Source organism: Schistocerca americana, chromosome 2, assembly GCF_021461395.2.
Source record: "Schistocerca americana isolate TAMUIC-IGC-003095 chromosome 2, iqSchAmer2.1, whole genome shotgun sequence".
Lineage (NCBI taxonomy): Eukaryota > Metazoa > Arthropoda > Insecta > Orthoptera > Acrididae > Schistocerca > Schistocerca americana.
Genome location: NC_060120.1, coordinates 998,601,253 through 998,889,610, shown reverse-complemented (window position 1 = coordinate 998,889,610; position 288,358 = coordinate 998,601,253). Strand labels below are relative to the sequence as shown.

General features: G+C 41.9%; 1 protein-coding gene across 1 annotated transcript; it reads left to right on the top strand.

Moving 5' to 3' along the window:
* Window positions 1-57,112: 57,112 nt before the first annotated feature.
* Window positions 57,113-231,494, top strand: LOC124594598 (protein transport protein sec31-like). The gene is made up of 4 exons (XM_047132971.1): window positions 57,113-57,175; window positions 85,762-85,996; window positions 197,043-197,467; window positions 231,483-231,494. Exons 1-4 carry the CDS (start codon window positions 57,113-57,115, stop codon window positions 231,492-231,494), a joined length of 735 nt encoding a protein of 244 aa, XP_046988927.1.
* Window positions 231,495-288,358: the final 56,864 nt, after the last annotated feature.

Here is a 288,358-nt window from a genome sequence, read left to right as displayed (position 1 = left end):
TTTCAGATGTGTTACGACCCGTGGCTCTACCCTTCATTCGATCCCTGCCAAACCCTACATTTCAGCAGGATAATGCACGACCGCTTGTTGCAGGTCCTGTATGGGCCTTTCTGGATACAGAAAAGGTTCGACTGCTGCCCTGGCCAGCACATTCTCCAGATTTCTCACCAATTGAAAACGTCTGATCAAAGGTGGCCGAGCAACTGGCTCGTCACAATACGCCAGTCAATACTCTTGATGAACTGTGGTATCGTGTTGAAGCTGCATGGGCAGCTGTACCTGTACACGCCATCCAAGCTCTGTGTCACTAATTCCCAGGCGTATCAAGGCCGTTATTACGGCCAGAGGTGGTTGTTCTGGGTACTGATTTCTCAGGATCTATGCTCCCAAACAGCGCGAAAATGTAATCACATATCAGTTCTAGTGTAATGTATTTGTCCAATGAATACTCATTGATCATTTGCATTTCTAGTAGGTGTAGCAATTTTACTGGCCATAGCATGGCGATGAAAGTATATAACCGGAGCCGAGATGATTGGGAAATTATTTTTTCGACTATACGGACCGCAAATGCGGAGCTCCACTGACTTTAGCGACTTTGACACAAGACAGATTGTTAACACCCTGCACTAGGAAACAAGCATCTCATAAATGGTGAAGCAGGCAGTTATCATATGCTACTGTCGTGAGCATCTGTCGGAAGCGGCGCGGGTATATTGAAACCACGAGTAGGCACAAGCTGTTGGAATGTCTCCATGTCATCACCAATCTCGGAAGTAGGAGGTTTACTCGCTCTATAAAAGAGGATAGTCCGCGTATATGACAAGAAATTTCATTGGTAAAGCAGGCAGAAGTATCTCGGAGCGCACCGCTCAGCGTTTATTGTAGAATACGATCCTCCACAACCGACGAACACTACGCGTTCACATTTTGACCCAGAGACATTGACAACTACAATTGCCGAGATCATCGAGACTGGACCATGGGTCAGTAAAAACGTGACCCATGGCCGGAGAAATCACGTATAGTCCTGTACCAGGTCGATTGTAAAGACCGAATACTCCATCATCCGTGTAAAAAGCTGCTCGAAATATGCACTACCCCTAGGACACAGGCTGGTAGGGGCACTATTATGTTACGAGGGATGGTCACCTGGACTTCCATGCGACCTTTCGTAGCAATCGAAGGTGTCACGGCAGCTGTGAACTACGTGAACATTATTGCGGACCACGTGCATCCTCTCAAGCTACATATCTGCCATGAAAATGAGGTCACCTTCCTCCCAGATAATTGTAGCTAGGCCATATGCCGTGATTTGAGGAGCATGAGGCTGAACTCACGTGATCACAGCGATAGGGAAGTCATCTGGGGAGTCGTTATGTGCCATCTCCACGCTCACAGTGAAACGGACCATAATTAACGGGAATTGCTTAAAGTGTGCCTAGACATCCGCTGCCACATACCTAACAAGCAATTGCGAAGCCAAGTCACGTACAGTCGCCGCTGTATTCCGTTCTAAATGTGACGCAACTAGCAAGTAAGTAGGTGATCACAATGTTTGGGCTCGTCCATGACACATTTATGGAAATTACTGTTAACTTTTCGGGAGCTGTCCCCTCATTTGACTTAATTTCGACCTCTGCGACTCCCTGGGCTTCAGAATCGGTAAAATCGCGAAAAAGGTAAAGCTTCAACTCCGAAAAATAATGTATCTTCATCTTCTAATATGCGCAGGTTGCTTAACTGAGGGCAGGAGTGAAATTAAAATTCAAGGTGAAAGGATGTCAGTGACACAATTCGGTGATAACATTGCTATCCTCAGCGAAAGTCAAGAAGCCTTACATGATCTCCTTGAATGGAATGGACAGTCTAATGAGAACAGAAAACAGACTGAGAGTAAATCGAAGAAAACAAAACTCATGAGAAGTAGCAGAAATGAGAACAGCGAGAAACTTAACATCAGGACTGATGGCCACGAAGTAGATGAAGTTAAGGAACTCCACTACTCAAGCAGTAAAATAGTCAATGACGGTCGGAGCGAGAAGGACACTGAAATCAGCCTAGCATTAGTAAAGTGTGACTGGCCAAGACAAGTCAACTAGTATCAAACGCAGGAGTTAATTCGGGGAAGAAATTCCTTATAATGCACGTTTGGAGCATATAATTTTATGGTAGTGAGACATGGACTGTGGGAAAACTGGAACAGAAGAGAGTGGAAACATTTGAGATGTGGTTTTTCAGGCGAATGTTGAAAGTTAGATGAACTGATAAGGTAAGAAATGAGGATCTTCAGAGCAGAATCGTAGAGGAAACAAATGAGTGGAAAACACCGACAAGAAGTAGGGAGAGGCTGATAGGACATCTGTTCAGTCATCAAGTAATAACTTTCATTGTACTAGAGAGGGCTGTAGAGGGTAAAAACTGTAGAGGTAGACAGAGAGTGGAATACATCCAGCAAATATTTGATGACGTAGGCTGCAAGTGCTACTCTGAGATGAAGAATTTCGCACAGGAGAGGAATTAGTGGCGTGTCGCATCAAACCTGTCAGAGGAGTGTTGACTCAAAAAAGAAAAAAAAGCTGAAGGCATTGACTTGTCACAGTTCGCATTGTTTGCGTGACGTGATGGGTCAGTGGCCACAAGTCGGGTAGAGAAAGGACAGAACAGCTGAGGCGTTCCTCTCTTCTATGCAAACTAGACCATCACAGTTGCCTTTCGCTTGATAAGTAAGTAGTTTTAATACGAAGTATGTTGTCTTTGGCATCAGTTTAGGGAGGCAAATTTACTTCCGACGTATTACTGGTTGCATATTACGGACTGTCTTACGAAGTTTCATTCACAATGTGTGAGAGTGTGAATGAACTTGCCCATCGATATGTTCCATGACGAATATGGAATACCATAACTATCAGATTTTTTAACTATGAGATTTTTAATTTTCATATCTTCCTTCTCTGCGAGTCTGTAGAAGTATGGTTCTGTGCGCACTCTGGAACCAAACTCCCGTATTTAGAATGCAGGAATATCAGGTCGAAACAGAAAGTTTTTGCTACAATTTTTGTCAGTCAAACATTGGCTCTCAATTTAGCGCCGTCAGCGTACATTGACGGAAAAAATCACTCATTGTACGGCGTAAGGTTTGCTCGTAAGCGCTATGAAAATTTTTGTTTTCATTACACCACTACCACCGACAGCTCCCTTTCAAAAGGACACAGGGTTCTGTCCATTCATTTCGTATGCACCTTACCCATTAGTATTCGATGTCTGGAATGAACATTCCCTTTTCTGCTATAGGAAAAGGAGGGACCACCACCGTAATATTTTCTTTTTTCTTTTACATTTTGTACTGCACCTTATCATATTTCCGAGTCTGTTTTAATAAAATGTTCCTCTATGGCAATGTGAAGTGGGTCCCCAGTGCGCGAAAGTTAAAGTGCCAAAAACTTGGATTTTCGATCTATGACATGCAACAAGCCAGCGATTGCGCTCTCTGAAATATTCTTATGAACGAAACTTTTATGTTGCGGTGCCAAATTCTAAATCTTTATTCTTCCTTAGGGAATATGAAACATTAATAGGGGAAATAATCATTCACCATTTCGTGGCCACTGTAACATAAACAGAATAGTGTACTAATCTGAGTGATATCAAGGCAGTGTCTCAACTGCATACAAATAATACCAGCAGGTCAACATATCTCACAACGTGTGTATATTAAACGGACCTATTGGAAGCACACTCCCAGAATATCTAAATTAAGTAGCAGTTATCTCTACATTAATCAGCACCTATACTACGCCCCTTACTGGTATGATGGACCATTTGATACTTGCTAGGAATTGCCGCAAGGAGAGCGTTGTAGTGGGTTTGTGCAGTGTTGGGTTGAGTGGATAATACATGCTCACACAACTTTCATTTATTTTCTTTTGACAACCTTGGCTTCCAGGAAGGCGCGAGAGACAGATAGAATACGCTACTACTAACATCAAATTTGAAACAGCTGCAATAATTAAAAAAAAAAAACTAAAGTCCTTCCGAACAGGCCATGAAGGCCTAACGGTACCGACCGGCCGCCGTGTCATCCTCAGAGCATAGTCGTCACCGGATGCGGATACGGTGGGACATGGAGGGGCATGGGGTCAACACACAGCTCTCCCGGCCGTATGTCAGTTTACGGGACCGGAGCCGCTACTTCTCAGTCGAGTAGCTCCTCAGTTTGGCTCACAAGGGCTGAGTGCACCCCGCTTGCAAACAGTGCTCGGCAGACCGGATGGTCATCCATCCAAGTGCTAGCCCTGCCAGACAGCGCTTAACTTCCGTGATCTGACGGGAACCGGTGTTACCACTGCGGCAAGGCCGTTGGCCAGTAAGTAAAAAATAAGAAATAAAATACGTAACATTAGTGAATATCCAGAATACCAATGAAATATCAGTCACTTGTTTTCATTCTTAGAAACCAACAGGCACTAGACTTTAACATCAGCAGTCAGTTCCAAAAATATTTCAATTCATGTCACACAGTCATAGTTCAACGCCTGTGCCAAGCTATTTGGTATCCATCAGCTCTCCTTAGAAAAACTTACACATTTTTCTGAAGACTGTTAGAAATGGCTACTAATGCCAAAAAAATGGTCATTGCAAATAAACATTCGATTGTTCAAATTTTCAGCTCTTGCGCAGTTACCAAAACTAGCAGGAAAAAAGGTTACAAATGACATGTCGACAAGTGATTCGCTCTGAATTTCATTAGTCGCCAATTTAGCTACCTGAGCCAATGTTTCTAATCACACACTAACCGCTGATTGCACGAGCAACATACTTATTAGTAAGTCCTAACAGCACAAGTCAAACCATAAGCAAGGAGCACGCAAAATCATAATTTCTCTCCCCAGTGGGGAGTTCTACAATAGTAGTAGGCCGATCAAAGTATTTGACTTAAACCAACCATCAAGAGCACAAAGGTATGTACAAGCATAACTTCTTAGGAACCATACGTCAAGGGATAATAAACAAGTATAATCAGTCAGTAACTGACACATGAAAAGAACACAACAGCTCGATAACTTATCTAGAAAGCTCAATTATAATAAAAGCCTAACCAGTGAACACATTTTTTGGACAATTTCCGTCGATCAAGATACTGCTTCGGCACAAGAGACAAGTATCGTAAAGGCTTCACTTTTATTTTCAGTGCAATGGAAGGTTTCTTTTTCCATGCATGTTGAAACAGATGTACCGTGCAACATCTGCGGCAAGAAAGCCCTACAAGATCAGAGCACTTGAACTACCGCAACAGATAAGTTCGGCAACATACACATACTGGGGAAAAGCCTCAGCATCTAGCACAAAATATTCAGATACAGTTAGAAACTTACTACCCAAGGCGTAGTGCTAACAGCAGACATAATATTTCATGCCAAATGGGCAGAACACTGTCTGCAGCACATGATACTTTTCACTCCAACGTCATTTTTCCCTATCCTCTTTGCTATCACATGTCCACAACCCGGCCCCCCAAAGCCAATGTTCGCACATATATTCCGTTCACTTCACACTAGGCTGCAGGGTCCGTTATTTCCTTCCACCTTGCCGAGCGCTGAATTCCCTAGCTCCTCTCAGCTGCCATCCGCGCCGGGAAGTTCAAACACCGACGCTCGGTATGACTGCGCAACGTCACAGTAACTTTTTCTTCAATGATGCATTTGCATTTGCATTCCTGACAGCAATAGTGCAGCACCACGGCTGTAGCTGATGAATACGTGCGTGAAAGTGGGTTAAATTAAAATGATTAAAGTTTTGGTCTCTGCACAAAATGTAAACAATAACTGTATATCAACGTCAGGAAAACATGCGGGTTTTATGGCGACAGCACGCAAGCTACGCCACGCTTGCTCCATAGATGTTCATATTCTATGAGTCTCAGCACAATGATTTTGTACCGCTGATTATAACACCTGTGTTACAACGTGTAGGGTAAGGCCGAATTTGTTGCATATATTGACTGAAGCCATCTTTAATAAGATCTTCCTACACCATCCTAAGGAAGTCACACCTAGTGATTACGTGGCTGGCGACCACAGGGCCCCGAGCTGAGTCCTGGCATTGCTTCCACTTACTTATGCCAGGCTCCTCACTCTTATCCTTCCTATCTGGCCACCCTCGGCCAGGTCTTGTTCTTTTCCGACCCTGACGCTATTAGGTTTCGAGGGCTAGGGGTCTTTCATTTTCCAACCTATACTTCTCATGCAGCGCCTGACCCGGAGCGGGTGGGGGAAGTGGCAACAAAACGACTATTCACGTTGGTGTGTAGAATATATGAGCCTGACGACATACCATCTGACTTTCGGAAAAGCATCATCCACGTAATTCCGAAGACGACAACAGCTGACATGTGCGAGAATTATCGCACAGTCAGCTTAACAGCTCATGCATCGAAGCTGCTTACAAGAATAATATACAGAAGAATGGGAAAGAAAATTGAGAATGCGCTAGGTGACGATCAGTTTGGCTTTAGGAAAAGTAAAGGGACGAGAGAGGCAATTCTGACGTTACAGCTAATAATGGAAGCAAGGCTAAAGAAAAATCAAGACACTTTCATAGGATTTGTCGACCTGGAAAAAGCGTTCGACAATATAAAATGGTGCAAGCTGTTCGAGATTCTGAAAAAAGTAGGGGTAAGCTATAGGGAGAGACGGGTAATATACAATATGTACAACAACCAAGAGGGAATAATAAGAGTGGACGATCAAGAACGAAGTGCTCCTATTAAGAAGGGTGTAAGACAAGACTGTGGCCTTTCGCCCCTACTCTTCAATCTGTACATCGAGGAAGCAATGATGGAAATAAAAGAAAGGTTCAGGAGTGGAATAAAAATACAAGGTGAAAGGATATCAATGATACGATTCGCTGATGACATTGCTATCCTGAGTGAACGTGAAGAAGAGTTAAATGTTCTGCTGAACGGAATGAACAGTCTAATGAGTACACAGTATGGTTTGAGAGTAAATCGGAGTAAGACGAAGGTAAAAGAAGTAGTAGAAATGAGAACAGCGAGAAACTTAACATCAGGATTGACGGTCACGAAGTCAATGAGGTTAAGGAATTCTGCTACCTAGGCAGTAAAATAACCAATGACGGACGGAGCCAGGAGGACATCAAAAGCAGACTCGCTCTGGCAAAAAAGGCATTTCTGGCCAAGAGAAGTCTACTAATATCAAATACCGGCCTTAATTTGAGGAAGAAATTTCTGAGGATGTACGTCTGGAGTACAGCATTGTATGGTAGTGAAACATGGACTGTGGGAAAACCGGAACAGAAGAGAATCGAAGCATTTGAGATGTGGTGCTATAGAAGAATGTTGAAAATTAGGTGGACTGATAAGGTAAGGAATGAGGAAGCTCTACGCAGAATCGGAGAGGAAAGGAATATGTGGAAAACACTAATAAGGAGAAGGGACAGGATGATAGGACATCTGCTAAGACATGAGGGAATGACTTCCATGGTACTAGAGGGAGCTGTAGAGGGCAAAATCTGTAGAGGAAGACAGAGATTGGAATACGTCAAGCAATTAATTGAGGACGTAGGTTGCAAGTGCTACTCTGAGATGAAGAGGTTAGCACAGGAAAGGAATTCGTGGCGGGCCGCATCAAACCAGTCACTAGACTGATGACCAAAACAAAAAGCACTGCTTGGTATATTTCTGTATCCTTTTGTGTGCCTTGCACGCAATTTTTCTGGCAAGGCGGTAACAGTCGGTCGACCTAGTGCCGTTTCCTGATTTTACCAGGGCGTTTGAGTAGTTGAGAAGGCCGTGAGCTGCCGCAAATGTGGCAGCGTGAGGAGAAGGGAGGTTTGTTTACATCTGGCGGTTGCGTGGAGGTCCATTGTCGTGTGTTGGAGAGTGCTTGGCGCTGCTGAAATCGGACGAGCAAAGTTGTTAGGGGGCGGCAGATGTTGGAATATGGGGTTGCCGTGCCGTGGCAGTCACGTTGGACAGCCGTTTGAAATTGCACAGAGAACGAATGAGCGTTAATTTGTCAACCATTTTACAGACGGGACCTCATGGTGAGTATCCCAGTGTCTGCTCATTCAGCAGATTTTCATATTTCCACTTGTGAGTTGTACTCGTTTAGCTGTGAGTTAGGCTGAGTGCTATAGGCTGTTGGCCGTACCTGTTAAATTGCCACAAGCCTACTAAACTTTTACACAGTGGGATCCGATTTGGCAAGTCGCGCTTCTTATAATCCTACCGAAATGAGATTTCGGATTTGTGTTTTGTAATAATTGTGATATGTAAATTTCCTATTGACGGAAGAGAGCAGTTAACATTTAAATTGTCCTGTTGTCTTGTGACGACGTTACTTCGAAAACGAACGGGCTGATTCATGTCAGTGGCAGTTCACACACAATTGTTTTCACCTTGTGCATTCGGATGTGTATACTGTAGTACTGAAATGTAATGTTCTGTCTAGTCCTCTTGTAGGCAGACAGTGCCGGTTATGGTTACTATCTTATACTGTGTGCTACCTGTATTACGTCAGTGATTCAAAGGTACTGATGTGCATCATTATTAAAGGAGGTAGCATCTTAAAGAGTTTCTAAGTTCCTGTATTTGAGACAAAGGCTCAGGTGATAGACACTTTTGAGTTAAATTGTTCCTTTTGATTTTACAAATGTGTATCGTTAAATTTTGGATAGTTCGATAACTGGTGTTGTGTGTAGCCAGATTGTTTTAAATTCAATTAGGTGGACGGCTGCCTAAGGTTTGATGCTCCATTGCCTAAGTGGAGTGAATAAGAGAGAAGGTTAAAAATTAGATTCCACAGTGTGCTAGCCTGTGTTACAAAAGTTAAATTTGTGGGACCGCTATTTTAATTTTTGTATCAGCAAACTGTTTTATTGTATCCTGGACACAAGATTAATTACTATTGAGGCTTGGCGTCGTTTGGTGTGCCCATTTGATATGTTTCCGTGGAGCCTTTCAAGCGTTAAGCGCGTGTCAGTGTTAACTAAACAATTGAGCCCATTAATTCGCTAGTTAGAACTGAGTGGCTTGTCATGATTTGAGTATTGATCTGTCACTTTATAGTGTCTCTTTGAACGATTTCAGATTCTTCGAATAATTGTCCTGGATAACATACCTGAAAAACATAATGAGTGTAAGCTGTTATTGTAAGCTCCTAAGGCCTGAAGTAGTTGGCGCAGCCAAAACTTACTTGCAGAGAGTATCTTCATATTGTTCATTAAGCCTCTTTGATATTGTTGTTTATTCAAATGTTTAAACTTTTGCTATTGGTTATGATGTTATCTATTTCTTTGACTGCAAGCCAGATGTAAATTTCGAGCAGCCGTCAAGTGTGTATCTCTGAATACCTTTAAATTTTCTAAACTTGGCTTTATTTCACTTAATGATTCTTTCCTTTATTTGACAAATTATTTCATCATATTTGAATTTAATAGAATGCCTGTCTTGGTGTAACGTTAAAAGCAGCCGCTGCTGTTGATCTCTGAGGTTTGAGTGCTTGATGACCTTAGAATAGTAAGTGCAGTTAAATTTTGTTAAGCTTTGACTGGTTGCGAGTCGTGTGCGATGCAAAATTGTTAAACTTCGGAATTCTGTAATTTTCGAAGATATCGAGTTTCATTACTAAATTCGTATTGTGTAGTAGAATGTTTCATTTGAGTAGCAGCACCTCACCGCTCCAGCCTAGCTCCCTACCGCCTGATTTTGATATACCTCCTTATTCATCCTTATACTCGTTCCTCGCACTTACGTCATGAGCTTGGAAAGGGCCTTACTCGTGCGTCCTCTGATTCATAAATAAAGAGCCTGACAAAAGTCGGACAGGCCGGGATTGTAAATTTTTGGCCGGAGACGACTGTAAACAGACGAACATGTCCGCCTACACCCAGACATCTGTCAACCCTCGTCTCTACTTGTATGCGACGAGGTGGCGACGAGCTTATTGACTAGTCAGCTGGCTGCCTTCATCCTTATTTCTAGACAGTAACGTTGGATATTTAAAATAGTGGACGTTAATAACGAATCATGTTGTTCCGTCCGCTGCACTGCATTCGCTGCCATTGCCGTCAGGTACAGCATCTGAGGCGACAAGCAAAGTTCGCACAGTTACTTTTCCTTTTCCGCCGACCAAAATCCCTGCACCTGTAATACGGTTTACGAGAATCTCCTATCCTTGGTTGTGCACAAGGTTTTCTGAAAGTTTCCATTGCTGTAATGCAAATGCCAGAACCGAAACTCCTCTCCCAAATGTTCGCAATCCCGATTTCCTCAGCACTACTAACCCATCCGGTATTTGGCTGAAGATTCCCCACTAAACTGACAACTTGTTGCCTCAGGATCTGTCTTATCAACAGATCCCTCCTTTTACTCAAATTGTTTCTTAATTTTTATGTGATTTAATACTACCTCGTGCATTATTCGATCTAGACAACTAAACTTCGACATTCTTCAACAGCTTAACATTTCAGAAGCTTTTATCTTCTTTATGTCTGAATTTCTAATCGTCCACGTTTTACTTCAACATGGGACTACACTAGAGGGAAACAAGTCCAGAAAGTACTACCTGACGCTTATATTTATATTAGACATTAAAAATTTCGTCTTTTGCAGACATACTTTCTTGCTATGGCTACTCTGCATTTTTGTCTTTCTTGCTTCGGCCACCATCAGTTACTTTGTTGCTGAAGCATTTTTAGTGTCTCATTTCCTAACCCTTGATGTTTATTTCTTCTATCTGAAATTTAATTTCTTGTATAAATTTCTCCTTGGTGTTCTTCAAAGATGGCTCATTGTACGTGATGGATAACAAGGAGAATAGCCTACTTTCCTGTCTCATTCCCTTCTCAAATATGAGTTCCCTTTCATGACTTTTAGACTCTTGTAACTACGGATGGTTTCTACGCAACTCAGAGTGTAGTCCAGTCACATAGCCAAAAGCTTTCTCTAAATCTACAGATTCAATAAGAGTAGATTCGTCTTTCTTCAACCTGTTTCCTAATATTAGCGGTAGGGTCAGTAGTGTCTAGCGTGTCCCTTCATTTCTCCGGAACCAAAACTAATCTTTCCCAAGGTCGGCCACAACGAGTATTTGTATTCTTCTCCACTACTGCCTAAAAATATATACTATCTTGAGAGGTTCCATACCCACTTTTGCATGTCTCCTCCCATTTTCATCAATTTTATTAATGTTCTTTGTCATTGCACAGTAGTAACAGACCGATTAAGATTATTGTATTGAGAGTATTTGTACTGAGAGCTCAAAAAGATACTTTCCACTTGATCCCTATACATGTTGGGTTACATAAATGAGTGGTCTGTGCGAGGCAAGCATCGGAGGACGCGGCATATGGCATTATCGGTTGGGGGCTGCACTTCCCCGAATTCTGAGGGGTTCGTACAATAGGCTTAAGCGCCTGGCAGAACGACTGACGTCGGTCGAATTTCACCTATTTTATGCAGGGCGAAACGACCTGTGAGATGTCACAGTGTCACCGTACTTTATGTGTTTACCATTCTGGCGTGTCTGGAACGAAGATTCCAGCCACCGACTGACTGCATTGTCCTCTTGACTCTGAGAATACTTGTGGAGCGTACCCTGCTGGGTGCGACTGTCTTGCTCCGGATGGCCGGTGGTCTAGGCAGGTTGTTTTCGTAGCCGATAAAACGGCAAGTTCACTGCCCTAAGCTGAATAGCAGAGGCATGATTGGTCAACTTAAACTGAGGCTAGATGACGTCATAAAGCCCTGCTGGAAACTGAAGGGAACGGTCGCTATTGGCACGACTGATGTTGTGAGAGAGTGTGGTGGAAATTTGGAATCAGAACTGAATGCTGATTCGCTGTTTTCAAGTAGAGTAGGGAGTAGAGCAATTTTGGCTTCGCTCTTGTGTTGCGTGGGCCGTAGAGATTCGAGATCTGATCTTCGTCGGAGTCGGATGGTCTTGCGACTTGGTCGCTCTTTTTCGGAAGAACTTAGAATTCTCGGACAGCCTTCGAGGCCAGGTGTTGACACAGAGTTACTGCACGGCAGAAGTCGGCCCCTAAATCATCAGGACGCTGCCTACCGACGACGTGCTGCAGATTTCAGTACTGGTACAGTATTTTGCGGCTCCGGCATTGTAGGATCTTACCAATTTTATACTGAATTCCTCAGCAGCACGCGCGCTCGCTTTGCTACAAGTCGACCTTGCTTGTTTCTCCATGTGATCCCATTTGAGCTCTCACTACTAATTGCGATATTGCAATATAGTCGGGCGATTAATATTTGATTCATTAGGACCTCTAGTCATTATCGGCAATCTATTGCATCACAGAGAGTAGAGCCCCTTGTTCTCGAACCAACCCTCATTCTCATAATATTACTGTATACCCTATCCTTTAACCTAATGTTTGTGTCGATAATCATGTGCATTTATGTTCTTACGTATAATAAATCCCATTGTAATATTTAATCCCAATATCATTTCGTAGATATATGCAGAATCCCATTTCCTGCTGTTTATTATGATAAAGTTCTCTTTCTTTTCTGAGTGGATTACGATTTTTATTAAATTATTGTGAGTGTGCGCTCCTTATTTTATCAACTAGCAGGGTTCACCATCATTTTCTTCCGTTACCGTTATGCGCTTAATTAATTATGTGGTAGATATGGAGGGGGTCGAGTGCATGTCTCGTTCTTATGCAAGATTCGTCTGAAATGAAGAGGTACAAACTCTTCTCCACCCCAGCACCTCGCAGTCTCTCTCTCTGTCTCTCTCTCTAGCCTGGTGTCTCTCAACCCGTTTCTCTGTCTCTCATACATTGTATGTGTGTGTGTTCTCAATAACATTTTGGCAACGTAGGTAAAACACTTCGATGAGAAATTAAAGCTATGATCTGAACAAGTTTTAGAAGCCTTAAGTGGATAGAATGTTACACTGGTGATGTTTCCTTGATAGTTTAGAAAATATTGTGGACATAACTTTGATTCTTGTTACTGCATTCAGTAATGTAAATAGTTTTTCGGGATCGCTACCAATCGAAGTATTCTTCATGTAGGAAGCACGCCTACCTCTGTAGAAATGAACGTGTGTTTTGCTTCGATAGCTCCAGAAATTCTTCTACAAGACATTTAATTTTTCTTTCGGGAAAACCAATAACAGCACCATATTTCTTCTCTCCCCCAAAAGATGGGACCCTGACGTACGGAAGCAATAGCTGGCCACCCAATCGTATCTTTTTCTTCTTTTCCTGGTGTTTGTCAGTAGCATTGTATTATAGTTCAGAAGATTATTGTCCTTGAATCATTAAGGTAGCCTTTCTTAGAAAATTAACAGCGCCCCTCTCGCCTGTAATTGCGCCACGCCACTAATTTCGCTCATTTAAGACAGAGACACGAGGTCCGCTGATGTACAAATGACACATACATTTAGAAATTTAGGCATTGTTTCCTAATAACGCTTTTCATTCTGAATTTCGCTAATGTTCTGCTAATTAACTAGAGAATAAAATGCTACTGAATTCGTCGTGATGAGTAAAATAAATACCTAATGATGGAGAACTTCATGATGTTATGGTGCCTAAGGCGGGTCTTTCTCCTGTGGAGGATGGACATTTATGAACTTTTAAAGAACAACTCAGATAAGACGAGAAAATGTATTTCAGTATCTTTCTCATCTCGAGTGACATGTAATAATTTTCTGCTTCAGTAGAAAATTAAAAATTAGCAAAGAAATTGTCCTTCGACGTAAAGTTTGCTTATTGTATTATGAGAATACCGAGAAACTGATGGGGGCATCTCAGATCCGTCATCGAAATCAAGAACGGTAAGGCAGAAGCAGAAAGAGTTCTTTGACTAAGCTGGGTGCATAAATGAAATACCTGTGGAAAAATTGGTATGGTTACAGAAATAATACACAAGATTATTCCGTGATGACGTTACAGTGTTTCAGGGCTAATGGAGATGGACAAACGTATTATTTTGAGGGAATGGATCCCCTGTTCGGAAACCACCGAATCGAAACTTATAAGCTAAAATCGCTCTGATACCTCTGACAGTGGCATAAATGTACCGGTGCTGTTGCCAGGTTTGTAGGCTATTCAACTGTTAAAGATAGAAGTATGGACCAAAAATGAAATATAAGTACAGTAAATACTGGCTCCAAAATGCACACCTTAATAGCTATAAGCATTTCTTTAGCTAAACTTCTGTGAAACACACCTCTTCTTCTGAAAAAGTACTCGTAGGTCTTAAGATACGCACCTTAGAGAACTTATTTACTAGCCTTTTTTCTTGTTTCATGCATGCTACCCTCTCCAAAAATATAGAAACCAAAGAGCTTACAGCAGAAGGGATGTGTTTCAGAATGTCGAAGATAAACAAGTGCTCATAGCTTTTAAGCCATGCCATGTTAACGACACGCTTTTTACTTGTTTTGCCCCACACTACTCCCTCTGGAAGTTGTCAACACTAAATTCTTAGCTACAACAATACCAGTGCCTACAGGTTGTTCACGATTCATTTTACACGCTTCTAGAGATTGCAGAGGGCAATTAGTAGATCAAGTTTTACTTACGAACCCATGTCCTGAAACGTTATCCTATCACGCTACAGAGCTTCAAAGTCACATATGCCGACGCCTGTAAATGTTTGTATGGATACAGGGTGATTCCGTGATGATGTTACAAACTTTCTAGGATGATTGAGTTGGATAATTTGAGGTAAGGGTAACTGCTTCGGAAACGAACGAGTCGAAAGTTACGGGCGAAAATAATTTAGATATCTCTAACAGTGGAATACATTTACCGGTAGATTTGTTGCTAAGAATGTAGGGTATGCAACTTTCAGAGGTGGTAGTAAGGACCAAGACAAGAAAAAATGGACTCTCAAATGCATACCTGAGGTGTAATGAGCAATTGTTCATCTTTGATTGTGTGAAACATATCTCCTCTACTGAAGAAGTGCCCAAAACCCTGAAGATACGCAGTTTAGCGCCCTTGTTTAACATAATTTTTTTCTTGTCTTGGTCCTACTTCCATCTCTCAAAGTTACATACCCTACAATCTTAGCAACAACAGTGCCGGTACATATATTCCACTTTCAGAGCTATCAGAACGTGTTTCGCTTACAACTTTCGACTTGTTCTTTTTCGGTAAAAGGACCCTAATCTAAAATTAGTATATTTATCTTCTCCATTACACTTGAAAGTTTGTAACAACATGACGGGATCACCCTGTATACACATACATTTACAGGCACCGGCGCCTATGACTATGTGGCATTGTTGGAGGACATTTCCGAATATGGGTTGATGTACTGAGTCCCCTCTGCAATCTTTAGAAACACGTAGCATGTATTGTGCAACACCCCGTATATTCCAATACCAGAGGTATCAGAACGATATTCCCTTATAATGTTCGACTCTTTGAATTTCCGACCAAGGTGCCTTACATTTACCCTGTCCATTATGCCTAAAAATCTTTATTACGACCAAGTAAGCACCCTATATACTCGGATGTAGCCATTATAGGGCAAGGCAGACGTGTCAAAACGTAAAGCTATCTTCTGGTAAATTCGCTGAAAGGGAACTGTTTATAAAGGACTATCAAGGGGAGATCCAATTAGAAAATGGAATACATGTTTCACAAATGCTCACCTGCAATGCTCCACAGTCGTACCTTAAATTTGAAGAACCTTATACAGTTGACGCACAAATTATCACCCCATTAATGAACGAAATACACCGAGCAACAAAGAAATTAAAGACTAACATGACTTGTGGTAAAGACCAAATATACCGAGGGTTAATAAAGAACGGAGGACCACAACTTGAATTAGAACTGCAGTCTGAGAAAAGAAGACTACAGAATTTCTGATCGTAGGTAAGAATATCTTAAACGATGCACATTCGGCTGTAGGTGGATTCACTTTCAAGACAGTTAACAGCTTTTAGTAAATTAGAGAGTCTTTTGAGTGAAAAACGGTAGAATGGATGTGATAGTAGATCTTCACCTACAACGACGAACAAAGTAATTTTCAGCTTTTCCAAAATCTTAAAGCACTACGCCCAAATCCGCTTTTATCAATCTGCTCTTACACCAGTTACACTATATGGATGGGAAACATCAATATTTAGAAAAAAATGAAGAAGCGAAACTGTTAATATTCGAAAGAAAAATACCAAGGAATGTTTTTGTACCTCAATATGATGAAAATAAAGTAGAATGGCCGGTAAAAAAATATGAAGAATTAAGAGAGCTGTACAAAAACAATAACTTCGTTGAAGTTCTAAGGAACAGGAAGGTGAACTCTCCAGGCTATAGACACTGTGTGATCAAAAGTATCCGGACTCCCCCAAAACCATAGTTTTTGTAATAGGTGCATTGTAGACAGAGAAAGTTATGTTGAAGAAAGACACAAAGCCAAACAGATAATTGCAGCATCCAAGAAGAAATCTTGGAAAGACTTTGCAAACAGGTTGGAGACTATGGGTCAGGCTGCTGGAAAACCATTCTGGAGTGTAATTAGCAATCTTCGAAAGGGAGGTGAGAAGGAAATGACAAGTATTTTGGACGGGTCAGGAAAACTGCTGGTGAATACTGTGGATGCCTCGGGCAGATGGAGGGAATATTTTGAAGAGTTGCTCAATGTAGGTGAAAACACGATCAGTAATGTTTCAGATTTCGAAGTAGAATGGGATAGGAATGATGATGGAAATACGATCACATTTGAGGAAGTGGAGAAAATGGTCAATAGATTGCAGTGCAATAAAGCAGCTGGGATGGATGAAATTAAGTCGGAACTCATCAAATACAGTGGAATGTCAGGTCTTGAATGGCTACACAGGATAATTGAAATGGCCTGGGAGTCAGGACAGGTTCCATCAGAATGGACAAAAGCAGTAATCATACCAATCCTTAAACATGGAAACAGAAAAGATTGTAACAACTACAGAGGTATCTCTCTAATCAGCGTTGTGAGTAAAATCTTCTCAGGTATTGTTGAAAGGAAAGTGTGAGTATTAGTTGAGGACCTATTGGGTGAAAATCAGTGTGGGTTTAGGCCTCTTAGAGGTTGTCAGGACCAGATCTTTAGCTTACAGCAAATAATGGAGAAGTGTTATGAGTGGAACAGGGAATTGCATCTATGCTTTATAGATCTAGAAAAGGCATATGACCGGGTTCCTAGGAGGAAGCTATTGTCTGTTCTACGAGATTATGGAATAGGAGGCAAACTTTTGCAACCAATTAAAGGTCTTTACATGGATAGTCAGGCAGCAGTTAGAGTTGACGGTAAAGTGAGTTCCTGGTTCAGAGTAGTTTCAGGGGTAAGACAAGGCTGCAACCTGTCTCCACTGTTGTTCATATTATTTATGGATCTTATGTTGAAAACAATAGACTGGCTGGGTGAGATTAAGATATGTGAATACAAAATAAGCAGTCTTGCATATGCGGATGACTTAGTTGTGATGGCAGATTCGATTGAAAGTTTGGAAAGTAATATTTCAGAGCTAGATCAGAAATGTAAGGACTATGGTATGAAGATTAGCATCTCCAAAACGAAAGTAATGTCAGTGGGAAAGAAATATAAACGGATTGAGTGCCAAATAGGAGGAACAAAGTTAGAACAGGTGGACAGTTTCAAGTACTTAGAATGCATATTCTCACAGGATGGCAATATTGTGAAAGAACTGGAAGCGAGGTGTAGCATATCTAATGCAGTGAGCGCTCAGCTACGATCTACTCTCTTCTTCAAGAAGGAAGTCAGTACCGAGACTAAGTTATCTGTGCACCGTTCAATCTTTCGACCAACTTTGTTGTATGGGAGCGAAAGCTGGGTGGATTCAGGTTACCTTATCAACATGGTTGAGGTTACGGATATGAAAGTAGCTAGGATGATTGCAGGTACTAGTAGATGGGAACAATGGCAGAAGGGTGTCCTCAATGAGGAAATCAAAGAAAAACTGGGAATGAACTCTATAGATGTAGCAGTCAGGGCGAACAGGCTTAGATGGTGGGGTCATGTTACACGCATGGGAGAAGCAAGGTTACCCAAGCGACTCATGGGTTCAGCAGTAGAGGGTAGGAGGAGTCGGGGCAGACCAAGGAGAAGGTACCTGCATTCGGTTAAGAATGATTTTGAAGTAATAGGTTTAACATCAGAAGAGGCACCAATATTAGCTCTGAATAGGGGATCATGGAGGAATTTTATAAGGGGGCTATGCTCCAGACTGAACGCTGAAAGGCATAATAAGTCTTAAATGATGATGATGATGATGATGATGATGATGATGTGCTGCCACCTACTACCAGGTACTCCATATCAGCGACCACAGTAGTCTTTACACGTCATGAGAGAGCAGAATGGGGCACTCTGTGGAACTCACGGACTTCAAACATGGTCAAGTGATTGAGTGTCACTCGTGTCACAAGTCCGTACGCGACATTTCTAAAATCCTAAACATCCCTAGGTCCATTGTTTCCGATGTGATGGTGAAGTGGAAACGTTAAGGAACACGTACAGCACAAAAGCGTGCAGGCCGGTCTCGACTTTTGACTGCCAGAGACCGCCGACAGTTGAAGAGTATCGTAATGTGTAAGAGGCAGATATCTATCCAGTCCATCACACAGAAATTCCAAAATCAACCAGGATGCACTGCAAGTACTATTACAGTTAGGCTAGTTTTCATGGTCGAGGGGCTGCTCATAAGCCACATCACGCCGGTAAATGCCAAACGACGCCTCGCTTGGTGTAAAGAGCGTAAACATTGGACAATTGAACAGTGGAAGAACGTTGTATGGAATGACGAATGACTGTACACAATGTCGCGATCCGATAGCTGGGTGTGACTAAGGCGAATGCCAGGTGGACGTCATCTGCCAGCGTGTGTAGTGCCTACAGTAAAATTCGGAGTCGGTGGTGTTATGGTGTGGTCGTGTTTTTCATCGAGGGACTTGCACTTCTTGTTGCTTTGCGCAGCACTATCACAGCATAGGCCTACATTGATGTTTTAAGAATCTTCTTGCTTCCAACTGTTGAAGAGCAATTCGTGGATGGCGATTGCGTCTTTCAACACGATCGAGCAGCTGTTCATAATGCATGGCCTGTGGCAGAGTGGTTACACGATAATAACATCCCTGTAATGGACTGGCCTGCACAGAGTCCTGATCTGAACCCTACAGAACACCTTTGGTACGCCGAGTTCGGGCCAGGCCTCACCGACCGGCATCGATACCTCTCCTGCACTCTGTGATGAATGGGCTGCCATTCTCCAAGAAACCTTCCAGCACCTGATTGAACGTATGTCTGCGAGAGTGGAAGGTGTCATCAAGGCTAAGGGTGGGCCAACACCATACTGAATTCCAGCATTTCCGACGGAGCGTGGCACGAACTTGTAAGTCATTTTCAGGCAGCAATAATGATTGCGAGTAGGCTACTCAGAATAATTGCAGAACCACAGATGGAAAGAAGGGAGTGGAAGACAGAGAATCAGATGGCACACAGTGCACTCGACAGAAGGAAGTGGAAGAAGTTCTTAGAGCAGACGTATGATCAACAAGACCCTTGGCACATGTAAAGTAAAACCCTCTCTCTCCATTCTTAGTAGCTGTATATTGGCAGGGTGTCAAATAATAGCTCCCCATACATTCATCTCCTGCAAAAGAACAACCATACATGAATTTACTTGCAAAAGAGCCCCCCTCCCCACATACACACTTTTTTGCAGGTCAATTTGGGAGATCAGATTCAGTGAACATGTAGACACCAAACACTTAAATGAAACCTCTGAATCCATATTTGCAATACAAGCATTTTCGACAACCATGGAGTAAAAGTCTTTGAATAGCACGTCAAAACATTGCACGATGCTGAAGAATGTGCCGTCATAAGTTTGAAAGATGAGATAGAGATACACATAAATAAAAACCTGTCGCTTCATCATCATCTCAGTAAATAGACAGGTTTAGCTCATTCAGCCTTTCTACAGAGTTTGTCAGCCTTATTTATACTTTGAAATGTAAAAAAAAACACTACTCTTACTGACAATAAAAACACTACCCTTATTGACATTAAAACATTCAGTTACTAATCTAACATCGAATCTGACACTTTTTATTATTCTCTAATCAGAAACATACAAATTTACAGTAGCCACACACATCAATAAATATGTACATATATATACACAAATTGTATTTATATTACATGTGCCCAGTACTTTGCAACTTCCAAGGCGCTTGGAGTGGCATGAAGGAGATCAAACTTCGTGCAGGATGTAGGGCACAAAAGGCACTGGAGCATGTGGCTTGTGGTTTGTGTCTGACTCTAAAACACCCTGTTAATTCAGTTAAACCATTTCTCATAAGCTAATGCAATTGTTAAATAAATGTCAACTGCCAACAAACTGTCACAGTGCTGATTTAGAATCCACTTTCATTACAGATTGAGTTATTATTCAATCATTTATATAAATGTATGATTTTTCTTGCATCTAAAGTTCGTTGTAATGTAACTTTGAGTGTCCAAAGACTGTGAAAACAGTGATGTATGTGATGCTGGTGTGCTTCGATAATGTATGTTTGTAACATATGTAAAGAAATATGTGAAATGTATAATTTACTAAATACTGTTTTGTAATAGATTAATAAAATGAAAATATTCGTTTTATATATTTGTGCAAGTTTTCATTTGTATAGCATGATACGTGCTAAGTTACAATGTGCAGGACATGTGTTACGTAAAAGCTGGTGTGCTTTTGCACTGTATGGAAGTTACTGTGGGAAGCGTAAAAGGTGGCTTGGGTTTTGATGCGCTACCTGTGTAGCGAGCTGGAACGAGAGAGCACAGTCTGTAGGCAGCAGTAAAAGAGCCAAACCTAGGACAGAACAGGTGATGTCTTGTCGGGAAATCGTTGCCCAACAGCCTCAGATGATGACTGCTGAATTATTACGGCTTTGGTACAAGTTGTGTTATGATATGGACGCCCAGAAGAATTACTCAGTCCATTCTTCAAGCAATGTGTACGCCATGCCATGTGTAGTAGAGTGAAAGTAAGTAAATTAGTTATGAGTAACGTAAAGGTAAAACTCTTTCAGTTATATGTTAAATTCAGTAAAGTATAGAGAGCTATAATAGAAAATTATATATATATATATATATATATATATATATATATATATAACACTGAAGTAGAGTTTGCATAAATATCCTGAATGAAAATATAAAGTGATCACACCTTACTCTTGGCTTTTGATAGATATTTTGTTAAGAGAAAGGTATAATCAATATGTAACAGATTTAAATGTGTGTATCATGTTAGTAGAATAATTAAGTATTTAATTCGTTGGTTAAACAAAATGAAAACACAGAAGTACCCTTTGATGATTAAAATATCGTGGCCTTTGCAGATCAAAATTAATTTTGTATGTGGATGTAGTAGCTAAAAGAGTCTTACGTCTTTCTCACAACCATACCCTGAAAAGTCATATTTATTTGTCAACTTGTGTTAGGAAACAGCAGGAAAGTAGGCCAAAGTTATATCATCTGCTTTTTTGAAACTTAACCATTTCTTTTCCTAAATGGGCTGACGACAGAAAATCCATTAGACAAAACACATAATGATCTTGGAACAGAAATATCCTACATTCAGTATTATTCGATCTCTCTACATTTCTTCATAACGGTCTAGAAATATCGTTGAAAAAAGATATTAATAGTCTGATTTCCAAATCCAATATTCATACATAACAGTCATATCCTGTAAAAGGGGTAACATTATATGACAGATGTGCACTTCATGCACAGTTCCCCATATACTAGTGTTATGGGTGACTTTTTCTGCAGCAGGACTATTTGTTGTATTGAGATATAGTGTTGCAAGTCTTGCTGTCGTCGAATTTCGACAAGATCCCTTCTCGCTGTCTTGCGGAGAACTGTCAGTTTGTTCCTTTATAGCTGCTGTACTGCAGACTCCTCTACCGAGTATTGACAGCCAGGACGTAGTCTAAACACATGCCTCTGTAACACATGTTGTAGCCAATAAATGGTGGGCTACAGAGGGTGGGCGAAGAGAGGGGGAAGTGGCGAGTGGGGCTGGGGTGGGACTGGAGACTAAGCATTAGATTATTGGCACTGTCCATCAGTTGTCTCCATCACTTTCACATTATAGTGATCAGTAGCCCTAGTTGGTCTTTGTCTGACCCAAGCATATTTTTAATTTCAACTGGTGAGAGGAATTAGGACTTTATCTTACAGTTCTCCAATATCCTGAAAATCTTGGCTGCTGGCGGCCGTGTGTACGAAAGGATCGACAAGCACTTGGTTCCTTCTGGATTCTGTACCTTCTTCTTGCTCGGCTAGTGTCTGAGTCGTATTTGTGCCTCCACGAAGACGTTTTTATGAAAGGATCGACACACATAGGTAGGTATATCTTTGTTCATGCATTTACAGGGTGTGAAACCCTGCTCTCTCTACCACCCCCCCCACCAAAAAAAAAAAACGCAAAATACTTAGTATCTTGTGTGGGAAGGCAAACCTATCGATTTTCAACAAGGTATCACTATCTGGAAAAACATGGCTTGGGCACTGGACAGTGTCTAACTCAGACGGATGTGGATTTGACATTACATCAATAATCTCAACTTCAGTAGCACTTCACACCGCCTGCAATAGAATTGTGCTTAGAACTATGTACCTCCTAAGTCAACATTGAGGCAACATTGGTAGTTGGTACTAAGCCTCATGCACATTGGCCGATATGCACAGTGGTTGTTGAAATATTTCAGTCGCTCCATCGGGTCGAGCAATAAGAACCCCTTCTGATGTTACACTATACTCCTCATGTAGTCCACAGAAGATAATAGTGAGAAGTCAGATGTGGCAACCACGCTGGCCTCGGAAATGGTCCACCTCCACGAATCGATTGATCAGGAAATGTGATGTTAAGGTGATTCTACAGATAAACATCAAAGTGTGCTGGAGCTCCATCATGTTGCAGGCACATGTCTGCCCAAACTTTTAATGGAACTACATACAGTAAGGCTGCAAAACATCTCTAATAAATGAGAGGTAGACAGGTCGTGTTAGTTTGTTTGGCAGTAGATTGATATGGTCACCAACTATCTTGGTCCATATTTTAATACGACCCGGTGTTGGTGATTGCGATTGACCTGGACACGAGATTTTCGTACGCCAAAACATGCATATTCTGCCAGTTTAATATTCTGTCTCTAGTAAACGTGAATTCAGCTGTGAATAGCACCAAGCTCTGGAATTACGGCAGGAGTGTGCATTGTTGTAAATACTTCTATATTCAGACACCAAAATTAATCAGAACAATTCATTGTAACTGTTCATTCTCAGACGCCGTCCAACCATGCATTTCAGGATATGGACTTCTTGTTGAAAACCAATTAGTGGCTCTTCCCACTCTACATAGTAAGCGCTGTCAGTGTTTTTACGACAATCTGTATATGGTTCACACTCTGTATATCAGCATGTTGAGAACATACATGCGTTGTGCTTGGTAGTAAATGTGTTTAGGCATAGGTCAGTGTTTCCCCATTTTCCTGAAGAAATTTCCCAGTCTGCCATCAAGGTACTTTTCTTGTTAGAATGCCTAGGAATTCTAGGCATCCATTGTGTTCCACCTTGTTGAACCTAATGTTGGCATGTATACTGTACATGGAAAAGGAACTTTTAGCAGATTTTCTTCACCATACGACAAAACCACTGAAGTGTCATCCACTGTAAAATGTCTTTGATTTCAGGTGTGTGGTTCCAAAAGAATTTCCTCAGAAACAGGACAAGAAAAGAAAGCACCAAGATTCTTTCCAAACCAGGTTAACTGAAGGAATTCCTGGACTACAGATGGCCCCATAGCAGCTCTGTCAATATCTTCATAAAACTTTCTTACAAGTTAAGGGTAGGTGGTGGTGGTGAGAATATCTCAAGACATTTTTGCTGTCACTGTCAATGCTATGGAATCTTCCAGCTGAATTTGTGTGAAAGATTGGCATCAAAGCTAGAAGAGGACGATGGTCCTGACATCATTTAACAGGAAAATATTGAGGAGCTGCATATCAAGTGTGCAATGTTAATTACCTAAATCCTAAATTTAAGCCAGATTATAATCAAATTTTACAAATTACGATGTTCATCTGTTTATTAAGGAATTATCAATTGATAATAAAGATATTGATGCTATTCCAAAGCTGCATATCAAGACTGCAATGTTATTGCCAAAATCCTAAATTTATGCGCATTTATATTCATAATTTAACAAATTATAATGATTATCTGCTTATTAAGTTATTAACAATTGATAAGAAAGGTATTGATGCAATTCCAAATAATGAACAAGAATTTATTTCGTTTAGTAAACAGGTTGAAGATGAATCAACTTTAGGATTTTTAGATTCATTTAAATTTATGGCTTTGTGTATTGATAAATTATCATCTAATAATACAAAGGAACAGTTTAAACAAACAACAAAATATTCTGAAAGTGAACAATTAGAATGAAAATTTAACAAGGAGTTTATCCATTTGAATATATTAATTATGAATGAAAATTTCAGGAAACTAAATAACCCAAAAAAGAATGTTTATCTTCATGTCTTAAGAGGTAAATTTCTGATGAAGGTTATGAAGGAACAAAAAGGTATGGATGAAATTCAATATTAAAAAATTTAGATAAATTCACAAAATTATAAAATAAATATGATGTTTTAATTTTAGCAGATATTTCCGAAAACTTTAAAATTTTTGGGATACATGCATTAACTCTAATAAACCTGATCTAGCTTGGTATATGCAGTTCCTGGATTTTCTTATGACTCTACATTGAAAGTGACAGAATTAAATTCGGTTAATTACATGATCAATGGGAGATTTTATTACTAGAAGAAGCTAGAATTTTTCCAGCTATTAAAAGATATTCAAAATCAAATAACAATTACATAAAAATTTTAAGCCAACAAAATAATCTAACTATATCGCATATTTAGATGCAAAAATTTTATAAAGTAATGCAATGTCTCAGTTTTACCATTTCAGAAATTCGAGTCGATGGATCAAAAATATTTTAAAGATGAAAAAAATTGGTGCCTATAAATATGGTTTTATTTTCTAAGTTGATTTACAATATCCAAGCTTTTTACAAGATTTACACGAAGATTTACCTTAGCACCAGAAGGGAGAAATAAATTATAAAAAACTTTTAATAATGCAGATAAATTTTATATTATAAAAATCTTAAACAATATTTAAATTTTAGATTAAAATTAAAGATAATTCATATAGTCTTATCACCTGAAAATCAGTTTGGTTGCAAAATACATTCATTTTAATACAGAAATAAGAAAGAAGGCAGCTAACCAATTTGAAAAAGGTCTCTACAAATTAATAATAATTCAGTGTTTTGGAAAACAATGAAATAGACAAAATATTAAAATCATAATAGAGCAAGGAAAAGAAACATATTATATTTCAAAACCAAATTATGAACTTACTACAACATTTTCAGAAAATCCAGCAGTTGATCATACACACAAAATTAAAATCTTGTTCAATAAAACCACTTACATTGTAATGAATATTCTAGATATTTCAAAAATAAATATGTCTGATTTTCATTATATCATTATAAAACCAAGATATTGTCAAATGATATAAGAACTGAATATTTGTATAAAGATCTGAAATCGATGCGAACTGAATTTGGTGCAAGTGTGTATTCAAAGGATAATATTTATGTAATTCTGCTAGTATATAACAAAGTTTTCCGAAAAATTAAAAATTAAAACTGTGGAAACTTATATTAGAAGACATTAGTTTAAGATAAAAGACGTATTCTTTTATAGAAGAATATAAAGAATGTATAAATTCTAACAGACTTAACAAAAATCTGTATGAAAAATAAATTATTTTCAATCATTTTAAAAATTGTTAAGTTTAGAGAATAACACAATACAGAGAAATGAATTTGATTAGATCATTTAGATATGAACTACATACAGTCTAATGTAATACATTTTTTCAGTTCTGTGGATGATAAAGGAGATGTATAACATGAAGTAATTACTACATTACCTTATGGACATTTAAGATTAAATCCAAAAGAAATAAAAGATGACAAAATGATTTCATAAAAGAATTACACATTTGGGTATAAGATAAAAATCATTTCTTAAAAGAATTAAACAGTTTTATACCAGATAAAAATTATTTTCTTAATAGTATTAAACAGTTGGATAGAACATTAAAAAAGGATTATTTATAACATAAATAAATATTTAGATATATACTTAGTATTAAAATGGCATTTTTTATCTTTCTAAATATAATTTACAAACACATTTTCCAGAAAAATTCAATGTTTGGCTGATGACCACTTTCTTTATCTATTTGAGATTTTACAGCTAATTACTCATCTATAGAATGTTCAAAGTTCAGAACATATATACAAGAATTTTAAATTAGCTTTCCACATCTCTCGGATATAAATATTTTAATATACCAATTATGAAGTTCTCTTTATCTCTTTCTTTGGAAATTTTTGAAACCTGATTTTGAATGTACATTACGTTTTGTTATTTTAATTTCTTTATTAATTTATTTTTCTTCATTGTACAAAGGACTGTTTCCATTTATAAGGAAAAAAATTTAGTGATATTTGACCAATACAAACTACCATATTTTATATATGTGAATTGACTCACTTGTCGGCAAAAAAATCTCATTTTTTACAATACAAACGTTTAAATAATTACGGCTGGAAATAATAATATAAGATTGAAAGTGAAAGAGGTAGCTATACTTTTAGAATCTGATGAAATTCACAAATCTCTTAAACATATTGATGAAGAAAATAAGAAAATATTAGAATTTCTTATGCCTCAAATTTGGATGCAATAGTTAATAATACAAACTCTTCAATATATATTAATAAATCTTGGTTTTACTGTGTAATTTTATAATCTAAAATTGAAGAACAATTTACAGAATAGCTTGCTTATAATGTTTGACCAAGCACTCAAATTTATGTTGAATATAAAATTAGAAAAGAAATGGTAGATTCTTATCGAAGAAAATAAGTTATTTGGATGAGAAACGAATAGAATATTAGGAAGATACAGTTAATACGGTTTAAATGTAAGAAACACAAGAAAGTTGAAATTAATACACTATTACAACATGATGTTCACCAATAAAATGATGAAAATTCTAGATCTATTTTTGTTACTTAAAGATTACTTCATTTTAATTATTAATACACTCCTGCAAATTGAAATGAGAACACCGTGAATTCATTGTCCCAGGAAGGGGAAACTTTATTGACACATTCCTGGGGTCAGATACATGACATGATCACACTGACAGAACCACAGGCACATAGACACAGGCAACAGAGCATGCACAATGTCAGCACTAGTACACCTAGTACACACTAGTCCACCTTTTGCAGCAATGCAGGCTGCTATTCTCCCATGGAGACGATCGTAGAGATGCTGGATGTAGTCCTGTGGAACGGCTTGCCATGCCATTTCCACCTGACACCTCAGTTGGACCAGCGTTCGTGCTGGACGTGCAGACCGCGTGAGACGACGCTTCATCCAGTCCCAAACATGCTCAATGGGGGACAGATCCGGAGATCTTGCTGGCCAGGGTAGTTGACTTACACCTTCTAGAGCACGTTGGGTGGCACGGGATACATGCGGACGTGCATTGTACTGTTGGAACAGCAAGTTCCCTTGCCGGTCTAGGAATGGTAGTACGATGGGTTCGATGACGGTTTGGATGTACTGTGCACTATTCAGTGTCCCCTCGACGATCACCAGTGGTGTACGGCCAGTGTAGGAGATCGCTCCCCACACCATGATGCCGGGTGTTGGCCCTGTGTGCCTCGGTCGTATGCAGTCCTGATTGTGGCGCTCACCTGCACGTCGCCAAACACGCATACGACCATCATTGGCACCAAGGCAGAAGCGACTCTCATCGCTGAAGACGACACGTCTCCATTCGTCCCTCCATTCACGCCTGTCGCGACACCACTGGAGGCGGGCTGCACGATGTTGGGGCGTGAGCGGAAGACGGCCTAACGGTGTGCGGGACCGTAGCCCAGCTTCATGGAGACGGTTGCGAATGTTCCTCGCCGATACCCCAGGAGCAACAGTGTCCCTAATTTGATGGGAAGTGGCGGTGCGGTCCCCTACGGCACTGCGTAGGATCCTACGGTCTTGGCGTGCATCCGTGCGTCGCTGCGGTCCGGTCCCAGGTCGACGGGCACGTGCACCTTCCGCCGACCACTGGCGACAACATCGATGTACTGTGGAGACCTCACGCCCCACGTGTTGAGCAATTCGGTGGTACGTCCACCCGGCATCCCGCATGCCCACTATACGCCCTCGCTCAAAGTCCGTCAACTGCACATACGGTTCACGTCCACGCTGTCACGGCATGCTACCAGTGTTAAAGACTGCGATGGAGCTCCGTATGCCACGGCAAACTGGCTGACACTGACGGCGGCGGTGCACAAATGCTGCGCAGCTAGCGCCATTCGACGGCCAACACCGCGGTTCCTGGTGTGTCCGCTGTGCCGTGCGTGTGATCATTGCTTGTACAGCCCTCTCGCAGTGTCCGGAGCAAGTATGGTGGGTCTGACACACTGGTGTCAATGTGTTCTTTTTTCCATTTCCAGGAGTGTATTATATTATTCGAACAAGGTTTAAAAATGCACATAATAAAGCAGATAATATGCAAAATAGATATCTAAATTGTAAAGACATTTTAATAATTAATGATGTACCGAATTAAATGTAATTTATATCAATAAACAAAAGAGAAATTTATGAACTGTTTGCTACCGAAATTATCTCTATATTTTCGTAGGTTATGCACCAGAACTATTCCGTAAAAATATAAATAACCTACCAAACGTTTCTTAGAATATAACATTAATTTACCTTGTAGTTTTTTAATAATCAGATTCAAAATAATGTTAAATAGTGTTTGTACATATATCTAATAAACAATATTTACTAATTGCATTATTTCATTCCAGCAATTCAAATCTATAATTCTCAAATAATTTTAACATTACGTGGTTTCTTTATCCTTTTTTTAAATATCAAAATAACCCCTATCTTCTTTAATGAAACAACAAACATTTTGAAATTGTAGTCAGTATGAAACATATCTAGTTATCAATGTCATACTCCACAATATTGAAAACTTTGTATTTACACTATATTAATTACTTTCGTTATATTTACCCAGCTACTGTCTGAATTACAGAAATATAATCATGTAACGTGTACTTTGTTACCTTTCTTATTTATCTCCATATGATAAAAATCTGAATTCTTTGTCTTCCATATTTATTGTTCTCAAAAATTTCCATTTATTTGTTCGCACACTTAAATCTCTCACTTTATATGTGATTGGATAAGAATGACTTGCATTTTGAATTTTGAAAATTTCTGTAATTAATTTGATGTACAACCTTTTTCAAAATGTCCTTTAAGTTTATTTTTTCCTACCTTATTGCCGATTTTATAATTTGGTAAAGATTATTCAGATTACTTTTTTACATCTTTTGGAGCCATTTTCATTGCTGAATTTATTGTATTATCAGGTTCATCAATTAATTTCGAAACTGATTTCATACATCTATAATTTACTTAAAGATAAAATTCGTCCAAATTTTTCTTTCAAAGTTCCATTAAATCGTTATACAACAATTGTTTTTAATACACTAAAAGTTGAGTAATGATTAATGTTAAATTTTCATTAATTCTTGATATTCTTGATTATAAAATTATTTGCCACTATATATTCCTAGATTTATTGGTTTCCTCCAATGAAATATTTTTTTCGAAAGAATCAACCATATTTTCACCTGTTTTACTTTTCCCTAAAGTGCCACAGCAAACTTTGAAAAAAACATCTGTAGCACTTTACAAAAATTGTTATCCTTTATTGTTTTTGAATTTCGTTATAACTTTCCTGAATCCATTTCTACTAAATCACCTTGCCATAAATAATCAATTCCAAAAGAAATTACATTTTTCCTTTTAAAATTATGTCAAATGGGATTATTTAATTCATTAATAATTTGTTCACGAATATTTGAGCCTCCACAAACCATTTTTAAGAGATTTGCTTTTCTCAGTTTTAAAAATTGAACGAAGACCTTCTATTCTTTTATTTCCATTTTAATTCTTAATCGTTGTGCATGAATTGTTTCGATAAATTTTTTCTACTTCAAACAATAAATGTAATTATTGTTCTTCATTTATATAGAATAAAAGTAAGTAAATTGTTTCACCAAACACAATTATCTTTACATCAACTAAAACAGTTTCAACAGAATCCTTTAGTCTTACAGTTTGAAAATCGATTTGCAAACTTTTTTGATTGATTGAGTGTCAGGAGTTTTTTGATGTCTGTCTTCAACACTCACCGAAATATTAAAATCATGAAATGTTAATCTCTGTTTATCTTTTCGACAGCAACGCGAACTTTTAAGTAAATAAAATCGTATTAATTGGAACTGTGTAATTTTTGTTCCATTCCTTCTAGTGACCAAAGTAAATTCAGTAACATGTTTATCATATGCCTTACATATAAGATTGCACAAATTGTTTAATTAAAAAGTTAAATCTCTCTTTGAGAAATAATCTGCAAATATTTTTCTAATTAGTAGATTAGTTTAACTGACACAAATTTTGAAAGGTTTTAAAATACTGAATATTCAGATTTTGTAAAAAGTATTGATAAATCGTTCTGTAAATAATGTCTGTTAACTATATCTTTTTTATCTATTGGATCGTTTACATTTGCATTATATCTTTGAAGCCAATATAAACTTACTTACTTTAGAAATACCATTAAATTATTTTTTAAATTGTCTAATGAGACATTTGTTTTTTGATCTATTGATGATTAAAAATGTTTCATTCTTTATTGGAAATTTTCAAATTAAAAATTAATTTGTTATTCACTTTTGGATCTAATATCTGAAACCTTTTATTATTTCTACATCATTATTGGGTTTATTTCCAAATGCGTCCATTTCCTAAATTGAAAATAAATATTAGTTCTGAAACAAACAAACACAGTGTCCAAAAAATTACATAATAGAAATTTTGTATTCCTTTATTACTGTGGTAAAAACGCTTTTCAAAAACAGTTAACTAGTTGTTTTGGAAGGTTTCCTCCATGTGAATTAACACCAAACTTTATATATTTGTTTCTTAATAACAAATCCAATGAGTGCTGACATGATCAGAAGTATCTAAATTTAGTATTCTACATTCTAAATTTTGGCTCATTAGCTATTTCATCAATCATAAAAGCACTGCGAAAATGTTCAAATTTTAATTGTTTAGCTAGTTTTTCTATGTCAAAATAATGTACATTATTATAAATTTTTTAAAATTAGATCTTTGAATTTTTCTCACTCCTTTTCCTTTCTTTTTAATTTCCAAATTATGCCTATTTTTGGTTTTAAATTATTTATGACCTCTTTGTTATCTATAAGTGCATTTGCAATTGTTGCATTTCCACCTGAAAAACAGCCATTTGTTGCTGGACGAGACAGTAATGGAAGAAATAGATCTTTATGTTTTGTTTCTTTCTTGTCTGTTAAAGTGTCAAAATCTTTTATACTGCAGGAATAGTTAATTAAAGTAGTAGATTTTCACCACCTTTTCCTTTTTTCTATTTGAACATTAGTTAAAAAGGTTCAATAATACTTAATTGTTCATTATTGAGTTAAGTTTAGATTACTTAAGTTCAGTTTCACCACTTGGTAGCAAAGTATAATCAATCGAAAAGTTATCCATTTATGAAGGTTAAAAATAATATTAAGATTTTTAAACTGAATCCATTTTTATCAACATATATACCCATTCCTAACATCCTTTGCCCCTAAATTAATTCTTATAACTGCACTTGCAGCAACTCTTTCTCCCACAGAAGAATCAATTGGATACATTCTTTCTTTTGCAAATAATTGAAGTTGTTTTCTGGCTTCATGTCTTTTCTGTAAATCTTTATTATCTCTATAAGCAATATCATGCTCTTTACATTTTTCATCCAGTGGAAAATTACTTTACCATTTCTAGCTAATCTTTTGTTCCTGGACCAGGCTAATGCATTTCAGATGGTAATTTGTTAATTATAATGTTACCTAACCCCTTTCCATATTTTTTGCTTTTCCAAAATGTATATTGTAAATGATTCAAAAATCTTATTACATAACGACTTCCTTTACTATTATTAATAATATAATTACTAAATTTGTTAGATAACATTTATGTTATTCTCTCTTTTTCATTATGGTAGTTTTTATTTCCTGCACATTCTTCACATGAATTACTGTTAATCTATTATTCATTGAATTATATTCGAGTGGTTTTTCTGAATATTTTTTCACTCATCGGTAATTATGTATTAAAATTGCTGCTTGTTATTACTGTCTAGATTCGAACAGACTTTTACTTCTTCTTCAAATATTATTTGTTCTGCTTCTTCATTTTGAATGGATTAAATATGGAATGATGTGTTTTTAACAATGAAAAAATTGAAAGTAAATGAAGCAACATTCTTCATCATTTAGATATATGTGGTTTATTTTTAAAAATTATAAAGAAAATACTTTCAAAGGTGATTTAATTGTTATTTTTAATTGGAGTTCCTGAAAACCTCAGGAAGATTCTATTCTTTGTTGGACTACTGATAATGATATCTACACTTCCGAAAGAAGGTAAAGTTCTCGTTAAAATTATGGAAAGTTGTGTTCCTGTTATTGCATTCACTTGTAAAAGAACGACTTAAAAAATCTAATTTTCCAGTTTCTTTCTTCGAATTTAAAACTACTGAATTTGCTGGTTTACAAGGAAAAAGAAATTCTCTATTAGATATTGCTAATTATTATAGTTCTTCAGTTTTTGATATGACATACATTATTTTTGTCCTTTTCCAAACTAATTCAAGTAATAATGAGTCAATTGTTTCCTGTTAAATTACAAACTATCTATGTTATATGTGGAATAAATGAAGTTTTTCCTCAAGTAACATGGAATCTTGATCCCCAGACTAACTTCTTAATATATTATGATTGTTTAAGAGATTTTAAAAGAATAACCTAATTAATTAATGATGCAAAGGTAACTCCTTTCAATTTAATTCAGAATGATCCAATTAATATTATTAATATGAGTCGATAAATGAATGTTTTAACTACTCAAAAACAATAACGAAATTATGTGCATTGTTTAACGAGAATATCCCAAATGATACTACTGCATACATTATTATGTATGGTAAGAAGAATTTAACTTATGATTTTCAACATAGAATGCATACTGAATTTTTTGATTAATTCATTGATTGTAAAATTAGAAACTTAAGATCTTTTAACTACTTGTTTTGACATCCTTTACAAATAGTTCCATAAAACTAGAGAATATAAAAACTTTAAACCTAAGTTCTTCAAAAATTATAATATGTTGAGAGAGGAACATATCATTCCTCTCTTCAAACATATTTCTTTAAATTTTTTTCCTTATTAATAAAAATGTCCATGAATGGTAGCATTCAATATCTATCAACTGAACTTAACAATTGTAATAATGGTTGTTCAGAAGGATTCACTTAATTTTCAAAACTTAAGAAACATAAATCTTATGTAAGTTCAAATGATGAACTTTTATCTGCTAAATTTGGGTATAAAATTTTATTACTCTTAGATATGAGATATAAAATTTCATTTCTTGAGTGATATACTAAAAACTTTAAAAATGTTGATGATAAATTAGATAAACTTGTAAATTCACATTTTGTTTATCAAGGTAAAGAACTATATCAATATCAAAACATCCATGGGTGTACTGCCGGTCTAGAGTGTCCCACAGGCAAAATATTTCGGCGATTATCAGGTGAACTGACGGACTAAGCTCCTGCGAATGTGCTGGCACAGAGATCTGTACACTATGGCTGCTCAGAGGTAACTGCTTTTGGATGTGGTGGCGCGTCCATGTTATCGAGATTGAATAAATTTCAATAATTTTGATTTTTTAGTTAAAATTAAGATTTCTTTCGCTATAGTTTTCTAAGTTTTTTTAATAGCTCAGTTTCCTTCCTCATTCCATTTTCTGTTGTATTTAGGTGAAATTTAATTTTTCGAAATGGTGGAAACGAGATTTATTCGCTAATTATATCTTTGGTCGACATACTGGTAATTTTAGTTGGAAATGATCACTGTGTCACCTTCGTGAGCCTAGACATGTCAATACAAACTGATTTGAATACGTTATTAGCAGTGCAACAATGGTTAAGCAAGTTCTAGCAAGGGTTCCACTCATCCCACAGCATCGATCTGCACTTCTTCACTGATGTTGTCAGAGGATCACTTGGAAGATAGAATTGTGCGCTATGGTCTGCAGCAAAGAACGCAAATTCTCCCTGCAAGCAAGTGATGATTGTTTCCCTGTATACCATAGGTATTAGGTGTGGGGTGCCATAAACTACAACTCACATTCTATCTTTTTGTTTCTGGTGGGGATGCTAACCAGCACTTAGTATGTTCAAAATGTTGGTAGACCCATTCTTTTGCCTTTCCTGGGACAGAAGGTGATGTGTTGTTCCAACAATATAATGTCCACCAACAAATTGCCCATGAAATTCAACATGCCTCTGTAAGACCTGCAGCAACTTCGTTATCCTGCATAATCTCTCAACTTTTCTCCAGTTGGGCATGTATGGTATATGATGGGTAGAGAAGTGACTCGTGTGACACGTCAACTTATCCATACATGAACAGATCAAGCAGGTGTGGAATAATGTATCCCAGAACTGTATTCGCCATATTTATGATCGACTGGATTCCAGAGTCAGCGCCTCCATTGCCACCCATAGAGGCTATACCACATACCAATATGGGTGTTTTAGCATGGGTCACAATAACTGATATCTCAAAACCGTTTGTGCTACTGATTTCTAAGTGTAATCAATACTCCAAAATGTGCTGTTCCAATATTAAATCTCGAGTGAATTTGAAACCTTTAAATGGTGCAATAATTTTCTTTCTGACAGTATATACAGTGAGGACCATTTTAATGCACAATTCGGAAGAACAAGAGATAGAGTTGATATACATACAATGTTTTGAGTAAAAGTGTTAGGTGGTAATCAGGGTCATGCACTGCTACAAATGATCGTGATCTTGAACGTGGTTTACAAGATGATTTGAAAGTTGAAGTGATTTTTAAAATGGGAATACTAATATTTAATTTAACATTTGAAAAGAGTGGCCAATTTTACATACAAAATGATAAACCATTAAACGTCATGGCAAGGTTCAATGATGATCAAATTACAAAATATGTTTCTAGTTTCACTAGGGATTATATCTAAATAGAGGAGGGCTACAGCGAGAAACAATGTTAGATTCGATCGTGAAGGGGCATCCCAAGGAATGGGAGGTGAGGGTCTGATTCTTCGACATATAAATCATTGATTTACATTTTATTTGTTTCATATATTTTCAAATATGAAAATAACAATAGTACAATGTGAGTATTTATTTTTTTCCCAGAAACACTTTAGTTAAAACTTAACATTCAAATGTCTCTTCGCTCTTTCCAAATACGACTTCACAAATAGGCGTTTCCATGAAAGAAAACTTAACCTCCATATGACTTTTAATAATTAACTTTACGATTATAGTTAATAGTATTGGTATGCAATCTCTTATTATCCTTGCAATTAGTTTCTAACATTGTATTTTGCTCTATCCCTCCTCTATTCAGAATTAATCCCTATTAGAACTAAGAATGTATTTGCTTATTTGATCTACACTGAACATTGTCCTGACCTTGAATAATATATCATATTTTACATAAAATTTGCAACTCGTTTCATATCTCAAATCAGATATTAGTACTCTCACAGACATATCCTGTGCCAGGGTTTTATCTTAGAAAGAGAACGTATTTCTATATAAACATGTGTGTGTGCGAAGTAATTATGTGCTACTTCTACTACACAGTTGTGTATTAAAGAAGTTTTGAAAACAGAGTTTAGACCTGCGTACTATTTGGCGAATTGTACTAACATGAGGTAACAATGCTATAAAATAATTCAGGGTGTTGACTGTAAGTCACAAAATTTGCTCGATACTGAGACCTTAATTTTAATTTGTGATTACGTCTGTCTGTGTAAAACAGTCCGTTTCCTTAGCCCAGTTTCTACTGTAGGCCACCACTAACCTAAGGAACATTCGCAACAGTTAAATACAGCCAACACTGCATTTGCGAAATACGCTAAATGGAATTTTAAAGGTGAACAGCAGTCTGAGAATGAACTTGTAGGTTCGCAATCGGTGATGGACCTTTTTTTCCATAATAAATGCTGTTACTTGCAGTACCTGATTACTTCTTTTCATCTGTTGTAACAATTATCTTGCGCCATTTCGCTAGTTGTATATTTGTGATGTAAAATGTTGTCATATGAAATGTGTATAGAATAATAGATGGGAGTACAAGAGGGTATTTACATATTTTGGACGAAGCATTAGTCCCACGAAGTACGAAAATTTCAGTTACGATAAAAAATCGGAATAACGGCAACCGATTGATCATCGAAAGAGAATATAAGAATTACGGAGAAATTTCGTATATAAACCTGGTAGCTAAGATTCTCCCAGATGTTAGATAGGGTCACAGCTGCTCAATCATCACAAGCAATGTTTGATGCCAGCTCATGTAATCCATGGACTTCGAAAACAAATAGAAAGGAAATTTCCCTTACTTTCATGAGTAACGAATATTATCAACAATCCATCACAACCTTTTAAAATAATCCCCTTGAGTCAAGGGATAAATATCATGTTTATTCCTTTTCGATGCAACTGAGATTTATTCATTCCAGAATTACGAACTAACACTCGTTTTTCCGCCTAATTCTTTTTATGTGAGATGTGAACGAATCATTCCCTCTCGCCTTCCTGGAATGTGACAGTGCGATACGACACCTATCCCCTCGCACCTCCATCCCACGCCCTCTTTTATGTCCTTGTTAATCGGTTAGCTAGTTCCATGTTTCATAGATCATTTGCACGAATAGTTGTGCTGATGTGGAACGAGTCATTAGACTGTCACTAAATATAGTTAAAGGCTGGTCATTTACAAGTGATTTCTCATTTTTTTAATTTTTATTTTAGATACAACTGTAAGTAATTCCCACCAATCACCTTAGTAGAGAAATAGAAATTCTTCTCGGGAATAGCAGGAATTATAAATTAGAGTCTTTTTGCGTTCTTTTCTAATTTAACTTTGCTGTCTGTCATTGAGAAAGTGATCGACACTTTTGGTGGTAGCATTATGCACCTCTTTATACGCTAAAGACAGAATGGTGCACATAGAAATGGCCCAGACAAGTGCATACGGTTGGGTGTGAAGTTGTGGAAGCTTTAACGGAGGAGTTAGTTACTTACAACACAGGACGCAGCCGCCGAGCGCACAACCGGCCGAAAATTGAAGCACAGTTACACAATGTTTACGCCTGACAGAGCCGTTAGCAGAGGTCAGTCAGGCCGCGGCCCTAACTGGCCACCCAGATCACCTGATCTGTCAGTGTGCGATTCCTTTGTATGGGAAGCCCTCAGGTCAGAACTGCAGCAGAACGTTTCGGATGAGATTTTTACCAATTCCAGCAGTCCAGTGATTCCCAACCAGCCGCTTGCTGAATAGTGCCTAAAAGTACCAAGAGATGAATGGCGGTCGCTTTCAACATGTTATAGTCAGGTTAGTACTGTATTTCCATCTCTCTGCTGTACTTCTTTGTAACCTGTAGCTCTGTTCTCCAGGCACACCAGAACAAATAGTGGTCATCTGCAATGCCCTAGGACACATAAGACCTAATTTATGAAACCAGTACATAGGACAGTTAATAGCAGACACGATGATAGGAATTGTATCAACAACATTGCAGAGGAAGTATCGCGAGCACTAATGCGCCATACAAATACGAGATACCATACGCTAGAATGGCTCCATGTCAGACAGATCAGTAGTACTCAGTAAACGACACAGGCACAAGCACAGACATAGCATCAGATGGTATATCACACAGAGGAAGTAAAGACGAGACAAACGTAGCAAAAGTAAGCGAAGATTCTACAACACAAAATCGTATCAATCACAAAAAGAACCTCTCGCTGTAGCTCTTTGTTACACCATATCATAGCGTGTAAGACTATCTGAGGATGTGACATTTCTTCCGCTGCTTCAGGTGTGACTGGCTCGATGTTTTACAAAGCCCTCGCACCTGTTGCAGCTGACTATGACATCTTAAATCAATTTCCAAACTCCACTGTTACGTTAAGTTCAGGAACACATTGTCCTGTAATAAATCAATATATTAAATTAGGTACTACCACCGTCAAGGCAACATATGTAACAGACGTAACCATAAACGCAGAAGGTATATGTGCAAGAACATCTTATCATATCTAAGTCAAATTTCCACCTCCTGTTTCTTCGATTAAATACACTTTTAATTTTCATTATATTCACAACCTATTATGTATCTTATTTATTATCCATATCTAAGTTAGCAACAAGTTGAAACAAATCGTATACATAAACATGAATATATAAATATTGACCACCCTAGATAACTATTTGTCCTCATGAAATTTACAAAATGTTTGACATCAATCAGCATGATTGCCTTCGTTGTAGCTTTATTTTTTTACAAATACATGAAAAGTGGTATGACTTTTTTAAATGCACCCTGTATGTTTTATTCGGTAATTCACTTCCTCTCCTAAAGACCTATTCAAAAATGTATCACAGTGTACCATTCACTGAAACACAATGTTATTAATTACATAACACAACACTGACATTAACGCTCCCAGCTCTTAGTGCAGATACTCGGGGTAATGGGACACATGCAGAGGCTGACATTGACGCAGGACAATTATAAATATAAGTAGAATGCACACCCGATGTTCTGTCAATCATCGTCAGTTGAAGAGTTGTGTGAGTAGAATGTACACCAACGAAGAGAAAGTAGAGATGTTACTCATCTATGGGGAATGTAAGTTAGCAGTACAGTAACTGCAATACTATTTTCTTATGTAAGGGTACCTTCAGTACAGTGTTTAGTCCTTTTAAATACTGTTGTATAGAGTAGGCATACAGTAAAGGCTGTCCTTCCTACAAACTGCATCGACAAAACGTTTCTCTTATTGTTGTTGTTGAAGGTAGGCGAAATACTATAGAGGCAGCGGAACTGTACAGAGAGCGATATTCTGACAAGAACCCACCTTTCCGAAGGATGTTTTCTCGTCGTGTTGCGACGCTTCAGGAAACGGGAAGTTCCAACGCACGACAACGTTATCGTCGTAGCACTCGCACAGACGAAGCTGCCGAAGTTACTGTTCTCGCTTCCGTTGCTATGAATCCACGTGTGAGCAAACGACAGCTTGAACACGAGACTGGCATTCCTAAAACCCGTGTACATCGTATTCGTACACGTCACCGGTTCCACCCTTATCATGTACACCTACATTCAGAATTGCTTGGGAATGATTTCCAGAATCGTGTACAGTTCAATCAGTGGGCACAGCAGCAAATCCTCGCCAACCCGAACTTCTTCTCCAGCGTTCTATTTACCGATGAATATTCCTTCTCAAAGAAAGGACAGGTAAATAAAAGGAACATGCATTATTGGTCCAGCGACAACCCAAGATGGCTTAGACAGGTGGAACATCAGCGTCAATGGAGTGTTAACGTCTGTTGTGGGATGCTAGGTTCTACAATTGTTAGCCCTTATTTCATCGGTGGTAGTCTAAATGGCACAGCGTAAGGTCAACTTCCTCAGACGAATTCTCCTTCCTCTTCTGGATGAAGTGCCTCTAAGAACCAGAATGGTTACGTGTTATCAACACGATGGATTTCCAGCACATAATGCCTTACATGCATGTCGTGTTCTGAACTGAAGGTATCCTGCCAGATGGACTGGTCTAGGAGAAATAGTTACTTGGCCTTCTAGATCTCCTGACTTTTTATTTTGGGTATCCGTTAAACATGTTGCCTATCACGATACTCCAGAGGACATGCACGAAAGTATCGTGTTTGCTTGTAATTCTCTTCAGCAGGCAACATTGTACGCAGTAAATAATTCTTTCATTCAACGAGTACACCAGTGTATCTGTGTCCAGGGTCACCATTTCGAGCACCTTTGAATGTTCTGCACCTGGGTAATTGTACAGGAGAGTCAAAGTGAATTTTATGTAATGAGTTTACTTGGTTTTCATTTGTTTTCTGACAACTCCAGCAAGTGGACGGGTTTTCTATCCCGGGCTCAAAATCAATGTTGTGTTATGTGAATGACAATGTTGTGTTTCAGTGAATGGTACACTGTGATACATCTTTGAATTGGACTTTAGGAGAGGAAATGAATTATCGAATAAAAAATACAGGGTACAATTTAAAAAAGTCATACCACGGTTCATATAGTTGTAAAAAACAAGGCTACAACAAGGGCAATCATGCTGATTGATGTCCCCCTGACGGCTAAAGAACGTTTGCTTGAAACATTTTGTAATTTGAATTAGCACAAACAGTTATTTCGGGGGGGGGGGGGGTTCAAGGTAAATGGGACACCCTGTATACACACATACATATATTTATATATATACACCACCCCTATATTTGCATCAGGATAAACAGTTATTTAGTATGGTCAAGATAAATTGGATTATATATATATATATATATATATATATATATATATATATATATATATATATATATATTAGTATGTGTGTGTTAGTTTTGCAATTTATGCTTTTTTAAAATTTTCAACAAAAATGTACTAGTAATGAAACCAAATTTGTATGATATATCATGTAAAAATCACCCAATATACGACCTGCTATATAATAACAGGCGCAGGTCTTTACTTGAAAAATAAATAGTAAGTAAAAAAATAAATCTCCATGGCACTTTTAATTGCTCCACACTGTAGAAGAAGAGTATGGTGTAATGAATGACTTGTATTTTAACTGCTATTGTAATTATATACAACCTTGTTGAACTGCAGTGTATTATTTACAACAAAGTTAGTGAGGGAGCAAATATGCTATGAAGCAGAGGTCAAACTGGCTAATTTCTTAGATTTCTAGACGTCGATCGTGGGTGAACATCACATATTCTTCTTACACTCCCATCGCCAACTGGATATCCTAATTCTGTCACCGTTGGAACATGTGCAGGATCATGTCGAACTTTGATGCCGTATATCAAGAACGACGTACAAGAGCTGTGGGCCCGATTACGTCGGAAGGGTACGCAACGGTTTTATGTCACCTTTCCCAACAGCAGAATGTGACTTGATTTTGTGTTCACTGAATTAACATCGAATACGCTCTCTCAACCCCTGAAGTTTCATTTCGCTTTCCTCCTCCCATTCTGTGTGCTTCAATTTTTTTGTCAGGCAGCGTGTTTTCGATTTCTACCGGTCTGTCATTCGACAGATACGGCACCGGGTCGCTTACCCGGTGAACGACCGCTCTCCGTTGACACCTGTCGGGGGAGGCAATGCCTACACAGCAGTGGAGGTCCGGCGGATGGCGTGGCAGCGCCGCTGGGCCAGCGACACACTTTTAATTACGCCGTAACTCGCGGGCCGCGGCGACCGCGCGCTCACGCACCTGCCCTGATGTACGCCGGCCCGCTCGCCGCGCCCTACGCCCTACGCCCTACGTGCGGCCCTCGGCCCTGCGTCCGCAGCATAACGCGCGAATAATCGCCGGGACGCGCCGTCTCCTCGCCAGCGGCAGGCGGTCCCATGTAATTAAGCTGAAATACTGGCCGCCCGGGGATGGTGGCGGGCGCCGCTTCTTTTTATTCCCGAAACCTCCGCAGCCTTTCAGCGAAATAAAAAAAGGGGGCCGTGTCCAAAACGAATATATAGCGGACAGTACTTTCTTTTTTGTTCGTCCTCCGGGAAGGACATTAGCCATTAGCATCTTCGCTCGGGCTCTTGTAAGCGAAGAACAACGCGCTAATTAATCTTGTAGTAGCCAAGATATATGTCGCCATCTTTTTTAGCACGGTTGCGAGGCAGTGTTCCAAGCGTTCAGTCTTACACTTACTGTCGCAGTTTTTTCTGGGTCTCGCAGTTGGTGAAGCGTAATCGGAATAAAAGATTATTTCCAAAGCAATTTATGGACTCAATTGGCGACTACATCTAGTGTCAACTGTGGCAAATTCCAGACAATATGAATTGTACCGCGAGAACGACATTAAAATAGAACTATGCTCGCCTAATTCGTGTACATCTACATGGGTTTTCTGCAGTTGTCACTTACGTGCTCGGCAAAGATTTCGACTGTTTACTCTCGAATACCCTGTAGGAAAAATGATCCGATAAACCTTTTCGTGCGAGCTCTTATTTCTCATGTTCTATCACGATGGTCATTTCTATCTAGGTATTTGTATGACAACGAAATACTTTCTCATTTGGAGGAGAAAAAATTTGTATGCAAAATTTGTATGCAACCACCACTGCTTAAATGATTGCTGCCCCAACCCGCTTGTCAGATTCTCTCATTGTTTCGCGATAATACGAAACAGCCCACTGTACCTTGAAGTTTTTCTATGTTCTCTGTCAGTCCTGTCTGGTAAGGATCCCATATAGCGCAGCAGTATTCCAGGAAAGATACTGTTTTTAACGTGGGCATTCATAAGTGTACGAGCCACTTTTCTCCCGTCCTCTGCCTCAAAGATGTGGATGTTACAGTTTCAATTGATTTAGTCAATGGATAAGCATTCATCTGAGATATAATAAATTTTTTGTGTCACCTATAAAATGTAGTTCTTATGGCATGCTATGTCCTATAATTAACTCTTTAGTAGATTTGTTGCAAAGTGTAAGCGTACAGCCAATAAAACATTGTCTTGGTTCCCCACAACATTCCAGAATGAAATTTTCACTCTGCAGCGGATTGCGCGCTGATATGGAACTTACTGGCAGATTAAAACTGTGCGTCGAACCGAGACTCGAACTCGGGACCTTTGCCTTTTGCGGGCAAGTGCTCTAGCATTTTCTGCCAGAATTGTAGCTGTGCTGACAGGTCGTCAGTCGTGCTTGGGTAGCTCAGTTGGTAGAGCACTTGCCTCCGAAAGGCACGGTCCCGAGTTCGGGTCTCCGTCCATTACCCAGTTTTAACCTGCCAGGAACTTTCCCACAACATTCTCTGTGTGCTGCTTCCATTTTCAGTTTTCGCAGTTGCAAAACCAAGATAGCTTGGATCAAAGGCTAATCTTTTTCGCTTTCCGTGTAACTGATTTTTTTTTTATTTTATTTTATTTATTTATTTATTTATTTGTACATATGTGGACGACCTCACACATTTCGCATCATACAGACAACCTGTGTAGATCCTTTTGTAATTTATACTGATCTTCTTACACGATTAGTAGTTGGTGAACGTCAGCATAACCTACAAACAATCCAAGAGCGCCACTCAGATAGTCTCCCGAATCGTTTGTATAAAAATTGACATGAGCGCTCTAACACTTCCTTGAGGAAAATGAGATACAGGGTTATTACAAATGATTGAAGCGATTTCACAGCTCTACAATAACTTTATTATTTGAGATATTTTCACAATGCTTTGCACACACATACAAAAACTCAAAAAGTTTTCTTAGGCATTCACAAATGTTCGATATGTGCCCCTTTAGTGATTCGGCAGACATCAAGCCGATAATCAAGTTCCTCCCACACTCGGCGCAGCATGTCCCCATCAATGAGTTCGAAAGCATCGTTGATGCGAGCTCGCAGTTCTGGCACGTTTCTTGGTAGATGAGGTATAAACACTGAATCTTTCACATAACCCCACAGAAAGAAATCACATGGGGTTAAGTCCGGAGAGCGTGGAGGCCATGACATGAATTGTTGATCATGACCTCCACCACGACCGATCCATCGGTTTTCCAATCTCCTGTTTAAGAAATGCTACTGCTTTAGCCTTTTCCATAAGATTTTCCAAACCGTCGGCTGTGTTACGTTTAGGTCCCTGCTTCCTTTATTCGTCGACTTCCGCGGCTACGCGTGAAACTTGCCCGCACGCGTTCAACCGTTTCTTCGCTCACTGCAGGCCGACCCGTTGATTTCCCCTTAGAGAGGCATCCAGAAGCTTTAAACTGCGCATACCATCGCCGAATGGAGTTAGCAGTTGGTGGATCTTTGTTGATCTTCGTCCTGAAGTGTCGTTGCACTGTTATGACTGACTGATGTGAGTGCATTTCAAGCACGACATACGCTTTCTCGGCTCCTGTCGCCATTTTGTCTCACTGCGCTCTCGAGCGCTCTGGCGGCAGAAACCTGAAGTGCGGCTTCAGCCGAACAAAACTTTATGAGTTTTTCTACGTATCTGTAGTGTGTCGTGACCATATGTCAAGGAAGGGAGCTACAGTGAATTTATGAAATCGGTTCAATCATTTGTAATAGCCCTGTATCACTTCATGAAATGTATTCGCAGTTCGGAATATGGATAACCATCAGCTGCGTCATGAAATTACAATGAAAATTTGTACCGGACCGGGACTCAAACCCGGATATCCCGCGTACTGCGAGCGGTCGCCTTACTATTTGGGTGCACGAGTCAGACGTTCGGTCAGACCCAAACATCAATATATCCTCAATCATGTGTCTACAACCTGTACTCGAACATCCATTATGTATATTCCCGTGCAGGGGAGACATTTGCTTTAAATTCGTCTGCCTGGCGTCGGCGGATAAGTACGATATTGCAGTGCCTGTGTTATTCCTAATTACTATGCAGAGTTACTTCGGAGATGTCCGAAGGAACATTACACTGTAATTCGGAAAACCACAGGCACTGCAGTATCGTAGATATCACTTCTGTTTCACTCAATCATTTACTGTCAATTGCAACGAACTCTGACGATTTTGACGGGCAATCACGAATCCTGTCTTACTATAAACCACAGGTACCCCATTTAATTAGAGAACGATTGTGAAGAACTTAGTGTGTGTGTGAAATCTTATGGGACTTAACTGCTAAGGTCATCAGTAAGCTTACACACTCCTTAACTTAAATTATCCTAAGGACAAACACACACACCCATGGCCGAGGGAGGACTCGAAAATCCGCCTGGACCAGCCGCACAGTCCCTGACTGCAGCGCCTCACACCGCTCGGATAATCCCGCGTGGCTGTAAAGAACTTTCTCGAAAGGCTTCTGCAGATGCAGAATTCGGAATCAGCTTGATATCCCATGTCAGTAGCACTCATTACTTTGTGTGAATGAAGAGACTGTTGTTTTTCAAAGGACAATATTTTCTGAATCCGCCCTGGTTATACGTCAATCCTTCTTCCGAGTTATTTCACAACTTTCGAACACAGTATACAAATATGATCCAGAAACCTGCCGCCAATCGATATGAGTGATATGGACCTATAACTCAACTGATCGCTTCAATTTCCTTTCTTTTATATTGGGGTGATCTGAGTGCAGCTGAAGTTAGGTGCAGAACTAAACTTAGTCGACACTATGACTCAGAAAGTAAGTAGGGACGTCAGAAACTAAATTACGCAAGTTGCCTCACGCCCAAGTTTCAGCCAGATTCAATGCCGGATTCTGACGGGGTGTGGACTGTATGCAGTGTCGTGTCGAGTGATGACAACGGGACTGTATGCAGTGTTGTGTCGAGTGATGATAACGTGGTGCCAACAATTTCACCTACGCGCCGCACAGACGTGGGTAATGCTTACAGGGAAATCGAGATCTTGCACCATTCGATTTCCATCCTTATGCCAAGCTGAAGAAACATCTCCAATGGCTCCGTCATCAAGGAGAGGATTTCTATCGCCAAGGAATCGAGCAATTGATAGAACATTACGACCGCTGTGACTTGATGACTATGCCGAAAGTGTCATACATCTGTGTCACTTGGATGTGTAGTGCAGCACTCAATAAACACAACGTGACCTATCATAATAACGTGTAAATTACCTACTGACAAGGACGTTACACACCGATCTGACGTCCTGTCATGTATTGACGAAATAAAGGCTTGTACGTTGTTAAGCATAAGGCTATATGGAGCCGTCAAGAGCACTCCAAGGTGGATTTACACAGATTAGAGTGCTACTACAGCAGTCTCCACCCATAGAAGGATGGAGCCTGGGGCCAAGTGACGTAAAACATTGTTGCTGCTGGCCGTAATAGGAGTGGCAGTGATGCCTAGCTTTCAGCCGAACGGTGTTGATACCAAACTGGGAGCTTGTTAATGTAAAATCCAAAACCTTCCCTACCTACAGAGCAGAATAGGGGAGGAATCTAAACGTGGTTGTTCAGGGATGCCCTGGAGGTGCCCAGCCACATTGGCAGAAGCTTGTTAAGTGCCAGTGGATTGGTGGTTCGACTATAGATAGAGAGAAATGGTGCGCCACCACGATTTTTAAAAACCCCTGTTTTTGTATTCAGAGGTAGTTCTCGGTCGCATCGCCGGGAGCCGAGTGCGTGCCGTTCGTGGCCAGCCTCGGTAAACTCGACATGTGTTTTCCTCACTTGGAGTGCTGCTCTCTAATTTGTACTTAACTTGCTGCTAGTGTTCGCTACTTCTGTTAGCGCGCGCCCGCGTGGCTTCAGAGACTGAATTCCTGTTTTTCTAATGTTTACAGTTAGTATTAAGTGTAGTAGATAGTCTGATCGCTAATAAATAGTTTTGATCAGACCCCCGTATTCCACGAGTCTCCAGCTGCAAGCACCCTATCGAGTCCCAGAATTTGCATCCCTCGTAGGTGCCCTGTGCACAGTGTTTGGCGCCGATCTGTCATCAACCAGCCTTCACTGGAAATTTTTTCAGCATTTGCTCCTCACCGCTCGAAAATTGCCGACTGAGCACAAACCACCTGACTTCCCTCTATCCTGTGTCAGGACACGATTGTCTGCCTTCCTAGAAACCTACCATCTTCTCTTCATACAAGAAGTTCTTTCATGTCGGATGCTACAGCCACAATTACCTTAAAATGCAGTTACGTTTTCCATCTTGGCTGTGTTACGGTCACAGTCATTTATTTCACATACTCATAACCACACTCCATGTAGTTCACATTCTGCTTTAGCGTGTCGAGAAACTTTTATAAAAACTTTAGTTTTTTCATGTTTGGAGATCACTACCATGTACTGAATTGTAGAATAACAACTGCAGTTGCTAAAATGATTTTTGTATTAATCCACGAATGGCAAAGCGACAATCAAAACGATTTACTCGTCGTTGCAACACAGCACAGTTTTCAGATCTTCCAGGAAATGGCTTCAACATCAAGGCCAAAAGCACTAGTGCACTAAAATAAGGAACATTTTAGTAGCCGAGGTGGATATTCATTACATAATACAAAGAGGCTGGGGAAGATTTTTCTAACGTACAAGCTAGTATAAAACCCAGTTTGACACAAAGAAAATTTATTATTATGACGCAATGGTCTCCAAAAACCTTTCTTAACGTAAATGAACAGTCCCTATGTAGTCCGTGCTTCGTTTCATAAAGCAGACCGATATCATGAAGAACCATAAGTATTTTAAACATTTCGCGGCCCTGTCAGCAACTGTATAAATATTAATTTTAACAGTTGCAACGTTTACCTAGATTTACCAAGGTTTCAGTTGGGATAGCACAACCTTCTTCAGAATAAAAGTAACTACCGTTTGCTCATAGTGGACATCGTCAAACTAAAACTACAAATCCATAAATTATCGTCAGACTGTAAAAAGTTTCAGATACGTTTTTACAGTCTGTCGATAATTTATGGATTTGTAGTTTTTGACGATGTCCACCATGGACAAACGGTAGTTACTTTTATTCTGAAAAAGGTTGGGTTATACCGACTGAAACCTAGGTAAATCTAGGTAAACGCTGCAACTGAGGCTGCTGGATATTAAAATTAAAATTAAGAACCATAAACTTAGAACTTCCCTGCTATACGAGTTCTGTACAAGGTTATGAAACCCTTTGAACGTACATTGATCATCCAGAACAGTATGACCACCTACCTAATATCCAGTATGTCAACATTTGGTACGGCCAATAACGGCGACGCGTCGTAGCATGGAAGCACTGAGATCTTGATCGGCTGCTGGAGGGAACTGGCACCACATCTCCACACATAAGTCCCGTAAAATCCTGGGAGGGAGGATTAGTTCTGACGCCACGTTCAATCACATCCCAGTCGTGTTCGAGAGGGCACAGGTCTGGCGGGTTGGGCAGTCAACACATCAATTAGAATGTTCCTCGAACCCCTCCGTCACACTCCTAGCCTTGTGACATAGCGCTTTATCTTCTTTAAAGAGGCCACTGCCGTCGCGGAACATGATCGTCATGAAGAGGTGTACACACGGTTGCCCATGTGAATGTCACCCAGAGCTTAATGGAGCCGCCGCCGAATGTCCGCATTCCACATCATGGAGCTGTTGCCCTGGAAGGCCCCAGATTCACGCCCTACCATCAGCATGATGAAGAAGGTTTCGGATTCATCAAATCATGCAACACTCTGCCACTGGGTCAACGTCAAGTGCCGACTCTCACATGCTCATCTCAGTCGTAGTTGCAGATGTTGTGGTGTTAATATTGGCACGTGCAAGGGTCGGTGGCTGCGGAGGCCCATCGTTAGGAGTGTTCGGTGCACTGTTTGTTCAGCCACACTTGTACTCTTGCCAGCATTAAAGTCTGATGTTAATTCTGCCTCTGTTCACTGTCTATCCCGTTTTACTAGTCCGCCCAACCAACGACGTCTGACATCTGCAGGCCGCCCAACCCCACGATATCTGGACGTGGTTTCGCCACTTGTTGGCGACACTCACCGCAGCACACTTTGAACCCTCGACAAGTCGTGCAGTTTCCGAAATGCTTGTGCCAAGCCTGCAGGCTATCACTATGTGCCCTCGGCCAATCTCAGATAGGTCGCACGCCTTCATCAACCTACACACGGACAACACGCTCACTGATGCTACATGCACCGTTTCTGTGCCTGACTAGCAGTCATACATCGCCAGGTGACGCTGCCACCGCCTGGACTGGTTTAGACCTAAGTAGGTCGTTGATCATAATGTTTTGGCTGATTAGTATATACGATACTAGTTATTGATCTTGTTGCTGTGCAGACCAATAAGGAGATTTACCACTAAGTGACGTGTATAATTTATCGAGTGCTTTCATTTTCTTTTGAGAGGGTGATTAATATTTTTTCAGGTGAGCTGAATATAAGTACATTGGTGATGTGTCTTAGATACGTGTTATACCAAAGCCAGTATTATAAGCAGTAGTAGCAACGGTATTTTGCAATGTGCTTGCCATCGACTAGACAGTCCAAGCAGCCCGCTCCCAACCCCCTCCCTCCCAACGTGGTTGCGCCACTGTTATGTCAATAAACATGAGCGCTGACATTGACATGCAGTAAAAACTTAGCACCCCCAACTAGTAATATTGTTGATTCCGCTTATAAACACATTCTGACACCCGCTACAACCCATTTTATACCTGACTTTATGTGCTCACTTTGATTTAATTGGCTATGCTGTGATTTATACAAACCGAGTGTACGGTTTTGACGATGTTAAATTTAATTTGTCGTAGGTGACTTTCCATAAACAGTCAGTGAGATAGTTTTATTGCAACAGCCTTCTCATATTGACTATTAAAGTATGTTATTAAATAAACTGAAAAGAATAGCATCGTTTATTATCTTTCAGAAGGATCTTGTGGAGATAGATATTTGCTTCAGATTGTTGTTAAATGTTATACTGGGCACGACATAAAACGAAAAAGTAAGTTTCGTGTGACTATAATATCAGTGTGTCAAAGTTGGAATCGATCGACTCATATGGGATGTAATACGAGGTGCATTCAAGTTCTAAGGCCTCCGATTTTTTTTCTAATTAACTACTCACCCAAAATCGATGAAACTGGCGTTACTTCTCGACGTAATCGCCCTGCAGACGTACATATTTTTCACAACGCTGACGCCATGATTCCATGGCAGCGGCGTAGGCTTCTTTAGGAGTCTGTTTTGACCACTGGAAAATCGCTGAGGCAATAGCAGCACGGCTGGTGAATGTGCGGCCATGGAGAGTGTCTTTCATTGTTGGAAAAAGCCAAAAGTCACTAGGAGCCAGGCCAGGTGAGTAGGGAGCATGAGGAATCACTTCAATGTTGTTATCACGAAGAAACTGTTGCGTAACGTTAGCTCAATGTGCGGGTGCGTTGCCTTGGTGAAACAGCACACGCGCAGCCCTTCCCGGACGTTTTTGTTGCAGTGCAGGAAGGAATTTGTTCTTCAAACATTTTCGTAGGATGCACCTATTACTGTAGTGCCCTTTGGAACGCAATGGGTAAGTATTACGCCCTCGCTGTCCCAGAACATGGACACCATTTTTTCAGCACTGGCGGTTACCCGAAATTATTTTGGTGGCGGTGAATCTGTGTGCTTCCATTGAGCTGACTGGCGCTTTGTTTCTGGATTGAAAAATGGCATCCAAGCCTCATCCATTGTCACAACCAATGAAAAGAAAGTCCCATTCATGTTGTCGTTGCGTGTCAACATTGCTTGGCAACATGCCACACGGGCAGCCATGTGGTCGTCCGTCATCATTCGTGGCACCCACCTGGATGACACTTTTCGCATTTTCAGGTCGTCATGCAGTATTGTGTGCACAGAACCCACAGATATGCCAACTCAGGAGGCGATCTGTTCAACAGTCATTTGGAAATCCCCTAAAACAATTCTCTCCACTATCTCGATCATGTCGTCAGACCGGCTTGTGCGAGCCTGAGTTTGTTTCGGTTTGTTGTCACATGATGTTCTGCCTTCATTAAACTGTCGCACCCATGAACGCACTTTCGACACATCCATAAATCCATCACCACATGTCTCCTTCAGCTGTCGATGAATTTTAATTGGTTTCACACCACGCAAATTCAGAAAACGAATGATTGCACGCTGTTCAAGTAAGGAAAACGTCGCCATTTTAAGTATTTAAAACAGTTCTCATTCTCGCCGCTGGCGGAAAAATTCCATCTGCCGTACGGTGCTGCCATCTCTGGGATGTATTGACAATGAACGTGGCCTCATTTTAAAACAATACGCATGTTTCTCTCTCTTTCCAGTCCGGAGAAAAAAATCGGAGGCCTTAGAACTTGAATCCACCTCGTAATTTGTAGGGATATGAAGTGGAGTAGATACAACTCTTATCATAGGTAAAGCAGGAACTAGGTTTCACTTCATTGTTACAAAACCGCACGTTCTCCCATGGTTGAATTTAGTAGAATCACTCTATACAGAACATAAATCAGTTATAATAGTAATACTGACTCATTAATATTAAAATGCAAAACCTATCATGAAATTTCTATTTAATGTATGTACATTGCGTTTTTCATGTCATTCTTATCAGTGAATGTTACGAAAACATGTTTATTGTTCAGAACGTTCAGATTACTTTTATCAGGCCTTTTAACATTCGTGTCAGGTAACCTATTTTTGCAACATAATCTAAAATACAATTGCCTTTTCATGTCATAAGTTGTTCAAGCAATTAGAAATTTCTTATTGATCTGAAGCCTTAACTTTTTAATGAGCTCAAAAGTGTATTCAACTTTGTGAACCGTTAATTCATTTGCATATGGAAATATATGTAATGGTTTTAGTGTATAAATGAGAACAAAAACCCTTACTTTATTATTTAATATACAGGGTGAGCACAAAGTCTTGCCCTGATTATAAAAAATTATAACAGAATAATCGTTTGACATAATAAGTTACATTTGATTTCGTTACACAGGTTAGTGCTACTAGTTGTTGTGGCCAATAGATGGCGCTAGTGCTCCACAACACCGACGCGGTCAGTTAGGTCACATTAGATGCTGGCGAAATGGCGTCGAAGCAGGAGAAAGCGCAATATGTGCTTTGATTTCACGAAACGAAATCACCCATCAGTGTACAGTTTAAATTTCAGGCTTCTTACGGACGCAGCCCTCCTTTAAATCAATAAAGCGATGATATGCAAACTTAAACGAAACAGGCAGCGTTGAAGATCGTCCTCGAAGTGGCAGGCATCGTGTGAGCGATGCAACTGTTGATTGTGTTTGGCAATCGTTTCACTGGAGTCCGTCTAAATCAACACGTCAAGTATCACGTGAACTTCAAATACCGCAAGCAAGTGTGGTGAAGATTCTTCATGAAAGGCTTAGGTTGTATGCTTGCAAAGTGCAAATCGTGCACGCCTAGTAACCGAATGATTTGCAGACACGTGTTGAATTGGCAACTGAGATTCTCAACAGGATTGATGGCACTAACGATTACTTAAATCTCATATGCTTTACCGATGAATCCACCTTTCATGTCAGTGGAATGGTAAATAAGCATAATGTCCGTATGTTGGGTTCAGAGTCTCCACATGCTACAGTACAATTACAGCGAGACAGCGAAAACGTGATTGTTTGGTGCGGCCTCATGCATAATGAGGTTTTTGAACCATTTTTCTTCGCAGAAAAATGCATTACCTCTAACATTTACTTACACGTTTTGCAACAGTTCATTGCACCACAGTTAGAAGAATATCAACCTTGGATAAATGTCCAGCAAGATGGAGCAACCCCCCCCCTTCCCGAAACTGGCCTTTGATAGTACGTGATTTCCTTGATGAAGCTTTTGTGGAACGGTGGATTGGAAGGAATGTTGCAACACCCTAACCACCCCACACTCCAGACATTACGCCCCTAGACTTTTTTCTGAGGCTATATCAATGACAGAGTGTTCGTCAAATCAGTTGCTGACGTCGACGAATTGAAGGCTAGGATACAAGCTGCTGTAGGTACTGTAACAGAGCACATGTTACGAAACATCTGACGGAAACTGAAATACCGCCTCGACATTCTCCAAGCTACCAAGGGAGCACACGTTGAGATTTACTAACGTAAGTAATTTTTAAAAAACTAGTAACACTAACCTACGTAACGGCATCAAATGTAAATTATAATGTCAAATGGTTAATCGGTAATAAATTGTTTTAATCAGGGCAAGTCTTTGTGCTCAACCTGTAGTGTTTGGAGATACAATGCAATGCAGTATTTGTAAGATTTTGGATTCCTTGAAGCAGACACTAAGAATATTGCTGACATTCCAAGTATAAAGAATGGTTCAATTTTATTCCAAAAGTGACTTAATTTCGAATGTATCAAGAAACAACAGCATTGATTAATAAACCTAAACACAGTGTAGAAGATAATGTAGTAAGTTTTACTCCATGTATTGATAAGTAAAATAAAAGGAAAACTGAATGGTATTATATTACTTACTCAAAACGTATAAAAACCGCTTTGAATAACTGACAGCAACATGGAATTTTAATTTCTGAAGCATATAGATCAATCCAAATTTAATAATGGAATTGCATAAATTCAGGGATATAGATGAAGATTGATATTTCCATATTGATACAAACAATCCAAAGGAGAAAATATACTTTTATCCAGTTATAGTTTCAGATATCTGTAATTCATTAGTAATTGCACACTAAGGTAAAAATATTTCAGTTATGTATCATTTCTGCAGTAGTTCAAATACTAAAGTAAGTAGAGGTGATATTCCTACAACAAAAAGCTTATATTGAAATCTGGATCACAGATAGGAAGAAGAGGAAACTAAAGAAGATTTAAATGCTCTAGATTTATGTAAACTGAATAATAAAATTAAAGCTTTCTAATTACTGATCAGATTTTTTTTATATTTGCTATGAAAACTTGATTTATATGACGGATTCGGATAATTTTGATATAGACACTATACAACAATACCTAACTTACTGATTAACTTTTCATCCAAAAGGATTTAAAAATATAGCTGTAGCATATGAAAGGCCATCTGAAGATGCTGATTTGCTCATCAATAACAAAATGGAAGTAATACTTATTAGATTAACATTTGATTATTGACAGTATTTAACAAGTTATTGATTGAGTGAAATTGTGGTTCTTCATTGTATTATAAATCCATATTCTGGCGAAAGCTGCCCATTTTTTGATAAAGTTCATCGACTAGATATTGCTGAACACAGATGAATAAGTGTGACTTACTCACACTGTGAGAAAATAATATGGGTTTTCATGAATATCTCAAGTTGTAGAACCTGATTTTAAATATACATGTATTATTTTACTTTATTAAAGACAATAACATTCCTATAAATCCCATACTCCACAACATCAAGCCATTGGAAGACCCAACTATTTACACAGTGGGAGGTGATCATGGATTACATTTTAAAATAATAGACAGGTATTTACCACGAGAAACTTTCAAATATCTGACAGAAGATTACCACTATGTCAGAACTCATTCTTCACATGAAGTCCTGCAGGCAAAGAGTTAGTGGGTAACTCGGTTTGTGATTGATCACCATGAAGAACGACTTACTAACTGAATTATAGCCAGAAACGACTGTAAATTTCCCTCAAGTACATTCCATGAAAACCATCAAAATACAGAATAAAAGTATGGGCACTTTGCGACAGTGAAAGGCTGCAGGCACTTTAAATGCAGTTATTTGCAGGCTGAGCAAAAGAGGAAGCACCAGGAAAAAAAATCCTAGTTGTAAGTTTTATTTGACACCAGCGAGCTAATATATCAGAGTAGATCCTCTGAAATAAGTTTTACAAGTTGGGCCAGTAGGAAAGTGTCATGATCAGGAATTGTAATGATAAACAAGCCGGAAGTTCCACAGAAAGTTGCCAATGGAGAAGTTCGCAGATCGATCCACTTCACAAATGACAGAGCTGACACGAATTAAATTCTAAAGAAGGATAGGAATGTTGTTCTGATAAGTTCGATGCATCATAATGACCAAATCAGCAAGCGAAGTAACAGGAGGTCAGAAACCGGATTACAAATGAACTTAATGGCCTGTTCACACGTTATATGAATTAGCAAATACATATGCTGGCAAATAAAAGACAAACGGCTGTCCGATGATTTAGTGCGGCATTCTGGACTTTTCTGTACGCACAGCTTATGTTTCGTGGACACGTATATACCTCATTTCAAACGTAAAATCTTTCAAGATTGGATGAATCCGTGCGAACAGAAATCAAAAACTTGAAAACAGTGTTGTAGAGTTGTAGTGCACAACAATGGAGTGCAAATACTATAGTAATTCATATATAGTACTTAATGCATGTTTAAATAGACCATATTTTTAAATACCACTTGCACACCTTGGGGCAAAATCGGCACCCCGACACAACAGAACACATGGTTCTTGACCTGGGCAAACATTTATTGAATCCGTTACAGATGCTTGTCTGTCTCAAACTGCAAAGAAACACTTCAGACATGCATTTCTTCTCCAAGACAGGAAGAAACCAGTGAAGCAAGACAGAAGAAGGTTTTCTGCGGTGGAAAGGAAAACAGAAAGCTTTCTTTCAGTTATAAGTATGGACAGAATAGGAGAGGATAAAGTTGCTAAAGACACGGAAGGAAACAATGTACAACGGAGGAATAGTTGGTGGATCTGAATCAGGGCTGAAGATGTTCTAACTAAGCAGTTCAGTTATTCGTTAAACCATGATCTTTAGCTTATACAACCGGACTTTACTAGGTGCAATACTAATCCCCCATCAATATTTCTTCAGCAGCCTTTGCATCAAGACGGTTTGAAGTAAAATTTGAGAAATGGAAAAATCTGCGGGAGATGAACTACATTCATCTACTTTACCATGAGCTCTAAATCAACAGATCGCATTCGCAAGCATGAGTCGCAATGATTGTAGAAGAGTTAGTTGAGAAACAAGAGGACATGGCCAAGGAAGGAGACGTGGAAGACTGAAAAATGCAAAACACACTGGTGCAGAATCATGAGTATTGCGCAGGAAGGACATTCTTCAAGAGATCACAAAAGGAAATGATTGTGACTCAATGGACACTGACTGAGAGAGGATTATAGAAAGTGAATTTAATAATCAGTTACACATGTTGGAACCACACCAATATATTTTTGTTTTAGTTTTTAATTTTCTTTGCTTTTTACCTTTTTTTAGTATGTTGTATTAATTTCGATTAAACTACTCACGAATCTTTTTTATACATATTATATGTATTGTGCTATATATAAAGGGTGTTTCGAAAAGGACTTTACAGCTTTGAAAATTCGTATAAAATAATTCCTAGTACCTTCAGAGGTGATTGTAGTGTCAATTTGTAGGGAAATAATCAGGTTTTGTCTCGCATTTCAGTAGAGCTGAATCGCATCATTACGAGCGCTAGCGGCAGTCGCGTTAAAGATGGCTGCCTTCACAGGACCTGAGCATGCTAGCTGTCTGTTTTGGTTTGAAGATTCGAAGTCGGCGACAACAGTTCAGCGTAATTTCCGTGCCAAATACGCTAAAGATCCTCGTAGTAGGTCTGCATTTTATGACTGGCACAAATGTTTTGCAGAAACAGGGTGCCCGGAAACTCACGAGAAATCATTAGGTCGTCCAAGCACATCCGACGACGTCGTGGAGCGAGTGAGACAACGTTCTGTCAACAGCCCTACGAAACTGACCCGCCATGCATCTGGTGAAGTGCAAATCCCGCATACAACTGTCTGGTGTGTATTGTCAAACTATTTGCATTTGAAACCATAGAGATTGGGGATCATACAAACAATAAAAGACACTGATAAAATTTCTCAAAGGAACTTGTGTGCAGGTACGTTAAACCGATTACACGAGGATGAACATTTCTTGGACAAAAACATTTTATCCTGGCTAGTCGACTTTTCACTTTAGTGGCAAGGTTAACACACATAACTGTAGGATTTGGGGCAGTTAAAATCCACATCAAACGTTGAAGCATATTCGTGATAGCCCTAAAGTGAACTTTTTTGTGCATTGAGCAAGCACAAAGTGTAAAGGTCCCTTTTTTCGCGAGAGAACCATCAATTGGGCAATGTACCTGGCTATGTTACAAGAATTTTTAGTACCACAGATCGATGAGGATGATCAACAATAAAATGTTTACATCATGCTAGATGGTGCACCACACCACTACCTGGCTGACACCCAGGATTCTCTCAGTGACTGCTTTGTAGGTCAATGAATTGGCCCCCACGTTCCCCAGACCTGACTCCACTCTATTCATCAAGGATATCGTGTTTGTACCTCCTGTGTCGGCTTCTCTACTTGAACTTATTGCAATAATTTAGGCCACCAATGAGCAAGTTACACTTGCAATGTTACAACGAGTTTGGGAAGAAATTACTTTCCGATGAGATGTGTCCAGAAGAACTATTGGAAGCCACAAACAACATCTTTAGTTTAAGGTAAAAAGACTAGATGTGCTTCCCTACAAAGTAACACTAAACCGAGCTCTACACCTTCTTTCAATAAATTTACTGAAATTTTAAAGTTGTTAAGTCCTTTTCGAAACAACCTGTACAACATGAGTGCTAAACCAAAAAAAAAAATCATAATATAGCACAGTAAATACAACTCTTTCTTACTTGTACGTGTTTCACTCCAAAAAGCTTCACCGTGCAAGGAGTATGATAAGAAACTGTGCAGGGTGACTACAATCTCTAACCATTCCTACAACTGTACGCAGACTAACTGAACATTAGGATAAAATAGCTAATGTTTCGATTGTAAATCGAATAATTTATAAATGGCCATTTAACTTTGGCAGTAATTTACTTAGTTTGCCTCATCAGCCACTTCTCGCACCTGTACTCTGACCCCTAAATTGCTAGTTTTTGTACCATGGGGATATTAATTCAAAAGCATTTTGCAACTAATTTTGGTTTTTTGAATCCATTACTATACGCCCAAGGAGAGTATATCTGCAAATCATGTAATGGGGTTACTCAGATTGTCTCCTAAATCGTTAGTCTCATTGGTTGCCGAGAGAATGTCATTTCACCACTCACTAACTTCTACGACTGATGGACTCTGTCAGAGACATAAACATGCCTTGAAAGACGAACCGATATTTGACATCCAACTCATCTGGACTCGATACGCAGCGTGGTAAGAGACATTATTTTTCTGTGTAGTAAATTTTGCATCCAGTAGACCTATAAATCATATAAAAATTTAATAGACTATTATTTCTGTTATTATGTAAAAGCGCAATGAGTATAAATTTCAATATATGCTATTCTTCACGTTGCTGTAATGTACAAAGAAAAACTGCTTCTGCATGCGTAGGCAAAAAACAAAACAAAAAAAATAGCCCTGCGATACTTAACGCATGTGCAAGTTTCCGCTGCGGTCAGAAAATACTCGCAGTAATTGCCCTCCGCGGCTGTACAGCGCTCGGCCACCCGTAGTCCTATTACGTACGAAGACGCCTGGCTGCCCCTGAATTGCCACTTTCTGCCCAGTTGCACTCGCCGGAGATTGCCTATCCGATACGTGCATTCACTTAAACACACGCACACACGCACTGCCCACCCGCCTGCTTGTTCGCCAGCGCATTTACGTAGACACACACACACACACACACACACACACACACACACACACACACACGCACACACATACTCGTAGAGCCCTTCCTGATGCGCTCAATTTCCGCAACGACGGGTAACAGACACGAGTTAAAAACCGACGAAATTTCAACTGCAGTTTTGCTTTGGCCTGTTTCAGAACGAGCAGTACAACGCATCTCTGTGGTATAGTATGTGAACGTATTGTTTAAAGCGAACACTCAGGGTTAGTCGTGACCGTGGCCATTATGAATAACAACTGAAAATACAAATTTGGATGAACACTCTCATTTCGTAGGATTATACCTCAAACGTAACTTAAGTTTATTTAAATTAATGAGGTATTGACGATTAGTACGTACGACTTTTTGTCGGTAACATGTGAAACTGTCTGACAGAAAATATCTGTTTAAGTACAAGGCTGAAATTCTGATGCTTTCCTAAGCATTAAATTAAATGTAAATACGTTCAGTAGTTTCAGGCTTCTTCCCATTTGTATTTACATGCTATACGCTTTCTCTAAACAGTACTAAGCTGATCGCTTGCTAGTTAACGCAAAAATTGTTCTATGTGATGTACATACATATGTAGAAAAATGCCTATTTCTGTTGACCCCTACAATCAAATCGTCCGCTTACATGTTTTGTCTTTTCTGTGAGACAGTGACACAATTTCACCTGCGCGGGGATCATATTCTTGATACTCCTAAATGTCAAGAGAGACAATAGTGTCAATTCCTTATAGTTTCATTCTTCTTGGTGCAGGGATCGAAGTAAAGTTGCGAGCACTAAGGGATAAATAGATTAGGCTGTGACGTAGGAACGTACAATACGTGACATACGGAATTTTGAGTCGGTATGTGGAGTGTGCTCGGATAGCCTAACCCTAAGTGGTAAGGTGACCCTTCATGATTAGCAGAGAATCCGGGTTTGATTCCCGGTCTGGTCGTAATTTTCACTTGGCACTGATGGGTAATATAGCTATACCCAGTACAGCTGATGATAAAATAATTCACAATTCAACGAATATATTTAGAAAATATTGCCACATCTGTACGATGGCCAGATAAAATACATATTACAAATTGTTCAAATGGCTCTAAGCACTTTGGGACTTAACATCTGTGGTCATCAGTCCCCTAGACTTAGAACTACTTAAACCTAACTAACCTAAGGACATTACTGACATCCATCCCCGAGGCAGGATTCGAACCCGCAACCATAGCAGCAGCGCGGTTCCGGACTGAAGCGCGTAGAACCGTTCGGTCACAGCTGCCGGCTACGTATTACAAGGCTTTCACTGAACATAAGGTGTTAATAAAGACAACAGTCTCTACTCCTCATAGTTTTATTCTTCCTTGTGCTGGAATACAAATAAAGTAGCGAACACTAAGCGGTGAACAGATTAGACAATTGCTGTGACCAGGCGAAACTACCTTCACCCGGCCAAAAAATTTGGGTCCCTTGCATGCTCTGGGAAGTGGTTCATTTTTAACTACAACAGGTGAAATACTAGTTCACATTACCACATGTATTAATAAAAGATTTACTTAAAATTTCACAACTCTCATGAAGTAGCAAAGCATAACTTGGTGCAGTAATTAACACATAATTCTCTGGAGGTACAAAGTTCAACATTAACAACACTGCAAGTTCATCTGAAACATTAACTAGACTACTGTTTGATCCCAAACAATGGTGCTGTCTGCTGTAGCTGAGGTCTCGAACTGGGCAGAGCACTTACATGCTTGGCACCATATTGACCTCTGTGTGGGGGTATTGCTGTTGCTGAGCAGGAGGTGTGGTTTTCTGAAGCGCCTCCATCTCGTCATTGTGTATTGCAGGGAGTTCACGTTTATGGCCTTCGATGTAACACTCTGATATCTAGACAACACCACACTTTAGGATGTAGACTGCAGGACAAAGGAATTTTCGATCAGTTTTGGGAGATAGCCTAAGTGGTATGATGACTAGAGTCCCAGTTGAGCACCAATTTTTCTTTTCGTCGATGGATAATGTAGCTATACCCAGTACAACTGACGCTAAGAGAATTCGCAGCTCAGGGAATATATTTCGATTCGGGGAAAAAGCATAGGCCGTGTTTTAGCTTTATTAAACGCTGTTAGTATCGAGCTTATCTCATTGTGAAGTGCATAATAACACACAAAATTAAATGAAAATTGCAATACATAGAGACCTATACAGCTGTATTGCCTGTAGTGTTTCCTAAATCACAGTAGTTACTTTTAACAGGTGTGGATCCATCGTACTCGTGAATTAAAGAGAATGAGCCATGTGTAATTTTTCATAGCACGGTTGTCAAAGGCGCGATGTAAAATACAAAATGCATGGACTGATAAAAATTATGAGTGTCCCACATAAGCAGTATCTGTGTATCAGTGACATATAACTGGTTATATGAGACATGTTAATTGAGTGTTAATACCAGAGTTCGTGAAATCTATTCGCAGCTGTAATATGGACAACGATCAGCTGTATAATGGCAATACAGTAATGAAAATTCGTGCAGAATCGGGACATCGGGACTTGAACGCTGATTTCCCGGCTATTGTGAGCGGTGGCATTACCATAAGGCTAACCGAGCACACTTCGTGGCCACATCGAAACTTATTACGTAGTCAACAAAGTGTCAAAAACCTTCACTCGTACACTCATTATTTATGTTCCCGCAAGGGGAAAACCTTTTAATTAAAATTTGGTTGTCTGTTTCTGGCGGATAAATACGATATTACGTCGCACTTCTGAACACACAGGCACTACAATATCGTGAATACTATAACTCTCGCAACTCCTATCACTCCATGCATTTATGTGTTAGGCTATACATTTTCATGAATATATGGATTTTAATTGATGCGATAGTGCAAGCACACCTATTAGGACTAGTAACTGTGATTGAGAAAACACTACATCTAGCACTGTTATATGGTTTTTTATGTAGTAACTTTCATTCAACGTGGTTTGTTGTTATGCTTTTAGATGTACTTGTAAATGAGCTAAGCTCGAATGTAGTAGTGCTCGATAAAGCACAATTTTAAAATGCAGCCTGGTGAAACGGTCTCTATCCGTCATTTTCAGACATTGACCACAGAAGACGTACACGCAAAAGATCTACGACTTTTCAATTGAAAGAAATTCGCCTCATGATGAAATTATAATCCCAGTACAGCTGTAGTGGGAAGAACAATAAATGTGACTGCTTATAATAATTTGCATTTTCAGTTGGAGGTCGAGTGATAAATTTCATCTCAAAACAACTTGAAATGAGGGATTTTTTTTATATTTCTGCAACAAATGTTTCATATTACATATTAATCTCAGTCGTTTTAATGTAGCGAGATTCCACTTTTCGTTAGCTCTTTCCTACACGATCGCGTTTTATTAATTTTATACCAGACTAGATGCTTTTGTGCACCGGAACGCAGTCCTTGTGAACATCTCGCAACTCTATACTTGTGCTGAATATTTTTTAAATAAAAGTATTTTATCATCCTGAGAAACTTCCCATCTATTTTTAAGAAGCTAGAGACATAATGACTATCGTTTCCCTTAAATAAACTAATTACTTCGTTACGTTACAGATCTGGGGAACAGGCACCCTTACCAAAACATTTCTCCCCTGTTGTTCTCGTACAGTTCGATAAGTAGTTTGACACAGCATTCTGTGCTGGACTGTACTGTGCCTCATAATCGTCTTTGCATAACTGTTGCAACATTCATTCACCGGCACTTGCTTACTTTACTGAAGTTTTGTTTTCCATCCTCAGTTTATAATCGCCCCCCTCAGCCCCAGCCTCAACATCCATTATCAAATTAACTCTTTCATGACGCCTTAAAACGTGTCCTATGAACTTATTCCTTCTCTTATTCAAATTGTAGGATAAAAATGTTTTATCTCCGCTTTACGTTCATACTTCTTCATTAACTACTCGATCCAACTAAAGTTTAGCATTCTTCTGTAGTATCATGTTTCAAAGTATTACCGTCCATGTTTCACGTATATATAAAATATCATTTGATCGAAAGAATTGTCTAATTACGTTTCAGTTTATAAGTTTGCTTATTAAATATGTGTCAGTCACGGTGTATGCTTACAAACAGAAGAATTTTCAGGAAATGCATTTTTTTCTGAGAATGGCATAACTGATGTAATAGTTTGTTTTTCTTCTGTTATTTACCGGAAGGGAATCATGCGATACTTTTACATCTACCGGTTTCGACTGGCATATGCAGTGATTTTCCGATCCAAAAGACAAGAAAGGAATAAATGAGTGTCTGGGGAGGGACTTTTCATATAAGTCAGGTGTGTTGGCCACAGGGCCAATGTACTGAACAGTCTTACCTCCCCTGTCTCTAGCGACCACAGGCTAATGAGGTAAGATGTGAAATGGAATGCTGGTGCAAAAATTAGTGAAATGTGGAAAATTGTTTGCTGCAGTTAGCAGTGAGGGTCAAGCAGAATTAAATTGTTTCACTTATCCTGAGCAGAACAGGGTCTTGAGGCACTTTTTCACAGTAACTTTAGGTAAAGTATTATTACAAAGCATGGTTCACGAATATTTTCACATTCCATGTTCACTTGTGGCTCACTTGTGTATATATTGGAGACACTGTTATGACGCTGGTTATAGCCACGAACACAAATAGTAGTGACATACATTAATACTAACATAAAATTTAATTAGTTTAGTGATTTTGAAGTACTACTTAATAACAACGGAAACAGATAGGATAATGAGAGAGAAGAGCTGTTCACAAAGAGCAGACTATTTCAGTAGAAAACTATGTACAAAAAGGGCAGCGAAAGTTGAGGCGGATGGAATCACTTTAGTCACCTGCGAACAGATGTATGGAAAATATAGCCATTATAACAGAAAGTGGACCATTAACAGTCTTTTGATGTTGGAAAGGAGTGCAGTTTCTCTGAGATTTAGAAGACGACCGTTTCAAAGCCTGCTTCGTGATACCGAATATCATTTTGAGAAAATTACTGTGCTGTGTAGTGGAGTTGAGAGGAGTTAGCTTTATTGAATATTTCTGCGATTACTTTCCGTTCTTGTTTTAATGTTATGCTTATATGAAGGGCTCACAATCTGGAAATTGTTCTACTTTCATTTTATGACATTTTCCAGATTTAAAAATGATGTTTCCGGCGTATGACAGTACACAGAAGATCAGATAAACAACATTACTATTGTATTACCCGAGATACTGAAGCAACTATGATCCTTTCACGAAACAATATACTTCTTTTAAACGACATTCGAAAGCTGTTAAACAGACGTGTACAGTAGTATGACACCAGTCAATATTGGCGTTGAAGCTTTTCTCAAAAGTATCCAATAATAAGCTCAAATTGAAGGGCAGCGTGGCCGGCGTCTCCTATTGCGGTGTAATCACTGCCAAATCAGTTCCTCATGCCAGGCCTTCAGTGACTGTTTCCCATCTCAAAGCCAAGGAGGGGCCATGAATCTGTGTTCACTCCCGTGGTCTTGTAGACAAGGCCAGTGGCTGAGCGAAGATAGATCTTTACACACAAAATTGAGGCCAGCATACTGCTGATGATTTTTATTCAAACAGTAAGCGGTGGCTCAAATCAAACAACAGGGCCTACAACGCTTTTTTTTGTCGTATGAATCTAAGTGGTTCGAAAGACCATTCCAGGTCTTAAATATCTATGTTGTAAACAGGCTGAACACTAATAAAACCGACAAACTGCAGGGACGGAATCCTGACAGGAAATGAAGGAAAAATGTCCTTTCAACATATGTTCGGAAATGCATCGTCACCACGGTATATGACGCTGACGAATGAAAGTTTCTCTAGCCACATGACGTGTGTTCCTTGTGTGTTGCATGCTGTGTGATTGTCGCAACTTGCCTTAAGTACCAGAACGGTATCGCATACATGCCGGGAACACGTCGAGATAGTGGTTGTGTGCGGCTAAGGAGATGGCAGCACGGCTCTACCAAAACACGGACTCTCACAGAACCAATCATACCACACAACTTGTAAAGCCCTTTTTGGGCGTTTGTGTGACCAGGGGTCCTTTCAGGCAGACGAACGGGTAGGGACACGGCGGACTGTGCGTACACCAAAATTGGAGGACCGGGCTCCAGGCAAGTGGCCCGCCAACATGGTTTAGGCCAAAGTAGGATTATGTGGATTTTGTCGATGGTTTTTGCACCAGACCATGACAATTATTTGATTTCTGTCATGAGCCCACTTTACCGGCGAAGAAATAGTTACCAGAACTTGCGGCATCTACGTGCGAAATCGTCATCTGTGGGCTACAGGTAACCATCGAGGGGTGGATGAGGCGTCTCATCCGAATCGGGTCAGAATCAATGTGTAGGCAGGCATTCTTGGTGAGCACATACTTCGACCAGATGTTATTCCACAAAACCTCCGGATTAATTTGGCTGGGCTGCTTGAGAATGTGCCTTCGGCAATGCGACAGTTTGTTTGGTCTGTGTTTGACGGATTACCACCCCACTTCCGTGTTACAGTTCGCCGACACCACAAAAACATCCCCCCCGCACACTGGATAGGACGTGGACGCCCTGTAGCATGACCGACTAGGCCACTGGAATTACATCACCTGGATTTTTACCTCTGAAGGCATCTGAAAAGCGTTGTAAATGCTGAACCAGTTCCTGATGTGTAAACTTTCAACAGTATGTTCACGATGCCTGTCATGCTATTTAGAAGGAGGCTAGAGAGTGCTAAAAAGTGGTGCAGTCCATGATGTGACCTGTCAACGAGTAAGTTGTATCTCATAGATGGCCACTTAGATTGTTTATTGCAACACGGAAGCGATGCAGCTCTTTACTTTGTTTCAGGACGATTTGTTCAAACGGTTCAAATGGCTCTGAGCACTATAGAACTTATCATCTAAGGTCATCAGTCCGCTAGAACTTCGAACTACTTAAACCTAACCACCCCAAGGACATCACACACATCCATGCCCGAGGCAGGATTCGAACCTGCGAATGTAGCATTCGCGCGGTTCAGGGCTGAAGCGCCTAGGACCGGACGATTTGTTGTCGTAGCACCCACACCTTCCGTCGCCCACGTGTTCATAGGACCTTTACTCCCCCAGGAATCCGTCCTTGCAGTTTGTCGGTTTTATCGATGTTCACCTTGTGTATGCACACTGAAGGGACGAATGCAGATTTGTACCAAGGCCTGGATTCGAACCTAGGTCACGTGCTCGTGAAGCAGACGCGCTAATCAGTATGCCACTCTGGCTCAGTGCTGTACAGACTAGCATAGCACTCCTCCCTCTTCTCTCTGAACTCCCAACCCTCCCTCAACCCGCTACCTGCTCCCCCTAAACTCGAAAAGCATTGCAAAGGCTTTCCAGCTGGACTGGAATATTTATTTACTTTTCCTGGGAAGATTAGGGCCATCAGGCCCTCTCTTACATCTAACCAGGCATTCTACTAATTTTGCTTTCACATGTTTTGGTAGGCATGTTAAACTACATGTAGTACAAAAAGTGAAATAAACAATTACAAAGGTGCACTTGGAAAAATACATACACATACAGTTTACATTCGTAGATGATAAGTACTGCTGTAATTAGACATAATGACAGAGAAAGATTTTAGGGAGGAGTGCTAGCAGCAGGGGGTATGAGGGAGACTGATGGTGAAGGGAGGAGAAGAATAGGGATATGATGAAACACAGTTAAGGAAATATAAAGGAAAAGAAGATTGCGCGGCTAATGGAGATAGATGAAGAGGATGAAGAGAAGGGACCGAGATAGGAAGCAATAGCTTTGCTATTTGACAGAGGCGAAAGTTTGCCTTGTACATTAATTTTCTGGAGAAAGTTATGAGGATGATAGTGGGAAATGCTTCAACATCTTGTTAAAAGCAGCAGGGGATTGAATTTTGCGCAAGGTAAGGGGCAGTTTGTTACAGATGCGGACGGCGGCAACAGAGAAGGAGTTTTGCAAACGCTTTTTGTTTTGTGAGTGGGCACAGTTAGGATACCAAATAACAGTGACTCCGTGTTTCGATTATGATGGCACGAAAGGTGTTTAATCTCTCAAGCAAGGTAGTGGGGTGCTTGCGGGACGAGGAGCTGATGAAGTAGACATAGGGTGTGGTAGTCACGCAATTTGTCCGGCCGCAGCTAGGAGTATGAAGCACTAACATGATGAAATCGGCGAAAGTTGCAGGTGTAAAGCACACAGGCATTCTTGGTTAGTTCTAACCGTCTACTCATGCCTTGTTGAATTAAATCACAATAGTGGAGCCTCAGTAGAACAAATGCTTGCATGATCTGGCGTTTCACGTCCTGTGGAAATACGTTACGAAACTTTTTGAGAGCATAGAGACAAGCGTACGTCTTCCGGCACTCTGCGACTGTAATCTCTGCCCATTTGAGACGCTCATCAAAAGGTACAGCCAAGCTATTAACTGTTTTTTGATATGGTATTGGAGTACCGTCGAGCAGAATAGGAGGCAGCTGTTCACGGAAATCTAACTTATTAATTACTGATGAGCTATTAAGATTACTTGTGTTGCAGTGTTTATATCTTCAGGTCTGGCGCTTAGGTAAGCTGAGGTCGTCGGCATAGAAATTATATTTACAGGAGGACATAACCGACGATATATCATTGACACATACAGAAAACAAAACTGGCCCTAAGACTGATCCTTGTGGCACTTCTGAGGAGATTTTTCATTTACACAGACAACACATTGCTGCCTGTCTAAGTAGCTTTCAAACCACCTCACAGCACTATCTGAGAAATTAAGCTGTCGCATTTTTCTGAGCAATATCTCAAAGTTAACAGTTTTAAAAGCTTTGCTGAAGTTTATTAACGTTAATATTGCTGCTTTCGGTTGTCGATGGCATATTTCAGGTCATCAGTTACTTTAATTAGAGCAGTGTTTGTGCTGTGATGTTTATGGAACCCGGATTTAAATTTGTCATATAGGTAAAATTCCTGCAGATGTTCAGTGATTTGACCATGAACAATGTATTCAAGTGCTTTGGATGCAGCAGGCAGAATGCTAATTGGTCGGTAATCACTGGGCAGCACCTCAGCATCGAACGATAAGAGAGATCCTGCTTGAAACACAGGCATACGCGTTTAAATAAAATGAATGGGGGGGGGGGGGGGGGGGGGGTTCAGGCGTCAATGGGATATTGGATTGAGGAGGGAGACCTGCTAGGAAATAGTTCTATCAGCTGTGCCAGGGTGGCGTAGTGGTTAGCGCATCTGCCCTGTGAGTAGGAGACGGTTTGGAATCCTGGCCTTGGTGCAAATTCTCATTCTCCGCTTCAGTCTGTGTATGTACCTTACTGAAGTTTGAGACCTGAAAAAGTCTCTACAGTTACATAGTTTCCTTGATTAAAGCACCTGTGTCTGAGTTTCAAAAATGATCCTCCGTTTCGTTCGATGCTCAGGCGCTATTCCAATAGAGTTGGGGAGCCTCTGCGATGCTGTTACAATTTGTGGGAATAAGAAGTGGGTTGAGGGGTGAATGGGTATTTGGATTGTGGAGAAATTCATGGTTGGGTTGTCTGTATAGTTCTGCAAATCCAACGTGCCAGGGTGGCCTAATGCGAACAGATCCAGGTTGGATACCTTGACACAGGTTTTCACTCGTCGCTTCAGTCTGCATGTATGCATCAGTCTTGATTTGCAGTCGAAGGTGCTACTCCTATACTACGGTGACCTAAAACCAATAATGTCCAAATCCCAGAATTTATCTTATTGTTACTGGCAAATCCTGCAAAACGCTTATATCGGTGAAGAAGTTTGAATCGCTAATATTAAATGAAATGCGGTGCCGTCATCAAGCAGAAGGTTTATCTGCAGATCAAAGTGAAAGATCCTATTAGAAGCTGCATGCTCTTGCCTTCTTCAGAGCACTGAAATGGTACCCATAGATAGATATAGGCGGATCTATAGTAAAACTTGAAGCTCACCCCATTGTGTAAGCGGGCACTTTGTACTTGGGCAAATTGTTACAGGGGAAACAACAGGATTGTAACAGGGAAACACGTAAACCGATTAGGCACTGGGTAGCAAAGCACTCGATTTTGATTCTAAAACTTACTTTACCACTCAGTCACGGTCAAACTAAATAAAAATATTCTATCAGAAAGAACGTAAAAATATTGTGCTGCCAAGTCCCCAACCGGAATATGATTACCTAAGTTGAATAAGCGACGCAGCGGGGCTTCCACAGCCTGGATGTACCACTTTAGAAAGATAAGACTGCTTTAGTTATAAGTAAGACCGGTTTCGCACCATTTTAGCTGCATCTTCAGGTGCAACAAAATCAAATAAACGTAAAATGACTTGATTTTATTGCACCTGATGATGCCGCTAAAATGTTAAGGAACTGGTCGTGCCGGCCGCGGTGGTCTGGCGGTTCAGGCGCTCAGTCCGGAACCGCGCGACTACTACGGTCGCAGCTTCGAATCCTGCCTCGGGTATGGATGTGTGTGATGTCCTTAGGTTAGTTAGGTTTAAGTAGTTCTAAGTTCTAGGGGACTGATGACCACAGATGTTAAGTCCCATAGTGCTCAGAGCCATTTGAACCATTTGAACTGGTCGTGCCTATGAATAAGCGAACTATGTATATGTCCATGTGGTCGCATTTCATGCAAGACAGACGAGGCAATGGCACTGTTAGAAAATTATAATTACAAGACGAAATAGTTAGACTACAAACATTCCCTTAACCACACTCTAGATGCTTAATGTTTTATGTGTACTTGCGTTCCAAATCATAAATACGTTATTTAACAACTTGCTTGTGTCACCATCCTCCGCAGCAGGCATAGAACTACTTGTTTTGTAAATAAAACAACCTTTTCCTGCGGCCACTTCATTTATTTATCCCAGACGCGTTTCGCCTTCTTCTTGTTCTAACGCGTTATCAGTAGATTCTATAGCGATACCGTTTTGTTATTTTTAGATTATTAAACAAAACACGTTGTGAGTATTATGTAAAAATGTAATTACTCACGATTTGCTGATCTGCGTTTGCTCTCATCTGGTCTGGAGGTCGCACTACCACTTTGTTACTCACATGTAAGCAAACTTTGCGTTCTGACCTTCTTCATACTGTTTACCACGCTTCTCCTTTTTCTGCCGTGTACTATTGTTCTTTTGTCACTCAATATAACTATTTCTTTGGAGGCTGCTTTTCACAACGTAAATTTTGCAACTCCATAACGTGTTTTCTCCTCTTTGGTGCTTTACCTTCTTGTTGCCACCCTAACGAAGTATATGTTCATGACAAACTTGTATTCATGTTTTTTATAATGTGCGTGTGTTTGAGAGAGAGAGAGAGAGAGAGAGAGAGAGAGTTGAAGAGCGTTTTTATTTTTGGGGGGGTGGGGGTGGGGGTGAGTTTGGTGGTTCGAATTGTATTGTGTTGAATATGAATGGACAAGCTGTTATTGAGTGGTTGAAAGCTGTAGTGTCAGCTAATTTGACATTTCGTTCCAACATTCTGTGGAGGGGTTCATGGATAAGTGAGTGTAAAGACGTTGGGTGGTATTATTTCTATATTGGAAGGTATTATTATATTAATCCTATTTGGGAGCGTTCATTTATTATTTTAGCTATTAGTGTAAATAATGAATTGCTTGGCGTATATGCATGGTCATTCAACAGGATTTTCCTTTCTGCTTTGGTTATCTGTAAGTGGTAATTTTCTTGCAGGGTTAGGAGGCGTTTTTCATTGTTTACTCTAATTGTTTTGTCATCTTCTCTAGTGGTTGGTTTGTGGCCATGTTCTCTTAGGTGTTCTGCAAATGTGGAGTGGTTTGTTCCATATTACCAGGCTCTCGTGTGTTCTTTGTATCTGACATCAGATGTTCTACCTGTTTACCAAAGAAGAAAGGAAAATCCTGTTGAATGACCATTCACACAAGCCAAGCAATTCTTTATTTACACTAATAGATAAAATAATAGAATAACGCTCCAAAAAAGGATTAGTGTAATAATACCTCCAATATAATAATAATCCAACATCTTTACACTCACTTATCCGTGAACCCCTCCACAGAATTTTGGAACGAAATATCAAATCAGCTGACACCACACCTTTCAACCACTCAGTAACAGCTTGTACTTTCATATTCAACACCATACAATGCGAACCACCAACCTCACCCCCCCCCCCCCCTCTCCCAAAAAAAAACACACTCTTCAACTCTCTCTCTCTGTCTCTCTCTCTCTCTCTTTCTCTCTCTCTCTCAAACGCACGCGCGTTATAAACATCAGGAATCGAAATTAGTCTTGAACATATACTTCGTTAGGATGTGCAGCAAGTAGGTACACCACCAAAGAGGAGGTAACACGTTATGGGGTTGCAAAATTTACGTTGTTAAATGCAGTGTCCGAAGATATAGTTATATAGAATGCCAAAAGAACAATACTACACCACAAAAAAGAGGGAGAAACAAGGTGAACAGTGTGAAGAAGGTCAGAAGGCAATGCTGTGCTTACATGTGAGTAATATAGTGGTAGTGCGACCTCCAGACCAGATGGGAGGAAACACAGATCAGCAAATCATGAATAATTACTTTTTTACATAAAAAATCGCGAAGTCAACTGTTTAATAATCTAAAAATCACAAAACTGTAGCATTATAGAATCTACTGATGATGCGTTACAACAAGAAGGCAAAACGCGTCTAGGATAAATAAGTTAAGAGGCAGCAGGAATAGGTGGTTTTATTTACAAAACATTTAGTACGTCATTTAACGTCAAACATTTTCCATTTCTGAGAAGGATTTCAACATAACCGAAGAAAACCTGCTCCCTTTTTCGTACAGACATTTCAGTCGAGGCATCGGCCACTGAAAGAACTCTTACGGATGGAAATAGACTTAGGTCTGCCATGCAGCTTGCAAAATGCGATATCGAGGGCTAGACTGCATACGCCTGCGGAGACACGTTTTCCATTACGCCACGCCGCTATGCTTTGTAGTATCGGTTCAGCGAGGAGTGCGAGAAAGAAGAGAGAGAGAAAGAGAGAGAGAGAGGGGGGAGGGGAGAGAAGGGGGGTGGGTGGGAAGAGGCGTGCTATAATGTGGTACGATTACTGACACATTAAGAATTCAAACCTGCCGAAGCCGTTGTCAGTCACAGTAAACATTTTGACTAGTCACTTCAAATTTCTTCGGACGAAAAAGCTTGTAGAAGATAGAGCACAGCACCTCATTCTGAACGGAGAGAAGTCTTCAGACCTAAAAATTACTTTGGGCGTCCCAAAGGACTGTTATAGACTACACTGGAAACATTTACTTGCACAAAATATCTGGTACTTCTTGTGGGGAGCTATTTGAAGTGGAACAACCACACAAAATTAACCACGAGTATGGTAGATGCCAGACAGATCACTGAAGAAACCCCCGGGAAACGTATTCCATCAACAAAGGAAGTAGTTGAATGTTGCTCGTCAGTATGGAATGGATACTGGACAGGACTGATGTAGGAAATAGAGATGTTCCAAACAACACCAGCAGGTATCTATATAAACTGTACCTGTTCACCGTATATTTTCGACATCTTTGGAAACGCCTTTTTCGACTATGTTACGATGTTTTGAAATTTGGTCTGGGCCCGAAACTAGTCAACGAGTCAAGAGGGACTGAATTTTTGTTCTACTGATTAACAGAAGTTGTTGATCCAAGCTACTTAGTACCGTTTCGTTACGGGTACATTTACAAATAGTAAGACCGAACACGAGAAAGAGATTCTCAGCCAGCTCCTGTGGTAGACGTTGTAAGAGAGGTGTTTTTAGTCGCGGTATGGTATATTGTTACAATTGCGAGAGTGTAGGTTCCTATAGAGTCAACCAATATATTGCTTTCTTCTAGTTATATCTCGCGAGAAATCCATTGACATAAAATTAGATGGAGTTCAGCCTACACGGAAGCTTACCAGCAATTGTTCCTCCCGCAAACTATTCGCTACTGCCGCAGTACAAGGCGAAGCGAAACTGGTACAAAAATTGCTTGACGCCACACACATAGAGCATAGAAGTAGATGTAGATCACTTTCACAGTGATTTATTTAGGTTTTCAAGCATCTGTCATCAATAGCATCACTGAAATTTAACGGTGAAGTATTACAATGTCTTCTGTTCCATCATGCCGCTATTCGTTGTCTTGTATGTTAGTTGAAATCCAGAGGAGCCAAGGATTGTCTAAGAGCAACTGTTTGTTAGTTCATTGATCGTTATCTAGGATACACCACTTACAGACAACGAACTAGCCTCCTCTCTGCAATAGTGGGGAAAATTACCATCACCTCATTGTGGCTCTGGAGAAAGTCGGACAGGCACATTATACAGCCGTGCATCAGATCATATAACGGGAATTCAGACCATTTCTTGCTTGCTACGCTTGAGTAAAGTCGCTGTAGTACTCTAAGATTAGATATTGTTTTTATTTTCGTGGAATGGCCTCTCGTTATTGTGCTGCTTCTCTCACAATTTTCTCCACATTATTATCTAATGATACAATAATTAACTACGTAAATAATTAGATTTGGGTAGTAGGCGTTCTGAATACAAATTTAGCTTTGACCTTTGGATTACCTGCCTGCTGATTCAGGGCAAACGGATGATATTATCATGCGCCACTTCTGTCCTAAGCCACGCACCCTCTCCACTCCCTCTCCCCACTCTGAGCCATGCGTCTCCATATCCCTTGCGCCCACAGCCATTCTAATCCTCTCCTACAGTCACAGCCCATTATTTTAGCGGCCATTAAAACGAAACAGCCAACTGGTATATACACAGCACCCTGACACAGATCAGTAGAACATACATTCGTGCGTGCATACACGCACACACATTACAACACACACACACACACACACACACACACACACACACACACACGCACACACATTTTCGTCTCCCAATCAGTCCCCAATATTTTAGTGCTATTAAAAAACAAAATAGCCAATGACAGGCCAGGCTAGTATTTTACCAATCATTAAAACAAAACTTCCAGTCAGTCAAGTGGTATGTACTGCCTAAAGACGACCTTTCTTGTTCATAAACCCCCTTTATAACGAATAAAGTTCAGTCTCTCTATGAATCTTGGTGCAATGTTAATTCCAGGTGTGAATTGTCTGTATTATTTTTCTATACCAGTACAAAACACATATGGCTTGAAGAGTGTGCTAAGCAGTGTAGGTGTTAATAATTGACAATTCACCTTATACCTACAACACTGGCGGTACAAGAACGATCGTTTATGACCGAACCACGAACCACTTTAAGGGAAAAGAAGATAATGGAGGTTGTTCTACAGTACAAATGCACGTAATAGGCTAACTAATTTAATTACTTTTTTATTTTTAGTCTTAGACCTGCTTGATTTTATATTTCACAGATGCTAAAGAAAAGGAAGGCTACGAGTTTTACATATCAATAGCAAGGTCTTGTAGTGTAACGACGTAAGTTTTGTATAAATGATTTTCTTTTGACATATGACCATGTGCGGACTTCGTCACCTACGTCAGTTACAAACACTTCAAAATTATTTAAATTCTTTTAAAAATTGTCTCTGAATGGTTCTTGAACGAAACTGTAATTAAAACATCATCATTCGAGTAGTATGCGCAGAATTACGTCACTCAGTCCAATTGGTTTGCGCAAACTTTTCCAACTTAGATGTCGTTTGTTTCTTCTCAGAAATTATATTAATGCAAGTTATCTTCTTTAATAAATATTACATCCACATTGAATAAACTTTCAAGACTCAAACTCGCGATGAACGTTGTCAAAATTAATAATCTTGTCAAATAAATTAGTAATTCATTAACATAATTCTCCATAAATAAATTCTCGGAACACGTATTTAAACTTTAGTAGCATCCACTAGTTTATTATCTTCATACATATAGACGTGAACCTGAGCCCTGACAAGATAGGACTGAACATTTACAACATGATTAAAACTTTCTATGACGTCATTGTTGTAGAAACATTACAAATTCTTATTTTTTCAGTTTTTAGAAGCACGACGCAACAACTCGGTTTCAGGATCTTCTGTTGCTCTTTGGCTCTCGACCCGCGACGTATAGTGGCCAGCAATATTCTCTCTGGTCCCGGCAGTGAAGATGCTGTCTCCGTTCGTTGCGCCGCCCTCTCCGTACATGAAACATAAAAATAAATGCAAAACTTTAGATAATTCACAACAATTACAAATATTGTAAAAATACATACACAAAACACTAAATTAAACTTATATTCACCTGCAAACTGGGCTGACACTGGAAGATGAGTGACGCTTCAATTTCGCGTCCCACTACATACACCACCCACAAACTCAGTTTGTCAGGTTTTAACCGAAAATAAACTTCTTCTATATACAATATTTAACTGTTAATATTATCCATTTTTTCTCACATTTACCGTAATCTAAAGTCCTTGCTCTTAGATAGATTCAATCCTTTTATGACAATATTGTTGTGACTATTTGTCATTTACTTTTAATTGTGCTATTATGGTAATTCACAACCGAATATATGGAGATTACTCCTTTTCAATTAATAGTTGCTAGTAAATAATAATTTAGTACGTTCTTTAACGTTGTTACATTAGGACAGAGCGTTCAAATTGTGATAGGTTAGTTTCAGTTTTATTCATTTACTAGAGCTATTCTATCCAAAATGTATATTACTAATAAGTTTCTGACAATAACTAATAGTACTATTTACTTTACGTCGTTCTTTTCCCTAATGCTTTATTTATTCCTGAGGTCAAGAAGAAATCAAGCAAAACTTTCTTTAGAATCTCGGCACGGCTTTCTTTACCTTCGGACACTCTGTTGGGTAATGGCAATTTGTTTAGGAGAAATAAGCGAGAGAGCCCCGTTTGGTGTGTTCTATATTAACACTACTACAAATCTCTATTAAAGGCACTCTGCTATGTTCTCGTGAGCCATTTAGCTCTGGACGCCCATGGTACCTAAAATTATTAACCATCCCCTTTGGTTCCAACTATCTGAGTAAATAAAAAATTTACAAAATTCCTTCTGACCTATAACAAAATTTCTTCCACATAAATCCCCTTTTAGTTATCTTTCCCTTTTTGAAGTACCAGTAGATCATCGTAGAACACTTGTTTAAACTTCCTGTCATATCTTTAAAATAACACGTAACTATCACGACAAACTTCACATGAATAAACTATGAACGCTCGTCCGTATGTAACATATACTAAATATTAACTTACTTAGGAATGAAGGGTTTCATTTGATCAACACTATATAATCCTTTAATTGCACCTGATGAGGGTTCCATAAGAAGTAACGCTTAGGGATGTACAATCTTATGTACAACATATGGACCTTCAAAGATAAAGAAGAATTTTCTGCATTCCTTACTGATCTTCGAACTTTTAGGATGAGATCGTACTAATACAAGATCTTCTACCTGAAATGAGGGTTCTATAGCATGTTTATTATAACTTTTAATTCTCCGTTCAGCATTTTTAACAATCTGCTCGAAAATATTTTCGTCTGGAATGCATTGTTGGATCTCATTTACTGGTGGCCAAGGTAGAGCAGCTAGTAAAGGCTCACCTATAATTCGTTTGCACAAAATTTCTATAGGTGATAATCCCGTCGTTAGATGAGGCAATTCATTTAATATCTATTCGAATTCAGGCATTAGTTTGGCCCACCGAGTATGTTTACATGCACAATAAGTTCTACATAATCGTCCTAATTCTTTCATGACTCTTTCTACTAAATTACTTTGAGGGTGATATTTCGAAATTATGATATGTTTGATTCCATATTGTTTTATCATATCTTGAAACATTTGACTAATTAAGGCACTACCGTTATCAGACATAAGTCGTTTAGGAATGCCCCAGTTAACAAAGTAATTTCGGGTAAGACAGCGTATAGCGCTTGCTGTATTCACTCGTTTCAAAGTATATAGCTTCACATGTTTGGACCAACATTCCATCACAACAAACACATAAGTAAATACTCCTGAACTACGAGGCAGAGGACCAAAAAAATATAATGACAGTAGGTCCCACAGACCTCGAGGAATTACAGCATACAATTTATAACGCTTTGATTTGTTATTAACTTTAACCTTTTGACAGGTTTCACAAGTCCTAATAATACTTCTCACAATACGGGACATGTTTTTGAAATAATAATACTTCATTAGATGTTTAATACATTTATGAATTCCAAAATGCCCGTAACCTTCATGAATATAAGTAATTACTTCGTACACAACAGGTTTCGGAATGCAGATTTTCCATCTCTGGTGTTCTCTCTGTGCTTTCCAATACAACAAGTCGTTGAAACATAACCACACACCCCGGGTGTTAACTGTTTCGCCCCATTATTAAGGTTTTGTATAAGTTCCCTATATTGATCGTCATTTCTTTGAATGCATCTAATAGCAGTTACTATCCGTTTAACCTTACGTTCGTTCTCCTGAGTTAAAAGGAAATAAATATGTTAATTTGTTCCGGAATCTTCTGCAATGTTAATATTCTCCATTCCTACTGGAAGTCTCGACAAAGCATCCGAAACTACATTTTGAGATCCCTTTATATACCTAATTTCGTACTGAAATTCTTTCAAGCATAATACCCAACGTAATAATCTGCGGTGAAGTAACGGACAATTGTTCAAAAAGGTTAAGGCCTGGTAATCAGTATATACAGTTGTTTTTCTTCCAACTAATAATCCTCTAAATCTTTGAAAACCCCATACCACAGCGAGAGCTTCCTTCTCGGTTACAAAGTAATTTCTTTCATGTTTATTTAAAGTTCTACTAGCGAATCCAATAGGTTGATATAATCCCTTTTCATTGGTCAGATCACCTTGGAATATTACGCAAGACACACCATAATCAGAGGCATCCGTACACATACAAAAGTCCTGATTGAAATCTGGATGGTATAACATTTTGGCTTCTGTTAACGCTCCTTTTATCTTATTAAAAACTTCCTCTTCCTCTTTTCCCCAGAGCCATACTGATTTCTCTTCTAATAAATCCATTAATTTAGGATTAACAATATCCTGCCCTGGAAAGAATCTTCTCAGAAATCCTACTGTTCCTAATAATGATTTCAGTTGTTTCCGTTATCTAGGACTCGGGCATCGAGCAATAGCCTCAATACGTGCTGGGTCTGGCCTAATACCCTTACTTTCCACTATATGCCCCAAAAATCTCACTTCCTCCTCTCCAAAGTAAGACTTAGATAATTTTAAAGTAATTCCTCTGTCAATTAAACGGTCAAACAATTCCCGTAATATCGTTACGTGTTCTTCCCACGTTTTAGTGGCTACCAAAATATCATCTACATATAAAATAATCTTTTGTAATAATTGCTAACCCAAAGCAGAATCTAATGCCCTAATGAAAGTTGACACTGATATATTAAGGCCAAAAGGTAAAACTTGGAACTGATATGATCTGCCTTCAAAAAGAAGAGCCGTATATTGCCGTGAATCCGGGTGTAATATTACTAGGTGGTAGCCAGCAGTTGAATCCATTGTACTCATATAACGAGAACCAGCAATCTTAAGAAGTACGTCCTCCATAGGAATAGGTCTGTCTCTTTCCATCTCTATTATTTTGTTTAATTCACGCGCATCCAGAACCAGTCGTACCCCGCCAGTAGCTTTCTTAACTACCCACAAAGGACTGTTAAAAGTACTACATGATCGTTCGATAATATTTTGTTCTAGCATCTTACTTATTTCTCTATTAGCCGGTTCTTTGAATTGTACTGGAATAGGATAATGTTTCTTAAAGAATGGTTTTTGATCTTTAATCTTAAGCTTACAAACGTAATCTTTGATTCTCCCCGGTTCATCTGAGAAGAAAGCTCTAAATTCTAACAATAAAGATTCCAACTCTTCCTTTTCTTGTTCGGATATACAATTCGTAGAATAATATTTTTCTTTCACATCGGTTTCGATACTATTACTAGCCTCACATTGGTATTCTTCATATTCAAGATCACTAGAATCTATTAATAGGTTCATGGTCCGTGTGTACTTAATCTGTAAGGATTCGTAGCAATTTTCAGGTACTCGATTATTAGAAAACCTCACATTAAAAGCACATGCCTCCTTATGGATGGTTAAGGAAGAGTCTTTAAAATCTAATATAGCTTTATATTTACACAGCCAATCTATACGTAAAATTATGGCCGCATTTAAGTTGGCTACGACAAGTACAGAGTGAGCAATTAATTGTTTAGAAATTTCAAAAGTTAAATAAACTTCCTCAGTAATATTTTGACTTTTTTTACTAGTAACTCCTATAATTTTCACCCCAGTTACAGGTAAGGTTGGGAAATTCCAATATTTTCTTTTAAGTTGAAATAATTCTTTAAATAAAATATTTACTTCGCTACCTGAATCGATTATAATATTTACTTCGGTATCTTTAATGTAACCTTTAATAACGGTTTTATAAGTTATATTCTCCCTTATCTAATTGTGCTCCTGAAGTAAATCTTGTTGCCAATCACCTTCCCTTTGGCAGCTTAATGATAAATTGCAATTGGGTCTTGTATAATTTTGACTAACAGTTCCCTTTAGTTGACCCGTACTAAAGGACTTTACTAGTTTTCCGAACTTGCTATGATAACGTCACCTACAACTTGACCTTCATTAATTACTTGAGGATGATTTATCTCATTGTCGTTATTGTGTAAATTCCGCATTTTAGAGTTATTACCACGATTTTGTTGGCTCTCTTTGTCTTTAGATTGACGTTTTATATAACAAAACCGGCTATGATTGTTGTTGTTCAATTTTCGTGGTTCTGAGTTATTATTATTTCGAGGATTGTCATTTCTACCAAATCTAAATTTCTCGTCTTCCCGTTCTCTATTAAGTATATCTAACTGTTCTAAATATTCTAATAATTCGCAAGGTTGTGACGATTCCCTTTCTATCATTCTTTCCTTTACATAATACGGTAACCTACTAATTAGGACTCTTATTAGATGACTTTCAATAATTGGTTCTTCAATTAATTTAGCATGGTTGAAATGCCATTCGAAATAATTCCTAAATAACGTTTAGAATATGGAGGAGGGTCTAACAACTCTAAAGTTAAGTGTTGTTGTTTTCCTCTTGACCAATAATTTTGTTTAAACTGCTTAACAAAATCATCCCAGTCCCTAAATTCAGTTCTATGCAGTACTGCCCATTCCGCAGCTTCTGCTTCTAAATGTCCTATTACAAACTGAATCCGTTTTTCATTACTCCATTTAGGAGATAATGAAGTTTCAAAAGCTTTTATAAAGGTTATAGGGTGAAGTTCGCCTCCTGGTTTGAATACAGGAAATCGACTTGCTACATTGTAATTTGTCGCTATATCATCCCAACATTCTGCGAGAGACATAGTTGGATTTTGTTTAGATTGCAGAGACGGAGTTGCGTCGGATTTGCTTGCCGTGATTTCTTTATTTGTGTTGTTGTCGTCCGAGCTAGCAAACACGATGCGACTGTTGTCTCTGATTACGTTATTACTTCTACTACTTGAAATGTTTCCATTATTATCTAATTCCGATAACCGTTTAGTAATTTCCTGTATTCGCATTTCGGTATTGGATACGTGGTTAGCTAATATCGATTCTTCACTGTGTTCACTATGTGAACGCTCTGTACCTTCGTCAATGTTATTATCTTTGGAAGCATCAAGGTTACTACATATTTCGGTAGTTAAAAATTTCATGTTTTCTATTTCAGTATGATCTTTTTCTACTCGATGAGTTAATCTCTCTAATTCTACATTATCTATTGAAGAAATCTCTACAGGTTTGGTAGAAACCCCTTTAATAGATTCTAATAATTCTCTACGAACAGTTTGTTTGCATAGAAAATTCATCTCGTAACTTATCGTTATTTTTCTCTATTTCCTTTACAACTAAGACATTGACATTATCTAGTCTCTTGGTTAAGTCAGTAATATCATTTCGCATGCGAGCTTTTTCCTCACGCGATTCCTGGATATGTCCTTCCAACCTTTTACAATTATCAGCAATCTTATTACTAAGTCCTACTAGTTTTTCCTGCATTTCAACTTTAGAAGTCTCTATTTTATCACTTAATTCTCGACTGGTTTCATTAAGATGTTCCTGTAACCTGTCTATAGATTTTGTTAGCTCCCCTTTAAGTTCCTCTTTTAATCTAGCCGTAGATTCTTCGTTAGATTGTTTTAATTCCTGTTTTAGTTCCTCTTTTAATCTAGCAGTAGATTCTTCGTTAAATTGTTTTAATTTCTCTTTTAATCTAGCAGTAGATTCTTCGTTAGATTGTTTTAATTTAGCAATCGCCCTAAAAAGGGATCTCATGCTCCTATCGGACACAGATTGCTCTTCGTCTGACATTTCACTTCCCGACATTATTGTAAGATATTAACTAGTTACACACGCAGACTTGTGATCAACAATCCTATTAAAAGCACACTCCCTATGTACAACACTTCCAACTTGAAACAGACTCACCGGACACTAATATTGTAGTTTGTAGTTCTCGGTGATCAGTATGCTGCTATGGGCTGCAGAGGTAACAGCCGTCAATGCAGCCGCTGAGATGCTGCGACCCCGCTTCCGCAACCGCCAGGACGCTGAGTCGAACACCGGAGACGTCACTGGCTGCAACCACGCCCGGCCCCACCGTTGACAGGCGAAGCCCTCAGCAACACCTCTAATACCAGCTGGAGGAACGCCCCCCAGCTGACGTACTGGGCCTGTTAGTTTAGGGAGGAAAAGGTTGTCGGGGTTTGCAGCGTTCAGCTGCTGCCCAACAGATTCGCTTTCTCGTGGAATAACTGCGTGATCGTACTGCTTGGCTGCGCTCCGTCAGATGCCCACACCCGCGAAGTCGCCGCTGGCTGGTGAAGACTCCACGAAAACTCGCGTTAACTTCCGAAAGACTCTTGATGTTTTGTTTCGTACCTGTGTGTCTTAGTTGCACACAAGTCCTGTTTTTAAGGTCGCCACGGTGTAGTGTAACGACGTAAGTTTTGTATAAATGATTTTCTTTTGACATATGACCATGTGCAGACTTCGTCACCTACGTCAGTTACAAACACTTCAAAATTATTTAAATTCTTTTAAAAATTGTCTCTGAATGGTTCTTGAACGAAACTGCAATTAAATCACCATCATTCGAGTCGTATGCGCAGAATTACGTCACTCAGTCCAATTGGTTTGCGCAAACTTTTCCAATTTAGATGTCGTTTGTTTCTTCTCAGAAATTATATTAATGCAAGTTATCGGCTTTAATAAATACTACAACCACATTGAATAAACCTTCAAGACTCAAACTCGCGATGAACGTTGTCAAAATTAATAATCTTGTCAAATAAATAAGTAATTCATTAACATAATTCTTCATAAATAAATTCTGGGAAGACGAATTTAAACTTTAGTAGCATCCACTAGTTTATTATCTTCCTACATATAGACGTGAACCTGAGCCTTGACAAGATAGGACTGAACATTTACGACATGATTAAAACTTTCTATGACGTCATTGTTGTAGAAACATTACAAATTCTTATTTTTTTCAGTTTTTAGAAGCACGACGCAACAACTCGGTTTCAGGATCTTCTGTTGCTCTTTGGCTGTCGACACGCGACGTATAGTGGCCAGCAATTTTGTCTCTGGTCCCGGCAGTGAAGATGCTGTCTCCGTTCGTTGGGCCGCCCTCTCCGTACATGAAACATAAAAATAAATACAAAACTTTAGATAATTCACAACAATTACAAATATTACAAAAATACATAAACAAAACACTAAATTAAACTTATATTCACCTGCAAAGTGGGCTGACACTGGTGGATTGGTGACGCTTTAATTTCACGTCCCACTACAGTCTCTCTGAAGAGATGAAGGACTTTATTTACTTCGCTTTCAATTATCAGTTGCTAAATAATACCAAGATCTGCACCTTTTCTAGCAACCGCTGTCACATTTTATGATACCACTTTCTATTATCAGTTACTAAATAATATCAAGTTCACTTTAAATAAGAACATTTTAGGTTCGGCTTTACCGTGACTGTTACTGACATTAAATGAAACAACAGGTTTACTGTTACCGGTCACTATTTATTTACCACCACGACGCGTTTCAAAAGTTTAAATCTTAATCATCAGGTGGATTTACATTTGTTAGTATGACATTTGCGTGTGTGTTAAGATTTTTTGAAGGCACTTGTCACCCTGTCTAGTGGAGAAACAAAACACTATTTCAGAACATGATTTTGGGTTTCTTTTGGACAAAACCTAAACGTATATCTAACGGTAAAAGTAAATAAGTAAAATAGAGTACCTATAGTGGTCACAGGTTTCTTTCACTGTCGTAAAACATCACATGTGAAAGAAACCTGCGACCACTATAGGTATTCTATCTTACTTATTTACTTTTATGTTAGATAAACGTTCAATTTTTGTCAAAAGAGACCCGAAACCATGTTCTGAAATAGTGTTTTGTTTCTCCACTATACAGGGCCACAAGTTCCTCCGAAAAATCGTAACACAACACATACATGTCATACTAACAAATGTAAATCCACCTGATGATGGAGGTTTAAACCTTTGAAACTCGTCGTGTAGATGAATGATCAGTGACTTGAAACAGTAATCTTGTTGTTTCATTTAATTCCAAAATCTATAGAATATTTAGCAACCGATGTCACATTTTTTGATACTTTAACGTAAGAAATCACACTAGATATTAACTGTTTTGAAGAGATCACTGCAACTACATAATACGCAATAGAACTATGAAAAATACCAAACAGGGCATCTTAGGTTCATAAACACTTAGGTAAGCATCTTCGCTGTTTGCTTTGCTTGTGCCAAAGACAACTACAGACTAGGTTCCATGTAGAAGAATAGTACTTTAAGAAAAGTCATCTGAGTTATTTGTCAAAATGCATAAATATTTCTCTACAACATTGCAAAACACATATGACTCGTTTATTGGCGCCACTGCTGTAACTTATAATTTGATGCACTTGTCAATGGTCGTAGTTCTATCTTTGTACCAAAGTAAAATAGCATTTTAAAGGAACTAAGAATGGTCTTTATTATTTAAGAAAGTGCGTTGTGATATTGACACTGCTGATGTAACATACAGTTAAGATAAACATAGCGATGACTGGTTTCTACTGGGGCAAAACGAAATCTACGGCACAATTTGATGAAAAACATACCGGATAGTAGTTTTAACTGCTGAGTGTAACATACACCCGTGTCAGTAAGAAGAGAGGATTGCTATAGCTTATGTTGCATGTTTCAATTACTTTTGAAAGCCAGAGAAGTATTATACTGATTTTATGCTAGGTCATTAACTGTAACTTGCAGTACGAAAGGGTTGCAATCTTATAACTTGCTGTAAAAAAGGGTTGCCACCTTTTGTGGACAATGGTAACTTTTGATGTCACATTGTGGAAGTCGACTTTTAATTCAATTATACTTTCCACAGGGTCAGACACAGCAACTGCTACGTAGCTGTAAATCATATCTTCCAGAGTGGTAATACCATGTCTTTCCGCCAAGGAAAATGTACAATTTCTCATATACATATGTTGGGGATAAAATCGATACGATTGCTACTGATATCGTTATTCACTCCTGCTCTTGTGATTTGACATGTAAATTTGTGATACAACTCTCCTCTACAATTGGAGCTCCTTCACATTAAACAGCCTGTTCGAACTGCCTTATCATTGTTCACAATCACATTTCGATATCCTTGTTAAGCTTCTGTACACGAAATTCATCATCAGATGTCAAGTAGCCAGACATCTCTCAATTGTTAAAAATACCGAAAACTTCGCATTATATCGAAAACCTTAAGATAATTTTATTTACACGTAGTTGTTGCCAGAACCTGCATAACTCATCTCGGGGAATTACTCATAGTTTTCATTCGGTATTTATACCCAGATAACCATCAGCTCCCTTTGGCAGCACCACATTTCCAAAGTTTTATTCTCTTCCCCCCTGATTTTTTCATTGACCACATTTCACCTCCATCGAAGGCTACACTAAAGACAAAAACTTTTATAAAAGACATTATAATAATAGGTCATGTTAAAAAATTTTCTTTCCCAAAACACTTTTCTTGTTATTGCCAGTATTCGTTGTGAATCCTGTCTACTTCGGCCATCGTCACTGTCTTGGCCGAAAAGGTCGCCGGATCTCCTCCCCAAACGAGAACTTCAGGAGTATTAGGGGCAGGGCATCCAACCATCTCGCGAATTTGACGATACAACGTGCCAATTGGACAGAATTTGGCACGATAACTTTCAGGAGGTTACCGAAAAACTCTGTCAGTCAGTGCCAAGACGAATAACTGCTTGCATAAAGGACAGCGGAGGACTAACGGGTTATTGAGTTGCTTACTGCTGGAGGTGTTTCTCTTGAACAAATCTCTAATTAATCTGAAATTATAATAACTTGTTTGTCTGTGCGTGTACATCACTTCTATCGATTTCCGTTCCAGTGGGATAATCCCGTCGTGGTTCATTGTTTGTTACTTATGTTAGAGTTTATCTTGCACGTGAGGTGAAATTAAATTACTCACGTGTTTACTGATTCATCATCATCAGTAAAATGATTATTAGGATACGATACCATTTGCCCGTCATTTTTAGCTACATCGAACTGCTGACTTGTACTAACAACTAGTACAGAGTAGATACTATGCTGAAGATAGAATCTGATGATAGTGTTTGTTGGCTATTTAAAGATAAAAGTGAAATGCACTATTAACTATTACTGCATTTTACTAATGGCGAGTGTCATACAGGATGATTTTTACTTCTGTTTAAGCCAGAGTAGGAGCATTGCCATTAGGACCTTTAAATTATTGTACAGTAAATTAATGCTCAGATGGTAGAAACTAGTTGTTAATGATAATTTATTTTATCAACAGCTCTTCTCAGTTCTCAAGTTTGGATTTTTTTCTAATCTCTAAGAGCAGTTGGGCACCGCTTGCACAACAGAGTTTGGGGTTTGCAATATTTTTCAGGAATTCAGTGCAAAAATTTTGCACTTACCTCAAATTACGAAACGAACAAGGTCGCAAACTGAGCCAGATACCACGACTCATGATGCAAAAAACAAATAGTACCTGTATCACAAACAGTGTAGTGCAGCGTCGGCTGCTGGGGCGTCCTCCGGCTCCCTCGTGCTGGAAACGGCACACAGCTTCCTGGCAAGTGGTCAGTGTAAATCCCGACGGCACACCGAGGCGGAGCCTGGCGGGCTAGCGAGCCGTGCTGCTGCCGCCCCCGCCGCCGCCCCCGCCGCCTCCCAGGCAGGCAGTCCTGCAAAGCCGCTAATGGGCCGCCGCGCCGCGAGGCTAAAAGCGGAAACAGCTCGCCGCGAAAGCTACAAAAAGAACCGCGTAGAGAGGCCGCCACAATAAAAGGACCTGATAAACCCCTTCATTATCACACTTGCCCGGCCGCGCGCGAGCCGTAATTAATTTACGGACGGCGCTCCGACAAACCGCGGAACAGACAACTTCCTGCTTTCCTTATATAGAAAAATCTTCAAACCAGAAAGAAATTTCCTGCAAAATCACGCCAGCTAGCCTCGCCATGTGCTGAGACATGTTCGTGTGCATTTGCATGAGACTATTACTTAAATAACCTGGACCCATTACACAAGCCAAGAGTGAAAATGTATCTGGGATAAAACAAATGTTAGTTTACTATAGCGACCATTAAGGTCACGAAAACGACAATGAAAAGTAGGATTAGCTCTAGTTTTCAAGTTAAATGGGGTAGGGGAGCAATACTGGCCATTAAAATTGCTACTCCACGAATATGACGTGCTACAGAGGCGAAGTTTAACCGACAGGAAGAAGATGCTGTGATATACAAATGATTAGCTTTTCAGAGCATTCACACAAGGTTGGAGACGGTGGCGACACCTACAACGTGCTGACATGAGGAAATTTTCCAACCGATTTCTCATACATAAACAGCAGTTGACCAGCGTTGCCTCGTGAAACGTTGTTGTGATGAATCGTGTAAGGAGGAGCAATGCGTACCATCAGGTTTCCGACTTTTATAAGGTCGGATTTTAGCCTATCGCGATCACGGTTTATCGTATCGCGACATTCCTGCTCGCATTGGTCAAGATCCAATGACTGCTAGCAGAATATGGAATCGGTGGGTTCAGGAGGGTAATACCGAAAGCCGTGCTGGATCCCAACGGCCTCGTATCACTAGCAGTCCAGGTGACAGGCACCTTATCCGCATGGCGGCAGCGGATCGTGCAGCCACGTCTCGATCCCTGAGTCAACAGATGGGGACGTTTGCAAGACAATAACCATCTGCACGAACAATTCGACGACGTTTGCAGCAGCATGGACTATCAGCTCGGAGACCATGGTTGCGGTTACCCTTGACACTGTATCACAGACAGGAGCGCCTGCGATGGTGTACTGAACGACGAATCTGGGTGCACGAATGCCAAGACATCATTTTTTCGGATGAATCCAGGTTCTGTTTACAGTATCATGATGCTCGCATCCGTGGTTTGGCGACATCGCGGTAAACGCACATTGGAAGCGTGTATTCGTCATCGCCATACTGGCGAATCAACCGGGGTGATTGTATGGGGGGCCATTGGTTACACGTCTCGGTCACCTCTTGTTCGTATTGACGGCCCTTTGAATAGTGGACGTTACATTTCAGATGTCTTATGACACGTGGCTGTACCCTTCATTTGATCGCTGCGAAACCCTACATTTCAGCAGTATAATGCATGACCTCATGTTGCAGGTGCTGTACGGGCCTTTCTGGATACAGAAAATGTTCGACTGCTGCCCTGAGCAGCACATTCTCCAGATCTCTCACCAATTGAAAACGTCTGGTCAATGGTGGCCGAGCGACTGGCTCGTCACAATACGCTAGTCACTTCTCTTGATGAACTGTGATATCGTGTTGAAGCTGCATGGGCAGCTGTACCTGTACACGCCATCCAAGTTCTTTTTGACTCAATGCCAGGCTTATCAAGGCCGTTATTACGGCCAGAGGTAGTTGTTCTGGGTACTGATTTCTCAGGATCTATGCATCCAAATTTCGTGAATATGTAATCACATGTCAGTTCTAGTATAATATATTTGTCCAAGGAATACCCGTTTATCATCTACATTTCTTCTTGGTGTAGCAATTTTAATGGCCAGTAGTGTATGTTTTATTAGCGTTCACTGTCGATCCCTTCCCACGTATGCTCCCAAATCCCGCTAACGGTAGACAGAGTGCTGAAGTTTCAGGCAACAGTAGCAATGTGCATTTTGTTGATATTTATAGCTCTTAGCAGCAAGGGAAAGGGGAAGTGGATGGGTAGAGCGGAGCATGTTTCATTTAAGCGTAGATTCTGTCTCTTACAAGTTGTGCTGAAGTGTTGTTAGTGTGTGTCGTCATTGTAATTCCTGTGATTCAATATTCCTCGCAAACTCGTAAAGAGTGCTGACAATTTTTGCTTTATTTGCGGACAGGCCAAATTCAAATTGCAAAGGAGACCAATAACACATTATATTAGTAATATGTACAGAATGTACTTTGGCTGTGAAATTGGGGACCAGGGCAAGCCCAGGGCTGTTCATGTATGCCACGCATCTTGTGTCTCAAGTTCATTCGCGGTTGAATTCATTCGTGGTTGTATTGTAAAGGATATTCCTCTTTTTGGGTCAGAAATTTCAACGTCGTAGTGACTCGGAAATAAAAGAGGAGATTTTCATCGGTCCCAAACTGTACAAAGATGAGCCTTTAAACACTATCCCGGCAGGTGATGGAAAGTCAACTTTCTCGAAAATAAGAGGGAAAAAGACTGCAAGGATCTTGTAGCAAAATCTTCTGAGCTGCTACAATAGATTGGAGTGTAACGTGCCCTTAAGCTTACATTTCCTGGCTCCCCACTTGGACTTCTTACTTGAAAAGTGTGGTTCTGTAATCAACGAGCACAGAGAACGCCTCCACCAGCAAATTTCGGACATGTATGTGAGATTTCAGTGAAAGTGGAGTGCATCAATGTTAGCCGATTATGGCCGGACGGTAATCGGCGAATCACTAGCAGGAAACTACAAACGCCAGGCTAGGCCGTTGCTCCTTCAATAACCTTCCTCCGAGGGATAACACCAAGGTACATACATGCTTAGGCTTTTATAGGCAGTAACGTAAACGGAAGCTAATCTTTTCTTCACTAACACTCTCTTTATCAGCACACCTGAAAACATGAAGATTGGCTGTTTTCATGCCATTTAGAGGAAAAAGGTAAAATTTTGTTGGCTAGTGTTATTTACGTAACATGCTGGTTACCTACAGTTCTTGGTATTGATTTCATACCAAATATGTATACAAGAACACAAGCAATACAATAAAGAAACACACACACCGTTCCTAGATTATATTAAGCTACAACTGCATTCCAGGCCCCATGACTATTACATTTTCGTATCCCTTTACATACTGTATTACCCTTTCAGTATCCTCATACACTCTCTCTATCTCTTCATCTTCAACCTGCGACGTCGGCATGTATACCTGAACTATCGTTGTCGGTGTTGATTTGCTGTAGAGTCTGATAAGAACAGCCCTATCACTGAACTGTTCACAGTAACACATTCTCTGCCCTACCTTCCTATTCATAACGAATCCCACTCCCGTTATACCATTTTCTGCTGTTGTTGTATTACCCTGTACTCATCTGACCAGAAATCCTTGTCTTCTTTCCACTCCACTGCACTGACCCCTACTATATGTAGATTGAGCCTTTGCATTTCCCTTTTCAGATTATCTAGTTTCCCTACCACGTTGAAGCTTCTAACATTCCACGCCATGACTGGTAGAACGTTATCCTTACGTTGATTATTCATTTTTTTTTCATGGTAATCTCCCCCTTGTGAGTCCCCTCCCGGAGATCCGAATCGGTGGCGGGGGGAGGGGTATTCCGGAAACTTTTGCAATTGGAGAGATCGTCATGACACTTCTTCAATTACAAACCACGTGTCCTGTTGATGCACGTTACTTGTCTTTAATGCAGTGGTTTCCATTGCCTTCTGCATTTTCATCCGCCCTCTTTGACAAGGCCGTCGGCAGAACGAAGGGTGTCTTCTTACGGCAGAAGTCTTCGGTAGCGAATGCAGATTATTAATCAAAATTTAAGCTGCGGCGGAATTCGAAGCCGGGACCGAAGATTTTTTGATGATGAATCGGAGGCGCTAAGCATAGACCACGGGTGCTACGTGATAATGGAAAAAGAGGTAAGCCCGCATCTCGTGGTCGTGCGGTAGCGTTCTCGCTTCCCACGCCCGGGTTCCCGGATTTGATTCCCGGCGGGGTCATGGATTTTCTCTGCCTCGTGATGGCTGGGTGTTGTGTGCTGTCCTTAGGTTAGTTAGGTTTAAGTAGTTCTTAGTTCTAGGGGACTGATGACCATAGGTGTTAAGTCCCATAGTGCTCAGAGCCAAAAAGAGGTAAAGTGAGATTGTAAGCTAACAAAATTAAATTATTCTGGAACGCAACAGAATACACAAAGTTAGATTATTAAAAATGTAGGATTTACAAAGGGATTCGAAATATTTGAAATAAACGAAAAGATTGAAGACAACAGGCAAAAATGCTATCTCTTTTCTGTTAAAATGGAGGAGTGCGGATTACAACTATTTTCGCAATATATTTTGCAAGTGAAAGAGTGCATTGGTTGGTGGGACCAAATGCGACCGTAACAATTCGAGCTGGGCCTAACGCATTACAGAATAAGAAGTATGAGAAAACTATGTCAATGGTTCGGTCCCTCAGAAAAAAAGTGGAATGAAAAGAAGCAATAATATCCAAATTCCTTACGTACTGGGGAGTAGTAGCTTTTGATAGTATCACCATGAAAGTTTGGGGTGGCCGTTCTCTTTGATAGTAATATCTTCTGGAACAGCATGTTGTTCACTTGTAAAAGACTATCTTTCCCACCGTTTCACAGAGAAGTGGGATTACTGGATAAAACTCTTCATGTTGCTATTGGTGGGCCACTGTCATTGGGTAAATACTGAAAGCAGTTACTGAAACAGAAAGGGGAATTCAAAATATTATTGTTCTTGTGCTACATAGGTTGTGTCCTCGCAGTCGTATTCCTTCTCGGACTTCTACAATGGGCGTTTCGATACTTTAGCTGGGATATACTTCAGGATTCCATTGGTGTTCATGAGGGCGACAGTCAGCGTCAGTTGTCCTGTGTTTTTCCGCAGAAACGGAATTACTGGGCAAAGTTCTTGAGGGTGTAGTTTCTGGGCTATTGTGATTGTCATTGGGAAAATTCTGATAATAGCTACTGAAGGAGAGGGGGAAATTCAAAATACGTTGTTGTTGTGCCGCCTTGCTTGTGTCTTGGTAGCTATTTACGTTCCTAGCTCGCTGTGGCTGGTGTCTACTTCCGTGATAGCGGCTAGCCACATAGACGGGAGCCTGAAGCCATCATTTCTAATGAGACTGTACTCAGTCTTCAATACTTCAACTGCTTCACGGACTTCCCTTCTATCGATATTATTTTCTCAGCTAGCACTCTTATTTTCTTCTTAGCGCTCCACTACCGCATTTATTAAATTTGTCTGAAATGTGTGTGACTTTCGTCCTATTATTTATTCTGCTTGCCACAAATTTACGCCACTTCAAATACTCCCGCAGTGTGGAGACGGTCAATCACGTCCGTCGTGTAAAATCTTTATCTTGTGCTGACTGAAAACGCAGTCTTTGTATGACTCTTCCGAAGAAGTCTACCTATTCGATCGATTGCTCTACTAACAGTCAGTAACTTTAAAGAATATGCGGCAGGTTGCTCTTTTTCTCGTTATCATTACTTTTGTTACTATTTATGTTACTATTACTATTATTATTATTGTTATTATTATTATTATTACTGTTACCGTTCGGTTTGGAGGACCTGTTTACGGAAAGTTCATCACGTCCATTAGCCGTTAATGTTTACAACCAGAAATCTAGCCCTGATTATAAGCTCCGACTGCCACTGATGCGTAATGCATGTTCGTTTCGGCGTCGTATGGTGTTGCGAAGGGCACAGAACGTATGAAAAGGCTACAAACACAGAAGGAAAAATGACTACCATTAAAGTCGAAATTTGAACGGCTCTGTCTTTGCAAGGAGGTATAGTGATGGTAAAAATGAATGCGCTTTCTTCTGTTTATGTCAGGAGAGAATGAGGAAACTCTGTGGAGCGAAAACATTGTCTGCTCTGTGTATCTCAGCGGTCAGATCTACGCCACTGCTCTTCCCAGAATCCCGTACGAGATCTAATTTTTGACGTCGAAGAGTTACCGAAGAGAGCTCATTCCGATGTCATAAGGCACCAGCACACGGGCACTTCAGCCCCTACTTCACCCCACTTCAGCAGCTGTAGCTAGATAATGCACTTGGAAGGCGCTGACAATCAGATATTGACACTTTCCGCTTTGGGCCGTGAGCCTGTTTTATTGTCGATTACCTTGAACAAAAGCTCGTAAATGCTTCTAAACGCCTTTTTGTCGCAGAGAGCGCTACTATAGGGTGACTCCGAGAAGCGTGAAATTGAAAAAAAAATATTGTTATGACAAAAAACATATGTAAATAAACTTGAGACTGTTATATAATAGTAAAACACATGAAATTTAATAATACGCAAAGTAAATTTATTTCTTTAAGACGACGTCTTCCTGGTGATCTCCATTTACTTGCGTACATTCCTGTGATCTCTTAGATTAAATATCGTTGGTTCAAAGTAAAATTGCCGACCGGAGTGGCCGAGCGGCTCTAGGTGCTACAGTCTGGAACCGCGCGACCGCTATGGTCGCAGGTGCGAATACTCCCTCGCGCATGGATGTGTGTTAGGTTGAAGTAGTTCTAAGTTCTAGGGGACTGATGACCTCAGATGTTAAGTCCCATAGTGCTCAGAGCCATTTGAGCCAAAGTAAAATTTCTACATGAATTTCCGTAATTTCATCCCGGATCTTAGTTTCCAACTCGTCTGTTGTGGCAAGTGGACAACGACTCGTCGCTTTTAAGATGACGCTATAAATTGAAGCTTCATGCTGGCAGATCAGGTGATTTTGGAGGCTATAGAATCTCATCGATGGTCTACGTTATGGGATAGACAGCAATTGGCGTGGAGCAGCCATCGATATTAGCGCTGTTTGTCACGTTGGCCCGTGTTGCTGAAGCCAGCAGTTGCCAATAATTTGCGGTAATGTCTGAAGTTCTTGCGCAACAAATGCTTAGAACATGACGACGAACCGATCATATAGGATTGTAGTCGCGGGGCCATTCTCTCCTCAGAAAAGTAAGAGCTCGATATTCCATATTGTAACACAGCACACCGCACGATTACTTAGTTGCTCTGCAATATAAATTGCTGCTGCTGTGCCTAATAATAAATGTTTTATTTATCAACAAATCCATTAAGATGGAAAAGTTCGCCCTACGTCCATAAGTTATAAGCAATCTTTTCAAGCATTCCTTCACAGAATTGTCGCTGCATTAAGTGATCGTTGGATCGCAGTTCCTTGACGAACTGCAACTCCCATGGGCGGTGATGTAAGTGCTGTACCAATATTCTTCGAGCAATGCAAGTGTAAAGTCGATGCTTGTGGACCGACTGAACGACGCCACTTCCTTTTCACTTGCTGCTCGGTATAAGACTCAGCACCTAATTTTGCAGGATTGGCCGTTTTTGGTTTCTAGCCGTTGCGTCCGAGCGCCGAACTTAGAGGCAAAGCTGGCGACCACCAATCCCTGCGTCAAAGCGAATCGTTGCTTCTATTTACCACGTGGAGGCAGGACATGTCTTTCATTTTTTCTTATTTTTTTCACGCCTGTTTTTAAAAGAAAATAACAGTTTCGTGAAACATAATTATTAATAAATCGTTTGATAAAAGGGGAAAAAGAGACAATAGGAAAGGAGATAGGTGCTGGGACCGCCAGACCTGTTTGACGGTGCACTGTTCGGCATTTGTCATCGAGCCGTTCATCCCCGACGCCATTAAGCTAGACCTAGCTTGTTAATATACTGCACCTACAACTAAGGCTATGTGCAAGTTTGCGTAAAACTACACCGCCACTTTTTAAAATACTACCTTATGTAAAATTTTGTAGTATCTTTTCAGTAACAATATCTGGCATTATCTGTTTATATCCAATATATCTGTTGTCAAAGTGTCTGGAGTTTATAGTTAATATTTAAGTGTACACATCTGCCTCTTCTTCTTCCATCGGATGTATTCTCTCGCTTTGTTGCATATCGACTTGCCCTCTCTTCGTAGGTTGATTTAGAGATTTCGTCTGCTGATTTGTGTAGGTGCTTTCATTAATCAGTGATCAAATACTTGCCACAATTCGTAATGTTGTGTATCTGTGATGTGTGTGTGATATTTCGGTAATTCCCGTAAAACAGGACTGTGTCCCCTGGGTCTCAAATTCCGCGCATGCGCATTCCAGTGTCACTTGGTTCACGTCCATGGGTCCAGTTAAGATGTGCTCATGTCCTGGGTAGGATCGGCATGTTTCAGCCTTAACTGCTCTGCAATGTCGGGGAAGTGTGTATAGATTCTGCGTCTCTCACCGCTGACTTCTCATTCACCTTGACAGGTCCCCGTTCCCCAAGTTTAAATTGGTGCTTATTTTCAAAAGGTACACATGGTCTAACGTGGTCTAGTGTACCCACTTTTGGCCGGCCGAAGTGGCCGTGCGGTTAATGGCGCTGCAGTCTGGAACCGCAAGACCGCTACGGTCGCAGGTTCGAATCCTGCCTCGGGCATGGATGTTTGTGATGTCCTTAGGTTAGTTAAGTTTAACTAGTTCTAAGTTCTAGGGGACTAATGACCTCAGCAGTTGAGTCCATAGTGCTCAGAGCCATGTTTTTGTACCCACTTTTAACCAAAACGTTGCACAACCGTATCTGACTGTAACACCAATCGGTATATTCAACGCACAAAGCTACCACTAATGTGCTTCCGAATGACTTGACAATCTAAGCTGCGCATTCCTTTGCCCTCTTCTAACAGCTGTTCTGTTTGTGACCGTAGTTAATCGTTCTGCGCACTTACTACCTCCAAAGTTCTGATTCAAAGATTGCGTACTGTAACTATTGCTCTTTTTGCGTTTGTGTCACCAATTTGTACTGAAACTTGCCTCCTCATTAGACCCTTGCGTAATGCTTATGTTGTTCTGGTCTCTGGTAGTTTCTGTTTGCTTGGGGCGAACTACTGCGTGGTTGTAATTAGACTGCAATTGGCTTTCTCTTCTAGCGGGGCTCTGTAGCTTGCAGAGACTGCTATTACCAGATCATCATGCAACAGTTTTAACTGTTGTTTTATCACCGTCCGGTAGCTGCAGGAGACGTTCAATAGATAAGTCCCAACAAATGAACACACAGGTCGAACCCTGAATGCAACCCTTAGTAACTCTTTTTTGATAACTTTTCGCGTGCCCACCTGCTATTCTACTATTCTTTCTCTGCAAGAGTGTAAGAACCTGTCGTACAGGGACTGTGGCACCTCTAGTTTTCAAACTCGCAAACACTGCAGGACGCCAGAGGCTGTCGGAACACCTCCAGCATCAGTCGTAATGGCGAATGCGTACTTATGCACTTGACAATATTTAAAGCTTCATTAATTGCATCGTCTATTGATTTTCGTTGCCTAAATCCGGAATGATTTGTGTTGAGTTCCAGGAGAGCTCTATGGGCCTGTAAGTGGCTGTATAGCAGCTTCTTCTAAAATTTAGCCATTGTGGTTTGGGCCCAAGGAATCTCTTTCCACAGATTTGTGGATGATTACGGCATTAAAGATTTTCAGAACTGTAGTCACACGGCCTAGCCTTAAGGTGTCATTTCTTGGATCTGTTAAGCATGGGGTGATCTATGGTGTAAGTCTTTTGAGTGCTTCTTTCTGAATGCATCCCACCTGGACATAGTGTTTTTTGTTCTTTAGTTCTGTTATTGCTACCGCAACTTCTTCATGCGAAAATGGGTAGGTGAATTTAGCTGTTTTGTATGAGACATATAGGCCTTCTTGGAGTATAGCTACAGTAGGTGTTCAATAGATATGATGAGAGGTGTAAGCTTTCTTGGAGTGTCGTTTGTTGTTGTGTGTCTGTGTCAATGACATCATCGAGAAGGTGTTTATTTAGCAGATATTATGCTGTGTATCTACATCGTCTGGTAATTGTGCTCGTATCATTTCACATTTTTCCAGTCCCTTTTTATTGTTGCGATCTCGTCTATCCATGGTGGTTTTTTTTCTGTTTTTTCTTTGAAGCTGTTGGTATGGAGTGTTCAAAGTGTACATGTGTAATTTTTGTGAGTTTATGTGTTGTACAGTCAAGATTTCGTCTAATATTGTTGAGGTCTTAGTTTTGTGGAATTTGTTCAAGTGGCGGTTGCTGTGGCCGAGCGGTTCTAGGCCCTTCAGTCCGGAACCGCGCTGCTGCTACGGTCGCAGGTTCGAACCTTGCCTTGGGCATGGATGTGTGTGATGTCCTTAGGTTAGTTAGGTTTAAGTAATTCTGAGTCTAGGGGACTGATGACCTCAGATGTTAAGTCCCGTAGCGTTTACAGCCATTTGAACTGTTTTTTCAAGCATATTCTAGCCAGCTCTCCTAAAATGGCAGTGCTTTGATGTTTTGTGTACCGTGTTGTTGCTTTGTATTAGGTCTAAGGTTGTTATGTTGTGCTCACTTATGCTGTCGTGAACTGGCCTGGCCGCTTGATGATGTGTGCGAGCGATTTGCTGTTTGCGGTTTAATGTCAATGTTATTTCGGGCTGAGTCTTTTCCTGAATTTGTCGTCCTGTCTGTGCGTTGTAGTTCTGGATATCTCACCCAATACAAACACTGAGCGCCACCGCCATTATCTTCAGCTAACCCGCAGAGCAAATGAGCACCTGCCAACTCTACGCATGCATTACACTCTACTAGAATCCGGTCCTTTGAAAACACTAAACTTTTGGTGTGGTGGTACGTGCTTGCACAGACCATGATGAACCCTAAACAATCTATGCTACGTGCTTGGTGCTAGTTCAGCGATGAGGTTAGTCGCGTGTCGGCACAAGCAATTAAGTGAATCACACGTCAACATTATTTTCGTTCCAGTATAGCAACAACTGCTGAACTCAAGAATTACAATTTACTATACATTTTAACTAAACGTATCCAAGGAGATAGTTTCAAAATTTCATTAAAGGAAACGTTTCCTGTGATGCTGGTGCTTTGTTTTTCTCAGAATATGATTTATATGACAATGAAGGGAAGACGAAAATGGACACTAACGAGGAAATAAAGCGTTTCTTGACTCATGTCCATGTAACACCTATTATACGTGTAGGTGTGAGGAATATTTCGTGAAAGCTTGGCATTCCTCTTTTTGTTACGCACTGGAAAGAGGGTGCAGTCTTTCCTGCTAGACCAGGGGCAGTAGACATGGCAGCGGCGTCTCTGGGGCCGGGAGAGACAGAACGACATCGACGAGGAAGATGGGCCCGGAACTACAGCTGAGAGAGGGCATCTATCATGCTTGACGATCAAATTTGAAATGTTGCTGCATGCCATAGATCTACGACACCGCAGGTATCTCACTAGCAGCTTCTGAAGGCAGTTTTCGGTATGAGGACGGTTGCAGAAGGCATGCTGGAAGTTGGTTAAGAGTATCCTGGTATGCGTCATTTATAACTTTAACAAGTATGTCAACGCAATGGTTGTGAAGTTCGATTTTGATTACTTTTTCTCAGTTTCTAATAATGACTGTGATGCCTGATTTTATTGTGGTTTCAGTTGTGCGTTGGCGCCGGATCATTACTGTGGAAAATTGAGTTCTTTTAATACTAAAATTTAGTAAAGGATAACTCACACAAGCAACCCAGTCCTTACACTCACCTTTAGCTCTGCTGTACTTACAATAAACAGTTTTCTGGATAGTAGAGGAAGGACTTGTCTGACGACGGTGCACAAGAGGAAACAGGTTAAGGGTCGACAGCAAAGAAGTAGGGCTGCCAGTATTAGAATCAGAATATAATAGAGTGTTGGACGACTTAAGGGGACACTGTCGCTAATAGGCTTCAGGAAATCGAACTATTTTGTGTTTTTATTAAAAATGTAATTCTTTCAGCTGTACTTAAGATTTTTTATTTACTTCGCCACTAGTTTCGGCGTTGCGTCAACGTCATCTTCAGGCCCGTACACTTTGCTGAAATCAGTTGCGTGTGGCTCAGTCTAGAAGTCCGTGGTGAGATCAACACTGAGCCACACGCAACTGATTTTAGCAAAGTGTGCGGGACTGAAGATGGCGTTGACGCAACGCGCGAAACTAGTAGCGAAGTAAATAAAAAATCTTAAGTACAGCTGGAGGAATTTCATTTTTAATAAAAATTATACCAGCTGTATCCAACTTCATCCAGTTTAAATATGTATCTACGAAGATTTTTTAGCGTTGCTTAATACTTCAGTTATTTGGTCACAAATTGCCATTTGTTTCAGTCAGCTAAGGTGATTAGTTTCTGAGTTATTAACTTTTTCATGATGCACGGTAACCAAGTGCCACGCCCATTTTTGCTCTGCTTTCCTGAGAGTTGACTACAGTATAGTATTCGGATGCAATTGTTATTTAGATGTTTGTCAGCCTGTCTTTAATACAGAATGTCGCTTGTCAAGCGTTTCATCTCAGCTGTTTACGTTCTGGTGGTACAAATGAAATGTTCTAGTGTGATTTTGTAAACAGTTCTGAAGGGAATGATTATATTGAGCAAGTCTGGGTATAGGCCCTGGTTTCGTGGAAATAAATATATGAAAATAAATAATGAAACTGCTGGTTATGGACAGAGGAAAGGAAATAGTACTGAAGATGAAATCAGCCCAAGTGTCAAAGCCTTAAGTAAAATGCTTTTAAGTGATTCCCGCTTCGCAACTGCCTCCCAAATGCGGGATGGTGAGATACATGGTGTGAACTGTGTTTCTGCTTATACTGAAACAAACATCTTGATTTGCATGAGCTTTTTATGAATAAAACGTTCTCAGTTTTCCAGTCAGTCAGTGAACTCCTGACGACGATGGCGGGGATGGCCATCGAAAGCTGGAGGATTTCATTCGAATTGACGCGGCTGGAAATCAGAGAACGTTTTATTCATGTATGCCGTCGCGAAAGACTCCGAGGACACATGAGCTTGTTATGTCAACTTACTGAAAAACACACACCTGTTATAAAGACTGTCGTGGAAACGTTACTTTGCATGAAAATATGGGGAAAACCAGGGGAATTGCTGGTAATTTGTTCCTAAAATGGGCTACATTCTTTCATAAAATTTCAATGGATGAAGAACCACATACTACCGTTCCCACGAGGACCCGACAGAAGGTGCAAATTCAACAACCGGCTACAGTTTCCAGTTATAAGTATGTACATTCAACTGTATAAACTATTCTGCTTGCTGTCAAACCCATTTTTAAACACCTTGGCAAACAAGAGCTCTTGTCTACCTGTCAAAAGTAAAAACCCTATGGATAAACGGATTACCGATGTCGATTCGTTTGCACGGGATGCGATTCGTCATCATATTTATGATTATTATCGCGGGAAGGAACATCCGTCGCTCAGCAAGTTACGGGTCACATTTAAAGAATGAGCACTTGTTCAAGGCAGTCGCACATCCTTGTCTTCAGATTTATACAACTTTGGCTTTCACTATGGACATTTCTGTGGCGGTAAGCTGTTGATGGAGAGCGAGGATATAGCTGCATGCCGATGTTTAAGGAACATCCTCAGCATAAATATCGATGAAGTGGTGTGCCTTCACTAAACGTCGGTCAGTTCTGGCCACACTGCCTAGCAGAGTTGGGCAGACGACACATCAAAAGGAACAATGGAAATGCCTTCTAGAAAGGGTTTTAGACTAATTCCTCTCCTTGCAGTTATCTCCCAGGGTTTCCTTCCGAACATTCTTCTGCTTTTTAAAACAATGAAATCAGATTATCGCGAAGAAATTGACCACATTTCAGTTACAAAGTGGTTCGAATATTCACCGATACCAAATCTTGAAAAATAGTCAACAATTGTACTAGATGGTGCTCCTTACCATTCAGTTGTTGTTGAGAAGGCACCTACCATGTCAAACGGAAATGAGGAAATGGTTGATTTTCTTGAGCGTTATGACTTCGATGTAAGTGATGACTTTAAAAAGGTGGAGCTTATGGGAAAAATATCTTTCTGTAAGTTCCCCTTATACGAAATCGACGAACTGGCAAAAAATATGGCCATACAGTCGTTAGGCTACCATTTTACCACCTCTATTTCAAACTAATAGAAATAATATGCGCCCAGATCCAAGAATAATAATAAATTTACCCTCTCTGCACTTGACCCACTTACAAGAGAAGCTGTAGGAACGTTACCAGTGAATATTGGAATAGAGCCGTCAATCATACGCAGAACATCATGGAAAGGTCGTGACAGCATGAATCTCTTTGGCAAATTCAGTGGATTAGATGAATGTCATTGAATGACAACAGTGGCAGTGGCAGTGGCACTTCAACAATCCGTCATAGCAACGAGAGTGACAACAGTGCCATTTCTCCATTATCCCCGCGGAAATGTAGCACAGGCGGATCCAGCTAAGTATTTGGCGTGCGCAGTTCGGACTTGGAAGTACCTATATAACAAAACTATATTGTCCTAAGTTTTGAAACATCAGTAAGAAGGCCTTAATATTAACTAATTTCAAAGGTTGTTCATCTCAGTTATTCAGAACGCACTACACAAAATATATATTACTGTTTCCAATATAACGGCTGTAATACAAAAGTCCTGTCATTTGTATTGCTTTTGTCCTTTCTAAGAGATTGAGGTTGGCATATTTAAGAGACGTTTTCTAATCGCGATAACTACGCTCAACCTCATTTTTGGTTGCTATAGAATTAGTGCAACGGTGCTGTTCACAGATCAGGCGTTCTTTCAACACCATGAGACTGTAAATTTCCATAGTCTGGATGTATGGGAAGACGTCAGTTCTCAAGCAAGTGTTGAAGGAAGCCGGCATTGTTGGTGACTGTATAGTAAGGCGTCACTTACTGCCACCCCGGCTCAAGGGACAAGGTTATTATAATTTCCCAGAGAATGTTCTACCTGATCTGTTAGCAGATGTGACCTTAGCTCTGCGACAAAACATGTACTTCTTGCATTTTAGTGTTGATGTCCGTTGGCTTCTAAATAACAAATTTGGTGACAGGTGTATACGTAGAGATTGACTAATCGTCTGGCATCCACGCTCTCCGGACCTAAACCAACAGGACATTTATTTTTGGGGGCAATTGAAAGATCTTGGGTATGGGACCTCAGTACAATACGTCCAGACTTCCCGTGGAAAACTGCGAAACTATACGCAATACTCCAGGGATATATCAGCCCATCCGAGATTCACCACTACGGGGGTAGATGCATGTATCAAAGTCTCCTGTGAGAAAGAGTAGCATGTGGTATGCTGGTACATTCTGTTCGTATGTGTTTCCCACGGTTAATGAGTTGGAGAAAGTGAGTGGTAACATGGAAACAAAGGATGTTCGGAACCATGTTTATATTATATGATTTCTTCCTCTTCGTGTGAGGAATGTGTCATAGAATCTGTGCCATACCTTTTTGCTACATCTTGTATACATATCATGACAAAAAAACACACAGTTGATGGTATGCACACATTTGATAACATCCCCAAACCATTCCCCGCATAACGGTGTTGGACATGGGAGAGTTATGTCCAACCCCGATAATCTTGAGTGGTGAAAGGACGTTATCAACTGTGTGCATTATATCAGCTGGGTGTTTGATATCAAGATTTGTATATGTCCGAAGTGCCTTTTGTGCTTTGACATTTTGTAATGTGACACAGAACTTTTATAACAACTTCCATAAGATGAGATGATGGCAGCATAAGGCTGTTGAAATCGGTCATCTTGGAACAAGAAATGTCTTTCTTCCGCAATCGCGACGTACGAAATGTGCTCTTGGTTGCCAATCACACAAATCGCGCTACAGCACAACATGCGTATTTTTGAGAAGGACAATATCACATTCAATTCCAATTTCTAAAATAACTGAGGAAAGTGGCAACGAAACGCCAGTTCACTTTGGTGTGTAGAATGTATGAGACCGGCGGTATACCATCAAACTTTCGCAAAAACGTCAATCACACAATTCCGAAAACAGCAAGAGCCGACATGTGCGAGAATTATCACACAATCGACGTAACACCTCATGCATCTAAGTTTCTGACAAAAATAATGTACAGAAAAATGGGGAGGAATATTGAACGCGTCTTCATGAGGACGAAAAGAGAAAGTTTAAACACTAGAAAGGCAGTTCTGACTTTGCGGTTGATTAGGGAAACAAGACTGAAGAAATAGGCACGTTCATAGGATCTGTTGTTCTGTAAGAAGCGTTCTGCAATGTAAATGCTGAAAAATGTTCGAAATACCGAGAAAAGTAGGGGTAAGCTACAGGGAAAGTGAAATGTTGCTCTCCGAATAATACCCCAAAAAGCTTAATTAATACTAACATACATTAAAAATAAATTTTCTCTATGCAAATAAATCTGAGAAGTAAGGCGAAAGGAACATGATTTAATATAGGGGATGTATATCTTTGCTCGTCCGATAAAGAATGTTCCAGAGAAATGTTTACATATTGCTCTGTAAAACAAGATGAAGGCTGTGCCATAACTTGTGTTGGAATATATACATTCAGGAGCTGTAAGCTCTATGTCTCTGTTTTCGATGGCTATTTCATAAAATGTAAGTGTCGCTGTCGTATGTTTAACTTTTGGTTAAATAATTACGTTAATATTATTACAAAAGCCGTGTTTAAATTAATAACCTACTTCCCTCTTCCATTAATAGCACATTTCAAATTATTATGTAGCATTTTAGAACTTTTCCAGGCTACAGGGAAGGAGAGTGTCCGACGAATTGTTTGTTGGCCACATCCGAACGCTACTAGTTTTCAATCGGCGTTTACTTTATCAAACATTTATGTCAGCGTCCCTGAGCTTTCTTTTATCGACTTTTTTATCAGTAATTACGCACAACTCCGAATTTTGAGATCGGTCACTGGCCTGTAAACAACGCGGTCGGTCAACCTTCTCGTCGGTCTGATGGGAATCCGATGCTGGATGGCCGAACAAAAGTCCATTATTAAGAAAGTAAAAATTTTCGATGCACCATTTTACCATTTCAGAAACTTTGTCACCAGGAGAAGAGATAAAAAAGATTTATAATACTATTTTATTTCTTATTTAAAAATCAGTAATGTTATAAAAGCCAGGTAAAATACAATACGTACAAGAACCAAGAGGATATAATAAGACGTGAAGACCAAGAAGGAAATGCTCGGATTAAAAATGGTGTGAGAAATGAATGCAGTCTTTCGCCACTGCTGTTGTGTCTTTGTAGGGAAGAATCAATGAGAGAAATAAAAAATGTTTCAAAAGCGAGGTTAAAATTCAGGGTAAAAGATATGAAGGACAAGATTCGTTGATGACATTACAATCCCGAGAAGAAATGCAGTATCCCTTGAAGTGAATGAGTCGTCTAATGGGTAAAGAAAATGGATAGAGAGTAAATCGAAGAAAAGCTAACGTAATGACAAGCAGCGGAAATGATAACACCGAGAAACTTAGCATTAGAATTGCGGATCACTAAGGAAACGAAGATGAGGCAACAAAATAGCCTCTATGGACGGAGCAAGGAGGATATTAAAAGCTTATATGGATATGGTGTCTGTCCTTTCGGACGTGTCCGAAAGAACTGACACCATATCCATATAAGTATATAGTTCTGTCAATACAGCCCACGACCTTCTTCTTCTGTGCAGATGCACACATATTCCCCGAACTCTTACGGGACTTGGTAACAATGTCTTCCACGAGTAATGAATGTGTTTGGGTGTGGCACTACGAATGTAGTGTGTGGACATACAAGGCGAGAATGTGGGTCTCACGGGAGGCGTGCGCGAGATAGTCCCTGCAGTCGCACCATCCTCTGTGCCCTTGGTGGCTCAGATGGATAGAGCGTCTCCCATGTCTCCCATGTAAGGTTTCGACTCCCGGTCGGGGCACACATTTTCAGCTGTCCCCGTTGATAAATATCAACTCCCGTCAGCTGCTGAAGGTATTATATACAGGGTGGTTCAAAAAGAATACCACAACTTTAAAATTTTGTATTTAATGAAAGAAACATAGTATAACCTTCTGTTGTACATCATTACAAAGAGTATTTAAAAAGGTTTTTTTTCACTCAAAGACAAGTTCAGGGATGTTCAATATGGCCCCCTCCAGACACTCGAGCAATATCAACTCGATACTCCAACTCGTTCCACACTCTCTGTAGCATATCAGGCGTAACAGTTTGGATAGCTGCTGTTATTTCTCGTTTCAAATCATCAGTGGTGGCTGGGAGAGGTGGCCGAAACACCATATCCTTAACATACCCCCATAAGAAAAAATCGCAGGGGGTAAGATCAGGGCTTCTTGGAGGCCAGTGATGAAGTGCTCTGCCACGGGCTGCCTGGCGGCCGATCCATCGCCTCGGGTAGTTGACGTTCAGGTTTCATAACGAACCTTTTTCGTAAGACTCTCCATACAGTTGATTGTGGAATTTACAGCTCTCTGCTAGCTCTGCGAGTCGATTTTCCTGGGCTGCGAACAAATGCTTGCTGGATGCGTGCTACATTTTCATCACTCGTTCTCGGCCGTCCAGAACTTTTCCCTTTGCACAAACAGCCACTCTCTGTAAACTGTTTATACCAACGTTTAATACACCACCTATCAGGAGGTTTAACACCATACTTCGTTCGAAATGCACGCTGAACAACTGTCGTCGACTCACTTCTGCCGTACTCAATAACACAAAAAGCTTTCTGCTGAGCGGTCGCCATCTTAGCATCAACTGATGCAGACGCCTAGTCAACAGCGCCTCAAGCGAACAAATGTACAACTAAATGAAACTTTATAGCTCCCTTAATTCGACGACAGATAGTGCTTAGCTCTGCCTTTTGTCGTTGCAGAGTTTTAAATTCCTAAAGTTGTGGTATTCTTTTTGAATCACCCTGTATAATTCTAATTTCGATATTAAAAACAGACTGGCAGTGCCAAAACGGGCATTCCTGCACAAGAAAAGTCTACTAGTGTGAAAGAAATTTCCGAGAATGAACGTATGAAGCACAGCGTTGTGTGGTAGTGAAACATGTCACTGAAAACCGGAGTATACGAGAATCAAAGCTTTTGAGATGTGGTGCTACAGAAGAATGTTGAAAATTAGGTGGACTGATGAGGCAAGGTATGAAGAGGCTCTCCACAGAATCGGCGAGGAAAGGAATGTGTGGAAAACACCACCAAGAAGAAACGTCACGACGGCAGGATTTTGTTAAGATACCAGGGAATACCGTCCATGGTACTAGAGGGAGCCACCTTTGAGTGACATAACAAGAACATACACTTTATCAACAGTTTATCAAATTTTGAAGACTTGTAATTTTCTGTAGCAACATAATAAACATAGCTTGTGGAACCTTAGTATGTGCTGGCTACATATTGCAAACCTATTCACGTCCGCAGCTCGTTGTCTAGTACCTAGCGTTGTTGCCTCTGGATTACTGGGTCCCGGGTACGATTCCTGGCGGGGCTGGGGATTTTCTCTGCCCGGAGGCTGGGTGTTTGTGTTATCCTCATCATTTCATCACGATCATCATTCGTGACAGTGGCTATTTTGAACTGCATAAAACATTCAGAGTGTGAAAAGATTGGGACATTGTACGGGCGCTGATGAACATGCAGTTGAGAGCCCTGCAAACCAAACATCGCCATCATCATCAAATCTATTCATATCTTGTCTAGTACTACGAATTTGATTTCATATATATTTACAGACAGCATCCTTATTCTCTGTAATATTTGTCGTTAACACTGCTGTAAACGTGTTTTTTGTTACATAATGATGGCATATTATATCGCGGAAACCGGTAATCTGTAAAATAAATTGGATGTAAACTTACAACTGACAGCTTTCTTGACGCGTATTAAAACTTATTCATTTGTCATTTCCTAAATACGTCTTATTATCAGTGCTTTCCGTACCAAAATATTATTTATAAATGTTCCATACTGACATTTGATTTATGAAATATATGTAGCACCCGCTAAAAATAAAAATTAGTAATGTAAAATGCTTTCTAACTGAACCTGGTCGTAGAATTAAAAAGGAATTACACAGCTGCTTCACCTGTCACATATCATGTCTAATAGTGCGGTGTCTATGGATTAATGTAGTTAGGAGAATGATCAGAGAGATAGAAGCACAAGTGGAGATGGGTAATAGGGTAACAGAAAAACTGAAACCATATAAAGACTTCAGAAAGAAAGCAGGTTATTTCCACAATGTTTTAAGACGTAAATAAACCAAACACTGGAGGAAAGATACAAAAATGTTCGGAAATGGACATGTTAATTGGGAAGGACAGTGTGCAATCACTATTTCTTAGTGATGACCAAAGAGCTTTCGCAAACAGCAGTCAAGATACGGACCGCATGCTGGATAAATTGCAGAGGACATAAGCTACGTCAGGCCCAAAAATGTATTCAAATAAATATAGTACCCTCGTTTTGGTAAACTACACACGGATTTATTTCTCTAAGACGAAAAAATTTTAAAATGTGAAAATTTTGAATATTTAGGATTACTTCCAGCGGTAGCATCTGTGACAAGTGTATGAGACCAAAGCAGCGATTGGTAAACTAGCGATAAAGACCCTACATGGACCGAACTGGACAGTAATATTGATCAACTGACGAAAAAATGACGTTCCTTAGTGTTGTTGCGATTATAGTGACTTACCGAGCGAGGTGGCGCAGTGGCTAGCACACTGGACTCGCATTCGGGAGGACGACGGTTCAATCCCGCGTCCGGCCATCCTGATTCAGGTTTTCCGTGATTTCCCTAAATCACTCCAGGCAAATGCCGGGATGGTTCCTTTGAAAGGGCACGGCCGACTTCCTTCTCCATCCTTCCCTAATCCGATGAGACCGATGACCTCGCTGTTTGGTCTCTTCCCCCAAACCAACCAACCAATTATAGTGACTTACGGTGCACAAATGTGGACGCTTGCGAATAAAGGAAGGAACAAGATAATGCCAGTGGAATTGGATTTTATGAGAAGGTGTCTGCAGGTCACCAATGTAGATAAAATCAGAACTTCCAAACTTCGGGAAAAGTGGAAGTGACACAGTCCATAACAAGCAGATGGAGGTTGAAGTCTTCAGTAGTTTGGGTATGGTAAAAGAATGAGCAACGACAAGTGGCCTAATAAGGTGTTAACGTAGAACCCCGACAAGAACTAAAAGGGGAATGCCACATTTATCACAGTGTAACGGATATATACCAGTCTGCTGCCCTAAGTACCATAATGTACCTTGAGAATATTTTTCTATAATTTCTTTGATAATATTTTATTTGTATTTTGCTGTGTAGATATTTATGTGATTCTGCAAATGGTTTTTGCTACAGATTTATTAACTGTATGTATTACTGAACTGCACGTAACTGAAAAAAAGTGATGTAAAGAGCCATCTAAATAGTACCGACAGTATAGTATCTGTGAAGGTGTGTAAAAAAAGGAAAGCACTAGAGACGGCAGTAGTATGGCGAAATGTGCTTAAAAGTTAGTTCAAGTGGTCGTACTTGTAGTGCAGAATTGTGAGCAAACTTCAGTCTGATTTTATTAAAAGTGTTATACATGGACTCAGTAAAATACTGTGCATTGCTATACACAATTATTGTGTGGACAACATGTTATGGTGCATAACGTCGTAGGTTAATGGCTTGTTAATACACTGAGGCGAGAAGAAAGAGCGGAGTGTTATCTGATGTACATATAGTTTTCCAGTCGATAATTAACATTTTAGTTCATGTACATCAAGAGCAGTTGAAGAGCTCCGAATTTTTGTAGCCAGAGCCACGAGCTTATCTTGTACGTAATGAAAGGCACGTGTAGCCACATACCAAGGTATTTAGTCCTGGTATATGAGCTCCTGAATATTCGATCACAAGCATGAAAAGCCGAGATGTAAACTTTGGAATAAGTTTTTCTGGTGTATATCTGATAAAATCGGGTGAAACATAGCAAATGTTTACTTGCAATAATATCTGGATATAACTATTAGTGTGAAACATTGTCAAAACACTCTCCTGTCAAGCTGCATTTACCTCTCACGTCACAAAGGGAGGTCACTCAGCATGTCTATTTCCAATTTTTTTTTCCGTTCATTATCAGTCTTACCTGAGTCGCGTCTTAGTAACTCCCAATTTTAACAGCAAACAGTATAAAAACAATTTTTTAAGATTAGCTACTAGTTGTCCTACTACTTGGTAGTAGCCCCACGCAGACGCAGCAGTTCATAAAAATGAAGATGTGAAATAGAAACTATCATAATATTTTAAATTCCTCATAGAAAAATTCATTGTTTGTTATTACGTGACCAGCTTCTTAATTTAACTGTAGCAGTCGCAATGTTTCTAACAAGTATGCTTTGCAGTTTAAAAAAGGAGCGATAAATCTATCAGTTCGTAAATAAAACATCGTATGGTATCAAATACATTATTTATTCCATTGTACTCCCTGTAAGTTTCGTTTTGTAAAATGGAAGTAAGTATGTTACAGGTTATGTAAGGATCCTCCAGTCAACTCTGAAACACTTACACCCCTCAGATTACACTGTAACAGTTGTGTTACTAAATGTGACACTTCTGTCACTAAATGTAACTAGGTTTTCTCTTTTGATGCTGTCAATTGTCAGGATGAGCATTCTAAAGCATTCTGTCAGGGTGAAAATATTAAATAAATTAACTTTTCTCTCTTAACAACATGTGGGCAGGGTGGGTTCTTCCTTGGCTCGGGTATGAGGTCGAATGAAACATCATTTTTCACATAAGATAACTTTTATTGAAGATTTGTACAACTGTATCTTACGGGATGTTCTGGTTCGGAGAGCGGCAGCTGTGTCGTTTGTGAAGTCTTCTGCTGCGGCAGAGGCGGCGGCGGCGTCTGATTACGCGTATCGGTGTGTATCTCGTGTCGCCGTCTCGCCCAGTTGACTGGAGACGCGCAGCGCGAGGTGGCCCGTTTAATTATTGCGAGCGAAGTCGTGAATCGGATGGTGATACCTTGGATGTGGCGTCCCAGTGTTTCTCTTCTCTAAGCGGCCGCGTGTGTTGTGCGTCGACCAGCGGAGCGGCGTGGCAGGGCAAGGCTAGTGTCCCGAACTCGAACCACGGACTCCCGCTTGCCAGTCTTCGGCTGTCAGGTCTTCATCCCAGCTCACAGGTGACTGCTGAGGTGAGGCCGTCTCCTTCCCGTCCTCACGAGTCACCCGGGTACGTAAAAATCAGACTTCAAATACCTTTTAACTTCTGTCTTCTGGCGCGGCTGCTGCTTGCTATTCCATTACAGCGGCGGACGTGGTGCGTCTGTGCATGATGCAGTCTCTTCTTGCATGACGGTCTTCAGCACCGAAACTGACTGAAAACTACTGCTACTCTTCTTTTCTTCCTTCGTCTCTCGTCTTCGTCTCCGTCCCCGTCTCGGTCTTCGTCTTCGTCCCTGTCTTCATCTGTCTTCATCTGTCGGGCCCACCGCGTCTCGCGTATTTATTCACTTCAGTTCACTGGAGGTGAACGGCTTCACGGCCATTGCCTCTTCTGTCACGTTGAAAAGCTTCTCGAAGAATCTTCTTGACCTCGGTCATTGGCTCTTGGAATGTAGGCGGGGGCCTCTGATCGCATGGGACGACTGAGAAACACGTGAGCCAGTCATTGCCTCTTCCGTCACGTTGAAAAGCTTCTCGAAGAATCTTCTTAACGTCGGTCATTGGCTCTTGGAATGTAGGCGAGGGCCTTTGCTCACATGCGACAACTGAGAAACACGTGAGCCGGTCGGGCGATGCCCTGACGGCTGAATCGACAGCGCCCGCTTATGTGGAACTTGCTGACTTCACGGTCATTGTCTCTTCTGTTCTGCTGTTCTGCCCGCTGAATGCGAGTATGTAACTCTCCAAACTAAACCAAGTTTTCCATTTATATTCTAATTTCTAGTTCACTTTGATTTCACTAATTTATTTACTTAAGTACCACTCAACAACACTAAACACTGCGTCAACCACATGTAGTAGGTTTTAACGCTTTGATGTCTGCCTGAACACCCACAAACTACATAACAGAAATACCGACGGTCGTATCAGATACCTAGACAGGACCACAAAGCCACATGTATGACTACTGTACATGATAGGTGGCAACAAGGTGTATAACTGCACTCGCACTCGACTCCCAACGTTTTATCGTTTTGCCACAAACAGAAGTGGGATGTGCTCGGTGCTAGTACAAAATACATATTACAGCCGCATAGAGCTACCGCAGCAATACTTGATGAGCGTGCCATTAGGACATTCCACCACCTAATTTCTTTCGTCCTCTGGGCAGTCTGAAAGTTTTGAAACAATTATTTCCTTTTCCTTTTGATTTCAGACTTTTACTAATAGGACTGACTGCTAATTTTATATCTACAGGTAATTGTGAGGCTTTTTGGGAAGTAAATGACATAATACAACCACTACGCACGTTGACCAGAAGTAAATCAAAAGGTATTACAGTAAACCCCTCTTGTACTTATTTCATTGGAACAGTTCGTTAACAAAAACAATATTTTAGTTCCGGCAGGGGTGTAATTGACCTTATGGGATGTTTTACCGGTGTACACTTATTTCGGTTCACACGCATTATGAACTACTTTTCTGACCGTTGCGTCATTGTACGTTTTATGTGACATCTGAAATTTTCCCGGCGTATCTCTTCTAGTAATAATTTCCGGGTATGCCGCCGGATCCCGTAAAACATTCTGCCACGGTATTTCGGCCCAGAGACGTCCGGCCAGCATCAGGTGAGTACACAACTACTGAAGAGCCCAGCTGCAGTCGCGGCATTTATGCCGAATCTCGCGCGTAAGAAATGTAGTGGCATCGTATAGCGCATGCGGGGCATAGCCGAGTTGTACGTGCTGCCCTCGGTGGTGAAAATAAAAGATCATCTAGTCATTGAGTATCGAATGACGCTGTCGATTCCGCTGTGATTGTATAATAAAATCAAGGTTATCTTCCGTCCACCAGCAAAGAACCGGGCCCTGGTTGGATCCGTTAAAGACGATTTACAACTTGAGAAAGCAGGCGTCTACAAAATTCCCTGTGAATCTGGCTTTGCATATATTGGCCAGACGACAAGAACTGTCCATGAACGATGTACAGAACATGAAAGATACACACCCGTCTTCAGCAACCGTCAAAACCGGCAGTGGCAGAGCACTGTATTTCATTGGGACATTCAATGGAATACAATGAAACAAATATTTTAGCTCCGATTTCCGGATTTTGGGATTGCGTAATCAAGGAATCAGTGGAAATACGTCTTGCCGATAATTTTATAAATCGTTACAACGGCTTTCAGCTGGATAAAAATTGGAATCCTGTTATGAAAATTATACAATCACAGCGGAATCGACAGCGTCATTCGATGCTCAATGACTAGATGATCTTTTATTTTCACCACCGAGGGCAGCACGTACAACTTCGCTATGCCGCGCATGTCAACACCTGACGCATGCGCTGTAGGATGCCAGTACATTTCGCATGCGCGAGATTCGGCATAAATACCCCGACTGCACCTGGGCTCTTCAGTAGTTGTGTACTGACCTGATGATGGCCGGACGTCTCTGGGCCGAAATATCGTGGCAGAATGTCGACGGGATCCGGCTGCATACCCGGAAATTATTAGAAGATTGTACGTTTTGTTTTAACCAGAAATTTCAATATTTTTCTGTTTTTTGATTACTGTTACTCTTATGGACTAGCGTGAATAAAGGCGTTCGACAAACGTTATCAACAATAACATTCGCAACGCCAACAGCATGAACAACAAGCAATTCTGTGTTCACCTATGCATTTTTATTCTTTAAAAGTAAGCTAGTATGTGTAACGCTAAGTACTAACAGGGGAGTCATGGCCAGAGCTAGCAGACAGTCATAGATCAGGAAATGAAAATATAAATTCTAGATGAACTAGACCATGATGTACTAAAGACACCTGCCTCGAATTATGGGGTTGTTCAATCCATATTAACCAGTAGTAAAAGATAGTGAAAATATTCTTAACGTTAACACAAATCCAAGCGTTTAGACAGTCGAATGGTGGTTCCGAACGGGTATGGTCTTCTGATAACGATCGAGTATACATCCCATAAAGTACACTATCTAAACTTAAGCAACGTAAAGCTCTTGTTTCCCCCTTAGTGCATTAAGTTGGTGTCACCTTTTGGATCAAGGCATTACTGATTTTATGAGGATTATCGTCAGCGAATTGTGGCAGCTGCAATTCACTTTACTGAAAAGTATATGGAATCGCAAAATTGGAGTAGGCTTGATAGAATAAAATCTGTTGCGGCAAAATCGAATAAGTTGCATGACAACATACAAAGCTGTCTTAGGAAAAGAGACCTAATGAGGCTTACCCTGTTCACGAGTTAACGATTACCACTTCACGTGACGAATGGAGTGTTCTACAAGGCGCTTGAACCGCTGGAGTTAGTTTGAGGAGTTTTTTAACGCCGATGATAATGTTGCCGTACACGGAATTTGTTTACAGTTTTGTCTGAGGTGCAAGAAATACCATCAGAAAATGGTTAGGAAGACAAAATCATTACGCCTATCCACCAGGAACTGTTTTATTTATTTATTTATTGTTCCGTGGAACCAAATAAAGGAGAAGTCTCCATGGTCATGGAATGAGCCAATACATGAAATTATAGCACGATAGTAGAAACAGATAAAATGAAATACAAGAAACGTATTCAGGCGACAATTCCTAAGGTTAAATAAAGAAAATCAACAATGTAACACTGGAATTTGCTTAATTTTTCAGGTCTTCCAGGAGCTCCTCGGCAGAATAGAAGGAGTGAGCCATGAGGAAACTATTCAGTTTAGACTTAAAAGCGTTTGGGCTACTGCTAAGATCTTTGAGTTCTTGTGGTAGCTTATTGAAAATGGATGCAGCAGAATAGTGCACTCCTTTCCGCACAAGAGTCAAGGAAGTGCATTCCACATGCAGATATGATTTCTGCCTAGTATTAACTGAGTGAAAGCTGCTAACTCTTGGGAATAAGCGAATATTACTAACAACAAACGACATTAAAGAAAATATATACTGTGAGGGTAATGTCAGATTTCCCAGACTATTGAATAGGGGTCGACAAGAGGTTCTCGAACTTACGTCATATATAGCTCGAACAGCCCGTTTTTGAGCCAAAAAAACCCTTTTTGAATCAGAAGAATTACCCCAAAAAAATAATACCACATGACGTAAGCGTATGAAAGTATGCTAAGTAGACTACTTTTCGTGTTGAACTGTCACTTATTTCAGATACTGGTCTAATGGTAAATAAAGCAGCATTTAGTTTCTGAACAAGATCCTGAACATGGGCTTTCCACAACAGCTTACTATCCGAACGCCTAGGAACTTGAACTGTTCCGTCTCGCTTACAATATGCCCATTCTGTCTGATCAAAATATCAGTTCTTGTTGAATTGTGAGTTAGAAACTGCAAAAACTGAGTCTTACTGTGATTTAGCATCAAATTATTTTCCACAAGCCACGAACTTATTTCATGAACTACATTATTTGATAATGTTTCAAAATTACACACATGATCCTTTACTACCAAGCTGGTGGCATCAGCAATCAGAAATATTTTTGAATCACCTGTAATACTAGAAGGCATATCATTTATATAAATAAGAAACAGCAGTGGCCCCAGCACCGACTCTTGTGGAATGCTCCACTAAACAGTGCCGCATTGGGACTCAACATCACTACCACTCTCAATATTGCGGAGAATTACCTTCTGCTTTCTGTTCTTAAAGTAAGAGGCGAACCAATTGTAAGCTACTCCCCTTACTCCATAATGGTCCACCTTCTGCAGTAATATTTTGAGGTCAATACAGTCAAAAGCCTTCGTTAAATCAAAGAAAACACCTAGCGTTCGCTACCTTTTATTTAATCCGTCCAAAAACTTACAGAGAAAAGAGAATATAGCATTTTCAGTTGTTAAACCAATTCTAAAACCAAACTGTACATTTGACAGCAAATTATGTGAATTTAAATGCTCCAGTAACCTTGTACATGCAACCTTCTCGATAACTTTAGCAAACACCGATGGCATAGAAATAGGTCTATAATTGTCAACATTATCCCCGTCTCCCTTTTTATAAAGTGGCTTCACTACCGAGTACTTTAATCGGTCAGGAAACCGACCACTCCTAAAGGAAAAGTTACAGATATGGCTAAGTACTGGGCTAATATACATAGAACAATACTTCAGTTTCTGCTAGATACCCCGTCATATCCATGATAGTTCTTGGTCTTTAGCGATTTAATTATTAACTCAATCTCCCTCTTGTCAGTATCATGGAGGAGCATTTCAGGTAACAGTCTCGGAACACTTTTTTCTACGAGCGCTATATGATTCCCTGTTGGGACTAGGTTTCTATTTAGTTCACCTGCTATATTCAGAAAGTGATCATTAAATACTGTACATATATGCGACTTATCAGTAACACGGACATTCCCACTACGCACTGATTCTATATCCTCGACCTGTCTCTGCAGACCAGCCACTTCCTTTACGACTGACCATACGGTTTTAATTTTATTCTGAGACTTAGCTATTCTATCTGCATACCACATCCTTTTTGCCTTCCTAATAACGTTTTAAGCACCTTACAATACTGTTTGTAATGGGCTGCTGCATTTAGATTTTGACTGTTTCTAACATTTTGATATAATTGCCACTTTGTTCTACAGGATATTCTTATCCCTCTAGTCAGCCACCCAGGCTGCCTGTTTGTGCTAGTACCCTGTTTTGAACGTTCTAACAGAAAGCAACTTTCAAAGAGCACGAGAAAAGTCTTGAGGAAAGCATTATATTTATCGTTTACTATATTAGCACTATAAACATCTTGCCACTCTTGTTCCTTGATGAGGTTTAAATAGTTCTCTACAGCAACTGGATCAGCTTTCCTAAAAAGCTGATAACTATATTTAACATGAGTTGCAGCACAAAATTCTTTTAGAGTTAAAAACTTGTGCATCATGATCTGAAAAGCCATTCACTTTTTTTGCTAACAGAATGCCCTTCTAGTGACGAGGAATGATCAAAAATGTTGTCTATGGTTGTTCTACTGTTCCCTTAAACTCTCGTTAGAAAGAATACAGTTTGCATAAAATGATATGAATTAAGGAGGTCTACCAGCATCCTTTTCCTTGCACAATCACTTATACAATTAATATTGAAGTCACCACTGCATTTAGATTTTGACTGTTTCTAATGTTTTGATACAATTGCCACTTTGTTCTACACAATATTCTTATCCCTCTAGTCGGCCACCCAGGCTGCCTGTTTGTTCTAGTACTCTGTTTTGAACGTTCTAACAGAAAGCAACTTTCAAAGAGCACGAGAAAAGTCTTGAGGAAAGCATTATATTTATCATCTACTGTATTAGCACTATAAACATCTTGCCACTCTTGTTCCTTGATGAGGTTTAAATAGTTCTCTACAGCAACTGGATCAACTTTCCTAAAAAGTTGACAACTATATTTAACATGAGTTGCAGCACAAAAATCTTTTACAGTTAAAAACTTGTGCATCATGATCTGAAAGGCCATTCACTTTTTTTGCTAACAGAATGCCCTTCTATTAACGAGGAATGATCAAAAATGTTGTCTATGGTTGTTCTACTGTTCCCTTGAACTCTCGTTAGAAAGAATACAGATTGCATAAAATGATATGAATTAAGGAGGTCTACCAGCATCCTTTTCCTTGCACAATCACTTATACAATTAATATTGCAGTCACCACATATAAATAACTTTTTGTATTTCCTATAAAGTGAACCAAGAACCTCCTCTAGCTTTAGCAAAAATGTAGTGAAATCGGAGTCTGGGGATCTATAAATAACAACAGTTAGAAGTTTAACTCCACTAAATTTAACCACATGTGTACAACATTCAAACACCTTTTCAGCGCAGTACTTTGAAACATCAATTGACTGGAATGGGATACCGTTTTTCACATACATGGCTACTCCCCCACAGCGCAAAGAGCTCGTAGAAAAGCTGGCAGCCAACCTGTATCCTGGTAAAGGAAGCCTCCGAATTATCTCCTTATTTAAGAAATGTTCAGATATACCAATAATTTCAGAGTCAACATCTATAAGCAGCTCACTAACTTTATCTTTAATACTCCTTTTTTTTTGATGAAATGTACTAATTCCCTCATTACTCGCATACCTAAGCTTTGTCGAAAGTGGTTTCTTTGTTAGAGAGACGTCCCTTAAGCAGGAATACCTATCAGCTGACTTCAATCTAAAAAAGGTGCAGCTTGTTACACACCTTGGACATTTAGAGCGTTTTGCTGAAACTTCTGTAAAGAATTCTAGTTGTACAGATGCCTTGGTATAGGTGGACGACAAGTTACCAGGCATTTCCGTTCCCGTGTACAACAGCACAGTATGCAGGATTTTCTTGCCATTTATGAACTGTGGGTACATTTTTCACGTCAGGGTATAGTAATTATGATAACCCTTTTTTCCTTCTCACGCTCATTTTCTGTATTTTTGTCGGAAACCTAAGTTATAAATAGGACTGATGTACCTAATGACATTGTAAACTTCTTTTCGATCTTCCATGATGAGACAATAGTACGTAATGTAATGTTTTCTTTGACGACATACATAACATCCTGTAATAGACATTTTCCTATAACTGTAACTGGTTAATGCACAGAAATATCTATATTCGAAAAATGGAATTTTTAGTGCCCAGTTAACATCAGACTCCTGATTTTTCGGTTACCTTGGATTCGTGTAAACGACTGTTCACCGTTTGTAGCATTGTAATCTTCCCCTTATTCAGTGGCCAACTATTAACAATATCTGTTAGGCTCAAGGCCATGGCCTGAGTGACAAAATTTTCGACACAAGCAACATAGCCGGTGATCGTGGAAATAGCTTTACTTTGTTTCAAAATAAGTCCTGCACAGAATTTCTGCTGTCACAGAAATAAATTTCTGAATCTTGTTTCAGTGTCGAACATTAAAAGGAGAAACTATTCATTTTCATCTAAAGTAGCTCCTGTGACATTTAACAGCTTTTAGCGAAACGCGAAGAAACTCTACGTATTTTATTGTTGGAGCTTCAATAAAAAAAAGTGGTATCCATCAATCTGAGTGGAGTGTAAAAAAATATCTGTCTCTTTTTAGTTTAATGATGGAGCTTTTTAATACTATAATTTACGAATCATTTATCTTTAAATCGGAAAAGTAGGACAGTGATACAAAAAGCTATAATACAAATTTACAGTGACAGGTTAAACATAGGAAATTGTTTAACTGTGTAAGTTGTATGATACATGTGAACTTAAGTACCCATTAGATGGTGACTTAATCGAAAAGTTGACACTTCAATACCTACCCAGTACACAGTCCGCTTTTACAGAATTTTTCGTACTTAATTTCATTATTTAACTTGGTGACCGGATGACACTCCAGTCGTCGAGGTGACCTATGAGACAGAAGGCGGGTTTACCATGGCATCTGTCAGCGAATCGTGTAACCTTTGTTCCGTGTGTTATCATATTTCAACTCTCTGCGTTTCGTTTACCATTCAGCAGATTTTGGGGACCGGCATAGTATTTGCCTACACGAACGTGGCAAACCACCGGAAAAGCACACTCTGCTTCGCCGTGTACGATATAAGGTACCTTGTTGGGGAGGGTCAACAACATGATAAGTGACACATGCATTCTAATTACTTGTATTTATTTGTATAGCAAAAGATAGATAATTAACACTTAGGTTTAAATGATATGCGCATGCAGTCATACAGTTAATTCATCGTATATACTAATGAGAACCTGTGACAACTTCACAGTTAGCATTTACAAGTGGTAACCTTTGCGAACGCAGATCTAAATAATCTGTAATGAGGGTCGGGGGGAAAACAGCATAAATCGCGCAAGTACGAGTGATTATTTTGAAATTGGTTATCATGGAACAGAGCTATAGAAGGTAATATGTAGAGCTATTGAAAGTAATACGTACTGTTATTGGAGGTGTTTTGTCCTGCTGTAGAGACCTTTGGAAGCAAACAGTTTATGACTTCACCAGGCAAATTTTCAGAGGGAGGCTCTGAGATTGTAAAATAATAAATTGGCTAGAAATTCTGTACGTCTCAAGCAGTAGCGACTCGTTCGCACCACAGTGGAGTTGTCAGGGCCTAAAGTACTGCGACCTCAAACAATGGCAGTGCCAGCGGTCCCAAAAGCGCGTCAGATCACCTGATGGCTGAGGCTGACGAAGGTGGCAGAGAGGCAGCAGTATTCCAAGATGAGAGGCGAGACACCATGATCTGAAACTGACTAAGAAGAAGGAGAAGAAGAAAAAGAAGAAAAGTGAAGTGATTCCTTTTCGAACGAATCCGACAAGGAAATCTCTCTTTGCGGCGTTTTTCGGTAAATGCTCAGTTTGACTGGCTGGGGTCTGAATATTCTGAGGTTGGACCAATACAAATGCTCCTCGGAGTATGCGGGTCTCTTAGTTACGTTTAGCTTAGCTAACTCATGATTTCTTTTCTGCCATTCTCCTAGGAACAGAATCGTACCTCGCTTTTCGTGTGGGATGTCATAAAGGTTCATGCTGAGCTTGGCCACCGAGTGGCCTCCCCTCGATGACCTTCTAAGAAGTACTCATCGAGGTAACTGACTGTTCCAGGTCTCAGCTCTGCGCCCGTGTCTCCAGTGTGCTTCGAAAATATTCCTTTATTTCTAGCCAACTTGCAGATCTGTTTTAGATTACTACAGAAACTAGCAATCACATGTGTATTCAATGTCAGTTATTCACTTCCCCGATTTTAATTAATTATTCAGGACGAGGATGGATTTCGGATACGAATTTATATGAATTTACGTGTATTGCGTGGCTGCTCCGAAAAACTATGTCGTAACAACCAGTCCATGGTCGCCAATTTCCTTTGCGAATTCGATCCAGATCTGGTTTACCTCCCTGTCTTACAACCTACTACGTTGCTCTGTAACTTTAAGACCAGAAATATATTTATACAATTAGAAACTACACATTCGCTGTTATCATAATATGCGGATCTATATTCAGAGGAACATTTTTGCTTGTATTGTCATATACTTCGATCCGTGTCTGATTCCGCTACTAATTGTCATAAAACCTGTACACAGATTTTCCATTTCGACGTCTCTCAGCTTACCGTTCCAAGTGGCCGCTTATGTTGTTTGAGAAAGGTACAATAAGAAACTCCTAGTGTCAATCTGCAGCTACCTTAGATAAAATTTTTGTATCGCAACGTATGTAGTAGTTAGGTAACTGAATTACCCAAACTGATCGGCATCAACATCTAAATCATACTCGGCGAGAGACTTAGCGGAGTGTGGCGGAGGCTACTTCTGATTCCCCCCCCCCCCCCCCCCCCCTCGCCCCACCTTTCCACGTTCCATTCACGAATAGCGTGTGGGAAGAATGATTGTCGGTAAGCCTCTATATTATCGCTAATTTTGTCGAATTTCCTCGTCATGTAATGAGTTGTCCGATATTTCCCGGAATGTGCTTTCTCGAAATTTCAATACTACTTCTGCGTGGTGCACACTTCAGCTATGGGTCAAACAGCATGAGATTCGAGAGAAACAGGTTTCAGTCTTCGTTCGGTGATAGGCGTTTTTTGGATTTCCTGCGTTAGTAAGGGGAATGCCACGATGCTTTCGTTGAAAAGGTCGTGACGGGCATAATTCCTTGAATTATGTATGAACATATCAACGTATGTAGCTGTAGGTTCAAATGGCTCTGAGCACTATGGAACTTAACATCTGAGGCCATCAGTTCCCTAGACTTAGAACTACTTAAAGCTAACTAACCTAAGGACATCACACATAGCCACTCCCGAGGCAGGGTTCGAATCTGCGACCGTAGCAGCAGCGCGGTTCCGGACTGAAGCGCCTAGAACCGCTCGGGCACAGCGGCCGGCTCCCTGTTAGTACTGTACGCTTTCTGAATCATTGTTCACTTTCATAAGCATAGAATTTTCTAGACAAGTTGTGTGATGTTCACGCGAAGTTTCACTGTGTCTTTCTGAATACATACTTCACTCCAAAATCGTTGTCTTGGAATATTATGTCATAGGAATAGTTCTCCCTCCCCCCCCCCTTTACTATACATCATTTCGCATTACCACATTGCACCATGTGGTATGAAACAGTTTAGATATACTTCGGAAATTTTAATTATAAATAGAAATGTAGCTTAGCTGCTGGCTGATTGCTTTTGCTGCCGTACTCTCGAGAAATCTGCGACAATGTTGTCATGACGAGAGGTAAGTGGAAATTTTGATTAGGGCAGATAATGGTTTTGCTATAGTTGTGCCATTGACAAAAAGACAAGTTGCATTCAGATCAGTTACAGTTCAGTTCCTATTATGTTCTGTTTAGTCAAAGTTTAGCACACGAGTTTAACTTGGATAACAGTTTGTGACGACGTAGTTTTTGGTCATACATAGAGGGGGAGATAAAGTTGGGCTAAATTACCTGCAGAAACAAAATGCAGTGGGGAGGTCACAATAATAGACTGCCAGTGGCCGTCTTTGCTACACTTCGAATCATGCTGTGCTGAAGTCTCTTACCGTGCTAGCAATGTTTTTTCGTGACTTTTTGCTGGCTTTCAACAGGACTTCGTTTTGGATTGCTATGGGACGGTTGATTGACGTAATTGTTTCATCCTTGACTGTCTGGATTATTCTCTTGGTGTAGTTTACAATTTACGACTACGTGGAGCGGACGCGATTTCTGAACTTGCCACCCTACTGAACCGAATTTACTTTCTTCAGCAATATCTTCTCCTATAACTTCAACCATCGCCGCCTTCACCGTATCAGCTTACACCCCACCCCCTAATACCTACACTGTTAATGCCTCAATATTTATATCAGTTACGTACATCCTCTCTTCATAGCCCATTCCTACCAGCCCCTTTACCTGGACTGGTCATAGAAATTCCTCAAGATCGTAACACCGTCACTACCAACGACTGTACAGCTTCAAGAGGATTACCCTTCCCACAATCATAGCGTGTAGGCTTTCAAGGCCGGCGTCTTCATTAATTAAAACTTCAGGGCTAATTCAGAGATAATTTCACTGTCGACAGCACGTGACCAGTGCTGGCGCCCTCTATGGGCTCTATATAAACAGAACCTCCACAGCCTAGCAGCCAGTCGTTGGCTCATCTCAGAAGACGTTGCCCGCAGTTGGCAACGAAACGTCAGGAGGAATAATTTCTACTGTTCGACCGCCTCTTAGCACGGAAGTTTCAATTTCCCGCAGTCATCATCCCATAATTATTTCCAGGCTTAAATTTTACTCACACCTCTCACATTCTTAGTATTGCAACTACCACTGAATGTTTCCAACCTGCATCACTCAAAAAGCGTGTACGTTGTTACAACCTGCCTCCAGAAAGAGGAATGAAATATATGCTACTGTAAAAGACAAGTTGTTTAACGTTGTTAACAAACATCTCGAAAAGTTCTGAACGATTCACTTCACATTTTTACACAATAATCCAGCAAACGTTAGGACGGACGTAGTTCGTGAATTTTTTTATCCTATGTGGTATACGGGGTGTTCAAAAAGTCTCTCCGCAGTGCCGTATGATTGTTCGCCTGCCTGGGTTACTTCGCTTCAAGTGGACTCTGCCAACATTCCACTGTTTCGTTTATCTGAGCCAGCGTCAGAAGTATCGTTGGCGTGTGTCGTTACGTCATGACGTCAACGTTTAATTTTAGTTCCTTTGTTCGTTTGTTTCGTTTCTGTCACTGTTAAAATGCTAACCATTGAAGACAGTGTCTTTTTAGTCGAAAAAGTGTTCACACCTAGCGGTAAATACACAATTTCAGTTCGTCAAACATACAATACAGTTTTTCCGGGGACAACACTCCCACATCGCGATACTGTGCGAGATTTGACTAACAAATTTCTAAGTACGGGCTCAGTGACAGATGCACCGAGAAGTGGGTGTCCTAGCGTTTTGTCTGTGGATAAACTACTGGATATTTCCAATAAAATGTCCAGGGGTCCAAACAAGTCAATAAGAAAACTATCCCAGGAAATCGATGTTAGTGTCGCAACGGCCAACACAGCTGTAAGGAAACAATGAGAAGAACGGAAAAATACTGATCATGGCAAGAAACTGCATTACTGTCACTGATCCAAAATTTCGTTCAACAAAATAGAAGAGATATTTTTTATCAAACTTTTTCGCTGATGAGGCATGGTTTTATTTATCCGGGTACATGAACTCGCAAAATTCCCGTATTTGCAGTACTGCAAGTCCATTGTGTATTCATGATGAACCACTTCATTCTGTGAAAATAAGAGTCTGGATTGCAATTTGTAGACGTCGGATTGTGGGTCCCATATTTTTCAACGAAACAAGAAATGCACAACGATAATGCAGTGATATTCTGTGCCCATTCATAGGAGAACTTGTATTAAGTGAAATTCTGAACGGTTATTTTCAACAAGATGGTGCAACTGAGCATATAGCTTGCGTTTCAATGTCACTGCTTGGTGACGTTTTTGGTAATCGCATAATTTCACAGTGAGTTTGGCCTCCACGATCGCCTGAGCTAACATCACCTGCCTTTTTCTTCTGGGGAGCAGCGAAATCAACTGTCTATAAAAACAGTCAAATCCATCGGTGAATTGAAAACTGCAATATCCACTTTCACTGCTTCTGTTACAGATGAAATGTTACAGCTTGTTTTAGGAAACATGATTAGATTAATTTAATTGTGTATTCAAGAACAGGAGGACACTTTCAACGTTTAATGCGAAAATTTGTAAGTAAAAATGAATATTCAATAAATTAATAACTTGTATTTCACTGACAGTGAGATATATTTCGGTACATTCACTGCGGCATACGGCACGCGCGGGTAACAATCATACGGCACTGCGGAGAGACTTTTTGAACATCCCGTATATACACTACGGAGACAAGAGTAGTGGGATACCTCCTAATACAGTGTCGGACCTCCTTTCGCCTGCAGTAGTGAAGCAACTCGACGTGGCATGGACTCAACAAGCCGTTGGAAGGCCCCTGCAGAAGCATTAATCCTCGCTGCCTCTGTAGCCGTCCATAATTGGGAAAGAGTTGTCGGTGTCGGATTTTGTATACGAACTGACCTCTTGAATGTGTCCCATAAATATTCGATGCGTTTCATGTCTGGTGATCTGGCTGGTCAAATCATTCGCCATAACGTTCTTGAAACCAGACACGAAAAATTGTGGCCCCATTGACAGTCCATCGTTGTTTGGAAATAAGAAGTTCATGAATTGCTGCAAATGGTCTCCAAGCAGCAGAACGTACCATTTTCAGTCAATAAATCGTTCATTTGGACCATTGGCAAATGGTTCAAATGGCTCTGAGCACTATGCGACTTAACTTCTGAGATCATCAGTCGCCTAGAACTAAGAACTAATTAAACCTAACTAACCTAAGGACATCACACACATCCATGCCCGAGGCAGGATTCGAACCTGCGACAGTAGCGGTCTCGCGGTTCCAGCCTGACGCACCTAGAACCGCAAGGCCACACCAGCCAGCGGACCAGTGGACACAGTCCATGCCACGTAAACGCAACTCACACCACTACGCAACCACAACCAGTTTTCACTGTGCCTTTTGACAGCTTTCGTCCATTGCTTCTAGGAGTCTATACCACACTCGAGGATGGCCGTTGTGGCCGTGCGGTTCAAGGCACTTCAGTCCGGGACCGCGCTGCCGCTACTGTCGCAGGTTCGAATCCTGCCTCGGACATGGGTGTGTGTGATGTCCTTAGGTTAGTTAGGTTTAAGTAGTTCTAAGTCTAGATGTCCCATAGTGCTTAGAGCCGGCGCGTTATTAGCCGAGCGGTCTAAGTCGCTTCAGTCATGGACTGTGCTGCTGGTCCCGACGGAGGTTCGAGTCCTCCCTCGGGCATGGAGGTGTGTGTGTTTGTCCTTAGGATAATTTAGGTTAAGTAGTGTGTAAGCTTAGGGACTGATGACCATAGCAGTTTAGTCCCATAAGATTTCACACATATTTGAATTTTTTTTATTTTTTTATTTTTTATTTTATTTTATTTATTTATTTATTTTTTTTGCTTAGAGCCATTTGAACCATTTTTTAACCACACTCGAACCATACGATCAGCTCTTACCACCTGATCGGGTCTCATCTTACCAGTGTTTTCCAGTCGTCTAGGGTCCAATCGATAGGCCCACCAGCCCAGGAGAAGCGTTGCAGGTGATGTCAAACTGTTAACAAAGGCACTCACGTCTGTCGTCTGTTGCCATAGCCCATTAAAGCCAAATTTCGCAGCTCTGTCCTAACTAATATGTTCGACGTACTGCAGCTATTTCACACTATGTTGCTGTTAGCACTGAAAACTCTACGCAAACGCCGCTGCTCTCGGTCGTTAAGTGAGGCCCTTGGCAACTGCGTTCTCCTTGGTGAGAGTTAATGCCTGAAATTTTGTATTCTTGGCAGACTCTTGACACTTTGTGTCTCAGAATACTGAATTCCCTAAGATTTCAGAAAGGGGATGTCCCATGCTTCTAGCTTCAACTACCACTCTGCTTACAAAATCTGTTAATTCCCGTCGTGCGGACATAATCACGTCGGAAATGTTTTTACATGAATCACCTAAGTACAAATAACACCTCCACCATTGCACTGCCCTTTTATTTCTTGTATACGTGATACTGCTCTCATATTTACATGTGCAGGTTGCCATCGTAACTTTGGCACCTCATTCCATACAACATACCGATGAAACGTTGTTAGCATAAATCTCGGAAATTTCTTAACAGATTTACGCCATATTTTTACACAATTCTTTCACTCATATTTGGACTTCATGTGGTACATTTATATGGTATATGATGATGATGAAGTCCCATACCATGTAACAGAGCGTAGGGGACGATGCGGGAGACACTTACCGCCGTACTACGCAAGGTCCTAGAGGAGGTGGTTTGCCATTGCCTTCCTCCGACATTACACCCAATCATCTCGAGGCAGGTGAAAATTCCTGACCCCGCCGGGAATCGAAACCGTGACCCCGTGCTCGGGAAGTGAGAACGCCAACGCGAGATCACGGGCTGCGGACATATGGTATATAAAAACATTATAAAATCTTGTATAACACTCTATAAAGACAAATCGTTCTTTGTTTTTGCGAAAATTTCGAAAAATTCATAAAAGATTTATTTCAAGTTTTTACACGATACTCTAATAAACGGACATAGACTATACATTCTTTCAAATGACGATGTATGGTTTTCTGCTAAAACTGACAGAAGAAAATGCTGTTATATGCTGTGGTGCGAAATGTGCAGCTTCGTTTCCTCCTCGCAAGTGAGTGTTATTTACGATACCAGTCCTTACAAACATTAGACAAAGTGTTTCTACCATATATTCGTTACCCTCTAACGTAATTTAAAACAGAAATGGTACTGTTTAGTTTCCTTCTCCTAGTCGATTTTAACACAACACAATTTTTTTTTTATTGTCATACGGTTGAAATATTACTATGGCGTATACATCGTCAAAAACTTTGTAATCCTGTCCATTCACACATTCAAACTATGCAAAATACTGTCACTACTATCCTCACAGGATAGGTCTATCCTGCACCGTATAGGGTAAGGCCACCTAACTGTGGTACAATATCCCAAATTTTCTCTGTATTTCTGAAAGAAAAAGAATAAATGTAAGAAAAATAAACAAGACTGTATTTAATTCTTTAAAGTTAGAAATGTGTACTAATAAAAATAAAAACAATGTATCATTTTTTGGACTGAAGTTTTTATATATGGTACGTATAGTCCAAAGTGTGATACATATGTTACATTGTTATATACACTGAAGACAGAAAGTTCATGTCTTAAAAATGAGACACTGAACACAGAAATCGGTACATGTATGTAACTGGGATTTTGATGTGGCTGATGTTTCTTGGCTATTTATGACGTGTATTGTACGACAGAGTGAACTACAGGAGTCTGTTTATTTTTTCCAGATTTTTAATGCTATAAAGTCAGTCAGCAGTGGTTAAGAAGTATTTGTAGTTATACCTGATATATTAATACTAACACAAAAACGAAAAATACAAAGGATGATCACTGTCTTGTTTCTTTTTTCACGAACATCAATAGGACCATTAAACACGATCTTTCCCAACCCAATAGCAACATGAAGTTTTGGCAGTTTCCCTATTACATCACTATTAATTAAGTTGAGAAATGCCTTTTCATTCAATTTAAAAACCGTTTTCTTCTCCTCCACAGCCTCTAGAGCCATAACATCTTTTTCCCAAAACATTTAGCAGGATGCAGACGTGTCTATAGCTGTATGAATTCATCTTTCCTCCTCGAAATTTAGCCATTATATAATCCTCGCCACCTCTGTGTGCCGGATGAGTCATTCCAATAGGATCTTGTGTGGATTTTCCAAAGGGATCGACGTCATACATGCTGCCGTCGCTCTTCGAAGACATGACGAAATCAGCATCATTCCGTTCATTTCTCCTTGTCTTTTCGTTTACTTGCAGCAGTTTTGGCTACAGGCATAGCTCTCTGGCTTTCCTACTTTTGGGATATTCCATTTTTGTTTGGAGGCCTTTCTTTTCCAGCAATGAGTTTATGATAGAGGTGTGTTCCCTCGGTGTTGTGTAGCTGATGTATGCGAAGGCCACCAAGCCGCTGTACACCGCTGAGTGGCCGGTGCCAGGTCAGTAGGCAACAGTGTATCACTTTTAGGAATGAAATATATCATATTTTGGAATGAAGCATATCATACTTATGGATTATCCTGACCGTTAAGCGATTTTCTCCACGGAACAAACTGTGTCAATATTGACTTATTCAGCAGATACAATTTTCTATGTATGTAGCAAAAATTTAGTAAGTGTACTGGGAGATTCAACAGCCCCTTCCGATGTCGCTTTATGCAACATGCAATATTGTATATGGCAGTCGAAAACCGCGATCGTGATTTTCAAATTCTCTCGCTCGCTACACGCCAACTATTAGTCCTGCAGAAAAATGAATGGTACCGTTCTGTAGGAAGTTTAATGTAGTTAAATTTTGTCTTGGGCACGTTTTAGCCGTAGGCCACTGTTTTCGAGTGATTTAATATAAAACGTGCAAAAGTGGTTTCCAAACACACATCCACCCCCTCACTAACCCATCGCCAGTTAAGATTTTTAGTATGTTGTTCATGGCACTCTCGCCTACCACTACACAAAAACTGTCTGCTGTACGATCTGTTCCCCATATCTGACCTTACTTGGTCTCTAACGATTGGGCTCTTACGCCGGTAGCACACTCGGCTATTTCGTTAACACTCTTAATTTAAATGTGCCTGTGAGGATAACGAAAGAAAGACGATTTTTGTGGACGTCACGCTAAAACCATTTTGACGATTCCATCCAGACTTTGGCGTTACAAGCAGAGTATTTTCATAGTTAATAGGCCTGAAGATACAACGATATAATTATTTAAAGCTGTCAGAATTCAAAAGATTGGTAGGTTTTTTTTACTCAAACGACAATTTTACAATTCGTAAGTGCTCGACTAAGATTGACGTGTAATAAGGCAAGGAAATGAACAACAAAAGAGTTCGAATATTGAAAATAATTTGCGCAGTCGGCAGTTTTTGTACAGTGGTAGGAGAGAGTGCCAAGAGCAACGTACTGAAAATCCTGACTGATGGGGACTGAATGTGTGAGTTGGGGTACCTTTGAAAGTCACTTGGTTTTCGTTTCTCTTGAATAACTCGAAAACTACGGCCTCTGACTGAAATGTACCCCAGTACAAAATACAACTGCATTAAATTTCTTACGAGAACCGTGTTTCTGATTTTTTCTGTGGGTCTAATAGTTTGCGCGTAGCGCGCTATAACATATGAAAATCTCGCATGCGGTTTTTGAAGGTCAGTTGTTACACTGTGTATTGCATAAAACGACATCGGTAGGGGCAGCTCAGTCATCCTGTACAGTAAATATCCGCATAAATGTGCCGGATGTGTAGAACCGAGTGCATATTTATTTTCAGTTCGAAAGTGTTGTTTGTGAAAATTATTTTTTCCCTTCTAACTGATGTTTCTAATTTAAAAAAAAAATATGACCAACCATTTATAAACAATGCTAAAATAACTAACAATAGGAATTTTTGTGATTAGTATTGTTTTCGTATGAGTACATTGGATGTATCACTTTTTCGAAAGTTCTAGCTGTATCAGTTTTAGGACTCCCAACCAATTTACCCATTGGTTTTAAGCGATGCCCAATCAAGGTTTCGTTGGCAGTAACAATAAAAAAGATTTAAGTTCAGAGTGCGGGGTCAAGAGGAGATGAGGTGAGGGGGGAAGGAATAGGGAGGGGGAAGGAATAGGTGGGCAGAAAGAAAGGGTAAGAAAATTTGGTGAAAGATAGGGCAGAGGAGGTGATTGACAGAGAGAGGATGGGGGGGGGGGGAGAAGGAGATTGGGATTTATATCGAATTTCCATACATATTTAGCTATTGTGAAGCATAGCCAGGCTTAGTAGTGAAGAATATAGAAAAAAATATGTGTTACAAGAAATCAGTTGAAAATGGAACATTGCCACATCAGCTGATCAGGTTATGTAAGTGAATGTGATTTTCATATGTCACAGTTTGACCACCAATTGCCTTATTGCAGACTCACTATCTGTTTCCAGATATACGATGATACCAAGTTTCTTGTTCCCATTCCTGCCAGAAAGCTTATGCCCTGATGCCGGGTGTAAGTATAGATATTTTTATTGGTGACTGAGGAAAATGTAGTGAACAACATTACAATAGTATTTACTTCATTTGGAGGATAATAATTATAGCTGATAGTAGGAGTATGTTTTTACGCTAGTAGTACCACCAAGCTCATCTGGCAGGTGTGTGACATTACTGCTTGTTTTCCCTGGGCGGTAGATCAGGTGTTTAAGAGTAGACGCATGGTTGCAAAACCGGTAGTCTATTCTGACAGATATAGACCACGTAATGGTGCAGTTACGACCGTGCAGAAAACAATAAGTGGTAAATTATGTGCTGTGTTTGCGGGAAGGCGATTAGAGGTAGAGAAATAAAACTGGTCAAATGCAAGTTAAATTCGCGGTCTGATGAATCAGTGCAAGCTTAATAATATATACAAATATTTATCCAACCCGGGAATCGAGAACCTCAACGATTTTTGCCTCTTATGGATATCGATACTGGCAATATGTCATTTCTGGGAACTCCAAGGCTTTCCAAGGCTTTCGAGAATGTTTTTTTCTTGTGATATAATTAAAAATTTAGAACTTTCAGGGTTTTTCATTCATTTGTACTGTGAAATCCAGCTTCCTGACAACTTTCATGATCCTGTTTCAAAGGGAAGTACCGAAAATATTTTCATGTGTTAGTTTGTATCAAAATAATTGACAACAGTGGCTTTTTACTGTACTGACATAGAAGCTTAAAGGGGCTGTAGACCTTAGTATGCGACATGAAGTTCAATGTCAATCTCTTCCTGAGATAAATTGTTCTTAACAAATGGACAGACAGAGTCAGATAACAAATGACAAAATATTTTTTGCTTGTGATATGACTAAAAAATGAAAATTTTCGACTTTTCCCCCCTTACTTTTACTGCACTAATCTCATTCTTGATAAATTTAATTACTCTAGGTCAACGGGAGGTGCGCCTTAAGTTTTCATGAGTAAGTTTGCGAGTGTGAAAATATGTGATATAAATGGCCGTATCTTATGAGTGTATTGACTTAGAAGCGTAAATCACTTAACACTTCCGGACTGAGATGCTGTGGTCCATACATAAGACTCTCCCCTGACGTTTCGCCTTCGACTGCGGAAGGCATCCTCCGAGGACAGTCGGCGAACTGCAACGAGAGCACGAGTGTGCACCGTATATGTAAGCCATCCAGAGGGCGCCGCTGTCAATCACGTGACGTCGGCTGTGCTATGATATCCGATATTGTCAACTTTCTCAATTGAAATTAATCGATTGTCACGCTGTTGCTGCAGTTTTGACATCCATATCTTATCCATCTTAATGCCTTCATCTTTTCTATTAAAATTATTGCAGTGATTGGCAATCTCAATGGCCTCTCTGTACATTCTCGCATAATAATGCGACGTCCTTGCTATGACGGTCGTCTCACTAAACTATTTTCAGACCCACCACGAAAATAAAAGAATGTTTAAGATTCGCAAAAGGTAAACGACATCCTCTAGTTACACCACGTATCTATAAAATTCCGTGCAGTTGTGGAAAGGTCTATATAGGCACAATAAAAAGAAGCGTCAACACCCTTCTGGGTGAACATAAAAGGAACTGCCGCCTCGGACATATTGATAAACCGGTTGTAGCGGAAGATGTGTTTCAGGAAGGTGATCATGAAATAAAGTTTAGTGAGACGACCGTCATAGCAAAGACGTCGCATTATTATGCGCGAATGTACAGAGAGGCAATTGAGATTGCCAATCACTGCAATAATTTTAATAGAAAAGATGAAGGCATTAAGCTGGATAAGATATGGATGTCAGCATCGCAGCAACAGCGTGACAATATATTAATTTCAATTGAGAAAGTTGGCAATATCAGAGATCATAACACAGCCGACGACACATGATTGGCAGCGGCGCCCTCTGGATGGCTTATATATACGGCGCTCACTCGTGCTCTCGCTGCAGTTCGCTGATTGTCCTCGGAGGATGTCTTCCGCAGTCGAAGGCGAAACGTCAGCCCGGAGGTGTTAAGTGACGACAACACCTGCCATGAAAGCCTTCGTTCTATGAAGAGGCGTAAATGTTTTACATCACCTTCGGACGGTAGATTTTAATACATGACACAAATTTCGACTTGATATCTCTGCTAGTTCCTGATCTATAGATGTCTGAATAGTCGGACAGACAGACAGAGAGATCGACAACAAAGCGATCTTGTAAGGATTCTGTTTCTACAGACCCTAAAAACAACTAACACACTGAAGTGGGTATATACAGGGTGACAATTATTGGTCTATATGAATAAAATCGTCATACCTTCTAAACGGTTTCAGTTAGGACTTTGAAACTGCACAGTTGGCCGCAGGACATGATGGAAATTAGTATGCGAATGTACAGTTTGCTTTAGCGATGAAGTTCACTTTCGTTTGGATGGATTCGTCAATAAGCAAAACTGGTGCATTTGGGGGACTGATTATCCTCATTTCACGATCGAGAAGTCTCTTCACCCTCAACAGGTTGCTGTGTGGTGTGCAACGTCCAGTCACGTAGTAATCGGTGCGATATTCCTTGATGGCACGGTGACCACCGAATGGTACCTGACGGTTTTGGAAAACGATTTCATCCCCTTTGTTCAAAGTGACCATGACTCCGAGAAGATGATGTTCAAGCAAGATGGAGAGTAGTAAGTGGGCCGTTCAGTGCACTCAGGGAAAATTCAGTGAGCAGACCCACCCATCCAAAAAATATAAAAAACTGAATCAGTAAAATTTACTTGGAAATTTAAACCCAAGATCAACCAGGTATATAAAATTCACTCACAACTGACTCCAGATTGTGAAATTCATTATCATTATTTTTAGGTTTCTTCATTCCCTTATACTTTAGTTTAATTTCACCATCTTTAAAAAACTGAAAGTCCCAGTTATTTATTATGTTATTAAACCTTTCAGGCAAAATAAGTTAAAATTTACTATTGAGCTCAAAACAAATTTTCTCTGTATACCTAGTTTTTAAATGTTCACAATCAGTAATGTAATAGAATTCATTTACTTCTAGCTCACTCATCTTATTAAACAAATTAAAATTGCTTGCATTATTTAGTTTCTTCAGTAGGGTATCCATTTATATAGAATAAAAAAATAATTATATTAAATACTTTCATCCAGAATTCTGTACTGTGAATCGTATGTCAATTTTTTCTTACTGTACATTACTAATAGGTAAATTTATCACTTCACTTTACTTTCAACTACACAGTCTCAAATACTTTTTGAAAACAATTAAAGGTTATGTCGTTTGTTAACAGTTTTGCATCTCTACTACTAACTACTTTTTTGCGAGTTTATTAAATTTTTTGTACTACAAATCGAGGTTGAAAATAAAATGTCCATTACAAATGAAAGGAAATATTCTATAACAGAACTTTGGGAAATAAAGTAAAACCAACTAAAAAAAAAAGAATTGTGTTTTGGTTACTAACAGAAAATTTTATCAATAACAATCTTGTTACAAATATTGCCGATATTATTGACACAAATGGAGAAGAAAAATTAGAATAATTTAAACAAATTACAGAACATTTCTGCGATAATATTGTGATAATAAAATAACAAATTTTGTAAATTGTGAAGGAGCAATGAAAAATGGAAAATTCCTTGTAAAATAGTTTTAAGAGTTTTTTAAGATCTAGATTCTCTAAATTTAATCTGGTAAAACATGGAGTTAAAGGAAAAATAGCACATTTATTAAATTCTAATACCCAAACAATTAATGGTACTAAACGAATTATTAGCAAAGTTATAAAAGTTATAGAGGAAAATATAAAATTCCTGTTGTTATTCATTACAAATTAGAATTAGCAGATGTTAAACTCTATACACTTTTAAGAGAATTAACCAGAGATTTTAGAAGAACTTTCGAAGGAACACTTTTATTTAGACATATTTCTCTAAATATAAAGAGCTAAATAGCTTCCTGTCTTCAGTACCAACAGAAATAAAAATCGAAGAACTAGGATTAATAAAAACAAATAATATTGTTCCATTTGTGTGTAGAAAAAGAATAAATGGCCACAGGAAACTTTATCTGTATCCAATTACGGAAATCGAATCGATTAATACAGTATATTTAGAATCCACTAAAAAACGAGAACAAGAACCAGAAGATTTAAGTATAGAAGAAAGAAAACTAGAATATTTGGATAGTACTACATCTCTTAAAGATGAAAACAGAAATAGTTTGGAGAAGGAACAAAAAATAAGAGAAACAGAAGAATAAATAAAAAAAATTATTTTAAATGACAGTGGATATATTTTCCTACAGGTGGAGTTTTTAAAATTTATGCTTTTCTAGTAAACAATAAAAAGAAGCTGGCATTTATTGGCGTACTGGGTGAAAATAATGGTAAAATATCTATGTATATTGTTAATGGTCCCAATAAAAATAAAATTATAGAACTTACAAAGAATAGCAACATTCTTAAAAAAGAAGGATTTATTTGTATTCCATAAAGTAGTCATCAAAAAGAATTAGAAAATTTTTGTTAGCCCAAGGAAGAACCATTTTTGGAAATAGAAACAGATGGTTTATCTATTTATAACGGAAATTCTTTCCCCAGAATAGCTTACTTAGAAATGCATCCATATTTCGGAAAAATCGACCAATAAACGAGAAACTAATATAAATTAGTTAAATCCGAAATGATGATAAATTAATTAATCTTAGAACGAAGACGAACTAATTTCGGAACGACAATAAAACAATCAAACGTTATTCAAATGTTAAACAAACTTTAAACGAACGTTGGACGTTATGCTAAACATTAACACTAAAATATATTTTAACGTCCAAAGTTCATTTAACATTTGTTCTATTAAAAACAACGTGTAGAGCAATGACCCCAAAATCATTGCTGACACCCAAGCCTCCAGATGTCAGACACTCAGATCAGTATCAGACATTGTATGTCGGTAGAGTATCAACCAAATTACCGACATACTTCGTACTATGTGCTGCCGTCCAGCAGAACGGGCGTAAACACTGAATAAAGGTAACATCAGAACCGCGGAGCACAGTGAAAGCAGAAGGGTGAATAACTAAAACGTATAGCTTTCGTGGGGACGTTCATAGAGCGTCAGATTGTCGTACCAAACTTCTTGATTTCAAATCTCAATGTTGACTTTTTTTTTTTTTTGACTGTCTTATGCGATAAGACGCTAAATGGAATCATTAATACTTCCGCACCTGTGATGCAGTTGTTTCTTTGCTCCCATGTTCCGATTGTTTATGTTTATTCTGTAAAACTCCAAGTGCGCTAGTTGCTTCATGACGAGTGCTGCCTGTTCTATCGGACATGTCCAACACAACACGACACCTGTCTATGTAAATGTCCTGAAAAGGTTTTCTACTCTCAAATAACGAAGCGAAAGCACACTGCCAAGCCGGTCACTGTGGCCGAGCGGTTCTAGAGCCTAAATCCGGAACCGCGCTGCTGCTACACTCGCAGGTTGGAATCCTGCCTCGGGCATGGATGTGTGTGATGTCCTGAGTTTAGTTAGGTTTAAGTGGTTCTAAGTCTAGGGAACTGATGACCTCAGATGTTAAGTCCCAAAGTGCTTAGAGCCATTTGAACCATTTGAGCAGACTGCCATAAGAACATTGCTACAAACTCTGAGCCGGGCACGTTAGCCGCTGGCTCTGAGGTGCCTTGAGACGCTTCGTGCGGCTGCCCCCCCCCCCCCCGCCCCCACCAACCGACGGAGGTTAGAGTCCTCCCTCGGGTGTGGGTTGTCCTTATCGTAAGTTAGTTTAAGTTAGATTAAGTTGCGTGGAAGCCTTCACTTTAGCCGTAAACAATAAAATAATCAACTTCAGTGGTGTTTAACCCAGGGCTTTCGGTATGGCGATAGTACGCTCTAACAACTATCTGGTGTTGTTTTCTTTTACATTAAACTTTTTTTATGTATATATATAAATATATAGAGGGCAGCTATCCCTCTGATCCAACACGCCGAGCTACCGTGCCGGCTCCCAACCCAGCAGGATCCGCAAACCCATCATTCACAGACTGTGCTGAATATAGAATGAGATTTTCACTCTGCAGCGGATTGTGCGCTGATATGAAACTTTCTGGCATATTAAAACTTTGGGCCGGACCGAGACTCGAACACGGGACCTTAGCCTTTCGCGGGCAATTGCTCTACCAACTGAGCTACCCAAGCACGACTCACGGCCCGTCCTCACAGCTTTACTTCTGCCAGTACCTCGTCTCCTCCTTCCAACCTTTACAGAAGCTCTCCTGCGAACCTAAGGTTGGAAGGTAGGAGACGAGGTACTGGCAGAAGTAAAGCTGTGAGGAGGGGACGTGAGTCGTCATTGGGTGGCTCAGTTGGTAGAGCACTTGCCCGCGAAAGGCAAAGGTCCCGAGTTCGAGACTCGGTCCGGCACACAGTTTTAATCTGCAAGGAAGTTTCATTTCTGTACTGAATATTTTTGATGTTTCTTTTAATTACCGTTTACGCATGTTCTACTGGACGACAGCACATAGCACAAACTTAGTCGGTGTAATGGTTGATACTCTATCGACATACAACATCTGGTACAGATCTGAGCATCTGACATGAGGATGTTTGGGTGTGAGCTGAAAACAGCCATCGACAGCATCGATGTTCCAACACTTCACGCAGAATTTCACTATTCACCTGCGCCACATCATCGCCAATGATGGCAGGCATATCGAACATGTCATAACCTAAATCCGAATGTCTGTAGTGACGTTTACATTTTGAGTAAAGTGTGTGCACGCCGTATTACGGTTTTTTTCCCCATAGTCCAATAATTGTCAGCCTTTATTAAGGTACCATTGATCACAGTACCTCTGACACCTTGTATAACATTCGCCCTACGTAACAGTACACTCGACGTGACAAGGGTCAGCAGCTTCTGCTGCTTAATTACGCGGCCCTGCCGCGAGTGATTCCGCACTGTCAGGCGGAAACGGCCGTTACGTGACCGAGTTAGAGCGAAGATCTGTGGCGACTGCGGCAGTTTACACAGGCGGTCGGCCAACACGGCCGGAGCCCGTCTGCAGGCGAGTCACGGCGATATTGCAGCCGGTGAACAACGCGGGGGGTCCGCCCACTCGCATTCCAGGACCGCTAATTGCCTTCCCATAGGAGCGCGGAATGCTAAAGCGGAACCTCGCGGCGCGCGCCGCCCCGACTCGGCCGCCTGCCTCTCTTTAAAGCGGCGGGCGGACATCGGGCCCACCACTAAGCCACCCGCCGCAACTTTCCCTCTCCGTCCCCCGTTCTCTGCAGACGAGCGCTGCGCGCGCTCGGCTCGCCTCGATATTAATTTTCTTAATGAACGAGGTTGTTAATTAGCGGAGTAGTCCGGCGCAGCGCCGTGTTCGCGGCGGCGGCGGCGGTTGCAGTAATTGTGGGACGAGATTGCTAATAAGATATCCGCCTGTAGCGCCGGAGCGGACGGCGAAATACTTTAAATGCCAGCGCCGCAGAGGCGCGGTGGTCTATTGTGGCGGGATTAGAGCAGTGCCGCCGAAACAAGTGGAGCGTGTCGTCGCTCTGGGCCCGTCTCTTTCTGGCCGGCCAGACATCCTCTTTACCGTGACTTCTGTTGGGACTGCGTTAACATCCCTTCATGGTGCTGCCACCATCGTCTCAATCACACATCTTTCCTCTTGTAAGGTGGTCATGCCATTTTGATTTTTTATGTCATCAATGTGCACGTCACAGAGAGACCAATTTACGTTACTCCTAAACAATCTTTGGTCTTGGCGCCGGCCGCGGTTTCCAAGCGGTTCTAAGCGCTTCGGTCGCAGGTTTGAATCCTGCCTTGGGCATGGATGTGTGTGATGTCCTAAGGTTGGTTATGTTTCCGTAGTTCTAAGTTCTAGGGACTGATGACCTCAGATGTTAAGTCCCATAGTGCTCAGAGCCATTTGAACCATTTGGTCTTGGCGTGGTACAGTCTTTGCCTCTGTGCAGTCTGATACACTATTAGTTGAAGTGTGTTAGTTGATGGACGTATCTAGTGATGCTGTGTCGACTTCTGATCGTATGTCTTAGATGAAGAAAGGACAGCAAGGATGAAAAAAAATCCACGTATTACCAAATTTACATTACTGGCCATTAAAATTGCTACACCACGAAGATGACGTACTACAGGCGCGAAATTTAACCGACACGAAGAAGATGCTGTGATATGCAAATGATTAGCTTTTTAGAGCATTCACACAAGGTTGGCACCGGTGGCGACACCTACAACGTGCTGACATGACGAAAGTTTCCAACCGATTTCTCATACACAAACAGCAGTTGACCGGCGTTGCCTGGTGAAACGTTGTTGTGAAGCCTCGTGTAAGGAGGAGAAATGCGTACCATCACGTTTCTGACTTTCATAAAGGTCGGATTGTAGCCTATCGCGATTGCGGTTTATCGTATCGCGACATTGCTGCTCGCGGTGGTCGAGATCCAATGACTGTTAGGGAATATGGAATCGGTAGGTTCAGGAGGGTAATATGGAAAGCTGTGTTGGATCCCAACGGCCTCGTATAACTAGCATTCGAGATGATAGGCTTCTTATCAGCACGGCTGTAACAGATCGTGCAGCCACGTGTCGATCCCGGAGTCATTTTTTCGGATCAATCCAGGTTCTGTTTACAGCCGCAAGATAGTCGCATCCGTGTTTGGCGACATCGCGGTGAACGCACATTGGAAGCGTGTATTCCACATCGCCATACTGGCGTATCACCCGGCGTGTTGGTATGGGGTGTCATTGGTTTCACGTCTCGATTACCTCTTGTTCGCAATGACGGCACTTTGAACAGTGGACGTTATATTTCAGATGTGTTACGACCCGTGGCTCTACCCTTCATTCGATGCTTGCGAAACCCTACACTTCAGCAGGATAATGCACGACCGCATGTTGCAGGTCCTGTACGGGCCTTTCTGGATACAGAAAATGTTCGACTGCTGTCCTGGCCAGCACATTCTCCAGGTCTCTCACCAACTGAAATCGTCTGGTCAATGGTGGCCGAGCAACTGGCTCGTTACAGTACGCCAGTCACTACTCTTGATGAATCGTGTTGAAGCTGCATGGGCAGCTGTACCTGTACACGCCATCCAAACTCTGTTCGACTCAATGCCCAGGCGTATCAAGGCCGTTATTACGGCCAGAGGTGGTTGTTCTGGGTTCTGATTTCTCAGGATCTATGCACCCAAATTGGGTGAAAATGTAATCACCTCTCAGTTCTAGTATAACATATTTGTGCAATGGATACCCGTTTATCATCTGCATTTCTTCTTGGTGTAACAATTTTAATGGCCAGTAGTTTATGTATCCATAAACTGTTAACCAACTTAGTCTCGTCTGATAAACTTTAACTAAACAGATCCTAATTTAAACTGAGCTGTAGCTGCTCTCAACACAACTTCGCTTCATACTGAAGTAAAACAATTATATTGCCGTAATTAAAATTTCAACTTACCTCGCGTCTTCACAACGTCGTTGTAGATTTCTCGGAAGCACAACAGCAGATAGCAAGCAGGCAGAGGCTAAGCTAGATGTCTATTTCTACATAAATTTTCTAAACTCAATTCAAACTGTTGCACACCGCATGGCGAAATGTGGTAATCCGTAATCCCAAACAGTAGGGTACGGAGAGTAACTGTTCCTATGAAATGATATTCCAATATCACGATATTAGAATGAAGCATATTTTCAAAAAGGCAGAGAGGAACTTCTCAAGATCAACACAATGACATTGGTCTGAACAATTATATGCTTAACAAAGTGAACAGTGATTAAAAAGGGGTACATTGTTAACAGAGAATTTGTATAAGAATCAACAGCTTAATCAGCTGATATCTGAAGCATGCTAAATGGAAGTGGGGTTGTCTTTCTCTCAGCTCTCTTAGTTGTAGTGTAGTAGGTGATGGACGTATTCAGTAGTGCCATGATGACTTGTGATTGTATCTATTAGATGAAGAAAGATTTATTGCAAAGGACAGCAAGGACAAATATGAAATTCGAAAGGAATATAAATTTTGAGTAATGTTATTTTTTTTCAACAGAAGGAGGTTGAGGTAAGACTGCAGCGCTGCACATCTGATTTGTCGGATTGATTATTGCCAGCTAGTTACCTTGCTCAGAGCTGAGAGAAAGACCACCCCACTTCCCTGAATAATGGATTAACTTGTCAACTGATTCTTTGATTTTTATAGATATTCACTGTTAACATTGTACCCTTTCTAAATCTTTGTTAGCTTTGTTAATCACAGTATTGATCAGACCAAAGTTACGTATGAAGATCACGCGAAGTTTTACTCTGTCTTCTGAACACATACTTCATTCTAAAATCCTTGTCTTGGAATATCACTTCATAGGAATAGTCACAATCCCCACCCCAACGTTTGTCATTACGCATGACCAAATGCAACAGTTTTAATATGTATTTAGAAACATAAATCTACACTAAAGAGCCAAAGAAACTTGTACACCCACCTAATATCGTGTATGGTCCCCCCGAGCAGACAGAAATGCCGCAGCACGACATGGCATCGACTCGACTAATGTCTGAAGTACTGCTGGAGGGAACTGACACCATGAATCCAGCAAGGCTGTAGAGATCTCTTCTGAACAACGCGTTGCAAGGCATCCCACGTTTTGCTCAATAATGTTCATGTCTGAGAAGTTTGGTGGGCAGCGAAAGTTCTTAAACTCAGAAGAGTGTTCCTGAAGCCACTCTGTAGCAGTTCTGGAAGTGTGCGATAATGCATTGTCCTGCTGAAATTGTACAAGTCCGTCGGAATGTACGATATGCACAATGGACATGAATGGATGCAGATGATCAGACAGGATGCTCATGTACGTGTCACCAATCAGTCTTATGTTCACACGTAACAGGGGTCTCATATCACTCCAACTGCCCACGCCCCACACCATTACAGAGCCGCCACCAGCTTCAACAGTCCCCTGCTGATATGCAGGGTCGATGGATTCACGGCGTTCTCCATACCCGTATACGCTCGTCCACTCGATATGATTTGCAACGAGACTCGTCCGACCAGGCAACATCTTCTCAGTCATAAACAGTCCAGTGTCGCTGTTGACGGGCCCAGGCGAGATGCAAAGCCCTGTGTCGTGCAGACATCAAGGGTACACGAGTGGGCCTTTGGCTCCAAATGCCCATATCGATGATGTTCCGTCGAATGGTTCGCACGCTGACACTTGTTTATGGCCCAGCATTGAAATCCGCACCAATTTGTGGTAGGCTTGCACTTCTGTCACGCTGAACGATTCTCTTCAGTCGTCGTTGGTCCCGTACTTGCAGGATCTTTTTCCGGTCCCAGCGATGCCGGAGATTTGATGTTTTATCACATTCCTGACATTCACGGTACACTTGTGAAACATTCATACAGGAAAATCCCCACTTACTTCATCGTTACCTCGGAGATGGTGTGTCCCATCGCTCGTGCGCCGACTATAACGCCACGTTCAAACTCACTTAAATCTTGTTAACCCGCCATTGTAGCTGCAGTAACCGATACAACTGCGCCAGATAGTTATACAGGCGTTTCCGACCGCAGCGCTGTATTCCGCCTGTTTACATGTCCCTGTATTTGAATACGCATGGCACTACAGCGTAGTTTAGCCGCTGCTTGTTTGCTATTTGCTGTTGTGCTTTCGCGAAATCTGCAACAATGTTGTCAAGAAGCGAGGCAACTGAAAATTTTCATGAGGGCCAGATAACAGTTTTACTTCCGTTGCGCATGTAATGCACTGAGATCAGTTATAGTTCAGTTCAAATTAGGTTTTGTTTAGTCAAAGGTTGTCATACGAGTGTAAGTTGGATAACAGTTTGCGATCACACAATTTTGGTAACACGTAGGCTTTTATAGTGTGAAGTAAAGTTGGGCTAATTTTCAGACACAAGCAACTGTAGTGTGGAGGCTACACTCTGTACGTCCATCTTTTTACAAGTGGCTGCTGGACCTCGGATGTTGAGTACAGAATGTCAACTCAAACGCCTTTCAGCCGTCTAAATTTCTAAATTGTTTTTTTATTGGGCTACCAGTTTCGGCGATCTTCAGGTTCCCTGCCCACGACAATATTTCAAGAAGCGAGGCAACTGGAAATTTTGATTAGGACCAGATAACCGTTTTACTTCCGTTCCGCTGTTGTAACCGCGGATTTTTGAGACAGCGATGACTCCAACCGTCACCTGCCGTCTGAAGATCTTTGAAACAACGGTCACTTCAAACATCACTTGCCGGTTGGTGATGTCTGATGTGATGGCTGTCTTAAAAATTTACAGATACCACCCAATGAACGCTGGCCCCTATTTTGACTGGACCAGAGGTGGGGATCTTCTTACACGTCGGTCAAGGGGCCTGAATATGGCGCTATATTTCGCCGAAACTAGTAGCCCAATAAAATAACAATTTGGAAATTAAGACGACTGCAATGTGTTTGATCTGACATTCTGAACATCCTTCCCTCCACCACGTTCCTCCTCTCTCTGGCCCATCAATAACCTTCTTCACTGTAACCCTCATCCTACCTCCTATAGCAGATTTAACACGCCATAGGGTTTACAGTAATCGCTAACTGGTAGCTCCAAATTTTTATCAGTTGGTGGGATTTAATTAACAAATTGCAGACGAACACTTTTTCCAGTCCCCCTTTTTTTTGTGGGCGAGCCCGAACTGATGTAATTGAAAATTAACACGTAATGTCACTTTGGCGCCGCTCCATTCGGGGGAACAGGTTTTTTGCCATCATCCTGAACGTGGTCAGTTCGTTTTCTTCTTTACTGCCGTCGATATCTGTTTCCTACTGTAGTGTTATTTCGTGTTAAGGGCTGTATTTTCGCCGTAAAATATCAGGAGAGTAAGTGAGTTCTTGCACACGTTATAAGTACAATATTTTTTAGGTTTAAAAAGTAAATATTAATTCACAGCTCGGAAAAACACATTGACGAAGAAACAAGTCCGCATTAGGATTCAAATAACCTGCTGGTTGCCTGTGGTTCATTAGTTGTTCAAGGAGAATGCATGAATAGTTCCTTTCAATAGTGCCTGGTGCAGTTTATGTGTACTTATGTAATGCAATGTATAGGATAGTTTGTGATAAAATTGTATTCCTGAGCTGTGAGAAACCGCTGTATAAATTTGGAAAAAATGAAGGTTATTTTATGAAGTTTTACATTATAATCACATGGAAGCATCTGTAATTGCAGTATCTGTTAAAATACATTATTCTGAACAAGACTAAAACCACTACGTAGGCTGCACATTGATCTAAATATGACCGTTTGATGAGGTAGAAACCTAACTGTGGAGAAATATAGTATTGGTTACGTAGATAAACAAATATTTTTAGACAATTTTTGATGCTGCTGAACAACAGTAATACAATAATTTTTAAACTATACAACGCCAGGCATTTGACTGTATTGTTATTTCCAAAAAGCAAAATAATTTTATTTAAAAAAGGGGATAAAGTGTCACCAGAAGCCTTCCTAAGAGACAATCTCCATTCCTTCCGAACTGACTATGCAAATGTTAACGAGATGTGGCTCAAATTCAAAGACATAGTAGCAACAGCAATTGAGAGATTCGTACCTCATGAATTGGTAAGAGATGGAACTGATCCCCCATGGTACACATAACAGGTCTGAACGCTGTTGCAGAGGGAACGGAAAAAGCATGCGAAGTTCAGAAGATCTCAAAATCCCGAAGATTGGCTAAAATATAGAGACGCGCGAAATTTGGCACGGACTTCAATACGAGATGCCTTTAATAGGTTCCACAACGAATCATTGTCTCGAAATTTGGTAGAAAATCCGAAGAAATTCTGGTCGTATGTAAAGTACACAAGCGGCAAGACGCAGTCAATACCTTCGCTGCGCAGTACCGATGGAACTGTTACCGACGCCTGTGCCGCTAAAGCGGAGTTATTGAACGCAGTTTTCTGAAATTGCTTCACCAGGGAAGACGAATGGAATATTCCAGAATTTGAAACACGAACAGCTGCTAGCATGAGTTTCTTAGAAGTAGATACCTTAGGGATTGCGAAGCAACTCAAATCGCTTGATACGGGCAAGTCTTCAGGTCCAGATAGTATACCGATTAGGTTCCTTTCAGATTACGCTGATACAATAGCCTCCTACTTAGCAATCATATAGAACCGCTCTCTCACCGATAGATCTGTACCTACAGATTGGAAAATTGTGCAGGTCGTACCAGTGTTTAAGAAGGGTAGTAGGAGTAATCGATCGAACTACAGACCTATATCATTGACGTCGGTTTGCAGTAGGGTTTTGGAGCATATACTGTATTCAAACATAATTAATCACCTCGAAGGGAACGATCCATTGATACGTAATCAGCATGGTTTCAGAAAACATCGTTCTTGTGCAACGCAGCTAGCTCTTTATTCGCACGAAGTAATGGCCGCTACCGACAGGGGATCTCAAGTTGATTCCGTATTTCTAGATTTCCGGAAAGCTTTTGACACCGTTCCTCACAAGCGATTTCTAACCAAACTGCGGGCCTATAGGGGTATCGTCTCAGTTGTGCGACTGGATTCGTGATTTCCTGTCAGGAAGGTCGCAGTTCGTAGTAATAGACGACAAATCATCGAGTAAAACTGAAGTGATATCAGGTGTTCCCCAGGGAAACGTCCTGGGACCTCTGCTGTTCCTGATCTATATAAATGACCCGGGTGACAATCGGAGCAGTTCTCTTAGGTTGTTCGCAGATGATGCTGTAATTTACCGTCTAGTAAGGTCATCCGAAGACCAGTATCAGTTGCAAAGCGATTTAGAAAAGATTGCTGTATGGTGTGGCAGGTGGCAATTGACGCTAAATAACGAAAAGTGTGAGGTGATCCACATGAGTTCCAAAAGAGATCCGTTGGAATTCGATTACTCGATAAATAGTACAATTCTCAAGACTGTCAATTCAACCAAGTACCTGGGTGTTACAATTACGAACAAAAAAAATGGCTCTGAGTACTATGGGACTTAACAGCTGTGGTCATCAGTACCCTAGAACTTAGAACTACTTAAACGTAACTAACTTAAGGACATCACACACATCCATGCCCGAGGCAGGATTCGAACCTGCGACCGTAGCAGTCCCGCGGTTCCGGACTGCGCGCCTAGAACCGCGAGACCACCGCGGCCGGCAATTACGAACAACTTCAGTTTGAAAGACCACATAGATAATATTGTGGGGAAGGCAAGCCAAAGGTTGCGTTTCATTGGCAGGACACTTAGAAGATGCAACAAGTCCACTAAAGAGACAGCTTACACTACACTCGTTCGTCCTCTGTTAGAATATTGCTGCGCGGTGTGGGATCCTTACCAGGTGGGATTGACGGAGGACGTCGAAAGAGTGCAAAAAAGGGCACCTCGTTTTGTATTATCACGTAATAGGGGAGAGAGTGGGGCAGATATGATACGCGAGTTGGTATGGATGTCATTAAAGCAAAGACGTTTTTCGTCACGGGGAGATCTATTTACGAAATTTCAGTCACCAACTTTCTCTTCCGTATGCGAAAATATTTTGTTGAGCCCAACCTACATAGGTAAGAATGATCATCAAAATAAAATAAGAGAAATCAGAGCTCGAACAGAAAGGTTTAGGTGTTCGCTTCTCCCGCGCGCTGTTCGGGAGTGGAATGGTAGAGAGATAGTATGATTGTGGTTCGATGGACCCTCTGCCAAGCATATAAGTGTGAATTGCAGAGTAATCATGTAGATTTAGTTAGAACTGAGGTTTCGGGCTTTTATGCGATTTTCAAGTGACTGATTTTATGTCATTAACATATATTGCAGAACAAGAAGCTCAAAATTGGCCATGAATTAAGGAAAAAATTGGCTCTCCACCAAATGTCAGATGTAAAATCACCTTCTTGTAAAAAGATTAGTAAATAATAGTGGATGCACGTCATATTTAGTAAAATCAGGTTTATTTGGTATATAAAAGACGAACACATGTCCCTGAGTCGTAATGATAGTGAAATCAAAGTGAATACTTTGATTTCTATGTTGCCCATTCCTTAAGACAAATACATAATTTTAGAACAAGGCAGCAGGCCGCTATGGCCGAGCGGCTCTCTACGCTTCAGTCCGGAACCGCGCTGCTGTTTCGATCGCAGGTTCAAATCCTGCCTCGTGCATGGATGTCCTTAGGTTAGTTAGATTTAAGGAGTTCTAAGTCTAGAGGACTGATGACCTCAGATTTTAGGTCCTACAGTGCTTTGAGCCATTTCAAAAATTTTATTAAGAATAAGACAATAATGGTAAATCATCACGACTTCGGTGACACATAGTGGACACGAAAGAGTTTGTAGGGTTCCATCACTCAGACGGTAAGGTTGGAACCCTCATAGGATCACTTTGTTATTTGTCTGATTGTCGGACTGTTAAGACCCCATGTTCTCAGCAACGGGTAGAGGTGTCAGTTTAAAATTTATGTTACATACTGAGGTCTGCGCTGTAAAAATTTTAAGCTTCAGAGTCAATGCAGTCAAAGGATACGGCCCTTTATGTCACATATTTTCATATTCGCAAACTAACTCATCAAAAACAGATAGATGAACTATGTGTATATTTGTCGTGCCTGGCGCTCTAGCGGAAGCCGTCACGGTAGCTCAGCAAATTCGGTCAGAGTCCTGGCTGCCCTACTAATAATAATAAAAAAAGAGCGTGAAGTATACAACGATCAGCTTGCACAGATGTCCCTGACCAAATATCCAGAACAATAACGATCAAAACTTTAAAAAGGTAAATAAAAATAATGGAGGAATCATGAAGATTAAAGAAAGAGGCCGTGGGCAAGAATCTCGGTTGGAGCACAGGTTTTTCTGTTCTTTCCTTAACCTAGCCTTCACCTGGTGATGGTTTGGGACATGAATTTCACCGTCTAATTGAAAGAAATGCTCAAGGCCGCTGAGCCGTATGATATCATTGTTTTTCTTTTCTGTATACATAATTAAGTTTGTTGGAACCCTCAGACCGCGAGTCCTAATTATACAAGTACATAACCGTAAATCCTGTTGTAAATTACCGTGCTGGTATCAAATCACGAAGAAAATGTCCTACATTTATATCTACAACGTATATTCCACAGGCCTTACGAGGTGTGGCGGAAAGTACTTCTCACACCACAAACTTTGCACTCTGGCTTGTTACATTCGCGAGTGGCGCTTGGGAAAGAACGATTCCCGGTAACCTCCGTACGGCTGCCACTTCGCTGATATTTTTGTCGTGGCGTTTTGCAACATTTATGTAGGACGAAATTATACACTGCTTGACACTTCCTCTCCTGGAGCGCCTGCCACTGAGTATTTTTGGCATCGCTCTCGCGCCGATTGAGCGATTCAGCGAACAAAACACGCCATTCTTAGTGGATTTTCCCTTAATCTAACCTTGTAATAACCTAGACAGATCAGCTGTATTCAAGAATATGCGAACTAGTGTTATGTAAGCCACCTCTCTCGTGAGTGAATTATATTTTCTGAAGAGTCTTTCAATGAATCTTAGTTTTACCGGGTCCACACCAGCAGCTTCATTCACTGAAAAACCACTCTTTGAAAAGAATTCCATGGTATTCTCTGTAATATTTTTGTGTCTTTGCAGCATCTTTGATCATTTTTTTCTGTCTAATCAGTGTGAACACAAAAGCATTTTATTGTTCATGATCGTCCAGTTTATTCAGCCTTAGGCTGCTGGCAAATTATTTTACAACGTGCCATGGTTGTGGAATATTATTTTGTAAGCTTGGACTGATGCCTCTCTGCTCCTTCCGGTTATTTGGGATGTGGAAATAATCACAGGTCGTTTATGCGTACTAGATCTATTACGTTTGTCCATAAAAGAAAAAAGTCATGTTCACGACTGCCTCTTGCAAGTGTATATACGTGCCTTTGGTCAGGAGACTCACCTCTCGGTTTCATTATACTATAGCATAAAATTATCTCCGGCTTCTTTTAATAGTCACCAGCTACTACTGTACTGTACCGCAGGGCATTTAGCTACATGATAGTTTACTTTGTGTACGTAAATTACAATTGAATTAGAAAAGGCCAAAAGGACACATCTAAGAAAACTGAAAATTTTCAGTACACGCAAAAAACTTCATAGACAGTTTGAAACACAAAGTTTGAACATTATATTTTTCTGCAGCTTTGCAGTCTTGTTTTGACACAGTACTGAAAGGAAAAATTCTGTGACATGTGACATATCAGTCAGTTACTGTGCATTATGTGAGTTGTGCAAATACATACGTTCTTTTTTGGAACGTATGATTTCTACAATGACAGGATTTTCAAAAATTGTAATTTTATAAACAACAATGTGTCAGAAAAAGCTTTTAAAATAGTTTTTCGCATGATAGAATCAGACATAGAACAAAACTAATTAGACTCTTCAGAAAAAACGTAGGACTAGAGTATTGAAGGGCAGTTTTTCTTCAATGTATGTTGCGGGCTGTTTGAAAAGAATCTCGCAAAACTCACTGTATCCTTCATGAATATGTTTTGCAAGTTATTCCAGACCTTCACTTTCTTATTATTTGTGGAACAGTGATGTATGCTTTCTGATGAGGTGGACTCCGTGGGAAAGTGGAGCACTTAAGACAAAACGTGAGCTTGGTTACTCTATCAATATACTCAAAAGCAATAATCTCCATTGTTACATCTGATTTGCATTCATTGTGCTTCAATATGGGCAACTATGGAATACCTCTTCGTGCAGTCTCATGTGGTAGACACACAGTTTTATAGAGCCTGGCCACCATATCTTGAAAGCCAGAATTTCATCTGAATTCACCGCTTTGATAGAGTTAAGCTTTCCCTGTGGTGCTCCACAACATTACGAGCAGCTGCTCTGCCAAGCAATTGAACTTCAAGATACAGAACGGTCATTTTTGCCTTACAGAAACGAAACAACTGTTCTAGATGCGTCCATTCCGCTTCTTTCATGATAATCAAGAGCCAGAAAAATTATATTCCAGTGGGTATGTGTGTGACCTTTCCACACAGTGTATTGAGTTATACTCCTGCTATTAGACGATCCAAAATAACGAGAGTTTCAAATTTTCTTAGATATGCCTTTTCTGCATCTTATAGTTCAATTATAAAACTGTCTTTGAAAGCAAATAATGATGATAAAGCTTCTCAAGTGTCATAAGCTTTCATTACTGTGGGAATTTCCTATTTGCTTAATAATTCTCTCTGCTGTAATCATATCCTGCAATAGTTCTTCCGTTAAAGAAAGGACATTAGTTTGCGTTGTCTGATCGGGGATTTTCTGGTATAAAGTATATCATCTCTAGTGTATAAAGAGAAAAAATCGCAAGGCCTAAAAATTTTGATTGCACATTTTTCTGATTTCGGGGGAATGTACTGAGTAAAGTTACAACGTCCTCTGAAGAACATAAATTGTTTGCCTATAATAGTTAAATTTTCCCTGGGATACATCCCTGATCGGCAGTTTTGTATGAAAAGTACCCAAATGTAGCGAAATGGTGCCGTGATGTCACTGTGGCACCTGGCCTCACTGCTCCGTTTCTTAACGAGCTTAGAGCCCTTCACTTATCATCGTATCTGTTAAGTGAAAATGTTGAAAAATAGATAGGGTTGACGCAGCTTTCGACAATGGCTCCATGAGAGGCACACCGCAGTTTTCAACAATATCAACAAAAAATGCATTAATTTCCTCATTTTTCCCCTTATTTCCCGTTAGACACCCATTTTCTGAATTAGTACAATGCACGATCTCTTTTGACGATCAAATAGTGCCATATGAGTTTAGGAGAGCGAGTTACAGTACGTCGCCTTGACCAGGCGGAATCCTCATGATGGAAATCATTAGGAAATCAGAACTTCTTAGTCTGTCTTGTCCTTCACTGCTTGCTTCTCTCGACCCGCTAAAAGATGCAAATTCATTATACTAGTGAACATCAGTCGCTGAATCGCTGTCTTCCTGATAATTGAGAGTTTCATCTTGAACCAATTGGAAACAGTTTGTCCAAAGCGCCGATCACTTAAGCTGTCTTCAGATGATACATCGACTTACTCGTGCTATAGTACAAATCTGCAATTAAAGGAAAAACAAATCTTGAATAATTATTCTATTTATCAAACTAAATTTATGCTCATCTGTAAATATTACAGCATATACTTATCTTTCAAAAGGTTACTCGGTTGTAGGTGTCTCAGTTCTTCCGACATCCCAACAGACTGTAATATTGCTGAACTGCTAATTATTTTCATCAATTTTTCCGATATAAAACACCATTCGGATCAGCAATAAACTAATTGAAAGGCAACAGGTTTCCTAAGAGTACTTTTAGACACCTGACGTGCATTAGCCGAGTAGGACTACAAAATTAACAAAGTAAAATAAACGTCAATTGAAGACACAAAGACCGAGCAAGAGTACTTTATAATTTTCACGCTCTTTTTAAATTTTAATCTTGACGCAGCATTGTAATAAATAAAAGAATGTTTGTTATGACTTGCACCAAGTAATTTTAATCCCAAATAAATGAAATCGTATCACGAAGGGTATCTCAAAAAGGTAAAATAAATTTTAGGACAACTCAGTAAGATGAAAGAGTTAAGCAAAAACAGAGAAATGACGGAAAGATGTAGAGAAGCATTAACGAAAATTTTTGGAACGTAGTGTAGAAGAAGCAGAATGTGTCTGAAACGGCGGGGAGAGGTAAAGTGCTGGACTCAACATACCCTGATAGCAGAAAATTTTTTTACAGCATTTATTCGCCTCAGTGGTATTCAAATACTACTAATAATACTGAATAGCTGAAACCCTGAGAAAGATTATTTTGAGATTTACACAATTATTTTTCTGTGTAGTAAATACCGGCTGCAAGGCATCCATAAACCGAAGCTGTAGAAATGAGAAACCTGCCGACTCCGCAGCGGCGAAGTAGCGACCACGAAACAACGGGAAGCAGTATTTCTGCGAATGCCATATGCACACTTTCCACCGTTACGGATCGCTTGCCACAACACGACGAACGAGACCACTTTCCTCGGTGGACATCCCTCATCACCATGTCAAACGTCAAGTGAAACTCATCACAGCAGAGACTGTGCATTGTTAAATCCGCTGACGAGTAGGCACGTAGTGTCTGACGAGATGACGGCGAACCCTTAGCTATGACACAAAGTCAGAGAAGTTTAATAATGAGAGACGTACTAACGCTCGCACGGTCAGTTTCTACTATCCAATGCAGACAGCAGCCGAAAAGAGGAAGGTAGATACAGGAAGATTTTAACAGTTGATGCAAAATTTCTTAAAAATATTTAATCTACCTTCATGAAATTCTGACACGTCTTGAGCCAAGTAATTTGAGATGTAAACGATATGAATACTGGGGAAAAATCAACTAGAAACCTTTGAAATGTGCTGTTATAAAAATATATTTCTAATTAAATCGTAAGTCAATTACGAAATAGAATTGTGCTAGAAAACATGGTCTATGGAAAACGCGTGCCAGTATAATTGTCAGGTATGCCTGTACTAAAACATCCTAGACTGGTGCGATTTACAGTGGAAGCAGTAGCAAAGAAGAAATTTGTAAGAGTCTGAACCAACTTCTCTCGAGGCTCTTGCTAAAAGTACAGCCATTTTTTTAATAATGGCATGTAAATTCACTACACGTCCTAGTTGGTTTTTTTATGAGGGCCAAAACATATCAATCTTGCGTGTCTGACGTTATGTGCTGATAGTAGATCCCTTTGTGTGAAATGTGATAGAAAAGTTGTAAAATTGTATGAGAAGTACAATCGTTTCGAAGGTAAAGACGATATTTCCTAATTATTACTGCCACTTATCTTTAATTCTTCTGTAAACAGCTTTGTCTGCTCTATGGAATATGGCTCTGAGCACTATGGGACTTAACATCTGAGGTCACTGTCCCCTAGAACTTATAACTACTTAAACCTAACTAACCTAAGGACATCACACACATCCATGCCCGAGGCAGGATTCGAACCTGCGACCGTAGCGGGAGCACGGTTCCAGACTGAAGAGCCTAGAACCGCTCGGCCACACCGGCCGGCCTCTATGGAATACTATAGGTATATAAATACAACAAAATTTTACAAAATGCAAACAGAACGTTAGAAATGCAGCAATATCTATGCTGGTGAACCACGACGACGATCTATGATTATTATCTTTGTGTATGTGCTTCCTTTTTTAAATGTTTTTCCTACTACATTATCTTAGTAACATGGACCGTTACTGATGCAGTGCCAAAATCTTGTTATGATCTTGAACCGAGGACTCGTTTGACGCAAGTATCTGTGTCAGTCTGTCCTGCTCAAGCCTCTTCATCTCTGCATAACTGCTGAAGCCTACATCCGTTTCAACCTGCTTGCTCTAGTCGTTTTTGATCTCTCTCGGTAATTTTCACCCCTCACACTTCATTCCATTACGAAATTGACGATTTTTACGTCCCACGATGAGTCCTATCAACCGATCCCATTTTTAGTGATCTCGTACCAAACATTTCTTTTTTCCCCACATCGGTTCAGTATTGCCTCATTACTTACCCGATCTGCCCATCTGTGTGTCGTCTACTCCGAGGGTGCTGCTGCAGCTTAAGTTTTTCGGAGCTCTGTCAAACTCTTCTCGTTCTATCGTATCTCCCACCCCATCTACACTTCCTTCTTCATTTCTTCTAGTTTGTTTCCCCTATTCAGACCCTTTTTGTATTCTTCCACCGCTCAGTCTTAACGTCTTTGCTTAGTGGACCTACCGTCTGAGCTATTAACATTCATAGAGTCACTTCTGTTTACTGTACAGGCCTCTCCAATTTTTCTATGCACTGTGTCTATCTTTACCATAGTCACGCGTGCTTTAGCAGTTTTTCATTGCTCGTCTACCGGTTCCTCCTTTGTAAGTTTAATTTCTTGTCAAACTCACATCGTAGACCGCCTTTATTCACTTTCGCCTGTTTAATTTGCTACATTTTCATATTTTCTCCTTTCGTGCGTTATCCAATGATTCGAAGTCGGTCTTGTTTTTTGGCCTATTTTGATCCTCTGCTGCCTTTATTACTTCATAATCTTGCAGACTGTATTTGTAAATTCTCACGTAGCACACAGCTCTTCTGAAAGTAAAAGTAAGATTGTTCTGTGAGTGTAGTACAAGAAATCAGCGCGGGCAGCAACTGCTTGGGGATAGTATAATTAAAATTAAACTCGTGTTTGTATGTGTCAAGGTGGTGTCTGATAAATGTACAAAACTCATTTTGATGTAAAAATACGTAAATTACGGTTTAGGAAGACAGAACTGTGAAAATGTAGTTTTGAACGCGAAATATATGGACCTCACACTACACACTGTGAAATGCAGACAATCCGGTACATTAAACAATTCGTCTGCGAAAAAGTAATCGGTTTTCAATGAGATTTACGTATTCCATCAGATTGCAAAACAAATTGATTCAGATTAAAATGTTAGCCCTGAGTATTGCTGACCTTTATCTATAGTCTTGCAAACAATCGCTGTATCAGAACTGTTGTAATTACACAGCAAACGAACATAAAATTTAACGCATCTTACTTTCTAATAAAACTGCGCGAAAAATCACAGGGTAGCACCTTTTGACACCGTCTAATTCTATTACACCTCTGAACTGATATGATATTGTTTTCACAGTTGCGCTCTGAAAATCACTGAGCTTTAAAATAGACGTTAATCTTGATGGCAATTAAATTCATTGGCCTACTTCTGCGGACGGAACAGTCGTCTATTCTACAACCTCTTACTGTTAACATAATGATGAAACTGTCAAAAGTCAAATTTAAATTATCGTACTTGTGATGTGCAGTGCAAGACGGTACCTTATCACATTTCATCAAAATGCTTCAGTAGCACACAACTCGCGATGCTCAAGGCGAATATACAAAGACATTCACCAAGATAGATTATGAAAAGTGAGGGACCATTCGGCTGAAAATTGAGAACAAAGACCCCAAGTAAAACTATGCTTCATTAAGTAATAACAACAATACACTCTTTCATAAAGTTATCACAACCAGAGAGGTTAGCAAAATTTTCTTAACAGCTGTCCTATGTACAGTTACTTGCCTTAAAATTTCTTTCACTTATAAGACAAAACAATATGCTGCATTATAAAATGTCAACTGCAAACTTCAGCCATTCACAATTTTCTAACAATAAGAAACTGTACAGCTACAGATATGAAAAAACTCGTTTACCTTAACACTTGAGTTTGTAATCCTTCCATTATTATTTGCTCATTATTTCAATATTCGTCAGAACATGTTGTTATAAAATTCCTTTTAAATAATGCTGACTCCACTACACGGCATGCCATCCTCCATCCTTTTGAAACTAACTACATCGCCGGACTGGCTAACACCTGGTACATACACTGATGCACCAAAGGAACTGCTATACGCAGGTGTATTCAAATACACAGATGTGTATGCTGGCAGAATACGGCGCTGCAGTCGGCAACGCTTGTACAACACAAGTGTCTGGCGCAGTTGTCAGATCGGTTACTGCTGCTACAATGGCAGGTTAAAAAGATTTAAGTGCTTTGGAACGTGGTGCTATAGTGGGCGCACGAGCGACGGGATACAGCATCTCCGAGATAGCGATGAAGTGGGGATTTTCCTGTACGATCATTTCCCGAGTGTGCCATGAATATCAGGAATCCTAAAAAACCATCAAATCTCCGACATCGCTGCGGCCGGGAAATATCCTGCAAGAATGGAGCCAATGACGACTGAATAGACTCGTTCAACGTGACAGAAGTGCAACCCTTCCGCAAATTGCCGCAGATTTCAATGCTGGGCCATCAATAAGTGTCAGCGTGCGACCCATTCAACGAAATATCATCGATTGGGCTTTCGGAGCCGAAGGCTCCCAAACACATTTACAAACTTTCCAGGCTATTTCTGACCACCCCGTAAGCCGACGACTGTGGCCGAGCGGTTAAGTTGCTTCAGTCCACGTGGCTGCTACGGTCGCAGGTTCGAATCCTGCCTCGGGCATGGATGTGTGTGATGTCCTTAGGTTAGTTAGGTTTACGTAGTTATATGTCTAGGGGACTAATGACCTCAGATGTTAACTCTCATAGTACTCAGAGCCAATTGCACCATTTTTTGACCACCCTGTAGATACTGAGATACGAAGGCTCACTCGTATACCCCTGATGACTGCAGGACACAAAGCTTTACGCCTCGTCTGCCAGTCAGCAGGCACAATGGACAGTTGATGACATTAGCCTCGTTCGACGAGTGTCGTTTCAAATTCTATCGAGCGGATGGACGTGTACTTGTATGGAGGCAACCTCATGAATCCATGGGCCCTGCATGTCAGCAGTGGACTGTTCGAGGTGGTGGAGGTTCTGTAATGGTGTGGGGCGTATGAAGTTGGAGTGATGTGGGACCCCTGATACGTCTAGATACGACTCTGTGACACATACGAAAGAATCCTGTCTGATCGCCTGCATCCATTCACGTCCATTATGCATTCCGACGGACTTGGGCAATTCCAAGACGACAATGCAATACCCGACATGTCCAGAATTGCTACAGTGTGGCTCCAGGAATACTCTTCTGAGTTTAAGCACTTCCGCTGGCCCCCAGACTCACCAGGCATGAACCTTATTGAGCATATCTGGGATGCCTTGCAACGTGCTGTTCAAAATAAATCTCCCGTCGCACTCTTACGGATTTAGGGACTGCCCTGCAGGATTCATCGTAACAATTCCCTCCAGCACTACTTCAGACGTTAGTCGAGTCCATGCCACGTTGTGTTGCGGCACCTCTGCGTGGTCGCGGTAATCCTACACGATATTATTCAGTGTATCAATTTCTTTGGCTCTTCGGTGTACTACTCTGTGACTTACTCTAACATCTTTGGTGTCAATACCCAGACTTGCAAAGAATATGATTAAATCGATACTACAGATGTTGAGTGGATTTGTCAAATTCATAATTTCGTTCACGATTATGGCCAAAACTTATTGAAATTCTATACGGTCGTGCCATGCGCCCACGTTTAATTTCGCATAATTCCAGCGGATTTGGAATCCCTATGGCGGCAAGAGTCCATCGAGCGTTGCTGTCGCCGGTACAGGGCAGGTCGGAGGTAGTTAAGGGCTGAGGCGACCGGGAGAAAAGGGGAGTGTGACACGGGCGGCGAAGAGCGTTGGCAAGAGCGGTGCCTTTGCTCACTGCGGGTTTGGCTGGGCCGTGTGTTAGTCACAGCCGTGAAGATTGCTCGCTGAAGCAGACTTCGGCAGGACGCACAGTATTCGGCGTGTCCACTGCTATTGAAGTTGCAAGTAGTTTGTATCTACTGTGGTTGTGCGTTGGAGTCAGATCTGCCCATTGCAGGTAGTGGACGCGGTGGCGTCTGCTGGATAATATCCGTGGGTTTCCGACTACGAGTAATCTTTATTACATCCTTCTCTCGGCATTATCTAAACAAACGTTTGTCAATGGGCGCTGGATGTTACGAGAAATCACGGAGAAGTGATTGGATCTCTTGTGAACTGTGATCTTGTTAAAGATGCCTGAGTGCCATAAGAGAAATTTTTAATGAAGGATCCCAGAACTGTGGTAGCGGTAATCGCCGTCCTATATCTGTAGAGAAGGAGGGTTTATTGGTACTAGCATCGCCTCTGCCACCGCCTCTATCATCATGAATTTGAACCACCTCTGTCAGTCATTTTGGCTACTTCGAAGGCAATGGTTTTGATAATTACTGGCAATAGCCAATGGTTGATATTTGTGACATAATAACTTGATCTTTATGTTTTGCTGTTTGTAATGTAAATGTAATTTTTTTACTTCATTTAATATTCTTTACTAATACGCAGTGATTTTCTACTGTTTACCTTTAGAGGTCGTGTGACTAGGGTCTCCAGTCGGGTAGACCGTTCGCCGGGTGCAAGTCTTTCGATTTGACGCCATTTCGGCAACTTGCGCGTCGGTAGGGATGAGACGGTGATGATTAGGACTTCACATCTCCCAGTCCCTGAGCGGAAAAAATCTTCGACCCAGCCGGGAATTGAACCCGGGCCCGTAGGATTGACATTCTGTCACGCTGACCACTCAGCTACCGGGGGGAACCACGCCTTATGAGGTCTTTGTCATCGGTTGGTTACTGAAATTTAGTCTCTTCTGTTAATGTTCTTGGATGTTTGCTTTTATAAATAAATTCATTATTATTTTTAGAAACGTTAATAAACTCATTATGGCTCAGTACCTTTCCACTCAACACCAGCTCCGTGCCGCATTTCAATAGCATATAGGACAATCTGCTTCCAAAACTAGGAGACATTGTGCAGCGCAGCGCGCGTCTTGTTTCTGTTTGGTAACATGTAGTTTGACGTCATTGTGACGCAGCAGTAATCGACGCCGTTAGTGCGGCCGCAACCACCACATTCGCCCTGGGTGTCTCTATCAGCACTCATCGTATGGTTCTCGCGATTCCCGAGGGCGTCAATGGACCCAAGCACCATTAACAGTCCACCTGACAGAATACAATCTTTTCTCGAGTCATTAATAAGTGGCATCCAGGAAAACTATTCTGATGTGAATAATAGTGTAACGTGATAGATTTGTTAAGGGAGCTGTAATTTTGTTTCAACAACCATTTAGGGTAAAAGATTAATGCTGTAAAGGGAAACCGCTGTAGATGTAAATCAATAAATACACGCTATACACATATAGCTTCATAAGATGCCTCCATTTGGCGCATCTTACAGGATGTCTGCACACAGAGGTACTCAAAAATGAACTCTTTTGTGATGCAAGATGGCAACGTATCGCTTTAGCGTCATTTCCTGTGGTATTTAGTATAACGTCGCATATGGCGCTACCAGTTCTAAAACTGTCAAGAACCAAGCTATAACAATTTCCAGTGACTCGCGACACCGGACGCCAGTCGCAGACGATCAGACGATCCTCACTTGAAACAGAGAATTGCGATGACGAGTGAGCAAGATTTTAATTTTGCATTTTCCTGACGTCGTAGAAAGAAAATTAAAACGATTCAGTAGTTCTTCTTCTTCTGCTCTAACCACGATTAAATATTCAATTTCACATATACAGTACTCGTTTATTAAATAGCATATACAAAGCAAAAAATGTTCTCATTATCATCCTACGTTAATCTCCAAAGAGGTGTGACATCAAGTTGTTCGTGCACTATCCAGTGTTTGATTGCTGCAGCGCAAATTATACTTCGGTTGCCTTTCCTTCCAGTAAAACTATTCTCGACCTCAATAGGTAATCCCTCAGCTTTGTGACACGTTGTTACCACACAATGGATTGTCGTGTAATAGAACACAGTTCAACAATTGTTGGCCAACTTTGCAATTCTGATATGACTGGCACTCAGTGCAACAATACGGTTCGGAAGATTTTGTATTTGACAAAACCGTTCAAAGTAAGGAAAACATCAGTGGAATGTTAGCACAAACGAGGTTTTTAAAAGAGGGGAACGTTCTTGATAATATACAGAAACAAAAGAATTGTGTTTCAAAATTTGGAGCATACTGGAAGTGGAGACTAAGATCATGGGAGAATTTGATGTATGTAGTCTAGAGCACACTAAAAATCAGATGCGCGGGTAAGATTGAAAACGAACAGATCATAGAAACATCAGACGAGAGTAAAATCTAGATGAAAACCTTACCAGAAGAATGAAGAACTACTGAGATATGTGCACACCATTCAGGAATAGCTAAACTAGCACTGAAGTCATGGATTTGAATATTTGGGAACAGTTAGTCGGGAGAAGTTTCGTATAGTGTAGCATAATTACCAAGGAGAACGAGAGCGATATCTGACAAATATAAGGAAACTGATTTTCGAAATACAAATGAAGGCAGAATTATTCGTACTAGTTTTACGACAAGAACAGGTTAAGAATCAGACTCCGGTAAGAAACACTCATTAGCGTACATGGTTCCTCAGAGTCTCTCCTGGTTATTATAGACAATGTCGACGTGATCTAACGGTAGCTTATTCAACTAGTGATCAAACCGTCCTAAGTTCCGGGTAGGATCCATTTACTGCTTAAATTATGGACAAATATCATTAGGAGAGGCGCCAAAGATTTCAGATCTGAGGAGTCAGCCTCCTTCTGTCGCCGAATTCGCCAAAGATGGCAGCAGAAAGGATAGAGTTTCGGGACACCCTCTTAACCCTGTGGTGAGAAACTACCACTAAAATGCCGGCAAAGTCAGCAGTGATGAACGGCTTAAGAATGACGAAAGCAGTGAATTAAAGACACCTGATATATGCCCCCAGCAGATGTGACATATAGTGAGAAACTATCATGATGATCTTTCGACTGACAAGAAGATTTCGGAATCTCACGCATTAGGATCTTCGGGAGGGACTGTCAAAGGCGAGGCGCCCACGAGGAAAAGATTAAACAAACATCGAATGGGTATTTGCAGCGTGGAATGTTCGGGAAATCTGAGAGCAAGAAAATAAAAAATGGAAATGACTAGCATCTCATTGTTTGTATTGTACTGCATGTTAACCAGGGTCCTAGAAACGACGGAAAGGCTCCGTCCCCACCGCAGCCGCAGTGGTCCACAACTCCACGACGACTACCGCAGTCCACTTCACCCCTCCGCCGCTCCACACCGAACCCGGGGTTATTTGCGGTTCGGTCCCCGGTCTGGAATTCCAGCAGAATAGGACTGTATGTTCGGGAAATCCTATCACCCCGCATGTACAAACAGGTGTCTGCATCAGACTCATGCGGTTCAGGTAAGTGGTGTAAGGTCCGTGTTTTGTTAAGAAAGGTTGGCATGTTTCATTCTTAAACGATCCGATATGTCCAGAAAGAATGTATGGACTCTCCGTACCTTATCACTTATGCCTCACTCATTATGCCAGGTTTCCGTTTGTCTGAGTTAAACTGGCGCTTGTTGTTTAAGGGTGCACCGGTTATTCGACTAACTCGAACTAGGCTACCCATCTTTAACCAATACTGTGTAGCTCGATATCTGTTGGTGATATCAACTGGGTAGATTCCGAGGACACCGTATAGTACATCGACCGCAGTAGAGAAGTGCGACGGTACTACCCCGTTGCCGGCCGGAGTGGCCGAGGGGTTCTAGGTGCTTCAGTCTGGAACCGCGCGACCGCTACGGTCGCAGGCTCCAATCCTGCGTCGGGCGTGGATGTATGTGATGTCCTTAGGTTCGAATCCTGCCTCGGGCATGGATGTGTGTGTGTCCTTAGGTTAGTTGGGTTTAAGTAGATCTACGTTCTAGGGGACTGATGACCTCAGAAGTTAAGTCCCATAGTGCTCAGGGCCATTTTGAGCCACACGACGCTCACTGGATTCAAAATTCCCACACTGCGCGAGTAACGTACTGTCAAGCCGCAAAGACTACAGACGCTACTGACATGCCTCGCGGCAGCTGAAGAGACAGGCGGGAGCCCCTCTTCTTGGATCGGAAGACAGACAGTACACATCACCTTGAGTGAAAGTTGTGCCTCGCGAGGAGTCTGTCACTTGCCGAGTCGCTGCGGAGCTGCATCCACCAGCTGGACTTGCCATATGCAGACTGTTGTAGATCGATACCGATCGGCTTCAGTTTGTGAGAAGGCAGAACTTGTATAACGAGATAGGTCTTGTGTGTCTTTGGCAACCTGTTCTTATTGAGGTTTGTTGGTGACGACGGTTATAGGGGTGTCAGTCAGCGACCTGGAATTTATATCAATTCGCTTAATTCGCCGTGAGCCAGCACTCATGGCATTTACGAGGGTTGTCCAGAAAGTAAGTTCGCGAAATGAGAACCACAGAGAAAACCAGAAACGTTTGAAAACTTCCTGGCAGATTAAAACTGTGTGCTGGACCGAGATTCGAACTCGGGACCTTTGCTTTTCGAGGGCAAGTGCTCTACAAACTGAGCTATCCGAGCACTGTTCACGTCCCGTCCTCACAGCTTTACTTCTGCCAGTACCTCGTCTCCTACCTTCCTAACTTTACAGAAGCTCTCCTGCGAGCCATGCAGGACTAGCACTCCTGAAAGAAAGGATATTGCGGGGACATGACTTAGCCACAGCCTGGTGGATGTTTCCAGAATGAGATTTTCACTCTGCAGCGGAGTGTGCAATGATATGAAACTTCTTGGCAGATTAAATCTGTGTGCCAGACCGAGACTCTAACTCGGGTCCTCTGCCTTTCGCGGAGAGCTTCTGTAAAGTGTGGAAGGTAGGAGACGAGGTACTGGCGGAAGTAAAGCTGCGAGGACGGGCCGTGAATAGTGCTCGGATAGCTGCAGAGTGAAAATATCATTCTGCAGACACGTTTTATCTGCAACAGTTAGGTAGACCTTCCACCTACTTCTCTACATAGTCACCGCTCCAACTTCGAGTGTTGTCGTAGTGTTATATCAACTTCCCAATACCTTCGCCATAGAAAGCAGTCCCCTGTGCTTTCGGCCAGTTATCTGCACTGGTCTGTTGTCTGTGGAAAAATTTTGTCTTCATAGCCAGCGGTTCTTGTCAGCAGAGATGAGACTCAGGGGGAGCCTGGGTGATCAAACACGTCTCATCGGAAACGCTGCAGGAGCGTCTTCATTGTACCTGCAGTGTGCGGCCGAGAATTGCTATGAAGAAGGAACTGCTCGATAGTTGTGTTATGTAGGCTGCATGACTCTGACGAAATCTCTAACGAAGCACTCGTACTTGGCGGGAGACGCTATTCTCTACGCATCTTTACGTGCTCACTGTTCACTCAAAACTGAAAAGAGAGTCGCCATGCGATCGACGGGCATGCTAGAGACACAGCCCAACACTTCTGTGCAAAGCTTTACCAGATTTTCGTAGTGGTTTCCATTATTTAGCGACCAATCGGATCTTACTTTATGGACAACCCTCGTATGTAACGATGTTTGATTCTCTGCTAGCGAGAGGGCGTATGATTTATTCGGATTTGTGTTATTCGTCATTGGGCAGCAGTCGATTTTTGTGTAAATTGTGTATTGTGCTGCTGGACAGTTGGCACAGCTTTAACGTTAGTTACTGTAAAATTGCTGCGGCGCCCAGCGTCGCCCGGGATGTTTAATTACTGCAACATAAAGAGCTGGCTCTGCGTGTTGTTGAGCTCATAGCGAGTGTGGAACCCATATTTAAACTGCAGTCTCTTGAAATCGAGTCCTATATTTAAATCATTACTTCTCAATGGAACACGGGGGATGAATATGTCTTCACCTGCGGAATATCCCGTGATGATGGTGGCTTCCATTACTTTCGGCTATAGGTTATCCACGGCCAGCCTTGCTCCGTTGCACAGCGAAGGCGAGTCGATGTTACGTAATAATAAGATAGAGGATCCTCTTCTTTTTAAAATAAGTTTGTGTGACGATAATCCTCCGGGCTGAAGAGCATTTAAAAATTGTGTTGGATAGTGCACAGCTTGCTGTGGATCCATTACTGAATCAATGGACGTAAAAGTGATCGAGCATTTTTAATACTGTGGTTTTGTGGTGCTGAAATGGTTGTGTCATACATCATCGATGAGAGCTGTAATGTTTGCGTACATCAGAAAACATATCAGCTGTTTGGTCGTCGAGTGACTTGACAATTGTATCGTAGAAATTTCTGAGAGACGAAATTAGGCCGGCAGAGGTGATGACAGGAAATTCTCCTTCTCTAAGTGACAGCAATTTTTGTGCAATCTTCTCTGCATTCGTTTCTTCACGTAAGTGAAGTCTCATATTCGTCCTTAGATGCATTTTGCGCACGTTACTTAATAAGGTCAATGATTTGAAGCGGGTATTAAGTTCTGTTGGCTTAGAAAGTGTAATTACAGGCAGAGTTTGTCGGAAATTTCGTGCCAGCGTGCCAGAAGACAGCAGCACCACCCACGAGCGTCTACTTCCGCGTATGTCTTGCAAAGTGTGATCAAGCTCTTCGAGTGCATTTTGTGGACGGACCATAGTACAATCGTACCAAACTACGCGCTTATAATGCTTGAACACTTCATTGTTTCATTTGTATGCAGAATCTGAAGTAAGTCGGCCAAGAACTTGTAGAGATTTTTGGTAACAACCTTTCTCCTGCATATATTGTATACACATAAGTTTCAAGTGAGATTAATACATCTTATGCAGACAGTGATCTTCCTTTTGTCTTGAAAGTAAAGTGTGCAAAATTTCGTCAAAATCGGAATAAAACTGTACATTTATATTAACTACAATCAAACAATCGTTCTTCTTGACTCAGGCTGAACATTAGTAAAACAGACGGGACAGATGGCCTTTGTAGTCTGGACTCTTCAACCCCACAAACCAACCAGTAAAACAGACAAACGTTAGAGACAGTTTCCTGGCTGGAACTGGAGGAAATAAGATCCTATGAACATGTGACCAGAAATGCATCGTTGATGCTGATGAATGGCAGTTGCTCTGAACGGGTCCCGTACGTTCCTTGTGTTGTGACTTGGCAAGACAGCCAAGTCACAATGAGAGGAAGCCGAAAGGCACGCGTTAAGCTCACGCAGATTGGCGTGAGGTCTGGAACAGTTAAAGGAATTAATAGTAGCAAATAAAGTACGTAGTTGATGTAATACTTAACTTTAATCCACAATTGTAGACGGTACATGTTATAACCACAATATAAAATAATATCAAATGCTATGGCGCCTTGCTAGGTCGTAGCAAATGACGTAGCTGAAGGCTATGCTAACTATCGTCTCGGAAAATGAGAGCGTAGTTGTCAGTGATCCATCTCTGGCTAAGTCTGCTGTACAACTGGGGCGAGTGCTAGTAAGTCTCTCTAGACCTGCCATGTGGTGGCGCTCGGTCAGCAATCACTGACAGTGGCGACACGCGGGTCCGACGTATACTAACGGACCGCGGCCGATTTAAAGGCTACCACCTAGCAAGTGTGGTGTCTGGCGGTGACACCACACCTTGAGTGTTGCAGGCTGTGTGATTGACCCAGCCTATTGTAAGTAGCAGAATGGTCCGTTAATGATGTCGGGAACAAGCCGAGATGGTGTTTGTTTACGGACAAACAGATGGAAACGGTCGAGAAGCAGAACAGCTGTACCAAAATATGTACCCTCACAGAAACCAACCACATCCTTTTCGGGCGTTTATAGGATCGCGCAAACGCCCAGATTGGGTTAGGAATATTGTGTGAAGTATTTTGCGTCTGTGAGGGTACTTGTTCTGGTATACCCGTGCTGCCTCTCGACCGTTTCCATCTCCTTGGCCGTACACCATCTCAGAATGTTCCTTACATGAATACCGGACCTTTCTGTTCCTTCCAGTTCGCTGCGTCCATGACACAGCCTGCAACACACAAGGAACACACGGTACGGGGTCAGAGGAACTGTTATTCGTTGGCGGCATCTATCGTGGCAACTGTGTATTTACGGACACATGTTCATAGGACGTTTTTCCTCTATTTCCCTGCAACTTGTAGGTTCTATTAATGTTCACCCTGTATAAATACATTTTGGTACACTTCCACTTGGTGGTTAATAATCACTGCTGTTTGAAACCTATTTGAGGGTGCTTGGCATTTTTTCATGGAGATGCTAGTAGGCACCACTGAGGGTGTGTTACCTGTTTTCTGTTTTAAGTGAATGGTACGTTTTAAAAGCAGTTCAAGGAAGATAATTGTTCTTAACATAAATTAATTGAAAACAGAAAAAGTTACTCCTGAGATGTTGTTGAAGCTGAAGGTTGAGCCTCAAGAGTCAGTCGAGGTTCTATTTTGTAAAACTGTGCTGGTTTATTAATTTTGGTTGGACTGTACGTCGTATTTGTTTAAATGATTGATTTGTTAGTGAATGAGAATTGAGAGCACACTCATTGGGGGTGAAGCTGCTAGTTGTATTTTAAAGTGCAAATAAATGATTTTGGTTTTTGTTAACACCTCCCAACCTCTCCAGATCCTAGTACCGGGACAAACATGTGGTAACTGGTGTTGCATTCGCCATTAATAGGTAGGTAGTGCTGAGAGCTACTGTCAAAAGTCCAGTGTTAGGATTATTCGAACGATATTCGACAGCAAGTCAGCGCCAACAACCATATTTCACGTATTCATGTCAACATCACAAGCAGAAGATGCATGGAAGTAGTGTATCTGGTTAGAGAACGTGTAATTTGATGTGTAAAGGATAGCGAAAACCTAATAAGCGTTTGTGATCGGAAGGCTTCCGTAGGGGAAGGAATGGGGAACAGAATTACTCGAAAATATATGCTCGGTAGTAGGAAAGGAGAATGATTAATTGCGTACTGCAACAAATTTCAGCTGGTAATGGCAAAAACATTCCAAAAACTACAAGAGGAGGAAGTATGACTGTAACAAACTTGTAGACATTTATCTGTATCACTTCATGATCAGACAGAGACACCGAAATCAGTTACGTGACTCTAAAGCGCACTCAGGTGCAAAACAGAACCCTGATCAAATTTTACCTATCATAAAGAGCAGACTGAAGTTTAACAGAAACGTCCAGGAGAATCAGTGTGGAAAGAAGTCGATTACTTAAGTATCGAGGAATGCTGAAATGCATTTCAAGTCACTAACATTGTAGATATTGTAATAACGGATATTGGATACAACAGCAGGCATTTCAGTTGAAGAGCTATGCACGGCAGTAACAGAAGTTGGGCAAACAAATATAGACACAAGGAAAGTGATGGCGAAGAAACCAAATATCTCAACTGATAGACGACGGTAAGAGATATGAGAATGTTCAGGAAAACACGTGAATGAAACGAAATAAGTCATTTACAAATTATGAAAGTAGGAAGTGGGGAGTAATAGCGAAGTAATTTCAGAAAAAAAACGAGGAAATCGAAAAAGATGTTAAAAGACAATGCGCCAAGATTAAGAGCTCATCAGGAATTCCTAAATTAAAAACATAGAGCACATACGTGAAATCAATAAACTGAAAGGTCTGCTAAGAGGAGGAAGCGTCTGATGACGTTATGTGGATTCGCAAAAGTTCCCAATTAGTCGGAAGGCGTGGTTAATACACCATAGAATTTCTAAAATCACGTGGGAACTGCCGATCCAAGATGGTATGTAGAAACTATGAGGCTGGGGACATAGCAACGGACATTCGTAAAATATCGTATACAGAATCCTAAAGATAACGAGAGCAGGTAAGTACAAGAAATATAGCAAAATCAGTTTAGATGTAACGCATCCATGTTTCACATGATTATTTTATAGAGGAATGGCAAAGGAAATAGCGGGTATGAGGGATAAAGATTACTGTAGATTTGGGAAAGGTAAAGAAATGAAAGACAAATTTGTGATGTTGCGCTTGATATAGGAAGCAAGAAAAATCAAAAGGAAGTCATAGTTTTTGTTGATCTTTAAAAAGCGTTCCTGAAAGTAAAATTGAACAAAGCGTTCGAAAATCTCCAAAAAATACGGATAACGCAAAAAATCTACGAGAGCTAAGAGGACACAATGAGAATAGTGGGCCAAGCCTGAATTATGATGGTATAAGACACAGATGTAATCTTTCGCCTCAATTTTCGATCTGCCCATCGTAGACGTAATGACTGAAATAAAACATAGCTTCAGGAGTGTGATTACAATTAACAGTGAAAGGATTTAAATGAGAAGTTTCGCTGATCGTATGGTTACTCACAATGAAGGAGGGGAAGAATTGCAAGGCCTTTTGAATAGGATGAGCCGTCTAATGACCACACACTGTCGGTTAAGAGTAAACTGAAGGTAGACGAAAATAATGAGGATTAGTAGAAACGAGGTGAATGATAAACGTAACATAAGAAATGGTCATCTAGAAGTAGACGAAGTGAAGGAATTCTGCTGCCTTGGAAGCAAAATAAAACATGACAAATGGAACAAGGACTACATAAATGGCAGAATATCACCCTAAAAGAGCCGTTCCTGCCAAAAGATATTTGCTAGTATCGAACGTCGACGCTCATTCGAGGGAAAAACTCTGAGAATGCAGAGCACGTAGTGGAGTACAGCATCGTACGGAGATAAATCATGGATTGTGGGAAACATGGAAAAGAAAAGAACAGAAGCATTTACGATGCGGTGTTTTAAGAGAATGTTGAATATTAGATGGAATAATAAGGTTAGAAGCGTAGAGTTCTATTCGAAATCTCACAAGAACAATGATCAAAAATAGGGCGAGAATCATAAGACATTTGTTAAGATTTCACTGTTGTCTAAAGGAGTGTAGAGGATAAAAAGAGAGAACGAAATGCGTCCAACAAACAATTGAGGACATCTTGAGCAGATGCTAGTCTGAGGTGTAGGTTAGCACATGACAAGAAATCGTCGTGTTCCGCTTCAAAAGACTCATGATCCAAAGAAAGTTATGAAGCATACGAGAAAATCAAAATTATAAAAAAGATACACAAAGTCAAGGCAGTACTGTTACGTCAGAGATGACGAAGTTTGTAATTGCTGCCAGATAGATGAAATAACCTAGCTAAAACGTGCTTCAGCAAAGTCTACCAAATAAACATGTAAATTGACATAAATTCAGTAGGTATCGTAAATAAAGATATTTCTTACTAGTAAAATGAAATCCATGCTGCTAGCAGCTTCGGACTGTAAATTACACAGAAAATAATTATTATCCATATTAGTAAACATCTGTCCGCATTAACATGACGAGGGAAATATGCTGAATAATTTCTGAATTATCCTTATCACAAACTGAGTACTGTAAACGCGTAACAAATTTTCGAAGTTGTAATTATCTCTCAAGCCAGTGTCCACATCACATTTGGTGACAAATGTACTGCTGACTTAGCTTAGTGTTAATAACGTACCAAAACAAATAATAATAATACTCGTAACTGCAAAAATACATTAATAATTTTAGCTACTGTTGATGAGCTCATGAATCAAGCTGTTAAGTTTTAATCAAAATATCCACGGGTACGCTGCCGGTCTATAGTGTCCAACGGGCACAATATTTCGGCGATCGTACATGTCGCCATCATCAGGTGAACTGACGGACTGAGCTCCTGTGAACGTGCCGGCACGGAGATCCGTACGCTATGGCTGCTCAGAGGGAACTGGGTTCGGTCGCGGCGGCGGCCGATTTAAATACCCTCCGCCCGCGGCGCGCTCCCTCCGCCGTCCGCGCCCCGCGCCACGGTCGCGCGGTGGGACAGATTGCGACGGCGTCTGATATGACGTCGGTGTGATGGCTCTGTCCGCCGTGGTCGTCACAACTATACGTTTGCTCGATTTACTCTTGATTAACCCGATCGCTGGTTCCCAAGCCTTGCTAAGATTATAGCCACAGTCACGGTTTATGAGGTCGTCATTGGTGCGAATTTCGATGGCCTCTCTAACAACGCTGTCCCAGTATCTCGACGTCTGTACCAGAATCCTCGTGCTGTCATACTCCATGGCGTGATTTTCCGACAAACAATGTTCAGCGACCGCCGACTTGCTCGGATACATCAGTCGAGTGTGCCTCTGGTGTTCACGGCATCGATCCTCGACGGTACGCATCGTCTGACCAATATACGACTTGCCACATTGACACGGAATATGGTACACGCCGGCCTTCCTCAAACCGAGGTCATCTTTGGCGCTCCCCACCAGTGCACGAGTTTTATTTCGAGGACAAAACACAGTTCCGACCCGGTGTTTCTTCAGAATGCGGGTGATTTTCCCCGAGAACGCGCCTGTGTATGGAATAAATGCAGTGCCTACCTCCTCCCTCGTGACTTCATCCATCTCAACAGGTTGTGCTGCAGTGGTTGGGCGGAGAGCACGTTGAATCTGCCACTCTGAGTACCCATTTTTTCGAAATACAGTTCTCAGATGTTCCAATTCCTGGGGTAGACTGCGTCAGAGATAGTGCGCGCCCTATGAACTAGAGTTTTAAGTACCCCATTCCTCTGTGAAGGGTGGTGGCAGCTGTCTGCGTGCAAATACAGATGAGTGTGCGTAGTCTTCCGATACACCCCATGACCTAGGGTGCCGTCAGCCCTCCTCCTGACCAAGACGTCAAGGAAAGGTAATTTACCCTCCGTTTCAGTCTCCATAGTGAATTTGATGTTTTATTTCGTCTCATGCTTAAAAGTCAAATGCCAAAGAGATAAAAATGAAATGGAAATAAAAGGTTCTGCAAAGAAGGTTCGTAGGACTTCTATAAGAACGTCACATCGTCTGACATGGTTCTTTTTACCTCTCGGATAATATTTAGTAGATTGAGGACTTTGTCATGGGTATTTAAGACAGTGTGCTAAGTGTACGGATCTTTGAGTAGCACATCCTGAAAGCTACGACAACCGAAATACAAGTTAGCGTGTGGAACAACTGAACTTAAATGGCCAATTCCTTGCGATTTCAGCAGAATTTTATTGGGTAGACATAACCAGTTAGCGTAAACAGTTAACAAAATTTATACATCAGCAAGTGAGGATTATGAGTACTTTCTTACTACTGTTTTAATGTATATCTGTTATATTGACATCGGAAACAGCTGTCCAATAGGACACTTGTCTACAAGGAAAAATCAGGAACACCGACAAATTTTGATGTTACCAGACCTTTATCTGAGAATTTAAAAAAGAACAAAACTGTTAAACGGAGGAAGTGCAAGGGATTAAGTATTCAGAACACAGTTATCTGGCACTTGCGTGTCTTGAGACAAATGCCGTGGTATTTTTTTGCAGACAGCGTCGTTTCAGAAAACTTGATGGGAATGTTGAAGCCTTGTGAACTTTCGGAAAGAAACTTTAGCCAAAGATGGAAGGTAGTTTAACTACAATCACGGACAATAACCGAAAAGCATTTCTACAAAAGGGGAAAATCTGTGGGGACTGGACGAATTTCCTCTTTGCATAGACATTCTCCGACCCTTGATCACTGGCATGTGTTAGTGAAGCGGACATTAGAATAACGATAATGACATGCGAGAGTCCGACGAATCAAAGAAATCAGAGCTAACGCCTGTTGCTTCCGTGCCCGCTCTCCTCGAGTCTGATATAGAGCTGGCATGCAGGTTTCGTTGTAATTTGAAATAAGACGCATAAGTAAGGAACCAAAGACATTGTTTTTCCGTTTCAGACACAATAATGCCAGCAGATGAACGCCAGTGTGACATATCACTACTAGAACGTAATTAAATTCGTTAACCGCTATGTCACGTGACTGTGTCGTGCTGTTGAGGGTTTCCATGGAGGGATTCCATCGCTTCCTGCCTATCTGTTAAAGAAAACTCACCGACTCACCGAAAAGCCGTCGAAATCCAACCGCGGCCTGAATTTTCAGTGGGTCAGTGGAAGGATTTGACTGCGGCCTTGTTGAGCAGCCCTTGTAGCATTCACAAGGGAATGTGAATTAAGAAGGCTTGGGTTGCTGAGAACAAGAGTCCTCTCGAATGTTAAGAGCGTTGCCTCACAGCGGCGCCCGCTCGTTCGGTAAGTGCGCTGCGAGAACTCTTGACCCCGGCTTGGGATATCGGCCGTAGCTCGCTAGACGTGCTCCAGTAGACCAAATGGTATTACCTGGTCTGTTCATTACTTACTTTACACGATTTTCATCAGTATTCAGCCACTACTGTTAAAGCAGCCAAAACTGTACAGAATAATGAAGGCCTGCGTCCGCTAACTTTAACATGGTACGGCTTAATTGCAATATTTGTTTAGTATATCCTCTCCTGCTTTCACTATTTAACCCTCAAAGGAACCCATCCGTCTTCTGACGTACTTCCTTCCTTTGTTTCAGTCGGTTTGTAACTACACTATCTTATACATACATCAAAAAAAGTTTTGCATCACCTCGGTTCTGAGAGTTCCGGAAGCTGAACAGAAAAATGGAATAGAGATAAACATCATTTCCGACCGTTTTGTTGCTCATGAAAACCACACATTGCATGTTGTACCACCATACAGTGAGACCTTCGGAGGTGGTGGTCCAGACTGCTGTACACACCAGTACGTCTAACAACGAGTAGCACGTCCGCTTGCATTGATGCATGCCTGTATTCGTCGTGGCATACTATCCACAAGTTCATCAAGGCGCTGTTGGTCCAGATTGTCCCACTCCTCAGCGTCGATTCGGCGTAGATCCCTCAGAGTGGATGGAGGGTCACGTCGTCCATAAACAGCATTATCCCAGGCATGGTCGATAGGGTTCATGTGTGAAGAATATGCTGGCCTTTCTAGTCGAGCGATTTCGTTATCCTGAAGGAAGTCATTCGCAAGATATGCACGATGGGGGCCTTGTCGTCCTTGGAGACGAATGCCTCGCCAGTATGCTGCCAATATGGTTGCACTATCGGTCGGAGTATATGTATCGTACAGCCGTTATGGCGCCTTTCATGACCACCAGCGGCGTTCGTCGGCCCTACATAATGCCACCCCAAAACAGCAGGGAACCTCCACCTTGCAGCACTCGCTGGAATGTGTGTCTAAGGCGTTCAGCCATACCGGGGTACCTCCAAACACGCCTCCGACGATTGTCTGGTGGAAGGCATATGCGAAACTTATCGGCGAAGGGAACGTGATGCCAGTCCTGAGCGGTCAATCCGGCATGTTGTTGGGCCCATCTGTTCCGCTCTGCATTCTGTCGTGATTGCAAAGATGGACCTCGCCATGAACATCGGGAGTGAAGTTGCGCATAATGCTGCCTATTGCGCACAGTTTGAGTCGTAACACGACGTCCTGTGGCTGTACGAAAAACATTACTCAATATGGTGGCATTGCTGTCAGGGTTCGTCCGAGCCATAATCCGTAGGTAGCGGTCATCCAATGCAGTAGTAGCCGTTGGACGGCCTGAGCGAGGCATGTCATCGACAATTCCTGTCTCTCTCTATCCCCTCCATGTCCGAACAACATCGCTTTGGTTCACCCCGACACGCCTGGACACTTCCTTTGTTGGGAGCCCTTCCTGGCACAAAGTAAAAGTGCTGACGCTATCGAACCGCGGTATTGACCGTCTATTCACTGTTGAATTACAGACAACACGAGCCGTGCACCTCCTTACTGATGAAATGACTGGAACTGAACGGCTGTCGGACCCCTCCGTCTAATAATCTCTGCTCATCCATGGTTGTTTACATCTTTGGAGGGTTTAGTGACATCTCTGAACAGTCAAAGGGACTGGTCTGTGATACAATATCCACAGTCAACGTCTCTGTTTAGGAGTTCTAGGAACCGGGGTGATGCAAAACAGTTTTTGATGTGTTTTTTTATTTCTTCTTCTAGACATGCCTATCCAACATTTATTACTGCCAATATATCAGGATTCCTTTTAAAAGGTGCTCGTTGATCCAGTCTACTAGTATAATAAATCTTTGGCAATATCTGGGGATTATCACTGATACGGACTCGTGAGTTAGTAACAGCTTCTTGTTCCTGTACTACAAGAATACATTAGCAACTTCTCTTACCAGATATCCCTTCTTTTTCACTTTTCATTGATCATCAGTCTCAAGTGTAGTGACCACACCGAGTTATATCCTAAATGAAATATCTGAATTCTGAACTTAAGAAAGAGATTTCTAAATATAACCTTCCGCAATATGATGCTAACTCAGAGACCACTTGATTATTGAATGACGACAATACATTGTCTTATTGATAAGATACATGGCCCCATACTTAAAGTCAAAACTCGCAATTAAAGAGAGTAGTCACTAAACAACCCTTGACTTCCATGTGTTTTGTAGCGTTCATAGTAGCACTATCCTCTGTGACGTCTTGCACAGTAAAGAATCTGTCCTGTGCCCTGAGTTTTTTTTATAATACCGAAATCCCATCGCACGGTAAAATACTGTGTTATGACACCGGGAACCAACGTAATTCTTTTGACTCTCCTAGAGTCGATTTGGTTCACGAGAAATCTTCTGATTCTTGTTCTGAGCTCAGATGCTGTTTGAAAGTAAACTAAGTTCGATGTATTATCGTAATACATCTCTTGTATAATCTTTTCTAAATAAGCACACATCGTTTGGAGCTTCATGGTGGACTTATACCGTGATTTTTAATCTTTATATTGTCTATGAAAAATACATTGATGGTAAATTGCTAAAGCAACAGGAAACTTTGCTGCTTATGTGCAATTGAATGCAGGATATTTGCTGGACCTGGATGATTCACGTATCCTTCAGCTCGTATCCTCGCAACTTTGATTTCATTGCTTTTATAACATTGCGTTTGTCGAATCTTCCTTCGTTTTTTCGAATTAAAAAATTACTCTTCAACACTAATATCACTCTTGGACTCATTGTAAAACAAATAAAATGAAAACACTAATGACAATGTTAATGCAACGAATATTTAACTGCATGGATAACAAAGATCACGATGTACAACTCAAAACAATTGTAGTATATTGTTTATCTATGAACACTAATGGTAATATCATTTGCGGGTGCGAGCAGAAAGTATTAAATGCAGCATCGTCAGTGCAACAATCTAAATTTCATTTTCAAAGTAGCACAAGTCACTACAGATGTCTCCTTACTTTTAACATGGCATGTGTCATTGACTGATGCTGAAAAAACAATAATAATCGATTTCAAAGACCCTATAGAATATACACTAACTGACGGAGTGATACCCGTTTAATGTCTGTTTGTGCAATTTCATATGTAGTTTCTGAAGCAACAGAAATCTCAAAATTATCACCTTTCCCTTTTAAAATTAAAAAATTTCATATGTCTTTTTCAGTTTCGCTTAGCTATGGAAAAAATGAGACATCAGGATTAATGTAAAAAACAACCTGTTACTTCTAAATCTTTGTTATTTCGGCCAAAAATTATAAAGTTTCCTTTACGACGAAGCTGTTAGATGTGCAACGTTCGTTCGCTAACGTGGATAAAATCCTGAATAATATTTTGGAGTGCGTGGTCTGGTGGCGACAAAACAGATGCGGCAGATTATGCAGTAAAAACTGACTGCGTGTTTCTGTAAGCGGTTTCACGCCTGAACCAAGGAAAGAACGCTCCAGGTTATATTTCCTCTGAAAACATGCTGCTCGAGTCAACATTTGCATGCGCGCCATTTTGCTATTCTGGGATAATCTCTAACAGCCTTATCTCTCTTTCAAACAAATACAACTAGTGGGTAGCATATTCCTTTACCTGATTTAATCACTGTGTATCTAGTTGGTAGCCGTGTATGCTGAATATTACAGCCGACACTGTTTCTTGGAATTAAGAGAATGACAAATAAGCAAGATAAGATTTAAGCTGACTACTCTTTTATCACAGTGTATTCAATATTACTGTGTGTCATTCCTAATTCGGGAAAAATTGACGAGTTACTACACAACAGAATAGTTTTTTCTAGATTCTGTACATATAGTTTCTGTCCGAATAGGAATCCATGAGTTGCAGCATGTATTTTCCCAATATTAAGCTTATGAACTTTATTACAAATCCTTCTTCATATAAATTCATTCGTTTCTGTTTGCATTGTGATGCTTTTTATTATTTCCATTTTGTATTCTGATACTTTGACCTACATACCTTTCAGGAATATTATGCCATAATCGGAGGCGTTCTTTCTTCCTATGATAGGTAACTACCAGAAGTGCGTAAAATAATAAAAAGGCAAAGACATTGACATAGAAACTATAGATATCCTGTGTGTTACTTCCACATTCCATTGCGTAAGCTCGGCAACTGAGAAAATGAAGCGTTGACTTACGAGATGTGTTTCTTTGTAATTCATCGGTAAAGTTGATTACTTTCTTGCACAGGTACACTTATTTACCTTTCGCAGTACCAGAGTAACGACAGAAGTTTGATGACTGTTGTAATACATGTTGTTACATTATCATTTTACCCAAGACTGTCCTGTAACTAATATAAAACCAGAGTTAAAAACAGTAATCGTAATGGAATAACTAATGCCCACTGCCAGATGAGCTGTATATAAGTACCAGTGATTGTCAGTACCTAATGAATGTAGTTTATACTTTTATACACATTTGCATAAATAAGAGACCACTCTGGAAGCCCATTAAGTTAAGCGTGTAAGCTAGCAGGCAGCACAGGCCACGTAGGCTGACAGGGAGGTTACACCTTCCCCCCCTCGCCCCCCTTCCCCCCGCCCATCCACTCTGTGCTCTGTGAGAGTTCCCGAAGAGCTCCGGTCGGCAGTCACCTAGGTGAACGCCACTTGGGCATCCAGTCTTTCTTTGAGTGATGCCGCTGGGCGTCGGTAATTGACGTCACAATACGATTTCCCACAGCTTAGGGCCACTAGCGGAGACTGTTTTACAATCTGAAGGTGGAAATAGGAGAGAAGCCGTTTTTGGCGAGTACTGGAAGCATACTTTTGGGAACAAAATTTAGAAGTCATGACTTTCTTCGAAATACGCTGCTACTGGAGATAAGACCGAGATGTGTAGCGTGTCAGGCTACCTTCGAGGGCATGGAATTCCGCTGGGTCCTGGCATTGCAAAAACAGAATGTGTAACAACGTAAGAGCCACCAGGACTTTCTAACATAAACACATTAGGTATTAGAAAAAGAGGACCTACCTCACCGGCTACTGAGAGAGAACAGGACGTGGTTTTTAAGCACCAAATGTTATGGATGGTTTTCCTGGCCAACCACCTGAAAAAAGAGGGAGGAACTGGACCAGCTTCTTGTAAAGTCAGTTTCTCGAAATTTATGGTAAGTTCCTACGGGACCGAACTGTTGAGGTCATCGGTTCCTAGGCTTACAAACTACTTAACCTAACTTAAACTAACTTACGCTAACGACAACACACACAATAATGTCCAAGGAAGGATTTGAACCTTGCGAAGGGGGAAGCCGCGCGAACGGTGGCAAGGCGCCCGGGACCGCGCGGCTACCTCCCGCGCCTGTAATGTCAAACAAAATTACCTGAAGAACTAGTACACGAAAATCTGGCTGTTCCTTTTCCGGAGCAGCTGGAACAAAATCACTTCTTGTCTGACAAGGTTCTATTTCGCGTTTCGTCCTCCAAGTGACATAAAAATATTTCGGACTGAGTTGAACTTGGCCACTGACGCAAGTTGTTGGAGTAAGCACCATGTCTGATTCTGCAGCCACTTCAGTTTCAGTCTGCAGATTAACATGGTGAGATCTAGCCACTACAGTGACATGGGTTGTAGGACAGTCAAATAATTTCTATTGTGTTTCGTAATTTTCAAGCTTCACTCTCAAGACTTGTTTGCAGATTTTTTGCTATCAATATACTTTCTTCTATGGTCACAGAGCACTATCTGACTTTTGATAGCCGGCCGAAGTGGCCGTGCGGTTAAAGGCGCTGCAGTCTGGAACCGCAAGACCGCTACGGTCGCAGGTTCGAATCCTGCCTCGGGCATGGATGTTTGTGATGTCCTTAGGTTAGTTAGGTTTAACTAGTTCTAAGTTCTAGGGGACTAATGACCTCAGCAGTTGAGTCCCATAGTGCTCAGACCCATTTGAACCATTTTGACTTTTGATACTAACATTTCAGCAATCATAGCAGGAAATCGTGAATATCATTATTTAATTATCAGAAGCAGCTTCCAGAGCCTTTACCCAGAATTGCTAAGGTAATGATTTGACGTTGCAATGTTTGTCAGATGATTCAAGGCCCACTTTAATGCAATAAACTGAACTAATTGTGATTCTTGATTAATTTCGTAGCTACCGAAATCTCTGCCATTATTTTTGTGGGGCTACGATCTATTTCCCTGAATCTAACAAGTTAATTTTAATTAACAAGCGCAGTTGTCGATTGTCATTGAATTATCAAAGACCGAATGAGAAGGTAAGTGCGAAAACTAATGCTTAATCAGACTGTTATCTCAGATACTCATATCTTCCGTCAAGTTGGAAAATAAGCTGTAACGAAGGGCTTGCAACGACATGTGAATGTGGCAACATGTTGTAAACAGTGTATTCGGTGGCACTGCATTTTTAGGTAGCGGTGAAAAAGTGGTAGCTACAAGAACGATACTAAAACACCAAAATCAAATGAGTGTACGTTACTTCTTAAACCTTCAAGGTGTCCAACGATAGCCAAAATGGATATAACGACTTTTGGTGTAGGTGAGGAAACTTAAGACACATCATGACGCTTTAAGAAATGGGCACTTGGAAGGAAATGTGGTGGGTGGGGTGGGGAGCAGGTAAAATTGAGAGGGTGACAAACACTTCAATATAGTAAGTGTGTTCAAATGGATGTAGGTTGCAATATCTTTACAGAGATAAACAGGCATGCGCAGAATTGATTAGCTTGGAGAGCTGCACCAAAACAGTCTTGAGAAAATAACAATATTTCGGTTAAGTTATTACAGTCCTTATGACGAGCCTTCTCCAATAGTACTCCAACTAAGGTTCCCACCTGCACTTCACTAATACGGCACCTCCCACAACATCCGTTCTAACAATGGAACATCACCAGCTGGACCCGTATTTTAAGGAGAAGAGGGTACACTAGCTAGATATTAACTCCGTCAATCGATCCAGTGCGAAAATTATGGCAATAATTCTGAAACAATGGGTTTATGATATTCTGAACTTCCAGTTAGCAAACACGTTAGCGCACTGATTCTCACGTACTTCACTAAGCTACAGCTGTCTGCTGCCCGTGTGTGAAGTAGTGTGTAGTGCAGTGTGTCACAAGCGAGAGTTCATAATACAGGTAAACCAACAAACGATGATGCCTCATCTTCAGTAGCAGTAGAGATTGACGGCCAAGTTGCAATGTTTAAATCTCAACGAATGTGATCACCTGAGGGCATGATTTCTAAGAATCACTATATGCCACTATTCGACTAACTTTTATACAAATCAAACGGGCTTTCAATGTGCTGTTATTTCCACCTTTTAATTTTGTCACAGAAATAAAAGACAACTATACAAATGAGGACGTTTAAGATATAAAGCAAAACCTTGGACTGACGTTCGATGCTTCTTTACGTGACATGACGATGACGATGATGAAGCTGCCCTTTCACTACAACCACATTCTTCGAACAGCTTCATAGGTATGACTACGCAAGGGTGTAAACACGACGAAGGTAGTGATGATGAACCTCGCTGCGGAGCAAGTGACGAACAAGTGACGCATGAATGTTTAAAAGGCATACATTCACTAGCTCAGAACTGCATATTTTCAAATTATGGCCCAGATTTTTCGGTGGGATCGATTTCTGGAGCGGACAACTTGCAATGTGCTTTTTCTCCTTACAATATGAGATACGTTGGTGATGTGGCCGTCTAAGCGTCAAAACAATTTCCTTGCTGTAAGTCAATTTCAGAAGCCACTTCATCTCCTAATAACAGGTGACTAATGATCCCTTGATGTCTCAGTAAGTGTCCTACCAACCGGTCCCTAGCTCTAGTCAGATTGCTCGACAAATTTGTATTCGGCCCAATTGTATTCAGTGCCTCTTCATTAGTTACGTGATCTACCCATCTAATCTTCAGCATGGATTTTAAAGCCTTCTCTTCTAGTCTACACTCTTAGTCGTTAATGTTTCACTTAGACACATAGCTATACTGCATACAAATACTTTCAAAGAAAACTTCCTGACACCTAAACCTGCTCTCGACGTTAACTGGTCTCCCAGGAAAGGTTCCAGAACGTTTGAAGCGTTACTCCCCTCGACAGATGTAGGCATTGTGACTTTTTTATTCAATCGCGATGCAATTCCTGTTTTTCATCCTAATTGTGAAGGCCTAACGGTCACAGTAAATCAGCCATGGTGTATTGGAAAATAAAACCGGTCTCCCAGGAAAGGTTCCAACACAGACTGTTGGAAGCGTTAATCCCCCTGGTCAGAAGTCGACGTTGTGCTTTCGTATTCAATCCCGAAGCAATTACCTATGTTTCATCGTCAATGTGAAGGTCAAAGTGTTACAGTAAACCTGCAGCGGTGCATCGGAATCTACTACTGGACTCCCAGGAAGGATCAAAGTACAGACTGTTTGAGGGGTTGCCCCCACTAGACAGACATCGGCATTGGGTATTTTGCATTCAATCCCGATGCAATTTCTGTGTTTCATCGTCAATGTGAAGGTCCAAGGGTTACAGTAAACCTGCAGTGGTGCATCCGAATCTACAACTGGATTCAAAATAAAGGCCCCAACAAAGAATGTTTGAAGCGTTACTCCCCTGTTCAGAAGTCGGCATTGTGCAATTTCTATCAATCCCGAAGCAATTTCTATGTTTAATCGTCAATGTGAAGGTCCAAGGCTTACAGAAACCCTGCAGTGGTGCATTAGAATCTGATACTGGTTTCGCAGGAAATGTTCCAAGACAGACAGTTTGAAGCGTGACTCCCCTGGACAGAAATCTGCATTGTGCCATTTGTATTCAGTGCCGATCTAATTTTTGTGTTTCATCGTCAATGCGAAGGTTTCAGGGTTACAGTAAACCTGCCGTGGTGCATCGGACCCTAATACAAGTTTCCCAGGAGAGGTTTCAACACAGACTGTATGAAGCATTACTCCCCCCGGGCAGAAGCCGGCATTGGGTATTTTGTATTCAATCCCGATGCAATTTCTGTGTTTCATCGTCAATGTGAAGGTCCAAGGATAAGTATAGACCTGCAATGGAGCATCGGAATCTAATACTGGTTTCCCAGGAGAGGTTCCAACTGAGACTGTATGAAGCGTTACTCCCCCTGGACAGAGGCGGCAATGGGTCTTTTGTATTCAATCTTGATGCAATTTCTGTGTTACATCGTCAGTGTGGAGGTCCAAGTGTTACGGTAAACCTGCCATGGTGCATCGGCATCTAATCCCGGTCCCGCAGGAAACGTTCCGACACAGACTGTTTGAAGCGTTACTCCCCATGGACAGAAGTCGGCATTGTGCCATTTGTATTCAATCCCGATGCAATTTCTGTGTTTCTTTGTCCATGTGAAGGTCCAAGGATTACTGTAAACCTGCAGTGGTGCATCGGAACCTACTACTAGACTCCCAGGAAAGGTTCGAAGCACAGACTGTTTGAGTCGTCATCCCCCCCCCCCCCCCCCAGACAGAAGTCGGCATTGTGCCTTTCATATTCAATCACGATGCAATTTCTGTGTTTCATCGTCAATGAGAAGGTCCAAGGTTTACAGTAAACCTGCAGTGGTGCATCGGAATGTACTACCGGACTCCCGGAAGAGTTCAAAGTACAGACTGATTGTGGCGTTACAACCCCTAGACAGAAGTCGGCATTGGGTGTTTTGCATCAAAACCGATGCAACTTCTGAGTTTCATTGTCAATGTGAAGGTCCAAGGATTGCAGTAAACCTGCAGTGGTGCATTGGAATATACTACTAGACTCCCAGGAAAGTTTCAAACCACGGACTGTTTGAGGTGTTACTCCCCCTGGACAGAAGTTGCCATTGGGCATTTTGTACTCAATCCCGAAGTAATTTCTGTGTTTCATCGTCAATTTGAAGGTCCAAGGGTTACAATAAACCTCCAGTGGTGCACCGGAATCCACTACTGGACTCCCAGGAATGGTTCAAACACAGACTGTTTGAAGCATTACTACCCCTGGGCATAGGTCGTCATTGTCCTTTTTGTATTCAATCGCGATGCAATTTCTGAGTTTCATCTTCAATGTGAAGGGACAAGGGTAATAGTAAACCTGCCGTCATGCATCAGAATCTAATACTGGTCTTCCAAGAAATGTTCCAAAACAGACTGTTTGAAACTTTGCTGACCCTAGACAGAAGTCGGCATTGTGCAGTTTATATTCTAACCTGATGAAATATGAGTGTTTCATTGTCAATGTGAAGGGCCAGGGGTTACAGTAAAGCTGCAACGGTGCATCGGAATGTACTACTGGACTCCCAGGAAAGGTTCAAAGTACAGACTGTTTCAAGCGTTACTCCCCCTGGACAGAAGTAGGGATTGTGCCTTTCGTACTCGGTTTCGATCCAATTTTTGCGTTCAATCGTCAATGTGAAGGTTTAAGGGTTACATTAAACCTTTCGTGGTGCAGCAGAATCTAATACTGGTATCCCAGGAGAGGTTCTAACACAGACTATTTGAAGTATTACTCCTCCTCGACAGAAGTCGGCATTGGGTATTATGTGTTCAATCTCGATGCAATTTCTGAGTTTCATCGCCAATGTGAAGATTACAGGGTTACAGGGTTACAGTAATCCAACAGTGGTGCACCGGGATCCAGTACTGGGCTCCCAGGAAAGGTTCAAACACAGACTGTTTGAAGTGTGACTCCCCAAGGACAGAATTCGGCATTGTGCCTTCTGTATTTAATCCCGATGCAATTTCTGTGTTTCATCGTCAATGTGAAGGTCCAAGGATTGCAGTAAAGTTGCAGTGGCGCATCGGAATATACTACTAGACTCCCAGGAAAGTTTCAAAGCACGGACTGTTTGAGGCGTTACTCCCCCTAGACACAAGTCAGCATTTTGCTTTTGTATTCATTCACGATGCAATTTCTGTGTTTCATCGTAAATGTGAAAGTCAAAGTGTGGTGTCACCGCCAGACACCACACTTGCTAGGTGGTAGCCTTTAAATCGGCCGCGGTCCGTTAGTATACTTCGGACCCGCGTGTCGCCACTGTCAGTGATTGCAGACCGAGCGCCACCACACGGCAGGTCTAGAGAGACTTACTAGCACTCGCCCCAGTTGTACAGAAGACTTTGCTAGCGATGCTACACTGACAAATACGCTCTCATTTGCCGAGACGATAGTTAGCATAGCCTTCAGCTACGTCATTTGCTACGACCTAGCAAGGTGCCATTACCAGTTATATTGCGATTATAATTATGTACCGTCAAGAGCGATGTACACCAATTATGGATTAAAGTTAAGTATTACATCAACTACGTACTTTATTTGCTACTATTAATTCCCTTAACTGTTCCAGACCTCGCGCCAGCCTGCGCGAGCTTAAGCGCGTGCCTTTCGGTTTCACCTCATAGTGACTTGGCTGTCTTGCCAAGTCACAACACAAAGTGTTACAGTAAACCTGATATTGTGCACAGGAATCTAATACTCGGCTCCCGGGAAAGGTTAAAAGGACAGACTGTTTGACGCGATTCTCCCCCTGGACAGAGTTCGCCATTGTGCCTTCTGTATTCAATCCCGATGCAATTTCTTTTTTTCGTCGTCAATGTGAAGGTCAAAGGCTTACAGTAAACCAGCCGTGGTGCATCAGGATAAAATACTGGTTTTCCAGGAAGTGTTCCAAAACGGACTGTTTGATGCGTTACTGATCCTGTACAGAAATCGGCATTTGCCGTTTATATTCGAACCTGTTGAAATTTCTGTGTTTCATCGTCAATTTGAAAGTAACGGAATCGAATACTGGTCTCACAGCAATGGTTCAAACCAGAGGCCCTTTGAAGCGTTGGTCCCCCCGGACAGAATTAGGCATTGGTTTTTTTGTATCAAATCCCCATAGAATTTCTGTGTTTTATTGTAAATGGGAGTCTCAAGGGTTACAGTAAAACTGGCATGGGGCATTGGAATCTCCTATTGGCCTCCCAGGAGCATCCAACACAAACTGTTTGAAACGTTACTCCCCATGAGCAGAAGTCGGCATTGTGCCCTTTGTATTCGACCCAGATGCAACTTCTGTGTTTCATCGTCATGTGAAGGCCCAAGGATTACATTAAACCTGCAGTGGTGCATCGGTATATACTACTTGACTCCCAGGAAAGTCTCAAATCACAGACTGTTTGAGGCGGTTCTCCCCCTAGACACAAGTCAGCATTGTGCTTTTGTATTCAATAACGATGCAATTTCTGTGTTACATCGTCATTGTGAAGGGCCAAATGTTACAGTAAACCGGTCGTGGTGCATCGGAATCTACTACTGGTCTCCCAGCAGAGGTTCAGAGCAAAGACTGCTTGAGACGTAACTCCCCCTGGACAGAAGTCCGTATTGTACCTTCGTATTCAGTCGCATTGCGATTTCTGTGTTTCATCGTCAATGTGAAGGTTCAAGGGTTACAGTATACCTGCAGTGGTGAATCGGAATCTACTACTGGACTCCCAGGAAAGGTCAATTGCACAGTCTGTACAAACGTTGCTCCCCCTGGACAAAAGCCGGTATTGTGCCTTTTGTATTCAATCCCGATGCAATTTCTATCTTTCATCGTCAATGTGAAGGACCAAGGGTAGCAGTAAACTTGCAGTGGTGTATCGGAATCGAATACTGGTGTCCCAGCAAAGGTTCAAACCAGAGACCTTTTGAATTGTTATTCCCCCTGGACATCTGTCGGCATTGTGCCTTTTGTACTCAGTCCCGATCTAAATTTTGTTTTTCATCGTCAATCTGAAGGTTTAAGGGTTACATTAAACCTGTCGTGGTGCATCAGAATCTAATACTGGTTTGCCAGGAGAGGTTCCAACAGAGACTGTTTGAAGCATTACTCCCTCTGGAAAGAATTCGGCATAGGGTATTTTGTATCAAATCCCGATGGAATTTCCGTGTTTTATTGTAAATGGGAATCTCCAAGGATTACAGTGAACCTGGCACGGTGCATCGGAATCTACTACTGGCCTCCCAGGAACATCCAACACAGACTGTTTGTAACGTTACTCCCCATGGACAGAAGTCGGCATTGTGCCCTATGTATTAAATCCCGATGAAATTTCTGTGTTTCATCGTCAATGTGAAGGCACAAGGATTGCAGTAAACCTGCAGTGGTGCATTGGAATATACTACTAGACCCCCAAGAAAGTCTCAAATCACAGGCTGTTTGAGGCGATACTCCTCCTAGACACAAGTGAGCATTGTGCTTTTGTATTCAATCACGATGCTATTTAGATCTAATTATGTGTTTCATCGTCAATCTGAAGATTTAAGGGTTACATTGAACCTGTCGTGGTGCATCAGGATCTAATACTAGTCTTCCAGGAAATGTTCCTAAACAGACTGTTTCAAGCGTTACTCCCCTGTAGAGAAGTCGGAATTCAATTTGTATTGAATCCTGATGCAATTTCTATTTCTCATCGTCAATGGGAAGGGCCAAGGGTTACAGTAAACCTGCAGTGGTGCATCGCAGTGTACTACTGGACTACCAGGAACGTTCCCAACAAAAACTGTTTGAAGCATTACTCCGATTGGACTCAAGACTGCATTGTGCATTTTGTATTCAATCCCGATGGTATTTTGTGTGTTTCATCGTCGATGTGGAGGCCCAAGGGTTCCAGTAAACCACGGAGTTTTGCATGGGAGTCTACTACTGGACTCCTAGGAGAGGTTCATGGCAGAGACTGCTTGAGACGTAACTCCCCATGGACAGAAGTCAGTATTTGGCCTTTTGTATTCAAACCCCAATTCAATTTCTGTGTTCCATCGTCTATGAGAAGGTCCAAGGATTACAATAAACTACTGTGGTGCATCAGAATGTACTAGTGGACTCCCATGAGAGATTCAAATCACAGACTGTTTAAAGGTTAATCCCCCTGGACAGAAAACGGCATTGTCCCTTTTGTATACAATTTAGATGCAATTTCTGTGTTTCATCGTCAATGTGAAGGTGAAAGGTTTACAGTCAACCTGCAGTGGTGCATCGCAATCTACTACTGCACAACAAGAAGAGGTCAAAAGCACAGTCTGTTCGAAACGTTGCTCCCCCCCCCCCCCCCTCCCGGACAAAAGCCGGCGTTGTGCCTTTTGTATTCAATCCCGATGCAATTTCTATCCTTCATCGTCAATGTGAAGGACCAAGGGTATCAGTAAACCTGCAATGGTGTATCGGAACAAAATACTGGTCTCGTATCTAAAGTTCAAACCACAAACCGTTTGAAGTGCTAGTCCCCCTGTACAGATGTTGGCATTGTGCCTTTTGTACTTAGTCCAGTTCTAAATTTTTTGTTTCATCGTACTTCAGAAGGTTTATGGGTTACATTAATCCTGTCGTAGTGCATCAGAATCTAATACTGGTTTCCCAGGAGAGGTTTCATCGCAGACTGTATGAAGCATTACTCCCCTTAACAGAAGTCGGCATTGGGTATTTTGTATCAAATCCCGATGCAATTTCTACGTTTCATCATCAATGTGAAGGTCCACGGGTAACAGTAAACCTGCAGTGGTGCACCGAAAGCAAATACTGGTCGCCCTTGAATGTTCCAAACAGACTGTTTGAAGCATTACTCCCAATGGACATAAGTCACCATTGTGCCTTTTGTAGTCCACTCCGAAGCAATTACTGTCTTTCATCGTCAATGTGAAGGTTTAAGGGTTCCAGTAAAGCTGCCATAGTGAATCAGAATCCAAAACTAGTCTTTCAGGAGATTTTCCAAGACACTGTTTGAATCGTTACTCCCCCTGGACAGAAGTCGCCATTGGGTCTTTTGTACTCATTCCCGATGCAATTTCTGTGTTTTATTTTCTATGTTGTAGGTCCAGCGGTTACCGTAAACCTGCCATGGTGCGTCGGAATCTACTACTGGACCCCCAGGAAAGGTTCAAAGCACAGACTGTTTGAAGCATTACACCCACGGGACAGAAGTCAGTATTGTGACTTTTGTATTCAATACCGATGGAATATCTGTGTTTCATCGTCAATGTGAAGGTGGACAGGTTACAATAAACCTGCAGTGGTACTTAGGATTCTACTAATGGAGGTCCAAATGTTCCGGGAAACCTGCAGTGGTGCATCGGAATCTACAACTGGAGACCCAGGAATAGTTCAAAGCATAGACTCTTTGAAGCGTTACTACCCCTGGACAGAAGTCGGCATTGTGCCATTTACATTTCATCCCGAAGCAATTTCTTTGTTTCATCGTCAATGTGAAGGATTAAGGGTTACAGTAAACCTGCCATGGTGCATCGGAATCTAATACTGGTCCCCCAGGAATGGTTCAAACTACAGACTGTTTAAACCGTTACTCCCCCTGGACAGAAGTCGGCTTTGTTGCCTTTTGTAATCATTCCGGATGCAATTTCTGTGTTTCATCGTCAGTGTGGAGGGCCAAGGGTTACAGTAAACCTGCAGTGGTGCATCGGAAGCTACTACTGGTCCCCCTTGGTGTTTCCAACCAGACTGTTGCAGCATTACTCCCCATGGACCGATGTCGGCATTGTGCCTTGTTATTCAATCCCGATGCAACTTCTGTGTTTTATTGTCAATGTGAAGTTTAAAGTGTTACAGTAAATCTGCAAAGGTGCATCGGAATCTACTACTGATCTCCCAGGAACTGTTCAAAGCACAGACTGCTTAAAGCGTTACTCCCCCTGGATGGAGGAAGGCATTGTAACTTTTGTATTCAATTCCGTTGCAATTTCATTGTATCACCGTCTATGTGTTGGTCCAAATGTTCCAGTAAACCAGCAGCGGTGCATCGGAATGTACTACTGGAATCCCAGGAAACGTTCAAAGCACACACTGTTTGACGCGTTACTCCCCCTGGACAGAAGTCAACATTGTGCTTTTTGTATTCAATCGCGATGTAATTTCTGTGTTTCATCGTAAATGTCCAGAGACAAGGGTTACAGTAAACCTGCCGTTGTGCATCGGAATCTAATACTGGTTTCCCAGGAAAGGTTCCAACATACACCGCTTGAAGCGTTTCTCCCGCTAAACAGTAGTCGGCATTGCGCCTTTTGTATTCAATCGCGATGCAATTGCTGTGTTTCTTCGTCAATGTGAAGGTTCAAGGCTTACAGTAAACCTGCAGTGGTGCATCGGAATCTACTACTGGTCTCTCAGGAGGTTCCAACACAGACTGTTTCAAGCATTAATATCCCTGGAACGAAGTGGCCATTGTGCCATTTGTATGCAATCTCAAAGAAATTTCTGTGTTTTATCATCAATGTGAATGTTTAAGGGTTGCAGTGAAACTGTCGTGGTGCATCGCAATCTAATATCGGTGTACCAGGAAATGTTCAAAGCACAGACTGTTGAAACCGTTTCTCCCTCTAGACTGATGTCATCACTGTGGCTTTTGTAATCAATCCCGATTCAATATCTGTGTTTCATCTTCATGTGAAGGTCCAAGGGTGACAGTAAACCTGTAGTAGTGTATCTAATCTACTGCTCTGCCCAGGAGACGTTCAGAGCAAAGACTGCTTGAAGCGCTACTCCCCCGGGACAGAAGTAGGCATTGTAACTTTTGTATTCAATTCCGTTGCAATTGTTGTGTTTCTTCGTCAATGTGAAGGTCCAAGGCATACAGTAAACCAGCATTGGTGAATCAGAGTCTTCTACAGGATTCGCAGGAAAGTTTCCTACACAAGCTGTTTGAAACGGTACTCCCACTGGACAGAAGTCAGCATTGGGAATTTTGTATTCAATCCCGATGCGATATGTATGTTTCATGGTCAATGTGAAGGACCAATGGTTACAGTAAACCTGTAGTGGTGCATCGGCATCTACAAAAGGACTCCAAGGAAAGGTTCCAGACACAAACCTTTTGAAGCGGTACTTCCTTGGACAGAAGATGGCATTGTGCTTTTTGTATTAAATCCCGATCTAATTTCTATTTTTCATCGTCAATGGGAATGTTTAAAGGTTACAGTAAACCTTCCGTGGTCTCCCAGGAGAGGTTCGAACACAGACTGTGTGAAGCGTTACTCACCCTGGTCAGAAGTCGGCATTGGGTCTTTTTCTTAAACCCCGATACAATTTCTGTGTCTTATAGCCAATGTGAAGGTCCAAGGGTTACAGTAAACTTGTCATGTTGCATCATAATCTAATACTGGTCTCCCAGGAAAGGTTTCAAGCACAGACTGTCTGAAGCGATACTCTCCCTAAACAGATGTCGGCATTGTGCCTTTTGTATTCAATGCCAACTCAATTTTTGTTCTTCATCGTCAATGTGTACGTCCAAATGTTACACTAAACCTGCTGTGGTGCATCGAAAGCAAATACTGGTCTCCCCTATGGACAGAAGTCGTCATTGTGCCTTTTGTATTCAATTCCGATTGAATTTCTGTGTTTGATCTTCAATGTGAAGGTCCAAGGTATACAGTAAACCTGCAGTTGCGCTTCGGAATCTAGTACTGGACTCCCAGGAAAGGTTCAAAGCACAGACTCTTTGAGGCGTTGTTCCCCCTAAACAGAAGTCAGCATTGTGCATTTTGTATTAAATCCCGATGTAATTCCTGTGTTTCATCGTTAATGTGATGGACCAAGGGTTACAATAAACGTGCCGTGGTGCATCGGAATCAAATACCGGTCTCCCAGAAAGTTCCAACCAGATTGTTTGAAGCGTTACTCCCCTACAGAGAAGTCAGCAATGTGCAATTTGTATTCAATCCCGATATAATTTCTATGTTTCATCGTCAGTGTGAAGGTACAAGGGTTACAGTAAAACCTGCAGTGGTGCATCGGAGTCTATAACTGGACTACCAGGAAAGTTCCCAACACAGACTGTTTGAAGCGCTGCTCCCATCGGACGGAGGTCGGCATTGTGCATTTTGTATTCAATACCGATTCAATATCTATGTTTCATTCTCAATGTGTACGGTGAAATGTTGCAGTAACCCTGCAGTTATGCATTGGTATCTACTACTGGACTCCCAGGATAGAATGATTCCAGTCCTGATGAAATTTCTGTGGTTCATCGTCAATTTGAAGGTTCAACTGTTCCAGAAAACCTGCGGTGGTGCATCAGAATATACTACTGGATTCCCACGACTGATTCAACACACAGACGGTGTTGAATCCCTCTGGACAAAAGTCGGCATTGTGCCTTTTGCATTCAAACGCGATGCAATTTTATGTTTCATTGGCGATGTGTAGATCCAAGGGATACAGTAAACCTACAGTGGTGCATTGGAATCTACTACAAGACTCGGATGAAAGGTTCCAACTGAATTTGTTTGAAGAGTGACTCCAATGCACAGAAGTCGGCATTGTGCATTTTGTACTCAATCTCAATGCAATTTCTAGGTCCCAACGTGAATGTGAAGGGACAAGGGTTACAGTAAATCTGGCGTCGTGCATCGCAATCTAATACTGGTCTCCCAGGAGAGGTTCCAAACACAAACCGTTTGAAGCGTTATTCCCACTGGACAGTACTCGGCATTGCACCTTTTGTATTCAATCGCGATGCAATTGATACGTTTCTTCATGAATGTGAAGGTACAAGGGTTACAGTAAACCCGCAGTGGTGCTTCGGAATCTACTACTGGTCTCCCAGGACGTTCCAAAACAGATTGTTTGAAGCATTACTCTCACTGGACACAGGCTTTCAATGTGCTGTTGCTATTCAATCGCGATAAAATTTCTGTGTTGATCGTCAATGTGAAGAGAGAAGGGTTACAATAAACCTGCCGTCGTGCATCGGAACCTACTACTGGTCTCCTAGGAGGTTCCAACACAGACTGTTTGAAGAATTACTCCCCCTGAACAGAGGTCGTTTACGTGCTTTTTGTATTCAATTTCGATGGAATATCTGTGTTTCTTCGTCAATGTGAAGAACCAAGGGTTACAGTAAACCTGCCGTCGTGCATCGGAATCTAATTCTGGCCTGAAAGGAGGTCACAACACATACTGTTCGAAGAATTACTCCCCCTGGTCCGAGGTCGTTATTGTGCTTTCTGTATTCAAGCGCGATGCAATATCTGTTTTTATTCCTCAATGTGAAGGTCCAAATGTTACAGTAAACCTGCGTCATGCATCGGAATCTAATACTAGCCTCCCAGAAAAGGTTTCTAACACAGACCGTTTGAAACGTTACTCCACCTGGATAGTAATCGGCATTGGACTTTTGCATTCAATCGCGATGCAATTCCTGTGTTTCTTCGTCAATGTGAAGGTCCAAGGGTGCATGGTGCATCGTAATCTAACACAGACTGTTTGAGGCATTACTCCCCCTGGACAGTGGTCGTTATTGTGCTTTTTGTATTCAATCGCGATGCAATTCCTGAGTTTCATCTTCAACGTGATGGGACAAGGGTAACAGTAAACCTGCCGTCGTGCATTGGAATCTAATACTGGTTTCCTAGGAAAGGATCAAATCACAGAACGTTTGGAACCGTGTTGCCAGAATTGCGCTCTTTGTATTCAATCCCGATGCAATTGCTAATTTTCGTCGTCAATGTGAGGGTCCAAGGATTACAGTAAACCTGATGTGGTACATCGGAATCTACTACTGGTCTCTCCAGAGGTTACAACACCGACAGTTTGAAGCATTATTCCCAAGGACAGAGGTCGTCATTGTCCTTTTTGTATTCAATCACAATGCAATATCTGTGTTTCGTCGTCAATGTCAAGGGCAAGGGTTACTATAATCCTGCTGTCGTGCATCGGAAGCTAATATTTGTTTCCCAGGAAAGGTTTAAACATATACCGTTTGATGAGTTACTCCCGCTGGAAAGTAGTCGGCATTACACCTTTTGTATTCAATCACGATGCAATTGCTGTGTTTCTTCGTCAATGTGAAGTTCCAAGGGATATAGTAAACCTGCAGTGGTGCATCGGAATCTATCACTGGTCTCCCAGGAGGTTCCAACACAGACTGTTTGAGGCATACCTCCCACTGGAGGGATGCCATAATTGTGCTTTTTGTATTCAATCGCGATGCATTTTCTGTGTTTCGCCATCAGTATGAAGGGACAAGGATTATAGTAATCCTGCCGTTGTGCATCATAATCTAATACTGGTTTCCTAGGAAAGGATCAAATCACAGACCGTTTGAAGCGTTACACCAGCAGTAGAGTTGCCGGAATTGTGCTTTTTGTATTCAGTCGTGATGCCATTGCTGTTTTTCGTCGTCAATCTGAAAGTACAAGAATTACAATAATCCCGCAGTGGTGCTTCGGAATTTACTACTGGTCTCCGAGGTCGTTCCAAAACAGACTGTTTCAAGCATTACTCTCACTGGACACAGGCTTTCAATGTGCTTTGGCTATTCAATCACGAAGCAATTTCTGTGTTGATCATCAGTGTGAAGAGACAAGGGTTACAGTAAACCTGCCGTTGTGCATCGGAATCTACTACTGGTCTCTGACGAGGTTCCAACACAGACTGTTTGAATCATTACTCCCATTAGGCAGAAGTCATCATTGTTCTTTTAGTATTGAAACGCGATGCAATATCTGTATTTCATCGTCAATGTGAATGGACAACGGTTACAGTAAACCTGCTGTCGTGCAACGGAATCTAACACTGGTCTCCCAGGAATGGTTCCAACACAGACCGTACGAAGCGTTACTCCCGCTGGACGGTAGTCGGAATTTGCGCATTTCTATTGATTCGCGATGCAATTGCCGTATTTCTTCATCAATGTGAAGGTCCAAAGGTTACAGGATCAAATCACAGACCGTTTGAGGCCTGTTGCCAGAATTGTGCTTTTTGTGTTGATCATGAATGTGAAGAGACAAGGGTTACAGTAAACCTGAAGTGGTGCATCGGAATCTACTACTTGCCTCCCAGGAGGTTCCTACACTGACAGTTTGAAGCATTACTCCCAAGGACAGAGGTCGTCATTGACCTCTTTGTATTTAATCGCGATGCAAATTCTCTGTTTCATCGTCAATGTGAAGGGACAAGGGTTAAAGTAAAACTGCCGTCGTTCATCAGAATCTAATACTGGTCTCTCCGGAGGTTACAACACCGACAGTTTGAAGCATTATTCCCAAGGACAGAGGTCGTCATTGTCCTTCTTGTATTCAATCGCAATGCAATATCTGTGTTTCATCGTCAGTGTCAAGGGCGAGGGTTACAGTAAACGTGCCGTCGTGCATCGGAATCTAATATTGGTTTCCCAGAAAAGGTTTAAACATATACAGTTTGATGAGTTACTCCCGCTGGAAAGTAGTCGGCATTACAATTTTTGGATTCAATCGCGATGCAATTGCTGTGTTTCTTCGTCAATGTGAAGTTCCAAGGGATACAGTAAACCTGCAGGGTTATAGTAATCCTGTCATTGTGCATCATAATCTTATACTGGTTTCCTACTAAAGGATCAAATCACAGACCGTTTGAAGCGTTACACCAGCAGTACAGTTGCCGGAATGGCTCTCTTTGTATTCAGTCGCGATGCAATTGCTGTTTTTCGTCGTCAATGTGAAGGTCCAAGGGTTACAGTAAACCTGAAGTGGTGCATCGGAATCTACTACTGGTCTCCCAGGAGATTCCAACACAGACAGTTAGAAGCATTAATCCCAAGGACAGAGGTCGTCATTGTCCTTTTTGTATTTAATCGCGATACAATTTCTGTGTTTCACCGTCAGTGTCAAGGGCGAGGGTTACAGTAAACCTGCCATCGTACATCGGAATCTAATATTGGTCCCCCAGGAAAGGTTTAAACATACACCGTTTGAGGAGTTACTCCCGCTGGACAGTGGACTGCTTTGCGCCTTTGGTATTCAATCGCGATGCAATTGCTGTGTTTCTTCGTCAATGTGAAGTCCCTTGGGTTACAGTAAACCTGCTGTGGTGCATAGGAATCTACTGCAGTAATAGGCATTGGGCCTTTTGTATTCAATAGCGCTGCAATTACTGTGTTCCTTCGTCAATGTGAACGTCCAGGGTTTACAGTAAACCTGCGGTGGTGCATCGGAATCTAATACTAGCCTCCCAGAAAAGGTTCCACCACAGACCGTTTGAAGCGTTACTCCTGCTGGACAGAGGTCGTCATTGCGCCTTTTATATTCAATCGCGAAGCAATTGCTGTGTTTCTCCGTGAATGTGAAGATCCAAGCGTTACAAAATACCTGCTGTGGTTAATCGGATTCTACCACTGGTCTCCCAGGAGGTTCCAACATAGACTATATGAAGCATTACTCCCCTGGACATATATCGTCATTGTGTTTATAGTATTCAATCGCGATGAAATTCCTGTGCTTCGTCGTCAATTTGAAGGGACAAGGGTTACAGTAAACCTGCAGTGGTGCATCGGATTCTAGTAGTGCTCTTCCAGGAGGTTCCAACACAGACTGTTTGAAGCATTACTCCCCCTGGACAGAGGTCGTCAATGTGTTTTTTTATTGAATCACGAAGCTATCTCTGTGTTTCGTCGTCAATGTGAAAGGACAAGGGTTGCAGTAAACCTTCCGTCGTGCAGGCGAATGTAATACTGGTTTCCCTTGAGAGGTTCCCAGTACAGAGCGTCATTGTGTTTATAGTATTCAATCGCGATGAAATTCCTGTGTTTCATCGTCAATTTGAAGATCCAATGGTTACTGTAAACCAGCAGTGGTTCATCGGAATCTAATACTGGTCTCCCAGGAGGTTCCAACATCGACTGTTTTAAGCATTACTCCCCCTGGACAGAGGCCGTCATTGTGCTTTTTGTATTCAGCCGCGATACAATTTCTGGGTTTCATCATCACTGTGAAGGGTCAAATGTTACAGTAAACCTGCCGTCGTGCATCTGAATCTCCCAGGACAGGCTCCAACACAGACCGTTGAAGCGTTACTCCAGCTGGACAGATGTTGTCATTGCGCCTTTTGTATTTGATCGCGATGCAGTTGCTGTCTTTCTTCGTTAGTGCGAAGGTCCAAGGGTTACAGGAAACCTCCAGTGGTGCATCGGAATCTACTACTGGTCTACCAGGAGGTTCCAAGACAGACTGCTTGACGCATTAATCCCCCTTGACAGCGGTCGTCATTGTGCTTTTTATATTCAATCACGATGCAAATTCTCTGTTTCATCGTCAATGTGAAGGGACAAGGGTTACAGTAAAACTGCCGTCCTTCATCAGAATCTAACACTGGTCTCCCAGGAAAGGTTCTGTTGTATCCTAGCCAGTAATGCCACCCGAGCCCGCTGCCAAAAGGTTGGCAGCATCAAAGTCCGGACGCCGTCCGCATAAGCAGCGCCAGCGATACAGGAAATCGCGGCAAGTCTGCGCGCGCCACCGCTGGTTTCTGGCTTCTTAAGCGCTGGAGTCGCGAGCGCTAGGACAGTTCTGTAATCGCCGCTCAGTTGTATACTCGCCACCGAATTGTGTACTTGTTAGTCAGTTGTGTGTTCATCGCAGCAGAGTTGTTGTTTGTCGTCAGCCGACGCTGACCTAGCCGCTCCGACTCGAACTAGACAGATCTCTGTAGACACGGAGTTCCCTATTGTGTTTCTGTATCTTTATCAATAAAGATACGTACCGACTTTTATTTAATCAGAGTGTTTGGTTTTTCATCTTTCTGTTTACTGTTCCAGAGGACCGGTCGGCCCGCTATTAAAAGTGTGGCGGTGACTTCGTAAGCCATTTCTACAGCCAAGTGTTTGTCGCTACGAACACCGCCACAAAACTGGCGACGAGGATTGCCGAACTCGTGTGCAGGGCTGGTTCAACTTGTTCTTGTTATACTAATTATAGAGATAAAATTTTGGGGGCTGGTTTAATTTGTGTTCACTATGTCTGCCGAATTACAACAGTTGATCTTGTTACAGAGTCAGCAAATACAAAGTCTGGTGGAAGCAATCGCCAAACAAGCGGCTAATCCACCAACACAAAAGGAACAAGCACAGGCAGCACCACCGTTCCGGGCTTTTGATGAATCCAGAGAAGAATGGCAAGAATATTTCGCACAGTTGCAGGCGCACATGACATACTACAAAATCACAGGTACTGAGTGGCAGCTTTATTTAATTTCCACTGCAGGCGTGGAAATGTATCGACTACTTTGTAAGTTGTTCCCGGAATCCCAGCCAGAAGCTTTAGACTATGACGTTGTTGTTAACAAGCTTGCTGGGTATTTCGAGTCGCGAGTTCATGTGGCAGCAGCCAGATTCAAGTTCTTCAGATTAAAGAAACTGCCACATCAATCTAATAAACAGTGGTTAACAGATTTACGGGGCCTCACCCGTCAGTGCCGATTTAATTGTGTGTGTGGAGCTTCCTACAGTGATGTCATGCTACGAGACGCTATTACTCAAAACATTGCAGATTCTCGTATTCGTGCTGCTATCTTAAAGTTGCCTGACCCGTCATTAGAGACTGTGATGAACATCATTGAAGCCCAAGATACTTTTGACTATGCTGAGTGTGAGTTAGATCAGCCATGTATTTCTCAAATTGCCTGTACTAAGCAAGTTCTGTCACGCCCGCGGCCCCACCGGCAGAGTCAGACTGTAAACACTAGCCGGCCACGTCATGTTAAACCCATTCGTCAGCCGCGTGTGGAAAATGATAGAGTTAAGTCTTGCCCTAAGTGTGTTCTTGCTCATCCTCGTGAACGTTGCCCGTTAAGAAACGCGGTTTGTCACTTTTGTCAAAGGAAAGGACACATCCAGACTGTTTTTTTTGCGTAAACGCAGGAACAATTCTAGTGCTGCCCAGCCCATGGATATTCATGTTCTTCAAAGCCAGCCCGCCCAGAAGGTCGCGTTTAAAGACTCTTCCACGGTTCGTGTGGGTAATAAACTTGTTCGCAATAAGCCACCCACCCAGCCCTCTGCTATGCGACCCAATCGTAATTCAAACGCTGTAAAAAGTAATGTACAGACTGCAAGTGAAGCGGGAGTTGTTGTTCCACCCGCCCAACCCACGAGATGTCGTAAGCAGCGAACACGCGCTAAACGCGCTGATTTTGTGTCTTCCGCCTCCACTGCACCGATCCAGAGACAGTGTAATAAACTATTTGTGAAGCTACGCATCCAGGATAAGACCTTCAATTTTCAATTAGACACTGGTGCGTCTGTGACTCTCATCAATAGTGCTACGTATGCGGCTATCGGCCGCCCTAAACTTTCAGCGGCAAAACATTCTTTGGCTACTTATAGTGGCGAACAAATTCCTGTGTTAGGTGTATGTAGCGTGCCAGCCACATTCCGTGGCAATACAAAAACAGTTTCATTCACAGTGCTCCGCGCTACAGACAGTGTAAACATTTTCGGATTGGACTGTTTTGACTTGTTTGGCCTGTCTATCCAAGACAATGTGTTGCAAATTAATTCTGTTGTTGTTCCTCAAGACAGCATAACCGATTTGTGTAAACGATACAGTGACATATTTAAAGACGAACTAGGTTGTGCTGCGAACTTTGCCGCTCATATTACGTTAAAAGATAATGCTCAGCCTCGATTTTGTCGTGCTCGTCCAGTGCCTCACGCCCTCCGGGCACCTGTAGAAGATGAACTTCGTCGTTGGCAAAACAACGGTGTTATTCAACCCGTTTCAGCGAGCCAGTGGGCTTCTCCCTTAGTTATTATAAAGAAACCGTCTGGCAAGTTACGTTTGTGTGCTGATTTTAAGTCGACAGTGAATCCTCAGACTGTCATTGATTCTTTTCCTTTGCCTAGACCGGACGAGTTGATGGATAAGTTAGGGGAAGCTCGTTTCTTTTCCAAAACTGATCTCCGTGAAGCATATTTGCAGTTGCCCCTCGACAAGCAATCACAACAGTATTTTGTCATAAACACGTCGTTGGGGTTGTTCCGTTTTCTGCGTTTGCTTTTTGGTTGTGCGTCAGCTCCAGCTGTTTTTCAGCGTTTTTTGTCACAACTTCTGGCTAATGTGCCATCGTGTTGCAACTATTTAGACGATATTGTTGTGTCCGGTCGGACGCCTGCTGAACACTTCCGTAATTTGGAGTGTTTGTTTAAAGTGTTGTCTCAGGCAGGCCTACGTTGCAACATCGATAAATGTTCATTTTTCCTTACGGAGATGGAGTATCTGGGACATGTTATTAATGCTCAAGGCATTCATCCCTCCCAGTCACATTTAGCAGCTATTCGTGATTTGCCCGCCCCTCGCAATCTGAATGAATTGCAAGCAGTTCTTGGCAAATTGACGTATTATATTAGGTTTATACCTAATGCATCACAGATTGCTGCACCGTTGCATCGTCTCCGCCGTAAGAATGTTCCGTTTGTGTGGTCAGCTGATTGCCAATCAGCCTTTCAGAAGTTTAGAGAGGCTTTATTGAATGATCGTTGTCTGGTCCATTACGACCCTAACAAGCCTCTGGTGTTAGCTTGTGATGCCTCTTCTTTCGGCCTCGGTGCTGTGTTGTCCCACCGAGTCGGCAACACCGAACGTCCTATTGCGTTCGCATCCAAATTGCTAAACAAAGCTCAGTGTAATTATAGCCAATTGGACAAGGAAGCGTTGGCTATTGTGTTCGGTGTCACAAAATTCCATCACTACCTCTATGGTAAACCGTTCTATTTAGTGACAGATCACAAGCCCCTGACGTCACTGTTTCATCCGTCTAAACCAGTTCCTCAGCGGACAGCTCAGAGACTACAACGTTGGGCTCTTTTGTTATCACAATACCAGTATGAGATACTGTATCGCCCTACAGCTCAGCATGCAAACGCTGACGCGCTTTCTCGATTGCCGATTGCTGCAGATGATGTCTTCGATTCCTCTGAAGACTCTTGCCATCAGATTGACGCCGATGAGCATCAATCCCTCCGGGATTTTCTGATTGATTATCGTCAGGTGGCACGTGAGACAGCTACGGATCCTCATCTGAGTTTACTATTACGTTTTGTTCAACGTGGTTGGCCGTCCAAGGCAAAGGACATATCGGATCCTGTGGTTCGTCGCTATTATCCGCAACGTCATCTGTTGTCTGTTTCGCACGGAGTTTTGCTGTTACGCACCGAGAATGACCAGCTTCGTGTAGTGGTTCCCCAAGTGCTCCAATCCAAGGTCCTCGACTTGTTGCATCAAGGTCATTGGGGAGTAGTCCGCACCAAGCAGCTTGCCCGCCGTCATTGTACATGGATCGGCATTGATAAGCAGATTACGCAGATGTCTACAGATTGTTCGACGTGTGCCGAACACCAAGCTGCTCCGCCTCAACGCTATTTTGAGTGGGCACGCCCTACCGGTCCCTGGCAGCGAGTACATATTGATTTCGCTGGTCCATATTGGAATTCTCGTTGGCTCATCGTGATAGATGCATTTAGTAATTTTCCGTTTGTTGTGCCCATGCAGTCTACAACGTCTGCACAAACTATACAGGCGCTGACTTCAATTTTTTGTATTGAGGGTCTTCCAGAAGTTTTAGTGTCTGACAATGGTCCACAATTTACCTCTGCTGAATTTGGAAGTTTTTGTTCTGCCAATGGCATTCGCCATGTTCTTACTCCGCCGTTCCACCCTCAATCGAATGGTGCAGCGGAACGTTTTGTACGCACGTTCAAGGATCATATGGACCGCCTTCGTGCTACGCACTCTCGTCAGCAGGCCCTCATCACGTTCCTGTCGTCGTACCGGACCACGCCACGCGACGGCCCTTCGCCTGCGGAGCTTCTCCACGGCCGTCGTCATCGCACCCTACTACGGTTGTTGCACCCCCCGGATCGACCCGCCGCTTCTGAGCATCGCACGCGTTTTCAGCGCAACGACGCCGTTTTCTTCAGAGTTTATCACGGTCGCCGTCGTTGGGAACGTGGTACCGTGATACGTGTCGAGGGTCGCGGTTTTTATACTGTTCAAGGTGCTACTGGGGTGCACAGGAGGCATCAGAACCAGTTGCGCCGCGCTGGCCGCCCGGATTCTGCCGCTCGTTCTTTGTCCACAGATTTGGTCCGCGGCGGGTTCCAGCCGCGCCTTCCGACTTCGCTGCCGCCCCCAGGGCAGCAGCAGCAGCAGCAGCAGCCGTCGCCGCTACCACGCCGACAGCCCGTCCCGTTGATGCCTCCCGCGCAGCTTCATTCGGGAGCGCCCCAGGTGCTCGCTCTGGCGCCTGCGGTCCCTCTTCAGTCGCCACCGCCTTCGGAGCTGATGGACGTCGACCCCCCAGCCGGGCCGCCTTCCCAAGCGGTGGCTGTGCAGCCTGTCCTGCAGTCGCTTTCCTTGGGCACCCCCAAGGAGTCTGACACCGCAGCGCCTTGTCCGGCGCCCAATCAGCAGCCGTCGACGCAGCGTCAGGAGACGCTGCCTCTCTTCGTGGGTCCCGACGCCCCGTCGCGTCCAGTACCAGAAGCTGCGCCCGTGGTCACAGGCGTGCACCCTGACCTCGGTTTTCAGTCGGTGTTTCCCGGGGCCCCGCGCGGCCAATGCTGGGGTGCGGACCGGGGACTGCCACCGACAACAGTCTCCGCCCCGGTCTCTTCTGCTACGCCTGCGGCCGGACCAATCCCCCGCCGTCGACGCTCGCCACGTCATTATTCAACGACGGTGCGGCGATTTGGGGGGGGGAGGAGTGTTGTATCATAGCCAGTAATGCCACCCGAGCCCGCTGCCAAAAGGTTGGCAGCATCAAAGTCCGGACGCCGTCCGCATAAGCAGCGCCAGCGATACAGGAAATCGCGGCAAGTCTGCGCGCGCCACCGCTGGCTTCTGGCTTTTTAAGCGCTGGAGTCGCGAGCGCTAGGACAGTTCTGTATTCGCCGCTCAGTTGTATTCTCGCCACCGAATTGTGTACTTGTTAGTCAGTTGTGTGTTCATCGCAGCAGAGTTGTTGTTTGTCGTCAGCCGACGCTGACCTAGCCGCTCCGACTCGAACTAGACAGATCTCTGTAGACACGGAGTTCCCTATTGTGTTTCTGTATCTTTATCAATAAAGATAAGTACCGACTTTTATTTAATCAGAGTGTTTGGTTTTTCATCTTTCTGTTTACTGTTCCAGCGGACCGGTCGGCCCGCTATTAAAAGTGTGGCGGTGACTTCGTAAGCCATTTCTACAGCCAAGTGTTTGTCGCTACGAACACCGCCACAAAAGGTTCCAACACAGACCGCTTGAAGCTATAATTCCGCTGCACAGTAGTCGTCATTGTGCTTTTTGTATTCAATCGCGATGCAATTTCTGTGTTTCATCGTCAATGTGATTGGATAAGGCTTACAGTAAACCTGCCGTCGTGCATCGTAATCTAATACTGTTCTTCCAGTAAAGGTTCCAGCACAGGCCGTTTGAAGCTATACTTCTGCTGGACAAAGGTCGTCATTGCGCCTTTTGCATTCAATACCGATGCAATAACTGTGTTTGTACATCAATGTGAAGCTCCCAAGGTTACACTAAACCTTCAGTGGTGTATCCTAATGGGTTTATTAATCTCCCAGGAGGTTCCAATACAGACTGTTTGAAGCATTACTCCCCCTGGACGGAGGTCGTCATTGTGCATTTTGTATGCAATCGCGATGCAATTTCTGTGTTTCATCGTCAATGTGAACGGACAAGGGTTACTGTAAACCTGCCGTCGTGCTTCGGAATCTAATACTGGTCTCCCAGGAAAGTTTACAACACAGACGGTTTGAAGCCTTAATCCCGTTTGACAGTAGTAGGCAGTGTGACTTTTGTAATCAAACGCGTTGCAATTGCTGTCTTCAACGTCAATGTGAAGGTCCAAGGGAAACAGGTATTCTTCCTTGGTGTATCGGAATCTACTACTGGTCTCCCTGGAGGTTCCAATACAGACTGGATGAGGCATTACTCTCTCGGGACGGAGGTCGTCATTGTCCATTGTGTATTCAATTGCGATGCAATTTCTGCGTTTTATTGTCAATGTGAAGCGACAAAGTTTACAGTAAACCTGCCGTCGTGCATTGGAATCTAATACTCGTCTCCCAGGAAAGGTTACAACACAGACCGTTTGAAGCGTTACTCCCACTGGACAGAGGACGTCATTCCGCCTTTTGTATTTGATTGCGATGCAATGGCTGTGTTTCTTCGTGAATGTGAAGGCCGTAGGGTTACACCAAACCTGTATTGGCGCATCGGAATCTACTAATGGTCTCCCAGGAAGTTATTACAAAGACTCTTTGAAGCATTTCTCCCAATTCACAGAGGTCCGCATTGTGCTTTTTGTATTCAATCGCGATGGAATTTCTGTGTTTTATCGTCAATGTGAAGGGACAAGTGTTGTAGTAAACCTGCCATCGTGCGTCGGAATGTAATACTGGTCTCCTAGGAAAAGTTCCAACACAGACAGTTTGATGCGTTACTCCCGCTGGACAGATGTCGTATTCCGCCATTTGTATTCCATCCCGATGCAATTACTGTGTTTCTTTCGACAATGGGAAGGTCGCAGGGTTACACTAAAACTGCAGTGGTGCATCCTAATCGACTACCAATCTCCCAGGAGGTTCCAGCACAGACTGTTTGAAGCATTACTCCCCGTGGACAGAGGTCGTCATTGTGATTTTTGCATTCCATCGCGATGCAGTTTCTGTGTTCCATCGTCAATGCTTCGGAATCTAATACTGGTCTCCCAGGTAAGGTTCCACCACAGACCGTTTGAAGCGTTACTATCTCTGGACAGAGGGCGTCTTTGCGCCTTTTATATTTGATCGCGATGCAATTGCTTTGTTTCTTTGTCAATTTGAAGGTCAAAGGGTTACAGCAAACCATCAGTGGTGCATGCTAATAAGCTACTAATCTCTCAGGAGTTTCCAAAACAGCTTGTTTGAAACATTACTCTCCCTGGACAGAAGTCGTCTTGGCGCTTCTCGTATGCAATCGCGATGCAATTTCTGTGTTTCATCCTCAATGTGAAAGGGCAAGGGTTACAGTAAACCCGCCATCGTGCATCGGAATGTAATACTGGTCTCCCAGGAAAGGTTCCAACACAGACCGTTTGATGCGTTACTCCCGCTGGACAGATGTCGTATTCCGCCATTTGTAATCCATCCCGCTCCAATTACTGTGTTTCTTTCGACAATGGGAAGATCCCAGGGTTACACTAAAACTGCAGTGGTGCATCCTAATCGACTAATAATCTCCCAGGAGGTTCCAGCACAGACTGTTTGAAGCGTTACTCCCCGTGGACAGAGGTCGTCATCGTGATTTTTGCATTCCATCGCGATGCAGTGTTCCATCGTCAATGTGAAGGGCTAAGGGTTACAGTAAACCTGTCGTCGTACATCGGAATATAACACTAGTCTCTCGGGAAAGGTTCCGAAATTGACCGTTTGAAGCTTTATTCTGGTGGACAGAGGTCGTCATTGCTCCTTTTGTAATTGATCGCTATGCAATTGCTGTGTTTCTTCGTTAATGTGAAGGTCCAAGGATTACAGCAAACCTGCAGTCGTGCATAGGAATCTACTACTGGTCTCCCAGGTGGTTCCAACACAGACTGTTTGAAGCATTACTCCCCCAGGATAGAGGTTGTCATTGTGCTTATTGTATTCAATCGCGATGCAATTTTTGTGTTTTATCGTCGAAGGGCAGGGACAAGGGTTACAGTATACCTGCCGACGGGCATTGGAGTATAATGCTTGTGTCCCAGGAAAGGTTCTAACATAGACCGCTGGGCAGCAGTCGCCATTGTGACTTTTGTATTTAATCGCGATGCAATTGCTGTGTTCAACGTCAATGTGAAGGTCCAAGGGTTAAAGTAAATCTACAACGGTGCATCGGAATCCATTACTGGTCTCCTAGGAGATTCCTACAAAGACTCTTAGAAGCATTACTCCCCGTGGACAAACGTTTTCATTGTGCGTTTTGTGTTCAATCGCGATGCAATTTCTGTGTTTCATCGTTGAATGTGAATGGAAAATGTTTACAGTAAACCTCCCGTTGTGCAGCGAAATCTGATACTGGTCCCCCAAAAAAGGTACCAACGCAGACCATTTCAAGCGTTACTCTCGCTGGACAGAGGTCGTCATTGCGCCCTTTGTAGCCAATCGAGATGCAAATGCTGTGTTTCTTCTTCAATGTGAACGTCTAAGGGGTACAGTAAACCTGTAGTGGTGCACCGGAATCGACTACTGGTCTCCCAGGAGGTTCCAGCAGAGACTCTTTCAAGCATTAGCTCCCCCGGACAGAGGTCGTCATTGTGCTTGCTTTTTGTATTTAATCGCGATGCAATTGCTGTTTTTCTTCGTCAATGTGAAGGTCCATGGGTTACAGTAAACCTGCAGTGGTGCATCGGAATCTACTTCTGGTCTCCCAGGAGGTTCCAACACAGACTCTTTGAAGCATATTACCGCTGGTCAGAGTTCGCCATTGTGCTTTTTGTAGTGAATACCGAAGCATTTTCTGTGTTTCTTCATCATGTGAAGGTTTAAGGGTTATGGTAATCCTGCTGTGGTGCATTGAAACCTACTCCTGGACTTCCAGGATGTTCCCACAGACTGTTAGAAGCATTACTTCCCCTGGACAGAGGTTGTCATTGTGCTTTTTGTATTCAATCGCGATGCAATTTCTGTGTTTGATCGTCAATGTGAAGGGAAAAGGTTTACAGTAAACCTGCCGTCGTGCAATGGAATCTAATACTGGTCTCCCAGGAAAGATTCCAACACAGACCGTAAAAAGCGTTAGTCCTACTGGACAGATGTCGTCATTGCGCCTTTTCTGTTCAGTCGCTATGCAATTGCTGTTTTTCTTCATCAATGTGAAGGTACATGGGTTACAGTAAACCTGCAGTGGCGCATCGGAATCTATTACTGGTCTCCCACGAGCTTGCAACACAGACTGCTGGTAGCATTAACCCCCTGGACATAGGTCTGCATTGTGCTTTTTCTATTCAATCGCGAAGCAATTTCTGTATTTCATCGTCAATGTGAGTTGACAAGGGTTCAAGTAAACCATCCATTGTGCTTCGGAATCTAATACTGGTCTCCCAGGAAAGGTTCCAACAAAGAACGTTATAAGCGATACTCCCGCTCGTCAGAAGTAGTCATTACGCCATTTGGATTCAATCGCGATGATATTGCTGTGTTTATTCGTCAATGTGAAGGCCAAGGGTTAAAGTAAACCTACTGTGGTACATAGGAATCTAATACTGGTCTCTTAGGAGGTTCCAAAACTAGCTGTTTGAAGCAGTACTCATCCTGGACAGAGGTCGTCACAGTGTTTTTGTATTAAATCGCGATTAAATATCTGTGTTTCGTCGTCAATGTGTGGGGACAAGGGTTACAGTAAACCTGCCATCGTGCATTGGTTTCTAATACTGGTCTCCCAGGAAAGGTTCCAACCCAAACCGTTTGAAGCGTTACTCCCGCTGGATAGTAGTCGGAATTGCGACATTTGTATTCAATCGCAATGCAATTGCTGTGTTTCTTCGTCAATGTGGAGGTCCAAGGGTTACAGTAAATCGGCAGTCGTGCATCGGAATCTAAAACTGGTCTCCCAGGTGGTTCCAACACAGACTGTTTCAAGCATTACTACCCCTGGACAGAGGGCGTAATTCTGCTTTTTGTATTTAATCGCGATGCAATTTCTGTGTTTCATCGTCAATGTGAAGCGACAAAGGGTACAGTAAACCTGCCGTAATGCATCGGTATCTAATACTGGTCTCAAAGCAGGTACCGACAAAGACTGGTTGAAGCATTACTACCCCTTAACAGAGGTCGTCATTGTGCTTTTTGTATTTAATCGCGATGCAGTTTCTGTGTTTCATCGTCAATGTGAAGGGGCAAAGTTTACAGTAAACCTTCCGTACTGCATAGAAATCTAATACTGGTCTCCCATAAAAGGTTTCAACACAGACCGTTACAAGCGTTACTCCCGCTGGACGTAGGTCGTCATAGCGCCTTTTGTATTTAATCGTAATGCAAATGCTGTGTTTCTTCGTCAATGAGATGCTCCAAGGGTTACAGTAAACCTGCAGTAATGCATCGGAATCTACTACTGGTCTCCGAAGAGGTTCCAACACAGACTCTTTGAAGCATTACTACCCCTGGACAGAGGCCGTCATTCTGCTTTTCATATCAATTGCGATGCAATGTCTTTGTTTCATCGTCAAAGTGAAGGGACAAGGTTACAGTAAACCTTCCGTCGTGCATCTGAATCTAATATTGAACCAAAATGAGGTTCCAACAAAGACTGTTTGAAGCATTTCTCCTCTGGACAGAGGTCGTCATGCTGCTTCTTGTATTCAATTGCGCTGCAATTCTAGTGTTTCATCGTCAATGCGAAGGAACAAGGTATACAGTAAACCTTCAGTCGTGCTTCGCAATCTAATACTGGTCTCCCATAAAAGGTTCCAACACAGACCGTTAGTGGTGTTATACCTGCAGGACATTGGTCGTCATGCGCCTTTTGTATTCAATCGTGATGCAATTTATGTGCTTCATCCTTATGTGCAGGGACAAGGGTTACAGTAATCCAGCCGTCGTCCATCGGAATCTAATGCTGGTCTCCCAGGTAAGGTTCAAACATAGACCGTTTGAAGCGTTACTCCCGCTGGACAGAAGTCGGCACTGCGCAATTTGTATTCAATCGCGATGCAGTTGCTGTGTTTCTTCGTCAATGTGAAGGTCCAATAATTACAGTAAACCTGCAGTGTTCATCTGAATCTGCTACTGGTCTCCCAGGAGATTCCTAAACTGACTGTTTGAAGCATTACTCCCTCTGGACAGAGGTCGTCATTGTGTTTTTTGTATTCGATCGCGATGCAATTTCTGTGTTTCATCGTCAATGTGAGGTGACAATGGTTACAGTAATCCAGCCGTCGTCCATCGGAATCTAATGCTGGTCTCCCAGGTAAGGTTCAAACATAGACCGTTTGAAGCGTTACTCCCGCTGGACAGAAGTCGGCACTGCGCAATTTGTATTCAATCGCGATGCAATTGCTGTGTTTCGTCGTCAGTGTGAAGGTCCAAGTGCTACAGTAACCAGCAGTGGTGAATCGGAATCTGATACTAGTCTCCCAGGAAAGGTTCGTAGCACAGACCGTTGAAGCGTTAATCCCGCAGGATAGTAATCGGCATTGCGCCTTTTGTAATCAATAGCGTTGCTATTTCTGTGTTTTTTCGTTAATGTAAAGGGACAATGGTTACAGTAAACCTGCAGATGTGTATCGGAATCTAACACTGGTGTACCTGGAGGTTCCAAAACAGACTGTTTGAAGCATTATTCCACAGGTACAGAGGACGTCATTGTGCTTTTTGTATTCAATCGCGATGCAATCTCTCATTTTCATCGTCAATGTGAAAGGACAAGGTATACAGAAATCCTGCCGCCCTGCAACGGAATCTAATACTTTTCTCCCAGGAAAGGCTCCAACACAGACCGTTAGAATCGTATCTCCCGCAGGACAGAAGTCGTCATTGCGCTGTTGTATTCAATCTCGATGCATTGCTGTGTTTCTTCATCAATGTGAAGATCCAAGGATTACAGTTAACCTGAAATAGTGCATCGGAATCAACTACTGTTCTCAGAGGAGGTTTCTACAAAGGCGTAGAGGTCGTCATTACGCTTTTTGTATTCAATCGCGATGCAATTGCTGTGTTTACTCGAAAATGTGAAGGTTCAAGGGTTACAGTAAAGCTGCAGTGGTCCATCGGAATCAGCTACTGATCTCCCAGGAGGTTCCAACACAGACTGTTTGAAGCATTTCTCACCCTAGAACGTAGACGGCATTGCGGCTTTTGTATTTATCTGCGATGCAATAGCTGTGATTCCTCGACAATGTGAAGGGACAAGGGTTAGAGTAATCCTGCCGTCGTGCATCGGAAACTAATACTGGTCTCCCAGGAAAGGTTCAAACACAGACCGTTTGAAGCGTTACTCCCTCTGTTCAGTAGTCTACATTTCGCTTTTTCTGTTTAATGGCGATGGAATTTCTGCCTTTCTTCGTCAATTTGAAGGTCTAATTGTTATATTAAACCTGCAGTGGTGCATCGGAATCTAGTACTGGTGTCCCAGGAGGTTCCAACACAGACTGTTTGGAGCATTACTCCCCCTGGACAGAGATCGTGATTGTGCTTTATGTATTCAATTGGGATGCAATTTCCGTGTTTCATCGTCAATGTGAAGGGACAAGAGTTACAGTAAACCTGCCGATGTGCAGCGGAATCTAATACTGGTCTTCCAGCAAAGGTTCCAAACCAGATCGTTTGAATCGTTACAAACGTTGGACAGTAGTCGGCATTGCGCCTTTGTATCCTTAGCAATGCAATTGCTGTGTTTCATCGAAAATGTGAATTTCCAAGTGTTACAGTTAAGCTGCATTGGTGCATTGGAATCTACTACTGGTCTCCCAGGAGGTTTCAACACGGACTGTTTGAAGCATTTCTCCCTCTAGACCGTACACGGCATTGCGCGTTTTTTATTCAATCGCGATGCAATTTCTGTGTTTCTTCGCCAATGTGGAGGTCCGAGAATTACAGTAAACCTGCAGTGGTGCATCGGAATCTACTATTGGTGTCCCATGAGGGTCCAACACATACTGTTTGAAGCATTACTCCCCTTGGACAGAAGTCGTCATTGTGACATTTGTATTCAATCGCGATGCAATTTCTGTGTTTCATCGTCACTGTGAAGGGACAAGGGTAACAGTAAACCTGCCATCGTGCGTCGTAATCGAATACTGGTCTCGGAGGAAAGGTTCCAACACAGACCGTTTAAAGCGTTACTCCCGCTGGACAGTAGTTGTCATTGCGTTGTTTGTATTCAATCGCGATGCAATTTCTGCGTTTCTTAGTCAATGTGAAGGTCCAAGGGTTACAGAAAAAATGCATTGGTGCATCGGAGTCTGCTACTGATCTCCCAGGAGGTTCCAACACAGACTGTTTGAAGCATTACTCCCCATGGACAGAGATCGTCATTGTGGATTTTATATGCAATCGCGATGCAATTGCTGTGTTTGTTCGAAAATGTGACGGGTCAAGGGTTACAGTAAAGCTGTAGTGGTCCATCGGAATCTCCTACTGGTCTCCCAGGAGGTTCCAACACAGACAGTTTGAAGCATTACTCCTCCTGGACAGAAATCGTCACTGTGCTTTATGTATTCAATCGCGATGCAATTTCTGTGTTTCATCGTCAATGTGAAGTGACAAGGGTTACCGTAAACCTGCCGTCGTGCATCGGAAACTAATACTGGTCTCCCAGGAAAGGTTCCAACACAGACCGTTTGAAGCGTTTCTCCCTCTGTTCAGTAGTCTACATTTCGCTTTTTGTGTTTAATGGCGATGCAATTTCTGTCTTTCTTCGTCAATGTGAAGGTATAAATGTTATATTAAACCTGCAGTGGTGAATCGGAATCTACTACTGGCCTCCCAGGAGGTTCCAATACAGACTGTTTGAAGAATTTCTCCCCTGGACAGAGGTCGACACTGTGCTTTTAGTATTCCATCGCGCTGTAATTTCTGTATTTGATTTTCAATGTGAAGGGACAAGGGTTATAGTTAACCTGCAGTGGTCCATCGGAATCTATTACTGGTCTCCCAGGAGGTTCCACCGCAGACTGTTTGAAGCATTACTCCCTCTGGACAGAGGTCGTCATTGTGACTTTTGTATTCAATCGCGATGCAATATCTGTGTTTCATCGTCAATGTGAAGAGACAGGGGTTACAGTAAACCTGCCGTCGTGCATCGGAATCTAATACTGGTCTCCCAGGAAAGGTTCGAACATAGACCGTTTGAAGCGTTACTCGCGCTGGACAGTAATCTTCATTGCGCTTTTTGTATTCAATCGCGATGCAATTTCTGTGTTTCATTGTCAATGTGAAGGGACAAGGGTTACAGTAAACTTGCAGTCGTGCATCGGAATCTGATACTAGTCTCCCAGGAAAGGTTCGTAGCACAGACCGTTGAAGCGTTAATTTCGCCGGATAGTAATCGGCATTGCGCCTTTTGTAATCAATAGCGTTGCTATTTCTGTGTTTTTTCGTTAATGTAAAGGGACAATGGTTACAGTAAACCTGCAGAGGTGTATCGGAATCTAACACTGGTGTACCTGGAGGTTCCAAAACAGACTGTTTGAAGCATTATTCCACAGGTACAGAGGACGTCATTGTGCTTTTTGTATTCAATCGCGATGCAATCTCTCATTTTCATCGTCAATGTGAAAGGACAAGGTATACAGAAATCCTGCCGCCCTGCAACGGAATCTAATACTTTTCTCCCAGGAAAGGCTCCAACACAGACCGTTAGAATCGTATCTCCCGCAGGACAGAAGTCGTCATTGCGCTGTTGTATTCAATCTCGATGCATTGCTGTGTTTCTTCATCAATGTGAAGATCCAAGGATTACAGTTAACCTGAAATAGTGCATCGGAATCAACTACTGTTCTCAGAGGAGGTTTCTACAAAGGCGTAGAGGTCGTCATTACGCTTTTTGTATGCTATCGCGATGCAGTGTCTGTGTTTCATCGTCAATGTTGAGGACCAAGGGTGACAGTATGTCTGCAGTGGAGCATCGGAATCTGCTACCGCCCTCCTAGGAGGTTCCATACAGACTGTTAGTAGCATTACTACCTCTGGACAGAGGTCGACATTGGGATTTTTGTATTCAATCGCGATGCAATTGCTGTGTTTACTCGAAAATGTGAAGGTTCAAGGGTTACAGTAAATCTGCAGTGGTCCATCGGAATCTACTACTGGTCTCCCAGGAGGTTCCAACACAGACTGTTTGAAGCATTTCTCACCCTAGAACGTAGACGGCATTGCGGCTTTTGTATTTATCTGCGATGCAATAGCTGTGATTCCTCGACTATGTGAAGGGACAAGGGTTAGAGTAAACCTGCCGTCGTGCATCGGAAACTAATACTGGTCTCCCAGGAAAGGTTCAAACACAGACCGTTTGAAGCGTTACTCCCTCTGTTCAGTAGTCTACATTTCGCTTTTTCTGTTTAATGGCGATGGAATTTCTGCCTTTCTTCGTCAATTTGAAGGTCTAATTGTTATATTAAACCTGCAGTGGTGCATCGGAATCTAGTACTGGTGTCCCAGGAGGTTCCAACACAGACTGTTTGGAGCATTACTCCCCCTGGACAGAGATCGTCATTGTGCTTTATGTATTCAATTGGGATGCAATTTCCGTGTTTCATCGTCAATGTGAAGGGACAAGAGTTACAGTAAACCTGCCGATGTGCAGCGGAATCTAATACTGGTCTTCCAGCAAAGGTTCCAAACCAGATCGTTTGAATCGTTACAAACGTTGGACAGTAGTCGGCATTGCGCCTTTGTATCCTTAGCAATGCAATTGCTGTGTTTCATCGAAAATGTGAATTTCCAAGTGTTACAGTTAAGCTGCATTGGTGCATTGGAATCTACTACTGGTCTCCCAGGAGGTTTCAACACGGACTGTTTGAAGCATTTCTCCCTCTAGACCGTAGACGGCATTGCGCGTTTTTTATTCAATCGCGATGCAATTTCTGTGTTTCTTCGCGAATGTGGAGGTCCAAGAATTACAGTAAACCTGCAGTGGTGCATCGGAATCTACTATTGGTGTCCCATGAGGGTCCAACACATACTGTTTGAAGCATTACTCCCCTTGGACAGAAGTCGTCATTGTGACATTTGTATTCAATCGCGATGCAATTTCTGTGTTTCATCGTCACTGTGAAGGGACAAGGGTAACAGTAAACCTGCCATCGTGCGTCGTAATCGAATACTGGTCTCGGAGGAAAGGTTCCAACACAGACCGTTTAAAGCGTTACTCCCGCTGGACAGTAGTTGTCATTGCGTTGTTTGTATTCAATCGCGATGCAATTTCTGCGTTTCTTAGTCAATGTGAAGGTCCAAGGGTTACAGAAAAAATGCATTGGTGCATCGGAGTCTGCTACTGATCTCCCAGGAGGTTCCAACACAGACTGTTTGAAGCATTACTCCCCATGGACAGAGATCGTCATTGTGGATTTTATATGCAATCGCGATGCAATTGCTGTGTTTGTTCGAAAATGTGACGGGTCAAGGGTTACAGTAAAGCTGTAGTGGTCCATCGGAATCTCCTACTGGTCTCCCAGGAGGTTCCAACACAGACAGTTTGAAGCATTACTCCTCCTGGACAGAAATCGTCACTGTGCTTTATGTATTCAATCGCGATGCAATTTCTGTGTTTCATCGTCAATGTGAAGTGACAAGGGTTACCGTAAACCTGCCGTCGTGCATCGGAAACTAATACTGGTCTCCCAGGAAAGGTTCCAACACAGACCGTTTGAAGCGTTTCTCCCTCTGTTCAGTAGTCTACATTTCGCTTTTTGTGTTCAATGGCGATGCAATTTCTGTCTTTCTTCGTCAATGTGAAGGTATAAATGTTATATTAAACCTGCAGTGTTGAATCGGAATCTACTACTGGCCTCCCAGGAGGTTCCAATACAGACTGTTTGAAGGATTACTCTCCCTGGACAGAGGTCAGCACTGTGCTTTTTGTATTCCATCGCGCTGTAATTTCTGTATTTGATTTTCAATGTGAAGGGACAAGGGTTATAGTTAACCTGCAGTGGTCCATCGGAATCTATTACTGGTCTCCCAGGAGGTTCCAACGCAGACTGTGTGAAGTATTACTCCCTCTGGACAGAGGTCGTCATTGTGACTTTTGTATTCAATCGCGATGCAATATCTGTGTTTCATCGTCAATGTGAAGAGACAAGGGTTACAGTAAACCTGCCGTCGTGCATCGTAATCTAATACTGGTCTCCCAGATATAGTTCCAACACAGACCGTTTAAAGCGTTACTCCCACTGGACAGTAATTGGCTGGTTGTTGTGTGGTGTTTTAAAGGGACCAGACCGCTACGGTCATCGATCCCTTTTTCCAAATACTAAAACCACCCACAGAGAATAAAAACGATCAACAGAAGGGAAGTGTGTGACGGTGGTTGGCCGACCATATAAACAAAAATGGAAAATCCAATTACTGAGAAACACATTGAAAAATCAGACTAAAATCGCAGGCCATAGGCCAGAATCAACACAAAAACACACACACTTACATTAAGCGATAAAATCCCCCTGCCCAATTAAAACGCAAAACCAAGTCTGCTATGGCTGAGTCGTCAGCTAAAACGCAGGGAGCATATCAGGCAGCGCAAAAGTCTGCCCGAGCACAGTTAAATGGGCGCACTCCAACAGAATATGGACCACCGTCCCGGCCGCCCGACAACGACAAGGAGGTGGGTCCTCACGACACAGTAAATAACTGTGTGTCAGTCGGGTGTGGCCAATGCGGAGCCGACAAAGGACGACCGAGTCCATGCGTTTGGCTCGCATGGGTGACTGCCACACAGTCGTCGTCTCCTTGATACGACGGAGTTTGTTTGACACGGACAGGTTGCGCCAGTCAGTGTCCCATAAGTCGAAAATTTTGCGGCGTAATAGTGCCCGCAACTCAGTCGCCGGGAGGCCAATCTCCAGAGATGGTTTACTGGTTGCCTCTTTCGCCAGGCGGTCAACATTTTCATTGCCGGGTATCCCAACATGGCCTGGGCTCCAAACAAAGAGCACAGATCGGCCGCAACGGGCAAGAGTATGCAGGGACACCTGGATAGCCATCACCAGACGAGAACGCGGGAAACACTGGTCGAGAGCTCATAAACCGCTCACAGAATCGCTACAGATAACGAAGGACTCACCTGCCCAGGAGCGGATATACTCTATGGCTCGAAAGGTGGCGACCAGCTCAGCAGTGTAAACGCTGCAGCCATCCGGCAATGAACATTGTTCGGAATGGTCCCCTAGAGTTAGCGCATAACCGACACGACCAGCAACCATCGAACCGTCAGTGTAAACAACGCCAGAGCCCTGATGTGGCCAGGATGGAATAAAAGCGGCAACGGAAGGCCTCTGGAGGGACTGGGTCCTTCGGGCCCCGTGCCAACTCGAGCCGAAGGCAAGGGCGAGGAACACACCATGGGGGTGTACGCAAAGGGGCCCGGAAAGGAGATGGAACAGTGAAAACCCTAACCCCGGAGAGAAGCTCTTTGACGCGGACCGCGATCGTACAACCTGTCCGGGGCCAACGTTCTGGCAGATGGACGACCGATTGCGGGAACAGGAGACGATAGTTTGGATGCCCGGGCAAGCTAAAAACTTGGGCAGCATACGCGGCCAGTAAAATTTGGCACCCTAACCGCAAGGGAGGGACACATGCCTCTGCAAGTATGCTGTCCACTGGGCTGGTCCGGAAGGCACCAGTGGCAAGTCGTATTCCGCTGTGTAGGAGTGGGTCCAGCACCCGCAGCGCAGATGGGGATGCTGAGCCATAAGACAGGCTCCCATAATCCAGACAAGACTGGATTAACGCCTGGTAGAGCCGTAGGAGAGTAGATCGGTCGGCGCCCCACCTGGTGTGGCTCAGGCATCGCAGAGCATTTAGATGCCGCCAACACATCTGTTTAAGCTGCCGAATATGAGGCAGCCGAGTCAACCGGGCATCAAAAACTACACCCAAAAACCTATGTGTCTCAACCACAGCAAGAAGTTCGACATCAAGACAAAGCCGCGGCTTCGGGTGAACAGTGCGTCGCCGGCAGAAATGCATGACGCAGGTCTTGGCTGCTGAAAACTGAAAGCCATGCGCTACAGCCCAAGACTGCGCCTTACGGATAGCGCCCTGTAGCTGACGTTCAGCAGCTGCAATGCTAATAGAGCTGTAGTAAAGGCAGAAGTGGTCAACATACAAGCACGCTGAGACAGACGTCCCCACCGCCGCAGCGAGCCCGTTAATGGCTATTAAAAACAGGCAGACACTGAAAACAGATCCCTGTGGCACACCGTTCTCCTGCACTCTGGAGGAACTATGGGAGGCCGCGACTTGCACGTGGAAGGTACGATACGACAGAAAATTTCTGATAAAGATCGGCAGAGGCCCCCGAAGACCCCATCCATGAAGCGTAGAAAAGATGTGATGACGTCATGTCGTATCGTACGCCTTCCGCATGTCGAAACAGACAGCGACCAGGTGCTGACGGCGGGCAAAGGCAGTACGGATGGCCGGCTCCAGGCTCACCAGATTGTCGGCGGCGGAGCGGCCTTAACGGAACCCGCCCTGAGATGGAGCCAGAAGGCCCCGAGACTCCAGTACCCAATTCAAGCGCCGGCTCACCATCCGTTCAAGCAACTTGCAAAGAAAGATGGTGAGGCTAATGGGACGGTAGCTGTCCACCTCCAAAGGGTTCTTGCCTTCAGAATGGGGATAACAATACTTTCCCGCCATTGCGACGGAAACTCACCCTTGACCCAAATACGGTTGTAAAGGTCTAGGAGCCGTCGCTGGCAGTCCACTGAAAGACGTTTCAGCATCTGACAGTGGATGCGATCTGGCCCACGAGCGGTATCAGGGCAGGCGGCTACGGCACTGCGAAATTCCCTCTCACTGAATGGAACATTGTAGAATTCAGGATGGTGGGTGCGAAATGAAAGTCTCCGACGTTCCATCCGCTCTTTAATGGAGCGGAAGGCCTTTGGGTAATTGGCAGAAGCGGAACTCAGAGCAAAATGCTCTGCCAAGCGGTTGGCAATTACTTCGGAGTCAGTACAAACTGCTCCATTCAGTGAGAGCGCAGGGACGCTGACAGGGGTCCGATAGCCATAGAGGCGTCGAAACTTGGCCCAGACCTGCGATGGAGTGACATGGAGGCCAATGGTGGACGCATACCGCTCCCAGCACTCCTGCTTGCGTTGGCGGATAAGGCGGTGGGTTCGCGCACGCAGCCGTTTGAAGGCGATGAGGTGTTCGATGGAGGGATGTCGCTTGTGACACTGGAGTGCCCGCCGGCGATCTTTAATCTCGTCAGCGATCTCAGGCGACCACCAAGGCACAGTCCGCCGCCGAGGGGACCCGGAAGAACGGGGAATGACAGATTCGGCGGCAGTAACGATGTCAGTGGTAACCGATTGAACCACAGCATCAATGTGATCATTAGAGAGAGGCTCAATAGCGGCAGTGGAGGAAAACAAGTCCCAGTCAGCCTTATTCATAGCCCACCTGCAAGGGCGTCTAGAAGACTGACGCTGTGGCAGTGACAGTAAAATCTGAAAGTGGTCACTACCACACAGGTCGTCATGCACTCTTCATTGGACAGACGGTAAGAGGCTAGGGCTGCAGATCGAAAGGTCGATGGCGTAGTACGTGCCATGCGCCACACTGAAGTGTGTGAAGGAACCATCATTTAAAAGTGAAAGAACGAGCTGTGCCAATAAATGCTCAATGGTGGCGCCTCGACCTGAGGCCACTGACCCACCCCACAGAGGGTTATGGGCGTTGAAGTTGCCCAATAAAAAGAAAGGTGGCGGCAACTGAGCTATCAGCGCAGCCAGGACATGGTGCGGGACATCACCATCCGGTGGAAGGTAAAGACTGCAGACGGTAACAGCCTGTGGTGTCCACACCCGAACAGCGACAGCCTCTAAATTTGTTTGTAGAGGGATAGACTCGCTGTGAAGAGAGTTAAGGACATAGATGCAGACGCCACCAGACACCCTTTCATAAGCTGCCCGGTTCTTATAATAACCCCGATAGCCACGGAGGGCGGGGGTTCGCATTTCTGGAAACCAAGTTTCCTGGAGAGCAATGCAGAAGAAATGGTGAAGGCTGATAAGTTGGCGGAGTTCAGCTAGATGGTGGAAGAAACCGCTGCAGTTCCACTGGAGGGTGATATTGTCCATGGCTGAGAAAGACGTGAAGGGACTGGAGAGGCAGATTACGCCGCTGGGTCACCTGCTGCCTCCAATGCAGCACCTGTGCAAGTGCTATCCATGACGTCTGAGGGACCGGCGAGATCGATGTCCTCAGCAGACGCCAGAATCTCCACTTCGTCCTCAGATGCGGAGCTGGAAGGTTGCGGTGGGATGGCTGCCGCCGCGGGTTCCTTGGGCTTAGAGCTCGTCTTCTTTGGTTTCTCACGCTGCTCCTTGGGTTTCACTGGCTGGGAGGGCTTCACCGATTCAGTCACCAGGATGCAGGAGGATCGCGAAGCCCTACGACCGGCTGATTGTGGGCACTTACGCCACTGTCGGTCATCAGCCTTCCCGCTGGGGGAAACCTGGGAAGCGAGGGACCCAAGGGACCCCTTGCGAGCGTGAAAAGCCGAAGAATTAGGACACTTCTCCGGCTTAGAAGCGGGGACGGACGTCTCCGATGGGTGGGGTGGTGTTGCACCTGAGGTAGGTGGCGCAGGAGCAACGCGGTGGGTAGAGCCCCCCACTGGCGAGGGGACAGGAGGAGATGTACTATTCGTCGATCCGGCTGGAATTCGAGAAACTGATTGGGCTAGCACAGGTGCTGTAGCAGCGTCGTAGGAAGATGTCGTTCTCACAGGATGGAGTCGGTCGTATTTCCGTTTGGCCTCAGTATAGGTCAGTCGGTCCAGGGTCTTATATTCCATGATTTTACGCTCTTTCTGGAAGATTCTGCAGTCTGGCGAGCAAGGTGAATGGTGCTCCCCGCAGTTGACACAGATGGGAGGCGGGGCACATGGAGTATTGGGATGTGATGGGCGTCCGCAATCTCGACAGGTGAGGTTGGAAGTGCAGCGGGAAGACATCTGGCCGAACTTCCAGCACTTAAAGTGCCGCACCTGGGGAGGGATATAGGGCTTGACGTCACATTGGTAGACCATCACCTTGACCTTTTCCGGTAATGTATCACCCTCGAAGGCCAAGATGAAAGCACCAGTAGCAATCTGATTTTCCTTCGGACCCCGATGAACGCGCCGGACGAAATGCACACCTCGGCGCTCTAAACTGGCGCGCAGTTCGTCATCAGGCTGCAAAAGAAGGTCTTTATGGTAAATAACGCCCTGGACCATATTTAAGCTCTTATGGGGTGTGATAGGTGTGATAGTAACGGCAACATCCCCCAACTTGTCACAAGCAAGTAACCGTCGTGACTGGGCAGAGGATGCCGTTTGTATCAGGACTGACCCAAGCGCATTTTGGACAAGCCCTCCACCTCCCCAAACTTGTGCTCTAAGTGGTCGACGAAGAACGGAGGCTTTGTGGAGAGAAAAGACTCCCCATCAGCTCTCGTACAAACTAAGAATCGGGGCGAATGACTGCTACTGCTATCCTGAGGCTTACGTTCCTCCCACGGTGTGGCCAGGGAGGGAAACGTTTTCGGATCGTACTTCTGAGCATTAAATTGAGCCCGAGAACGCTTAGAGACTGCTGGCCGCTGGTCACCAGCGAGAGACGATGTACCACGCTTCATTGCAGGACATCCGACTTGATGCCACCTACTCCGACCAACGGAACTCCCCACGGGCGCCACCCAACCTCAGCAAGAGATATCTGGCAGGATGGCCGTTGCCGGGAGTCCCGATACCCCAGGAGGATAGGCATCTACTCCTTGGCATACGTGGGGAATTAACGGCGCAGGCATCAGTAGAGCGATCCCTGTGTTGTCAGGGGGCTACAACCGACAGGGTACATGGCGGCTCCACCACAACGAAATGGCTACCGTGCTGGACCTTAGGTGCAAAAATGTCCAAGGCCGTCGTCGCAGCTAAGAGCAACACTGCACAGTGCGGCGTGGTAATGGCACCTAATTACGTATCCTCGCCCAAGAGGTGGAAAACGAGTGGGGCATCATTGCAACGACGAGAAGCCGGCTAAAGGTCACAATGCACGACGGATACAGTGCACCATGTAAGGCGCCCTTCCCCAACTGGCTCGCTCTTCGGAAGAATTTAGAAAGATGGAGGTCAAACCCGATAGGGGACCAACACATAAGGCCGAAAAGTTTAAGACTCCTTTTAGACGTCTCTTACGACAGGCAGGAATACCACAGGCCTAGTCTTACCCCGAAACTGCAGGGGGGAAAAGTAGTTGGCATTGCGCCTTTTGTATTCAATCGCCATGCAATTTCTGTGTTTTTTTGTCAATGTGAAGGTCCAAAGGTTACAATACAAACGCAGTGGTGCATTGGAAACTGCTACTCGTCTCCCAGGAGGTTCCAACACAGACCGTTTAGAGCATTACTCCCCCTGGACGGAGGTCGACATTGTGCTTTTTGTATTCAATCGCGATGGAATTTCTGTGTTTCAGCGTCAATGTGAAGGGACAAGGGTTACAGTAAACCTGCAATGGTGCATCAGAATCTACTACTGGTCTTACAGGAGATTCCAACACAGACTGCAGCATTACTTCCCCTGGATTGAGGTCGACATTGTGCTTTTTTATTCAATCGCGATGCAATTTCTGTGTTTCATCGTCAATGTGAAGAGACAAGGGTTACGGTAAACTTGCCGTCGTGCATCGTAATCGAGTACTGGTCTCCCAGTAAAGGTTCCAACATAGACCGTTTGAAGCGTTACTCCCGTTGGACCATAGACGCCATTGCGCCTTTTATACTCAAAGACGATGCAATTGCTGTGTATCTTTCGTCAATGTGAAGGTCCAAGGGTTACAGAAAACCTGCAGTGGTGCATCGGAATCTACTACTAGTCTCCCAGGAGGGTCCAACACAGACTGAAGTATTACTCCAGCTGGACAACGGTCGTCATTGTGCATTTTTTATTGAATCGCGATGCAATTTCTGTGTTTCATCGTAAATGTGAAGGTCCAAGGGTTACAGTAAACCTCCAGTGGTCCATCGGAATCTACTACTGGTCTCCCAGAAGGTTTCAACTCAGACTGTTTGAAGCATTACTGCCCCCATACAGAGGACGTCATTGTGACTTTTTTATTCAATCGCGTTGCATTTTCGGTGTTTCATCGTCAATGTGAAGGCTCAAGGGTTATAGTAAACCTGTCGTCGTGCATCGTAATCGAATACTGGTCTTACAGGATGTTCCAACACAGACTGTAGCATTAGTCCCCCTTTACAGAGGCCGACATAGTGCAATTTGTATTCAATCTCGATGCAATTTCTGTGTTTCATCTTCAATATGAAGGGCCAAGGGTTAAAGTAACCCTGCCGTCGTGCATCGGAATCTAATACTGGTCTCCCTGGATAGGTTCCAACACAGACCGTTTGAAGCGTTACTCCCGCTGGCCAGTAGTCGGCATTACGCTTTTTGTGTTTAATGGTGATGCAATTTCTGCCTTTCTTCGTCAATTTGAAGGTATAAGGGTTATATTAAACCTAGATTGGACAGAGGTTGACATTGTGCTTTTTGTATTCAATCGCGATGCTATTTTTGTGTGTCAGCGTCATTGTGAAGGGACAAGGGTTACAATAAACCTCCAGTGGTGCATGGGAATGTACTAGTGGTCTCACAGGTGGTTACAACACACACTGTACCGTACACGACATTGCGCATTTTGTATTCAATCGCAATGCAATTGCTGTGTTTCATCGCGAATGTGAAGGTCCAAAGGTTACACGAAAAAGCAGTGGTGCATCAGAATCCAATACTGGTCTTCCAGGAATGGTTCCAACCCAGATCGTTTGAAGCATTACCAACGCTGCACAGTAGTCAGCATTTTGACTTTTCTATTAATTTGCGATGCTATTCCTGTGTTTCTTCGAAAATGGGAAGGTCCAAGGGTCACAGTAAAGCTGCAGTGTGTATCGGAATCTACTACTGGTCTCCCAGTAGGTTCCAACACAGACTGTCGAAGCATCACTCCCCCTGGACATAGGTCGACATTGTGCTTATTGTATTAAATCGAGATGCAATTTCTCTGTTTCATCGTCAATGTGGAAGGACAAGGTTTACAGTAAACCTGCAGTGGTCCATCGGAATCTACTACTGGTCTCCCAGTAGGTTTCAACACAGACTGTTTGAACCATTACTCCATATGGACAGGGGCCGTAATTGTGCATTTTGTATTCAATCGAGATGCAATTTGTGTGGTTCAGAGTCAATGTGAAGGGACAAGAGTTACAGTAAACCTGCTTCGTGCATCGGACTGTAATATTGGTAACCCAGGAAAGGTTCCAACACAGACCGTTTGAAGCGTTACTCCCCCTGGACAGAGGTCGTCAATGTGCATTTTGTATTCAACTGCGATGCAATTTCTGTTTTTCGTCGTCAATGTGAAGGTCCAAGTGTTACAGTAAACCTGCAGTGGTCCATCGGAATCTGCTACTGTTCTCCCAGGAGGTTCTAACAAAGGCTGTTTGAAGCATTACTCCCCCTGGACAAAGGTCGGCATTGTGACTTTTGTATTCAATCGCGATGCAATTTCTGTGTTTCATCGACAATGTGAAGGGTCAAGGGTTACAGTAAACCTGCAGTGGTGTGTCGGAATCTACTACTGGTCTCCCAGGACGGTCCAGCACAGACTGAAAAATTACTCTCCCTGGACAGACGTCGTCAATGTGCATTTTGTTTTCAATTGCTATGCAATTTCCGTTTTTCATCGTGAATCTGAAGATCCAAGGGTTACAGTAAAAACGCAGTGCTGCATCGAAAACTAACACTGGTCTCCCAGGAAAGGTTCCAAACCAGATCGCTTGAAGCGTTACTAACGCTGGACAGTAGTCGTTATTACGCCTTTTGTATTCATTCACGATGCAATTCCTGTGTTCTCTCGAAAAAGTGAAGTTCCAAGGGTTACAGTAAACCTGCAGTGGTCCCTCGGAATCTACTACTGTTCCCCCGGAAGGTCCCAACACAGACTGTTTTAATCACTACTCCCCTTGGACAGAGGTCGACATTGTGCTTTTTGTATTCAATCGCGATGCAATTTCTGCGTTTCATCATCAGTGTGAATGGTCAAAGGTTACAGTAACCCTGCCGTCGTGCATCGTAATCTAATACTGGCCTCTCAGGAGTTTCCAACACAGACTCTTTGATGCATTACTCCCCCTGAACAAAGGTCGACATTGTGCTTTTTGTATTCAATCGCGATGCAATTTGTGTTTTTCATTGTGAATGTGAATGGACAAGTGTTCCAGTAAACCTGCCGTCGTGCATCGGAACCTAATACAGGCCTCCCATGAAAGGTTCCAACAAACACCATTTAAAGCGGTACTCCCGCTGGACAGTAGTTGGCATAGTGTCTTTTGTATTCATTTGCGATGCAATTCCCGTATTTCTCCGAAAATGTGAAGGTCCAAGGGTTACCGTAGAAATGCAGTGGTGATTCGGTATCTACTACTGGTCTCCCAGGAGGTTCCAAAGCAGACTGTTTGAAGCATTACTCCCCTTGGACATAGGTCGTCATTGTCACTTTTGTATCCAATGCGATGAAATTTCTGTGGTTCATCGTCAATGTAAAGGGACAAGGGTTACAGCAGATCTGCCGTTGTGCATCGGAATCTAACATTGGTCTCCCAGGAAAGGTTCATCCACAGACCGTTTGAAGCGTTACTCCCACTGGTCAGTAGCCGGCATTGCGCTTTTTGTGTTTAGTGGCGATGCAATTTCTGCCTTTCTTCGTCAATTTGAAGGTATAAGGGTTATATTAAACCTAGATTGGACAGAGGTTGACATTGTACTTTTTGTATTCAATCGCGATGCTATTTTTGTGTGTCAGCGTCATTGTGACGGTCCACGGGTTATATTAAACTAGCAGTGGTGCATCGTATTCTAGTACTGGTCTCCCAGGAGGTTCCAACACAAACTGTTTGTGTCATTACTCCCCCTGGACAATGGTCGTCATTGTGACTTTTGTATTGAATCGCGATGCAATTTCTGTGCTCCATCGTCAATGTGAAGGGACAAGGGTTACAGTAGATCTGCCGTTGTGCATCGGAATCTAACACTGGTCTCCCAGGAAAGGTTCATCCACAGACCGTTTGAAGCGTTACTCCCGCTGGTCAGTAGCCGGCATTGCGCTTTTTGTGATTAATGTCGATGCAATTTCTTAGTCAATGTGAAGGTGTAAGGGTTATATTAAACATGCAGTGGTGCATCGGAAACTAGTACTGGTCTCCCAGGAGGATCCAATACAGACTGCTTGAAGCATTACTCCCTTTGGACAGAGGTCGACATTGTGCCTTTTGTATTCTATCGCGATGAAATTTCTGTGTCTCCTCGTCAATGTGAAGGGACAAGGGTTACAGTAGACCTGCCGTCGTGCATCGGAATCTAATACTGGTCTCCCAGGAAAGGTTCCAACACAGATCGTTTGAAGCGTTAATACCGCTGGACAGTAGTAGGCGTTGCGCCTTTTGTATTCATTTGCGATGCAATTGCTGTGTTTTTTCGAAAATGTGAAGGTCCAAGGGTTACAGTAAAGCTGCAGTGGAGCATCGCAATCTACTCCTGGTCTCCCAGGAGGTTCCAACACAGACTGTATGAAGCATTACTGCCCCTGGGCAGAGGTCGTCATTGTGACTTTTTTTATTAAATCGCAATGCAATTTCGGTGTTCATCGTCAATGTGCAGGCTCAAGGGTTACAGTAAACCTGCTGTCGTTTATCGTAATCGAATACTGATTATAAAGCATGTTCCAACAGAGACTAGCAATACTCCCCCTGGACAGAGGTCGACATTGTGCATTTTGTATTCAATCGCGATGGAATTTCTGTTTTTCTTCTGCAATATGAAGGGTTAAGGGTTACAGTAAACCTGCCCACGTGCATCGGAATCTAATACTGGTCTCCCAGGAAAGGTTCCAACACAGACCATTTGAAGCGTAACTCCCGCTGACCAGTAGTCGGTATTGCGGTTTTTGTGTTTAATTAACATTCAATTTCTGTGTTTCATCGTCAATGTGAAGTTCCAAGGTTTACAGTAAACGTGCAGTGGCGCATCGGAATCTACTACTCGTCTCCCAGGACGTTCCAGCACAGACTATTTGAAGCATTACTCCCCCAGTACAGAGATCGTCATTGTGCTTTCTCTATTCAATTGGGATGTTATTTCTTTGTTTAGTCGTCAATGTGAAGGGACAAGGGTTACAGTAAACCTGCAATGGTGCATCGGAATCTACTACTGGTCTCACAGGAGGTTCCAACACAGATTGCAGCATTACTCCCCCTGGTTAGAGGTCGCCATTGTGCTTTTTTATTCAATCGTGATGCAATTTCTGTGTTTCATCATCAATGTGAAGGGACAAGGGTTAAAGTAAACCTGCAGTGGTGCATTGGAATCTACTACAGGTCTCACAGGAGGTTCCAACACAGACTGTAGCATTACACCCCCTTTACAGAGATCGACATTGTGCTTTTTGCATTTAATCGCGATGCATTTTCTGTGTTTCATCGTCAATGTGAAGGGTTAAGGGTTGCAGTAAATCTGCCATCGTGCATCGGAATCTAAGACAGGTCTCCCAGGAGAGGTTCCAACACAGACCGTTTAAAGCATTACTCCCCCAGGACAGATGTCGTCATTTTGACTTTTGTATTGAATCGAGATGCAATCTCTGTGTTTCATCGTCAATGAGGAGACCTGCCGTTGTGCATCGTAATCTAATACTGGTCTCCCTGGAAATGTTCAACCACAGACCGTTTGAAGCGTTAATCCCGCTGGTCAGTATTTGGCATTGCGCTTTTTGTGTTTAATGGCGATGCAATTTCTGACTTCCTTAGTCAATGTGAAGGTATAAGGGTTATATTAAACCTGCAGTGGTGCATCGGAATCTGCTACAGGTCTCGGAGGAGGTTCTAACATGGACCGTCTGAACGATTACTTTCTCTGGACTGAGGTCGTCATTGTGACTTTTGTATTCAATCGCGATTTAATTTCTTTGTTTCATCATCAATGTGAAGGGTTAAGGGTCACAGTACATCTGCCGTCGTGAATCGGAATCTAAGACTGGTCTCCCAGGACAGGTTCCAAAACAGACCGTTTGAAGCGTTACTTCCGCTGGACAGTAGTCAGCATTGCACCTTATGTATTGAATCGCGATGCAATTGCTGTCTTTATTCGTCATTGTGAAGGTCAAATTATTATATTATACCTGCAGTGGTGCATCGGTAGCTAGTACTGGTCTGCCCGGAGGTTCCAACACAGACTGTTTGAAGCATTACTGCCCCTGGACAGAGGTCGACATTGTGCTTTTTGTATTCAATCGCAATGCAATTTGTGTGTCTCATCGTCAATGTGAAGGGACAAGGGTTACAGTAAACCGGCCGTCGTGCTTCGGAATCTAATACTGGCCTCCCAGGAGTTCCCATTACAGACTGTTTGAAGCAATACTCCCCCTGGACACAGGTCGTCATTGTGACTTTTGTATTGAATCGCGATGCAATTTCGGTGTTTCATCGTCAACGTGAAGGGACAAGGGTTACAGTAGACCAGCCGTTGTGCATCGGAATCTAATACTGGTCTCCCAGGAAAGGATCATCCACAGACCGTTTGAAGCTTTACTCCCGCTGGTCAGTCGTCTGCATTGCGCTTTTTGTGTTTAATGGCGATGCAATTCCTGTCTTTCTTAGTCAATGTGAAGGTATAAGGATTATATTAAACCTTCAGTGGTGCATCGGAATCTATTACTGGTCTCCCAGGAGGTTCCAACACAGACTGTTTGAAGCATTACTCCCCCTGGACAGAAGTCGACTTAGTGGTTTTTGTATTCATTCCCGATGCCATTTCTGTGTCTCATCGTCAATGTGAAGGGACAAGCGTTACAGTAAACCTGTCGTCGTGCATCGGAAACTAGTACTGGTCTCTCGGGAAAGGTTCCAACACAGACCGTTTGAAGCGTTACTCCCGCTGGTCAGTAGTCGGCATTGCACCATTTGTATTCAATCGCGATGCAATTGCTGGTTTTCTTTGTCAATGTTAAGGGCCAAGGTTTATATTAAACCTGCAGTGGTGCATCGGAATCTAGTACTGGTCTGCCAAAGGTTCCAACACAGACTGCTTGAAGCATTACTCCCCCTGGACAGAGGTCGACATTGTGGTTTATGTATTCAATCGCGATGCAATTCGTGTTTTTCATCGTGAATGTGAAGGGACAAGGGGTACCGTAAACCTGCTTCGTGCATCGGAATCTAATACTAGTCTCCCAGGAAAGGTTCCAACATAGACCGTTCAAAGCGTTACTCCCGCTGGACAGTAGTTGGCATTGTACATTTTGTATTCAATCGCGATGCAATCTCTGTGTTTCTTCGTCAATATGAAGGTGTGAGGGGTACAGTAAAAATGTAGTGGTGCATCGGAATCTGCTACAGGTCTCGGATGATGTTCCAACACGGACTGTTTGACTGTTTGAAGCATTACTCCGCCTGGACAGAGTTCGTCATTGTGCTTTTTGTATTCAATCTCGATGCAATTTCTGTGTTTCATGGTCAATGTGAAGAGACACATGTTACAGTAAACCTGCCGTCGTGCATCGGAATCTAATACTGGTCTCTCAGGAAAGGTTCCAATACAGATCGTTTGAAGCGTTACTCCCGCTGCAAAGTAGTCGGCATTGCGCCTTTTGTATTCAATCGCATGCAATTTCTGTGTTTCATCGACAATGTGAAGAGACAAGGGTTACAGTAAACCTGCCGTCGTGCATCGGAATGTAATACTGGTCTCGCAGGAAAGGTTCCAACACAGACCGATTGAAGCGTTACTCCCGCTGGGCAGTAGTCGGCATTGCGCTTTCGTATTCAATACCGATGCAATTGCTGTGTATTTTCGTCAATGTGAATGTCCAAGCGTTACACTAAGCCTGGAGTAGTGCACCGCAATCGAACACTGGTCTCCCTGGAGATTGCAACACAGACTGAAGCATTACTCCGCGTGGACAGAGGTGGCCATTGTGCTTTTTCTATTCAATCACGATGCAATTTCTGTGTTTCATCGTCAATCTGTATTGACAAGGTTTACAGTAAACCAGTCTTCGTGCATCGGAATCTATTACACGTCTCCCAGGAAACGGTCCAACAAGGACCGTTTGGAGCATTACTCGTGCTGGACAGTAGTCGGGATTGTGCATTTTGTATTCATTAGCGATGGAATTACTATGTTTGTTCGTCAAAGTGAAGGTCGAAGGGTTACAGTAAACTTGCAGTGGTGCATCGGAATCTACTACTGGTCACCCAGGGGGTGGTATCACAGACTGTGTGAAGAAATACTCCACCTTTACAGAGGTCATCATTGTGCTTTTTGTATTCAACTGCGATGCAATTATGTGTTTCATCGTCAATGTGAAGTGACAAGGGTTACAGTAAACCTGCCGTCGTGCATCGGAATCTAATAGTGGTCTCCCAGGAAAGGTTCCAACACTGATCGTTTGATGCGTTACTCCCGTTGGACAGTAGTCGGCATTGCGCATTTTGTATTCATTGACAATGCAATCTCTGTGTTTCCTCGTCAATGTGAAGGTCTAAAGGTAACAGTAAACCAGCAGTGGTGCATCGGATACTACTACTGGTCACCCACGAGGTTCCAACGCAGAGTGTTTGAAACTTTATTCCCTCTGGACAGAGGTCGACATTGTGCTTTTTGTATTCAATCACGATGCAATTATGTGTTTCATCGTCAATGTGAAGGTCCAAGGGTTACTGTAAACTTGCCGTCATGCACCGGAATCTAATACTCGTCTCCCAGGAAAGGTTCCAACACAGATCGTTTGAAGCATTACTCCCGCTGGACAGTAGTATGCATTGCGCCTTTGTATTCATTCACAATGCAATTTCTGTGTTTCTTCGTCAATGTGAAGTTCCAAAGGTAACAGTAGACCAGCTGTGTTGCATCGGAATCTACTAATGGTCACCCACGAGGTTCCAACACAGCCTCTTTGAAGCTTCACTCCATCTGGACAGATGTCGACATTGTGCTTTTTGTATTTAATCACGATGCAATTTCTGTGTTTCATTCTCAATGTGAAGGGACAAAGATTACAGTTAAGCTGCCGTCGAGCACAGGAAACTAATACAGGTCACTCCGGAAAGGCTCCAACACAGACCGTTTGAAGCGTTACTCCCGCTGGACAGTAGTCGGCATTGCTCATTTTGTATTCAAACACCATGCAATATCTATCTTTCTTTGTCAATTTGAAGGTCCAAAGGTAACAGTGGACCAGCAGTGGTGCATCGGAATCTACTCTTGGTCACCCACTAGGTTACAACACAGACTCTTTGAAGCTTTACTCCCTCTGGACATAGGTCGACATAGTGCTTTTTGTATTCAATCGTGATGCAAATTCTGTGATTCATCGTCAATGAGAAGGGAAAGGGTTACAGTAAACCTACCGTCGTGCATCGGAATCTAATACTGGTCTCCCAGGAAAGGTTCCAACATAGACCGTTCGAAGCGTTACTCCCGCCGGACATTAGCCGGCATTGCGCCTTTTGTACATATTCACGATGCAATATCTGTGTTTCATCGTCAACGTGAAGGTCCAAAGGTTGTAGTAAACCTGCCGTCATGGATCAGAATCTAATACTGGTCTCCCAGGAAAGGTTCCAACACAGACCGATTGAAGCGTTACTTCCGCTGGACAGTAGTCGGCATTGCGCTTTTGCATTCAATCGCGATGCAATTGCTGTGTTTCTTCGTCAATGTGAAGGTCCGAGGGTTACAGTAAACCTGCAGTGGTGCATCGGAATCTATTACTGGTCTCCCAGGAGGTTCCAACACAGTCTGTTTGCAGCATTACTACCCCTGGACAGAGGTCGTCATTGTGCTTTTTGTATTCAATCGAGATGTATTTTCAGTATTTCATCGTCAATGTGAAGGGACTAGTTTTACAGTAAATCTGCCGTCGTGCAGCGGAATCTAATACTGGTCTCTCAGTAATAGTTCCAACACAGACCGTTTGAAGCGTTACTCCCGCTTGGGAGTAGTCGGCATTGAGCCTTTGTATTCAATAGCGATGCAATTTCTGTGTTTCCTCGTCAATGTGAAGGTCGAAGGGCTACCGTAAACCTGCCTTGGTGCATCGGAATCTACTCTTGGTCACCCACTAGGTTCCAACACAGACTCTTTGAAGCTTTACTCCTTCTGGACATAGGTCGACATTGTGGTTTTTGTATTCAATCGTGTTGCAATTTCTGTGTTTCTTCGTCGATGTGAAGTTACAAGGGTTACAGTAAACCTGCCGTCGTGCATCGGAATCAATTACTGGTCTCCCAGGAAAGGTTCCAACATAGACCATTTGAAGCGTTACTCCCGCCGTACAGTAGTCGGCATTGCGCCTTTTGTATTCTATCACGATCCATTTTCTGTGTTTCATCGTCAATGTGAAGGTCTAAGGGTTGCAGAAAGCTGCCGTGGTGCATCGGAATCTACTACTGGTCTCCCAGGAGGTCTAACACAGGCTGAAACATTACTTCCTCTGGAGAGAGGTCGTCATTGTGCTTTTTGTATTCAATCGCCATGCAATTTTTGTGGTTCATCGTCAATGTTATGGGACAAGGGTTACAGTACAACTGGGATGCTGCATCGGAATCTAATAGTGGACTCCCAGAAAAGGATTTTAAGCACATACTGTTTTGGGCGTTACTCCCCCTGGACTGAACGGCATTGTGCCTATTGTATTGAATTCCATTGCAATTTCTGTATGACGTCGCCAATGTGAAGGTCCAAGTGTTACAGTAAACCACCTGTGTTGGATCGGAATCTTAACAAATTTCTCTTTTTCGGAAACGCTTTTTTTAGTTTTGCAAGTCCACATTTTATATTCTCTCTGCATAGGCCATCATCATTTGTTTAGCTTCCCCAATAACGAAACTCTTGTTGTAGTTTTAGTGTCTCTATTCATTATCTAATTTCCTCTGCGTCAATTGATTCAATTCCACTACATTAATTTCGTTAATGTCCGTTTTATAACTTCATTTCAAGACATTGTCCGTTCCTTTCAACAGGTTTTACAAGTCCTTCGCTGTCTCTGATAGAATTTGAATGTCATCGGCAAAGCTCGAAATTTTTATTTTATCTCCCTGATCTTTAATTCCTTCTTCTAACGTTTATATGTTTTCCTTTACTGACTGCTCAATAATCATATTGAATAACGTCGGGGAAGGGCTACAACCATGTTTCAATACCTTTTGAACCACTGCTCCTCTTTCAGGTCCCTCGACTCTTGCAACTGCCTCTGACTTATTTGCAAGTTGTGAATAGACTTTCGGTCATTGTGTTTTACCCCTGCTACCCTCAGAATTTCGAGTAAAGTACTAGGTTCAAAATTGTCAAAAAATTGTTGTAAGCCACAAATGCTATAAACGTAGGTTAGCCTTTCCTTGACCTACCTTCTAAGATGAGTCGTAGGGTCAGTATTGCCTCGCGTGCTCCTACATATCTCGGAAATTCAAAGTGATCTTCTCCGAGGTTTGCTTCTACCAGTTATTTCATTCTACTGTAGAGAATTAATGTTAATATTTTGCAACCATTAAACTGATAGTTTGGTCATATTCACACTTGTCAGCACGTGTGTACTTTTGGATTGAAATTATTATACTATTTTTGAAGTTTGGGGGTATTTCGCCTGTTCATATATCTTGCAGACAAGATGGAAGAGTTTTGTCGTAGAGGACTCTCCTAAAACTATCAGCAGTCCTGACAGAATATCGTCTGCTCCCTGGACGATGTTTCTATGTAGCTGTTTCACTGCGTTATCAAATTGTTCGCGCAGTATCATTTCTCCCATCTCACCTTCATATACGTTCAATTCCAGTTCTGTAATACTGTCTTTAGGTCAACTCCCTTGAATAGACCCCAGATATACACCTTCCAACTTTTAACTTTTCCTTGTTTGCTTTGGACTGGTTTTCAATCTGAGCTCTTGATATTCATGAAGATTCTTCCCTTTTCTGCAGAGCCCTCTTTAGTTCTCCTGCAGACGGTTTCTATCTGTCTCCTAGTAACATATCTCTCTAAATCTGTAAATGAATCGCTGTAAATGTTCTCCAAGTAGACGAACGTAACCATTTCTATTCGATAATCTACATCTACATCTACATCCATACTCCGCAAGTCACCTGACGGTGTGTGGCGGAGGGTACCTTGAGTACCTCTATCGCTTCTCCCTTCAATTCCAGTCTCGTATTTTTCGTGGAAAGAAGGATTGTCGGTATGCCTCTGTGTGGGCTCTAATCTCTCTGATTTTATCCTCATGGTCTCTTCTCGAGATACATGTAGGAGGGAGCAATATACTGCTTGACTCGTCGGTGAAGGTATGTTCTCGAAAGTACAACAAAAGCCCTTACCGAGCTACTGAGCGTCTCTCCTGCAGAGTCTTCCACTGGAGTTTATCTATCATCTCCGTAACGCTTTCGCGATTACTAAATGATCCTGTAACGAAGCACGCTGCTCTCCGTTGGATCTTATCTCCTCTATCAACCCTATCTGGCACGGATCCCACACTGCTGAGCAGTATTGAAGCAGTGGGCGAACAAGCGTACTGTAGTCTACTTCCTTTGTTTTCGGATTGCATTTCCTTTGGATTCTTCCAATGAATCTCAGTCTGGCATCTGCTTTACCGACGATCAGCCTTATATGATCATTCCATTTTAAATCACTCCTAATGCGTACTCCCAGATAATATATGGAATTAACTGCTTCGAGTTGCTGACCTGCTATATTGTAGCTAAATGATAAGGGATCTTTCTTTCTATGTATTCGCAGCACATTACACTTGTCTACATTGAGATTCAATTGCCATTACCTCCACAATGCGTCAATTCGCTGCAGATTCTCCTGCATTTCAGCACAATTTTCCATTGTTACAACCTCTCGATATACCACAGCATCATCCACACCAAGCCTCAGTGAACTTCCGATGTCCTCCACAAGGTCATTTATGTATATTGCGAATAGTAACGGTCCTACGACTCTCCCCTGCGGCACAACTGAAATTACTCTTACTTCGGATGACTTCTCTCCATTAAGAATGAGATGCGGCGTTCTGTAACCTTGGAACTCTTCAATCCACAATTGGTCTGATAGTCCATATGCTCTTACTTTGTTCATTAAACGACTGTGGGGAACTGTATCGAACGCCTTGCGGAAGTCAAGAAACACGGCAGCTACTTGGGAACCCGTGTCTATGGCCCTCTGAGTCTCCGCTCATTTTGGATTCCGGAGATAATTAGGACTAGAGGACTCAGTCCACTCCATGTAAACACATCCCACACCATTATGGAGCCGCCACAGTCTTGCACTTCAGCTGGCCGCTGTGGCCAAGCGGTTCTAGGCGCTTCAGTCCGCAACCACGCGGCTGCTACGGTCGCAGGTTCGAATCCTGCCTCGGGCATGGATGTGTGTGATGCCCGTAGGTTTAAGTAGTTCTAAGTGTATTGGAATGGTGACGTCAGATGTTAAGTCCCAAAGCGCTTAGAGCCATTTGAACATTTTTGAACAACTTCATGGCTTCGCGGTGTCTGCACCATGCTTGAACCCTGCTATCAGCTCTTGTCGGCTTAAATCAGACTTCCTGGCACCACGGTGTTACAGTCGTTGAGGGTCCTACCAATATGGTCACGAGCCCAGGAGAAGCACCGCAGGCAATGTCGTGCTGTCATCAAAGGCACTCGCATTGGGCGCCTGCTGCCATAGCCTATTAACGCATAATTTTGCCACGTTTCTCTAACCGATATGTTCGTCATACGCCCCTCATTGTATTCTGCCATTATTTTATGCAGTGTTACTTGTCTGTTAGCAATGAGAACCCTATGAAAACGCCATTGCTGTGGGCCACTAAGTGAAGGCCGTCGGTCATTGCCTTTTCCGTGGTGAGAAGTAATGCCTGATATTTGATATTTTCGCTACTCTCTTGACGCTATCGATCTCAGAATAATGAATTCTCTAACGGTTTCGCGAATGGAAAGTCCCGTGCGTCTGGTTCAAATTAACATTCTGCATTCGTAGTCAGTTAATTCCCGTCGTGCAATCATATTACATCGTAAACATTTCACATCGATCAAATGACAGCTCCGTCAGTGTACAGCCCTTTTGACCTTGCGTGCGCGACTGTACCGCCATCTGTATGTATGCATTTCACTATACCATGACTTTTGTCACCTCGTGATATTCCAGGCTTCCTTACTGTTGTGAAGGTATTTCGACTGAAACAGGGGTGATTGCAGTAACAAATCGAATAACTCGTAATCACATCGTTACATTGTAAATAGTAATTACAGATACTAAAATACTCAGAAAGTGTCAATGCACAAACCCTGAAGGTTTGTAGCTGGAGTCGGGGCTCACCTTGTATGTAGATGTAGATTGAGTATATCATACAGCAAAAAGCACTTTTAAGCCACATTCGTGGCACAGAACCAAGAGCTTTTCAATAAATTCCTGGGAACATCTGTCCTTGTAATTTTTATGGGAAGTCGCAAGATATCAGAGTTCATTTAAAGAGATCGCAGAGGAACTAGGTAACGACAATTATGTGCCAAACAAGCACGACGGGCGTGCCGCCAGAAATGAACATAATTTATGGGTTTTCAGATTTTTATGAGTTGCCTATCTATTTCACTAAACGACCAACCCGGCTCATAGTTCGTGGTTCACGGTTCGTGGATCATTGTTCATGGTTCATGGTTTATGTTGCGTGGACCCATTTAGAAGTTAATTACTGATAGAATTAAAAACTGAAAATGCTATCGTAATATACTCATTCGGAGTTTTTTGTTTTTGTTTTTGTTCTTTTTTTTTTTTTTTTTAATCATAAGTCTTCTACTTGGTTTGATGCTGCTCACCACGAATTTCTCTCCTGTGCCCACCTCTTAATGTCAGAGTAGCACTTCCAACCTACGTCCTCAATTGTTTACTGGATGTATTGAAATCTTTGTTTTCCCTGACACTTTTTATCCTCTAGAGTTCCCTGTAATACCATGGAAGTTACTCCGTGATGTCTAACAGAGGTCCTACCATCCTGTCCCTTCTCCTTGTCAGTGTTTTTCATATATTACTCTCCTCGCCGAAACTTATGAGAACCTCCTCATTCCTAACCTTATCAATCTTCCTAATTTTCAACATTCTTCTGTCTTCTTCATGTGCCGTCTCCTCTAAGAAGGTTGGCTGTCATCACGGCAATTTCTGATCTTGATTTGGCTGATCTAAGGGGTTCTGACGTTGAACAGTTGTACCAATTTTTTAAATTGTCAATCCAGGATGTCCGTCTTCTACCCCTCGTTCTCTTCCCACAAATTTTCCCTTCTAGTATTATTTGCAATATTTTGTAATTTACTCCCCTAATAACATGGCCTAAATATTGTAGCTTCCTTACTTTAATAATTTTAATTAATTCTTTTTCCTTTCCCATTCTTCTTAGGACATCTTGATTAGTAATCCTCGACACCCAACTAATTCTAAGTATTCTTCTATATGCCCACATTTCAAAAGCTTCTAAACTGTTCATGTCCTTCTTTTTCAATGTCCACGCTTCCATTCCGTATAATAATTTTGAGAATACATAGCATCTTAGCAACCTCATTTTTGTGTTTAAACAAATGTCTCTCGAACAGAATGCATTTTTCATCTTATTAAAGATACTTCTGGCCTGTCCTATTCTCGATTTAATTTCTTCTGAGCTTTCAATCTCCTCATTTACAATTGTTCCGAGATATTTAAATTTACGTACTTGATCGACTCTTTCCCTATTGATTGTAAGATTTTCTTGTTGGTGTGTTTTAGATATCACCATGAACTTAGTCTTGCTTACGTTAAGAGTCAAGCCAAATTCTTCACTTTTTTCTGCGACTTTGTCAAGAAGTAATTGTAGATCTTTGAGGTTTCCAGCTAGTAGTGCAGTGTCATCAGCAAACCTAACATTGTTAATGTTTAGCCCATTCACTTTAATGCCAGCTATTTCATCTGATAGAGCTGCCTGGATTATGTCTTCTGAATACATATTAAACAATAAGGGTGAGAGAACGCAACCTTGTCTCACACCCCTCTTTATTTCTATATCATTCGATAACTCATTTTCTACCTTCACGGTTGCGGTTTGATTGTAGTAGAGGTTATATATAATGCGGATGTCTTTCTTATCAAGTGTTTTCTTTTCTAACAATTCTATGAGATGATCATGACGAACTTTGTCAAATGCTTTATTATAATCCAGGAAGCACACATATAGTGGCTGGTTAACCTCCATACATCGTTGCGCTAATATGTTAAAAGCAAACAATGCTTCTCTTGTACCGAGGGAACTTCTAAAACCGAATTGTGTTTAACTTATACCTTCTTCTACTTTTTTGTATATTCGTTGGTGTATAACTTTTAGAAATATCTTTAAGGTGTGACTCATTAAGCTTATTGTACGGTGATCATTACAAGTTTTGGCATTAGCCTTTTTGGGTAATGTAACAAAGGTAGATGTCAACCAATCCCTAGGAATAATTCCCGAATTATAAATATCATTAAACAATTGTACAAATATATCTATATGGTCTATTCCTATGAGTTTCAGGATGTCATTTGGTATCTTATCCGGTCCAGGGGCTTTTCCTGTCTTTGATTTGTTGATAACATGTAATATTTCTTCTTTCGATATGCTTGGTCCTCGTTCTCCGATCATGTTATCATAAAATTTTTGATCTTTTCTTGTATCTTCAAATAGTTCTTTGACATATTCTGTCCACCTGTCCAGTTTACCTTTAACGTCAGGAATTATTTTGCCATTTTTATCTAACAATAAACTTGTACTTTTCTTTTTATTAAGTCCAGCTAAATCTTTAACTTTTTTGTGTAAGTTGAAACTATTATGTCTTGTTTCATAACTCTCAATTTCAGAGCATTGTTCCTTGTACCATTCTTCTTTTGCTCGCCGTGTTTCTTTTCGTATTTCTGCATGTAATCTTTTATACTCGCTTTCATCTCTATTTTTAAGTATTCTTCTTTGTTCCATCAATTGTAATATCTTCTCTGTCATCCACTTCTTTTTCATGTTGTCGTGTTTGGTCGCCATTGTGTTTTTACATGCATTATTTAATGTGTCTTTTATAAGTTCCCATTTGCCATCAATGTCTTCTGTTTGATTATTCTTTATCCTAACTAATTCCTTATTAATCTCTTCAGAAGTCTTTTGTTTAGTCAAGGGGTCTCTTAGAATAGTTGTATTTATATAGTCCTTCTTTTGTTTCTTTTGTATGGCTTTCAGTTTCACATGGAACTTTGCTACTAAAAGGTTATGATCAGAAAATATATCAGCTCCTGGATATGTTTTCACACCATGAATAAAATTTTTGTACCTCTTGTTTATAAGTATGAAATCAAATCAATTCGCGATGGTTCAAATGGCTCTGAGCACTATGAGACTTGACTTCTCAGGTCATCAGTCCCGTAGAACTTAGAGCTACTTAAACCTAACTAACCTAAGGACATCACACACATCCATGCCCGAGGCAGGATTCGAACCTGCGACCGTAGCGGTCGCGCGGTTCCAGACTGGAGCGCCTAGAACCGCTCGGCCACCCCGGCCGGCTGTAGGACTACATCTCGAATGCTTAGATTCTCATCTTTTCTAGTTTTCCCACGGTCCGTGTTTCACTACCATACAGAGCTGTACTCCAATGATACATTCTCGGACTTTTTTTCTCAAATTAAGGCCTGTGTTTGATACTAGTAGACCTTTCTTGGCCAGAAATGCCCATTTTGCCAGTGCTAGTCTGCTAATTATGTCCTCCTTGCTCCGTCAGTCATGGGATGTTTTGCTATCTAGGTTAGCAGAATTCCTTAATTGCATCTACTTCGCGAGCATCGATTCCAATGTTAAGTTTCGCTCTGTGATCATATCTGCTACTTCTCATTGCTTTCGTCTTTTTTTGGTTTGCTCTCAGTCCACATTCTGTACTCATTAGAATGTTTATTCCACTCAGTGTATCCTGTAATTCTTCTTCTCTTCCATCGAAGATATCGATATCATTATTGAATCTTATCACCGATATCAGTTCACCATGAATTTTATTTCCTCTCTTGAACCTTTCTTTGCTTCTTCGATGTATATATAGAACAGTAGGGACTAAAGACTACATCCCAATACATATTTAATCTGACCACTTCGTACTTTGTGTTCCACTACTAAGTCTGCATCACCCCTCTATTCGTACGGCTTACACCTATTTTCCACAGGATTTCAAACATCTCGCAGCATTTGACATTGTCGAACGCTCGTTCCGGGGTCGACAGATCCTATGAACCTGTCTCGTCTTTCCTTTAGTCCTACTTCCATTGTCAACCGCAAAGTCAGTAGTGTCTCTCTGTTGCCTTTAGCTTTCCTAAAGCCAAACTGATCGTCGTCTAACACATACTCAATTTTCTTTTCCATTCTTCTCTATATTACTCTTGTCAGCAACTTGGATACGTGAGTCGTCAAACTGATTGTACGGTAGTTCTCGCACTTGTCGGTTCTTGCAGTCTTTGGAATTGTGTGTATTATGTTTTTTTCGGAAACTCATACGGTATATCATCAGAGTCATACATTCTACAGGTTAACGTGAATAGCCGTTTGGTGCCACATGGCCCAATGATTTTAGAAATTCTCATGGAACGTTATCCATCCCTTCTTCCTTATTCGATCTTAGGTCTTCCAAAGCTCTTTTATAATCTGATTGTAATACCGAAGGAGGAGAAGAATAGTGTTTAACGACCCTTTGACAACGAGGTCCATAGAGACGCTCTAACAATGGATCCCCTATCTCTTCTATACCGACTGCTGGTTCTTCTTCTATCACGTTATCAGACAAGACTTCCCTCTTATAGAGGCCTCCAATCTACTCTTTCCATCTACCACGTCTGTCTGCTGTATTTAACAGTGGAACTTCCATTGTACTCTTCAAGTTATGACCCTGGCTTTTAATTTCACTGAGGTTGATTTGACTTTTCTGTATGCTTATTCAGTCCTTCTGAGAAACATTTCTTTCAAATTTTCTCACATTTTTCATGCACCGTTCCGCCTTAGCTTAGCTGCACTTCCTATTTATTTCATTCCTGAGTGACTTGTTTCTCTGTATTCCAGATTTTCCCTGAACATTTTTGCAATTCCTTCATTCATTGATCAACTGAAATACTTTTTCTGTTACCCATGGTTTCTTCGCAAGCACAATTTCCTTTAACATTTGTGTACTTCCTGCTTTCATTGATCAACTGAAGTACTTCTGATACCCATGATTTCTTGGCTGTTACGCTCTTCGTACCACTGTTTTTCTTTCCAACTTCTGTGAATGTGCTTTTTTAGGGATTTACATTGCTCTATAACTGAACTGCCCACTGAGTTATTAGATATATGGCAGTATCTACAGCCTTGCCCGCCCGGTTAGCCGCGTCTTCTAACGCACGACTTTCCGGATTGGGAAGGAGCGCCTGGTCCCCGGCACAAATCCGCCCGGAGGACTTGGGTCAAGGTACAGCGTGCCGGCCTGTCTGTGGATGATTTTTAGGTGGTTTTCCATCTGCCTTGGCGAATGCGGGCTGGTTCCCCTTATTCCGCCTCAGTTACACTATGTCGGCGATTGCTGGGCAAATAAGTTCTCCACGTACGCGTACACCACCATTACTCTACCACAGAAACATAGGGGTTACATGCTTGGTGTGAGACGTTCCATGGGGGGGGGGGGGGGTTCACCGGATGTCGAACCGCACAATAACCCTGAAAGAGTGATTCGATGTGGGTCGGCGGAGGGGTGAAGTGGACTTCGGTTGTCGTTGTGGCGTTGCGGACCACTGCGGCTGCGGCGGGGACGGAGCCTCTCCGTCGTTTCTAGGCCCCTCGGTTGACATACAATACAGTACAATACAATCTATAGCCTTAGGGAATTTAAAGCATATGTTTTCATTCCTTAGTACTTCTGTGTTTCACTTCTTTTCACATTGATTCTTCCTGTCTAGTCTTCTAAACTTCAGTCTGCTTTCCATAAGTAGTAAATTGTGATCCGAATCTGCATGTGCTGCTGGGTACGCCTTACAATCCAGTATCTGATTTCGGAATCATTGCATGACCATGACGTAATCTAAGTGAAATCTCTCCACATTTCCCGGCCTTTTCCAAGTATACCTCCTTCTGTTGTAATTCGTGAACGGAACATCCGCTATTACTAACTGACATTTAGTGTAGAAATCAAAAAGGCTTCCTTCTCTCTTATTCCTACTACGAAGGCCATATTCTCGCGCAACGCTTTCTTCTGCTCCTTCCCCTACAACCGCATTCCATTCTCCCACGACTGTTCCTTTTCCTCTCCCTATACGTATTGAACTACCCTTTATTCAATATCCTGAAAGACTCTCTCTATCTCTTCATTTTCAGCTTGCGACCTCGGCATGTAGACCTCAAATATTGTTCTTGGTGTTGGTTTTCTGTCGATTCTGACGAGAATAACCCTGTCACTGTACTGTTCACAGTAACACATTCTCCGCCTTACGTTCCTATTCGTAACGAACACTATTCCCCTCATACCAATTTCTGTTGCTGTTCATATTACACTATATTCATCTTCTTTGCATTTCACCTCACTGACCCCCACAATGCCTAGATTAAGCGTAATGAAGCTTACGGGTTTTAAGGTGTCCAGCAGAAGAAATCCAACGTATACTTTATTTAAGTTAAGGGAAGTTGGGCAAACGATACCACAATACGACTGCCGGCAATGATAGCAACTGCAAGTGTTTGGAGCAGCAATGTTCGCTTGTATCAGTAAGAAACATTCAATCGCCACTAAATAGTTATCTTACACGTGTAACGAGTCTCACTATTGATCCATGTGGAAGTATTTTGTTGGCTGTATTTCTGTCTGTGTTTTCCCCTATAGTTCTTTTCCTCTACAGCTTCCCATATCAACATACACTATGTGATCAAAAGCATCCGGGCGCCGCCAAAAACGTACGTTTTTTATATTATGTGCATTGTGCTGCCACCTGCTGCCAGGTACTCTATATCAACGACCTCAGTAGTCAGTATACATCGTGAGAGAGCAGAATGGGGCGCTCCGCGGAACTCTCAGACTTCGAACGTGGTCAGGTGATTGGGTGTCACTATATGACTGTACGCGAGATTTACACACTCCTAAACATCCGTAGGTCACTGTTTCCGATGTGATAGTCAAGTGAAAACGTGAAGGGACACGTACACCACAAAAGCGTACAGGCCGACCTCGTCTGTTGACTGACAGAGACCGCCGTCAGTTGAAGAGGGTCGTAATGTGTAATAGGCAGACATCTATCCAGACCATCACACGGGAACTCCAAACTGCATCAGGATCCATTGCAAGTTCTATGACAGTTAGGCGGAGGCGACAAAACTTGGAACTCATGTTCGAGCGGCTGCTCATAAGCCACACAACATGCCGGTAAATGCCAAACGACGCCTCGCTTGGTGTAAAGAGCAATTCCGTGTTCAGATTTTCTAGCTTCCCTGGTACGTTCACATTCGACGCCCCGACCGTAGAACAATATCTTGTCTTTGGTTATTGAAGTACAGTCGGTAATGACATCACGTCCATTAAAACTCTGCAGACCAACGATGCTTTCAGCTGAACCACAACGAACAATAGGCACACATATACAACCTCAGCCTTATCATGCTTCGTAAACGTAAAGTTCAATACTTCCCCTAGAAAAACTACAGGACTATCCAAAACATTCTGCGACCGATAAGGCTTAACAGTTACTTTCATATTGTCCACTCCTTTGTAATCAGTAGCGTGTGAGCGCCTGCTGCTCCTATAACGACGCATCTACTGAGTCATTCAAAGCAGCTGTCTGAGCAGCAGTCCGATCCACACTAACAGCCCAACCCCAACTGATCGGCGTTTATATTAGCCGAGTTCGGTCTTAGCCGCACGGGAAACCGGATGCTGCGAATCCTCTGCTGGCTTCCTAGCAAAACAAGGGACACCGCACAAGGACAACAAAATATTTACTGTTATGCCTAATGGGTCACAGAATGTTTTGGATAGTCCTGCAGTTTTCTGTAGATGCAGTATTGAACTTTACCTTTTTTAAGGAATGATGCCGCTTCACATGGTTCTGGTTGGGCAACAGTGGCTATTTTTGGTGGTGGATCAATTGAATGCACCGGTGGTCTGCAGAGTTTTAATGGACGTGATGTTATTAGTCAAAGTAGTTTTCAGATAAGTGCGGTCCGTAACGGGAACATTTCAGTTGTAGTATGCCCCTCGTTGTCAGGAAATTCACAATTCCGTGATGCACACTGTGACGAGAATACAAATCTATTGGCAAGCACTACAGTTGCAAACTATATGTCTTGAGTCACCATAACTCACTAGACCCAATCACTCTCATCACACTCAAGTAGTATTTGAGGTTAAGAACACTTAAGGACTGCCGGCCGGAGTGGTCGAGCGGTTATAGGCGCTTCAGTCTGGAACCACGCGACCGCTACGGTCGCAGGTTCGAATGCTGCATCGGGCATGGATGTGTGTGCTGCCCTTAGGTTAGTTAGGTTTAAGTAGATCTAAGTTCTAGGGGACTGATGACCTCAGAAGTTAAGTCCCCACCGAGCGAGGTGGCACAGTGGTTAGCACACTGGACTCGCATTCGGGAGGACGACGGTTCAATCCCGCGTCCGGCCATCCTGATTTAGGTTTTCCGTGATTTCCCTAAATCGCTCGAGGCAAATGCTGGGATGGTTCCTCTGAAAGGGCACGGCCGACTTCCTTCCCTGCCCTTCCCTAATCCGATAAGACCGATGCCCTCACTGTTTGGTCTCTTCCCCCAAAAAGCCAACCAACCAGTTAAGTCCCATATTGCTCAGAGCCATTTGAACCATTTTTGAACTTAGTGACTTGCTACGAATTTTATACATAGTTTCTAATTGTTACGATATTTTTTCTCGCAGACATTCCCAAAAATGATGGAAGAAAAAAAGTTTTTTCGTTTACTTCATTTTCCCTGTACATGCTGTTGAACTGCCGAATGTTTTATTACTTCTTCAGTGCCTATTCTATTCGGAACACATTTTGCGGACAGTACTATCATATACCACTGAATGTACCTGCAAAATTATATCATTACGCGACTCATACATAAGAGATGACAAAAACCATGGAATAGCGATATGCTCGTATGCAGATGGGGGTACTATCACGTACTCGTACATAAAGAACAAAAGGGCAGTACTTTGACTGAGCTGTCGTTTGTACTACGGTGTTGCATGTGGAAAGGTGTCCGACGTGATTATGGCCGCACGACAGGAAGTAACAAATTTTGAACGCGGAATGGTAGTTTGAGCTAGACACAGATGACATTTCATTTCGGAAATATTTAGGGAATGAAATATTCGGCGATCCATAGTGTTCCGAGAATGCCAAATTTCAGGCTTTGCTTCACACCACGGGCAATGCTGTGGACGACGGCGTTCACGTAACGACCAAGAGGAATGGCGTTGTAGTAGGGTTGTCAGCGCCAACAGAAAAGCAACACTGCGTGATCCAACCGCAGAAATCGATACGGGTTGTTCGAACACCGTACCCGTTAGGACAGTGCGGCGAAATTTGGCGTTAATGGGCTACGACAGCAGAACACAGACGCGATTATTAACAGCACTACATCTCCTGCTGCGCCTTTTTTGGGCTCGTGACCGTATTGGTTGGGCCCTGGACGACTGGAGAACCGTGGCCTGGTCAGATGAGTCCCGCTTTCAGTTGATAAGAGCTGATGGTAGGGTTCGAGTGTGGCGCAGACCCCACGAAGCTATGGACCCAAGTTGTCAACAAGGCACTGTGCAGGCTGGTGGTGGCTGCATAATCGTGTGGGATATGTTTACATCGAAGGATCTGGGACCTTCAATCCAACTAAAGAGATTATTAACTGGAAATGGATATGTTCCGCTATTCGGAGGCCATTTCCAAACTTTCATAGACTTCATGGAATTTTTATGCATGTCAGTTCGCCGCGTCACCGGGTCACAATCGTTCGCGTTTGGTTTGGACAACATTTTGCACAGTTTGAGCGAATAATTTTGCAAGTTCCCGACACTAAATGATTCCCATCGGACATTTATGGGACTTCATCGAGAGATCACTTCGTATCCAAAGCCGGCCGAAGTGGCCGTGCGGTTAAAGGCGCTGCAGTCTGGAACCGCAAGACCGCTACGTCGCAGGTTCGAATCCTGCCTCGGGCATGGATGTTTGTGATGTCCTTAGGTTAGTTAGGTTTAACTAGTTCTAAGTTCTAGGGGACTAATGACCTCAGCAGTCGAGTCCCATAGGGCTCAGAGCCAGCCACTTCGTATACAAAACCCTGGACGGACAACGCTTCCGCTGTTATGGTCGGAGTTGTTAAAAATATGACTCAGTATTTCAGCAGGAGACCCCCACCAACTTATTGAGTGCCTGTGACGTAGAGTTGCTGCACTACTCTGGGCAAAAGGAGGTCCAATACGATATTAGGATGTATCCTATGACTCTTGTCAACTCGGTGTAGTTCATCTACATCTACATCTTCATGGATACTCTGGAAAACACCTTTAAGTGCCTGGCAGAGGGTTCATCGAACCACCTTCACAATTATGTATTATTCCAATCTCGTATAGCGCGCGGAAAGAGGGAACATCTGCATCATTCTGTACGAGCTCTCATTTCCCTTATTTTGTCGTGGAGATCGAATCTCCCTATGTAGGTCGTTGTCAACAAAATATTTTCGCATTCGAAGGCGAAAGTTGGTGATTGGAATTTCGTCAGAAGATTCCGTCGCAACGAAAAACGCCTTTCTTTTAATGATGTCCAGCCAAATTCCTGTATCATTTCTGTGCTACTCTCTCCCATATTTCGCGATAATACAAAACGTGCTGCCGTTTTTGAACTTTTTCGATGTACTCCGTCAGTCCAATCTGGCAAAGATGCCACACTTCGCAGCAGTATTCTAAAAGAGGACGGACAATCGAGGTGTTCAAAAATGGTTCTGAGCACTATGGGTCTTAACATTTGAGGTCATCAGTCCCGTAGAACTTAGAACTACTTAAACCTAACTAACCTAAGGACACCACACACATCCATGCCCGAGGCAGGGTCGAACCTGCGACCGCAGCGGTCACGCAGTTCCAGACTGAGGCGCCTAGATCCGCACGGCCACAGCGGCCGGCTCGAAGTGTAGGCAGCCACCTTAGTAGATCTGTTACATTTTCTAAGTGTCCTGCCTATAAAACCTAGTCTTTGGCTAGCCTTCCTCACAACATTTTTTATGTGTTCCTTCGAATTCAAGATGTTCGTAATTGTAATACCTAGGTATTTAGTTGAATTTACTGCTTTTAGATTAGACTGATTTATTGTGTAACCGAAGTTTAACGAATTCCTTTTAGCACTCATGTGGAAGACCTCACACTTTACGTTATTTAGGGTCAACTCCCAATTTTCACACCATTCAGATACCTTTTCTAAGTCGTTTTGCAATTTCTTTTGATCTTCTGATGACTTTATTAATCGATAAACGGCAGTGTCATCTGCAAACAACCTAAGACGGCTGCTCAGATTGTCTCTCAAATCGTTTGTATAGATAAGGAACCGCAAAGGGCCTATAACACTACCTTGGGGAACGGCAGAAATCACTTCTGTTTTACTCTATGACGTTCCGTCAATTACTACGAACTGTGACGTCTCTGACAGGAAATCAAAAATCGAGTCGCATAACTGAGACGATATTCCATAAGCACGCAGTTTCACTACAAGCCGCTGTTCAGGAGACATAACGTCATAAATATGTAGATGAGTGAAAAACGAGCGTTTGCTTAAATCAGAGCACAAATTACCCACAGTCCATCCATCCAGTGTTCGATAATTAGTTGATTAAATAGAATTTCAAACCTGCTCTATAATTTTCGTCTCTTACATGCTTGCCGTGACAAATTACCACATTAACTCACTTTCTATGTATTAACACGTCTGAAGCTGTTTTATACATGCTAGTTAGGTTATTTAAAGTATCTTGGTTTATTGGTTTAAGGTTAGCCTATTACTTCCAGCACATCGCAAATGAGAAATATTTTTGCCGGCGCAGGAGAGCTCGTAGAGAACAACGCCAAAGTATATGCAGTACTCACTCTTATAGCGTAACCAGTAGCGTGTTTACATGCGAGACAGGAAGGTGACCCAGACAAGGACCTAATCCGCACGGCGGATTAACGACTGTCACTGGAATACTATCCGGCTTATACGAAGGTTTCCGACGCTCGTGTAGGCAAATCCTGAGTTAGCCCCCAATTCCGGCATCAGAAATTTTGATTCACGAACAGTTAAAATAGTATGACACACAGAACACATTTTACTATATTTTCAAGCAGGTGGCGAGGAGACTTACCTCCTTTAGGTGACAGAAAGGACATCATGCTGCTCGGATAAATACACTCCTGGAAATTGAAATAAGAACACCGTGAATTCATTGTCCCAGGAAGGGGAAACTTTATTGACACATTCCTGGGGTCAGATACATCACATGATCACACTGACAGAACCACAGGCACATAGACATAGGCAACAGAGCATCCACAATGTCGGCACTAGTACAGTGTATATCCACCTTTCGCAGCAATGCAGGCTGCTATTCTCCCATGGAGACGATCGTAGAGATGCTGGATGTAGTCCTGTGGAACGGCTTGCCATGCCATTTCCACCTGGCGCCTCAGATGGACCAGCATTCGTGCTGCACGTGCAGACTGCGTGAGACGACGCTTCATCCAGTATCAAACATGCTCAATGGGGGACAGATCCGGAGATCTTGCTGGCCAGGGTAGTTGACTTACACCTTCTAGAGCACGTTGGGTGGCACGGGATACATGTGGACGTGCATTGTCCTGTTGGAACAGCAAGTTCCCTTGCCGGTCTAGGAATGGTAGAACGATGGGTTCGATGACGGTTTGGATGTACCGTGCACTATTCAGTGTCCCCTCGGCGATCACCAGTGGTGTACGGCCAGTGTAGGAGATCGCTCCCCACACCATGATGCCGGGTGTTGGCCCTGTGTGCCTCGTTCGTATGCAGTCCTGATTGTGGCGCTCACCTGCACGGCGCCAAACACGCATACGACCATCATTGGCATCAAGGCAGAAGCGACTCTCATCGCTGAAGACGACACGTCTCCATTCGTCCCTCCATTCACGCCTGTCGCGACACCACTGGAGGCAGGCTGCACGATGTTGGGGCGTGAGCGGAAGACGGCCTAACGGTGTGCGGGACCGTATCCCAGCTTCATGGAGACGGTTGCGAATGGTCCTCGCCGATACCCCAGGAGCAACAGTGTCCCTAATTTGCTGGGAAGTGGCGGTGCGGTCCCCTACGGCACTGCGTAGGATCCTACGGTCTTGGCGTGCATCCGTGCGTCGCTGCGGTCCGGTGCCAGGTCGAAGGGCACGTGCACCTTCCGCCGACCACTGGCGACAACATCGATATACTGTGGAGATCTCACGCCCCACGTGTTGAGCAATTCGGCGGTACGTCCATCCGGCCTCCCGCATGCCCACTATACGCCCTCGCTCAAAGTCCGTCAACTGCACATACGGTTCACGTCCACGCTGTCGCGGCATGCTACCAGTGTTAAAGACTGCGATGGAACTCCGTATGCCACGACAAACTGGCTGACACTGACGGCGGCGGTGCACAAATGCTGCGCAGCTAGCGCCATTCGACGGCCAACACCGCGGTTCCTGATGTGTCCGCTGTGCCGTGCGTGTGATCATTGCTTGTACAGCCCTCTCGCAGTGTCCGGAGCAAGTATGGTGGGTCTGACACACCGGTGTCAATGTGTTCTTTTTTCCATTTCCAGGAGTGTATAATAAACTTGAGTACAGTATTGATTCTAGTAAAAACGGCCTAAACGCTAATGGAGAGAATAAGTTTACAGAAAATATACAAGGTGTAGAACTTTGCTTCCGCTGTTTGCCGATAGGTGGCGACAACGGTAAATAGTGGTCGAAAGAAACAGATCGCAGGTGTCAGGCAGTTAGCTTGGACCTCGGTCATCATAACCTCATTCCAACATTAGTCAATTTGTGTCTGCATTATAAACTTGTTGTTGATTGAAAATGTCAGTTTACGAACCTATTTCTCGTCATTTGCGGGAGGTGTTACCGTTTTGTTTCAACATGATGAAAACAGCGGCTTAGTCTCATTGAATGCTCTGAAATACGTATGGTAAGGACGCTATTAGTGAAAGAACCTGTCGTGAGTGGTTTCAACGCTTCAAGAACGGTGATTTTAACGTCGTAGACCGGCATAGTGGTGAAAGAGAGAATGTTTTCGAAGATGCAGAATTGGAGACATTGCTGAGCGAAGACTCCCGTCAAACTCAAGATGAATTGGCACAATTAGTGAGAGTGACACTATAAGCCATTTCAAAACGTCTCAAGGCTATGGAGATGACTCAGAAACAGGGAACTTGGGTCCCTTGTGAACTGCAACCAAGAGACGTTGATTGGCGGTTGTGTGTCTGTGAGCATTTGCTTCAGAGGCAAAAACGGAAGGGATTTCTGCATCGTATTGTGACGGTGGGACAAAAATGGGTTCAGTACCATAACCCTAAACGCAAAAAATCATGAGGATATCTCGGCCATGCTTCCACGTCGACGTCCAAACCGAATATTCACGGCTCCAAGATCATGCTCTGTATTTGGTGGGACCAGCTCGGCGTCGTGTACTACGAGGTGTTAAAACCAAGTGAAACAATCACAGGTGCTCGTTATCTAACGCAATTAATGCGTTTGAGCAGAGCATTAAAAGACAAACAGCCGCAATACAGCGAGAGGCACAATAAAGTGATTTTGCAGCACAACGCTCGACCCGGTCAAATCGTACTTGGAACCGTTAAAACGGTAATTCCTGCCCCACCTATCGTATCCTTCACATATTGCTCCCTCTCACTATCGCCTGTTTATGTCAGTGACGCATGGCCTGGCTGACCAACACTTCCGATCTCATGAAGAAGTCACATATTGGATCGATTCGCTGATCACTACAAAAGATGATAAATTTTCTCGACGCGGGATTCGTACACTGCCCGAAAGATGGTAGAAAGCAGTCGGCAGCGATGGAAAATACTTTTAATGATACATGTGTAACCAATTTCTTTCATTAAAGCCTCATATGTTGGGGAAAAATGGTGAAAGCAAAGTTGTATACCTTGTAGTAAAATAAATACTGCGTTTTGCATAAAAATGCTATGAGACGAAGCGGCCATTTGGACTCACTTTCATAACTTTGATATTTCCTGAGCACACTTTTTGTTATTTCCAGATTCACCTTACGCGTTTCGACATTCCATTATTTTCAAAGTCAGTGCTATATCAGTCACATAAAATTCTTCAGCAGAGACATTGTATCTCGTCAACATTCTGAATCAAGAGTTTTGCACTTGTCTCTTGAATGATAATGTTGATGACATTCACTGTATCTATTGAATAGTTTTATGATTGACATAACACTGCTCTTGAAAATGAGGGAGTATCGAAGCGCGAAAGACGATTTTGGAAACAATAAAAAGTGTGACCAAGAGATCTGAAAGTAACAGAAATAGATTTTCTTCATTGCGAAGACGGTTAATGCAGGTATCTGTGTATGAATTTCGTTTGACATCTCCGCTTTGTAGAGATTGACTAAAAACAATTCGCTACACCAAAAAGCAATTAAAGTAGAGCAATGAAATTTCGGGAATAAATCTGTCTATATAATGTATTTACGTGATTAACATTGCAAGACTACAGGTTAACGTGTCGAAACTCTGTAAAGCATCGTGGGTTACAGCAGTGGTACGTGGACGAGCGATATCCTGTTGGAAAACACCCCCTGGAAGCTGTTCGTGAATGGCAACACAACAGGTCGAATCATCAGATTGACACAGAATGTTGCAGTCAGAGTGCGTGGAATAACCATTAACCACCACATGCTCCTGCTAATACGAAATTGCACTTCGGACCATAACTTCAGGCGTACGTCCAGTGTGTCTCGCGCGCAGACAGGTAGGTTGCAGGCCCTCACCTACCCTCCTTCTAACGCCCACACGGCCGTCACGGGCACTGAGGCAGCAGAAAATTCAACAGACCTCCACCCTGCTCTCGAAGGATCCTTCGCTTGACACCACTGAAGTCGCAAATGGCGGTGGTATGGGGTTAGTGGAATGGTCGCTACAGGGCGTCTGGCTCGGAGCTGTCCTTGAAGTAACAGATCTGTAGCCGTTCGTTGTGTCACTGTGGTGCCACCTGCTGCTCAGATTGCTGCGCCAGAACCCTACGTCCAAAGCAATTGTCTTCCCTGAGGGTAGTTCCACGTGGTCGTCCGAAGCCTGGTCTTCTTTCGACCCTACATCCTCGTGAGCATTGCTGCCAGCAGTCATTCTTTCTGCAGTAGCGCAGAAGGAACATCCATCTTCCCGTAGCCCCATTACACGTCCTCGTTCAGGCTCAGTGATGTGTTGGTATTGGAGTCATTAACGCCTTAAAGGCATTGTTGACTAATATCAACCCACCTCGTCTAATCTGAAAGATAAATAACGCTCACGACTGGCGCCTCTCATATACGACTGACGCTAAATTTGGGTAGACAAAATGAAGTGTTGGCAGAAGAGCCAACACCGTGTTGCTAGAGGAGGCCGAAATGCACGCTTTTAAAGCTCACGTAGATTGGCGTGAGGTCTGGAACACTTAAGGGAATTAATAGTAGCAAATAAAGTACGTAGTTGATGTAATACTTAACTTTAATCCATAATTGGAGAACATCGCTCTTGACGGTACATGTTTTATAATTTCAATATTAACTGGTAATGGCGCCTTGCTAGGTCGTAGCATATGACGTAGCCGAAGGCTATGCTAACTATCGTCTCGGCAATTGAGAGCGTGTTTGTCAGCGTAGCATCGCTAGCAAAGTCGGCTGTACAACTGGGGCGAGTGCCAGGACGTCTCTCTAGACCTGCCGTGTGGTGGCGCTCGGTCTGCAATCACTGACAGTGGCGACACGCGGGTCCGACGTATACTAATGGACCGCGGCCGATTTAAAGGCTACCACCTAGCAAGTGTGGTGTCTGGCGGTGACACCACACAAAATCTTTCAGATGTAGAAATATGCCTCCATCTTTCGTTTATGTCGCACAGTTCCTTCTGGTTGTCGCGATTTTTTTCCCATCAGTGTAGGTTACATACCGTCTTTTGTGACTATAACAAAGTCTAATTAACACTTTATTACATTCACAAAAGATGATTTTTGACCTACATAGCTCGTATAACTGCGATTCAGAAAAAAGGCCGGAAAACAAAGAAGACAATTTACAATTCTGTTATACAGACAATGTTTCTCGGCGACAAAGATAGATTAAGTAAGATCAGAGCCATAGTTAAGGATGGGCAACAAGTGCAACGGAGCAGGGAAGTAAAATTTTGGGGATTGCAAAATGTTACCATCGAAAAATTACTTCGCAACTATAATTTTAATGCGCATTGCATCAGCGTGCAGGCATTCTATAATTTACTGGAAAAGTGTAGACAAATGTTTCCACCTGTTACTAAACTCACGTTCTACTATCAGTCCACTTGTCCTCTAGTGCGCTTCAGTCTGGAACCGTGCGACCGCTACGGTCGCAAGTTCGAATCCTGCCTCGGGCATGAATGTGTGTGATGTCCTTAGGTTAGTTAGGTTTAAGTAGTTCTAAGTTCTAGGGGACTGATGACCTGAGATGTAATGTCCCATAGTGCTCAGAGCCATTTGAACCATTTTTAATAATCCCTTCCGTGTACGAGCGCATTAGGCTCGTAGACTACGGTACGAGATAGCTCTCCACGTAATCACTTAGTCTACGCGGCCTCTCTTCAGTTCCACATCCATTCATGGTTATGTTGGTGCCATGCACAACACCACATTGTTGCAAGTGGTTCTCAACTTAAAGTCAATACTGTAATTCCTTTACCTTACACTGTTAAATTTTGAAAAAGGTCAAGCAAATATTATTGTATCCTGTATTTCAGACTGACTAAATTTCCCATTCAAGTGAAGTAATTTTATTATGCGGTGGTTTGAGAGTAAATCGGAGAAAGACGAAGGTAATGAGAAGTAGTAGAAATGAGAACAGCGAGAAACTTAACATCAGGATTGATGGTCATGAAGTCAATCAAGTTAAGGAATTCTGCTACCTAGGCAGTAAAATAACCAATGACGGATGGAGCAAGGAGGACATCAAAAGCAGACTCGATATGGCAAAAAAGACATTTCTGGCCAAGAGAAGTCTACTAATATCAAATACCGGCCTTAATTTGAGGAAGAAATTTCTGAGGATGTACGTCTGGAGTACAGCATTGTATGGTAGTGAAACAGGGACTGTGGGAAAACCGGTAGATAAGAGAATCGAAGCATTTGAGATGTGGTGCTATAGACGAATGTTGAAAATTAGGTGGACTGATAAGGTAAGGAATGAGGAGGTTCTACGCAGAAACGGAGAGGAATGGGATATGTGGAAAACTCTGATACGGAGAAGGGACAGGATGATAGGACATCTGCTAAGACATGAGGGAATGACTTCCATGGTACTAGAGGGAGCTGTAGAGGGTAAAAGCTGTAGAGGAAGACAGAGATTGGAATACGTCAAGCAAATAATTGAGGACGTAGGTAGCAAGTGCTACTCTGAGATGAAGAGGTTAGCACAGGAAAGGAATTCGTGGCGGGCCGCATCAAACCAGTCAGTAGACTGATGACAAAAAAAAAAAAAAAAAAAAAAAAAAAAAAAAAAAAAAAAAAAAAAAAAAAAAAAAAAAAAGATTAACTCCAACGATTTTCTTTATATTTTTACCACATATTATGTACAAGTTTCTGTAGTAAATAACGATGTTTATGTTTAGGAAGGGGAAAAAGAAAATGTTTCACCGGGGCGTTATGCTCCTGGATAAGACATCTTTTAACTACCACGACGTATATGACTGTAGTGATCTTACAGCGAAATATCTGTAAGCGATTCAGTTACCTCATTAGCATGAGTTCCTTCTTTTTACCACTATCGAGATCGGCGTGACACTGCTCAAAATATTTTAAAAGACAACTGTTCCTGAGAAACTTTTACTGATGCTAAACATTATTTCTCAAGCCCAGAAAATAAAAATACATCCTTGTAGATTATAAATTACTTAAATAATCACACTATAGTATTTCTAATTTCCAATGTTCGCGGACAGCTGCGAAGTGTTGCACTCCTGTTTGTTTCCAGGGAGTCAGGAGGGTAGACGGAGCGGGATGGACCCGAGGCTGTTGTGGGGTTGAAGCACACTCCCTCGTTCTAAAATATTCAGAGGTTGCAGGGTCGACCACTCCAACGCACAATGAGGGAAGGGATTTCTCAGGAACTCTTGAACTTCTACCTCTCGACTACAGAGAGGAGGATAACGTTATGGTGACTACACGGTGTCCCTATGAACAACGTGTAGGAAATTCAGCACGTCAACAGTATTCATGGACAGGCCTCAAGTATTTATCTGAAGAGAGGCCGCACCCGAATCCAGACGTGAAACACAGACGCTGTTATGCGAGGTTATGCTTTAAAAAATCGGCTACAATTTAATATTTGTCATCAGATGTGAAGAGTGCAGTGATTCATTGCAGCTGAAGGTTAATGAAATGGTTGAAGCAGCTATATAGAATTATTTTAGACGAAATGTACTGTGCATGATCTGCGGTAAACAATAATATCGTCTGGAGAAAATGCAGCAACACCATTCGGTGAAAGTTGCAACTCTTTGTGGATATTAGTATTTATTATTTTGCTTCAACACTGCGGTGTCGGCCCCGATAGCTGAACGGTCAGGGTGACGGGTTACCGTCCTACGGGCCCGGGTTAGATTGCCGGCTGGGTCGGAGATTTTCTCCGCTCACGGACTGGGTGTTGTGTTGTCTTCATCGCATTTAATCCCCATCCGTCGCACAAGTCGTCCACTGTGGCGCCGAATGTAATACGACCTGCACCAAGGCGGCCGGAACTGCCCCGCAAGGGTTTCCGGGATAGTCTCGTAGGAATATCCAGGGTGATCAGAAACAGTCTGAAAAGCTTGTAAGGGTATTGAAGAGCAGGTTGTTCTGCCAAATAATTCTTAAGCCTAGAAGTGTACACCACAGTCACTCTGATCCTGCAGTTTTTTGTTTGTTACTGACCATGCGCCAATAAACATACACAACCCACTGTTACCAACGTAAATTCAGCATATATACTTACACTCATGCTCACAAAATAAGGATAATTGCAGAGTGTGGTGCCACACAACGTGGCACTACACGAAACTGGCGCTTATAGCACAGGCACTTCGGGAACACACACGACACCGATCTGTAAGTCCACGGTATTGGCGATAAGTTGAGAAAACAGTTCCGAAACACATGTGCAACAAAACGCCAATGTTTCATGTGCATGCACCCTGACATCTATATGGGATATGGTCACCATGTACACGTACACAGGCCGCACAACGGGTTGGCATACTCTGCATCAGGTGGTCGAGCAGCTGTTGGGATATAGCCTCCCATTCTTGCACCAGTACCTGTTCCTCTTGTTCACTTATTTCATCAGCATTGCTATTCTCCGCTAATTACGTTATATTTATCTTAATAGTGTTGTCTGTCGTATACACGCAAAGAGAAAATCAAATAAAACCTCAGTAAATACACTCCTGGAAATGGAAAAAAGAACACATTGACACCGGTGTGTCAGATCCACCATACTTGCTCCGGACACTGCGAGAGGGCTGTACAAGCAATGATCACACGCACGGCACAGCGGACACACCAGGAACCACGGTGTTGGTCGTCGAATGGCGCTAGCTGCGCAGCATTTGTGCACCGCCGCCGTCAGTGTCAGCCAGTTTGCCGTGGCATACGGAGCTCCATCGCAGTCTTTAACACTGGTAGCATGCCGCGACAGCGTGGACGTGAACCGTATGTGCAGTTGACGGACTTTGAGCGAGGGCGTATAGTGGGCATGCGGGAGGCCGGGTGGACGTACCGCCGAATTGCTCAACACGTGGGGCGTGAGGTCTCCACAGTACATCGATGTTGTCGCCAGTGGTCGGCGGAAGGTGCACGTGCCCGTCGACCTGGGACCGGACCGCAGCGACGCACGGATGCACGCCAAGACCGTAGGATCCTACGCAGTGCCGTAGGGGACCGCACCGCCACTTCCCAGCAAATTAGGGACACTGTTGCTCCTGGGGTATCGGCGAGGACCATTCGCAACCGTCTCCATGAAGCTGGGCTACGGTCCCGCACACCGTTAGGCCGTCTTCCGCTCACGCCCCAACATCGTGCAGCCCGCCTCCAGTGCTGTCGCGACAGGCGTGAATGGAGGCACGAATGGAGACGTGTCGTCTTCAGCGGTGAGAGTCGCTTCTGCCTTGGTGCCAATGATGGTCGTGTGCGTGTTTGGCGCCGTGCAGGTGAGCGCCACAATCAGGACTGCATACGACCGAGGCACACAGGGCCAACACCCGGCATCATGGTGTGGGGAGCGATCTCCTACACTGGCCGTACACCACTGGTGATCGTCGAGGGGACACTGAATAGTGCACGGTACATCCAAACCGTCATCAAACCCATCGTTCTACCATTCCTAGACCGGCAAGGGAACTTGCTGTTCCAACAGGACAATGCACGTCCGCATGTATCCCGTGCCACCCAACGTGCTCTAGAAGGTGTAAGTCAACTACCCTGGCCAGCAAGATCTCCGGATCTGTCCCCCATTGAGCATGTTTGGGACTGGATGAAGCGTCGTCTCACGCGGTCTGCACGTCCAGCACGAACGCTGGTCCAACTGAGGTGCCAGGTGGAAATGGCATGGCAAGCCGTTCCACAGGACTACATCCAGCATCTCTACGATCGTCTCCATGGGAGAATAGCAGCCTGCATTGCTGCGAAAGGTAGATATACACCGTACTAATGCCGACATTGTGCATGCTCTGTTGCCTGTGTCTATGTGCCTGTGGTTCTGTCAGTGTGATCATGTGATGTATCTGACCCCAGGAATGTGTCAATAAAGTTTCCCCTTCCTGGGACAATTAATTCACGGTGTTCTTATTTCAATTTCCAGGAGTGTACATATTTTTCACTTCGGTAACTTACGAACAGTAAATGTTCCTTATTATCTGAAACACTTTCCCATTCTTCAGTATCTCCTTCAGAACAGAATCGTCTACAACCTCTTCTTCTTCTTTTTTTTTTTTTTTTTTTTTTGTCATCAGTCTACTGACTGGTTTGATGCGGCCCGCCACGATTTCCTTTCCTGTGTTAACCTCTTCATCTCAGAGTAGCACTTGCAACCTACGTTCTCAACTATTTGCTTGACGTATTCCAATCTCTGTCTTCCTCTACAGTTTTTGCCCTCTACAGCTCCCTCTAGTACCATGGAAGTCATTTCCTTATGTCTTAGCAGATGTCCTATCATCCTGTCCCTTCTCCTTATCAGTGTTTTCCACATATTCCTTTCCTCTCCGATTCTGTGTCTTACCTCCTCATTCCTTACCTTATCAGTCCACCTAATTTTCAACATTCGTCTATAGCACCACATCTCAAATGCTTCGATTCTCTTCTCTTCCGATTTTCCCACAGTCCATGTTTCACTACCATACAATGCTGTACTCCAGACGTACATCCGCAGAAATTTCTTCCTCCAATTAAGGCCGGTATTTGATATTAGTAGACTTCTCTTGGCCAGAAATGCCTTTTTTGCCATAGCGAGTCTGCTTTTGATGTCCTCCTTGCTCCGTCCGTCATTGATTATTTTACTGCCTAGGTAGCAGAATTCCTTAACTTCATTGACTTCGTGACCATCAATCCTGATGTTAAGTTCCTCACTGTTCTCATTTCTACTACATCTCATTACCTTCGTCTTTCTCCGATTCACTCTCAAACCATACTGTATACTCATTAGACTGTTCATTCCATTCAGCAGATCATTTAATTCTTCTTCACTTTCACTCAGGATAGCAATGTCATCAGCGAATCGTATCATTGATATCCTTTCACCTTGTATTTTAATTCCACTCCTGAACATTTCTTTTATATCCATCATTGCTTCCTCGATGTACAGATTGAAGAGTAGGGGCGAAAGGCTACAGCCTTGTCTTACACCCTTCTTAATACGAGCACTTCGTTCTTGATCGTCCACTCTTATTATTCCCTCTTGGTTGTTGTACATATTGTATATGACCCGTCTCTCCCTATAGTTTACCCCCACTTTTATCAGAATCTCTAACAGCTTGCACCATTTTGTATTGTCGAACGCTTTTACCAGGTCGACAAATCCTATGAACGTGTCTTGATTTTTCTTTAGCCTTGCTTCCATTATTAGCCGTAACGTCAGAATTGCCTCTCTCGTCCCTTTACTTTTCCTAAAGCCAAACTGATCGTCACCTGGCGCATTCTCAAATTTCTTTTCCATTCTTCTGTATATTATTCTTGTAAGCAGCTTCGATGCATGAGCTGTTAAGCTGATTGTGCGATAATTCTCGCACTTGTCAGCTCTTGCCGTCTTCGGAATTGAGTGGATGATGCTTTTCCGAAAGTCAGATGGTATGTCGCCAGACTCATATATTCTACACACCAACGTGAATAGTCGTTTTGTTGCCACTTCCCCCAATGATTCTTCTTCTAGAAGAGCTAAAATATCTTCAATATTTCGCCCATGATGTAGCTAATTCTCTTAGAAAACGATCATGCACACTTGCTGTCACTAGATACACTTGCGAAAAACGCGAGAATTTCCGTAATCGGAATTGACGCTACACGCATGCAAAAAGAGCGAGAAACACTCAACAGCCGGCAGCACATGATGCAGGAAGCTTGGCGGAGACAATAACATGCGACGGAAGCTCTACCAACTTAGAGGGCAGTGAAAAATCCGCAGATGATTGCAGCTCTAGTCACACTCGGGCTCGGGCCACTCGGCAATACCAATAAGCCCGTGTCACGCTCGGGCGTTGTCACGAAAGTGTCAAATTTGTATTGGTTCGGGTCTTACAAAGTAATGATTTACTATGGTGTTTTGGCGGGCTACGGAAACACGCCATCTAGCGCAACCGAGGTGACTTACGCGGTGTTCAGGGTTCCCATATCGACTGCTTTGCTAGCTGTCTACTTAACATTTCAGTATGTGAATATAATAACTTAATGGTCTTATAAGTGAAAAGACTTCTAATTACACTGAGCCATCAAAGGTTATGGTGTAGCGATATGCGCATGTACAGATGGCGGCAGTATCGCGTGCACAAGGTATAAAATGGTACTGTATTGTTATTTGCAGTCAGGTGATTCATGTGGAAAGATTTTCGACATGGTAATGGGCGCTTGGTGGAAATTAACAGATTCTGAACGCCGAATGGTTGTTGGAGCTAGACACCTGGGATATCCCATTTCTGATATAGTTAGGGAATTATATACTCCTCAATCCACAGTATCAAGAGTGTACCGACAATACTAAATTTCATGCATTACCTCTCACAATGGATAACGCGTTGGTCGACGGTTTTCACTTAACGGCCGGCGGCAACGGCGTTTGCATAGAGTTGTCGCCGGCCGAAGTGGCCGTGCGGTTAAAGGCGCTCCAGTCCGGAGCCGCGCTGCTGCTACGGTCGCAGGTTCGAATCCTGCCTCGGGCATGGATGTTTGTGATGTCCTTAGGTTAGTTAGGTTTAACTAGTTCTAAGTTCTAGGGGACTAATGACCTCAGAAGTTGAGTCCCATAGTGCTCAGAGCCATTTGAACCATTTTGAACCATAGAGTTGTCAGTGCTAACAGACTGGCAAAATTGCCGGAAATAACCTCAGAAATGAATCAGCGACGTACGACGAACGTACCCGTTAGGACAGTGCTGCGAAGTGCGGCGTTCATGGGCTCGTGAGCATATCGGTTGGACCGTAGACGACTGGAGAACCGCGGGCAGGTCAAACGAGTACCGATTTCAGTTGGTAACAGCTGATACTAAGCTTAGAGTGTGGTGCAGAATCCACGAGGCCATGGACCCAAGTTACCACCAAAGCAGTGTGCAAGCTGGAAGTGGCTCCATAATAGTGTGGGCTTTATTTGCGTGGAATGAACCCATCATTGTCTGAAAATTATTAAGTGCGTCTACTTGGAGACAATTTGCAGCCATTAGTGGACTTGATGTTTCCAAATAACGACGGAATTTTGATAGATGACAATGCACCATGTCACAGCTGTTCCCCATTGGCTTGAAGCACATTCTGGACAGTTCGCGTGAATGGTTTGGCCACACACATCGGCCGATATGACTTCCACCGAAAATTAATGGGACACGTTAATTCATGCACAAAATCCGGCACCATCAACACTTTTGCAATTAATGACGACTATAGAGGTAGCATGGCTGAATATTTCTAGAGGGTACATCTGCCGACTCGTTGAGTACATGCCACATCGAGTTGCTAAACTATGCCAGGTAAAAGGAAGTCCGACACGATACTAGGAATCTTTTGTCCTTTTAGTGTATAATGCATTGACGTACGTATGTATGTAAGCAAATTTTCTGTGTACCTTGGTTTTGAAACCTTTGTGCCTGAATGCCTCTGTATGCTTTCACAAATGTAATATAAAACTGTGTTATTAATGTAGCAGATCATTTGAATAAAAGAGCTTCATTGACGTCTAGTGACTACTTTTTGCGGTCTATCAGCTATTTTATAACCATCTTAAAAACCATTAAAGAAATTGTCAATCAGGCAATTGAAGAAATTGATGTGTAAAATGCGTGAGAGTGAAGGTATACCGCCGGCCGCGGTGGTCTCAACGGTTCTAGGCGCTCAGTCCGGAGCCGTGCGACTGCTACGGTCGCAGGTTCGAATCCTGCCTCGGGCATGGATGTGTGTGATGTCCTCAGGTTAGTTAGGTTTAAGTAGTTCTAAGTTCTAGGGGACTTATCACCTCAGCAGTTGAGTCCCATAGTGCTCAGAGCCATTTGAACCATTTGAAGGTATAACAGCGGACTTTCCACTCAATCCGGAAAATAACAGGAGCAGATACACGAGGGGGCCTGAACACAAACAGATTGACAGCTTATGTATCCAAATCACTGACAAGAATAGTACGAGGGTCACTCCAAAAGATATGCACACTAATTTTTTAAATCCATCTTTTATTCTACATGTCTGTAGATACATCCTTTAGGAAGAGTATTTTCATTTCTCCACTTAATTTCCATCCCTCTCAACTGCCTTACGCTGTCTTGGAACCAGCGCTTGTATACCAGCACGGTAAAATTCTGGACCAACCTGTTGGAGCCACTGTTTGGCAGCGTGCACAAGGGAGTCATCATCTTCAAACCTTGTTCCACGAAGAGAGTCTTTCAGTTTCCCCAAGAGAAGATAGTCACATGGAGCCAGGTCAGGACTGTAGGGCGGGTCTTTCAGTGTTGTCCATCTGAGTTTTGTGATCGCTTCCATGGTTTTTTGACCGACATGTGGCCGTGCATTGTCGTGTAACAGCAAAGCATCCTGCTTTTGCCGATGTGGTCGAACACGACTCAGTCGAGCTCAAGTTTCTTCAGTGTCGTCACATATGCATCAGAATTTATGGTAGTTCCACTTGGCATGATGTCCACAAGTGAGAGTCCTTCAGGATCGAAAAACACCGTAGCCATAACTTTTCCTGCAGAGGGTGTGGTTTTGAATTTTTTTCTTGGGTGAATTTGCATGATGCCACTCCAATGATTGCCTCTTCGCCTCTGGTGACAAATGATGGAGTCATGTTTCATCACCTGTCACCATTCTTCAAAGAAATTCATCTCCACCATTCTCGTACTGTTCCAAAATCGCTGAATACCATTTAATTTGTTTGCTTTTGTTCTACAATATTATTTTTATTGCAACCGGTTTTCGGCCTACAACGCCATCTTCAGACATTTACTGAGTATTATCACCAAAGAATTTAAATGTTAGCAGACAACATTGGAAGAGAAGTAACACATCTAGAGTGAAGTAGAAACATACAGCGAGTAACATCTTTGCAATGAAATAGTAAAAACTGAACAGTACATAAATAACAATGGAGTTGACAGGAAAACCTTTAGCACAAAATAGGAATAGAATGCCTACATAACAGTTTCTATTAATAAACAAAACTAATAAAATAAGATAAAATTAGTACTAGACAAGGCTGCATCAAGAGGTATGAAACATGGAGAGTGATACACAACCAATTAAAAGAGAAGAGACAGTTGTCAATGTAAATACAGAATACACGAGGAACTAAACCAATATCAATACGGTAAACAGAAATTAGTAAATGCAGGAAAACTGATGTGTTTCGGGGAACCTACAGTTTGAGAGTGTGGTGGTACTGCATCTTAACATTAACATTATAATCAAAGCAGTGGCTGTGTACCAGTTTACATTAAATAAATGAGCAAAGTAAAATATGAACAGTATTTGATGAGACAACTACAAGGGGAGTTAAACATGGACAGTAATACAAGTACAAGTTAAAAGCAAACCCTTAACTATTGAAACTACAGCATATGTGGAATACAAAGACAACTGCAACAAATAAAACAACTCAATGACTACAGGAAAATGGGAATTTGTAGGAAGAGAGAGTGTGGGAAGTAATGAACAACAAAGATGATTATATGAAGTTTAGGAGAGGGGAAGTGTTGAGTTGTGTCTGGTCATTCAGGATGAGATCTGGACTGTGAGCAAGATGTTTGTTAATTTCCAGGGCTTCCAGCAGGTTGAGTTTATGGCCTTTGTTTGCTAAGTGAAGTACATGGGACACTGGCTGGTAGTTGTGACCCTCACTCAGTACATGGTCAGCAAATGCAGAGTCTGAATTCTGGAACCTCCAGCTCCGTTCATGTTCAGCCAGCCTAGTTGATATGTCTCTGCCTGACTGACCAATGTAAAATTTATCACAATCAGAACAGGTGATTTTGTATACCCCACTGTTGCCTAATAATCGGATCTTGTCTTTGCTATTAAAAACACACTGGGCTGTAGTGTTCCTGACATAGTAGGAAACCCTATACTTGCAGGATTTCAGTGCTTTGGCTACAGTCTGTGATACCTGACCTAGAAATGGTAGAGTACACCATTTCTTGCAGACAGTGGATGGGGAAGCAGGTGGGGCATAGAGGAGGGGTATAATTTTCCTTTTTTGTTTCCTGAGAAAGATGTGGTCAATAAGAACTGGATTGTAACCATTGGCTGTGGCAATAAATTTTATTGTATCCAACTCTGCTTTAAAATCATCTCTGGACATGGGGATAGATATGAGACGGTGTACCATTGAGTGGAATGCTGCATGTTCGTGAGCTATGGGGTGTTGTGAGCAAGAAGGTATTACTGTGTTTGTGGTTGTTGTTTTTCTGTAAATTTTGAAACAATGTGTGTGTGTACTGATGTCCATGGTGAGATCTAAGAAGTTTATGGATTTGTTGCCAATTTCCATAGTGAACTGGAAATTTTTATGTTGACTGTTTAGGTTTTTCAAGAATGTGTTGAGCTGTCTTATAGTACCAGTCCACATACACAGGACATCATCTACATATCTAAACCAGTATTTTGTGTTTGTACTCAAAGGTTCTGGTTTTAGCAAATTTTTTTCAAAATGGTCCATAAATATTGCAGCCAACAGTGGACTAAGAGGGGAGCCGATAGCTAAGCCATGTAATTGTTTATAAAGAGTGCCTTGGAACTGGAAATAGTTCGGTGCAAGGCAGGTCTGTGTGGCCAGTCTCAAGTCATTCAATTCCACAGGATTGACATTAGACTTGCGCATCAGCTCTGTCAGAATGTCAATACGTTCTACTACTGGTATGTTAGAAAACAAACTGCTGACATCAAAGGATACTAATTTATCACTGTGTGAGACAGATATACCTTTTAACTTGTTTACTAGGTCCACAGAGTTTGAAATACCATGCTTTCGTTTGAATTTAGTTTAACTCCCCTTGTAGTTGTCTCATAAGATACTGTTCATATTTTACTTTGCTAATTTATTAATGTAAACTGGTACACAGCCATGGCTTTGATTATAATGTTAACGTTAAAATGCAGTACCACCACACTCTCAAACTGTAGGTTCCCTCAAACACCTCAGTTTTCCTGCATTTACTAATTTCTGTTTATCTTATTGATATTGGTTAAGTTCCTCGTGTATTCTGTATTTACATTGACAACTGTCTCTTCTTTTTTAATTGGTTGTGTATCACTCTCCATGTTTCATACCTCTTGATGCAGCCTTGTCTAGTACTAATTTTATCTTATTTTATTAGTTTTGTTTATTAATAGAAACTGTTATGTAGGGACGCTATTCCTGTTTTGTGCTAAAGGTTTTCCTGTCAACTCCGTTGTTATTTATGTACTGTTCAGTTTTATTATTTCATTGCAAAGATGTTACTCACTGTATGTTTCTACTTCACTCTAGATGTGTTACTTTTCTTCCAATGTTGTCTGCTAACATTTAACTTCTTTGGTGAAAATACTCAGTAAATGTCTGAAGATGGCCTTGTGAGCCGAAAACCGGTTAGCAATGAAAATAATATTGTGGAACAAAAGCAAACTTGTGCTTTTCATTTATTATTAAAATGTTGTTCTACCAAGAACTGACGGAAGATTTTGTTAATAAGATAAAATGTGCCACAACAGCACAATTATCCGTTTTTTATAGTAGATCACTGAGATAAAAATCTAAATCAACACAACACATTTGGTTTAACAAACAGTCTTTGCAACCCAAAATTACGCCAAAATACGTCTCCATAAAGTCAAGAGGAATATCCGCCGCAGCAAACAAAGCCGTTGACGTCACAAGATACACGTGGATAAAGGAAGAAATATAGAAATGGTATCGTGTTCGTGAGAACGTTTGTACACATCTAAGAGTGGTACATATGGCTATCACATCTAAGTTACACCCGTGTGAGTTCGATGTATTCGGTCGAGAAGTTCGTCAAAGTGTAAGTAATCTTATTCACGACGTATTTTTGCGGCAGAACAAGAAATTATCTATGATTACGAAGGTGGGTGAACCTCTAACCTCAAACTGTAAACAAAAATTTTCACAACGTGTAATTAACTTATCGAAATTGGTTCTGTCTCCAAAGGAACAAAAAGTGCTTGAGAAAGGTTTTAAATATGCTCCTCCCCACCCTCCATCAGAAGAACAACTGGATGTTATGAAAGTTGATATTGAATATGCCTTAACGAAAGACACCACTGCAAAATATATAGTTGCCAATGCACTAAAGAACGAAACCAAATTCGCATGTAACATCCCACGGTCTATTAACTTTCACACCCTCAAGTCCTTAAAACAGAAATTACAACACCAAGGTATCGTTGCCACAAAATCTGATAAAGGCAACAGTATTGTGCTTTTGAACAAATGTGATTATGTGGATAAAGTTAATGATTTTGTGAATACCACAGGCTTCCAAGACCTTCCTAAAGACCCTACTAAATTGTTCAAAGAGGATGTTAAATATACAATCATTTCATGTAAAAGCATATTCTCTGAATTTGAAGTAAAACTGTTAACTAATATGAACCCAGTGCCTCCCAGAATGTGCGGGCTTCCTAAACTGCATAAATAAGATGTTCCTATTCGTCCAGTTGCATCATCACTCACTGCTCCATCATACAAACTAGCCAGTTAACTTGATGTCCTAACTAAGAGCAAGACTAAATTCAAACCAAAGCATGGTATTTCAAACCCTGTGGACCTAGTAAACAAGTTATAAGGTATATCTGTCTCACACAGTGATAAATTAGTATCCTTTGATGTCAGCAGTTTGTTTTCTAACATACCAGCAGTAGAATGTATTGACATTCTGACAGAGCTGATGCACAAGTCTAATGTCAATCCTGTGGAATTGAATGACTTCAGACTGGCCACACAGACCTGCCTTGCACAGAACTATTTCCACTTCCAAGGCACTCTTTATAAACAATTAGACGGCTTAGCTATGGGTTCCCCTCTTAGTCCACTGATGGCTGAAATATTTATGGACCATTTTGAACAAAATTTTCTAACAACAGAACCTTTGAGTGCAAACATCAAATACTGGTTTAGATATGTGGATGATGTCCCGTGTATGTGGACTGGTACTACAAGACAACGAAATACATTCTTGAAAAACCTAAACAGTCAACATAAAAATATCCAGTTCACTATGGAAATTGGCAACAAATCCATAAACTTCTTAGATCTCACCATTGACATCAGTACACACACACATTGTTTCAAAATTTACAGAAAAACAACAACCACAAACACAGTAATATCTTCTTGCTCACAACACCCCATAGCTCACAAACATGCAGCTTTCCACTCAATGGTACACCGTCTCATATCTATCCCCATGTCCAGAGATGATTTTAAAGCAGAGTTGGATACAATAAAATTTATTGCTTCAGCCAATGGCTACAATCCAGTTCTTATTGACCACATCTTGCTCAGGAAACAGAAACGGAAAATTATATCCCTCCTCTATGCCCCACCTGCCTCCCCATCCACTGTCTGCAAGAAATGGTGTACTCTACCATTTCTAGGTCAGGTATCACAGACTGTAGCCAAAGCACTGAAATCCTGCAAGTATAGGGTTTCCTACTATGTCAGGAACACTACAGCCCAGTGTGTTTTTAATAGCAAAGACAAGATCCGATTATTAGGCAACAGTGGGGTATACAAAATCACCTGCCCTGATTGTGATAAATTTTACATTGGTCAGTCAGGAAGAGACATATCAACTAGGCTGGCTGAACATGAACGGAGCTGGAGGTTCCAGAATTCAGACTCTGCATTTGCTGACCATGTACTGAGTGAGGGTCACAACTACCAGCCAGTGTCCCATGTACTTCACTTAGCAAACAAAGGCCATAAACTCAACCTGCTGGAAGCCCTGGAAATTAACAAACATCTTGCTCACAGTCCAGATCTCATCCTGAATGACCATACACAACTCAACACTTCCCCTCTCCTAAACTTCATATAATCATCTTTATTGTTCATTACTTCCCACACTCTCTCTTCCTACATATTCCCATTTTCCTGTAGTCATTGAGTTGTTTTATTTGTTGCAGTTGTCTTTGTATTCCACATATGCTGTAGTTTCAATAGTTAAGGGTTTGCTTTTAACTTGTACTTGTATTACTGTCCATGTTTAACTCCCCTTGTAGTTGTCTCATCAAATACTGTTCATATTTTACTTTGCTCATTTATTTAATGTCAACTGGTACACAGCCACTGCTCTGATTATAATGTTAATGTTAAGATGCAGTACCACCACACTCTCAAACTGTAGATTCCCTCAAACACACCAGTTTTCCTGCATTTACTAATTTCTGTTTATCTTATTGATATTGGTTAAGTTCCTCATGTATTCTGTATTTACATTGACAACTGTCTCTTCTCTTTTAATTGGTTGTGTATCACTCTCCATGTTTCATACCTCTTGATGCAGCCTTGTCTAGTACTAATTTTATCTTATTTTATTAGTTTTGTTTATTAATAGAAACTGTTATGTAGGCATTCTATTCCTATTTTGTGCTAAAGGTTTTCCTGTCAACTCCATTGTTATTTATGTACTGTTCAGTTTTATTATTTCGTTGCAAAGATGTTACTCACTGTATGTTTCTACTTCACTCTAGATGTGTTACTTCTCCTCTAATGTTGTCTGCTAACATTTAACTTCTTTGGTGATAATACTTAGTAAATGTCTGAAGATGGCCTTGTAAGCCGAAAACCGGTTAGCAATGAAAACAATATTGTAGAACAGAAGCAAACTGGTGCTTTTCATTTATTATTATAATGTTGTTCTACAAAGAACCGACGGAAGATTCTGTTAATTTAATTTGTTTCTTTGTGAGCCACTGTCAACATCCTGGGAACCCACCGGGCACAAACCTTTTTTAATGCCAACACTTCCCGTATTCTGCAAATACTTCCTTCCCCTATCCCAACGTAGCGTGACAATTCGTTCACCGTTGTTGCCTCTTTCAGCAGTCACCAGTTCGTTAACTCTCAGCACATTGTTTGGAGTGTGTGCGGTATCACTGCAGTGTCTACCACTGCGAGGACAATCCTCAATATTGCCGTGCCCACTTGCATCACGTAACCTGCTTGCCCACCGACTAACCGTACTGCGATCGACAGCAGCAGCATCTCCATACACCTTTTTCAACCTCTTGTGGATCTTTCCCACTGTCTCGTTTTCACAGCAGAGGAATTTTATGACATCACGTTGCTTCTGACGAACATCAAGTGTAGCACCCATCTTGAAGACATCCTGTGACGGCGCCACTCACGGGAACAGGTTGACCTAAGTTTGAAAGCAAGCGGGTGGGATGTATCTACATACTGTAAAATTTTCACACATGCCGAATCAAAACCGTATTTTTACAAAAATAGTGTGCATTTATTTAGGAGTGACCCCGTATACGAAAGAACGAAAATAACCTTGAGTATCTCTTAACTGACAATCAGCTATGTCTCAAGAACGGCAGAGGCACCAGAGAGGCAGTCCTTTCGTTACGTTTCATACTGCAGGCAGGACGTGAGAAAGATTTAAACACTTTCATACTGGCGGAATGGAAGCTGTGAGGACGGGCCGTGAGTCGTGCTTGGGTAGCTGAGTTGGTAGAGCACTTGCCCGCGAAAGGCAAAGATCGCAAGTTCGAGTCTCGGTCCGGCACACAGTTTTAATCTGCCAGGGAGTTTCACTTTCATTAAATGTTTCGAGGAAGAATAAGCGTTCGACAACGTAAACCGTTGCACTATGTTATAAATACTCAACAAATGGGTAATTCAGATAATATACAATATTTACTCGCGGCAAGAAGAAAAAATTAGAGTGGAAGATCAAGAAGAACGTGTTCGAATTCAGTTTGGGTAAAGGAGGGATGCAATCTTTCTCCCCTACTGCTGATCCCGAACATCGAAGAACCAATAACGCAAGTAAAAGAAGAAGCTCTGGCGTGGTATTAATATTTCTAATAAGAGGTTATTAATGGGAAGATGCGATGATGACGTTACTATCCTTCCTAACAGTGAAGAAGAATTGTTGGAACTGGGTAATGGAATCATCTAATGAGCATAAAATATGGATTGACAGTGACTGAAACCGAAATAAAGCCACAAGCAGTGAGAATTATGCGGTGAGATTAGCTAGAAACTAATTAAAATTGTGGACCACATACTAAACGAAGCGAAGGGATTTTGCAACATTGGAAGCAAGATAACGTATGATTTACGATACGAGGAGGTTATAAGAAGAAAATGTAACAGGCAAAAGAAGTCTAATGGTACCAAATATAAGCCTTAATTTGAATAAGAAATTTCTTAGAATGTGCCAGTTATTATCTCGAAGTGGAGTGGACGGTGGTAACAGAAGTAAAGAGGAGAGTAGAAGCGGCTATGTATACAGAATACAAAATGAAATTGGCGTGAAAAGGGTAATTTGACAGACAGTGACTAGAAGAAGAGACATAATATAATACATGTTTTAAGATATCGGTGAACAGTTCCCTTGGCACAAGAGGGAACCGAGGATGGCAGAAACTATAGTAATAGACTTGGATACATTCAGCAAATAAGTGACGTCACTGAACGTAAATGTTTATCTTAGAATATGAGGGTGGCGCCCGAGACGAAGTCGTGACTGACCACATAAAGCCAGTGAGAAGACTGACCCTAAAAAAGAAATATTTTTGCCCATGAGAAAAGTCAAGCATGAAGGGTCATGTATCTCAGAATGAGTTAATCCTAGGATTCGGAGAATAGAAAAGGGGTTATGTCCAAGAAAGTAAGTTTTTCACGAGACACAAAAAACTGTTGTACGACGCCACGGGTATAAACATTGTTCGTGGAATTGTTGTGTAGCAATTGGCCCAGCATGAAATAACATACACCATTACAATACAATCTAACCGTCGAGTGTGGTTAGTAATCCACATTACACGTAGTGGTGATGAACCTTCTTCGAATTTGGCGGTGTTGGTTACGCAACGAGAGTTCTGTGTGCAGCGGAAGGATTGTGTTACGCATGTTTATACAATGAGGTGACAAAATTCATGAGACAGCGATATACACATACACAGATGGCGCTAGTATCGCGCACACAACATATAAAATGGCTCTGTATTGTTACGTGTACTCATGTGATTCATTTGAAAAGGTTTTCAACTTGACTGTGGACTCACGAGGAAAATTAAGATTTTGAACGCGGAACGGTAGTTGGAATTAGACACATGGGACTTTCAGTTTCGGAAATCTTAGGGGGATTCAGATCCATTGTGACATGAGTGTTCCGAGAGCACCAAGTCTGCGACATTACCTCTCACCACAGACATAGAATTGTCAGCGCAGTCAGACAAGTAACACTGCGTGATATAATCGCAGAAGTAAACGTGGGACGTACGATGAAAGCATTCGTTAGGACAGTGCTGCTAAATGTAGCGTTAATGGGCTATGGCAGGGGACGACCGACGTCAGCGCCTTTGTTAAAAGCACATCGCCGTCAGTGCGACCCGATTTCAGCTGGTACATCTCACGGTAGGGTTCGAGTGAGGTAGAGACTCGCCCCTCTCCTCCCCCCCCCCCCCCCACGAAGCTATGGTCTCAAGTTGTCAAGAGGGTACTGTGCAAGCAGGTGGTCGCTCCACGGTGGTGTGTGGTGTGAGGGCTGTATTTACGTGGAATGGACTGCATCCTCAGGTCCTACTAGACCGATCATTGAGTGGAAATGGCTATGTACGGCTACTTGGATACCATTTGCAGCCGTCCATGGTCTTACAATTAAATGTTGACCTGAGACATTTAAGTCTCTTCATTATCTACGATAATGATGGAAGCAGAAGAAAAGAACTAAAATTTGTGCTCCGGCCGGGACTCGAACCGGCGTCTTCTTGCTCGCTAGGCACAAATGCTGACTATTACACCACCACAGTACAATGGAATTCGGGTATAAACAAGAGACTTAAAAGTCTCAGGGAAACATTTAATTTTAAGGTGATCTATGGTGCAGGACTTTCCCATTACGTCCAACGCTGGGGTGCTATTCCAACGTCGGAGAGCCCTGGACGTAGTGACTATGTAAGGGGAAATAAGCGGAAGATGTGAAATGAAGTTTGTGTTGGGGGGGGCACTAAAATTGGTTAGTTTGTGCAGCGACGGTGATCGTTGTACTGTGGTGGTGTAATGGTTAGAATTCTTGCTTAGCAAACAAGAAGGCGTGGTTTCGAGTGCCGACTATAGCACAAACTTTGGTTCATTTCTTTTACTTCGATCATTATCGTAGATTCATGGTGTTCATTGCTCACACAACGCTGTCGTGTCACCAGGCCACATAGTTCCTGGACAATTCGAGCGAATAATTTGGCCACCCAGATCGCCCGATATTAACCCCATCGAACATTTACTGGACATAGTCGAGAGGTCAGATCGTGCAAAGCATCATGTACCGGCAACACTTTCCCGATTGTGGGCGGCTGTAGAGGCAGCATGATCTATTATTTCTTCAAGGGACTTCCTACGACTTGGTATGCTTATAATACTTCCAGTTGTTGCACTACACCGGGCAGGAGGATGTCCGACACAATATTAGCATGTACCTCATGTCTTTTGTCACCTCACTGTATTAATCGTGTTCATTATAGTCATAGAAGTGTGTTACAAGAAACTAGATGCATTCAGAATGTACCGAAACAACAACCACAATTAAAAGCACCACGGTCGGTATGCTTCACCTTTTGTTTTGGCTGTTCTTCCGTGGCCACTCGCGGGTACTGTTGTAAAATGGTTTCTACTCCTCAGGTATGTATTGCAGATTTTTATTTACAGCTTATAGTCTTTTTTGTGGAAGAGGTCCACTATACGCTTTATTTTGACATGGCCCCTTCTGTGGGCTATATACCGATATAAAGATCAGTTATTTTTGATAAATATAATATGAAAAAAAAGTGGACGTGATATATTCCAACTCACTGATTGACTTGAGGTCCCAGGAGGCATCACTGTCTTCTTCCGCAATTTCTTTTCTAAACTGTTTGCTATTTCCATCTCTACCACTTAGATTTGCAAATTTGGTACTCTTGCGTGCATCGGATACAACCTCTTGCGCAATCTGATACCAATGGTCCAAGTGATATATTCGACGTCCATTGGTTCTGCTTTCATTTTAGGACAGGAGCAGCAGTAACGGCAGGGAGCGTCCATACCAATTAGTGTACCAGTTTGAGCTCTGTAGATTGTACAGATCACTGTTCTCAGCTGTAATTCTACATTTAACACCGAAGGACTGTCGCGACGCCATATGACACAGACAGTGGCAGACCCATTCGTTACGTCTCTCTCTATCTTTAATCTATACACTGTTTATATAGTGACAAAAGATTACAACAGTGCCCAATAACAAAGAAAACAGGTGAAAACGTGACACTGTATTTACACAATCCAATGGTGAAAAAATACTGTGCCGTAATTCTCTGAGCTATCATATGTGAAAGAGTGCATTGGTGACAGTAGTGTTAAACAATGCATTAGGAGATATGTGCAGAAAAAAGAAATATACATAAAAAGGCAATGGATCACCACTAGTTTCTCTGCATCGTCATGACTGGGTGTTGTGTGATGTCCTTAGGTTAGTTAGGTTTAAGTAGTTCTAAGTTCTAGGGGACTGATGACCATAGACGTTAGGTCCCATAGTGCTCAGAGCCATTTTGATCACCACTAGCAGAAAATTAATAACTAATGAATTTCTTATGCACTATTCAATATATGTCTTGATGTTGGTGCTTTAGTATGAATGAATGAAATCTGACTTAAAAATTCAACTAAGGAATTGTAAATTAATTATTTTCCTGAAGTTTGAAGATGATCGTGTTATCAATGTAATTTCGACAAACTAAAATCACGACAGAAACTGTACAATCATTCAAACCACAAAGCTGCAAAACGTCCATAATAGATGTAGAATTACTAGGTCATAATGGGGATAAACTTGCAGCAAAAGTATAATAATACGTTACAGGAAAACAATGGCGCACTTCTGGAGGTAAACGTTGTAATCGTGCCGCTGATTAAGTGAACTATGTGTTCTGTGTGCTTCAATAATTACTCTACATAATATACAGTGAGACTAATGGGAAAGAGAGTGATGGGTCTTAGTTTTCGAAGACGACCTTGGAAATTGGTTCTAAGGATTTAGCAACGTACAAGGAGGTCAGCTTGTAAACGTTGTCGAATGTGAAACTCACTCAAGAGGTCATGTTGCCATTTCTGCTGGATCTAGGCTTTTTCACCCACTCTGAACATTGTCCTACATGTTTAGGAGTTGACATGTTCTCAGATGAAAGCATGAGGTGTAACTTTTATGCATACAAATGAAACCTCAAATAGTTTCATCTTCTGCAATACAATTTAACAAGTTCAATAGAGGCGCGAGAAGAGCTACAGGCATCAATAAATAGACATTACAGTTGTGGCGATTCGTGAATGAGTCGTTAATTTGAACGACTCTAAATAAAGAATCGTAAGAATCGAATCATGATACGGACGAATCGTCGTTCAAAAGAATCGTAAGAACGATTGCGTGTTTCCAAATCGTGACGATTCCAAGTTCAACGATTAATCGATTCTTAGTACGCTATGCTTTGAAGGCAACTTCCGAATCATGCCGAGTCGTGCCGAATGATTACGACCGCCAGATGGCAGTCAAGTGGAGGATGCGTGTGAACAAAGGAAGCAATTTTGCACCACCTTTCGCACAAATCGACTCCTCTTTCCTGGCATACTGAAATAACACAATAGATGCAGTCAAATCAAACGTGACCTTTCATCAATTAAGGCATTACACATATAAATCTAAAATCACACTTGTAACGTTATATGCATGTTTACTCATAAATAAACTACTTCTGGCATATCTTGTCATGACACACTTCGATTCTAACCGCATAGAAAATTTCAGACATGTCCCGCCATCTGTGAGTAAGATGTAGAACTTCGTGCGCTCCGTAAGAATCGTGCCATCGCAGACTAGAATGAATCGTGAGAGAATCGTCGGAATCGATTCGCAATGTGAAACTGAACCGTAGGAATCGAATCGGGAAAAAGAATTGTGTTGCCCAACTCTATTAGAGTCTCGTTGCACCCTTGTTCACAGTACGAGCTCGCCATCTCACAACTGTTCATGACGTCGCCTTTCCGGCTTAGATCTTTTTTAATATGTGACTTGTAAGTACTGCATCTTTTCCAGTCAGTACAAATTCTAATTTTATTAATGCACTATATACCTAATATGTTTTAGAACAGTTAGTCTAAGTCTGAAGACGACGCTCATAGTAGCGTCGAAACCAGGTCAATTTTGACTTACTATTAGTGACCGAGGGCATATTTGTTCCAATATATCTTCCACATATTCTTTCTTCTGATTCAAACAAATACTTTATACACAACAGTGTTGTTTTCTTCGTTTCAGTCACGTTTAAAAGGAAAGAGAAAGGTTTTGTCTATGGCTTATCGACTTAGAAGTAGAAAACTACCGTACTATGAGATCTAAATTATCCAGCACCTTGCAATCCTAACCGTTCCCGGATTAAACTGGTAACTACTGTCATTGAAGGTACCATCGGCACACATCCAGTAGCTGCAGAGCTCACTCCTATATCCCTTATAATAATAATCCAAACTGATCTACCTTTTCATTTTAAATGACTTTATTTCCCAATCGAGCTTTCGTCTGCAATAACTGTAAACAAGGATAAAAGTCAAAGTGGAGCGGGTAAAGAAGATGTGGACAGGGTGGAGAAGGGGAAGAAATTGGATAGTGAGTGGGAGAGGAAGGAGATGGTCAAGAAGAGGGGTCAGCACGAAATGGAAACGCTGGGGAAGGGGGAGGAGAGGAAATAATGTTAGGGGGGAAGGGGAGAACATGGACAAGGAGAAGGGGAGGAGGAGGAGATGGACTCAGAGAGGGGGCAGGAGGAGATTAGAACGTACATACCCGTGGTCTAGGGGTAGCGTCTTTGATTCACAATCAAAACGTTTTCGATCCCGGGTTAGATCCCCGCCACTGCCTAAATTTTGATAAATAATCAGCATTGGCGGCCGAAGACTTTCGGCATAAGAAGTCCGCCTCATTCTGCCAACGGCCTTGTCAAAGGGGGCGGAGGAGCGGATAGAGGTTCAGGGCACTCTCTTGTCCTAGGGGTGGGAAATTGCCCCTAAAGGCAGAAGAATCAGCAATGATAAACGACATAAGGATGCAGAAGGCAATGGGAACCACTGCATTAAAGGCACGTAACGTGTATCCACAGGACATGTGGCCTGTAATTCAAGAATGATGATCTCTCCATTGGCAAAAGATTCCGGAATAGTCCCCCATTCGGATCTCCGGGAGGAGACTGCCAAGGGGGAGGTTACCATGAGAAAAAAATTGAATAATCAACGAAAGGATAACGTTCAACGAGTCGGGGCGTGGAATGTCAGAAGCTTGAACGTGGTAGGGAAACTAGAAAATCTGAAAAGGGAAATGCAAAGGCTCAAACTAGATATAGTAGGGATCAGTGAAGTGAAGTGGAAGGAAGATAAGGATTTCTGGTCAGATGAGTATCGGGTAATATCAACAGCAGCAGAAAATGGTATAACAGGTGTAGGATTCGTTATGAATAGGAAGGTAGGGCAGAGGGTGTGTTACTGTGAACAGTTCAGTGACCGGGTTGTTCTAATCAGAATCGACAGCAGACCAACACCGACAACGATAGTTCAGGTATACATGCCCACGTCGCAAGCTGAAGATGAACAGATAGAGAAAGTGTATGAGGATATTGAAAGGGTAATGCAGTATGTAAAGGGGGACGAAAATCTAATAGCCATGGGCGACTGGAATGCAGTTGTAGGGAAAGGAGTAGAACATTCAAATGGCTCTGAGCACTATGGGACTTAACTTCTAAGGTCATCAGTCCCCTAGAACTTAAAACTACTTAAACCTAACTAACCTAAGGACATCACACGCATCCATGCCCGAGGCAGGATTCGAACCTGCGACCGTAGCGGTCACGTGATTCTAGACTGTAGCGCCTTTAACAGCTTGGCCACACCGGCCGACGAAGGAGTAGAAGAAAAGGTTACGGGAGAATATGGGCTTGGGACAAGGAATGAAAGAGGAGAAAGACTAATTGAGTTCTGTAACAAGTTTCAGCTAGTAATAGCGAATATCCTGTTCAAGAATCACAAGAGGAGGAGATATACTTGGAAAGGGCCGGGAGATACGGGAAGACTTCAATTAGATTACATCATGGTCAGACAGAGATTCCGAAATCAGATACTGGATTGTAAGGCGTACCCAGGAGCAGATATAGACTCAGATCACAATATAGTAGTGATAAAGAGTAGGCTGAAGTTCAAGACATTAGTCAGGAAGAATCAATACCCAAAGAAGTGGGATACGGAAGTACTAACGAATGACGAGATACGTTTGAAGTTCTCTAACGCTATAGATACAGCAATAAACAATAGCGCAGTAGGCAGTACAGTTGAAGAGGAACGGACATCTCATTAAGGGCCATCACAGAAGTTGGGAAGGAAAACATAGGTACAATGAAGGTAGCTGCGAAGAAACCATGGGTAACAAGAAATATTTCAGTTGATTGATGAAAGGAGGAAGTACAAACTTATTCCGGGAAAATCAGGAATACAGAAATACAAGTCACTGAGGAATGAAATAAATAGGAAGTGCAGGGAAGCTAAGACGAAATGGCTGCAGGAAAAATGTGAAGACATCGAAAAAGATATGATTGTCGGAAGGACAGACTCAGCATACAGGAAAGTCATAACAACCTTTGGTGGCATTAAGAGCAACGGTGGTAACATTAAGAGTGCAACGGGAATTCCACCGTTAAATGCAGAGGAGAGAGCAGATAGATGGAAAGGATACATTGAAAGCCTCTATGAGGGTGAAGATTTGTCTGATGTGATGGAAGAAGAAACAGGAGTCGATTTAGAAGAGATAGGGGATCCAGTATTGGAATCGGAATTTAAAAGAGCTTTGGAGGACTTACGGTCAAATAAGGCAGAAGGGATTGATAACATTCCATCAGAATTTCTAAAATCTTTGGGGGAAGTGGCAACAAAACGACTATTCACGTTGGTGTGTAGAATATATGAGTCTGGCGATATACCATCTGACTTTCGGAAAAGCATCATCCACACAATTCCGGCAACGGCAAGATCTGACAAGTGCGAGAATTATCGCACAATCAGCATAACAGCTCATGCATCGGATCTGCTTACAAGAATAATTTACAGAAGAATGGAAAAGAAAATTGAGAATGCGCTAGGTGACGATCAGTTTGGCTTTAGGAAAAGTAAAGGGACGAGAGAGGCAATTCTGACGTTACGGCTAATAATGGAAGCAAGGCTAAAGAAAAATCAAGACACTTTCATAGGATTTGTCGACCTGGAAAAAGCGTTCGACAATATAAAATGGTGCGAGCTGTATGAGATTCTGAAAAAAGTAGGTGTAAGCTATAGGGAGAGACGGGTCATATACAATATGTACAACAACCAAGAGGGAATAATAAGAGTGGAAGATTAAGAACGAAGTGCTCGTATTAAGAAGGGTGTAAGACAAGGCTGTAGCCTTTCGCCCCTACTCTTGAATCTGTACATCGAGGAAGCAATGATGGAAGTAAAAGAAAGGTTCAGGAGTGGAATTAAATTACAAGGTGAAAGGATATCAATGATACGATTCGCTGATGACATTGCTATCCTGAGTGAAAGTGAAGAAGAATTAAATGATCTGCTGAACGGAATGAACAGTCTAATGAGTACACAGTATGGTTTGAGAGTAAATCGGAGAAAGACGATGGTAATGAGAAGTAGTAGAAATGAGAACAGCGAGAAACTTAACATCAGGATGGATGGTCACGAAGTCAATGAAGTTAAGGAATTCTGCTGCCTAGGCAGTGAAATGACCAATGACGGACGGAGCAAGGAGGACATCAAAAGCAGACTCGCTATGGCAAATGAGGCATTTCTGGCCAAGAGAAGTCTACTAATATCAAATACCGGCCTTAATTTGAGGAAGAAATATCTGAGGATGTACGTCTGGTGGACAGCATTGTATGGTAGTGAAACATGGACTGTGGGAAAACCGGAACAGAAGAGAATCGAAGCATTTGAGATGTGGTGCTATAGACGAATGTTGAAAACTAGGTGGACTGATAAGGTAAGGAATGAGGAGGTTCTACGCAGAATCGGAGAGGAAAGGAATACGTGGAAAACACTGATAAGGAGAAGGGACAGGTTGATAGGACATCTGCTAAGACATGCGGGAATGACTTCCATGGTACTAGAGGGAGCTGTAGAGGGCAAAAACTGTAGAGGAAGACAGAGATTGGAATACGTCAAGCAAATAATTGAGGACGTAGGTTGCAAGTGCTACTCTGAGATGAAGAGGTTAGCACAGGATAGGAATTCGTGGCGGGCCGCATCAAATCAGTCAGTAGACTGCTGTCCCCCCCCCCCCCCCCCAAAAAAAAAAAAAAAAAAAAAAAAAACAACACAATTCCCATACATATTTAGCAACTAGGTAACCTTGCTTTGTTTGCTAGTGATACGTCCACTAAAGTTATATGCATTCTCAACAGCATGAAATAGTGTGAATTAGGTCAAGAAATATGGAAAAGAGATAGAAATTAAAATGTCACCATGTACTTTTTAGACAGAGCCTTCGGCTAAGAGGAGCTCTGGAATCAACAGTGCACTCGGCGTCCACTTACGCTTGCTGTATCATACTTTGAAAGGTAATAACTGACTAGCACAAGAAAACAGAAGGTCTCTCTCTCCCTCTCTCTCTCTCTCTCTCTCTCTCTCCCTCTCTCTCTCTCTCTCTCTCTCTCTCTATATATATATATATATATATATATATATATATATATATATATATTCATGCGTATTGCAGGAATCGTCGTATGACAATATCTTTTGTCTCCAAGCCGACGAGAAAAGTTAAATTTTATAAAAACGTAGTGTACAAATATTGTCAAAAAAGAAGTAACCACGTTAAGAATAGATGCAGGGTGTCCCATTTATCCGCTCACCCAAAGTAAGTTTTTTCTGTTGAGTTAAATATAAATGGCTTGAAACACCACTATTTGACAGGCTAGTTCTTGCTGAGGGTAAACGTTTTATGTATTCCGACCGATATAGGAGATACTGATTCAAAAATGGTTGAAATGGCTCTGAACACTATGGCACTTAACATCTGTGGTCATCAGTCCCCTAGTTCTTACAAGGGGAGGCAAAAACGTTTGGAACGCGGATTTGCTACAAACTTCGTACACTCGTAGTACTCCATGAGGCCAACAAAATGTGTAAGCAGTCGTACGTACTTCTCAAGCGTTACTGAGAAAATCGCAAGATAATTTCGGTAGTCAAATATATATCTGTGCGTGGCTATTTTTACCATGAAGTGGCGGCAGTCAAGTGGTGCCGCCACGGTAGCTCAGCATGTTCGGACAGAGAGTTAGCTACCATTTCTAATAAAAAAAAGCAACTCAGCGAACGGATCAACGGACAAACTGAACGGATGTCATCGGACGTCCGCCCTGAACGGATTCAACGAGCAATGTAGAACAAAATGAAATTTAAAACAAAGTGCTTTGCGTTCGAGCCCCGTAATAGCTGGATCGCTGGATCGAGCTTCGTTCGTCATTTTTTATTTTCAACACAGTCATTTTCTTTACTATTTATATTACAATTGATATAATGGGAAAAATACCTGTAATCGGGTGAACCATTATTAAATTTACAATGTTATTTGCAGTCTACTAATTTTTATTATCACAAATAATATAATATTCATAACTATCGACTAGTAAATGACCAATTAGCAGCACCGATTTTTAAGGAAACACTGCGTTATGCATGGTTTTTGTTTGCTTTCGCAATGAAATACTTGAGGAGACTGATTTTTTCGTCGAAGTCATAAGGTCCGATGACCCTAGTAAATTCGGCCTGCCCAAAGATAGAAGTGATGCTGTTGTGGAAGATACATCTGCATGATCCGTTACGTCGTTTACAGTTGTTAATGAAGTGGATTTGTTCTCTAATACTTCCTGCTTTTTCGAGGAAGAGAAAGACGAATTTTCCATGTTTTATGTTTGTGTGAATTTTCTATAAAAATTTGTAATGATTTTATAATTGTTTTTATATTGGTTTTGCCTGAAGACGTTATGTGACCAATTGCTTTCGAATTTGAACATATTGCAGAAATTAACGAAATGTTCTGGTTTTTGGAACGGTTCCACTTGTCTTGTATGCAATTCACTAGTTTGAATAGTGATACTCGTATATTTTTTGATAATGTGGTTATATAACCATACAAGGAATCTATATATTCTTGTTCTGATTGATATAATTTAACAATTTTAATTAGTAAAGTTATAATTTGTAAATATGGTACTGAATCTGTACTGTCAGTGCTTTCAAGTTTCCTTTTTCTACCCCTTCTCTTAGGTGTTGAATTTGTGTTGGTACCTTCTTCTTCTTCTTCTTCTTCTTCTGCTTCAACAACTTCTGAATCTTTACCTGGAGTTTTAGGAGGTTCTTGGTCAGTCGTGTCTTCAGTATAAGAATAGTCTGAAGAGGAAACAGTAGCTCTAATTTTATTATTGGACATGATTTTAGATCCAAACCATTAGTTAATGTCTTTTTGATTTGGACAAAAATAATAAATGTCTTCTTTTCCTGTTTTCAGTAATTTAAAGTATTTTAAAATTGCACTTTAGTCTGTATTTGTGACACATCATGATAAATATATTTATCAACAAATTTGATATGTATTCTTTCTCCAAATGTTGCTTTTAAACATACATTGCAAAACAGAATTGAACTCATATGCAGTATTGTTTCAAACATATTTGTAATATCTTTACACCTAATTTCCATTGTCTGAAAAGCATAATGATCTTGACTTGGAGAATAAGTTGCATAGATATAAGGTCTGCTGCCAACATATGCATGTACATTAGTTAATTCTTTAAGTGCTTCATTATCTTTCTTATTAACAATTTCATTAATATAACATTCAGGACATAATGCTGATAATAATTGTGGTTTATAAAGATTACTCTTATGTAAATTACAAAAAACATGTAGTTTTCCAATATTACACACGTGGTATATACAACTGACCAAAATAATTTCTGTAATTGGAAACTTATATTGTTTTGGTCGTTACCATTTTACACAACATATATCTGATATTATAGACAAATACCGCATAAAATGATCATATCTTCTAAAATCTTTTAATTTCCAGTCAAAAGACCACTGAAAATTATTGTCATTGGGATGTATATCATAAGTTGTTTTTTCAATAACTTGACAAATGCGTGAATTAAAAACACATTTAGGCCACATTAATTCAAAAGAATATACATCAGGTCGAGATGTAGTTCTATAGTTCAATGGATTTATACTTCGTATATCATTTGTACCTTTAAAAGAAATATGTTTCAAACGTTCTTTTATTTGTAAATCAGTGATAGTTCTATTTCATTCTTCATCTGAGTATGTAATAATATCATCAGATTCGTCTGAATCCCATTCCAACATTGCCCTTGCATCTGATATAGATTGAAGAGAATCACTAGAATTGGTGTCCAAAGTCCCTACAGCCTCAAAGGATGGATCGTGTGACATTTCTAGAAATAAAATTAATAAATAAGTTAAGTACAGTAATAAATACCTGTTAGTGCTGTTACATAACATAAAGACTACTTGCCAGAAGAGATGGAGATCAGATTACTCCGTTATAGTAGTACTGAACATCTGCCGTCTACTGCAGTCCTTTTATGCCTATATCTGTTTGGATATAGAGAGGTTTTTGAAAATATTAACGAGATTTGTTTATCCACGGAAAACTTCAAAAGACATTGCGTATGTGGAAGCATAGCATTTATTCAGTACAGATGGTGCCGTTTAACTTTCCATGTTTTTACGAAAAATACCATCCTGCTACTTGTACTCGCAATGTCGAAAGCGACGATTAATTATACATCTTTCGAAAGCCGTCTGTACGGGTCAAAACTTGGAGTTAACAAGTCGTTTTGGGCTCCTTCCAGGTATAAGGGATTTCTCAAATAGCGGAACATACATTTTCAGTATCACTTTATGCGTTTGGTCGTTTACTAGTCGATAGTTATGAATATTATATTATGTGTCACAATAAAAATTAGTAGACTCCCAAATAACATTGTCAATTTAATAAAAGTTCATCCGATTACACGTATTTTTCCCATTATATCAAATGTAATATAAACAGTAAAGAAAATGACTGTGATGAAAATAAAAAAACAGACGAACGGGACTCGATTCAGTGATTACGGAGCTTGAGCGCTAACCACTCGGCTGCCGCCGCTTCATGGTAAAAATGGCCACGCGCGGTTATATATTTGACGACCGAAATTATCTTGCGATTTTCAACAACGATTGAGAGGTAGGCGCTACTGCTTACACATTTTGTTGTCCTCATGCAGTATTACGAGTGTACGAAGTTTGCAGGAAATCCGCGTTCCAAACGTCGTGGCTTCCGCTTGTTAGAACTACTTAAACCTAACTAACCTAAGGACATAACACACATCCATATCCGAGGCAGGATTCGAATCTGCGACCGTAGCAGTCGCGCGGTTCCGGATTGTAGCGCCTAGAACAGCTAGGGCACACTGTACGATTTTCTTGTCAATAATACCTAGATTTGCAAAGGATAATGAGCACATACAGCTTGTGAAGAAACCGAGCTGTTTACTGCCTTTATCGTAAACATGACGTACCCAATGTAGTGCTGTGGTGGAAGTGTGGGGCCGGCCAGTGTGGCCGTGCTATTCTAGGCGCTTCAGTCTGGAACCGCGTGACCGCTACGGTCGCAGGTTCGAATCCTGCCTCGGGCATCGATGTGTGTGATGTCCTTAGGTTAGTTACGTTTAAGTAGTTCTAAGCTCTAGGGGACTGATGACCTCAGATGTTAAGTCCCATAGTGCTCAGAGCCATTTGAACCATTTTCTGGAGGTGTGGGCTTTCTTTATAATTTAAGACAGACGTAAGCACACGTACTCCTCTACCCCCGGCACATCTCGTTTGTTGTTGCTTTAGCTTTGTAGTGATGCATCAGAGTATCTTAGTAATAGCATGGCCGTAGTAAACATTGTGAATTCAATTTTTGTTGTGTAAAAATTTATGATGTACATGCACGACAATAACATAGAACTGCTGCTGACCTACGGAGAAAGTGCATTGACAGGAAATACTTTAGAAACTTGTATTTTTATCTTCAGTGCTGCTAGCGAACATTACGGTTATTATTTTTTTGTATCTTTCTGGTACTCTACTGTACACACCTGTACTGTAATTTGCTGTAGGCGGGCGAAATTACGTTCAGGAACAACTGCTATGCAGCAGATCATTTTTTTTTCTGTAGGGAGCAAGAATGCCGTCCACCAAGATGTTCCAACAACACCAGAGGACATGCAACAACGGGTTATTGATGCTTCTACAGCAATCACAGAGCAAGTAGTAGCACGATCTGGGGCGCCCTTCGTCCACAGAGTGACCCTATGTATGAATACCAGTGGTCACCATTTACAGCAATTGATGTAAGTCCTCTGTTTCTCATTTAGTGGTAATAGCATAGTCAAAGTTACTACAAAGGGCTGTCTTACTTCTCCATTGTCATAAGTACTATAATATGTCACTGCACAATGACAAGATACAGTTACTGTACAGTGCAGTACTGTTGCATCCACTGTTTATTCGTAATCTGTAAAATGTTCAAACGCGCTTTGCATTAATTTAATGATTTAGTTAATGAAATTCAATGAAGCGATATTTAAATCAGATATGTTATGTATTATTTAGCATTCCATAGCTACTAGTTTCGTGTTTTAAATGGTATATTGTGATACGTTTCTGAGTGGCTCTTGGAGAGGATGGGTTCATTCTTGAATAAAATTCTGTTTAAAAAATTGAACCTCTACGCCGTATCGCCGGCCGCGGTGGTCTCGTGGTTCTAGGCGCTCAGTCCGGAACTGTGCGACTACTACGGTCGCAGGTTCGAATCCTGCCTCGGGCATGGATGTGTGTGATGTCCTTAGGTTAGTTAGGTTTAAGTAATTCTAAGTTCTAGGGGACTGATGACCACAGATGTTAAGTCCCATAGTGCTCAGAGCCATTTGAACCATTTACGCCGTATCTCCTACATTTGTGGGGATGCATAGAACGTATATCAATGATGTTGGAAAACATTGGTTGAAACAATTTTTCATTTAATGCATCAAAAAAAGGTTATTTTGGGTCACCCGCAATATATATTAACGGAACCATGATCAAGCGAATTTTTCAAAACGGGTATCAGTTAGTTTCCTGGACGTTAGTGAGATCGAGGCTCCTCTCAGAGGTTTACCTATTCTTGAAGTTAGGTTGTTGATTACTTCACATAACGTTACTGGGATGATTGTGTGTGTGTGTGTGTGTGTGTGTATGTGCGTGTGTGTGTGTGTGTGTGTGTGTGTGTGTGTGTGTGTGTGTCTGTGCGCGCGCGCGCGCGGAATAATCAGTAGTATTGCCTCATAAATAATATAAGTTGATTAGCTGACAAAGCCGTACTGCCCAGCTATCCATTTTGTCAATTTTCTATAAGAAACGAAACGTTATATATACTCCTGCCGCACACTCGATCTGAAATGATCTTGTATAGTTCCTGTACGCTGGACGCAGCTTCTTCCCTTGTTTGCAACGGTACTCTGTATACGTCTCTATGGCAACGCCTCTTTATATAACCCTACAGTCGGCTATTGTTTTACCTACAGCCGTTTGTGCTCCGCAGTTGAAAGCTGTCAAAAGCGCTGCCAGTTTTCAGCGATTTCCAGAAGTTGTGGACTTTAGAAATGTCTTAGCAGTAAAGAATAAATACGTTAAAACTTCATCCATGACGCGCATTTTTTAAAGCATTTCAGTGTTTATGACGTCATATCTTTTTAAATATGCTTCATATAATGATATATTTGTGAAGGGGCATTCAGCGGCCTATCTAAATACTGTGTGCGAATTATGTTGCTTATAGATTTACTAGCGGAGAAGTAATAAATTTAAACGTTATGCGTGATGCGACAGTTTCTCAAACATCTCATTTTTGTGACATCATATTACCTGAACTATGAGAAATAGGTGATTTTTATTCCCACAGTGATTGTTGCCTGACAGTAAGCGATATGTGTAGAATGTTTAATTGAAATCGGTCCATTGGTTAAAGACGACTTGTGGAATATACAAACACGCGTACATTAATTTTTATAATATGTATGGATAACGACGCTCATGTCTATAACATGCCCAAATACGAATCGTTGAAACCCAGTTTGGGCTTATCGACAGCATCCATACGTATCTGCACTGGAGACATTTTCCTTTCTAGCTGTGAGCACGCAGAGTACAATATTTTTGAACTACTGAAACTGTGTTCCTTACCGTCATTCAAAGCAGGTTCTTTGTTCTCCTGGGCAGTTCTCTAACAGTTCTGACGACACGAACATGTACTCGAAGTTTCTGTGTGTTACTACGAGAGTTTGATAGGAATTTTTATGCGAAAAATCTTAAATCTTTTTATAATAAAACAATCTTCATTGACATTTTACCGTTGTTGATGCTGTTAGTGTTGAATGTTTGATGACAGAGCCACAGCCTCACCTCCACTAGTTTCAAGGCAAGTCTTCGGACGTATCCATTCAGCTTCTGAAACAGACGAAAATCGGATGGGGTCAAGTCGAGACTGTATAAATGATGATCGACGACAGTGAACCCAACAGGTCCGTCAATTGCAGATGTCGCAGAGCTCGTCTGTGGTCTAGCATTGTCTTGCTGAAGGCGAGGGTGCTCCACGTTTGGACTAACTCCTCGAACTCTTGCTTTCAGTTTTCTGATGTTTTTCCTCACGAACCGACGTACTAATGTTACACACAAACACTTTACACGCTACACTTTGGAGTCCTATAGCGGCAAAGGATTGCAAATTGCGTCAGCGGGGAGTTGATCGAGTAATATGTGTGACATTCATAAAAATTTCGAGGGCATTAGTTTTCCTAAAGCGCTCGTAGTTACTCTCAAAACCTCAAAACTTCACAGCTGCTCTACCACGATGGTAAAGGGCTCTGAAGTGTTGGGAAATAAAGTAATGCCTTTTTGAACCATTTATTTATTCCTTGACGCGAGCCTGGGTGATGCAATAGCTGACGCACTTCTCTCAAAAGGCTGGGACAGGGGTTCAAGTACCATGTTGGGTTTTAGCACTTTATTGTTGAAATGTACATATCTGTAGTACCCACTAACCAATGAGACACCACTTGTTCAGTGTTCTCTTTACCAAACTAGCGTGATGCACATTGTGAAGTGCAAAATATGTCATCTTCAGTATGTTAAAAAGTTTCAGATCGCGGGACAACTACTGCCAAGGGAACTAATCACGAGGTGCACATGTTGCCGGGAGCCACAAGGGGCCTGGAGTCTGTGGAATCCGCCACATATGGATCTCTTAGGGGCCATGAAGGACCAGACGGGGCAGTGACTCCTTCAGGTCAACTACAGGCAGACTGATATGCTCTCGACAGTAGAAGCCTCCCGGAACCAGAGCTGACAAATTAGCACGACCTATTGCAGGAATTTTACAGAAATCGAACAAAACGCAACCTGACATAACGAAGAAATGCCTTCTGAGAAACGCTTTCTTGGCGAGTAAGAACAGCTTTTAACACTGGGAAAACATGGATAACTCTTCACAGATATAAAAGATTTCTGAGGTGAGTTAAACGATCAGATGTGTAAACGTGCTCTTTGAAATTTTTGCTGAACGGCAGGGTAGAGGTCTAACGCGGCACATCACTGCTAGACTGAGGTACTTCAGGTGAGCCTTGACTAAAGCTCCGATGTCACTGAAGAGTTTGATTCTGAGCTCAGTGAGAGTCAATATGAGACAGTGAGATAACCTTCGAGATCCACACCTATCCGGACCGCTAAACGCGATGTCCCAAGGCCCAGATATTCACTCCGTCATGCATGTCAGTTAGACGTGAACAGTCCGCCTACGACCTCGAACCAGAGTTTATCTATAATCTATATTTATTTCAACACAAGCCATATTGCACTGAAGAGCGAAAGAAACTGGTACACCTGATTAATACCATGTAGGGCGACCGCGAGCACGCAGAAGTGCCGTAACACGTCTTGGCATGGACTCGACTAATGTTGAAGTACTGCTGGAGATAATTGACACCACAATTCTTCAGGGCTGTCCACAAATCAATAAGAGTATGAAGGGGTGGAGATGTTTTCTGAACAGCACGTTGCAAGGTATCCCAGATAAGCTAAATAATGTTCATGTCTGGGAAGTTTGGTGGGTAGAGGAAGTGTTTAAACTCAGGAGAGTGTTCCTGGAACCACTCTGTAGCTATTCTGAACGTGTAGAGTGTCGCGTTGTTTTGCTGGAATCGCCCAAGTCCGTTGGAATGCACAATTGACATGAATGGATGCAGATAAACAAACATGATGCTTACATACGTGTCACCTATCAGAGTCGTATCTAGACGTATCATGGGTCCCATATCACATCAACTGCAAGTGCTCCACACCATTAGAGAGCTTCCACCAGCTTGAAGTTTCCCCTGCTGACATGCAGGGTCCGTGGATTCATGAGGTTGTCTCCATACCCGTACACGTCCATCCGCTCTATACAATTTGAAACGAGACACGTCCAACCACGCAACATGTTTCTAGTCAGCTACAGTCCAATTTGGTGTTGACAGGCCCAAACGAGACATACAGCTTTGTGTCGCGCAGTCACCAAGCGTACGCCAGTGGGCCTTGGGCTCCGAAAGTATATATCGATGATGTTTCGTTGAATGGCTCGCTCGCTGACACTTGTTGATGGCACAGCATTGAAATCTGCAGCAATTTGCGGAAGGGTTGCACTTCTGTCGCGAAATTCTTCAGTCATCTTTTGTTTCGTTCTTGCAGGATCTTTTTCCGGCTTCAGCGGAGATCTGATGTTTTACCGGATTCGCGATATTCACGGTACACTCTTGGAATTGTTGTACGTGAAAATCCGCAATTCGTATCTATCTGGGAGATGCAGTGTCTCACTGCACGTTCGCAGATTAAAACACTACGTTCAGACTCACTCAAATCTTGATAACCTGCCACTGTGGCAGCAATAACCGATCTAACAACTTCACCAGACACTTGCTGTCTTATATAGGCGTTGCCGACCGTAGTGCCGTCTTCTGCCTGTTTACATATCTTTGTATTTGAATATGTATGCCTATACCAGTTTCTTTGGCACTTCTGTGTCTAATTTATCAGTAATTACTTTTACTCCATTAACAGTACTCATCCTGTGGAAATTACGGGTTCCTCACATAGTCCACTTACTCATTTGTTGTGATTTGTCGCGTAATTGTTGATGATAAAAGTGAGACATATACGTAACAAATGCTAAATCTCTCACGAAAATGTCTTCTCCAAGTTGAAGTAGCCCAGAAATTGCTTTATTACTCGCTTCGAAACAGATAAATGAATTGTCACTTTTCATGCTTTCCCGATGGATCTGTTGCAAATACGTTTTCAAATTTGCCACCGGATAGTATTGTGTAACTCGCCTTACAGCAGTGACAGCAGCAGCTACGACTACATGATGATGTCGAGCAGTTGCATCGATGAAATATTGTGCGAGTTACACAATACGATCCGGCTGCAAATCCAAGAACCGTATTTGCAGATAAATGAATTAATCTGCAGCACGACACGGTAGTAATTACATACGGCTGTACACTGTATTATTATGGGACTGAATCGACATAAAGCATTAAAAGCCTAAAATTGTCTAAGTTGTGCCAGTTGAGAAGTAAGGGGTCCAGCAATCAAGTAATTCACAAACTGTAGGTACAGTACATACATCTGATCTTGTTTGATTTTAAATGCGGTTGCTGGGTGCATGTCATGCAAGGACCGTAATGGAGAGAAGTAATGCAGGGGAAGTATGTTTTGTAGCAATTGTCTACCCTCACTGTGTATATTTAGCTTTCTCATCTGAGAAGGAGTTGCGCGTAGCACTTGCGATCCACCGCACATTGCTTTATCATTCATCCTAAAACACACACACACACACACACACACACACACACACACACACACACACACACACATACCTACATACATTAAATATCATTCATCTTTCACATCTTTCGTCATTTTAAAACTAAAAGTGTTCCAATAAAGTCGTTCATCCTACAGTATAATTAGGTGCTAAAGTTGGTGATAATGTGGGGAGGCGGGGGCAATAGACGGCAGGATGGGGGAGGGGGGAGGAGTTGTGGTACTAGATAATGTCTGATTGCACACAGGGGTAATGGTCTAAGAAAGATTGGGAAACTCTGTCCTATGCCAACAAAACTTTCTGAGCCATGGCGGCTCTCTGAGTCGATCTTCCAACGGAAGCAAAATCTTTCGTCTGTCGCTGTGAGAGGAAACAGGTGGAGCTCTGAGAGCGAGAGTGGTGGTGGATCTGGTGAAACAACTTAGGCTGGGTCAGTGGAATGGAGCACAGGTCAGACGAGAGAGTTTGTGAAGGCCTGTGCTGCGGCGTGCAGCTCGGCGGTTGCGAGCTGTGTTGTTCTGGGACCAGGAGTGCATTGCTGTCCGCCTAAATAGCTGAGTGGAGAACGGTAGCTCAGGGTGTTGGGTCACAGGGTTAGCTGCTGTCTGTAACAAGAAACTGAGTTAATGGATCAACGACGAAATGAAACGGGTGTCTTGCGACGTCCGCCCCGAGCAGATGCAACGAACTAAAACGAACCAAATGAGATTAAGAAAAAAAAAAATATGTAGTCAGCGTGACGGATTGCCGTCCTACGGGCCCCGGTTCGATTTCCCGCTGGGTCTGGGATTTTCTCCGCTCACGGACTGGATGTTGTGCTGTTTTCATCATCGTTTCATCTCCGTCCGGCGCGCAGGTCGCTCAATGTGGCGTCGAATATTATAAGACCTGCACCAAGGCGGCCAGACCTGCCCCGCAAGGGGCCCCCCGGCCAATGACGCCAAACTCTCATTTTCATTTCTCAGTGTATTGCTCTAGTCATCATCCTTAAACTGGTGCTGCAGATTTACCGCATCTTTTCTTTGTGTGAGACATCGGTTTTTGCTCTTGGTTCCTCGAGCCGAACTCGAAAGAAGTGAAGTTCATTACTTGGGAACCTGAGATATATTACTTGCCCTTGTACTCTCAATCCATGCTTTGTGACCGCCTTGTCCTGATCTCACACTTCTTGGTGCCCTGAGAGAAACCTCTCAATTACGCTTAGAGCATTGCTTCCTCGGCGAAATTGTAATTTGCATACATGATGTGCTATTGTTCTTTATACCACGTGTGGACGGCTTTAATTTAATCCCTAGAGTGCTTTAATTGCGAAAAGAATGGACGTGTATTTTAGTAAATTTTAGAGCTCTCCGTGCAGCCCACTAAATATAAGATACGTAAGACGTCACCGTGCGGTTGCGCCGGCTGACGTCCAGGGCATGTCAGTTACCTGCCCTCTTGCTAGCGCGAGAGACGCAAACTGTAAGCTAGTAGAGTTTTTCACTTCTTGCTCTTTCCAAATTTTACTGATTGCTAACCAGCGGAGGACGCCCCTCAGGGCCCTGAGTTGTTTCTAGTACTCCATTTAATTAAGTTGACATAATATTTTTATTGTAAGAGAATAGCCTTCGTTTGTAGTGGCCTTCAGTCCAGAGACTGGTTTGATGCAGCTCTCCATGCTACTCTATCCTGTGCAAGCTTCTCGATCGCCGAGTGCCTGTTGAAACCTACATCCTTCTGAATCTGTTTAGTGTATTCAGGCCTTGGTGTCCCTATACGATTTTTGCTCTCCGCGCTTCCCTCCAACAGTAAACTGATGGTTCCTTGATGCCTCAGAAAGTGTCCTACCAACAGATCCCTTCTTCTGGTCAAGCTGTTTCAGAAATTCCTCTTCTCCCCAATTCTGTTCAGTACCTCCTCATTAGTTACGTGATCCACCCACCCAAGCTTCACCATTCTTCTGTAGCACCATATTTCGAAAGCTTCTATTCTCTTCCTGTCTAAACTACTTATCATCCATGTTTCACTTCAGTACATGGCTAGACTCCATTCAAACACTTTTAGAAAAGACTTCCTGACACTTAAATCTGAATTCGATGTTAACAAATTTCTCTTCTCGAGAAACGCTTTCCTTGCCATTGCCAGTATGCATATTATGTTCTCTCTACTTTGAGCATCGTCAGTTATTTTGCTCCCCAAATAACAAAACTCATCTACCACTTCGTTTAATTTACTAGTCTGATTCCCTCAGCCTCACCTGATTTAATACGACGCCATTCCATTACCCTCGTTTTGTTTTTGTTGATGTTCATCTTGTATCCTCCTTTCAAAACACTGTCCGTTCCGTTCAACTGCTCTTCCAGGTCCTTTGCTGTCTCTGACAGAATTACAGTGGATTTTAATTCATACTCCAATTTTTTTCTTTTTTTTCCTTTTACTGCTTGCTCAGTATATAGATTGAATAACATCGGGGATAGTGTACAACCCAGTCTCATTCCTTTCCTAACCACTGCTTCCCTTTCACGCCCCTCGACTCTATAACTGCCATCTGGTTTCTGTACAAATTATAAATAGCTTTTCGCTCCCTGTATTTGTCCCCCGCCACCTTCAGAATTTGTAAGACAGTATTCCAGTCAACGTTGTCAATACTTTTCCCAAGTCCACAAATGCTAGAAACGTAGGTTTGCCTTTCCTTAATCTAACTTCTAAGATAATTCGTAGGGTCAGTATTGCCTCACGTGTTCCAACATGTCTAAGGAATCAAAATTGATCTTCTCCGAGGTCGTCTTCTACCAGTTTTTTTTCATTTGGTTGTTTCTCCTTAGGCGAAAATGGTTTAAAGAGTCTTGTTGCCTTATACTGTATTTGTTACTTGGCAGTTGCTACCGAGGTATTTCGGCTGATAATTTACGATATTGTCAGTGTTAAATGTAATTATGAAGCACGAAGAATTGTTTGACATTATTGTCTCGAGGTCTTCAGTACCTTGGTTTTCCTCTACGTACGGTTGCCACATGTGTTATTTAAGTTTGACTGGGCGCTTAATGCCGCGGGACCAAGCTCGGGTTCCTTCTGAGATTTCGGTCGGAAAAATTGCTAGTGATACGTATGTACGAACTTCTAACACGCTGGAATACACTGGGTCAGCAATTTCTGATAATCAATAGTACGAAACACTAGTCCAAGTTGCAAATTTTTACTTTTTATTCATCCGATGACTAGATTCGGACCGAGACCTATTTTCAAATCATCATAACATAGACAAGAATGGTATTTCCGAAGATGAGAAAAATGTGCAATGAACATTTACAGTCCATACGGATAACTGACTAGTTTTTCGTTCTACTGAAACCCGTTTGTTAGTAAAAGAAGAGTATGGCAAAGACAGGTTGTCAAGTACGCGAGTTTATGAGTGGTTCGTTTCCAAGAGGGTGGAGAAGACGCTGAATTTGACTCATGCCTGGGATGCGCTTCAACATTAAATCCGGATGAAAATATCGAATTAGTAGGTAATGTAATTGGATCTGACCGTCGACTAAGTATTCGATAGACTGCTGATTGTGTATGAATTCACAAAGAGTGCATTAGGCAAATTTCATATAACCAATGTAACATGAGAAAAATGTGTGCCACACTGCCGTCGAAAATTCTCACGATTGAAAAAAAAGGAACCTCATGAAAATGTTTGTACTGACACTTCGAACAGCACTGGAAATGATGCTAATTTCTTGGAAAGAGTAATAACATGAGACGAATCTTAGTTTTTCATTTACGATCCAAAATCTAAGTGCCAATCCATGCACTGCAAGGGCCCAGCATCAACGAAAGAGACAAATGCTCGAATGAGCATATCAAGATTCAAAGGTATGATGATAGTTGTTTTTCGATATTCATGTAATTTTGTATCTTCACTGGTTTCCTGAAGCTCAATCTATTAATCAGCATTACTACCCTGAGGTTCTCGCTCAACTCCGTGAGAAAATAAGAGGAAAGCGACTGGAATTGTGGAAGAACGAATCATACTGCATTCAGAATGATATTTTCAGTCTGCAGCGGAATGTGTGCTGATATGAAACTTCTTGGCAGATTAAAACTGTGTGCCTGACCGAGACTAAAACTCTGGACCTTAGCCTATCGCAGGCAAGTGCTCTACTACACACACACACACACACACACATATATATATATATATATATATATATATATATATACGACTGACTCTTTTTTTTAATAGGAGCGTCTGGGGCAAGTAGGGCAGGGATCGCCTTCCGACGTCTGGCCACTATGTCCCGTTCCCGTTCTCCTGGAGCCAAGGAAGAAAAGGTGTTTTACAGGATCAAAAGAGCTTTATTTGAACAAATTTATTTATTTTTAATTCCTTTCGCTGGATCTTACTACCGTCATCGCAAGCTTCCCAGTCGTCCTTG

What these genes read in the sequence shown, in the direction of transcription:
- LOC124594598 (XM_047132971.1), top strand. Translation starts at nt 57,113, where the DNA reads ATGCTAGATGGTGCACCACACCACTACCTGGCTGACACCCAGGATTCT. An exon ending in ATTCTCTCAGTGACTGCTTT is followed by an intron (nt 57,176 to 85,761) that starts GTAGGTCAATGA and finishes TATCACAAACAG; the next exon opens with TGTAGTGCAGCGTCGGCTGC. An exon ending in GCTAAAAGCGGAAACAGCTC is followed by an intron (nt 85,997 to 197,042) that starts GCCGCGAAAGCT and finishes CTTTGTCCACAG; the next exon opens with ATTTGGTCCGCGGCGGGTTC.